General features: G+C 43.1%; 6 protein-coding genes and 1 non-coding gene across 14 annotated transcripts; 4 read left to right on the top strand and 3 right to left on the bottom strand.

The window, feature by feature from the left end:
• The first annotated feature begins 31,478 nt into the window (after positions 1 to 31,478).
• Sertm1 (serine rich and transmembrane domain containing 1) lies at positions 31,479 to 49,603 on the top strand. 2 transcript variants are annotated; one of them, XM_036190803.1, is made up of 3 exons: positions 31,479 to 31,728; positions 32,228 to 32,392; positions 48,693 to 49,603. In XM_036190803.1, the coding sequence occupies exon 3, from the start codon at positions 48,884 to 48,886 to the stop codon at positions 49,205 to 49,207; it is 324 nt and encodes a 107-aa protein (XP_036046696.1). In that variant the 5' UTR covers positions 31,479 to 31,728; positions 32,228 to 32,392; positions 48,693 to 48,883; the 3' UTR covers positions 49,208 to 49,603. The 2 variants fall into 2 exon arrangements, with proteins under 2 accessions (XP_036046696.1, XP_036046697.1); XM_036190804.1 differs by lacking the exon at positions 31,479 to 31,728 and adding an exon at positions 31,752 to 32,125.
• Positions 49,604 to 124,029: 74,426 nt separating this feature from the next.
• LOC118585660 (regulatory factor X associated protein) lies at positions 124,030 to 129,112 on the top strand. Its single transcript, XM_036190463.1, has 3 exons — positions 124,030 to 124,591; positions 126,919 to 127,026; positions 127,785 to 129,112. The coding sequence occupies exons 1-3, from the start codon at positions 124,175 to 124,177 to the stop codon at positions 127,893 to 127,895; spliced, it is 636 nt and encodes a 211-aa protein (XP_036046356.1). The 5' UTR covers positions 124,030 to 124,174; the 3' UTR covers positions 127,896 to 129,112.
• A 3,432-nt stretch (positions 129,113 to 132,544) lies between these two features.
• Positions 132,545 to 182,388, bottom strand: Smad9 (SMAD family member 9). 4 transcript variants are annotated; one of them, XM_036191191.1, is made up of 7 exons: positions 182,168 to 182,388; positions 181,260 to 181,397; positions 149,766 to 150,383; positions 146,146 to 146,403; positions 143,367 to 143,588; positions 140,366 to 140,622; positions 132,545 to 134,862 (listed from the first exon to the last, which is right to left on the bottom strand). In XM_036191191.1, the coding sequence occupies exons 2-7, from the start codon at positions 181,288 to 181,290 to the stop codon at positions 134,719 to 134,721; spliced, it is 1,530 nt and encodes a 509-aa protein (XP_036047084.1). In that variant the 5' UTR covers positions 181,291 to 181,397; positions 182,168 to 182,388; the 3' UTR covers positions 132,545 to 134,718. The 4 variants fall into 4 exon arrangements, with proteins under 4 accessions (XP_036047084.1, XP_036047085.1, XP_036047086.1 ...); XM_036191192.1 differs by lacking the exon at positions 181,260 to 181,397 and adding an exon at positions 166,898 to 166,941; XM_036191193.1 differs by lacking the exon at positions 181,260 to 181,397 and having other exon boundaries at positions 182,168 to 182,273.
• Positions 160,999 to 161,105, top strand: LOC118586412. Its single transcript, XR_004945307.1, has one exon. It is a non-coding gene; the product is annotated as a U6 spliceosomal RNA (small nuclear RNA).
• A 4,738-nt stretch (positions 182,389 to 187,126) lies between the features above and the next one.
• On the bottom strand, positions 187,127 to 204,273 carry Alg5 (ALG5 dolichyl-phosphate beta-glucosyltransferase). Of its 2 annotated transcripts, none has more exons than XM_036191165.1 (10): positions 204,103 to 204,273; positions 200,915 to 201,086; positions 200,580 to 200,626; positions 198,829 to 198,897; positions 198,034 to 198,126; positions 195,139 to 195,252; positions 194,688 to 194,747; positions 189,923 to 190,074; positions 188,991 to 189,076; positions 187,127 to 187,343 (listed from the first exon to the last, which is right to left on the bottom strand). In XM_036191165.1, exons 2-10 carry the CDS (start codon positions 201,051 to 201,053, stop codon positions 187,228 to 187,230), a joined length of 876 nt encoding a protein of 291 aa, XP_036047058.1. In that variant the 5' UTR covers positions 201,054 to 201,086; positions 204,103 to 204,273; the 3' UTR covers positions 187,127 to 187,227. The 2 variants fall into 2 exon arrangements, with proteins under 2 accessions (XP_036047058.1, XP_036047057.1); XM_036191164.1 differs by lacking the exon at positions 204,103 to 204,273 and adding an exon at positions 203,660 to 203,778.
• Positions 203,897 to 212,841, top strand: Exosc8 (exosome component 8). The gene is made up of 11 exons (XM_036191167.1): positions 203,897 to 204,341; positions 204,969 to 205,005; positions 205,160 to 205,223; positions 205,603 to 205,676; positions 206,705 to 206,750; positions 207,852 to 207,957; positions 208,045 to 208,090; positions 208,885 to 208,981; positions 210,192 to 210,312; positions 210,835 to 210,941; positions 211,246 to 212,841. The coding sequence occupies exons 1-11, from the start codon at positions 204,325 to 204,327 to the stop codon at positions 211,359 to 211,361; spliced, it is 831 nt and encodes a 276-aa protein (XP_036047060.1). The 5' UTR covers positions 203,897 to 204,324; the 3' UTR covers positions 211,362 to 212,841.
• Positions 211,376 to 245,365, bottom strand: Supt20h (SPT20 homolog, SAGA complex component). 3 transcript variants are annotated; one of them, XM_036191163.1, is made up of 26 exons: positions 245,092 to 245,365; positions 243,249 to 243,335; positions 241,958 to 241,993; positions 241,368 to 241,426; positions 241,025 to 241,091; positions 238,610 to 238,739; positions 237,045 to 237,148; positions 234,375 to 234,491; positions 234,211 to 234,264; positions 232,864 to 233,003; positions 232,139 to 232,295; positions 231,995 to 232,051; positions 230,631 to 230,702; positions 227,546 to 227,703; positions 226,359 to 226,385; positions 225,825 to 225,857; positions 224,737 to 224,845; positions 224,257 to 224,359; positions 223,845 to 224,000; positions 221,904 to 222,210; positions 221,178 to 221,335; positions 218,301 to 218,356; positions 216,084 to 216,200; positions 213,958 to 214,063; positions 212,492 to 212,619; positions 211,376 to 211,812 (listed from the first exon to the last, which is right to left on the bottom strand). In XM_036191163.1, exons 2-26 carry the CDS (start codon positions 243,249 to 243,251, stop codon positions 211,675 to 211,677), a joined length of 2,592 nt encoding a protein of 863 aa, XP_036047056.1. In that variant the 5' UTR covers positions 243,252 to 243,335; positions 245,092 to 245,365; the 3' UTR covers positions 211,376 to 211,674. The 3 variants fall into 3 exon arrangements, with proteins under 3 accessions (XP_036047056.1, XP_036047054.1, XP_036047055.1); XM_036191161.1 differs by lacking the exons at positions 211,376 to 211,812; positions 212,492 to 212,619; positions 213,958 to 214,063; ... (1 more) ...; positions 218,301 to 218,356; positions 221,178 to 221,335 and having other exon boundaries at positions 222,146 to 222,915; XM_036191162.1 differs by lacking the exons at positions 211,376 to 211,812; positions 212,492 to 212,619; positions 213,958 to 214,063; ... (1 more) ...; positions 218,301 to 218,356; positions 221,178 to 221,335 and having other exon boundaries at positions 222,146 to 222,915; positions 245,286 to 245,354.
• Between the last annotated feature and the right edge of the window lie 42,993 nt (positions 245,366 to 288,358).

The following is a 288,358-nucleotide window of genomic DNA, read 5'->3' as shown; positions in this document are numbered from 1 at the left end:
CAGATGAATAACACTCCCATTTAATTCAATTCCATAAACAATAATTGGTAGTTATCTTTTTGTCAGTATGCTGCTACTTAATGGAGACAATGATATGCATATGAAAAGAGAAAGTAGCTCATTCACTAAATTTCTACTGTGTGCTACCCACTGCCACACAAAGCTTACATACTAAGTGTAATTATGTGGAATTCATAGATATGGAAGTTACTTAGAAGTCACAAACCAGTAAGAAATAACAGTAAGTATTTGATATTAAGACCATCTTAGTGGCCTATGTTTTTCAGTTTGGTGCTGTATCCCTAATAATACAAACAAAACAGAATGACAAGACTAAATACTTATCAGTTGTGCCCAACTTGAAGCCCATGGGATGTATGAATACATCCCTAGATGATAACATCATAGTACAATGCTGAAAATTCAGCAACACCTACTAAGTACATGTGAGCAACATACCACTTCTGAAAAGATCCTTGTCATCTATTTCTACTTTGGATTGCACCACCTAATCACAGAAACAAAAATAAAAGAAAAAAATATCTAGACAATATGGCCTGCCCACCCCCCTCCCCAAATTACTAACCCCATGGTAATAAACCTCAATGAAAGTGACCTGGAATACATCCCAGACAAAGAATTCAAAAGAATGGCTATAATGATGTTCAAAACACTCAGCAAATATGCAAACACAGCTCTCCTTATCAAACAATCACTACCGTCATTCTTTATTGCTCAGTCTGAAATTCTGTAACCATCATCACTTTCTGAAAAGTCTTTCCCATAATTCCAATGTGTGCATTTCATGAAACTGCATTCTTGCTGATATCTCACTAGACCTTGGAATTTTGAAACCCCAAAATGAAGTTCTAATGCCTACAACCATTATGAACATCTGTCAATACTTCAACAGAAAACCTTGATTAACCAAGGAGTACTACAAGCCTTCAACAGTTTTTGAAAATGTGTTGATCTAAAAAGATCAAGAAGATAAAACATGTATTCTCATGACTAGGGAATATAAAAAAATAATTGCAGTATAATTTAATAAGAAAATAAAACACATGTTCTTGTCATGACTGGGGCATATATAAAGGATAACTGCAGTACAATTTGATGAGTTACTCGAGGTACCTGGATGCCTCACACTCAGAGGACCTTTCCATGGATGACAATCTGAGGTAGAACCCCTCTTTGGCATCAAAACCATGGGGTGAGAAAATTCCAAAAAGCTTTGGGTATGAGGGTCCACAGCATAATTCCAATACTTGGCAGGCTGAGGCAGGAAGATCTTAAGTTTGTAGCCCACCTGAGCTATACAGTGAGGCCCTGTATCAAAAAAAAAAAAATAGATAGACAGATAGATATATTAGATCAACAGAATAAAACTCCAAGGAAGGGCAAATTGCCAAATGTAGCAGAGTTTCCATAACAGGAAAAGGGAATGTGTTTTCAGATTGGGCGACTGTGGCATTCATTGAGGGACTCCAATGGCGACATTGCAATCCAAAAAAAGAAGACAAGAAGCAGCTTGTACAGGGGAAGCAGAGAAGACATAAAACGTAGACATGGTTGGTGGAGCCTACCCTTCAGCTAGACTGGGAATGGAGGAGGTGGGCAGTGAAAGGACAAAGCAGAATCAGGAGCAAGCATGTGAGGTTTGAGGAACTGAATGTTTTGTGCAGATTGTGGTGGAGAAATTGATATTGAGGAAGACACTGAAAATCCCAACTTCAGAAAGAAAACTGAACAGCAACATTAGGAGAGCCAGGAAGGGCTTAGGATGGAATTGAGAATGTCTTTTTTTGAGAACAGAAGAAAGAGGGTGAGATGGGTATAAATATAACAGAAAAGTCTGTGGAGGCAGAGGGATGCTCCGAAGATTGGGATGACAGTGCCAACAGGCATGAGCATGGCTGGATGGTGGTGTTGATGCTGTGGTTTTTATGTTGTGGTGACAGCCTCCAAAGTTCAGTGATCATTTCTTCCTAGCAGAATTTACTAGCCTGGGATACCATTTCAGACCATCCCAACAGGGTTACACTTCAGAAGTCATGGTGGTGCATGTTGACAGGAAGTAGACTGGGTCACCAGCTCCCCTGGTGAATCAGACAGTTGAGGAAGACCAATTTACATGCTGTCCATCAAGGAGCTTTTCATAGAAAATTCAATCAAGCAACCAGTGTCCACGACAGGCAAACTTTACCACAGTGATTACTTCCCTGAACTACTAAAAACCATTATCAAAGTGGAATGTCAAAAGCAAACAGCCCGGCAAGCAAACAAACAACAACAAAAAGACAAGCCCAGGGACATGGATCTGGGGTGAGGCCATGGCAAGGGCAATCCAAAAGCAAAACTAAAAACAACCAGTAAAACACCTTCCCACAGTCTCTAATGTACAGCCAGCATCCCCAGCCAATACTGTTGATAGCCATCCTTCAATTAAGTGAATCAACAGGCTAGTTGGGAGAACAGTAGTCTGGAGAGAACACAGATAAATCTGTGGACAGCCTGATAGTTCATTTTTGCTGATGCCTTCAGCCTTTTTATATGTTAACTAGGTGATAATTAGTGCCAAAATTGATGGTCTTGACTTTCTCTCCTTATTTTTGTCATTCTAGATGAGATTGAGGCGCTAATTAACTGTGAAATTGCCCAAAAGAAGAGAAAAAAGAGCAGGTGAAAGAAATGAGAAGTGTATGAATCCAGAAATCTAGAACTTTGGCCCCATAATAGTGGGTTTACTAGGTGCATGGTACCATGTGCCAGACCTCTGTTTATAAATTCTACAAATAACTCATTCCTCCCCACTCCAGCCCTCTATGGTAGGTTCTTTCTTACAGATGAGGAAACAATAGGTCAATGATGATATGAACTTAAGTCATAAAGCCAACCTATGGTGGAGCCGAATAGCATCCAGGTCATGTGACCCCAGGGTCCTTAACCATTGATACCTATCTTGAGGAAGCTCATAAACTAATTCAGAGAATATACTGTGAGACTAAGGGAGAGCATTGTGATGTAGCAACTGCCTATTTCAATCCCTAACATCAACACCATATATAGATCCAAGTACATGAGAGAAGGATTTGTAGGCACTGGCTCAGAAAACTCTCAGAAACACAGATCCTAACTGTTCCTCAATGCATCTTTTTCTTTTCTAGAAGGTTACTTTATTTTATATTTATGTCTATGAGTATTTTGCCGGCATGTATGTTTGTGTGCCAAATGCTTGCCTGGTGCCCACAGAAGTCAAAAGGCATCAGATGCCCTGGAACCAGAGGTGCGGATGGTTGTGAATCACCATGTAGGTGCTGGGACACGAACCTGTGTCCTCTGCAAGAGCCACAAGTGCTCTAGTATTCTTAACAGCTGAGCATTTACATCTCAATTCCCCACTTTTTCTAGTATACATTGCAGAATCACAGTAGGACACAGTTCCCAGGTTAAAGCTTTTAAAGAAATGGTGTTTGGATACTTGAAAGGTAATGGAATTTACTTTGAAACTCAATTCCTGACTCCAGGGATTGATACAAAATTGTTACCATTCTGAAAACATCTGCTTTACTAGACAGACTACAGAACTCTCGTCCGCACTCTCTGGTTTTCTCACTAATAAAATTTCCACCTGCCACCCTATTTGTATTCATTGCACCTTTCAGGTACCAAAAACTTGATTCAATCAGGGTTTCATTAAACCCTCATCTAGCGGTTAATTCCGGCTCTCTTCTGAAATGTCATCATGTGCTATCTCACAGTGAGCTGCCTCCAGCGAAGTCTGTGGTGGCCTAGGTGTTCATGGCAGGCTTTGCTTTCCATCATGTTAATTAAATTACCTGCTGTAGAAATCACTGCAGAATGTCCCAGATGATGCAGATCAAACGCCTCTCTGGATGCTCACTAATATGTCCTGCACACTTTCGGGAGGAAAGTACTTCTGCCTGGGATCTGCTCTCAAGACTAGAAGGTCCTGGGACCCAGTCCCTTTGCTGGTCACCTTGGACCCACTACAGGTTCTCTGGCATCTTTGCTCAGAGTTAGTGGGGCTGTGGGAATCTTAATAGATTGCGACGTGATTCTGGGTGCATTGGTAGGGCTTTCCATAGGGTCAGAAAAACACATAGAACACACACACACATGCACACTCATGCACACACACGATTTATTAGAATGGCTACAGGCTGTGGTCCAGCTAGTCCAAAAGTGGCTGTCTACCAACAAAAGGTCCAAGAATTCAGTAGTTATTCAGTCCATGAGGTTGCAAGCCTCTATATGCCAGAATTCTGAAGAAGTAGGCTGTAATGCCAGTGAAGAAATGGACTTGTTAGCAGGCAAACAGTAAAAGCTTCCTTCTTTTGTGTGGCCCAGATTAAATGTAGATCTTCCTGCCTCAAAATATATGATTAAAGATGTATCTTTCCACCTCAAAAGATTTAACTGAGAAAAAAAAAAAATCCCTCACAGGTGTACCCAGCTACTTGGGTTTTAGTTACAGATGTTGTCAAGTTGATAACCACAAATAGCATCACCCTGTCCTACGGCTTATATTGGGAACCTGCTCCTTAGAAAGTAGGAACACTTAGAAAAAGCAATCAGGCTATTGTTTCCACACTAACTCCCAAAGACTGTGCAGAGCCCGTAGCTGTGGCATGTGTCTGTGGCCCCAGGGTTTGGGGGCTGAGGCAAAGGGATCAAAGTCATCCTGGGCTACACTAATAGAATTTGTCTCAAATCAATCAATCTATCAGTCTTGACCTGCCACAATTGGTCTAGCCTTCAGAATGTTTGTAAACTAGAAATGAGTGTTACTACTCTTCATATTTGGTTTGTGTGAAGCTGCCTTGAGCAATCCTGGGTGCTTATTAAGATGTCTCCACCTTTCCCTCAGGTCACTGAGATGTCATGCAAGCCAGTAGTTCTTCAGAATAAATCTGAGTTTGGCAGAAGCACCATGACTGAGCCTTTTCCTTTAAGGTCCAGTGGTCCAAAAGTCAGTTATTTCCCGAAAATAGCGACTAAGATATATGTGTCTTTCTTCTTTACTTCCCACAACCCATCTTGAGAAAGAACAGGGACCTCAGTCTGGAGAATAGAAGGGTCCACAGGAGTACTTCCTCTCATTAAGCAAAAGGTGACCAGATCCTGACTGGGATGGTTAATCTTCACTGTCAATCAACTTGATTGGATTTAGAATCCCCAGGAAAGCACACCTCTATGTGTCAATGAGGGATTTCAGGGACTTTTACCTAAAGAGGGAAGATTCACCCTGAATGTGGGTGACACCATCCCATGGGCTGGGTTTCTGGCCTAACTAAAAAGGAGAAATGCAGCTGAGCACCAGAATGCATTGCTCTCTGCTTCCTGGTTGTGGATGTCATGTGACCACTGTCTCATGCTCTTGCAGCTCTGCCTTCCCTGCCCTGGTGGACTTTATCTTCAGGCTATGAGCCCAAAGAGACCCTTCCTTTGGTTGCTTATGTTAGCTATTTTGTCACAGGAAGAAGAGTCTCACACCCTACCTAACAGAGTGTATAGTCAGCCAATGAAGGAACCTGTGAGGGCCTCCATTTTCAATGCTGAAAAACCAGGATGCTAGTGTTCCCTAGCTAGGGCCATGTAAGGATTCAGTAAGTTTCAGTGGAAAATCCCTGGAACAAAACTGACCACACAGTAAGCACCTGTAAGCACTAATTGAAATCCTACACTTTTTTCAAGTTGCTAAACCACTTGCTCAGAATGGAGAACACAGAGCCCAAGCCCTGCCCCCACCATTGATCCTACAAGGTAGGCCATGCTCCTCTTCGTTTGCAACCCTGTGTGGGTTCAGACCACCACATCTGAGTGTGACTGCCTTTGCCCAAGAGTATTGCAGCCCTCACTACTGCAAATGCTTGAGACGAACATTCAAGATTCAGTGAACAGCATGGCTGGGACGATTTTGAGAAGCAAATATTAAGCAGTGAGACTAAGCCTTAGCCTTCAGATTTAGAACAAAGGATGGTGATACCTTTAAAAGAATCTAACTCTTGAGTTGAGATATTAGCCATTTTGTTTCTCACATTGTCAGCCACAGAAAGCCCGTGTCGACTTACTCAGATAAGTGGGATTCAGCCCTGAGAAGTGGGCGGTTTGCTGGCCTTGTCAGCAACTCAAAGACACCAGGGTCAAAGCGCTATTCTGTGGGTGTCTACTTCAGGCTCTTCGCCCCAACTTCACAGGAGAAGCTCTAGCTTTTTCTCCCAGGGGAAGAAGAGGAAAATGATGGTGTGGGCGTGGAAAAGCATAGATGCCTAGTTCTTTTTTTTGCCAGGAAATCAAGTACTTTTCTCAAAAGCGGATTCATTGTCTGAACAACAATGATACCTAGATGCATAAGAGACTTTGTAATATTTAGGAGTGGTGTTTCTGCCAGGAATAAAATTTGGCTGCTGACAGGAAGAAGTTATTCAGTAGATATCTGAAAGTGACTCCCATTGCTAAGCATCACGCATATATTTTACATCTTGTTGTGTTAGATATGAAAATGAGGCCCATTAATACTCATAAACATCAGCGGGTAGACAATGTCAGTCACTCTTCCTTCTCTCACAAATGGGATGAAAGGGTAGCAATCCTGTCATCTCAGCCATTTTCACCTCAACTGCTACAGCCCATCTCTTATAGCAGCTAAGAAAATGGACCCCCCCCCAAAAAAAAGCATTCTCAAATCAAGTTGTAGATTCAATCCTTATTAGAATAGCTTTGGTTTTTCTGAACCATGGTTTTTCAAGGCATTTTGTCTAGTACTGATACTAATGCTAGATTTACCTCCTGAAATCAGCCCAACTATTTGTGAACTTGAATTTGTATTTCATTCTTTGTCAAGCCTGTGATCTTCTGATTGCCATGAGTGGGCAGAAGCATGAGGACCAGAAACTGAAGCAGCAGAGGTCTCATTATAATTAGAGATGCCAGCAAAGATCTCCTCATGTGAGCCATTCTGGTCAATTACAAAAGGTAATGCGGCAGTCAGTGCATTGTAGCGGCCACTATGGAGATGGCGGCTGCAGACTTCTCTGGGGCAGGAACGCCTGCACCCAGCATGCCTGTGACCTGGAGTTCAGGAGACTTCCCACCTTTGCTTTAGTCTTGTAAATAACGTCTTTAACTCCTTGTTCCTCTGTTATACCTCCTTTCCTGCCATGATTGCTCCAGACTATTTGGAATGAAACCACCTGTTATACAATTGGTCTCTAGTATAGACTTGCCTTACAGGTTCAACTTTCATGTATGGTATAATGGGAGAAGAAAATCATGATTTGTGGTGAAGAAATGAACATTTAAGCAATCCAGGTACACTCCAAACACTCAGACAATATTTCCAATACTGAGTGATACTAAATTTAAGAAAATTAAACAGTTCACTGTGTTAGAATTGTATAAATAAGGCTGGGTGGTAGTGGTGCACACCTTTAATCCCAGCACTCAAGAGGCAGAGCCAGGTGGATCTCTGTGAGTTTAAGGCCAGCCTGGTCTACAGAATGAGTTCTAGGACAACCAAGAGTAGCTAAGGCTGCACAGAGAAACCCTGTCTTGAAGGTTTTCTTTAAGACCCCCGCCAAAAAAAGATTTAGATAAATATAACAAAAAACAATCTCGTGATCATAGTGAATCAATACACTATACTTGTATTGCCAAAACAACAACAAATGGGGGTGGGGGTTGGAGAGATAGCTCAGTGAGTAAAAATTCTAGCTGTGCAAACATCCAGATATGAGTTTGAATCCCCAGTACCCATGTTACAAAAATACAAAACAAAACAAAACAGGGCATGCCTGTTACCTCAGGGCTGGAAGGCAGAGACAGTAGGATCTGCTCACTCACTAGCCAGCCTATTGGAAAGAGTAAGGTTCAGGCTCAGTGAGAGACCCTCTATCAAGGGAATAAGGTAGACAATAATATAACAGGACATATAACACCCTACTCTGGGCTCTACCGGAACACACACACACACACACACACACACACACACACACACACACACACAAGTTGAGTTTAGAATGGGTAGGGTGGTGGTACATAGGTTAAAGAGCACCCAGGAGACCAGCCCGGTGCAGCCAGCTCTGGGGACAGCCATGATGTATATGCCTAGAGGTAAGTAACTAGACCATGGAGGCTGTCTGTCCTCAATCAATAAATTAATCCCGAGTGCCTTTACATTATTTTGGCATCTGAAGTTTTTGTTGTCTCAAACAATATCATGTTTCTCCTTCATCCATTATTTTATGTAAATATAGTGTATCCCTATTAGATGGCAAGCATTGTTAGACACAAAGTTAGACACAAAGCAAACAGGGGCTCTTTGCCCACGCCTGATACTAGTAGGAGATAGTACAGGAGGAGAAAAGCCATGTTCAAGAAATGAGGAGGAGTGACCTCTGGAGTTTGGGACTCTTCATTGGCTGAAAGATTTGGGTATTTTGGGTAACACCAAATAGCAAGAAGAGCACTCAAGAATTTCAGACAGAGGTGCAAAATTCATTTTGTTTTCAATCACTACATGCAGCATGGAAGACACGTTAAATGAGGTCAGAATGAGGACACTAGTCAAGAAGCCATGTTACACTAATCCTAGAGAAGATGCAATAACCCCAATCAAGACAGTGGAATGGAGGGTGGGAGGAGGAGGGAAGAGAGAGAAAAAATGGAAGGTGGCTGGGGGATGTGGTGGGGGCAGACACCTGGATAGAAATTGGCTGGAGAGAAGAGGAACTGGCATCTAGGAAGGTTTTCAAGCACAGAACTTGTTGGATTGATCTTGCATTAGAACTAGATGTAGATGAAAAGAAAGAGCATGTAAGTTCCTCCTTTTAACAAGTTAGGCATTGTTTTGTTTTTTATTGTTTTTGTTTGTTTTGTTTTGTTTTTCCAAGGTAAAAGACAGGAGACCCAACCTTTCTTCTGTTGAAGTGCATGTAGAGTTGACTGAGCTTGGCAACACGAGGCACAATTTCATTTTCCTTACCTCTAAACTATGGAGGACAAAGTAAAGAGGGAGAACTTGAAGGATTCAGTGTGGTGAGGAGAGTGTTCTAGTTAGTTCCTTTGTTGCACTGATAAACACCATGACCAAAAGCCTCTTGGTGGAAGAAAGGGTGTTGTTGTTTTCTTTTTGGCGTATGCGTTACATTCCATCATAAAGGGAAGTCATGGCAGGATCTTGAGGCAGGAACCTGGAGACAGGCACTGAAACAGAGATCATGCATACACACTGCTTAGTGGCTTGCTTTCCATTGCTTGCTCTGTTACCTTTCTTACACAGCCCAGGCCCTCATACTAAGGGATGGCACTGCTCACGGTGGGCTATACCCTCCTACATCACTTAGCTATCCAGAAAATGTCCCATAGGACAATCTGAAGGATGTTGTGTGATACTTTGATCGTATTCTGACAATAAAGTTTGCTTTGAATCAGAGGGCAGAGACAGCTACTAACTGACCAGAATTAACCATAGAGGTTTTGGAGGACTGAGGACAGATAGAGACACAGGAAGTAGTAGAGCAAGGCTTAGAGAGAGTCTTGACCCTTTTGGATGGAGGATGGCTGCTTCTCCACCATGTCTCTGATCATCCAGGTTCTTACCCTGATATGTGACTCCCGAGTTTTTTATTGGTAAAGAATTATCAGATAAACACTTCAGAAGGAGGCAGTTCCTCAATTGAGTAAGATTACCTCTTACATCTAGATTTTATCAGGTTGATAAAAACTAGTCATGGCTGGGGTGCAAGGTCAGAGGACAATCGGCACCCGGTACTGTGCTAAGGTGCCAATTCTATACCTCTTAGGAGAAAGGGGGAAGCAGTGCTTTTTTATTTCCTTTTGGGGGGAAGGTTGTTTATTTGGTGTTTTTGAAACAGAGTCTCACTATGTATCTCTGGCTGTTCTGGAACTCAATATGTGGAACAGAGTGGCCTCAAACTCATAGAGATCAGCCCCTGTCTCCTGAGTACTAGGATTAAAGGGCTGGACCACCATGCCCCACCTAATAATGCTGTTTTCTTAAACCTATGTTTTCTTATCTGTACAGTGTGGATAATTCCTTCTGGAATATCCACGGAGATAATGTAAGCACACACACACACACACACACACACACACACACACACACACACACACCAAAACTCTTCTTTCTCTTTTAACAAAACAGGACTTATGTCAGTCAAAGTCAGGGACTACACGAGGTATGTGAATCAAAGGTATTGAGTACAGGAAACTCCAGCCTACAACATAATCATCAAGATTAGAGGAATAAAGTCAGGGCCACTAGACTTGTAGGTACAACTCTGCAACTGTAATTTGGAGAATTTGAGGCTGACATTGCTGTCACCCAGAAGCCAGAAATCTCCAGGAACATGCTGTCAATGCCACAGGCACTCAGTGGCCCCAAAATGACACTGGCACTGAAATGTGAAGCAAGGTGAGGAATCTATACCTGTCTAGGACAGAAATTAGCCTCCACGACTGCTCAGGAGGAAAAGCTCCTCCCTCCTCGAGAGCCAAGTGCATCTCTCTGACAGACCCACCAGGTCCAACAATAACACCCAGCTAAGTCCTAAATCTAAATGTAACTCTAGATGCAGCACTCTGCTAGAGCAGGTTTAAGATAAATCACTTTTGAAGGTTGAGCACCGAAACTGGAAATGTCCTGCTCTGCTATGGCCACCAAGAGAAGTGTCTCCCCAGGGTCAGTCTCAAGTGCACAGAGAGGCCACTTTCACTGTAATCCAAGCAGATCAGGTGACATCTTAAGCTAGCGTCAGAACTTGGTAGTATTATTCACAGGCTACTTGTTTTGTAGCCATGGAAGATGCCAAGGGTGAGGGAGTTTTAAGGCTTGCGTCAAGGTTCTGGAAAGCCCCTGAACTCCGACAATGTAGAGCAAGGTTGTATTCTCCACAAGCAGGCCCTGAGAGACCATCACACAGAGTTGGAGAAGTGTAGCCTGAGAGACAATGGGACTCCAGGACATTGGAATTCCAGGGCCACAGGAAATCTTCCCAGGAGAGTTAGCAGCTTGGAGGGGAGCCAACCCAAGAGAGAGGCCAAAGGCTCAGGCAAGGCTGAAGAGCTGAGGCTGCTCAAGGCTATTGGAGCCAGGATGATTCCATCATGATCCCTAGATGCAGACAAGGAGCCCCCTGCTTCTTGCCTTGGCCTGATGTTTCTTTGTTATGCCTGCATTCTTCCCTTTCAGCATGCTTGAGCTAACTCTATGCAGGTGATTGTTATCAGTACATACACAGTTTTCTTTTCAGGGGCTCACTAGTTGATTGCCTGAGCCTCAGAAGAAACTGCACTTACGATTTTGAAGTTTTGGAACTGTTTAAGCTTTCTGATCTTTAAAGGATGGACCAATTGTATTTTGTACTATGAGATGAATAATAGATTTTGGAGGATCAGAAATGGGTGAATAGGGTTTAAAAGTTATTTGTTTGAATATCAAGTTTTACATAAGGGGAACCTGTGAGTTAATCTTGGTCCGCTACTTAATGGGATTTGGGATTGCCTGGGAGACAAACCTTTAAGCATATCTGTGACGGTGTTTCCACAGAGGTTTAACAGAAGACGGAGGTCTACCCTAATGTGGGTGGCACCATTCCACAGCCTAGGTTACCACATTAATCTAGGTACTTTTCCTGTTGCTGTGATAAACACCATGATTGGCAGCAATTCCAGGATAAAGGGGTGTTTTTTGGGGGAGCCATGCAGCCTAGTCTTGGACCAGTATATGAGTGCTTGTCCATCAGGTCTCCAGATGAGGTAAAGCCCATGGAGACAGTCTCACTTGGCAAGGACCAGTGGAGTTTGGGCTAGTGTAGACTACTGCTGGAACCATGCGGCCTGCACGCTCTCTTCTCTCTCATAATATTGATTATTCTCTCGGTGGTTTTAATGTCATTTTGTCAGTTATGCATGGAACAGATGTGATCATTCCCAGAAACGCCGTTTTTTCTCAAATATTTTTACCTAAAATTCTTTGGAAGCTGATGCTTCTCAGGTCTCTTGTCTGGAGATGTCAGCTGTCACTTCAGACCCCAGAAGCTGTTCTGATTCAGTGCTGGCAGGATTGGGGGTAATTCACCCCTATTTCTGTAAATATGCTTTGTTAAGCTTTGAATGATATTGTTGTTCTTGAAAATGTGTGCCTAGGTTTATTACCTTTTAGTTTCGTAAAGACAGGATGGACCTGGCTCAGTATTTGGCCAAGCTAGTAAGATGATAAGTGTTGTTTTTTGGTTTAAAAGATGTTTGGACATAAAAGTTGGAGATAATAAAACACATTTGGCTGGGCGGTGGTGACGCACACCTTTAATCCCAGCACTCGGGAGGCAGAGGCAGGTGGATCTCTGTGAGTTCGAGGCCAGCCTGGTCTACCAAGCGAGATCCAGGAAAGGCCCAAAGCTACACAGAGAAACCCTGTCTCGAAAAACCAAAACCAAAACAAAACAAAACAAAACCATATTTGACATATCTGCTTTTGCCAGAGGTTAACGCTGGAGGACGGGAAAACTTGCTTGTTAGCATGGAAAACATGCTTGCTTTTGATGTATAAATAGGCTGCTGGGACTATTTGGGGCCGGCCACCTGTGTGAAACTCATCTAGTGGTTGGACAGTTCATTTCTTTGCACTGACACCCCTCCATCTCGGGAACTGAACCCAGGCTGCAGCAGGACCTTGGCAAGGTCTTATTAGGCTTGAAGCTTGCAGTCTAGCATCGAGGGAAGCCACGGCAGGAACTCAAGACATAAATCAGGATGCAGGTACCACGGAGGATGCTGCTTACTGTTTTGCTCTTCACCACTTGCTCAGCTAGTTTCTTGTACCCAGGACCACCACCCAGGGGTAGCACCACTCCCAATGGACTGGGCCCTCCCACATTAGTCAAGAAAATGCCCCCCTCAGACTTGCTCATGGGCCAATCTGATGGAGGCAATTTCTTAACTGGCATTCCCTCTTCCCAGGTGACTCTAGTCTGTATCAAGTTGACAAAAAACTAGCTCGCACAGACTGAAGTCTTAAGAATGGGAAGGACTGTGGAGTGCAGGCCTTCTCTGTTTGCCTCCTGACTGCATACACAATGTCATGAGGTACCTCACATGCCTGCCTCCATGCCTGGCCTGCCATGATGGACAACACCTTTGCACCAGGAACCGAGATAAATCCTTCTGTCTTTAAATTGGTTTCTTCATACATTTCATTGCAGCAACAAGAAAAAAGTGATCTTTATCTCAGCTCTACTAAAATATACTTCATTGAGGGACAACCATAGAGGATTCTATGCTCAGATCGTGACAGAATCAAATGAATAAAGCATTCAGTTGGTGTTTGTAATGACCTTCTGCTACCCAAGAGTGAAATGAAGGGCTGAAGGTTTGGTTCAAAGACCTGTGCTTAAAATGCACTAATTCTATGCTAGTAATAACAGCCATACACCAAAAGCTACTTTTACCACTACAGTGCTGGATTAGCTGGTGGATTACAGACATGTTCACTTGTAGGAACACTTCATCTAATATTTGTGGTGTTTATAAAATATAATTGTTCTGCAAACTTTTTAGGAGATGATTTTATCACCTCTCTATTTGCACTCATGTGTTTTGTAATTTATGGAAGTAATGATACCAGAATAGAGGATATTTCTAAATACTCTTGGCAGGTGAAGTGAAGGAAATTCTCCCATGATTCTTAATGGTCTTTAGTATTGTCTTAACTAAAATCATTTTTAACCTTGGGCTCCCGAAGGAGATTTAATGTTCAGTCAGAAACATATGGATGGGGATTTGCCCTTTCATTAGCATACAAATCTGTTAATACAATAACTGTGACACTGGGGATAATGAATTACTTTGTATTCAATAAACCTTATGAAAATGTTGTCTTTCAAATTGCCTTTGGGGGAAGACCTCTTTTTTAAAAAAATTAGTGAGATCTAGGTATTAAAGTTGCAAAATTTGTAGTATCCCCTTTAATGTCCTTCCAGAGAAAGACCACATTTGTGCCCTGTGAGACATTCCCATACCTAATAATGCTTAAATATAGTTTCAGATTATATTAAATGTAATTTTAGAGGTTTTAAAATGTCATTAAAATATGACATCGCTTCATGAAGGGAAAGAAATAGCGTGTCTTTGCCACTTCAACAAACCTCAGGCATAATTCAGGATCGTCCAAGAACAGCCATGCTCTCCAGCAAGGTTTGAGAAGCAGCATTGTCTGGAACCAAGAGTTCTCCCAAGGTCAAGATGAGGCTACTTGAAGCCAATGATCTGCCTTTTGCTAGCATGTCCATGAGGGTTCTGAGCTACTGGACCGTAGTGTTTAGAAGACTCAGCCACATTCCTTCAAGGACATTTCTCAGTAGCCATTTCTAGTCAACTGCCTGAAGAAGATCTGAATTGCCTAGACTGTCATAATTTGTAGAGGTGAATTCATTCATTTTAAGTAAGATTATTGTAATTTTCTATTTGTCTGAAATCACGTAAGTTTCAGGCCCTGCAAAGCCCAGGTCTACCTCAGAAGGACTTTTTTGCAAAGCAAGTATGTATTATAAATGCAATTTTACAACTGAGTTTCATGAACTTTATCAGAGCCCCTAACTGTGGTTTGTATGAATGGGCAAATGGTTTTCTTATGCAATCATTCAGAGATTTGGGGCTAATGAACTGAATACTAAGCCTTGGAGGCAAATGAAATCTCTAATTTAGATATATCCCTGCAAACTCTCATAGCAACAAGTGCATTGTTGCACTAAGAATGACCACGCAGGTGTTAATTTCAGTCTTGTTGCTAAGGAGACTCCTACAAGGTCTGCATGATCTGCCCCCAAATCTCCCACTGAAATCTATGCTCAACATCCCTGAGAAAATTCAGCAGCCACCTACACCATGATGACTAGCCAGCAAGTACATTAAAGCTGGATTCCTCTGAACATCATACCTCCATGTCTCCTGCAGACTCTGCTTGCTGAGCTACAGAAGATCAAACTATCACAGAGATCCAGAGCTGATCCACGGATAGCTGTCAATCATCATGAAAGACATGGGCTAAGAATTCATAAATGTTTAATGCAATTAGGAAAACACTGATTTTACTTTTAGTCTCTGAGCTCACTAACTGCCTGGAACCAAACTTTAATGAAAATGATAGGGCAGACCTCCAATGTAATTAAGATGAAGTAAGATTTTTTTTAATTATGCATGTTAGGAGCTGTAAAGATAACTCAGCAGTTAAGAGCACTTTCCACTTTTATAGAAGACCCAAGTTCAGTTCCCAGCTCACATGTGGCAGCGAGTAGCCGTCTGTAACTCCAGTTCCAGGAGACATGATGCCCTCTTCTGGTTTCCACAGGCACTTGCACACATGTGGTACACACACATGCATGTAAGTCTTTAAAAATTGTGTATGTTAAAGTAACTTCCATTACTGACATAGGTATCCATTTGTTATTTAAAATTAATATATAAAAGAATCTACACAGAATTCCCTAGGTCAGAAGGCAATCTCTCCTTTAAAAGAATAGAAATCCGTTTGTCTTTGATAATGCATGATAAACCCAGAGGATATCATGCTAAGTTAAAATAGCAAGTCACAGAAGACAATAAGCCACTTTTATGAGGCACCTAAAGTAGTCAACTCATAAAAACAAAGACTAAAATAGATTGAAGGTAGTTTCTGGGGGCTGAAGGGAGGAGTTACCAATCATGGATATAAAATCTCCGTTGTAAAAGATGATTCGCCTCGGTACATTTTATGTGCACCAATGTGTTGATAGACAACAGTGCTATACTTGTACTAAAAAAATGCTAGGAAGGGAGATGGCACCCTATGTTGGCATGGTTTAAAAAAATAAACTGCAGAAAAAAGGAGAGGAAGAGAGAAGAGGCAAAGAAAGTGGGGGGGCAAAGAATAAAGAGGAGAGAAAGTGAGGAGAGGAGGGAAATGATGTGGGGAAGAGAGGAGGTGGGGAAACAGGAGGAGAGGTGGCAGAAAAGTAACACAATTCCTTTCTCAGCCTGGTGGATGGTGGCGTCAGTGGGGAGAAGCAGGAGGTGAGAGTGGAGGGCTTTAGTAAAGAGCATTCGTGTGTCAGGGGAAAGTTTGCAGGAGATTGGATGGCTCCCTTGGGAGAAAGTTGCTAGCTAATCCTTAGTACAGAAGGAAGAGCCACGGATGTGAGAATCCCTTTCAGGATATTCTAAAGCTCCAACCTACATTTGTGATGGTGCTTGGATGCTATTTGCCTTTTTCACGTTGTTGGTATTTGCATTGGTGGTGCGAGCACAGTGTCAGGGAAAGCTGCTAGCAGCTTAGGGAAAAGAGGGTAGTGGCCACAGGAGATTAGTGATGTGTCCTGGCATGGTGTCTGCTGCCATTTATTAGGCTGACCTTCACAGCCACTCACTGGTGGAGATGAGGAAAGGACCGAAGATGTCCATTTTAAAATTTCCTTGATCAAGCAATGCAAATATTAATTTTATTAAGCAAATGTCAGCCCTTGAGCAGACTTTTTTATATTCTTCTTGACAAATTTTGGAACATGTGCAAAAAAAAAAAAAATACTCCTGGTGCTTGCTAAGGTGTGATGGTTTTTCTCAAAGAAAAGCCATCATAAGATTGAGGTTTTACCAGAAGCAGTCACTTTTTACCAAGAATGCGACCTACAACTGATTCAGCGAAGAGCCCTGTTCACTCAGATTTGTTAGTTGGCAGCCACTTTCTCAACAACGAACCAAGTGAGACGTCGCTTTAAGAAAGACTAGCAGTGTTTGCTGCCAATGCCAGGAATCAAGCTTTCCACAGGAACTGGGGTTGTAGACAGGCACATCTGTCAGTGCCAACTTTGCAGATTCTCAAAGCTCAAGAATGCTTCTGATGAGGTCATCAGAAATAATAGCAAACATTCCAGTTGATTGCATAATAAAATATTGCCAACACATGGAAGATCTACACAATGCAATGAGCTGATACTTTATTACCACAGTTAAAACGCCCATTCAGAACAGAAGACAGGCCAGGAAACTTCAACAGGACAGAATTTTGAAAAGTTCATTGATACAGTTTCAGAGCCCAAATTGCATCTTACCTTTAAGAAAACCCCACCTTTTTTCTTATCTACTATTACAATTGGGAAATCTTATCTAAGAATATATGCAATTTTCTGAAAAGGGTATTAAACCTTTCTAACAACCTCCCTGTAGGAAGCAGGCACTTCCTAATGCATGTCAATCAAAACAACATCTTGGTGATGGAGGATGAGAAGGCTCACTCAGTAACACACTTCCTATTCAAGACCTGACTTCAACCCCCTGAACCCACAGGAAAGTGGGAGAGAAGTGACTCCACAAAATCGTTCTTTGACTTCTACATGCACACTGTGACATACGCATACATACACGCATGTGCACACACAATAATAATAAACAAAATGTAAAAACAAAAGCCTCTCATTGTAGATTGATATGCCTTTCAAAGTACATCCACAGACTACTTGACCATGAGTTAGCAGAATCCTGTCCTCTAATTTTTGCATGCAAGCCACATGGCAATAATCTCAGGTTGTAAACTGGCTAGTCAGGTAATGCTTATGTTGTGTAATTCTACTTTAGGTATTAATTCTCATTTCTAGCGAACAAAGGAGTGGTCAACCAGAGATGGCTGCATGACTTTCAGCACTTCCAAGAGGTGCTACATTGCTCTTTATTTCCTGTCTCTGCCTCTGTCTTTCTGCCTCTGTCTCTGTGTCTGTGTCTGCGTGTCTCTGTCTCTCTCTGTGTCTTTCTGACTCTCTTTCTGTGTGTGTGTGTGTGTGTGTGTGTGTGTGTGTGTGTGTGTTGCACCAGCATAGAGCCATGGTGAACTAGTAGACAACTGAATTTAACCAGAAATGAGTTGATGCGTTGGTTGCCTGATGCTTCTAATAACAGAAACAAAGGAATGCAAAGCGTTGGGATGGAGTGGTACGCATTTTGCCTGCTCTTCAGTTGCACAAACCCTAAAAACAGTTTCAGAAAGCCACGTACCTCCCACACATGTTTACCGTATACATAAATGCTTTGTTGTAAATTTAAATGTGGTAGACTTTGTGGTCTATAACGTACTTTTATCTATCATTTTTAAACACTAACCCATGAATTTAAATACCATGTAATTTTGGTGCCCGCCATCATCCATTTAAAAATACTTCTTTTGAAAGAGCTTCTTAATTTGAAGTTTTTCATCTTCTTTCTATTTGAGCCTGTACTTTCGGTCCACTCCCTTCACACCTCCCCCCGTAACTGAATTTTATATTTCTGTACTCATAGGATTTTTATTTATCACCCTCACACATTTCTCCGCAACAAATATGTACATAAACTGAAGTTTAATATATTTTTTTTCTATTTTTATGAGCACAGGGTTCTAGATGGTAAAAAAAAAATTCTTTCAGACTGAACTGCTACGCCAACTATTATAAAGTGGTTCTATTGTTTACCTAATCAAATATTTTGTCAAAACAACATGTTAAAATCTTTCATTAGAAAGCTGTTCTACATGAAAGCCAGCACTTTGTTGGACTCTCTCCTTCAATGATGAGGGCAGTCAAGGTCAATGTCTTAGTTACTTTTCTGTTGCTGTGATAAAGTACCACAACCAAGGAAACTTAGAGAAAGGAGGGTTCACGTCCGTGATGATGGAGTGGAGGCGTGGTAACAAGGGTAGGTACGGCAGTAGGGACCAGGGGCCAGGCACCAGGGACCAAAGCGGAGACGGCAAACTGGAGCTGGCAGAGGCTTTTCAACCTCAAAGCCCACCCTCAGTGACATGCTTCCTTCAACAGAGCCACATCACCTAAACCTCTGGAGACCAGGCCACCAACTGGAACCAAGTTGTCCCAGTGTGGAGAACATGAGCAACATGTTTCGATCAAGCCACCACAGTAAACGAGAATACGTTTTTTAAAATCACTATTGCATCAGTGGTTAAATGCTGCTCACTTCTGAGTTGTCGCAGAAAGTGTAAACCATTATCAATGCCCACATTTTACTGATACAAGTATGTTCAGAAGCTTTTTCTGATGCCAAAATAATAGAAATTGTGTAGCGATGACGCTCGTTCTAGCTTCATTTCTGTGCTGTGACAAACACAGTAATGAGAAGCAACTTATGGAGAAAGAGTCTATCTGCCTCACAACATAATTCTGGAGAATTCAAGGCAGGAATTCACACAACCTTTTCAGTCAAGAACAAAAAGAGAATGCACAAATCCTTGCTTGCTCTCAGCTAGCTTTCTCCTCTCTTACGTTGTTAAGAACCCACTGCCTAGGGAATGATGCTGCCCACAATGGGCTGAGTCTTACACCAATTAACAGTTAAGACAGCCCTTCCATAGACATACCTACGGGCCAACCTGATCTAGATCGTTCCTTATAAAAACTCCCTCCCCAGGTGATTCCAGGCTGTGTCAAGTTAGCAGCTAAAACTAAACACAGCAGTCAACTCTATGAATTCTTCCTGAATTGAAAGTCAGAATAAGTTATGTAAGAATATATTATCGAGGTGTCAGATATTAGCAATTTATTGACAGTAAAGAATCTTCTAATCTGCGAAAGTATTTTTTTCAGCTAGTAGAATCATTTATTTCCCAATGTCTTTGACACATATGTCAAAAAAGCTTTTTAAGACTTTTCTGAACATAAATTGTACTTGTTGATCTTTCCTTCAGAGGCACTTTGTTTAATCCGGATTTTCACAACAAAACATGGAAAATTCAAAGCAGAATGTTGATTTCATTACACATTTCTTTCTGGGTGTGGTAGTGCATACCCATAGTCCTGGGGAGTCAGAGGCAGAAGGATTGCCACAAATTCAAGGACAACCTGATCTACATAATAAGTTCCAGCCAGGGATACAAACAAAAGACCTCACATCACACACAGAAAATCAGTTTTTTACTTTTGTCAGAACAGTGTTTTTATAAATCGTTTTAATCCTATCACATTTCTATAAATTAAAGCTTACTTTGAGACAATGTTTATAAGTGTTTGTAAGTCTCAAGTTGTTGTAAGAAACAATGCAGAAAGACTCATATGCCCCTTGTCTGGCTTCTTCTGATCGCATGATTTTTATGCATGTCAGAAGCACTTTAAAATGACAGAAATGGTTTACCCACTAAAGGAAGAAAATCTTCCATCCAATCCAACTATTATCTGACAAGTCAGGCAGTGAGCTAATACTTCAATGCCTTTAAAAGAGGCTGATTTCATTTTAAAACTGTCCTTCATGTCAATGAATGATGTTACTAAAATAATGAGAAATTACTGAAAGATTTTTTTGGACTATTCACTACTGAAATCAATATATAGACTCAATATAATGTTTTTAATCGGTTATGATAAAAACCAGACAGTAATATCCTGTCTCCATGGTGATTCTCAAAACTATGCGGTGGTCAACTACAGCAACTCTTTATACATGAAAAGCATCATGAAACACACAAGGTTTCCTTTGTGTCTTCTATGCATGTGTCTAGTTTGTTTCTTAATCTTTTCTGAAATAAAATTTAAAGAATTAATAGAACATCAGAGTTCTGAGTCAGTCCTGATGGCTCATGCCCCATAATCCCAGCATCTGAGAGCCCTGCCTGGGCAGGAGGGTCATGAAATCAAGGCCAGTCTGGGGTTCTCAGGGAGACCCTGTCTCTAAAAAAACAAATAAATAAAAAGATATGATTTTCCATTAACTTTGTTGGCTGTAGAGGTTTCTAATAATAAATTCTGACTCTTCCCCTGATCTTATAAAAGCAAAAAAGAAAAAGAACAACTTTTACTGTTGAAAACTTAGCAACCAGCAAACAACTAGAGTAGTATTTCCTGTTACTATGAAGAAATTATTAAATATTTTGTAATATAAGACTATTAGCAAAATTAGAATACATATTTTATTATTAGTTAAAGGGGGATTTGTCTTCTCAAAAAAAAAATCTTAGAATTCACAGTACACAAACATTTTAGCTTGTAATTTTTGAGTTGGGTGTAGTGGTGCACACCTATAATCCTAGCTCTTGAGACCCTGAAACTAGGATATTACTGTGGGTTTGAGGCCAGCCTAGGCTACATAGTGAGTTCCAGGATAGCTGCCCAAGACCCTTTCTTTAAAAGCCCAAATTAAGCAAGCAAGAAAACAATCTTCAAAAACTGCCATTTGTACAAAGCATGGCATTGAGTCGTAGGAATCAACAAAGTGAACTTATTTCGGTGGTTCTTCTTATTCCAGCTACCCACAAGCTTTAGAGAGGACTTTTACCATTGTCAACCACAACAATACCTTTCGAGTGTCATTCATAGAGAACACTGCCCAACACCACCTAAGCGGAGAGGGCAAAGTTGGTGCTGATCAATGCAGCCTGCTCGGCGATGGTGGCCCCTGGGGTCTTCCCCCCAAATCTATAACCACAGACAAATGCCTGGGAGAGGACATTTGACAAAATGCCTAGCCAGTACTGCTCTAGTTTGGGAAGGTCATAAAACAAAAGGATTTTAAGGAAACATCACAGCCAAAAATAGACTAAGGAGACAGGATGGGAAATGCAATGTGGCACTCTGGATGCAGTCCAGACTGATACCTATTAAAAGCTGAGAAAATCTGAATAAAACATGACCCATGACTAAGATGGGAACATGAATTGTTTTGTTAATTGTGATGAAGATGCCATCGCAGTGGAAGATGTCACCAGCAGAGCTTCTACAGGGAGAGGGTGAGGGAAATGGCAGCCCTCTGCCAACGTCTGTCTGCTGTTTCCATAACTGTAGTTGTTCAGACATTTCAAAGTGTATTTGTTAAACACCTCGAAGGGAAGTATCTTGGACGAATAAGGTAAACATTTCAAGTATATAAGAATGTGGCTTTGATTTGGGGCATTTCTTGAAGGTTCCCTCTTTGTCTCACTTTCAGAACTAAACTTTTATTGCAGATGGGGTGGAGAGAGAGAAGAGCCAAGACCATTCAACAAAACTATTGTTATCCCTTCTACAGTATCTATTCAGTGTCTGAATTTAGAGCATCACAAATGACAAAAATAGACCATTTCTCCTTAAGCAAAATCCATAGGGAAGAAGGAAATATGTGAGGTCTCAGGATTTTAAGTTAGTTCGTTTTAGGAAAACTCTCTCCTAAATAATAGGGTGGTATAATTTTATGTAGCATGCTTACGGTTTTACAGCACTGTTGGACATCCAGTGGTAGGGCTTGGAGTGAGGAATGTCTGTGCCTTTCTCGGATGCAGTATCAAAAGGGTGATGTAAACGCTCATGACTTCTCGGATACATCACCTTAAAAATAATTGACATGAAGCTGGCGAGCTCCTTTAGAAATGTCTTTGCACTGTCCTCGGCTTGCAAGTCATCCTGTGCTGATGGGCACTTGGTGGGAATGCTCCTGGGATGATAGGTGCTGCAGCCCAAGCTGAGGATGGAGGGAAGTGGGGGCACAGGGGCCGACAGGCAAGAAAATCAGCAGAGATGCTGACTAGCTGCACCTGGCAATGTTGAAGAAGGGCTGCTGTTTGAAGGCCTGGAAAGGGAGGGGCGAAGGAGGAGGGAGGGAGGGAGGGAGAGGGTGAGGGAGAGAACACAGCAAGAAGATGGGAAACAATGAGGTATCTGCTTGATTGGCTTTTAAGAAGCGGAGGAAAGGCAAAGCCAGCATGGGAGGATCTGCATACTGGTGGTGAGTGGAAAAGTCACACAATGGGGGGCGTTTTCAGACATAGTTGAAGTGCTCATGCTGACCACAGCCACTCTTGTATTCGCTTGTCTTATTTGTCGTCTTGTCTCCTCAACAGTCCCTGGTTCGTGGGAGCTGGTAAATAAGATCTATTTGAGTAAATTCATGCACTTCTGATTAGATCGCAAAGTACGTTCTGTGAACGGTAGGTACAAGCAACAGTGAAGACGGCCGTATGACCGGCCATGCTTTCTGTTTCTTTTGTTGTTGTTGTTTATGTTTTTTTTTTTAAGACAAAGTCTCTCTACGTGGCCCTGTCTGTCCTGGAGCTCACCATGCAGTCCAGGCTGGCCTGGAACTCACAGAGATCTGCCTGCCTCAGCCTCCTGAGTGCTGGGATTAGAGGTGTGCACCCCCACACCTGGCTGACTGGCCAGTCTTAATTGAGTCAAATCCACAAACATTTTAATTCCATTTACTTTGCATAGAAATACTTCCTTGAACTCTTTTGAAGAGCATGTTTAAAAAATAGTTCATGCTGAGTGGTGGCGCATGCCTTTAATCCCAGCAATTCTGGAGGCAGAGTCAGGCAGGTCTCTGTGAGCTCAAGGCCAACCTGATCTACAAAGTGAGTTCCAAGACAGCCAGAGTGATTACACAGAGAAATTTTGTTTCAAAAAACAAACAGCCAGGCAGTGGTGGCGCACTCCTGTAATCCCAGCACTCGGGAGGCAGAGGCAGGTGGATCTCTGTGAGTTTGAGGCCAGTCTGGTCTACAAAGCTAGTTCCAGGACAGCCTCCAAAGCTGCAGAGAAATCCTGTCTCGAAAAACCACACACACACAAAAAAAAAAGTTATTTGTACAACTGTGAATCCTTTGGGCACACACACAATACCCCACTGATACTGACTCTGCTAAGAAAATCAGGGTCTAGGTGTTTTCTTCTCCTGATACTAGAGCACCTTTGCTAAGATGTGTATGTTCCCATCCAAAGATGCTGGCACAGCAGGCTCCATGGGATAGTCAAAGCCACACACATGTCTGGCACAAGGACACCCCTTTCGTGGAAAGCTGTGAAGCAAGGCCAAGGATGCAGTGACTGTGTCTAGCTTGGAACCTTCTCCCTTTCCTCCTGGAGATGATCAAGTCTCATATCATTATAACTTCCACACTCTTTTTAAAGCACTTTAGTCATGCCGACATCTCTCTTTGTAGATTTTTCTCAGGAGAGTCTGAGGAATAGCGTGAAGAATGGATAACAAAGCTCTTGCCAGACAATCTTTTGGAAAGATATCAACTTCCATATCTCAAGCCCTTCCAGTTCTATACCACTACATCCCAAATTTCTTGCTAATTTCAAAGTTAGTTTCCCCATCCTAACGCCCTTTCACAAAGAGGAAACAGCAAAACCACACCAAGGAAAACCTATCTCTGAGAAGCTCCCACAGAGCAATCAAAAATGATGAATCTCCATCTCAAGCATCATTTTTAAAGTTGCACAGACTCAGTCCAGCAGTCACAACACAGAGATATGAAGAAGGTTGCACTGGGATCCCCATTGGTGACTAACGTTGCTCATGACTGATTTACAACCCACAACACAATGTCCGGCCAAACAAGCATCACTGAGATGATTCCTTAATAAGAAGTATCCGTGTTTATGTGTCAGTGTTTTTCTCTCATCTGCACCCTGATGTGACTCAGTGTAGTTCCAAGAACAATCCTACCCACTGTTGAAAGAAAGAGAAGGGGGGGAGAGAGAAAGAAAGAAAGAAAGGAAGGAAGGAAGGAAGGAAGGAAGGAAGGAAGGAAGGAAGGAAGGAAGGAAGGAAAAAGGGGAGGAGGGAGGGAGGGAGAGAGGGACCCAAAATCTCTGATACAATTTATGTTTTTGAAAAATAAACAGAACTCCTTGGCGATAATTTTGCTTCTTCCAATAAGGATATTTTAAGGTACCTTCACACAGTAGATGCTTTCTACTTGAAGCCTCGTTAATAAATCCACTCTCCCCTGAACTGAATACCGTGCACTGACTGGTTGGGGCATGTTGATGCTTTCTTTGTCATAAACCAGGAGATGGCGCTGTTCCGGGAGAGACGAATGAACGCCCCAGGGTCATGTAGTTAACCCCAAACCACAGCTGCTGCTGGAGTCTCTAAGCAGGGTCTCCGGGTGGTCAGAGGGCATGCTTACTGGCCGCTGCTCCCTACAGTCCATCTCAACCTCTTGCGGGAGCTGGAGCATGAAGGACATGATACAAGCCCAGCCAAACAGGCGGAGGGTGAGGGTGTTTGGCACTGGCGTCTACCACCTGCCAGGGCTACTGTCTTGACTCCACAACCCTCGGCACACCTCACACTATGCTTCCAACGAGGACCTCCTCTTGGGGAATTATTCCATAGGCCATCCTGTTAGATTGCCCCCAAAGTCTTCACTGTCATTTTCTACTACTATCTACTCTGAATATTTTCCTACTCTTTGCCCAATTTCCCTGCCCTCTATCCAGCTCATTCCCCAAGTATTGGTCATGTGAGAGTTCACACTGAAGTACCAGCTCCTCAGATCTCTGTTGTCAAAGGCCAACACTGAGAGGAAAAAACAACAACCTTGTGGCTCTTGTTCCCCTTTGTGGACTAGAGCACCATTTAGGAGGGGCCTCCTGTGGAACAATTAGGGCCTCCTAATTGTGAACACGACTGTTCAGCTCGGATGCAGGCTCTGGTGCTGGAGATTTCGAGACAAATAACAACCTGGGAGGCACATCAGCAACCCCAGACAGCCATTTTACAGAGCTTAGTCATTTATGACAGCCATTTGCTAATCACATCATTGTAACTGTTGAGATGGTTCATATAGGACAGAACATTACCTAATTTCCTCAAATAACTGAGGAGTTGTGGAAGATATGTGCCCAAATAAGGGCACATGGGAACTCACAAATAGCCAGAGCTGTTCAACTTCCTAGAAATGCAAATGTAGTTCCCAAATAGGAAAACAGTCCATGCTTCCAGGAAGATCCAGCGAGCCTTATTGGAGGCCCCGAAGAGGGTGACTCATTCACTTCCTTACCCTCACTATGCTCTGCTTTCTCTTAGCCTGCTGCTAGCAGGTAACTTCTGTTTTCCCTTTTTCTCCTCAGCATGGATTTTGTTCCGTGCTAATTCACAACTTATCTTTTCTTCTTGAGACAGGGTCTGATTCTGTAATCCTGGCTGCACCTATGTAGACCAGACTGGCCTCAAACTTACCGAGATCCTCCTGCATCTGCCTCCGGAGTGCTGGGATTAAAGGTGTGCGGCATCACGCCTGGAATTTTTCTCATTTGTAATCTCTACTTTTTCAGGATTTCAGCCTACACCGAGCTGTGCTGTCCCAAAACCTCAGTGTGTGAATTTTTAGCATCTGTTCTAGATGCTAATATTTCTAACTCAAACACCATAAGAAGAGAAGTTACCTGAAACAGTTAATTGTCTTTCTTGCTGAAGTACAGCCTGTTCCAGGCTTTAGCCCAAGTATTGTCAGTTTTGGCAATAGAAATCAATTTGCCTGGCATGTTTTAATGATCAGAGATGTAGATAAATAAATAGAAACAAAGAGAAACCAGATTCACATCCGTGAATTAGCAGAGAGGGGAGTCTCCTGCCATCACAACAGTAGGAGCTGTGACTTGGAACTGATCCCTGGACACTAGAACCACAGGTCACTAACCATCCCCTTGCCCTGGTTCGTGCTGGAATCCTACACTGGTTTAATTACCACCAGAGGAAGCTCGACCTAGCAGCCCCCTGCATCACCACCTCCCAACTCCAGGGCTAAGGAATATACATTAGAGTGACCAAGTCTAGGTCACATGCTCTCATCCCAGATATTACATGTTGAGAGGGCGAAGCAGTGCATGACCTCCTTAGACTTCATCACTGAGATGGGTTCCACTTGCCACTGAGTCTCAAGTAGTGGAGTTGTAGCAGAAGGGCAAAGCTACAAAAAATGGAGATATCAATTACAGTAACTCAGACATGACTGTTACAGGTCCATCATAAGCCAGCTGGCTTTCTCAAGAAGGAGAATGTGCTAGCTCACTTAGAGGGGACCATGGATAGGGAGGACATCTTGGTTGGCAAAGACAAGACAGTCTTACAACCAAAACTGTACAGGGATTTCTTTCACATGTACCATGAAATATGCATAAAAAGGTCATTCAAAGCATGCATTTATGGCATGTCTGCCTTTCTGGCTAGTGTGTATGAATTTTAGGGCATGTGCTTTGTCTCCTTGATTCTTATATCCTTAATTCCTGGAGGATAGCAGATGCTCCAAAAACACCTCTTGGATTTAATAGAACTTGTAGAGCAGGAATTTTTCTGTAACATCAGATACCACAAATTTCTTCATGCTTTGGGGAATATCATGATTTAAACAACAGAAAAGACATACTGACACATCATAAAAATTATTATGATCCATAATTTTCTTATAGTTATGGTTGTTCCTCAACATTCTTTCAGAGAGCACCAATTTCTGAACTTGGGGTAGGTGAGACAATTGCTTGAAGACTGAAAGGTGGAAGCAGGAAAGGGAAGGTAGATGTGGGGGAGGTGCATCAAATGGGGGACAGAGTCAAAAAACAGCAAGACATGTAAGAGTCTGACAACCTAGAAGAATATTAGTGAATGGACAAAAGAATTTTGAATGTTGCTTTAATGGTCGTAAGGAAGAGAAGGTAAAAATTTTTTCATACCTTTTATTTTACATATATGAGTGTTTTGGCTGCACATATGTGTATGTACAGTCCCCATAGAGGCTAGAAGAGAGGGCATCAGATCCCCTGAAGTTACAGATTGGGGTGCTGGGACCTGAACCCAGGTCCCCTGCAAGAGCAGCCAATGCTCTTAACCACTGAGCCATTTCCCCAGCCCCAGAGATAATATTTTAAGTGTGCACTATATTCTGACCTGTAGCTAAGAACCAGGTACATTGGTACCATTTTGCAAGTGTGTACATTAAACATCCCTGACCACAATTTTATAAAATAGACACTGCTCTATCCAGTTTGTAGAGCAAGAAATGAGACTCCAAGAGTTTATATAATTGAGTTATATCACCATCACACACATAGTAACTGTCAGTGTCAGATTTCAATGATTCTCTATTATTCCAAATTCCACACGTTTTCAATACCCATTTCTCCCCAAATAACACTGAATTGGTGAAGGGCTAGACCTCAAGATCACCAGAAGCTATGTCTTCAGAGTCTGCATGTGAATACAGGTGCTGCCTTGCCAGTATCCAAAGAGGACACCTGTAAGTAAATTTGATGATTAATATTTCCTAGATATTTGTACATGAGAGAAGAAGAGAAGGAGGAGAAGAAGGAAGAGGAGGAGGAGGAGGAGGAGGAGGAGGAAAAGGAGGAGGAGGAGCATTGATTCCCATATCAGCCATCTACCCAGTTCTTCACTGCTGTAGGAGGCAATAGGGAGTTTCATATCATTTAAAATAGAGGGTACAATTATTAATCCATTTTAATTCAAATAAAAGGGGTAATGAACAGTTATGCACAACTGAAAAATACAAAGACCCCCAAACACACTGGCATGTGTTCTCTAGGCCGTGTTTGGGCACCCCTTCCTTTTCTTGTGTGCTGTTAGCAAATTGGCTTCGATGAGCTAAAAGCCTAACATCACTAGAATTTACCTGATGTCAAACTGGAAAGGCAAGAAGTCCTAGCCCTGAAGCAATGACCTTGGATAATCATTAACCATCTATAATGCAGTGAGTGGTCTTGCCCCAAAATATACATACAACTAGAACCTATGAATGTGTGCTTGGGGACATCTGAGGGTCTAGTTAAGACTCTCAAATGTCTTGCTAGACTGAGGTGGAACTTGGAACTAATAAAACTCAGAAGAGAAGAAACACATAGAGAAGATGAAGATGGGTGGCAACTGGGGTGATCCCTCTGCTGACAAACTGAGAGCCACAAGGGTAGCCAGGATCTAGGAAAAAAGCAGGCAACAATTTCTCTCAGAGCTTCCAAAAGGGACCAAGTGACAAGTTGACGTCTCTTTTTAAAGCCATCATGAGAAGAGAAGCCAGCTTATGCCAATCTGGGGAGGAGGGGGAGCCCAGGCAGCAACCAGCCCTCCTCCACCTCTCTCTGAAACTCATAGGGCCTCTGCAGGATTGTCAATAGAGACCCTGAACTAGAACCACACAGAGTGTGGAAGCAGGCTATGGGCTAAGGCTAGAGATCTTAGACACAGATGTTTGAGAACAGCTGTCCTGAAGGCTGACAGGCTTAGCTCTCCTCTCTGAGTTCTCAGAGTTTCCTAAGTAAAAGTCAACTGGCCATGACATGGTTTTAGGAGGCATAGAGAACTTCTCTTTCAATGATAAAACATTCTGTATATAACAACCCAGTGTAATGAATATGATTGTTCAGGAAGAGGATTAGCAAAAATTCAAGGTAGAATTTACCAACTAGTGAGTAGGAGGCAGTTCTAGTTTGTTTCTCTGCTGCTGTGACAGACATCATGACCATCATGACTAGGGGAGAAAGGGATTTATTTGACTTATAGGTTACAGTCTATCATGAAGGGAAGTAAGGGCAGGAACTTGGACAAGAACCTGGAGGCTGAACTGAAGCAGAGACCATGGAGGAACTGGTTATTGGCTTGCTCAGCCTATCCTCTTGTATAACCCAGGATTGCCTGTGGTGATATTTTATTTGTGCTGAAATGTGATTTTATTTGTATGTTAATAAAGTTTGCCTGGAGATCAGAGGTCATAGCGAGCCAGGGACAGCAGTCAGGCAGTGGTGACCCACACCCTTAATCTGATCACACGGCAGGCAGAGTCTCTGTGTGATCAAGGACACAGCCAAGCGAGGTGAGACAAGCCTTTAATCCCAGTACCAACCATAGAGACCTGGAGGCATGTATAAACAAGCAGTGATGAGGATGTCATGTGGTTGAGTTTAGAGCCAATGAGAAGGCAGAACAGAAAGGCAATAAAAAGACAAGTCAAAAAGGAAGAAACTCTCTGGGGAAGTGACTGCAGTGAGGTGGTAAGATAAGGTAGTCGTGACTCTCTGATCTCTTTGGCTATTTACCTCTATATTTGACTCTGTGTGTCTTATTTACGAGGACTGTTTAGAATTTTGTCTACAATCGCCTACTTAGGGGTGGCACTGCCCGCCGTGGGCTGTCTTTTCACATCAACAATTAATCAAGAAAATGCCCCCATAGACTTACACATAGGCAGACCTGATGGAGCCATTTCCTCAGCTGAGGTTCCCTCTCCTCAGGTGGCTCTAGTTTGTGTCAAGATGACAAAGAAACCAACCAGCACAGGGATAGATGATGTCACAGAACTCACGGAAGTGGCAAATGGAAAAACGGGTGAGGTTTGCCAACCTGGCAAGGTGGTACACATCAGGAATCCCAGCCCTTGGGATGCTGAGGCAGAAGAATCTAATTTTGAGGTTGGTCTGGGCTACCCAGGGTGTCCCAGTCCAGGGCTGTATAGTGAGACCTTGTCTCAAAAGCAAGCAAACAAACAAAAAGAGGGTGAGCTTGGGAGCACAAATGTTGGGAGAGAAGCCTCCTTGAACTTGCCCGCTTGACAACACTGCTCATTAAGCCCTCCTGCATGTTATTTTGTTTTAAATGAGATGGAGTCTCAGATAGACAAGATTGGCTAGGTAGCTAAAGATGGCCTTGGACTTCTGACCCTCTGCCTACACCTTTGGAGTGTTGAAAGCGCATAGACATGCACCACCATGCTGAATTTACGTGGTACTAGGAATGAAATCCAGAATCTTTTCTGCCTAGGCAAGCACTCTGCCAACTGAGCTATATATCCAGCCCCACTCTTGCCTTTTTAGATGAAGCACATGCAGAACCACATAGAAAAGTCTCACAAGCCCTGGATAGGGAAGAGAAGAAATACAGCATGGTCTTTACTCAGAGTTTAGCTCCCTGCCTGTCTCTGCCTGGAAAACCAATGAACATGGACAGAAGCAGTGTGGTCCAGGAGCAGTGTGGTCCAGGAGCTGAGCACTGTTGAACAGCGGGGTGTGCACGGGGTCATAGAGATTTCGGCATCCCGATGCTCTGTTGATCTGCTTTCCAGCCAAAGAAAAGTGGGTCTCAAGGTGGAAATCCATCAATAAAAAGTGACCAACACTTCCCAGGGCTTCAGACCACATAGACCAGCCAATTGGGTCCTTGAATGGCTGGGTAAAAGGAACCCATCTCGGCTGAAATATCTGAAGAAGCCCAGGCATGGAAGGCTCCCGAATTCCTTTATATGACCGTGACAGTTGTTCGTGGAGACTTTTATGAGTGTCTGTGACTAGTCATAGAAACTGTGGTCCTATTCATTCATTTGATGGTCTCTCAGAGGACTGAGAGGGCGTTAAGGAGAAAGGCTGAACTGGGGGAGGGGTGTCTAAGGTGAAATTCGTCATAGGAGGAGGCGATATCCCTAAGCAGCTCGCCTTTGGGAGTAGGGGCTACACAGGACTCATAAAGACGTAAAAGGAGAAACTTTGGAAGGAAGGAGATGCTCTCCCCTGCGCCTAAAAGAAATCTCAGCCCCACCACATACCCCCACAAAAGTTCACCGCACCACACCTGCCTTCCCCAGATGGGGCTCCCGGCGCCAACGCCTCCACATCCTCCAACCACGGTGCAAGCTCCTCCCTCGTCAGAGCTTGGCGCTGTCCTAGCGCTTGAGCGCCCCGGCGGGCAGCTGCGAGTGGGCCCGGCTCTCAGCCATTGGTCGCGCGGCCCCTGAGGGCGGAGGGACGCCGCAGAGCCCGGCACAGTCAGCCGGGTGCCCACTCCCACTGCGCCCGCCGCCCGTGCGCTCTGATCGCGCACCGCGTCCCCTGGCGGTGTGTTCCCTGGGACCGCCGTGCGGGCGCGCATCGCCAAGGCAGGGCCGCCGCCCCACCCCAACGCCAGAGTCCAGATCGGCATGTCAGTGAGCCTGGGCACAGGAGTGGGGAACTGAGACGTACGGGACGAGGAGCAATGGCAGAGGGCTCGTCCCCAGAGAGGGTCGCCGGACGCCCCGCCTAGGGTGGCAGTGGGATCCCTTAGCTTCAGGATTCTTCATCGGACTCTCCTGGGACTACTTAAGATTTGGCTCCTTGCTATGGAACACCTCCGAATCTTTCCTTCTCGTAGCTGGACGCATCCTTAGGGTCCTGAAACAGGCCCTGCAGCCCAGCTCTCACGGTTTTAGGGACACTCAGCCAGCCACAGCTGGATCCACCTGGGGCCCGGCAGGCAGTGTCCTTGACCCCTAGATGATCTGCCCGGTTCCCTACACAAGGAGTCAGGAAAGTCTGCCCTCCAGTCTGCCGCTGCTAAGGTTGATTCCCCTGCCGACAGTGTGCACTTTGTAATGCGTTTCTGGTGCCTTTTGTGTGGGTTTTTGCGGTGTGTAAGAGCTTTTTTTTTTTTTTATTTCTAGGGTCATCTCTTCCTTTCTGGGGAGTCGCCACGCGCACATTGACCGCTGGCATTGGTCTGTGCTGTATTCCCTTGAGTCGTCTCTCTTGTCTTCGGGTGGCTGCAAATCCGGATAAGTTTTTCCCAGCGCTGAACACTTGGGTTCCCGGGAGGAGCTTTCTTGTGGGTAAGTAACGCACCCTCAACCCAGGATGCGAGACTGCCTGCAGCCCTGCGCCTCCCAGGCGAGAGATAGGTTCTCGCATTATGGGCAAATATTTGAATTCCCGTTAAGACGGAATAATAAGCAATGTGCCCTCCTCCTGAAAGCAGAGAGACACGTTCATTCTCAGAAACGTCTTGTTGAAGACCAGGACTATGCCTGTGCGCTTTGGGTGGCCAGATGTCTGGTCCCACGGGCTCGCTCGGGTTTGGCGTCAGGTTCCAGTGACTGGGTCTGTTTCTTAATGTCCTTCGTTTTCTCTGCCAGTTTATTTTCCTGGGGAGAACGTTCTGCTGAACCACTTCAATTCGGTGGCTCTTGTTTAGAGGCTGGATGGTTAGAGAAGGTCAAAGCCATCGTATTGGACAAGGCTCCCCTTGCAGGTACCCAGAGCAGGAGAATGGGCAGTCACCGGCCCTGTCCTGAGTTCCACCCAGGAATCCTTCCTTAGGATGTTTATTCTAGGGCGCTTTTCACTTCCTATTCCTCTGATTCATTGTTCAGACAACGGAAAAGAGGCAAGATTGTTGTCTTTTCTTAAACTATTTGCTGTTTGTACCATCCTGCCGCCCAATATTAAAGATTATATGTAATTGTCTTAGTTGGCCAACTAGACTATAAATAAGATTACTTTGTGATTTAGCCCATAGTAGGTCTTAAATATCGGGGTGTAACTGAATGTGCTTCGTTTTTGCTGGAAAGGCTTCTTGTCCCCACCTACCACATACACAAGGCACAACTTTATCAAAAGAAAGTTGAGGTGCTTGTGGGTGAAGTTCCTGGTGAGACTACAACCTGATGACCTTGAAATGCTGGGCAAAGTGGAGACAGAGAAAGGCTTACTGGTTCTACTAATACTCTGGGGCCACTGAGCTCCAGGAAGTGGAGAGGGTATTCCATTTTGTATTCTGATTTGGGGGAGGGGACTTATTTCTCATCTTTATTCCCCTTCAAAACTCGAAGTTCTTTGAAAAGTAGCTCAGAGCACATTCATGGCTGTCACTGAAGAAGCTTGGTCTAAGGTAAGATGGATTCTGCTCCCCCTTGCTCCCGGTCAGTTTAGCGTACCACGTTTACTAGATGTTTGTGAGGTGCACACGTGTGTCTGATGTTGAGATAACAGCCATGCTCTTGTGCATGCCACCAGTGGATTCATCTGCAGGCTTTCTGACTTCTTCTTCATATCTTCCTTTATCCTACTTAATGAGAGAGATGAGCGATGGCGGGCATGACTGGTCACCATGATTAATTGTATGAGTGAGTCACTGAGTAACCTGGCGGTTATCATTCATTATAAGGGTGAAAGATGAGCCCATCTCAGGTAAAAGTTCTCTCATTCAGCCTCTACTTCCAGCAGGATCGATTTGGAGTTCATTTGATAATAGTTCTATACTCACTCTTTTCCCTGCACTTACATTTTACTATTCTCATTTTATATAGATTTTTACATTTAACATATTATCAGATAGAAATGGCAAGAGTGGATCATACTGTATTACACGTTACTGTATTAATATAAGGTATCATAGGCCCAAATTTTGTTAACTTTTATCATTACTCATAATGAAAACTAAAGGAAAAATAACAAAGCCTTTTGGTTAGTTCACAGACTAGAAAATTCAACAAAGGTGCTCAAGCTGTAAGTACATAAATAGGCAGGACTCCTCTCAAACAATATGTGCATGTAAAGGACCCAGAGAAGCTTAGCTGAAGTCCTGGGCAAGCATATATTCGTGTGCTTAATTTAAATTCAAGAAGTCTATCTGGGCATTCACTGGCCATTCCGGGATGGCATGGTGCAGTACCAAAACCTGTGGTTCCAAGTTCTGATTCTAATGTTTGAGATGTGACCACAGCGTACAGCATTCTGAGGCCAACTGTCTCCTGACACCAGAACTTCTTCTTCAGGCATTCCCTAGGGATGTGACCATGCTCATGGTCACAATTTGAATCCAGTTTATCATTTAACCAAGATTGGCAGTGAGACGTGAGAGAGAAAGAGAGACTGACCAGTTCCTAACATTCAAGAAAACATATCTGCATTAACAGCATCTCTGGTTTGAAATGGTACAGCCTAGCCCAAAACAATATGAGTATGGCAGAGCCTTGAATTCTTATCAAGAACTGAACATGTCATTATGCCATTGACAGACCCAAGGTCTTAACTGTGAATTTCCTGTCTATTGCCTCACATTAGGATATAAATTCAGTCTAGGTTAAAGTAGTATTATGGAGATAGTTGTTTGATATTGATAATTTTTGTGAACAATAATGAAAGGTTCTGATAAATATCAGCCTATGATAACTACTACAGAGGTCACTTAAAGAAAGTGAGAGACTGAGTTCAGCTTCTGATGGGAAACAAAACAAGAGATAGCTATAATCCCTACATTTAAATTCAGAAATACAGGATGATGCCCAAGTAGACCACGAACTCTGTTATATTCACATTGTGAGATACTCTTCCATTTACTTTACAAGCATACTCTTCCATTTCTTCCTTAGCTATAATCAATGATTAACCAGATACAATCTCAGATTTGTTAGTTATTAACAAAAAACCACAATTGGTCATGAGGATATATGTGCAGATCTTACTCTGTATCTCAAAGCTTAATTTTTTTGCTACAAATAAATTATTTATAAAACATAGGGAAAGTTCATGTATATTCTGAGTACTTACCATTCTGAGTAACTATGATTTTATACAGGATCACTTATTCATTCAGTAAATATTCTTTTGCTTGTAAAAAAAAATAGAATATGGGCTGTCTCTCCAAGAAGCTTCAAGTTTCTTTCTTATTTCATTCATTCATGCAACTGTCTAGAAAATATTCATTGATCATGCACAGGTATGCTTTGTGGGTAGCAAGGTAAGTAAAATATTGGTCCTTTCATCTGGGGGTTTACAGTCCATTAAAATCCTAGCACAAATATGGTATACTGAAATATATAAATGGAGAGAATGTAAAACATAGCTTGAGAATACAGAGGAGGAAGCCAGAAATTTGCATGGAGAAAGTAGGTGGAGATTATGAGATTAAACGTAAGTGCTGAAAAATTAATTGGGAAATTCTGAGCAGTTTGGTATTCCTGGAACATCTTTCTTAGGTGTAATGGAGGTAATTATATTGGAAAAATAGCCTTGGACATATACTACAGGACATATAATATAGGACAAATTATGTCTTTCTAGATTTCTTAGTCAAAGTGGTATATAAAACATGTGCACAAGGAAACAGCCTTTTCCAGACACGACAGGGGAGACACACATGACCTCACAGACACTGTGGCAGCATTCACAAGCCAGACAAAAATCACAGCACAAACATGGGGTGTGGGCACGAAGTCCCACCCCTCACCATGAAGTATTTGCAAAGAATAGCTTCTTGGATAGGGAAAATCAGTTTTCTTCAATGGAGTGACGTTGGGCATCTCAACCACCCTCCAGGGCAGGCCCTATGGCTGGGAGTATTTGGCCAAGACAAAACAAACTCCATATTGTTTAGTGGTTTTTTTTGTTTTGTTTTGTTTTTTACTTTAATTCTTTTAAAGAGAAAGAACATGATGTGGGATGAGCTGTGGGGGTGGATCTGGGAGGAGTTAGGGGATAGGAAAGAATATGATAAAATATACTGTATGAAATTATCAAAGAATAAATAAGAAAGGGAAATAAATGTGCACCGACTGTATGCACATGATACTTTATCCTTTCCTGTGTGTGTTATGTAATTAATGACTTTTTTGAATGACTATTGAAAAGTACTGCTTTTCTGGACCAAAAGCAGTAGCCTGCACCCTAATTTTCTATGATGGGCTGCTTCTTAACTTGAAGCTACTTTTAATATCATTATCACCTGCCACCTACTCCCCTAGAAACCGTTTGTCCCTGTGGAAGATTTTTCTTGTACTCTAACACATTTCAGATCAAGAGGGAATATATTTTTGGCTCTATTTACTGGTAGATTGTTGTACTAACTATTAATATACAAAGTCTTAGTGAACATATTATACATTCAATGTGTGTGGCTCCTACTCAGATTAGGCTTCTTAGCAGTCACATTCTTGGAGACCCATCATAGAATCTGCTGTCACCATAGACTGAGACTTTGTATTAGTCATCACAAGGTGGGTCACGTGGCAGTAATGAAACCCACAGTGAGTGTTTAACCACTGTTAATGTTGTGTCAATGGCATCAGAAAGGGCTAAAAGCAGTTGCTGTGGTGATTCGGGGACTCTTACACAGTCACAGCCACAGAGAAAAGGGATGTGGCAACTCTGGTCACATGTTTCCTGTCATGACACATAATGGTTTCTACATTTCATTAGCTCTAAGTAGATGATATAATGGCCACCCTACATTCAGACAGAGTGGGGACACTACAACACACACAGAAGGAGGAGAACTGGAGCATTTCCTCCCTGGCGACTCCACCCTCAGCCTCCTGAAGAAAATTAATATGATGAACGTAGAACTTAAAGACATAGGGATGTAGATATGAATTCCAACTCTGCCTCTAAGTGCTGGAGTGACTTGTAGGATCATTTTGTAAAAGGTAAAAAGTTAATAATAACTGCCTTGAAGAGTCATCAAGATGGAAAGACACATATGAACAGTCTTCCCCCTCTCTCCCTCTCCCTGTTCTTCCCCCCTTTCTTTCTCCTAGAACTAGTACACGTTGCTTACCAGCAACTCCCCACAGCTAGCATCCATGTGCTGCTGCTGGTTTCCCACTGGCTTGTCTGGCTCTTCTTTCCCCTAGAGACATCCAGGGATCCCCTCCCTTTTCCCATCATGCTCTGAAGTTTGCCATTCCACACATCCCCTGCCTCTTTCCTCTGCTTCATAGCGTTCTTCTTCAGGGCATACCTTACCTCTCTCCAGGCCAGCTCACAGAGCTGAAATAAGAAAGAACAAAGAACGGATAATTGTGGTTAAATGTGAGCCTCTGACCAAGACGATTCTATGAATAGGTAAGGCAAAGAGCTTGTAGAAAGGATTATTCATTAGTTCCTCTCTCAAACCATATTTGTTTATATTTTAGAAAAATGTATAACCATTTTGCATAGGTCACCTATGGAATCGTCTGTTTTCTGCAAATAATTCTCAGTTGTTTTTCAATTTTGCCTTCTTAGATGTCAAAGTTGAAATACATGCTAGGGGAACTGAGCCAACACTTGTTTTTTGCTTCCATATTGCATTTGGCAGAGTCTGGTCTTGAGTTATTATCTAAAATGACAACAAGCTGCTGAGGGCTCAAGTTCCTCCGACACTCTATAGATAGCCTGGCATATCATTTATTTGGTTCAGTGTTACAGGAATATGTTGATATTCTTTGTAAGCCAGACCTTTGAGCTCACTCTGTGGGGTGCAGGGGGTGGGGGGTAAATACACTAAGTTCTACTACCCTGTTCTCACACAAAGGATGAGCAGTAAGAAGTCCCATGAGGGAACACACTTCTCTAGTAAAAAGCACAGCATCCTGTATTCTCTGCTATTGTGGTCTACATAGAGATCCAGGTAAGGGAGTATCTGTCCCCTTATAGGGATGATGGCATTTGTAATCTACATCTCAAATCCAACTTGTCTAGCCTTCATCATTACAGAGTATTTTTTTCTACACCCCTGTGTTATCAGTGATGAAAGGAAAGCCCATTTCTCAAAACAATATTCCCAAGTACTTAATTTACAGCTGTGTTTGGAATTGACTTGGTTCAGTTCATAAATCATTTACTGACTCCTTGTTCCAGAGAATTCTGAGCCTGGACTGTAGAAGACATTGTAGGATGGTGTTTGTTTGGCCTCCTACCTCTCTAGGGAACTCACCCAAACCTGGATGATCCAGGAGATGCTCACTAGTTAGGGATTGTGAGAAGTTCACTCATGAGATCTGTGAAACTTGCTGTTTGCAGTCTGTGTGTTTTCTTCGATTGCCTAGGTAACAGCTCTATTTCTGTCTAGTTTATCTACTACTGTTATTTCCCAGGTCTCTACTTTGAACCTCAACCTTGGTAGCTATTGTGGGCTCTCCACAAGTCTCTCAGAGTCTGCCTGCTCTGTAAAACTAGGATGCTTCCATAGTGATGCATTTGCCTGGGTATTTAAGCTATAAAGGGATATCTGTGGCTGCCTCTGAAGATGACAGATGATGACAGAGGAACATGCCTGGATTACTTGATCCAGGGGACCCACAGGACATTCATTTCAATGGATAGTAATGGTAGTGAATTCATGAGTAAGGCTCACTGGTTTATGATTCCCATGCACAATCCCCTTTACCAGGGACCATCCTGCAATTGTTTACCGTGACCACCTGTGAGATGGGGGGAATCATGGTAGCAGCAAAGAGTTGAACTTTTTGATGCTCATTGAAGCATCATGTTGCCATCCTTGTATTTCTTTAGAAGTGTCTAACATTTGGGCTGAATTTCAGCTTATCATTCTAAACATATTTTCTTGAAATCTTTCCAAAAAATTCATGAAAACTTACAAGAGTCCTAACAGTGAACACCCATATATCCTTAGATTAGAGTAGCTAGTGGTTAACACATTGACACATTTGTTTTACTATATTTCTATGCATATGTACACGTATGCACCTTTGCATTACTTGAAGGTTTCTTGCTAATGTGGCTAGCTATGTCAATATAATATTTCCTAAGAATACTATATTTACTTATATTTCATTTGGAAATGAACTATTGATGTAATCTAACATATAGCCTTTATGTTTGAGCCATCTTATACATTTAGTCCAGGTTGGCCTTGAACCTATGATCCTCTACAAAGTGTGGGGATTACAGATGTGTTCCACTATCTTGGATCCTTAATGTCCTTTATAACAAAGTAGTTTAACATTTTTTTAATTTATCTAGGATCCATCAAGAATTCTGCATTGCGTTAAGGGGGATAAGTGTTGAAATCTGGGTCCTTCTCTCATTGCTCTCAGTATTCAGATGGCATAAATCATGTCATATGACCAAAACTGAATGCTTTCAAAACTTAGCTGGTGCAAGCTAGCAATTACTAAGCATTATTCTTCTTAAATACCCACTTTTTTCTACAAAAAGCTTCATCACACTTTGAGTGTCTGCCATAGAGGACTGAAAGAATGAGGGATTTATTTGGCAAAATTCAGCTGTAAATGTTACACTAAATACTTGGCTAATATCCAGATGATATGTGCCATTTGTATAATCAACTGAGTTCTACTTGTAGCTGCATTACAAGAGATGATGGTTCACTAATCCAAGTAAACGTTATAGCTAGGTTTTAAATGCGTTTAAGTCAGAGACTCTCTGAGCTGGGATTCCTGTGGAGAAATGCAAGATACATGACACTTCTACACCATTGGGATGCTTTAATACACCATCTGATGCGTCACTGTTTTTGTAAAGACAGAGATATGAAAAGCACCTGGTTGACTATTTTGTCAATGCTGAAGCTCTCTCTAGACAAGCTATGAAATCACCTGCTTTTCAATTTGTGCTTGTGTGTATGATTTTTATGGATCAGTTACAGTTTTTAGTCTTCAATGTATTGTTAGGAGTGAACTTGAAAATTAGATATATTAGATAATTTGCATTCTTTCTTCTCTATGCCTCAATTATCAAGATATAAATTTGAGATCTTGGTTAGAATAAATAAACTGTTCAGTGGCCATGCATTCTGTATGTTGGAAAAAGACACATGTGCGCACACACACACACACACACACACACACACACAAACACACACACACACACACTCAACAATAATAAATATTTATAGGACCTCATACAAATAGAAACATATTCATTAGATACCTTATCTGGGATGTCTATGAGAAATATAGGGAAATGGAGTAAAGAATGGAAGGAAAAGCAGATTGAGATCACAATAAGGCGCGAACTGTAAAACATGTCTGTATGTCTAAGGAGGGAGTCATAACAGAAACTTAAAAGGAAGAGTAGCAGAGGCAGGAAGTGAGTGGTGACAACTCACACTTTCTTGTTCTCAGCAGCCCACAGCTGCCCCCTTCTGAGGAGTCTGCACAGACTTAGGGGGGACTTGATCAGCGACTGTGGAAGCATTAATTTCCCTAGAGAAGCCTAGGGGACACACAAAGGCTTCTGAAGCTGAAGGATATCTAGTATTGGTGTGTAAAGAATTTAAAAGGTATTTCAATCTCAGAGATTTATGATAATTACAAACTTTATTAGAACAATTTTTTCTAGATATTACACTAGATCAGGAAATGTTCCAAGCATACCTTCACTGGAAAAACATACGTTGAGTAGAAATTATTTTACAGTTGTAGTTACCTGCACAAGACCTGCACAGCCTGGGAATGTGATCTCTAGGCCTAACCCTTAACTGAGGAGCTATTGGTGGTTACTACCTGCTGACAGAGGGACAGTCATTATTCTTGGAGGATGTGGCCCCTGGTAGGTTTCCCATGATGCATTGGGTGACCCCATATGCAAGCACTTATTAATCAGACTTAGTAGACAAGCACTAATTGGATTTTGTGGGTTATCAAGAGGAAAAAGAAGACATGAAATGGGTAGGGAGCATGTTGGTGGAGATACTGGGGAAGGTGGGGAAAGATGGGGGTGGAGATTATATGTTATTGTATACATATAGCAAATCCTCGAAGAATAAAAAATTATTATAAAATTATTTTAATTGAAGAGATAAAATGAGACGTAATAATAAAAAAAAAAAGACTATAACCTCCTTTGCCCCTACCACAGCATGACTTAATGTGAATTCTTAAAAACACATTCAGAAATTATAAAAGTATGGAAGACTTTTTGTACTATGGTTTAAACAATCCTAGCAACTTTAAGGATAAAAATTGTTTTTCTGAACATAACCAAAAAAACCCTAAAAATGATCAGAATTGAGTATGAGGAGAAAGGAGAACAGAATTCCTCATTAAAACTGGAGTAACGTTTTGAAAGGCATCTTGGTTTTGACTATTCTCCCCCCAGATTTGTTAGAATTTTGCCTGTGATCAGTCTTTACTTCCCTGCTGGCTCTTTCTGTAAATGATCCCTTTATCTGTGACCTTTCCTCCCCCTCCCAAAAGTGACTTCCATCCTCCGCTACTTCTTAACCAGTCATGTTCATCCGACCTTGAAGTCGTCTTGACTAGTCCAGGCACCCATGCAAGCCCCCCCCCCCCCCCCCCCCGCCGCCTTTTCCCCAACACCATGGAAGAATCATAAAAATGTTATGCCTGGAACTACCTTTGTGATGGCCTTATTTTATTTTTTAATCTAGGCAGTTGCTTAGTTAAATCACCTATCCATCTTCTTCCAAGATTCTAGTATTTGGGAATGATTATTTTGCCAAGGTAGTGATTTAGGTATAAAATCTTTTTGAGGAGCATAAATACGCTAAAAATTTATTAGAAGTAACAGTTTAACTTTCTCCCCTAAAACACTATTATATAAATGCAAATGACTTATACCTAAATCATTTTTGAGAATGTATAAGATAGAAAGTTAGACTATATTCCCTTTGCAATGCTTTCATGTATTTATAACATCTCTGAATCAATTCTGCTTTGCCTATTTAAAAAAGTATATTTGTGATATTATATCTTAAAATAATAATTTCTAAAATAATTAGGATAAAATCCATTGTCTAACAAAGCAGTATTGATCTTATTTTTCATTCATTTATTTAATAATATTTATTGTTGTTGTTGATAGTGTGTGTGTGTGTGTTTGTGTGTGTGTGTGTGTGTGTGTGTGTGTGTGTGTGTGTGTGGTTGTGAGTATTTGCACATGAGTGCAGTGCCTGAGGAGGCCAAAAGTGTTAGATCCCCTGGAAATGGAGTTTCAGACATTTGTGAACCACCTGATATGGGTGCTGGGAGCCAAATTCAGATTCTCAACAGGAGTGGTACACACTCTTAACCACTGAGCCATCTCTCTAGCCTCCACATTTATTTGCTTGCTCATTCATTCATTCATTCATTCATTCATTCATTTATTTCTGAGTAAACATTGGACTGACTCTGAAAATACCTTGAGTAGATAAGAGATTTGGCTGAGGGAGAGACACTGAAGATGGATTGGATCCACAGTTGCCCTGGAACTGATTTATGGCTCAGAGGTTAAAAGTGCTGCTTGCTGCTTCCAAAGGTCCTGAGTTCAATTCCCACCAACCACATGGTGGCTCACAACCATCTGTAATGAGATCTGGTGCCCTCTTCTGGCCTGCAGGGATATGTGTAGACCAAACACTGCATACATAATAAATAAATAAATCTTTAGAAAGAAAGAAAGAAAGAGAGAGAGAGAGAGAGAGAGAGAGAGAGAGAGAGAAAGAAAGAAAGAAAGAAAAAGAAAAAGAAATCACTTACACAGAGCTTTCACTTTCATGTTGCAAAAGTGCAATAAGGAAGTTTTCTGATCATTCATTTGAATAGAGAGCAGAGGACTGTGCGTTTTAACTTTCCATTACACTCTATCTAGTAGGTATCCATGAGTTCCCCCGCACTGTGCAGAACTTCCAACTCCTTCTGCTAAGGAGTCCTTCCAGCTCAGTGATTCTCAACCTTCCTAATGCTGTGACTCTTTAATATAGTTCCTCATGTTGTGCTGACCCCCAACCATAAATTTTTTCCTTCTACTTCATAACTGTATTTTTGCTACTGTTATGAATCATAACATAAATTTTTTGGAGATAGAGGTCTGCCAAAAGGGTCACAACCTTCAGGTTGAGAATCACTTTTCTAGCTCAATGGCTGATAACCTCTGGGTGCAGTCTCTTTCCTTAGCTGGGTTTTGATTTTTATTGGGCAGATACAATGAATCACGATGAGTGTTCATGCAGATTTCTGCTCTTCTAGTGTTCTGATAGGTAAGAACACTTCTCAAATGGGAAGTAGCTGAATAAGCTTTGAGTAAGCATAGCGCATTAGTTATAAACCTTACTTTGATGACTGTAAGCCTAGTTTTGTGTTTGCCATTGAATGTAAATAAGGATTTTCTTTTAGAGAATGTGGTAGGGAGAATTACGGTCAGCACCAATCTTCTCTTTTATTTCCCACAACCTAAAGGTCAAGGCAAAGAGAAAGCATTAGAGAGAAGCTAATTACACAAAGCAAAGGAATGGCTGAAAGGCAAGGTCTTATATGATACATCCTTCTTTCTAATAAGCTAAAGATGGCTTTGCTCAGATGGAGTAAAATCTCTTCTGGATCCTGGCAGTAGTAGTTCCTAAGTGTCCTAGAGAAAAATAACCAATACATCACCAGAAACGATCAACTACGTTACAGTATTTAATATTCCATCTGTGCAGGAGTATGCCAGTTATGTGAGAACCTTATCACACAGCTCTAAATTCCTAATGCCTTGGGGGGATCACTTTTTGGTATGGCACAGCAGAACTTGGTACTGATGAGATGTTGACATACCTTCATTTATCATTATACCTAGGTAATAGTTTAAGGAGTGACCGCAAGGATACAAAGTTGCTTGTCTCTGTTTTCCACAACAACAAAACCTTAAACACTTCTTACCCACATAGGAACTTGAATGGCGTCTTCAGAGGCCAGCATTCCTACACTACAATGGAGGTTGGACGACAGGCTGAGGTTCATAAATTGTTGTGCTAGAATTTGGGCCCTTGTCATGTCTCTGTTCATGTACCACCTCTCCTCACATATCTCACCATGTGTGTGTGGTGTGAGAGAACTCTGAGATGAGGGCTGGCCAGTTCTTCTCTTCAGAAGGGAAGTCGGGATGAAAGAACACACTGCAGTTCAGTTCTTTCAAACTGTTACAGTCCCATGGGTGTGGAGGTGAATGCCAGCTCTCAGGAACTAAGTTCAAAGCCAGCCTGGGCAGTAGAGTGAGACTCTATCTTAAAAGATAAAGAAAAAATTGAACTTACACTCATTATAACCTCCTCATGGAAAAAAAGGATCCACTGTCTATGAGACGCAGGGTATGTTGCCCAATTAGTAAACAAACTTATCTTATGTGTGCTGTCTAGCCACACCCCCATGTTACTGAGCTCGTGGAGAGCATGGTGAGCCCCACCTTGCTCAATTTAATAGGTCACACCACCTTTGGTATGGTTCTTCCCAGGACAAGTTTTTATTCAAGAAAGAAAGAAAGATTTGGCTGGCCATGAACTGTCTTGGTTGCCTCAAATAAAATTAAATTAAATTAAAATCTGCTGTCTGATAATGGCTCTGAAAAAAAATCAAAATCTTTCCCTGGATCTAAGTATGACTTGAGATGAGAGGTTGCTGTCGCTGCCCCGAGACAGGTCAAGGCTATGCATTTAAGATGAAGTCACTTTCTTCTTTGCTTTCTCATGTGTGAGAAAGAGCTGGGAAGTGACATCTCCTGTGATTTCTTTTCCATGGTGCCACCTGTCACGGCATTAAACAAGGATGGGTTTGGTTATCACCAGCATTGTACACTGACCCCTGGATAAAACATTCGCCAGACAGAAAGAGCATCTGCCAGTTTTTCAAAACTCCAAGAAGGAAATGAGAATTGATGTTACCAAATTAAAATCATCTCCAGCAATGCATATCCCCAATTGTTTCAGAGAAGAACAGTAAGATCAAATTTGGGCTGCTGTCATTTTACATTAAGAAGCAATCTGGAAATGATACTCAATTTGTAAAATTAGGAAGACGGCCTTCAAAGCAGAAGATATTTCACTGTGAAATTGAATATGCTTTTATTTTCTGCCATTATCCCCAGGCCACATAGGAGACCCACAGCTTCTTAGTATTTTCTGTGAACTGTTCCATAGACAGCTGAGGCTTCCAGGGCAGAAGGTGACCTTCGGGAAGGAAAAAGGCCCTCTCAGGACAGTTCCCCTGAAAAGAGAGACCTTTGTCAGAACGGCAATCTGTAGACACGTGTCAGCCTTGCCTCTGACATTCTGGTACCACAGTCACATTGCCTGTGCCTCCATCATTAGAAAATGATACTCATCTGAGTGGCAGAAAAAGCAGCTTGAGAAAGGCCAGTCAATTCTGGCTAAACTTGTGACCTTATGTTAGACCTGTGACGCTGGCAGAGACCTCAAAACACCTCTTGTCTTTCTAGGCCTGTAGAAGGAACCCCCCACTTACTAGTGTTTTACCTGGGAAGGTGTGTCCGTCCCCCAACCCCGCTCACCACACCCCCGCGTGCTCTCCTGTCCCTCGCTCAGAGGTGATCGTAGGAACAGAACAATCTTACCACAAGCCTACCTGGAGTAATAGGAAGACAGTCACTGTGGCACAAGCAGGAAACTGATCTCTCAAGACTAGCTGTGCATCAGGTGTATGAATATGGGCACAGTCCTTTCATCCCAGCACTCATAAGGCTGAGGCAGAAGGATGACAAGTTTGAGGCCATCCTGAAACACGTAAGACCCTGCCCCCAACCCAAACAAACTCAAGCTGTAGGCTTGCCCAAGGTGGCTGGCAGCCAGGAGCTAAGGACCCAAGTCTTGTCATTTGACTTCCGTCCACTACTGAGGAAACCAAGGATACAATTTAAGCATAGTTCTAGCTCCGTCTCTCTCACTGTCTAGCTACATGCCCTGAGCAAGCCTCAGTATCTTTGCTCCCCGTTTCTCATCTGCAAAGCAGGTGCAATCGCTATCTTGCGTTCCCCAGAAAGGGCTTTGAGGAACAGAGGGTGCCCGGTCCTTGCCTCCTTTGCTCATTCCAGAAGAGGACTAGAGGCCTTACTACAGCGGAATAAAGAGTGGGCGGTAAGCCGTGGAGCTTCGCAGCAGCCGGAAGCTGGGACTTATTATCTGCCTGTAACTCTAGCCCTTGTAAATCAGCTAACGTCTGCGCATCTCCTCTTTCCCCGGCTGCACTGTGCTTGGCCGGGACGTCTGGGTACTTCTCTGCTTTAGTCTACCATGCTTCTATACTAATTCTCTCTTCTTGCATCACGCTGCCTCTAAGACCCCTCAACTTTACTCCCCAGAAATGAACGGCTGGATCATGTAAGTGCTGTAAAAAAAAAAAAAAAAAAGGCTGGTGTTGCCAAATCGGGATGACACATTTGTACTCCCACCGCGATTCCTCTTACCATTTTTTATTTTTTAAAGATTGTTAAGAGCCTGCCGCAGCTTAATAGAATTAAAAACACCAGGCAAAACAGAATGGTGAAGTGGGAGTCTAATTATTTTAGGAACTAGTAAGACATTGTTGCTAGCCCACATTGAGGCACTCAGCAAGACTCATCACTCTGTGTAAAACCTGACAGAGACAACCCTTTCTGAGGTGTCCCCAATCCAGGGATCACCAGTCCTGGCCACAGCAGCAAGTGCCATCCACTTAAAGCTTCCTCCACTTAGATTTGGAGGAGGGAAGGCGTTCTCAGATAAAATGTTGGGCAGTGTTTTAGAAGGGAAAGCCATGGACACAGTGTGTATCACCCTGTCACCATTTTACCACACTGAAGTAAGATGTAGAAACTTAATAGAAAAATAGCCTCATGCCAGAAGGAGCTAAGAAGAGACTCTTTAATGGACCTGAAGAAAGTTTTAGAATTTTCTACCTGGAGATATTCTTTATTAAGGCTATGTCTCTCAGAAAGTGAAGAACCTTTCTTTGCATCAGAGTAACAGGAAAGCACTCTATTTCTGTACAACTTAGAAATACACACACACACACACACACACACACACACACACACACACACACCACAGAGACCATTTAATGTTTCTCTTATGTACATGTGTTTAGGGATTGGACAACTCAGGGTACTCAACCATGGAGAAGACTCCTCTCTCTCTCTCTCTCTCTCTCTCTCTCTCTCTCTCTCTCTCTCTCACCATGGATTGCCTGTATCTCTTTAGCTAGGGGTGGGATCTTATGAGATTTCCTCATCCACATTGGCAAGTCAACCGGTGCCGCCATTGTGCAAGTCTTGTTCAGGTGACCACGTTGTTGGGATTTGGTGGGTGCAACTCCCCCGTCATGCAACAAAGACACTGTCTCACAGCAAATGTTTCTGCTCCCTCCTCTGTGATGTTCTTGAACCTTAAGTATAGGGCTTTCATGGTAGAAGTAACAATTATGACTATGTACATCATGACATACATGTATTCTCTGAATTTTGAAAAGTTTTTGGGTCTCTGTGATAGCCTCTTTTTGTTGTTGTTGTTGTTGTTGTTGTTTGTTTTGTTTGTTTGTTTGTTTTTGTTTTTTCGAGACAGGGTTTCTCTGTGTAGCTTTGCACCTCTCCTGGAACTCACTTGGTAGCCCAGGCTGGCCTTGAACTCTCAGAGGTCCGCCTGGCTCTGCCTCCCGAGTGCTGGGATTAATGGCGTGGTGCACCACCACCACCACCACCACCACCACCACCACCACCACCACCACCACCCGGCTACAATGTACTTCCTTTTCTTTTTTTTTTTTTTTTTTTGAGCTGAGAATTGAACCCGGGGCCTTGTGCTTGCTAGGCAAGTGCTCTACCACTGAGCTAAATCCCCAACCCCTTCAGAAACATTCTGAAGGAAACCTTATGCCTATTTCCTTGCACTATAACTGCAGCTAGCATGCTTCTTATCTACCTCATGAACTAATTCACTCTACAGATTCCAGTCTCCTTCAGACTTTCAGTCAGTTAATAGTCATGTAAGCATGATACTGAAAATGTCTTTCTCTGAAAGCTAGGGTTCAAGTGGAAGAGTAAGGAATGGTGAGTAATTTGAATCTCAAACTGAAATCTCTTGCTAGCAAAGCCTGCACTGTCTCCATCATTCAGAGGGAACCCAACCTTAAGAAAGAGAAACACATAAGAATGAACCCTGATCGCATGGCAATAAAATTTTATTAATAAATCAAAACATTAGACATAAGGCAAACACTGGGACCTGTGTTGGTCAAGAGTTGGCTGTGTGTAGCCATAGTAGGGTGGATTTTTGTAAAGGAGGGAGTTTTGGATCTGAACTTTGGTTCCCATCTCAGAGCATCCACTTGTAGTATCTGCTAGAATCACAGTGGGACACATCAGATGTACATTTTTCTTTTTTTACTTTCTTTTTAGTTCCTTGGAGAAACCTGGGCACCTAGGATACTATGACGGGAAAATTGAAGCTCATTTCTGCATCTCATTTATAATAAAAAGATATAAACATGATTTGTTTTTCAGGGAATTATTTCATTCTTTTTTCCTCCCTGGTGGGTTTCATAATTAAGCCTCACTGAAAGAAAAACTGAAAAGCTCAATGACAGATGTGTTATTTCCTGACAAGTGCACTGAGCTGTGCCTTTGTTTGTTTTTCTACAGTCTCTGTGGACAACTGATCCCTGATGCTGCCTTTGTTTAAAGACCAAGACATTTTGTTGTGCTGCTATCCCAGCCTGTGATTTCTGCTGCTGTTGTCACAAAAAGGCAATGCCAACTTCAGCAGTCTTAAGCCCGGTGTGAAACTTTCGTGTGTATTTACTCACACCCCACCACACCCCCCATTTGTAGAGATGTCTGGGGCTGGCCCTTCCTCTGGATTTGCAGGAAGCGTGGAGAATGGAACTTTTCTGGAGCTGTTTCCCACATCGTTATCCACATCGGTAGACCCGTCCTCGGGCCACCTCTCCAATGTCTACATCTATGTGTCCATATTCCTCAGCCTCCTGGCCTTCCTGCTTCTGCTGTTAATCATTGCTCTCCAGAGGCTGAAAAATATCATCTCCTCCAGTTCCTCCTACCCGGAGTACCCAAGTGATGCTGGGAGCTCTTTCACCAATTTGGAAGTCTGCAGCATCTCCTCTCAGAGGTCTACCTTTTCAAACCTCTCGTCATGAAGAAAATGGAAGAATAGTCCGAGTGAGCACGGCTTTGGTTTCTCCACACAGAAGGGACTGCTGCACGACAAAAATGACTCTCCGGGTAGACCGGCTTTCCTCTTCCATTTTTTATTTCTTTTCTGCTCGGGATGTGCTCCATTTGTGAGAGGAGAGGCCAATGCTGACAGAAATATAGGTAAACACTGAAGTGTGGGATTCTGCCCAAAGCTCTTGGCCAACATGGAGGCTGGTGAGCAGCACTCTACTGGACGGCACAGACTCAGCTGAGGACTGCTGGGGATGCTAGTTAGAGGTCTTTCACTCTGCCGCTTCCCAAGCCCTGGGACTACCTGAGCCAGCAGAAATGTAAAAAACAACAACAAAAAACAAGGAGACTATTCAGAAGATATTTTCTGTATTTAAAAGATAAAGCAGAGACGGTATATGAGAGAGAGAGGGAGTGGGGAGAGAGGAGGAGAGAACTTAGATTTTAAATGTTTTTCTTTAGGTTCACCTTAGCAAATGTCACAGATGATGAGAAGAAGTCATTTGGGAACATTCTGGGGGAGTTGAAAGCTTCAACAGCACAAGGAAAGTGTGTCGTGATGCAGTGGCATTGCCTTTCTGTTCCTGGGTTTTCTCTTGGCTTGTTTTGCAATCATAATGCTCTCCGGCTATGGAATCCCTCGTGACAGTTGCTGTTGCCATTCCTAAATGAAGCCCAGAAGAGGTTCAATTCACTTTTAGTTCCTCACTATCATCCCCATCCAGTAGGAATTAAATGTAGAGAAATATTCGTTCAGTTGTAGTTTATACAGTAGTGCTCTGAGCGGCTGTGTGGTCCTTCACTGCATCTGTCTTTAAAGCTTTGCTGCAGAACAACATTATCTCTAGGGAGGCAGGAGTTTGCTCACTCTAGTTTGCAAACCTTGGGGACTATATTGCTGATATTTGTTTCACATTCCATGAACGTGATGTGTCTCTGATAACTTGTTTATGTTGACAAAACACTCTGCACTGGGCTTCTAGGGTGAGAGTTTATACTAAAAGCTGCAGACATTGCAATTGGGTCGCTGTAGATACTCCAGGGCTGCTGGAAGCCACTATACTGAAGCCAACCACGGGTGTCCATGAGATGAGGCCCAGCTGTGAGCACAAGCATGGTGTGTGCAGGGAATCGAGCAAAGCCAATGCTAGCTTCTTATGGATCAGAATTTAAACTCAATTTTTTACAATAAATGGCCCACAGCCTGAACACTGAGCTGGGTAAACCCTGGGTGCCACTGTGCCAACATACAAGTCTTTCTTGGGCAAACCAGTCATCCCCTGTTCAAAAACGTAATAATCTTAAGCACTGGGACATCAACACATCCCTTGGATGGACTGTGCGGTCAGAACTCCCTGGGGACAAGAACGGGAGAATGAGTTGAATATTTTACGGGCCCTGCCTGACAGCCAAGGCATGTGGAGGTTTGGAAACTGGAAAGGAAGATCAAAAGCTGCTTCCTTCTTTTTACCCCACAGTCAAATCCGGACATACTTAGCTACTTACATACCGAGACCATCCACAGGCACCACTGGACCAGGACAGACGCTGCCCTAAAATGTGTAGTAAAAATCTTGCTTCTGCTGTTGCTGAAAGTGTGACTCAATGCATAGCAGAGTGTTGGAGAAGTACTGCTTTGGGGTGGTTATTGCCATTCTCTGAGTTTCTGTGGACACATGTACACACGTAATTATATACACCCAGTGTGTGCACGCAGATACATGTATGTCTGTACATATTTGCAGGGGAAAGTTGTATGACAGCTGTCAGGATCACAGAAGCATCTGTAATGTTACTGATACTCTTTTGATTACTCTTGTGCTATTTTGGTTCTGAGGTTATTGGGTAAAGAGATTTTAATAAATAAAAAGACAAACATCCCACATGACAGACAACCTGGTTAGGCCTTGTCCTGGGGAGGTAGCTTTATGTCCTTTCCTACTGGAGTAGATTCAGAGACTTTAGGCAGGAAAACGGCTTAAATCAAATTCCCTCGCCTCTGCAGGCACACTCCCCTGCCACATGATTTCTGCTCCCCATGATAACTGGAATAATCACCAGCAAGACTCAGAGATGGAAAATAGGAGTCAGCACTAAACACTCTACACATTGGCATGAGTTGGTCTTGTTGGAAAGGTTCAGAGAGACTGGAAAGCAGTTCTATGAATAAAGAGGTGGGGTCTGTCGAAAACCTGACTTCTTGTTTTGTTCAGCGGCTTACTCTCCCTAGAGAAGACGCCTCGCCCAAGAGTTCAAAGTATATCTATAGAATATATAGCCACATAAGATTCACATACTAAATGCCTATGGGGGCTGGAGAGATGGCTCAGTGGATAAGAGAACTGGCTGCTTTTCCAGACGACCTGGGTTCAAGTCCCAGCAACCATGATGGGTAGATCACAACTACCTATAATTCCAGCTCCAGGGGATCTGATGCCGTCTTCTGGCCTCAGGCACTCACACACACAACACACACATGTACATTCCATATAGTGTATCTAAGGAATGTGTGGGCGTGTTTCGATGCATATCAACACTGCTTCCCCCTAACTAAGAGTCAACAACGTATGACCTAGTACCAGCCTCTCCTCATCACTCCCTCTTGGCAGTGGGGGTGTCTCAGATTGGCCTAATGAGAAGAATTACTTCACAAGAATGCTTGGAAATTCTATAAGTTCCCACCAATTCAAGCATCTAAAAGTCACAGAAGGCCCCAGGTGCTGAGGAGGAGGATGAGGAGGAAAGCCTCTCTCTTCCCCACAAGCCCCAGGAGTAAAGCAGTAAATATGGCTCACATATACTTAGGAAGAGAACTTTGCTCTCAGGCACTGCCCACCTAACTGCAGTGTCTCCAGTCTGAGCACTGGCCCACCTGCCACCCACTCCCAGACCTACTTCAACCTCCTCTCCAGCTGGAGTATGGAATCCAGGCCACCCTCCCGAGCATGGGGGAAAATTGCTACTGTGATGGGTTTGGAGGGAAAGAAGTGAGCAAAGTCCTCTCTCTCTCATCAAATCCCTTTGTTCCTACGACTCTACCTTCACAAGATGAAGCATAGTAGCAGGCTAGAGGATGGAAGGGTTTATATGATGAGACAAAAAAATGTACGTTGTATACCAAGACACTCCCACGGGCTACAGGAGAATCACACAATGCAGGACAGTCAAATCTTCAAAAACAAACACCAGTTTTGGTTGATGTCCTGCCTTGATATCAGCTTCCCACTTGTCACCAACGCCAGGTCCCACCTCCCCGTTCTCCATTACCCTTGGGGGTTCATCTCCATCAGTCCAATGCACAGCCCCTCAGCCTAAAGGCTGAGTATCCAAGACAGATTGCTCCACATTGTTTGTGGAAAGACTAAGACGCCACCTCAATGCTTAAAGCCCTCTCAGCTCAACTTAACCCAGCCTCCCATGGCAAACAGAAGTTATTTCCCCCTCGTGGATCCCTCCATTTCTAATACACGCCCAAGCCACTAACACTTCATGAGACATTCCCTGTTCATATTGATTTTATTTTATTGTGTTTCTGGCCATTCTTCTGATGGCAGAGACCTCATCAAACCATCCCAAATGTAGGATTTCTTTTTCGTCACTGGAGTCCACACTCTGCAGGAGGTATGTCATCCTGAACACTGTAAGAAATGGTTAGCAAGCATTTAGGAAATAGACGAATGCATCCTTTGGTGCTGGATGGAGCAGACAGACGTAGCTCCTGCTCTCCTGAAACATAAAATCTAGTGAAGCAAGTACTCAGAACAACATGAAAAAGAAATATATACAGTTGTAGTGTCCGTGAGTGCAATTGAGAAAAAGCAGTTGTAAAGTGACAGACCCCAAGGTAAATTCACATAGGAAAATACTTGAAGGCTGTCAGAAAGAGTCTCAGGGATTGGGGATTTAGCTCAGTGGTAGAGTGCTCGCCTACCAAGTGCAAGGCCCTGGGTTCGATCCCCAGTTCAACAACAACAAAAAAAAAAGTCTCTGAAAAGAGAATACACAAAATCCCTGTAGTAGGGAGAGCCGCAGCCCTTGCAAGTACAACAGTTAGAGCTGGAGTCTGAGATGTGACATTGGGAGGTGGGTGGGTCGAGTCAAGCAGGGGCTCATAAGTTTCATAATTGAATTTGTGTTTAAGAAAGATTACTCCAATTTCTTTGTGGAAGAAAGACCAAAGATGCACAAAAAGTCCTAGTCAGATGCATTCTGGGTGGGATACGGGAGTGGGTGGAAAGTTGTTCTGTCTGCTACAAATATCTGCTCGTCTGCTAGCCACGGAGACAGCCTGAGCTAAGAGTGAGTTCCTCACACAACCCATCCCTCCTACACTAATTGTTTCCAATCCTACCACCCCCCATACACACACACACACACACACACACACACACACACACACACACACACCTTCTTAGACTCCCCCCTCCTCTCCCGACTTGTCCCCAGTTGGCCCTTATTTAAAGTCTTTCAATCATTTTCAGTGCACATGGCAACTCTTACTCCAATATTTTTAACATGTTGTATGACTAATACTCCAACAAAACTCTAATGTCACAGTAAAGTTGCAGCATTAAAAATCTTTGCAAAATCCCACTTCTAAACAAGTCATTGTTCTTTGTACCCCAGAAAGCCCACCCCTTACGATTCCAGCCTCCTGTAGCTCAATAATATTTTGAGATGTGCTCTCCTTGGTTATCTGCCTGCCCTGTTAATTAATGCTAACCTTCTTAGAAGGTGGGATCAATCTATACGGGCATTTATTTAAATCCCTAAGCTTCAGATATTCCCTCTGTGACCCCAGACAGCATGGACTAAAGCCCCAGGTCTTGATAACATTAAGAAGTAATGATATCTCTAAATGCTGTGTGGATTCAGAAAGAGCCATATGTGAACTGACACCTCACTGTTTAGTGTATGGTAATATATGCATGTGCCAAGCCAACATCACTTTGAACATTTGGCTTTGGGGGTTCAAATCTCCCCACTGTTTTTTCCTACCACCCACCCTCTGTTTTTCTCCACCTAATTCCTCTCCCCTTCTTCTTTCCTTTGCACACCTAACCTAACCTTTCACATGCTGAACCTTCTGGCCTGCTGTCATCTTCCGGCTTTAGCCTATCACCAATCTCCCCCATGGCCCCAGCATAGAGCTATGGGGAAAGATAGAGGGTTTCCTGGAGCCCTTCCTCCCAAGGGGTCCACCCACTTCTTCAGACTATCCCCTTCCCATGGACCATAGGTGATGCTCGTGGTTCACGTGAAAGCAGAATGGGCGAGGAACCATGCAAGCTCACAGACCTTTGTTGAGTGCCCTGCAGTTCAGAAAGCATCACCAAAGTGCTGGGGAGAGTGGGGGTCACAAACAAACTGGCCCTGACTCCAGTAAAGTCAGCTGGGGCAAAGTGTTATGCTCTTCAAAAGTTTTGCCAGAGAGGCTTCTTTTTTCAGTGGGCAAGGATTAATGCGTACTGAGAACTGCCAAAGCACTAGCAATCAGTGACCAAATGTTTAGCCCCAATGGAACATCTGTATCGGGGTTCAGGGCTCAGGGAACATTGTGGAAGAGGAAGCAAGAAGACTGTAAGAGCCATGGAATGGAGAGGAGTGCTGTAACATGCTGTGATGTGACCATTACATTCATGAACTCATGGAAATTATGGTTGTCTGTACAAGACCTGTACAAGACCAAGCCAGCCAAAACTCCAGCATGAATGAGGGAGGGACTTGGAAGGCCCCACACCTGGTGAGGACCTATTGGCAGTTAATGGCTGCTGGGGATGGGAGAGTCATTTCTCTTGGGGGTGTGGCCCCTGGTAGGTTGTTGTTCTCCATCTGGGCAACATTAACTGGACTCAGTAGGTTATAAAAATAGCAGTAAATTAAAGAGGATGTAAAGTTGTGAGGTAGACATGTTGGGGAGTTCTAGAAGGAATTAGAAGAGGGATATACATATATTCAATACATATATTCATATGTAAACACATGCAAATTTCAAATAGTAAATAGAACGATATTTTTTTAGTTGGTAAAGGAATGATGATAAATGAAACATTAGAATTTACAATAGGTCTAAGACCAGTATCAGGATATACTTGCTTTAAAAAGTTAGGCTTTCTTACCTCAATGAGGATATAGATCCTAAGAGCCTCCCTGCTCACTGACATGCTAGAGGCAAAACTATGCGACGCTTAGCATGGACTCTTGCTTCTGCAGCGTGCACACAAAACCATCTCAGCCTCAGGGGCAACCCAAGGAACGTGCCTGTACCAGGCTTTTCCTTTTGGGCCACCAACCAGCTCCCAAATCATGACACAGAGACTTAATATTAGTTATGAATGCTCGGCCTAGCTTAGGCTTATTTCTGCCTAGCTCCTTTTAGCTTGACTTAACCTGTTTCTCTTTATCTACCTTTGGCCTCAGGGCTTTTTACTTTTCTTTCCTTCTATAGATCTTGCTTTCTCTGCTTCTCATGTCTGCTGGCTGCTGGCTGCCCGGTTTCTTGCCCCAGCTGTGCCCCTCTCTTTCTCCCACATTCTCCTCTCTCTTAGAGCCTAAATTTCTCCTCCTATTTATTCTCTCTGCCTGCCAGGTCTGCCTATCTCGCTACTGCCTAACTACTGGCTGTTCAGGTTTTTATTAGACCAATCAGGCACCTTAAGCAGTCAAGGTGAAAGAAATGCAACACATCTTTACATATCTAGACACACATCCTTATATCATTAAACAAATGCAGCATAAACAAATGTAACAAACCTTTACACAGTTAAAGTAATATTCCATGGCATAAACAGATGTAGCACATCTTTGCATAGTTAAAATAATATTCCACAACACATGCCAGCATGCACATAAAAGATGCATATTGGGGTCCCCTTCCAGGAGAAGATTGATTTTCTTATGACATGATAAGCAGTCATTGATTTAGCAACTATCTATTGAACACCTGCTGCATATCAACTATGTTCTTGGATTGGACATTAAATGAAACACACAAAAACCCTTAAAAAATTTTACATTCTGGTGGAATTTACACAATAACCAAACAAGGAGGTAGAATATACAATATGTTTGATATCATTGGTGAAGGAAAACTATATAACAAAAATGCGATAGAGAGTTTAAGTGTAATTGGAAGTTTAGACAAAGGGAGGTCTTTCTGAGTAGATGGTATCTGAGTGGCAAAATTAATCTTTTTGCTCTTCTCTCAAATTTATAACATGAGGGGCAATCTTTTAGGAGATTATAGTGCGGAAACTACTTAGTGAGCACTCATTTCAGTCTCTTAACTCAATCAACAGGAAACTACACAGGAGATATTCCATAGATTCATTTAAAAAAAATACAAATAAATTAACCTTCTTACACTAATTGGACCTCTCATTGCTCTGCCGTCTACATGCTGATGTGAACCATGGGGATAATTCTGAGCTCACAGGGTTTGATGATTTTTTTTTCTGCCTAACTGAAATGAATGCTCATTTCAGCATCCTGTCAAACCAGCCTCGGTCAAATTAGCACACATTAGCTCTAACATTCGTTCTACTGCTGGGAGGAAGCACAAACATAACAGGAGAAATCTGTGCTCAAGTTGAGGAAACTTGAGTCAACTGATGGCCAAACGTCTGGTACTGCGGGGAGGCAGTCTGAGAGAACACCAAGTCCTCTCAGAAAGACAAGACAGTCAGAGAAGATGGAGCCTGTGCAAGGGTGCTGGGCCACAGCACTAACACCATCAGCAGATAGTGTTACCTTGGATAGCTGGTGCAGCATCCAACTCCTTGTGCCTCTGACTCCTGATAACACCTGCAGCTCAATGACAGTGTAAGGACCTTAATTCAAGACTGAGGACAAGTGGCCCTGTATGAGGAGGCTGATCCCTGCACCTCATCCAGGTGCCTCTTCCTCTGGGGATCTAGGAATACGCTCCTGGCTGAGGACCCCAGAATGAACTATAGTTAGTGCTCTTCCAGGGAATAGTGAAGAATGGGCTCAGTGAATAAGGACTTCAAAGAATAGGCCCAAATGCTGCAACAGATCTGGATGTCATCCTATAACCAAGGGAGCTGCTGGAACTTCACAGCAGTGGAAGTAATGATATATAAAGAAGTGTTTTCACAACACTTTAAAGTCCTGGGGTACCCCCCTTTCTTGGTGCATAGGATGGTTTAGTAACATTCATAGACTAGATGAGGGATTAAAAGACAGATCCCCCAGCTCCCAGAAGAACAGCTTAACCATGGAGTGACCTGACTCACACCGATTTCACTGGCACCTTCTTGAAGATCCTCTCTGTTGCACTGAGGTAGCTTCAGAGAATATTCTGCTTGGACAGGGGAGTGGGAAGAAGCCATGAAGCAACTGGATCACTGGCTTTAGGAGATTTAACTGCTTCTGCATTGTCCATGTCCTGAGGATATCCCCCAAAGCTCCAGGGACACAAGAATAAGCTCCAAGAGCAGGTAACACCGCTGGAAGAGGAAGGGACCCTCAGTTCTGGAACTTGGCCTTTTTGAGACTTTAACCCTCCCTTTCTGACCCTAAGAGTTAAGGTTTCAGTCAGCGGTACCATGTAAATATCACTATGTTTCAGGCCAATTTGTACCTTTTGCTTCAGTGACCCCATAGACATTTTACTCAGAGCTGTTTGCTAAGTTGGATGAAATGCAAGGTCCAGCCTGAGTAATTCTTCCCCTTTAGAGATTCTTCCTTCTTCATAACTGGCAAAGGTGAACTCACTTTTTTTTTTTTGAGCTGGGGATCGAACCCAGGGCCTTGCGCTTGCTAGGCGAGCATTCTACCACTGAGCTAAATCCCCAACCCCTAAAACAATTTCTTATGAAGATTAGTATTCATAGTATTAGTATTCTCATCACACTTGGATGCCACTTTCCTAGTTTCACTTCTGTTATTGTGATAAAACACTCCGACAAAAATTAGTTTAAAGGAGAAGGGGTTTATTTAGCTTAGACTTCCAGGTTAGAGTCCACCATTGCAGAGAAACTGAGGCAAGAATTGAAGGTGTTAATCACATCATACGCACAGTACAGAGCTGAGAGACACTGAGGCATGCTTGCCAGTGCAAGCTGGCTCTGCTTTTCATTCAGTCCAGGGCCCAGCCCAGGAGATAGTGCTGTCCAGAGTGGGCTGAGTCTTTCCACATCAATCAATGTAATAAAAAAAAAAATCTCCCATAGACATGCATACAGGCCAAACTAATCTACACAATCCCACATTGATAGGTCATTTGAGGTTGTATAGAATTGACAATTAAAGCTCCCCATTGCATCGATCCCCCATTGGTCCTAACTTTAGATGGATGAAAGCAAGTGGGGAGGAGGTCAGGACCTTAGACACATGACTCATAACTTGGGGAGAGACCAGTGTCACCAAGAGCAAACAGGGAAATCAAAGAGGGAGCCTGTCAAGACTCTAAGTCTTGTTTCAGGAGGCAATGGAGTGAGTCAATGCCAAGGGCCTAAGCAGCAATCCAGGATTAAGACATCCATTGATCACTTTGGCCTTACCCTGTCTGAACTCTGTAGCATCCGACACTGCTGAGTATTTGTGCCCACCCCTTGCCCCAGCTTCACCCCATTATAAGCGCATGTCTATGTGCTTTTCATAAAGCCACATCTTTCCAATGACTCTGCACTTTTTCTCTCAACTTTTCTTTTAAACATAGTGTGTTTGCACTGCAGAAATTGGTGCTGCCATTGTTTTCCCACCACACACATCCATAGCCTCTGCCCCAGCCCTGTGTTCATTGTTATCTACACACTGTTCGCTACCAGCCAATCCCCAATCAAACCTCCTCCCCCTACCCTAAACCGGCACATCCAAAACAGAACCCCCCACTTCTTAGAAGCCTGCCCTGCAGACAGATTTCTCACCCACTTTGCTCTTTCTCTGACCCCTGTGATATCTACTGCCTCGCCTAACCTCCAACAACCAAGAAAACTCCTGGCTTAACAGATTCCAATGAACTCTGAAATGCACCTGCATCTCCTGAAGAACATCCTTATTTTAGGCCCCTTAACTAAGATCCGTTACTGGTTTTCCAGTTTCTGCTCTTAGTCCATGCCAATCTTTTATCTAATCTACAGCCAAAATGGTCTTTGTAACGTGAAACTACAATCTACCATTTATTTACCATCCCTCAATGACTTCCCAGCAAAATTTCTCCAGTGGTAATAAGGCCCCCATTCTTTTTCTCTGACCCAGACCCCAACTTTCTCTGTCCCCATCTTTTCACATATTTTTCCTTTTGTCTGGATTCACGATTCCTGTCTCCACCCTAGATGACACATCTCTTTGTGGCTTGCCTACATGATAGTGCGTCCATGAGGTTTTTCTATCACTGTTCCAAGGCAGTGTCTCCTGTGGGCTTCACACCAACCCCTACTGGTGGTCTATGACATACTCCCCACTGGGGTGATGCATCTATCTCCCCTCACACAGGACTCCCTGAGCTTGCACAGACAAAGCTGTCACAAGCAGGCTGAGTACACAGAGCACCTCCAAGGAGAGTCCACAAACTGATGAGTGATCAGATAAGAAAGTAGAAGTAAATTTTCTTCTGTGCTTCAATATTTTCATACAAACTCCATTTAAAGTAACCAAACACATGGAGTTCACTTTTAAATGTTTGCTTATGTGCTACATGACAATTCACAAAACACATGAGAACAGAAAAGCAAATCTTGGTCGAAATGAATTTTCTAAGTCCCTTAACGGCAGAAAGCATGGTGTCGGCACCTTTTCAGCGTGTGCTCACAACAGGTTGCTTCAAGCTCTGGCCTCTGGTGGAGCTGGAAGGCAGATGGTAGACACTCACTCCGAGGCTGCCGTGGATTGTATTCTACCCTCTTTCTCTTTGTGGAAGGGATCACCATGACTTAGCAGCAAGTAACCTTTTTGCCCAAAGCAGACTGGGCAGCTCCCAACTGACTAACTCAAGGCAATTAAGTTACAGACACACTGAACAGAGCAGGTACCTTCACAATCAAAAGGCTCCTGCTTCCAAATGACAAGGATCTGGAATCATTATTTTTTTCCCTCAAGAAGAGCTCATCATTCATCTGTGTTCTGTTGTCATAGTGAATGCTGAACTATAACAAATAAAGGAACAATGTCAGTGCTTTACCCTCCAAAATAATAACCTAGACACTGCCATTGGATCCAATTCCAATTTAATGAGAAGATAAGACTATCAATATTAATCATGAAATCCTTTGGTTCAATAATGTGCACACTAAAAATTTCACTGAAATTTAGAAATGTGGCTTTCCGATTGTTCAGATTGGGGGAGGATTGTTTTTATTTGTTGGTGGGAGGTTTGGTTTTGTTTGAGAATGAGTTTGCTTGGTTGCTCAGGCTGACCTCAAATTTGCATCCAGATACTGGGGTTCTGGGTGTGTCCACCAGGCCCTGCTTTCAGAATGTGTTCTGAATGCAGGACATAGTCTGTGTAGATGGTCTATTCCTAACACTGTGAAGACACATCTATTGAAAAACTTCAATGAATATTTGCTGTTACACCATTCCTCAGGATAGGCTTAGTCTAGTGGGGGAAAGATGGGAGAGAAAAAAAAGACAAAGAAGAAGAAACAAACATTCCAGGTGTGTGCTGACTGTCAGAAACTTTGAGACATTACATGTAATACCATTTATCCTTCACAGTAACCACATGTGGGTAGACAGAATCATCGACTGTATCTATGAGGGGAAGACGGAAAGGTCTGGAGGCCCCCACCAAGGTCATGGAACCATAAATCACTGAAAAGCAATGTAATAAGACCTGCTATCTTCAGGAAGGAGAAGAGACCCACAGAACTGAGGGAAACAAACAAGGAAGGTTGGAAAAGTCTTCCTTTTGGGGCATAATGGGTTCAGCAACCTCAGTTTGAGATTTTCATAAGTCAATCCTGAGAAGAGGTGAATTAGCTGAATATATGGTATAGAGGTGAAAAGAGATACATTTCCAAAAGCATGCTTGAGATGTCTTGAGATCATTTCAAACTGAAAAGAAAAAAACATTATTAGCTGGGTTTTTTTTTTTTTTAACTTTAAAAAGTTCAATATGTAAGGGACACATAAAAAAGGAATGATTTGCCAAAAAGACCAAGAGGGAGCTGAAAAGGATGAGCAAGTGTCAAAGAAGGGGGACCATTGATGGTGGAGAGTGGGGTGGGGCTAGGCCAAGAATAAATAGCCCAGTAGACAGCAGAGGTGAAAGGATGAGAAGGGGGCTGGAGAGATGGCTCAGAGGTTAAGAGCACTGGCTGTTCTTCCAGAGGTCCTGAGTTCAATTCCCAGCAACCATATGGTGGCTCACAGCCATCTATAGTGAGATCTGGCGCCCTCTTCTGGCCTGCAGGCAAACATGCAGTCGGGATACTGTACACATAATAAAGAAATCTTAAAAAAAAAAAAAAAAAAAAAAAAAAAGGATGAGAAGGGCCAGTCTCCCACTGGAAAGGAAAGATGGACTTGCCTCCTCACCCTTCACCCATTACCTCCAGATCTAGCAGAAGCCTGCACATAGTGTCAGAAATACGTGTTGCACTACTCAATAAACCAAGAAAATTAGAAAACACAAGAAGCCTGGAGTGAAGGATGGATTCCATCTTTGACCCTAGCTAGAATCAGCAGGGCCACAACACAATGCTCAGATTAGAGAAGACAGGAAAAGGTTTATGGATGAAGTGAATTCGATTGAAGCCATTTTCAAAATGTAGCTCATTTGTGTTTCTTAACTCCACAATTAGGATGTTTTATTTAAAAAAAAATTAATAGGCCCAGGACTGGGACAGACTATGAGCAAGATGCAGATGACATGTAGGACTATGTGTTAAGATCTCCAGGGAGTAAACAGCTGGTAACAGCTGGACTAGTATATGAGTGAAAATCTCATCTGAAATATAAGATAAGGAAGTTTGCAGAACAGGAGAGAAAAGCTAGAGTCCATGATGGAGGAATTAGCATGAGTTGGGGGAGCTCTCTCATCCCAGTAGGAGGGAATGAATGCAACAGCAGACAGCTGAGCCAAGCTTAAGACAGAGGCTCAGAAAATCTGTACTGCGCCTTCAGTAACAGTTACTTTTAGAGCAGAAAAAAAAGAGAGGTGGGAGGTAGAAGTTGTACATAGAAGCAGCACTCTCAGAGGAAGGGCAAGGGCCAGAAAACCCATGCTTCTCGGTAGCCAGCTGGAGCCATACTGAGGAGCCATATCTAAAAAGACCCCTACTAAATCCACAACTTGGCAATGCTAGACACACATTGAACCTCATACTCTGGGAAACTAGAGTGAGTATACAGGAATATATGCTTAGACCTGGTCTGGAGAATATCTTTAAACAGAGGGGTAGAAACTTTGAATCTGAATCACACAGTATTCAGCAAGATGGAAATCTGATCTAAACCAGTCTGCTGTGAAACAAGTTCCAAGTGTACACTGGACATTGGGAAGGACTACCCCAAGGTGTGACCAGTATCTGTGACCTGACCTCACAAAGGTCCATGATTCAGGGGTATGACAACAATGGCAACCCAGTCAGTGAGAGACTACCCAGAGGCTCGTCCAATGTCTGTGACCCAACCCAGCAAAGGTCAACCCAGGGTGTGACCACATCTCAACCCAACCTGTGAAGGACCACTCAAGAGCTAGACCAGTGTTCACAACTGGACCAGTGAATGGCAGCACCTAATGTGCAAAAGTCACTTGGCAAAGAGACTGGCATCTAGGAACACCTACAACAAAGGCAGGAACCATCAGCAGATGAAAGATCTCATTCAGACTCTGCACTCCACCCAGATCTCCTCCCTTTGCTTCTTTCCCTGTTACTTAGTATCTGTGGCCAAATTAGCAGACCAACCTTGCCATGTTGTTTTCCACTCTCTATTTTTTTTTCATTTCCATTTTTGTTTTGAAAGGCTAGCTTGGTTTGGGGAGTGTCCCTGCCTCAGCATCTTGAGAGCTGATCATATTTTTTTTACCTCTTTCTCTTTTTATCCAGCTTTCAGCCAGAGCTGTCTTACCTCCTGACCCCTGTTCTTCACTCATTGCATTTTCTCTCTCCTCTCTTTTTATCTGTCATCCTAACACTAATCACTAGTCCTATTCTGCCTTTTCCCTTTCCACTCATACCTATAGTAAAATATCTAACTGCCCATAGTACTACCAATATTCCTTTATTTTACACAACAGAGTTGAAGAGTCACTGCTATTTAATCACTTATTACTATCTTTTATACTATTATGAAGTAATATATGAAGTAATGACTATTACTTCATTTCACTTTAACAGTGACTGTTTCTGCAGACACTGTTAGCATCCTGGAGAAGTCCCACAAAAGACCACCATCCACATATACAATCAGCAAGAACATTTATTATTCCAGCATGCTGGGGCCAGCCATCCCATACAAAGGCAAGATGGTGCAGACCCTGAGAGAGATGTGTGAGCTCTTTTTATAGCTGAAAGGGATGTTCTTCCGAGGACAGTTCAGTCACTTTAGATATGATTGGCTCAAGCAAGTGGCAATCATATCAGTACGTTCTCATTGGCCAGGGCCAGTTAGAGGCTGGTCAGGGTTCAGTTTTCCATTTTGGGGTAGGCCTGGACAAGTCCCTGGCTTTGTCCTTGAGCTGCTGTGGAGGCTGATTGGACTAGCACATACTGACTATGGGGGCTGGCTCAGTGGCCCAGGCATGGTGCATCCTATCTCCCTTGTCCCTGTTATTAGGGACACCAGTGATTAATTGCCCTTTGTTTGTGGCTCTTCCTCAGAAACTGCCTGCGCTGTCTCAGGAAACTGAAATTGAGGCCTGATCTCTGAGAGAAGACTGAGCACCCTGTTGCAGGATCTGCTCTGTCCTCTCAACACTATTCTACTCTTAGTGATATGTTGGGGATTGAGCCTGATACCCCTCACATATGGGCTGAAACGCAACTACTGCTTAGAGAGAAATGACATCTTGACCCTACTACAGCCTAGTCCCGCTTGAACATGGTAAGCAATCATACTGAGAGGATGAAAGTGATGTTAAAACTATCCAACCAACGGCCTAATCTCAGATGTGTAACTCCCAACACAAAAGCACAAAAAACATGATAAATCAAGCAACACAACTTCTCCAAAAATTACTAATCCCACAGTAATGACTTCCAATGTGAGTTAATTTATATGAAATCCTAGATGTAGAATTAAAACCACATGAGTGTACTAAAAGAAAACCCAGAGGGAACAAATGAACTTCTGAATGAGTTCAAAGAGAACAAAAACAGATGAATAAAGGAAGTCATAGGATATGAAAGTTGAATTCAATGAAAAGATAGAAATGTCATAAAGCCAAACTGAAATACTGGAAATTAAAAGTTCAGGGATAGGGAGATGGCTCAGTAAGAGTACTTGCTGGTCAAACATGAGAACCTGGTTTCAAATCTCAGATATAACATAAAAAGCTGGGCATGGCCAGACAGCGGTGGCGCACGCCTTTAATCCCAGCACTCAGGAAGCAGAGCCAGGTGGATCTTTGTGAGTTTGAGGCCAACCTGGTCTACAGAGCAAGATCCAGGACAGGCACCAAAACTACACAGAGAAACCCTTTCTGGAAAAACAAACAAACAACAAAGAAAACCTGGGCAGGTTCAGTGCAAGACCCAGTCTCAGAGAAATAAATAAGAAAATTTGAACAAAATATAGGACATCTATGGGACACCATATAAATAGAAAATTTATAAATTCCAGGCATGTAAGAATAAGACTCTCATTGTTGACAATTTAGTGCTATATGCTTGAACAAGAAATAGTGAGCATTATAAAAACGGGCTCTTTTAGATGTGTGAAAAGATGTCCATGCTACTGTAATGTACAGTATATTCATGGGTAACTAAAAGATGAGGTGCACCCAATGAGCATGAAATGTGGGGATTTGTCCTAATATGGTGTTGATCCAATGAGAAAGAAGAGGGCATGAGAAGTAAACAGAAATGTGGAAAATGATTTTTCTGAGATAGTTGATCATAGCACCTGTGAGTGCCATGACTATGATAAAGCTGAGAAATGCTGAGTCAGAGCCTGTCTATTCCATGAGTGTTCTCCTTTTTCCAAGTGCCACTAAAGGCAGAACTGTGATTTTAGCTCCACATAAGTGCTGTGACCCAGGAGACTTGGGTCCTAGACCCCTAGCTAGGGGTAGCAAGGGAATGAAGAAAAGACAGGCATACATACACATGATAGGGCAGAGTTCTCTAACGCTACTAACACAACCTGGAACTTCAGCATGTTGATAAGTACAGCACAGGGGGAGGGGTTAGCTTGTCTTGGTAGGAGGTCTCTGGAGGGGAGCAGTCTCAGCCTGTGAACACCAGGAGCACAGAGCTGCAGTTACTAGTCTTTGCACAAGCTGATCATTGTGAGTTCATGAAAACTCAGACTTGAGAGGCCTGAGAAAAGCTTTGCCATTTCTCTTGAGCCTGGGTCATACTGGTAATGGCTTTGCCACTTCCCCTTGGGCCAATTGGTCTGGAAGTCCTGCTGTGCTCACATCAAAACCCACATTCCACTTACTCAGTGCTTCTTACACTCCCCACCAGAGAGCAGAGGCTCCTTGAAATGCTGGCTACCTTGTTTTCCTCTGGATTTGAGCTTTCTTCTCAGATGTGGAGACTGCCTTAGGGAAGATGGGGAATCTGGCCACCCTCCCAAGCCACCCTCCCAATGGATATACTCGATCACTGGGGCTGTCTTTCTTTCTTTTTTTTTTTTTTTTGGAGATGAGGATTGAACGCAGGGCCTAGCACTTGCTTGCTAGGCAAGCACTCTACCACTGAGCTAAATCCCCAACCAGGCTGTCTTTCTTGATTTCTAACCAGGCACCAATTTTCCCCTGAGTCCCTCTTGCCCAGTGTTTTTTCTCAAGGAGTGCTATTTGACTCCTCGAGAATTAATTAATTAATTAACAATTAATAGTTAATGACAGTAAAACAATTGCTTGTCCTCCCTGTTCCCATTGGCACCCTGGTGGCCAACTGGAATCACCGGGGACAATCTGGAAAGCCACTGTTTGATCCAAACTGTTTTTCCCACATCTGGTTACCTTCATGATTGGGAGGACTTCTACAAACATTCAGAATCTACCATTTCAAGGCCCTTCTCTAGGACCAGCAAGGACCCTCTCGCCTACTACATCTTAATTCCTTCAGGCAGGATTTAAGACCTGCATTTGATTTTGCTGCTCCAGCTGTTGAGACACCCTGGCATTCCCCACATACCCCTGCCCCAACCAGAACACCTTCCAGCATAGCAATGTCCTTTCTGAAGGGACACTGGTCCACACTAGCATGTGGCTCTGGCAGGCCTTGCCTTTCCCCCCATTCTCTCTGCCTTCCTAAAAACCATTAGGTTATATTCCTAAAGCTAGCCACCAAGATCTGCCCCCTTATTTGGTCAGGGTTTCCTGTGTCATAAACTGCTATCTGCCTCTGTGCCGTGTTAGGATCCTGGCCACTCCTCTAGCTGCATGATTGTACACGCGCAGTTCAGTAGCTAAGTAAGGGGCCTTCCATCATCGGTGCCCCACGTGATTGTCCAAATGCATGCAGCGTGGTCACACAATCTGTGCCATGTGTGGAGTAACTCTGTAAGCCCACCTGCACATGTGCAGGGGAATCCTTAAAAAGCGGGCTACAGACTCCTCCTCTCCCTTCCGCCCCCCCCCCTCTGCACATGCCTCTTCCCAGGCCTAGTCACTCTCTTCTGTCCTCCACCTCCTAATAAAGCTATGATACTGGGTTTTGTCGTGGCTCATGACCTTTCCTGGCACAGCAACAAGAGCCGCATTTAAAACCAACACTGTGCCTGTCTCCTCTCTATCCAGAGGCTGTCGTTTGTCCCCCCAGGACAAATATCCCTGCCCCTTTCCCTTGTCCCCTTCCCCTTGTCCCCATCTCCTTTACTACCACATCAGAGCCCATCCTAACCCAGACCTCCCCTTCTTCTCCTCTTAAAAATGACACCTGCAACATGCTGAGTCAGAAAGCGGCCACTTGAACTTTTCTTCCCTGCTTAAGGATCTCTCTGTGAAATGGGTGTTTGGGTGTGGTTTGTGCCTAATCCAGGGTCTAGGAGGAAGTCCCCACTGTGGAGGGTTGGGGGGTCTCCTTCCCTTTCTGATTAGGACTGCTCTGGTCTCCATCCCTCGGCTGGCCCTTGTCCTGCTTCCCCATCCATGGAATGCCTTCCTTCCCATTCAGGTCCTCGAAACTGTTCCATCTATTAAACCTGAGACTCACAAGAGAAAGACCAGTTCCACTTTTGAGCCAGATTTGAAGCAAGCTTTAACTAAATACCAACCAGGATGATGGACTCTAGCCAGGTCCATTCCTGGGTTCCCAGAACCCAGGGGACAAGTTACGTTTTGCAGAGGCTTATAAAAGCAAACCCATAAGGCCATTATATTTCTAACTAAGTCCATTCAGGGGCAAGCATATACTCTGACGTATTTCCAGTCAGGGGCAAGCATACATCCTGATATATTTCCTGCCCACATACTTCCTGCCTACATGTGATCAAGCACTTCTGGTGCAGGTGAGTCAAGCAAACTTGTTTAGTGTAGCAAGAACATGTGGTTTGTTATCTCCCATAAACAACAGCCTCCAGCATTTCAAAAAAAAAAATCTGTCCTTGAGTAAGGGGCTTACAGGTTAGAGGCATTTTTATTCCTTGGATCTCTTAAGCAATTAAATTAAATTAAATTAATTAAAATTAAAAACACAACTCTGGTTCTCACACATCCTACGGAGCCAAATTAAACTTCCCTTTTCAAGAAAGTCTCCAAATCTTTCAGTCTCTGACAGCCTCTCTCTTCCTGCCCATTGGCAGTCAACGTTAGATGAAAAATCAATAACTTACTGTCCTATGAACAATGGAACTAAGTAGAAAAATTTGAATGCTTCCAAAACACAGAAAACATAAATGTTTAAAGAGATGAACATGCAGTTGGAAGGTGGTGCTGCACTCCTTTAATCCCAGCACTCAGGAGGCAGAGCCAGGCAGATCTCTGAGTTTGAGGCCAGCCTGGGCTACAGAGTGAGATCCAGGACAGCCACCAAAACTACACAGAGAAACCTGGTCTGGAAAAACCAAGAGGGGAGGGGAGAGGGAGAGAGAAGGGGAGAGAGAGGGGAAGAGAGGAACATGCTATTTGCTATAATTTTATTACACATTTTATACACGTATTAAATCATCCCATTAAATGCCCCATTAATATGTACAAAGTATATGTGACAATTAACATAAAGGCCAGCTAAATAACTTGGGAATAAGGATATATAACTTTACAGCTCTTTGTTAAAGCTATCCTGGGAAGGTGTCTTATGTTTATGTGAATATTCTCCAGATCACAGTGGAGACAACACTGGAGTCTTGATGGCTGTAGAGTGGCACCTGAAATTTGGGTGTTCCTCTGGACGGGCATCAGCACAAAGCCACATTCACATTCTTTCCCTGAACCTAATCTTCACATCACACCCTCAGCAAATGCAAATCTACATGGTCGCTCCACAGAAAGGCTTCTTCAAATTCATTCAGTGTTACCCGGAATTTACTCTTTGCCTCTGGCAGGGTTTCGCTACTCTCTCAGGAATGGGCGATGGATTTGTGATCATGCCCTATTTAAAGTGTGATTACCTGAAGAGAATAAATTGACTGATGGGGTGCTTATGGCTATAGAATCTTTGAGATTTGGCCATTCCCAAATCCTTAATGTCTGCAGCTAGCCCAAACTAAATTCATGTGCTTACTGGGCCTGAAAGCCCCTCTGTGACACCAAAGGGTACCACGGCAGAACTTGGTGCTCTATGTCCATTTGAGGAGGGATGCAAACAGAAATGGCACTTGAGTTCCAGGTTTAACTCTTGAGACCCCACTCCCGAGCACTCTTCTTCGGTGCTCTGAACTCTTTCTTCAATCGTTTCCAGCATTAGAATTAGCTTCTCCCTTGATTTTTATTCCAAGTGTTAATTATACATTAACAGAGGAACCAGAAATAAACAGCATTTTTATTTTTGGTTTTCTGGGATTATTTAGGTCTCTGTCCTCAGAGTGAAATCATTTCCTTCCTGCCTCATCAGAAGATGGCTGTAGACCTGAGCTAGATCTCAAAAGAGAAGCGCCACTTCACAGCTGACTCTGTGTGTCCCTGTTGCCTTTCCCCAGACTTCTCAGCAGAGCGTTAGCCCTGTGATTCTTGGAAACCAAGTTCAACTACCCTTCCCTCTGTTAAGCCCGCCCTGGCATGCCTGCTGTAGTGACTCCTCTTCACGTAACAGCACTTGTGTGGTTCTTTGAAGTGACGGATATTTATTGAACACTTGCTTTTCATAGTAACCCCATGCCCTTGACATGATGTAGCATGTGGACGTTTTATCTGCTGGCCCTTTAACCTCTCTCCTTTCTCAGCTTCAATAGGCCCCCATTCCACGTCTCACAGAGTGGAGGCCTGGTAGAATGATTGACACCATCAGGCACAGGAAGTTTGCACTTCTAAGCAGCTGCTTGAGGGGTGGATTGATTCCTTGGGTCTGTGGTTTTAAAGGGGAAATTCATTGAAGCTTCTAGCCGCTGGCAATCGGAAAAATGAAAATCACAGGAAGATGCGATTAGTGGCCCAGAGTCCAGCCTTTCAACTGCAATAATCTACATAGCTGCTGACTTTGACTTCTCTTACCTCCTGTTACCATTGACTCATGTGCTCCACAGTTCCTCCTGAGAATACCGAAGTTGGTCTGCCTGACTCTATTGTACAGTTTTCTGTCTTTCTAGTCTACTGTGATCTGTCTTTAACATGACCCCCAGCTTCACCTTTCTCTGTGCTTAAAAATCTTTCAATGCTTCTCCTCTCTGTCTCTCTGTCTCTGTCTCTCTCTCTGTCTCTCTGTCTCTGTCTCTCTGTCTCTCTCTGTCTCTGTCTCTCCCTCTCCCTCTCTCTCTGTCTCTCCCTCTCTCTCTGTCTCTCCCTCTCCCTCCGTCTCTGTCTCTCCCTCTCCCTCCGTCTCTGTCTCTCCCTCCCCCTCCGTCTCTGTCTCCCCCTCTCCCTCCGTCTCTGTCTCTCCCTCTCCCTCCGTCTCTGTCTCCCCCTCTCCCTCCGTCTCTCCCTCTCCCTCCGTCTCTGTCTCTGTCTCTCTGTCTCTCTGTCTCTCTGTCTCTCTCTCTGCCTCTCTGTCTCTCTGTCTCTGTCTCTCTGTCTCTCTGTCTCTCTCTCTCTGTCTCTCTCTCTCTCTGTCTCTTTGTCTGTCTCTCTCTCTCTCTGAAACAGAGTCCTTCATGTGCTACTGAGGGTCCATCCACAACCCAGCCCTTCTTTCCCTGTCACTGTCACCCTCTCCCCAGCCGTACCCACTGCTGGAGCTCCCTCCATGCCCCCCTCCACCAGAGCGTTGTGTCTTGGTGGATGGTGTTTCTTCTATCTGCTGGAGATGTGTTCACATACTTTACATTGGTCAGATCCCTATTGCTGCAACAAAATGCCTGAAATAAACCATTGTACTAACTCCTTTTCTTAGTGTTATCATCTAAACACCTGACAAGAAGCAACTTATTTGGGCTCACAGCTTTAAGAATGAGCAGCAGTCTGTGGCTTCAGGGAAGAAATGGCGGCACGAATGTGGGAAGCAGAAAGAGAGGTGTGCTGGAGCTCCGCTCGGGGTCTCTTTTTTATTCAGTCCAGGATGCCAGCCCATAGATAGAGCCACCCAAATTCAGGGAGGATTTACTCTTCAGTTATAGCTTTGGGCAAACACATCTGATTTTCCTGATATGATTTACTCTGAGTACACTTCCTCATATTCATGTATTTCTGTGGTGATTCTAAATCTAATCAATGTTACAAAGAAAGTTAACCATCCTGCTCACTTGGCTTCAAATACTTTGTCCTGTGGCTGCTTGGCTCCATTGCTTCTGTGCCTGTGGTGAGGCAGTACATGATTAGAAGAGCACATGGCAGGCCACTTCTTACCTAATGTGTCTGGGAAGCAGATGAGATGGAGAGAGGAGTCAGGGTTCCAATATCCCTTTGAAGGCCAGCAAGAAAAATCCCTTCTCCAGTCAAGATAGAGGCTCAATAAACAAAATGTAATTGTGAGAGAGGTTCTTATCACCTAACCAAGGGAGTGGCACCCACCAACTTTTCCAAACTCCATTGGGTATAACTCAGTGGGGCACACTGTGGAGTGTGCTTGGACCGGCATACAGAGCTTTCAGTGGCAGCCAGGACCGACAGCAAAAGCTCTAATGAAGTCTGCTCTGTTTCTTTTACACTGGAAATAAAACATATTTGAAGATTTTGAGACTTCCTTTTTCTCCTTTCCACTCAATTTTTTTTTGGGGGGGGGCAGGTGGTTGAAACAGGGTTTCTCTGTGCAGCTTTGCACCTTTGCTGGAACTCACTCTGTAGTCCAGGCTGGCCTCGAACTCACAGAGATCCGCCTGGCTCTGCCTCCCAAGTGCTGGGATTAAAGGCATGCTCCACCACCGCCAGGCTCCACTCAATTTTAAATGCTATTGAAGATAAAAAGAAAAGAAAAATATTGCCCTTTCTAGTGATAAAATTGTCGGTTTCCAGCTATCACTGGCCTCTAAGAATAATAGTTTTGCATAATTTAACCTGAAACACCTCTTCCACGGTAAACCTTGCCATTAGAGGCTCATCCCATGCCAGTCTACTGTGGTGATTTCATCGGGAAGCAGCATGAAAATGGACTTCAGCAAAACTGAAAATACAAATACTCTGGTGTGACTATCTCTGCTACAGATGCAACAGTTAAGTGGTTTTTCAACTTGAGGTGGTGGCAGAGATGATACACTGTGAGTTAATGGCTTCTCAAGCAGAAAGTAGAATAATTGGTGAAAAGAAGTTTGTTTCCTTGTGGTTGGAACAGAAAACATGAGATTAGACAAAGCATTTTTATTAATGAAGTACTGGGCCACAGCCACTGTGGGGGCTCCTCCAGGTTAGGTCAGATTTCTCATCTCAGACATGTCCTGGGTCTGAGCACGGGAAGGCACCCCTGGGGAAGCCAAATTGGAAAATGGTGGCTCTGATTTACTTACATGGCAGTGTGCCTAGAGATTTCTATTTAAAGTGATCACCCAGATTCTCTCCCAGGAAAAAGAAAAATTAAAAGAAAAAAAACCCAGCTAATTTGATGCTCTTTGGCCTGATTGGAAACTCAGAATCAATGGGGATGTTATGAATTCAACTGGAGGGATGAGAGGCCCAATTTTGGAAATGTGAATATTTTAGGATATCATAATGAATATCTATGGATGTTTCCCTTGCCTGTTAAAATGAGTAACTTCCTACTAAAAGATTCCAGACTAGCCTACAATGTTCTTACAGAAGGAAACCTGACCTTTGAGCAGTTATGTCACCTATGTGACAGAATTGTCTGCAGCATGAAGTCTCAGTTCTCTCTGGAGAGATTCTCACTCCTTAGAATACTCCACAGGCTTCTGACACCCTTAAGTTCTCTGTCACACCATTCCCTAGTCTCTAAACACACGCAACCCTGCTATACCATCCTAAGCACCCAAAGTGAAGCTAGTCTGAATTGAGATGTGCCAGAACACACAGATGTAAAACACACCCCAGATTTCTAAACCCCCAAAGCAATATTTCAATAGTAATTTTTTTATCAGTTGCATATTTTATGATAAAAACCCTGCCATCTGATGATATATTTGGGTTAAACAACATACAGGACTAAAGTTAGCTCATCTAGTTTTCTTTCAATGGTCCCTAGAAAATGTAGAAGTACATGTTCTCCCCTCCCCCTGTCTAGTTCTGCTTGACAGTGTTCCTCTGGATCTGGGAAGCTGCACCCCTCTCCCTAACAAGCAGGGGTGCCAGATTAGAAGGCTTGGGCTAAAACCTGATGTTCTGAATGCAGAGATGAATGGTCACTCATGAGAGGATTTCCCAGGGTGAGCAATATGGTAAGCAAAGAGACAGAGAGCCACCAAAACACATGTCAGAGGGAAGGAAGCAGTGGTTCTCCAGAGTCATTATCTTTATCTCAGAAGAAATTGGGTGTGCTGATCTCCACAGCCCATCTTCCACCTGCAGAACCAGAAACTCAGGAGGATCACACTTGTGATCCCCTTTCTAATGAGTCTCGGAGTATCTCAGTACTACTTAAATTTCAGTACCACAGGCACCCCTCAATGAACATTCTTCTTGCCCTGTGGGTGAAGAGCTATCACCTTCTTAACAGGTGGGCTCCTCAATTTTCCCTCACTATATCAAAAATATCTGATGTATTTATAAAGAGAAATGTAGAGACCCACAGAGGTTTCCTAGTGAACAGGGACTTGGGTGAAGAGGAAGTAAGGGGGGGAGGGAGCACCATGAAAGCAGTTGGATATGTCTGGTTTTGTATTAAGGTTAAGGCAGTGGTATTTTATTCTTCAGGAGCAAAAGCTGTATATAAATAAAGCAGAATAGTTCAAGTTAGGCTACAGCAAGTATCTCTCTGTGTCTAGGTTTCTCTCTCTCTCTCTCTCTCTCTCTCTCTCTCTCAATTTCTATCTATAAAATTAGGTAAAAATATAGGGTTAGGTATATGGATACTATGTAGGCTTAATAGGAAGGAATTTAGGGTAAGAGCAGAATTTCCTAGTGCTGGATCTGAAAACAGCATCCAGGAACAAGCAGCCACTGTGGACTTAGCAGTCTGAGAAAGAAAAGCTGCTATAGGGCAGGGAAATAGTAAGCAGATGTTTGTATATTCTCTTGTAGAGTTTGAAAACTAGGGTAGTTCAGGTAGAACAGCAACAAGTGCAGAGGGTCTTGGGGTTCGTAAAAGAGCTGTGTCCTTGGTTTTCTGACTATGGGACTCTGGATGCAGACTCCTGGGGGAGAATCAGAGTCAAAAATGCAACAATATCATGAGGAACATGGGACGGAAAAAATTCCAGTGGAGCTTTTGGCCTGTGGGCATTAATTTAGGACAGCCTATATCTAAGTCTGAGCAGCAGGGGGGAATTTTCCCTGAGGTAGATACAGGCAAAACAAAACCTTCTGCTCTACCAGAGCTGCTGGTAGATGAGAATGCTTTTACAACATCATTCAATCAGGGTCAGTTTCCCCTTGGCCATGAAGCCCAGTTTAAGGAACAGAAGGCTTGGGATTAAACAAGGGAGGAACTGAAGGGCTTGAAAGATTTAGTAATTTCTCTTTCTCAAAAACTGGAAGCTCTTCAGGCCTCTCCTCAGAAGGGTACTCATCTTCCTTCTATAGGGGTGGAATTAGACTCACCTGGGGGGGTCATCTATCAGCATGGAGAAGTCACCCATAATTGCCCTGGTGCAAAAGCCTCATGGACCATGGCAAACCCTCAATGCTACTCCTGCATCTCCCCTTCAAGCCAGTATTAGGGAGGCAGCTAGCAGAGGGAAGGAAGTATAAGGATTTCAAATGTTCCCAGTGATCGAACAGCCAGATGCCCAGGGTAATATAGTTCAAGTGAATGTAAATGGAGCCAGGGGTTCAGTGGCCATTGTGGCAGGGTTTCCTCCTGGACCTAGAAGGACTGTTTGGGAACCATAGTTTGTAGAAGCAGGGTGGCATTCAGCTATGTAGTACAGGGTGAGAGAGAGTCCTCAGGGCCTCAGGATGCCAGGGTCTCTAGGAGAGCAGACCCAGAGATGGGAGGTACAGATAGACTGGAACAGTAAAAAAGTTGAATGGAGCCAGCAGCCAAAGTCATGCAGTCTCTATTTGCTGGCTGCACAGAAAGCTTTCTGAAAGGAGCTCTATAGCAGCTCAGTTACCTTGGCAAACACCTTCTCTCTGAGGCAAGTTTCTTGGGAAAAGACTGCCATAAAATGCTGCTGTAACTGACAGTAAAGTTTCAGCAACACTTGTTTGAACTTGGTTGAATTGTTGCATTCAGGGGAGCTGCAATTAATTTGGGTAAAGAGACTGCCCCCTGGCCAGTTGATGACCAGCTACCACTGGACACACTTCCACCTTGGCAGCATACTATGACCAGCTCCAGGATGACTGGGAGGGCCCAGCAGGGAAGGTGGCTCAGGAGGTTGGGGTTCAGCACTGTCTTGTTACAGCCCCCTGGCTGCAGTGCTTGCTGAATTCCAGGGCTGAGGGAGCCAGATACAAAGACTCCAGAGCTGCTGACAAATTAGGCTCTGATTTCACACTTTTAGGGGAACTTTAAGACTGTTTTTAGAACTGACTTTTTTGAACTTTGAACTTCAGAAATGGAACAGTTTTAATTTTACCTACAAGTTTAACTACGGTGACTCATGATTATTGTACCCTCTATCTTGTTGGAAGAAAATGTAAATAGTTCTGTTAAGAGATCTTTTTGAATGTTTGCTAAAGTTTGTAAAGTGTAAATAGTCCTATAGAGAGTTTGCTTTTGGGTGTAAGTTTGTAAGAATTGTAAATGTATGTAGTAGTATTCATACTAGAATTATGTTAATCTGTTGTTATTAAAAATGAACCAGATTTGGTGAAGCTAAGGGAGTCTTTAGGTTTGATGCAATTGCATCAGGAGTTTACCGATTTATTTGATGTGTTTGCATCAAGAGTTTATTGATTTTTTAAAAAGGGCTTGGCACAGCTAAGGCTGTTATAGACATCATATACCCATTCAAAAAGAATATTTTATCTTGGTCATCCTTTACTCCTTTACTGGGGTGTGTGGCAGTCCCAGGGATTGCTGTGGTTGTTCCAGCTACTTGCAAGCTCTTAGTAAGGACCTAAGTCAGAGCTGAGTTAAGCTCTGTACTTTCCCATGCTAGAGGCTAGTAGTCAGAGATGGGTAAAGTGCTTCTTGCTAGCTGACAACCTAAGACAGAGTATGCTTGATGGAAGCATATGTCCCTGATGGGTAATGCTGATTAAGGAAGAAGGATGACCTAAGGCAAACACAGCCTATCTGAGGGGTCTGAGGGGCCCTTTATAATATTAATAAGGAGGAACTGTAGAGACCCACAGAGGTTTCCTAGTGAGAACTTACTTACTTGGGGTACAAGAATCTGAATTTGCTTTACCCAGCAGGGCTGCATAGGGGATGATTTGGCCATGGGTGTGGTTACTGGGTATTTGGAAGGGTCTATAGTTGGCTGTGCAGTGTGCTTTGATCTAGCAAGAGGAAGGTCTTTTGCCCCACCCCTTGGCATTGTTATAAAAAGCCCTTTTGAAGAGGCAGAAGGGGCTATTGGGTTTTGATCCAGGACCTCCTGAAGCTATCCTGTGTTTCTGTCTTTCTCCTCTTCACTATCTCTATCTAAAATTTCTTATCCCTCTCTTCTACTCATAGGAAGCCTTTTAAAAGGTGCGAGATGGCCTCCCACAGAAAAAAGATTTACTTTGGCTCAAAATTATAGAAGATCTCATCTATAAAAGAGTGGGACCATTGCTTTTAGTTCCATGGGAGAGAGGGTGTCAAACATGTGACCAAGGTAGACTTTCACCATTCTAGAGGCAGTGGGACCTGGGAGGATGGAGCCAATAAATGAGGCAGACTAAAGTCGCATTCAATAGCCAACTTTATTTAGGGAATGAGACAATTTATCCTCTGAGAGTTGAGAAGAGTCACTTGAGTAAAGTGTCCAGTCACAAGGACAAGCCTCACATGGTAGACAAGCTACATGCGGCAAAAACGTTTTTCCATGTAATGAATATCTGAAGTGAATCCCCCCATTCACTACACCCAGGAGGGGCATAAATCACATTCCAAGAACAATTCCATTTTTGAAGAAACTAAGGTCACAAGACTCATGTTTTGCTTTCTTGGGGTTTTCTCATAAACACTCAGAATTCTCCTTACATGATTTCATTATTGGATCGTGTTCTAAGAGTAGACTATCATAACATGGCTAAGAAGCAAAAAGAAAAAAAAAAAAAAAGAGAGGCCAGAGTCCAACTATCTCATTCAAGGGCAAGTCTTCAACAATTTAAAAGATTTCTTCCTAGGCCATACCTCTCAAAAATCCATCACTCCCGCAGGGCACATGCCTTTAATCCCAGCACTTGGGAGGCAGAGCCAGGCTGATCTCTTTGAGTTCAAGGCCAACCTGGTCTACAGAGTGAGATCCAGGACAGGGACCAAAACTAAACAGAGAAACCCTGTCTCACAAAAAAAAAAAAAAAAAAAAAAAAAAAAAAAAGACAATAACAAACGAAACAAAAGATCCATCACTCCAATAGCACAATGTTGAGGCCAAACCTTCAACAAATAGAATAAAGAAATTAACAAACCAGAGGCTAGAATGATTATAAATTATATTATAAACCCTTGCTGCTCTTCCAGAGGATGAGTTTGCTTCCCAGTACCCAGGTAGCAGCTCACAACTTCCATTCCAGGGGGTTTGTTACCCTCTTCTGGTCCCCAAGGGAACTACCCACACATGCACATACCCACACACAGACACACAGATGTACGCATGATTTCAAATAATATAAATAAAATCTTTAAAGCAAATAAAATTAAACTTGCTCCAACTACACAGCTATTAGTGGTACAAATAATTTAACAAGAAAAAAGGGAAGGAAGGAAAAAAGGAAGGAAGAGTGAGAGAGAGAGAGAGAGAGAGAGAGAGAGAGAGAGAGAAGGAAAAAAAGAAAGAAAGGAAACCAGACTGTCAATCCCCTTGTTTCTATTCCTAGAAGTGATATCCCCTATTAAATGACAAATCAATGAGAGAAACAAAAGTGAGATGAGAGATTTAGAATCTTTAAAGCAGTAGTTTTTATGATTTTGGACCAAAGATTCTAACGAAGCTGAGAGTCTCTTCCACAAAAATGAAGCCTGCACAGGACTGATGCAGGCAGCCAGTTGACTCCTGTAGAGACCTTCTTGCGTACAATTTATAGCTACTGCTCTAGTAAACTGGTCCCACCACCACCACCACACACATACACACACACACACACACACAGAGAGAGAGAGAGAGAGAGAGAGAGAGAGAGAGAGAGAGAGAGAGAGAGAGAGAGAAATATGTTCTGCACAGACAGTGCTGCCCACAGTACACTGTAGGGGAAATTTGGTCTTAGATGTTGGATGATGTCTTAGCTTATGGTGTTATAACAGGAGAAATCCTTTTCCTGCAGTCTTAGAGGCTGGAGATCTGAAGCTGACATGCCAGTATGCCCAGATTCTGGTCAGGCTCTTTGCCTGTTTCAGACAGGCACCTTCCCCCTGTGTCTTTATGTAGTAGAGAAAGCTCTGCCAGCTCTCTCTCCTGTTCTGATAAGGACCAGGGTACCATCCAGAAAGCCCCATTCTCATGACCCCATCTGAACCTAATTAATTCCCGTTGGTTGGAAATATTGGAGGTTGGAGTTTACGGCAGTTGGAGGAGGGTAAACTTCAATTCATAGCAAATGAGTAAGAACTATGTTTATTCTATTTGCTTTGCTACTTATCAGTAGCTAATAATTCAACTACATTTTGCTAAAGGGAGTGGTGAGCACCAAGCTGAGTCTGAAATCTGAAGATCTCATAGAAGGAGAATGGTCGTAAGCATGGGTCACATTGCTATAAATCAAGTGAAGAAGGACCTTCATCTCTGCCTCTTCCATTTGAAGATGAAGTTAATAGCCGTCATTTCTAAGCTTTGGAGGCAAATTAGCCTGAAAATTTGATGTCCAACAAATGTACCTTTGTGTTCATGGGACTGAATGTATTTGCAGAGCCTGGAGCTATTTGATAAGCACAGCACAGCTTGCTTTTAACCTCACCTGGAAGTCTTACAATTTGTTCCCAGACAAAGGAGATCAAGTGCTCACAGATGGAAACTGGTTGTGTTTTATCAGCCTGCAAACTAATGCTGAATGCTTGTTCGCTCATTAAAGAGAAAATGGAATATCTGGAACCGCATTGGTAAATCTTTATTGTTCCTTTAATGAGTAATTTCACATTTAGGAAGATAGGAATAGATTTAGGGATGCCTCTGTTTGGATGTTGTTGGGTTTTTTTGTTTTTGTTTTTGTTTTTTTAACGCTCTGAAGTAATAGGCGATGGCTGGTATAAATGTGTTGAATTCTACAAGTTAGCCCTTTAGAAAATCCCCTGTAAAAATTATAAATTATAAAATGACATATAAATTAAATGGCTTTTCTTCTGCTAACTCTATTAGTTAAACTATATTTCTGCTTTGGAAGAATCCTGTCAGTTTGTTGGCAGCACTGTTCCCATGAGCAACACAATTGATGGAGAGATTCGATTTAACCCAATCTTGTGGGTGAAAGCAGGGAGTGGGGGACCATCACTCCCTCCTGTGATTCTGCAAAGCAGACCTGGGATGTGTCTCCTGACCAGCTATGGGGGAAGCATTTTGACTCGGCTCAGGCTGCTGTGTTTTGCAACTGAAAACACATTCGCCCCCTGGTGGTACCATGTGTAAGCACAAACTATTCGGCAACGCCTCAAGCGTTCCTTCCCTCTGCTCGATGCGATTTTACTTTCTACTTCTCTCTGCCTCTGGGTACTTCTGGACATTAGCACGCATCTGAAAGTCATGGCAGCTCTTTGAGTAATTATCAGGGCACCAGGACTGGACTAGGGACTGGACAAATTAACGACAAGCATTCTTGTAAGCACCCAGAGGTGCTGTTCTTCCAATGACAGCTCACATTTGCTTTGAGGTGACCTTCAATCACAGCACTAAACTTGGAATACACTAGTGTCTAAGGTGAAGTTTCTCTCTCCATTTTGTCAAACATTCTCCCTTCCTTCTTGATAGAAACACGCATGCACACAAGTGTGTACACACACACACACACACACACACACACACACACACACACACACTCTCACCCCTAGTGTTTTGTTCCATACTGCAGTCTTTAATCCTTAAAGATTTTGCCATGTAACTCATGAGGACCCTGATTTCCAGAACTCCTACCATGATTAAACATGCTAATATTCTAGGAACATGCCCCACCCCACACAAGCTTCAACTTGACCTGAATTTTTGCTTCTATTCTGTGTAGTAACCCAACCTCATTCCCACTGTGAGCTATTACATTCTCAAGCTGGAGACATCGGAACAAAAGTAATTGGTAGCAAAGCTCCTCAATACTCCAACTTTCACCCCACTGGGTTATCTAGACCCTCAAGTGTCCATCCTTCCTTCACTTCCTTCCTTTCCTTCCCTGGACAGACACAGAGGCACAACTCTTCAGTGACCCTCCTGCTGAGCCTTAATCACCCTCCCCCAACCCAGTGTTGTCTGACTGCCAACCTCTGATCTTAACTGAAGGCAAAGCTGGCCTTCATCTGTGCTGAGTGTTTGCGGGGAGACCACAAATTACTACATACAGTTGGTCCCAGCTAACTCAGAGAGGAGGAAGAGCTATTAGAGAATGTGAAGGGATTTTGCTTACCAGTAAGGTTTAATTTGTAGTTTGTTTGGTTCTATTTTGTTACTGAGCTCTTCTATATAATAATTCAGAAAATATAAACATAGTTGATAAGGGCATTGCCTTAGTTATCTACAGCTGTCAACACGACACAGCCCAGAGTCACTTGAGTTTCAACTGGGGAATTGCCCAGATCAGATTGGTCTATTGGCAAGATTGCCTTGACAGCTAATTGATATAGGAGGGCCCAGGCCACTGTGGGTAGTGTCCTCCCTACATAGAGGGTCTCGAGATGCCTAAGAAAGCAAGTTGAGCAAGCCAGTCAGAGAAAGCCAGTAAGGACCGCTCCTGTATGGTTCCTGCCATAACGACCCTAAGTGATGGACTGTGTCAGCGAAGTGTATGTCAAATACACCTTTTTTTTCCACAAGGTGCTTTTGTTCATGGTGTTCATCATAGCAACAGAAAGCCAACTAATAACAAACATCAAAATATACAAATTCAGAAATAAATACTAAGAAAGGGTGCAGTTTTGTTCAGATTCCTCTTAATGAGAGACGATTTTTTTTTTTTGGTTTTTGTTTGTTTGTTTGCTTGTTTTTTTATTATATTTGTGTTTTAATTTTACACATCAGCCATGGGTTCCCTGTTCTCCCCCCTCCCGCCCCCATCCCCACCTTCCCCCCATCCCCTCCCCTCCATTCCCAACTCCTCCAGGGCCAAGACTCCCCTGGGGATTCATTTAAACCTGGTAGATCAGTACAGGCAGGTCCAGTCCCCTCCTCCCAGGCTGAGCAAAGTGTCCCTGTGTAAGCCCCAGGTTCCAAACAGCCAGCTCATGCACTAAGGACAGGTCCTGGTCCCACAGCCTGGATGCCTCCCAAACAGATCAAGCTATTCAATGGTCTCACTTATCCAGAGGGCCTGCTCCAGCTGGGGGCTCCACAGCCTTTGGTTCATAATTCATGTGCTTCCATTCATTTGGCTATTTGTCCCTGTGCTTTTTCCAATCTTGGTCTCAACAATTCACGCTCTAACAGTCCCTCCTCTTTCTTGACAATTGGACACCTGGAGCTCCACCTGGGGCCTGGCTGAGGATCTCTGCATCCACTTCCATCAGTTATCAGATGAGAGTTCCAAGATGACTGTTAGGGTGTTTAGCCATCTGATCACCAGACTAGGTCAGATCAGGCTTTCTCTCGTCCATTGCCAGCAGTCTACAGAGGATGTGTCATTGTGGATTTCAGGGGACCTCTCCAGCACTCTGCCTATTCCTGTTCTCATAAGGACAAACATGGTATGTACTCACTCATAGGAGGATACTAGATGTAAAACAAAGATGACTAGACTGCTACACAACTCCAGGGAGGCTACCTAGAAAACAGGACCCTAGGAAAGACCCAAGGATCAGCCAATGACAGAGAAATGGATGAGATCTACATGAACAACCTGGATGACAGTGGGAGTAAGGAAGGGCAAGTTTTGAGGGAAAGAAAGCTTAGGGGAGCAGGAGATCCCAGCTGGATCAAGAACAGAACAGGAGAACAGGGAATAACAGACCATGATAAAAGAGAGGCGATTTTTAATGAGAGCAAAGATATAATTCCCATCTCATCTGAAAAAATCACACTGGCTGACATTTTACTAATGCACTATGCCTGAAAAAAAAATCAAATTTTGTTTTATCTAAGCTTCCAGTAGCAATTAAACTTGTTTTGGACAGGACATCTGTTTATAAAGATTCTGCCCAAGCAAATTTTTAATGACTAGTGAAAATGTTCCTTCTCCATCACTTCTCACTTTGTTTCTGATGTTAAAAACAAATCTCTCTGCAGTATAAACCTCCTTGAGAGTTAGAAGTCTAATTTCCAAACTGAAAAAAAAGTCAACTATGTTTTAAAAACTTAAACAGATAGTGTCTAAATACAAAATAATCAGGTAAAACACTAGATGTTAGCAGGCCTTATTTCCTCGTCAAATCCATAAGTAAGCATAATCTATTCATCAGAAACTCATTATCTTTATTTTGAGAGAAAGACCATGGAAGAAGTAGAATTTATGCCCCTGTAATCCTCAAAAACATCACTTACCTTACTCAGGTTTTTATTGAGACATAAACTAAGTAATGACCAGGAATGATCAAGGCTAGAGCAATAATTCCAGGGACATTAAACATAAGAGAAAAACTTGCTTGATCACATCTCATCCATTTCTTATAGAGCTTGTCCCATGACTCTGTTTCCTGAGATCTTTCAGAACATTACATTCACCTTTGTGCCCATCCTGGATCACTTGTCCTTATTTTGTGTTTGTTTGTTTGTGTTTATTTTATTTCAGATCCTAGTTCTAACTTTTCCCACTCAGTAATCCCAGAGGGTATTCATTATTCCTGGTGCCTCTGTTGGTGGAAGACCCTCCGTGGCCCCTTTTGGCTTCCTCTTTTGCTATTTTGTTATCCAGCTCTCTCAACAATATCTGCTTAAAAATAAGATCCGGGTTGGGGATTTAGCTCAGGGGTAGAGTGCTTGCCTAGCAAGCCCAAGGCCCCGGGTTCAGTCCTCAGCTCCAGAAAATAAAAATTAAAATAATAATAATAATAATAATAATAATAATAATAATAATAATATCCAAGTAGAGAGCCTTGTTTTTCATTTCTGGTATAGCTGACCAGAGCTACAGCCGGAAGTGTCCCTCCTAGGCCGTCACAGGGCTTGTTGTGCTCGCCCATTCAAGCTCTCCCTCCTTCACTGGCCTATGTCCTCCGTCCTCTTCTAGCTTGGTGTGTGTTGGACTGCACTGTTCCTGTGCTGTGGAGCTCTGCTTCCCAGTTTTGTTGACTGACAGGCTCTAACTCTGATTTCTGTCTGCCTATGCTTCCCACAGGCACCAGCAACACCAGAGGCAGCAGCTCCTCGCTGTCTTTTCACATCTTTTCCAAAGAGAACTTTGTCTATCGCTTATCCTTTCCCTTCGGGCAGAAACTCATTAAATCCGAGAACAAGACATACAGCTCTCTAGTCCCTTTAAAGGCTTCCAACGAGGATCGTTTTTTAGTTTCCTTGACAGATTGATAAAACATACTACAGAAAAGTAAAGAGGAAAAAAATGACAGTTTTATTTCTTAAGATGGAAAGAGCTCTAGATTTTAATATTTTTCAAAAGGTTCATTGTACAAAAAATTATTTCTAAAGAAGAATATAAAGTGTGTTTGGTGGATTCTTAAAAGACAAGTCAGGCTGAAAGGACTTTATCTTATCTGGATCATTTAAGATGTGAAGGGGTGGGGAGGGGACCTTGGAAGACAGATGCTAGGGCTAGCGAGAGCATGAGGACCCAAGTTCAAATTGCCAGAACCCAGGTAAAAAGCCAAGCATGGTCACGTGCATCACAGTGAGCCTGCACTGTGCAGCTGAAGACACAAGACTCAGTGGAGCTTGCAGACTGCCAGCTTAGCTGCAGGTTCAGTTAGAGAATCTTGCCTCAAGGAAACAAGGCAGGGTGTGATGCATCCTTTGAATTGCTGTATATGCCCTCAGACACACACATGTTCATACACTGCACACATGCATACATACACTGCACACATGCATACACATTCTCTCTCTCTCTCTCTCTCTCTCTCTCTCTGTCTCTCTCTCTCTCTCTGTCTCTGTCTCTCTCTGTCTCTCTGTCTCTCTGTCTCTCTCTCTGTCTCTGTCTCTCTCTCTCTCTCTCTCTCACACACACACACACACACACACACACACACACACACAAAGAAAATAAATGCTATATGAATGCAATGACAGTTTCTAGTCTGATTGTGTTCATTTAATCATTTGTGCTATGGGATTATATGCCTAGATTTCAAAAACTTCCTCTACTACAGACTTACTTGAATTATTTTTTTCAGTTTCGTCTTTTGGGCAAGAGGTTTTTGTTGTTGTTTGCTTGTTTTGTTTTTTTGCACAAAACATTACCATTGGAAGAAATATTTCTGATTAACGTTTTCAAATATCAACAAAATAACATGTATTCTGGATCCTGACTGCTCTTTAAATAACGTCTTTCTCTAGTTAAAAGTAGATGGTGAAGGTCTGTTTTAGAGATCTGATTTCAAGAAAGGAAGTTGGGTAATTAAAGAGAAAATGAGAAAAGAAACAGAAGTGGAAACTGATCAGAGTGAGCAATAATTTCTCATTTCCTTTGAAAAGAATCTCGCAGGCACTCAGTTTTATATAAATTACCCAGGATGCTACTGTTGAATTGCTTTGCAAATAGCCTGGTTTTCAGCCAAGGAAACACAAGCTACATTATTTCAGTTGTATAAGATAAACAGGGTTGAATTTGGAAGTCCGCGTTGCCACGGAGGCAAGCAGGAGAGAGTAACAGCAAGGATGGGATGTCTTGGCCAAATATCAAAACCTTTCTGGCCCTCCCATAACAGCCTCTTCCAGGAGATTCCCAGGCAGACAAGGCTGGGACGACATGTTGGTCTGGGCTTTCTGTACCTTCAGTGCTCATCTGTCCCTCCTCAACCTCTCCAACCTGGCAAGCAACTTCTGTGACTGAAGAAGTCCTGCAGGCCTTGACCATGAGGCCTCACAGGACACTAACCTCAAATGAAGATGGCCTTTATCCACACTTCCAGCATGGCAGTTGGGATGTCGAATGCCATGGTGGCTTAGCACAGGACACCACAGACCTTGATCCACCCCCTCCAGCACAGCCTTAGGATCCATGGAAACCTGCAGAAAAGCACAAGAGGAAAGTTAATTTGTTTTCTCTTTTTCTGGACTAATATTGTTCTTGTTTCCAATTGTAATCCACAAATTTACATCAATGAAAGGCATTCCTTATCTCACAAGTCACTCATAAAATTTTAATATCTACTTGAAAGAACTATGGAAAAGCGTATAAAAATCAAACAAATGATACGGGAATGTAACTTGCTCCCTAAACCATGTTTAATAAAGAAAGTGAAGTATTAGGATGCCAATCTTCATAGGCTAAGTGCCAAAACTTGTGGAAAGTTTAGAGGCAATAAAGAAAACCCATTGCCAGAGGTCACAGTGGGCGAGTTGGGGGGAGGGGTGCTGATGCTGTGTGCCCCACAGGTGGGTTCAAAATGTCACTTGGTTAGATGTCTTTGAAGATGTTTAATCTTTTTGCTGTTCTTGACCACTATAGTAACCATGATGTTTACATTGTTTTTGCTATCTCTCTTTTGGTCAGATAGTTTTGAGTCATATACCAAGTACAGCCATCTTTCAAAGTGATTTTGTGTAGTGTTATAGAAGGTTGTACCAAAAAAAAAAAAAACCACTATATATTCACAGATTCACAGAAACACAGTGTTTACAATTCAGGTGAGAAGGCTGTGGACATAGCTCAATGGGGGAGCACTTGCCCCATTGAGTGATGTCCACAGCAACAGTGTTGACTGTGAGACTTTTGTAGACAGGTTTTGCCAGATTATTGGTATCCCCTTCTGCTCTGTTTCTTAAGACATTTGCATGAAAATGTGTTGTGGTGGTATCTTTGTAGAAAATTTTATGTTGGTGTATTTTTGTGCATGTGTGTATAGTCACCACTTACATGTAGTGCCCATAGAGGCCAGAAGAGGGTGTCAGATCCCCCTGAGCTGGATCTCCTTTGTGAGCTGCTGTATATAGGCTCTGGGAATCTAACCCAGATCTTCTGCAAGAGCAGCAGGTGCTCTTAGCCGCTGGCCCATCTTTGTAGCCCCCTGTTTTCCTTGTTGTTACATTTGCTCTCTCTTTCAATCCATTCATTTTATTCCTACCAAAGCCATCTGACCAATGTGAGAGCAAATACTTTTGTTGAAATCCTCCTTCCAGAGAAGTCTCCTTTACATTGAGTGTCGCCCTGAAGTGTGGTCTGTGAGTTAGTTAGAAACACAGATGCAGTCCTGCCCTGGGTCACATCTGAATCGGTCTTGAAGTGGAAAGGTCGTGTCTGTTTCTTCTTTACTAGCTTTCCAGTTGACTCCACAGTTCCTTAGAAGTTGAGGACCTAAACAAACATGTAGGCAGTTTGCCTCCATGCCTTCGTATCTTCAGATCTTGAAGCCACCATGAGATCTATCTACAGCTGTAGAGTTATTTCACATGTGCTTTGGAATTCCATTTCCCCCCTAAAATCTAACTATTCGTGTCTTTCAGTAATTCTGGAACCTCTCTGGTCATTGTCTCATCAAATAATGTCCCCGCTGCCCTTCCTCTAATGACTCCAAAATGTCTATTCCACATTTTCATCTCCCCTTTCTAATTCTGCTTTAGATCATTGTGAGACAGTGTTCACTATACATCCCAGGTTGGTCTTGAAATCACTGGGTAGCCCAGGTTAGCTTCAAACCCACAGCAATTTCCCTGCCACAGTTTCCTCCTGCGTTCTGGGATTATAAGCATATGCTACCCTACCCTGACCCCCTCCTAACATTTTTAACATAGATCCATGTGTAGCAACATCGTCTATTGTCTTACAAAGAAAAAATGTGATATGAATGTATGTAATTGGCCACGCCTGCAGAAATTTAAGTCAACCAGAGAAATTACAGCTAACCAGGGAATTGGAAGAGAACTCTGTACTAACCTAGCACAGCATTTTTAACTATTACACTGAAGCCTTTCTTTAAACACATCAAAAAATACTGTGCAATGGATCCAATGAGACCCTTATTGCAACGTGTTTTTTTACAGAAAGGTTACCATGTGCCTTATTTTCCACCCGTATGCAATCATTTATTTTTTAAATGTTTGTCATTGAGATATAGGTAAGCTGAAAATATTCTGAAAACCTTTCTCCTGACTTTAAAATTCCCCCATTTGTTAATGGTTGTATACAGACAACCTCCTCAACCCAAATATTGCCTGGTATTTCAGGGACCTTTCGTCAAATTTTATGATCCAATTATCTTCACAGAAAAACATGTTAGAAAGTTTAGAAGACTGGGATGATGGATTCATCAGAATTCTTCAGCGTCTGAGCAGAAATACAATCAGACCCACACCCTCACGGGGAGCATATTTTTCTTAACAGGCTGATGGAGGAACAGGAAATTTAAAACAAGTGTTAAAAGTTAATGCTTTTAAGACTAATTATCTGTAATGACAATATGTCTGTGTTCTGTGTAAATAAGAACTCAGAATGAGAAGCATCTGTCACGATGAAATATGACACAGGAGAGATCAGACTCAAGCTTTCCTGACAGGAAGTTTTCAGATTAAACTTTTTGTCTGGTTAATAACATATTCAGGTGTTTAAAATGCCTGCACTCAGAGTCAGATGTAAATAAAGTCTGGTGGCTGCAGACATCTTTTTTCTGGGTGAATTATGCAGATTCAGCCTGATCAGTCTGTGCGGCAGGCTCTGCATGCTTATCTGAGCCCAGCTTTCTTGAGACTTGTGAATGTTACGGGATCCTCTGGGAGCTGAGTCTAACATCAATATCTTGATTTATTCACACCAAAAAGGCAATTAGAAGAAATTCCTCCCCGCCCCCCTCTTTTTGATCTCATGACACACGCAGAAGCTCCGTCTCTAGCCTGTGCTTTTGCGTCCTTCTCTCTGGTAACTACAGCCTGTCTCATTCTGCTCCCTCTTCCCATCAGCCTAGGAACAGATACACGTCTCTGCCGTCTTAAAAGGTAACCGGAAACAGTGAAGTCCTCTGAATCCTGCCTGCCTGTCGGGCAGTAAGTCTCTCCTTCTGTCCCTTCCGAGTCAGCAAGCTGTGTCCTTGTGTCTGTCTTCATTTCTGCTTCACTGTCACTATGACTCCACTGTGTCCAGGATCTGCCAGGATTCTGAAGCTCCTCCCCCAAGACCACTAACAGCATTGTGGTGATCATGGTTCAGTCATTACCTCATCTGGCCTTTCCTGCCTGAACCCCATAAGCAGAGCCCCTTCTTCGGGGTCCTTTGCCCCCTCTAATCTCTTGGCCTCGGGATCCAGTTCCACTACACCTTGCTCCATTCTCTCTCTCTCTCTCTCTCTCTCTCTCTCTCTCTCTCTCTCTCTCTCTCCTCTCTCTTTTCCGAGACAGGGTTTCTCTGTAGCTTTGGAGCCTGTCCTGGATCTCACTCTGTAGACCAGGCTGGCCTCAAACTCACAGAGATCCGCCTGCCTCTGCCTCCCGAGTGCTGGGATTACAGGCGTGCGCCACCACCACCCAGCTCTCTGTCTCTTCTTATCTTTCCTCCCACTGAACTCCGTGAGCCCCAGGTGCCCCATCATCAGACTACTTCTGTGACAGCTTCATTCTTACCTACAGCTGAGAATTCCCAAATATACCCACTTTCATACTTCCTCCCTGCTCAAAACCTGTGCATCCTTCAGTGCTCTTGGATTTTCTAACACCTCAAATTCAGTATGACAAAAAGAGAAAAATGTTTTCTCCCGAATTCCTTTCCTTCTCATCTATAAAACCAAACAGGCTTTGCCTCCATCTTGAACTTCAAGCCTAAGCTCAGTCACTAAGTCCCCTTCTCTGCGTTCCCAGCGTCAGTTGTGGTGGAGAGAATCGCTGTCTGTTGCCTGGACCGTGGTCACTTAGCATCCTCCTTGTTGCTACACTTTTAGCCCATTCATTTCATTTCAATTTACCTGTCCAAATTTGAAAACAAAATCTATTTTTGAATCTCCTCCTGTACTGAATATATTATGCGCCCTTTGGACCTCTGCCTCTTTCGCTGGTTCCGCCTCGCCCACAGCCACGCCCAGCATCTCCGTTCCTGCCCTTGGAGATCTCCTACTTGAAGACAAGTCCTAGAGCTTCTGGCGTCACCACTTTCCAGTCCTAAGAAAGCATCCGGCCCTGCAAGAAGCAAGCTCCAAGATGAGACCGGCCTGCCAGAAAGACCTAATGCCTACTGCAGGGGAGAAAAGAAAGAAGAGAGGGAGAAAAGAAAGAAGGGAGGGAGGGTAGACAAAGGGGAAGGAAGGAGGGAAGGACTGGAGCATCTTAGAGTTTAGTGTGGTTCTAAGAGACGTTTGGCAGGACCATGCAGAGGGGTTTTTGTTTTGTTTTGTTTTGTTTTTGTTTTTTTAACCTTAAGTCTACTGTGGGAGGAGTTCTTGCCCAAGGATTCACCTGTTTCTTTCTGTATGCTCAATCATTGTTGGCAGAAGGAAGTAAGTAAGCATGGTGTCTTGACCGGACAGCATGCTCAACAATCACCAAGTCATACTGTTACATACCAATACACTGCACACAAAAGGGGTTCATTTGAACTGCGGCTGGAAAAGGTCCATAGTGACAAGTAGATACCACTAACCACTGGCCCTGACTACCATGGAAAAGGTCCACGTGACAACTAGATACCACTAACTGAAAGGAATGATAAGCGGCGCTGGTGGCAGCGCTGGCTACCGCGGAAAGGTCAGGGTCAGGACAGAACCTGGCTGCTTAGTAGTGGAGAGCTTTATTAGAAGGAAGGGGAGGAGGGATAAATGGACCAGGCCTGGGGAGGAAAGAGAAAGATGGTGGGGTGGGGGGGGGGGAGCAGAGCAGAGCAGAGCGAAAGAGGGTGGGGTCTGCATACACCACGCATGCGCTGAGTGTGTGTGTGTGTGTGTGTGTGTGTGTGTGTGTGTGTGTGTGTGTGTCCCTTTGCTTAACTCCTGGACTGCGCATGTGCGGTCACGCAGCTGGAGTAAGTGCAGAATTCTAACACTAACCACTGGCCCTGACTACCATATCAAGTACTTCTACTGCATCAGTGCCTCTTCTATTTGACCAGCTCACACAAAACAGATGACAGGCTTGATTCATGGTCGCCTCAGCATCTGCTTTTACATGGCTAGCAATAGATAGCGGCTACATCACAGCCCACCTGTGGGTTGTTCTAAAACATGGTTTGAACGGTGCTTGTACAGTGGGCCCCTGGACACAATTGCCAGGGTAGCAGAAGTGAAAACCGGTCATGGAAGCAAGGCTTCTTGCCACCATGCCCAGTCCAGCTGGAGCTGAGAAGCTAGGGTACCAACAACAGAGAATGAAGCTGTGCCTCAAACAGGTCTACACCTCGATGTATCTACCAGACAAGCATGTACCTAGTGGTTATATAAGATCATTTGTACACTGTAGGGGACAGTGACCATTAGCCCACGTTTATGGCTGCTTTTACTACTACATTGCTTCTTTTAGCACCACTATCCAAAGACTTAAAGAATGTCTTCCCCTTTGCTGTGTTAATCACATAATGTCCCTTTAGCAAGGGATGTTTTCTACAGTAAAGGAAATGAAAAAAAAAAAAAAAAATGAGTTTGAGACCAGGAGATTCATGGGCAGTATTATCACTACAGCGCCCACTGTAAATCATGGCTAGCCTAATTAAAGCTAAACTATGGGTGTGGCATCTGACAAGCTCGGCTGGTGTCTTTGATAAGTAATATATGGGCTAACTCAACAGCTGGAGCAATATTATAGAGACTTGATGGGCCTCAGAACCATGGGAAGATGCTCTCATCCCACCATCAAAACATGGGTACCTTATTTGTGGTATTTGTGTCTACTTCCTAGAAGGTTCTACCTAGTTAGAGGTCCTTGTAATCATAAGCCAGTGTGTATCAAGAGCCATCAAATTTAGAATTATGCTTATCAGCTGATCACTTTGGGACTGTATGCCAATATTCCCAGAGGCAAGGAAGCACTTTATTGTTAGCTAAGGGACTGGTATTAGAGCACAGGATGGGTTTATAGAGGAAAGTGGTGAAACCCAGTGCACCTTTTGGGTCTCCCAGCACTCCCAGGTCCACAGGTAACAGCAATGGGAAGATGCAAAAATAGCAACCCATTCTGTACAGGGCAGTCATGCCATTTGAAGTTCCACATCATCACACCAGGAAACCAGCTTCAACTAAGCAAAACTGACTAGTGCTGAGGGAAATGCAGAGCAGATGTTAAGAGAGGCTGGACAAGCTCCATACAGAGCTGAAGCTATTTCATGAACTTTCCTCAAGTGTTTTATAAAATCACAACCTTGACCTTGTACTTCTGCCCTTGGGGAAGCAGCATGGGCTACCTACTCTCGAAGTAATGGAATGCTCTGCCTCAGACTCTCTCAGCCTCACCTGCTAACTGGACCATGGTCAGTTCCTGCCTCTGCCATTGCTGTAATGTCCAATCTTAGATGGGCTTTGTCGTTCATGTAGTTTCGGCAACTCGAGGCTGACACCTGGGGTCACTAGTTGTCACCTAGAGACATCTAGCTTCTCCTCCTACCCAGACTCAGAGCAAATAGCTTTCCAGAATGTGCTGGGTGATGTGTCCAGAAATATGAAGAAGTCAGCGCCTCTGCATATGTTTTGCTCAGCAGAGGATTACAGACAGAAGCGGCAGCAGATGAACTCTTTCCATCCACCCTCTGATCGGCTGCTCCAAGGCAGTTGTCCCATACAGCCTTTGGAGATGTCCCACATGGCTGGGAACAGGCTGCATTTCCCATGAAGCGATGGAAAGGTCCAGAAGGTTAGACTTAAAGTTACCTCCCTCCTTGCCACTCTCTCAACACCCTGAGAATACCCGAAGGAATCACAGTTGTACTTTTCCTTGAAATCTTTTGGCTAAGGTACACTACATCTCTGCCTGTCCAGCGATCTACTGATGTTTCCTACAGTTCCTGCTGGCCAGGCCAGTCCTACCACATCATGCTTGTCCATAATCATCTTATGGTAAACCCAAATTTTCCACAGTGTTTTGTTTGAGACATGGTCTCACTTTGAAGCCCTGGCTGACCTCAAGCCTGCAATCCTCAGTGTTCACAAAATCCATTTCATTAACGAAAATATTATAAAGCCTCTTTGGAGGTCTTCTTACTTAATACTGAAAGATGAAAAAGACAGACAGTCAGACATGATTGGGTAACTGGTAAATATTTATTCCTCCAATAGTGGTGGGAAAATAAAACTATTGAAATTCAAACAAAACATGGAGGAGATAAGCTAAATGATCATATATCACCAAGTGCAATTGAAAATTCTCTGAACGCACAGTTGAAGCCATATGGAGTGTACAGAATAGGAATGTTTTCTGCACAAGCAAGAGGAAGGGGTGGCTAGCAGAGACCAGTGACAGTCCTGCTCTAGTTGGACTCTAGGGAGTAAAAAATAATTCATTTTGTGCACAAATAAAAGAAAATACCCCAAAACAAGATTATTTTCTCTGTAGCAGCTTTTAGAAAACCAGTGAACTATATTTTTTATAATATTCTTATTTAAAGGCTACTCTAAATGTCATAAAACACAGTCTGAGGTAAAATCAAAGAGACTGCTCCACAAATAAATTCTATTTTACATCATTCACAGTCAACACGTTCCTGGAATGTGCTAAGTGCTAGAAATGGTTTTTGAAAAATGTTGCTACTTTCCATAAAAACAAGAATTCTGAAATATAATGGGCTCTATTATAACTTTGCAATAGCGTGGGAACAGCCCTAGGTTTTGAATGACATGGAGGGCTATTTTGGCAAAATACCTAGAAAACTTACTTAAAAGGCATTATGCTTCTTTATTATACAAAACATCATGTCCAAATTTGCTGTCTGTCTGTGATGACAAGAAGCTGTCAGGATATGAAAGATGGCTCAAAAAAAAAGTACTTTTAATTACTTCCTTCAGAATAAAGCTGCCATATTAATAATGAATGAGAGATTGCTACTTCTTAAAGGAAATATGCTAAGGGGAGATTATTTTAGAAAATGTATGCTTGGAATTCATCCCAACATTATACAAACATGAAAATGAAACTAAAGTGTGCCACTTCTGATGACCCCTGTTCACAATTTTAGAACTGAAAAATAAAAATTTCAAGTCTATTTTTAAGTCTTTTACTGGTGGAATTTTAGTAAGTTTGAACTAATTTGTAAAAATTTATAAAATATAGAATATTTTGATGGCTTAACACAAATAACTGATGGACTGACATAAGAGACAATGGACATCTATGAGTAATTTTCACTAAAAAACATTTGCATAACCCATAAAGTGGAAATTAAAGACCAGAGTAACCTGTACTAGGCACAACCTATGATACATATAGACCAGGAAATAGCAGAACCTTGACTTGAAAACTAGCACCTTTACATTGTACATAAGCCCCTTTTCACTGGACATAAGTAGTCTTGCATTGGACGTAAGCATTCTTGTATTGTACAAAAGCATCTTTTCATTGGACATAGGCAACTCATATTGGGAAGACATATCTTTGCACTGAGTACCATTATCTTTTTACTGGGCATATGCATGTTTGAACTGAACATAGACATCTTCACTTTAGACATAGCCATCCTTGCTCTAGACTTGAGCTTACTTGGTTTGGATGTAATTACTGGCCACCATGGGCAAAAATCCATGCAAAGAAACAAAATTTAGAACCAGGACTTAAAAACAAGGTTTTTAAAACGAACATGGTTTACTTAATCAAATAAGTAAAATAATATAATATTGCCTCATTCTTTTAGATTTTTTATTTATTTATATATAGTATATAATTCAAGTTTATAATTTAGAATATATAAAATATATGTCAATCACCATACAGAGCTATTTGACAACAAGTTATTGAATATGATACAAACAACTAAAGAAAATACAGATAAATTGAACTTCATCAAAATTATAAACATTTTACACTATTCACAGAATGAAAAAGCAGCCTAGGGGATGGCAGAGAGCACTGGCAAGTCAGACATCTAGTAAGAGGTTAATATAATTTAAAACTCCCAATGATGTACAATGCAACAGAAAACTACAGCTTCAGCTAAAAAATATCCAAAGGACTAAGATGAACACAGCTCTAAAGATGTCAATAACTCACGAAAACATGTTTGATATTACTTATGTAGTTATGGAAACACAAAGCAAAACTACACAGAGATGCTGCTTCATACAAATAAGGATGACTGTTAGTTAAAAGAAATAAACTGCTAATAACAGGGATTGTGTGGGAATGTGTTACACAGAAACAAAAACCTCAGCTATATATCCTGAAGATTTACCATGATCTTCACGACTTGTTTCATGGCTTCAGAATTTGTTCTGTACCCATTCCCAACTCCTTTCAGTACTAATTCAGAAGTTGAACAAAACCCTGAAAGTCAATACAATTCTACTTTCCATATCAAACATGTATCATAATATTGAACCCAAAGTAGATGCATTGCTAAATACCAAGCCCAAAAGACTGTCCCACATGCGGCCCATCATCTCTGTTACTGGACTCCACATCTACGGATTCAACCAATCTCAGGTAGAAATTTTGGAAAATATCAGAACTGCATATATACAAACAGACTTTCCATTCTCGTTATTCCTAATAGCAACCATTCACAGAGAAACCTTGCTTACACTGGATTGTAAACAGAGATAACTGAACTATAGGAACTATATAGGAATACTACTCCATTTTGGTAACAGGTTTTAACTACTGCTGATTTTAATTTTCTTAGGGATTCCTGGATGGATACAGAGGGACAGTGATAATTAAATTTTTGTATATAATTATGTACTTTCTCAGAAACAAATGTTGTTACATTTCACCTCTCAAAAAGACAAAACAATTTTTGTTTGCTGGAAAAAAATAGAAATTTCTACTTTTATTCAAAGGCATATAAGAAAAAGGCAAAAAGCCAAATAATAAAACAGTATTTATATCCTAAAGAAAATGGGAACATCTTATTAGTGTTCAAGCAATTGTTTTTTTAAAAAGAGATCATTCCCCCCAGCACTGAGTCGCATATACAGTAGAAAGTCATTATGGGGCTGGAGAGATGGCTCAGTGGTTAAGAACATGTACTGCTTTTGCAGAGGACCTGAGTTCAGCTCGCATCACTCACACCAGGTGGCTCACAACCACCTCTAACTCCAGCTCCAGGAGATCCCAGGCCTCTGACCTCCAGGGAACTGTACTCATATGCAAATATCCATAATTAAACACAGATACATAATTATAAATAAAATACTTTTTTAAAAAAGCAAGTCAATATTATCCTTGGTTTTGGCAGAGCTAATGCTTCGTTTGTCCTTAGTTGGTCACTCAAACCCATCACCTTTGCTTCACTCATCAATTAAGCAGTGACAGGGCTGGGGACCCCAGAGAGAGTGCAGTAGCCTTCCTTCTTCTGTTTTCATAATTACCCACTCTTCCCAGCCACTGTTTAAAAACAAGGTAGAGTGTTGATTTTGTGTGCTTTGCGTTTCGCCTGCATGCATGTATGTGCAGCATGTGCAGGCAGTGTCTGAAGAGAGGAGAAGAGGGTGCTGCCTCCTCTGGAACTAGAGTTTCAGGTGGTTATTAGCAGTCATGTAGGTGCTGAGAACAGAACCCAGCTCCTCTGCAAGAGCAAGCAGTGCTCTCAACCACTGAGCCATCTCTGCAGCTTGTCATTTTTATTAATGATGGGTGGGTTTCATGTGAAAATGAGTAGTCCCAGGGAAATACTGGATCATTGCTCAGACTAAAATGAAGTACCATCCCCCACATCTACAAATGTTTGCTGGCGCTTTCCCTGACTGTGACAGATGGCTTGCACTCTCTTCCCACAGCAGAGGCTGATATGCTAGCCAATTGTTATCAAATTCTATCTCTCAGGAATTGTAGTGAATGCTAAATGCTAGTGAGGATGTGAGGAAGAAGGAATTCCTACACACTGTTGCTAGGAATATAAATTAGCAGTTATTATAGAAAAACGTATGGAGGTTCTTCACAAACTAAGATTAGCTCTACCATATCATATATGGTATATATAATATAGATTATATACCATATAGATAATCTATCACTTCTAGGCGTATGCTAAAAAAAAAAATGAAAGTATATCAAAGGAATACCTGCATGTCCATGTTTATGTGACTGTCCATAATAGGTAAGATCTGGAATCCATGTAGGTGCTCAGTGATGGATGAATAATAAAGTGTGGTACATATGCAGAGCTGAATATTATTCAGCCACAAAGGAGGATGAAATCTTGTCACATGAATTGACCTAACTAGAGGACATTATATTAAGTAAAATAGGTCTGATATAGAAAGAAAAACGACATATTTTTTGGTGTGGAAGTTTTAAAAATAAAAAGTAACCCAAACGATGGAATTGTTGGAGGTTAAAGAAGTACAGAGGGGAACCTGGATAAAGGGAGGCCAGAAGAGGTCAGTGAGTGTACTGAGGTATCACATGGAAGTGTATTACCATGTCTAGTTAATATGTGTTCATCACAAATAGATTCGAAGGGAATTGTAAATCATGTTAATAGATGTTCCTAACAAAACCTGCAGTTACAAAGCATGAATGTTATAAGAGGCTGAAGCTTAGATGCTTTCCCACCAAGCTCTTTAAGGGAAGCTGCACCCTGCTCCACCTGCACCAGGCGGCTTGCAGTCCACTGTTGGAACACGGTCATGAATGAAGCTGTGGGAGGAGATTTCTGAGAGCTTGTGAGAAAGCTCCAATTAACAAGAGTCTAGTAACCTTGGTTCTCCAGAAGATGGCTTTGTTCTTGGAAGATGCTTTCCTGCCCTGCCCCCACGTGTAGTAAATCGAGTGTGTTTGCTTCAGAGTACACAGAGCTCACTTTTGCTATTCACTGATGTTTCCAAGCATGGGTTGCCCTTGTGACTGCACAGCCTAAACTCATGTAATCCTGCCTACCCCTCAAAATACCCCCAGAGTATAAATTGTCTGATGCCCTGAATAAAGTTGGCCACTGCACAATGGAAGAAATGAATGAATGAATGAATGAATGAATGAAGTTTCATCAAATAGAAGCAATAGGGCCAGGGAAGAGACTCTATGGTATCTGTTAGCAACCCATTTAAGTCTCCAAGGAATAGACCAAAACCACACCCATTTGTGGCAAGGAGAAATCCACACATTTATTTTTAACTCTATTAGACATATAAACACCCTTCAGACTGAAAAGCCTGCACACATCATTTTCCTCCTACTGGTGACTCATTCCTTACAAATACTCTCTTACTACTACTTAATTCCCTACTCATACACGAGAGTTCCACTAATGCAAAGATGTTTTTTTCCAGTATTACAAGAATTATTTTAAGAAGGAGGGAATTTATTCCAAAGAATACCCAACTGTGGCAGAGTAGAACACATGGTTTAGGAAACAGCACTTACAAACTGAACAAATAGCCAGGTTTGGGGTTTAGGAACAGGGAATTGATCTGTGCAGATGAACTAATTGTCCTGACATCTGTTTCTTCCTGCATCCCAGCAGGATCCATCTTGTACTCTATCCAGGAACAAGGGCTGACACTGAAGTCCCCCTCACAATCCCAGGCTAGCATCCCTGCCACCTGCTAACAGATAGATATTTCCTGCCTCTCCACACAAGTTCAACTCAAAGACTGTTGCAGAAACTTCCATTCAGTAGGAAGACCCTAATGATTTCCTGAAATCATGAAAAGGGGCTTACCTCTTTGTGCGATCATCTGTGGCTTCTAGGTGTCCCTTCAGTTTAACATGGGGTGTGTGTGTGTGTGTGTGTGTGTGTGTGTGTGTGTGTGTGTGAGAGAGAGAGAGAGAGAGAGAGAGAGAGAGAGAGAGAGAGAGAGAAACAGTTCGGACCAAAATTGGAGAGAGAGGGATGTCAATGTCTCTCTCTCCCCCACAAAGGTGTTCTGACTTGCAGGAAAGCTAGAGAATCTGCTTGTATAGATTTTGCCTTCTCCTGAAGCCTGGTACCAGGACTCTCAGAGCTGGCTATTTTCACCCCGGTATATCCTGTAGGAGACCAAATTCCTGGAACCCGTTACAATCCCACGACTCCCATCAAAATCTTGAAAACCTAGAGTATATGATAAGATATATCTTTTTGGAGAATTTTATTGGCTTACTTGGTGCTTTATACTAAACATACATTTCACACCACTGTCCTATACTGCATAGGCATACAAGTAGGGAGCCACCAAACACCTAAGAAAAGAATATATTTTTTGGAAACAGACTGCTTCTGAACTGCACTGTCTGTGTCATGGTTTGGCTCAGCAACATAACTCTGAACAACACAGCCATACGTTGATACAGCCTCCCTTAGTGATACGACAAGCGTTGACCAATACCATAAAAAAACAAAACCTAAAAGTATCTACGTTCACTTCCTGTGGATGCTAGAACAAATTAACACAAACACAAAACAGCTTAAAAGACAGGAATTTGTTATCTCACAGTTTTCAAAGCCAAAAATGTCATATCACAGTGTCAACAAGGCTAGACTTCCCCGGCTCTAGTGGCAGCCGTACTGCACCTGGCTTGCAGCGACATCATCCCAAGCCACTCTCTTCACCCTCTTCTTATATCCATTTCCACACTCCCTCACATTCTTTTTTTTTTTTTTGGTTTTTAGAGACAGGGTTTCTCTGTGTAGCTTTGCGCCTCTCCTGGAACTCACTTGGTAGCCCAGGCTGGCCTCAAACTTGCAGAGATCCACCTGGCTCTGCCTCCCTAGTGCTAGGATTAAAGGTGTGCACCACCACCGCCTAGCCAGATTCTCTCTTATAAGGACACAAATGACTACTACATTCCTGGCACTCCTGGATAAATTAGGATTAGCTCATCTCAAAATTTTTTATTTTATCTGTAAAGAGAAAAAAAATAATAGGGTAACAGTCACAGTTTCCAGAGATGATCATGCAGGTATCTTGAGGTAAGTTTATGTTTCAGCCTACCGTGGCATCCTTAACTGCATCCTTAAGAGCAATGAGTAATGGTTTTTGGTGATGAGTACTTGGATTTGATGAGTACTTTGGCAATGTACAAAGAGAGAAGTTGGGTTGATCAATGCATATAAGGGTAAAGATTATGCAGTACTTCAGCGCCGATTCTGTGGCTAATACAGAGATCTGGATCTGACATGTATCCCTGACACTGTGTGCACATTTAGAACATGAAGCCCTGTCTTTTCCTTTCATTGCAGATTGTTTGCACTGCTCAAGGACTGGGAACTACTCTAACCTCTGGGGTCAACTTTTTAAGACTCAATGAGTTAAAAAGTTGGACACATTCAACTTCAATTAATTCTACCTGTTTTGGAGAAACTTCTTGATATTGAGAAAATAGAACAAAGTGTTTTCCGTAGAACACAACGATGCCTCCGAATCCTTCTAATTTACTTTTCTCATGTGCACGATACATAAAAAAAGGCTAGAGACTGGACATACTGATGCACATCTATAGTCCCAACTCTTGTGGGGAGCAGGAAGGGGGACAATTAAGTTGGGGGACAATCTGGGCTATGTAGTTAAGACATTATCTCAAAACCCAAAGTAGCCCTGCCATATGGAAACACAACCAGGCCATTGTGGGACACCTCCAGGGCAGAAGGTGATGAAGAAGAAACAGTGCAGGTTTCCAAACATTCGGGGACAGCACCCTCTGCACAGAGTAGAAAATGAAAGACAGCCTGAAGCACATACATTGGATTTGGTAGTTAGGAATTATTAGTAATGTCAGCAAAATTAGTGTCCGTGAACTGACAGGGTCAGAATGTAAAGCAGAAATCTGAGGGGCCTGAAGGAGAGGAGGAGATGGGAGTGCAGAGAACAGAAAGTGCTCATAAGAAGTTTGCTGTGGGGGCTGGAGAGATGGCTCAGAGGTTAAGAGCACTGGCTGTTCTTCCAGAGGTCCTGAGTTCAATTCCCGGCGACCACATGGTGGCTCACAACCATCTACAATGAGAGATCTGGTGCCCTCTTCTGGTCTGCAGGCTGAACACTCACTGTATACATAGTAAATAAATGAATGTTTGGAAAAAAAAAAAAAAGTTTGCTGTGGTCTGCCCAGAGCTCTCTGCCCTGGGCAGGGAGGAGAAAACAACCCTCCCAGCGCCATTAAGACTGAGCAGGGAGAAGACCCACAGGGCCCACCCAGGACTCTCTTCCCTGTCCAGGGCTTTTGCACCAGGGAGTCAGACACTATTATGGTGAACAAATACATGGTATGGTATGGAAGAAAGAAAAGTGAAAAATGTAAGCGTTTACAATGAGGAAAATACTTCATTTTTCTAATTTACAAAAATCAAAACAGTCCTCATTTTAAACAGATTTGTGTTGTCTGTATAACAAAAGAGACTCTGGTTAACTAGTAGTCATAGGATGAGTTCTATTTAACAGCAATTCATCAAAACAAACAAAATACAATATGTGACATGCATGCATATGAAATGAAATATTTTTAGCCACAAAATGGAAGATACTCTGTCATTCACAGCAAATGGCAGAATGGTTCCATGTCCTGTGAAGAGAGGCAGATCTGAGGAGGTGAAGGAGCGGGCTCAGGTTGGTGGCCTGCTTGCCTCCTGGCGCTATGGTGATATTCTGGCCTGCGCTGCTGCCGAGGGTCATGTCTGGGCCTGTGGCCCTGCTGCAGCTGTGCTCTGTGCTGCTATCTATGACCCCTATTACCACAGAAGGCTGAAAGGATAGGGTTGCACAGAGTTGGCCCCGCCCCTCATTGGCAGCAACACTATAGAGAACTGTCCCTGCCCCTCATTAGCTGCAGACCTTCAGAGAGCAGGTCCTGCACCTTGTATGGGCAGCACAACAGAGCTCACCCTGTTGGCAAGGGCATGGGCAAGTTTTCCCACTGGTCCTGCTTCCCTCATCGGCCATGGTGTGGTGTGAGAAAGATGCCACTCCTCCCTTGCCACCTACAGCAGGTGGGAGAGCTGACCCAGCCCCTCACCAACTGCAGCACTTGGAGAGCAGGCCCTGCACCTCACCTGGACAGCACAGTGAAGCTGAGCCTGTTGACAGGGATGTGGTTGAGCTGCCCTGGGAACAGGAGTGTGGGGAGATCTGGCCCCACCCCTCACTGCTGTGGCAGGTGGGGGAGCTGTCTCTAAGGTCATAAGAACGGGAGAACTGGCCCTGTACCTCACCAGCTACAGCACTCAGCCCTGTACTTAGCCTGGGCAGCACAGTGGAGCTCCCCCTGTTGACAGGGATGTGTTTGAGCCCCTTGGGGCAGAGTGTTAGCTTTTCTTTAGAAAGAAAGAAAGAGAGAGAGAGAGAGAGAGAGAGAGAGAGAGAGAGAGAGAGGGAGGGAGGGAGGGAGGAAGGAAGGAAGGAAGGAAAGAAAAGGGGAAATTCCATCCTTGAAGGTGTAGTGTGACAGAGTGAGTCACACAGCATACCCTTTAGTCCATACATCTTTACTTGCAAGTATTCTTTACAATGAGTGGTTGATCTGGTTTGAGGCCTCTGGCTTCTGCTACACTATCAATGCTGGGCCCTCACTGGGACTCTGCTTGGATATCCCACTGTTGCCCTGTGTTGTGGAGATCCTGCAGCTTTGGATCTGCAGGACCTACCCCTTCACATGCTCCAGCAGATCATAGATGGGTTGGATGTTGGGATGTGCCAACTCATAGCCCTGGTTCTGGGCCTGGGTGGTTACTAGGTTAGCCAGCCTTCCAGCTCACCCTTATCCTCACCACCAGGGTGAGCTCTCCGGCACCACCCTATCTAGCTCACTCTATTCAGTAAGCAGCAAGGGATGGAGCCAATTCTCTGGCTCTCACACTTGGGCCTGGGCTTGCTCACCCACACCTACAGGACCAAGGCCAGGTCTACTGTTTGCCCAGGCAAAGTGAAGGGCCTGTTCTCCTGAGTGCTGCAGCTGGTGAGAGGCAGGGCCAGTTCTCTTGCTCCTATGACCTCAGAGCCAGCTCTCCCACCTGTCACAAGCAAAGGGGGAGGGGGCTTCTCTCCCTCTTCCACACTACCATATTGCAAATGAGGGGGGTGGGGCCAGTTCTCCTACTCTCACACTTTGGGGCCTGGCTCACCAAATTTCTGTCAGCAGGGTCAGCTCTACTGTGCTGCCCAAGTAAGCTGCAGGGCCTCCTCTCCCGAGTGCTGTAGCTGGTGAAGGGCAGGGCCAGCTCTTCCTCTCTCATGACCCAGGGGCCAGCTCTCCCTCCTGCCACAGGCGGTAAGAGGAGGGACAAGGGCAAGGCATCTCTTTCCTGCCCATGCCACCACATGACAGTAGGGTAGTGGGGCCAGCTCTCCCATGCTCACACCCTGCCCCAGGGGGCTCAAACACATCCTGTCAACAGGGTCAGCTCCACTGTGCTGCCCAGGCTAAGTACAGGGCCTGTTCTCTGAGTGCTGCAGCCAGTGAGGTGCAGGGCCAGTTCTCCTGTTCTCATGACCTCAGGGACAGCTCCCCCACCTGCCACAGCAGTGAGGAACTGGAAGCAGGGGCTCCCCTCACTCATGCAACCATATGGCAGATGAGGGTTACAAGGGCAGAGGGTGGATGCAAAGGGATGGGGAGATAAGTGGAGTTGAGATGCATGATGTGAAATCCACAAAGAATCAATACAAAATTAAATTGGGAGAAAACAAGAAGATTGTTGTTGATGGTAATGAGCCTGGTATGTGAGATTTCAGTTTGTGTTGTCTGAAAGCTACCCAGCTCAGAAACAGTCTAAAGATTCCCATTTTGGTGACTGAAAATGAAGGTCTATGCTTGATATCGCTTTTGAAGAAGCTGGATTTGGGTACATGGTGTCCAGTAAAACAACCGCTCTTGCTGACCAAAGAGAAGGAGGAAGCAACTCAGCAGCTTCACCACCAAGAGTTCTAGAAGCTGAAGGAGCCCTGCCTATGAGATCTCCTCTGTTACCACGGCTTCAGACCAAGGATGGTAGACATGAGAGCAGGTCATTGGCTGTGAGAGCTGGATGGTTATGCATGACCTTTGCAAGAGTTAGTGTCAGTATATCATCTGGTACATGGCGCACTGGCCATGGCCAGGGATCCGAAGTCTGGATTCCACTCCTCAATCAATGCTTTCTGAAGGCACCAATGGGAACACTGTTTCTCCAAAAGTGGATGAAATGGTGGCTATGGTTATCTACAACACTGTACTTTTTTTATTTCTATCATGTCCAAGGCACAAGTGTGGCTAGTAATAGGAATTAGACAGATACTCTAGATCACCATGGTCTCCAAAAGTAAAAAATTCCTAGTGAAATACCATCCTGATGACTCTTTCCTGAGTCAAGTTTAGCTGACAGAAAGTGTTCAAGTTTATATTTTAAGGAGAACATTGTAACCAACTTCTGATATGATTTCCTTTAATTCTTTGGGGTCAAACTTTGACCTCTGACAACCTGACAAAGTCAGTAACAGAATGACAACAATCAACACACATCTTTCAATAGCTTTAAATATAGATTGCTTCAACTCTCACATCAAAAGACACAGGTTTAGTGAAAGTATCAAGAAATAAAATCCATCCTTCTGTTTTCCAAAGAATTCACTTTCCCTTCAAAGATAGGCACCACCTTACAGTGAAAGGATGGAAAAGGTTTTCAAGAAGATGGGTCAAGGAAGCAATCAGGTGTCACTATCCTAATGCCTAACAAAATAGATTTCGAATAAAAATGTATCAGGAGCAATAAAGGACACTTAATTCAATCAAGAAGTAATTAGCAATGAAGATATTAGAATTTTTAAATATATGCATCCAACTCTGGCACATTGAATTTCATAGACAGCAGACCTTTGGACTTCATGACCCACATTAACTCTAACTCAGTAATAGTAGGTGATTCCAACATCTCTCCTTCTCCCAACTGACAGGTCATCTGGGTAAAAAATAAACAAAGAAACCAATTAAATGATATCCTACATCAAATGGACTTAACAGAGGTCTGCAGAGTAATCCTCAGTATGAGAAGCACAAAAAAAGGAGCCCCAAATCAATGACTCTGAGATAGATTGCTATGAGTGAAATGTGAGCAACTGAGCAAGATAATGAACACAATAGACTAACTGGAGGTTATGACTACACATGTTCATAAAGATAAAATAGAAGCTGCCAACCACTGAGCCACAAGAGTGGAAAACGTTAAGTGTGTACAAGGAGGAAAGTGTTTCATTTTTCTAATTTACAAAAACTAACAGTCATTATTTTAAACGGATTTGTGTTGTCTGTATAACAAAAGAGACTCTGGTTAACTAGGCATCATAGGATGAGTTCTATTTAACAACAATTCATCAAAACAAACAAAATACAGTATTTTATGCGACATGTATGCATATGAAATGGAATATGTTTAGTCACAAAATGGAAGAAATACTATCATTCACAGAAACATGGATGGAACTACAGGTCATTCTATAAAGCCAAGTAAGCCAGACACAGAAAGACCAGCACACCACAAGCATACCTCTTTCTTATGTGTATCTAAAGACATTCATCTTATAAAGGTGAAGGTAGAATGCTGGCTAACACAAACAGTGGGAGACAGCAGGAATGACAGATGAGTTTTGAAAACACTCGTCACTGGTGACTGAGTTATACTTTCATAGGAGAAACAGTTTCTGACTAATTTGTACAGCAGGGTTACTGCAGACAAAGATTATAATGTCATATTTTTAAAAGCTAGAAGAAAAATGTTGACTGTTTCCACCATTACTAAAGGATAAGTCATGGGAAGATAGATGTACTTACCCTGACTCACACTTTGCATGATGTACACATGTATCCTTTAAATATGCACAATTTTGTATTGATTAAAGAACAAAAATTGGGCTGGAGATGTTAACCCAGTAATAGAACACTTTCTAAGTGTATAAAGGGTCCAGCTCTCAATCCCCAGTACCAACCATAAATAAAGAAACATGCCTATAAAAGCTCCTATCTGTTTGTGAATTCTATTTTAGCCCCTATCTAAGTATCAAAGCACTGCTTATTGTGCCAAACACATTAAGAGAATGTTCATCCATCCCATGATGGGATCAAAGCCCCATCTCAAGAGTAATGGAGTAGGAAGCAGTATGTTCTGGAATTTTTTCTCCCAAGGGTCACTGGTGTTGTCACAACATAACATAATAAGCAACAGTTAAAAATCCTGAATTAAGTATTAAAATATTCCTTGCCTAGATATATATGACCTTCGTCAAACCATGATTCCAGAAACAGAAATTGGTTCCCTGTTATCAGACTGGAGAAACAGCTGGGGCTAAGTGCTTGCTATGTAAGCATGAAAATCTGAGGTTGGCTCTTTAGAACCTACAGATAAGCCAAGAAGACTCAAATTTTTTTGTCTTTTTTTTGGGGGGGGAGGGAGCTGAGGATCGAACCCAGGGCCTTGCACTTGCTGAGCTAAATCCCCAACCCCAAAGACTCAAATTTTTAAAGAAACAAAAAATTGAAGATCCCATCACAACATCAGAGAAAGCCAGAATGGTCAGTGTGGATTGCTCAGCCATGAGAAAAAGCTGTCATCTCAGAAAAAAATGGATATTTTCTGTGTATGTATGAGCGTCAGATGTGTGCAGTGCCCACAGGGACCTGTTGTTGTTTATTTTTTACTCTTTTAGGGGGCCCATCACATAGCTCCCAAATAATTCACACACAGAGGCTTATTATCACTTCTGAATGCCAAGCCTTAATTTGGCTTGTTTCTTGCCAACTTTCCTTAACTTTAAATTATCCCATATACCTTTTGCCTCTGGGCTTTTTTCCTTTTCTATGTCTGCATATCTCTCTTTCTAACTCTGTTGCCAGTTATGTATCTGGGTGGCTGGTCCCTTGCGTCCTCCTTCTTCTGTGGCTCCTAGATCCTCTCTCCCAGATTTCTCCTTCTCTAACTTCTCTCTGCCCACCAGCCCCACCTATCCTTTCTGCTGCCTTGCTATTGGCCATTCCACTCTTTATTAGACCATCAGGTGTTTTAGACAGGCACAGTAACACAGCTTCGCAGAGTTAAACAAATGCAACATAAACAAAAGTAACACACCTTAAAATAATATTCCACAACAGGGGCCAGAAGAGGATGCTGGATCCCCCAGAACTGAAGTTACAGACAGTTGTCAGCCACCATATGTAGGTGCTGGGAATTGAACCCAGGTCTTTGTAAGAGCAGCCAGTGCTCTAAATCACTGAGCTGTCTCTCTAGTCCCCTTCATTTTTTAATCAATTATTTTAAAAGTTTTATTCTACATGAATCATTTCTTCTAAGCAACATGAGACCTTATTTTATGATACCAACTGATTCCTATAAAAAATATATCAATTTCATTGTTTCCCATATAATCCAGGTAAGTGGTGTTCAGCTGAAAATAAGAGTGATTCTGCTTAAACCATTTGAATGTCAGATTACTGTGCCTGCACATGTTACACTGATTTTACACAAATGAAACCACACTACATGTGCTTTGGGGGATCCTCTCCATAACTTACAGGCAACTGTATGTATTTGTATGTGTCTTTTATTTAACATGCTATCTGTGATTATTCATGTCATTGCACATTCTTATCACCCACTCCTTTCTATTGATAAGTATCATCCCTTTGTATGAATATACTGGTTTATCCATCCACTGAGTGTTGTGAGCTTGGACTAGAATAAACTTTGCTGCTGTGAAAAACCTTTTGTATGTGTATTTATGTAACCACATGTTTTCCTTTCTCTAGCATGCACATGGAAGAGTAAGGTTGCTGAGCTCTTGGGAAAGGTAGGTAGGTGTCTTAGAGTTTCTATTGCTGAAGAGATACCATGACCATGGCAACTCTTAGAAACAAAAACATTTGATTGGGGCTGGCTTATAGGTTCAGAGGTTTAGACCATTATCTTTATGGCAGTGTGCAGGCAGACATGGTGCTGGAGAAAGAGCTGAGAGTACTGTATCTTGATCTGCAGGCAACAGGAAGTGAACTGTGTCCACACTGGGTGTACTTGAGCATATAGGAGACCTCAAAGTCCATCTCCACAGTGACATACTTCCTCCAGCACAGCCACATTTATTTCAATAAGGCCATACCTTCTAATAGTGTCACTCCCTATAGGCCAAGCACTCACACCCTTGAGTTTATGGGGGCCATTCCTATTCAAATCACTATAGTAGGTTTAGCTACACAAAAATTATAGGCCATTTTCCAAATGCTTATGTCATCTTGAATGCCCATGGTTGGTCAGTGGACATCCAAGTTGCTTCAACTACTCATTAGCCCTGATATTGTCTGCCTCCTTAAAACTGAAGCCATCTTGATGGGTAATATCTCTACTTCCCTTGGGGTTTTAATTTGAATTTTCTGGTGAGCCATAATGTTGAGCACATGTGCCCGATACAATGCATATATCATACAAAGTGTCTGATGAAATATTTTGTCCATTTTTAATTGCATTGTTAGTCTAATTATTCATCTAACATTTCTTCATAAATTCTTTTACATATGTCCTTTGTTAAGTACTATGATGGTATGTCTGTTGATTACTATTATACCTTTAATACCTTATGCAGAACTGGACATGTGACATATACCAATACCTGTAAATAAATGAGTTCATGAATGAATTCCTAAGAACACCCAGTATTCTACAGAGGCATATCAAAGGTAGACACAAGAATAGCGAGAAAACACTTTGGATTATCTCCACTCTAGAACAAGGTGATTTTCCTGACCAGAGGAATGTGCAACTAACATCTCCAGAACATCTAAGCAAACGTTCAGCCCCCAATTCATCTCTTTCATTTGCTTGTGACCAAGCTGGGGAGCAAGGGACTAAGCTGAAAGAAAAGTTGTCTCAGGGCTCCATTTTGAGTTGGGCTGCTTCAGGAAAAGTGGTGCAGATTACTGGTTCTCAAACCTGGGTATTTATAGAAGTTTCCTGAGGAACTCATTAAAAACTACATTGCATCAGGCAGTGGTGGCGCATGCCTTTAATCCCAGCACTGGGGAGGCAGAGGCAGGCAGATCTCTGTGAGTTTGAGGCCAGCCTGGTCTACAGAGTGAGATCCAGGACAGGCTCCAAAGCTACACACAGAAACCCTGTCTCAAAAAACAAAAACAAACAAAACAAGCAAACAAAGCTACATTGCATAGTCTCACTCCTGACCTTATTCATTAATTCTACAGAGACTTTGCAGTTTTGGCAAGTTCCCAAGTGATGTAGCTACTGTTCCTCCAACCATAAAATTATTTTCATTGCTACTTCATAACTATAATTTTGCTACCGTTATGAATCCTAATGTAAATATCTGAGATGCAAGACATCTGATATGCATCCCCTGTGGGTTTGTGACCCACAGGTTGAGAATCACTGCTCTAGAATGTTCTCCATATGGCATTCTGGTATAGAGCAGGTGTCACAGGGGAAGAATTCATTTCAATTTTTCACATCAACACAGACAAATAGCTGCTAGATACCAGCCATAGATATGAACCTGAACATCACGTATAGATTTCTGAGAATCTGTGAACCCTTAAGTGTACACACACTTACAGAAAAGCCTAAAGACAGTCTGCGCACTTCTGAAAATGGAGTAAATAAACACATAAACAGGTAAGCTATAAAAATATTCTAGGTCTTCCAGTCTGGTGGCACACGCCTGAAATCCATGCTACTTGAGAGGCTGAAGCAGAAAGATCACAAGCCGGCCTGGCTGCAGACTGTCCCATTTCTTTTTTAAGGAACTGGGGCTTTACTTCTGTGTTAAAAGCTAGAATGCACAAGCTGTGAGTTAGATCCCTAGTTCCTAAAATAATTAAATACAAGGCAAGAGCATGTCTGAGGAGACAGTTCTCTGTAAGAAATAATACAAGCTTGGTGCATGATTTGCTCGATGTTCTCAACAATCAGGAGCCCATCCTCCATGAATACTGGAGCAGAGAATTGTGGGAAGACCAGAAGCCTGCAGTCAGTCTGCAACAGACTTAATGAAGAGGAAAAAATCAAAGAAAACTAAATGAATTTTATGAAAATCAAACTCAAGAAGGCTTCCCCATATCTAAATGAAAAGGGAAAGCCACAAACCACAAGAATAAGGTAGAGATGAGCACAAAGGAGAAACTGAGGCAAGCTTGGGACTAGTTTTATGAACAGAGAGACCAGAAGTGACCAGTGGAAAGATAACACAAAGACCTGACAGCGGCAAACATTTCTAAAAACATGTGGCCTAGACTTCCATTCTAAAATGCTAATACAACAGAGCTAGACACAAACAGCTATTCACTTAAACCCATAGCTTACCTTCTAAAAGAGTAAGAAAATACAAAAGCTCTCCAAAATAGAAGAGAAGCTAAAGGTTCCCAAGGCAAAGCCACGAGTTACTGTAAGGGTTTAGGCCCTTGTGGAATGGGCAAGTTCCATCTGAGACTTCATGGCAATACCAGAGACACTTCAATTCATGCAAAGGATGAAAAAGGCCAGTCCTGGGAGATGGCTGAAAGTGTGTTCAGTGATCTAGAAACACAGAGAAAAGAACAGTAAGAAAAAATGTTATCAATGAACAATTAATTTACATATATTTGAAATTAGAAAAGAATAGGTGAGAGGAATTCTTTCATCTTTCTATAAATTAAAAATCAATGGGAGAAGGGAACACGACACAACACTTATGTGGAGACAACTTGTGGGAGCCTGTTCTCTCCTTCCACAGCGGGGGTCCTGGGATCAGGCTCAGGTCATCAGTTGGTGGCAGGTACCTTCACCCACTGAGTCATCTTACTGGCCCACATCCATTACTTAATGATGTCAACAATACTGCAAATAATGCTAAATACAAGTTATTAAGTGAAAAGTATTTCATACACATTCATGGAGAAAATTATGATGCATTCTCCCCAACCCAAGATGCCCAAATAATCTCCACACAGTAAATTATATTAACTGATCATTGAAAACATGTGTATTCTTACATCTATTTAGTGTATGAGCTAAATTATAGTTTAAAGTAAAAAAAGAACAGTTTGTTCATAAACACAATGGATATTGACTGTCCTTGACTATGGAAGACCTAATCTAAAGGGTACTTGTGGGGGCGGGGGGCAGTGAGAAAACCATACTTTGGATGGTACTGTATTCTTTCCTTATCATGTTACTCACATTTAGAGAGGTTTTCCTTTGTCCTACACTTAGGAGAGCACAGAAAACAGCTTTAGGGGAAAATTAAGGATAAACATGGTAGCACCTCAAATCGTGTACATATTGCACATGTAGCAACAAAGTCATAGAAGATTCTTCGGTTACGTCAGTTCTATCCTATGGTACAGTTTTGCATTTAAAGTTGTTTGTATGGCATTCTTTGACTGAGATAAAGAACAAACTTGTGTGGTCTAAAGCAGAAATCTAAAATATGGCATATTAGATCTATTTAGTGTGCTATTGGATGAACTAGACAAGATGAGAGAGAAAAAGAAGCATTTATCAGAAAAGTGGTAAAATTCCTGAAGAATTGTTAAGATAGAAGTTGTAAATGACATCAAAAGAGGTAGGTGTGTATTTAACAGGATGGTGAGGTCATTGTCCCCTGGCATTGCTTTGATCGACTATCCTGACTAAAAGCAACTTGGGGAGGAAAAGTTGTATTTAGCTTATACTAATTTAGCTTACACCAAGCCACACTCCATCACTGATGGAAGTCAGGACAGGAACTCAGGCAGGAACCAGATGCAGAAGCCGCTGAGTAACTCTACTTGCTGGCTCCCACTCTAGCTACCTCACAGGGTTGTGCTGAGCTAGCTTTCTTGTGCAGCCCTGGAGCCCCTGCCCAGGGGATGGTGCTGCCCACAGGGAGCCAGACACTCCTAAATCAATCAGTAATCAAGACAATTCCCCACAGATATGCCCACGGGCCAATCTGATCTAGACAATTCTTCAGCCAAGGTTTTCCTCTCAGATGACTCTAGGGCTGTGTCAAGTTGGTAGTGTTAAGTAGGACAATGCTAACATTTCTGCAGAGTTGACAGAGGATTAAGTCAATAATAAGATTAACAATAAAACTTAGGTTTAGAAAGCACAGTTGTTCTTGGTCAAGAACATCTGAGATAATTTATATACAGATATTTCATGGGGAAGCCACGGTCTCCAAAGACAACTTTGGACAAAGTGATGGCTTAACAGTGGAGGAAAAAAGACACTTACTAGCGAATACACAGGTTGACAATGAGGTTGCCAATAGCAAGAACAGAATTCAAATAAAAACAGTGAACTAGTTCCCCCAATGTTCTGAAAGAAAATAACTGCTAATCTAAAATATACACCTAAGGCACTACATATTTAGCTCCTGGTAAAGACACTAACATTTGTGTATAATGATTTATTAGACACAAAAATAAAACAAAGATGGTTTTGGAAAATTACCAAATGAACGTGAACATGTGAAATTTTAATTCACTTGTCTCTCTCTTCCAGCATGCTCATGCACATTGGAGTGAAGACAAGATTTGTTCCCCTTCTTCCCAGCTAGCTGTGCCCAACACATCCTCGTCTTCCACCTGTTTACTCACTGTTGTTTTCTTTACATCATAGCCTGGCAATACGCTCCCAGCAGTGGGAAAAGCTAATTTCACCAGCACTGCTCAAGTCTACAATTGTGTCACATCTGCTACCAGACAAAGAGAGTCACATGTTCAGTGCCAAAGCCCACACAAGAGGAGACTCTGTAGGAGTGTGATTAAAGGAAGACATGAGCCAATCGAGGGTCGTTGCTATAACATTCAAATTATTCATGCAACTCAAATCCTGCAATGTTGTCTCAGATACATAGGATTCTGTAAAGTTTAGAGCAAAAGTATTTTCTCACAGCTGCATCTTTTCTCTTTTTTTTTCTAAATGCAGAGCCATCTCAGCAGTATGGAAAGTAATGCAATCTCTCAACACCTAAGGCCCCCACTCTCATGTCACGTCAAGTTTGCCAAGTGGGTGGACTATGTTAAGCTCTTGAAGCCCTTGTGGAGATGCAGACTGGGCCACACCTGTAAGTAGCAACTCATAATTACAGGAGGGATAGCGGCAGGAAGCTTCACTTAAAGACCTCATGGTATGGTATTGTGCTCTTTGGAGATAAGGAAGTGGGTAAGGAAGTGGTAGACTGCTGGAGCATTGGCTCAGAAATAAAGAGTATTTAGTTCTTGCAGGGGACGTGGGTTTGGTTCCCAGGATCCCCCTCCCCCGCCTGCCAACACACATTGAATAACTGTAATTTTAAAAAATACTGAAAGGTGATAATTTTAAAATACCGTTTCTAGGAAACATGCTTTTTCAAAATGCCACAGAAACCCTGGAGTGGTTTGAACAACCATCAGTGTTAATGTCAGAACATGAACAGAAGAAAACTGGAAATAAAGAGGCAGAAGTGAGCTAGACAAATGATGTTCTGAGGACTTAGGTGAAATCTTGGGAAACATATTCAAGATAAATTAAATAAATAAGAATGTAAAGCCCTCAAGACATAAAAAGCAAAAGAGAATGTTTGACAGTCTAACTCACTAGCAGGGGTTTTAGATGTTTTGTGTTTAGATATACTAGATCAGAAGTAGAGAATCAATAAATTTCATAATTATTCAAGAATTTGGACAAGGAAAAAGACAAGTGCATAAAAATGTTGTTCTAGAAAGGGCTCAGGTCCAGGAAAGCATTAATAGTGCATTATCAAGAGAATCTACAGGGAAAACAGTGGGTTGTCATGCCTCCCATCCTGCACCCCTATAATTCATTCCTTTTCTTTTTTTAATTTTTGTGATACAGGAATTGTACATGCTAGGCATCTAAGCTACATCTCCAGTCTTCAATTCATTCATTTCTACAACTCAAATCTGATTTTAATGGTTCCTTATTCAGAAACACACACATACATAACATATATGCATACACATAAACACATGTGTACACACATATGTGCATATACAAATACATGCCTACACATACATATACACACACTTACACACCCCAAACTCAATTTTCCTGTGTAGAGTTTTTAATCTCTCTAAGAGGTGTCCTGAAGGTAACACTACCTATCAGAGGCTCCATCTTGTGGAGATCCGAATTCATTTGAAGGAAGCAAGCCTAAACAGAAGGGTTCCCCAGCTCCTCAGAGGTGATGGCCTAGAGGAGTGTTTCCCCAGGCCCAGCACACAGAAACTGAAACCATTGTGAGCCAGGCCACATCTCAAGCTGGCAGCTAAGCTTCCCGGTGCTGTTCCAAAGGTGCTGGTTTTATAGGCATGAAAGCTGCAAAATGTGTGGAGTAATGGGATCCAGAGACCTGCTCCACAGTTTCAGAGAGCAGCTAAGACTAAGAAGTGTGTCTCAAAATCGAAGTGCCTGCAAGGAGGTATACAAGTGAAGCTTAAGTCACAGAAGAGACCTCAGGCTTTGGAGATGACAGAACCATAGGTCACCTACAGATGAAAGTTGTAGGCCTGGAGTGGAACTGGACTAAAGGGAGGCTACATGTACTTCAAGTAGTAGAACTTGGGAAGCAAGACTATCCACTGCCTTGGAGCCCAATAATCTTCATCACAAGCTCCAGATGCTGGACACAGAGCTGCAGGATTTGGTGTTTCACTGGCCAGGTTTGGTCTTAGGTCCAATATTCCTTGCTACACCTCAATCCTTCCATTTTGGAACAGAGGTGTTTATTCTGTAACTATTTCACATTGGAAGTACATAACTTGATCTTTTTCTTTGTAGATATTCACAGCTGAGATACAGCCTTGTATCTCAGATTAATCACATGTACATTTAAAATGTTGGGATTGTTAAAGACTATGAGGACTTTTGGGATTGGATTGGATTTTGCATTGTAAGAATGTGACACTTGGGGTTGGGTATTTAGCTCAGTGGTAGAGTGCTTGTCTAGCAAGCACAAGGCCCTGGGTTTGATCCTCAACTCAAAAAAAAAAAAAAAAAGGATGTGACACTTTGGGGAGAAGAGATAAGATGTTGTGGTTTAAATTGATGTATTTGGATGTCAGGCTGACAGTAGATAGAGCTGTGACGGTTAACCTGAAGTGTCAACTCAATGGGATCTAGAATCTCCTGGGAGATGCCTCTAGATATATCTAGAGGAACTATCTTGATAACAGGAATTGAGATGGGAAGGCCCATTCACTGTGAGAGGTACCATTCCTGGGCCAGGATCCTGAACTGTATGAAAAGAAAAAGTAGGCTGAGCATAAACATTTATTTCTTCTTTTAAATTTTATTTTAAACTTTATTATTAAAAAATGTTGCAGGGGCTGGAGAGATGGCTGCAAGGTTAAGAGCACTGGTTGCCCTTCCAGAGGACCCATGTTTGTTTCCCACATCCACACTGTGGCTCACAACCATCTGTAACTACAGTCTCAGGAGATCTGGTGCCCCCCTTGACCTCTATGGACACTGACATGTACATGATGCACAGACATACATTCAGGCAAACACTCATACACATAAAATTTAAAAAATAAATCTTTAAAATTAAATAAATTAAAAGAAATTTGGTTAGAAGTGTGAACTTGTATGATTTTTCAAAAATGTAATCAATGAAAAAGAATGAAATTTTAAAAATTTAAAGATGGTAAAATATATCTTTCAAGAATATTGACAAAGTCCTCCCTCTTAATACAGTAATAATTATTTTAATTTATGCTCTTATTAATATGTATATTTTCAAATGCATAAAATGTTTTTTAAAATAGTGCAATGAGTACTCATATGCCTATATTCAACACTTGTAAATTTTTTTTGTAACTGCTTGATATGTGTGAATGTGTGTGTATGTGTGTGTATGTGTATATGTGTGTGTATGTGTGTGCATAGTGTGTTATGTGTGTGTATATGTGTGTATGTGTGTATATGTATGTGTGTGTGTAGATGTGTGTGTGCCTGTTAGCTATTATATCTCAGTCAAATGTAGTCATCATACCAATTCACACTCAAATTGTCAATTATGAGTCTTATAAATTTAAGGACAAATTCTTCTATAACCAAATATGATTAATACACCTTTGAAAATTCGTGATAATTATTTAATACCATCTGTGCTTTAGAATTTCCACATTTGGGAGTTTTCTGATTGCTTCCACATCCTGTGGTTTAATATTTTCCTTCCTGTGTCCTTGTACACAGGAAATGAGTTCTATAGAATTAATCAAATTCGTGCTACCCATTTTTAGCACACATCATCATGTATAATGTCCAAACTTAATACAATTTCACATTTCTCAGTTGGAGTCTGCATTTTCTCCTCCTGCTGAGGCTATGATGAGGGGACAGCCCTATCTCTCCATTGAAAAGGCATGTTTATTCTGTTTGCATTTTAAGGAAAGGGTATATCAGGCTTCTTCTTTTAGGCCACCAACCTGCTCCCAAATCATGACATGGAAACTTCTTATTAGTTGTGAATGTTCAGCCTAGCTTAGACTTTTTCCTAGCTAGCTCTTTTAACTTAAATTAAACTGTTTCTCTCTAGCTATCTGCTTTTTTTCAAGACAGGGTTTCTCTGTGTCGCTTTAGAGCCTGTCCTGGAACTCACTCTGTAGCCCAGGTTGGCCTCGAGCTCACAGAGATCCGCCTGCCTCTGCCTCCCGAGTGCTGGGATTAAAGGTGTGCGCCACCACTGCCCAGCTCTCGTCAGCTAATTTTGGCCTCAGAGCTTTTTACTTCTCTTCCTTCTGTAGATCTTGCTTGCACTGCTTCTCAGGTCTGGCTGGCTGGCAGCTGTCTAGCTGGCCCTGAGTGTGCACCTCTCTTTCTCCTCATTCTCTTCTTCTCCCTCTCTTCTCAGGCCTAGATTTCTCCTCCTGTTTATTCTCTCTACCTGCCAGCTCCACCTCAACCCCCCCCCCCCCGTGTGTGTGTGTGTGTGTGTGTGTGTGTGTGTGTGTGTGTGTGTGTGCATGGTGGGCAGGGGTCTCTCACTGAACCTGGAATCCATCGATTTGGTGAGGCTAGCTGGCCAATTGAACTCCAGGAATCCATGTGCCTCTCTGCCTCTGTACTCTGATCACTGAGCTGACAGACACATGTCAAACCCAGCTTTTAACAGAAGTGCTGAGGATATGAGCTCAGCCCCTCATGCGAGTATTGCAAGCCCTTCATCAACTGAACCATCTCCGCAGACCCTGGAAAATATTTTCTTCAGACATTAGTAGTGGTCATGAGAACTCTGCCCTTATTACCTGATCATCACCCATAGCTCTTAATACTGTCATTTTGGAGAGGAGCACATTAAGACTGGAAACTGTAGGGGGAAATGCTTCTTCACCAAGGACTTTCAGATTTTTCAGCTTTGTGACAGAATCTAGCTAGCATTTATAAGGATTGAACAAAACTGATGCAGAAACATACTGCCCCCATTTGGATGCTATGGTGAATATTTGATACTAATAGACTGAATGGTTTTAAACAAATATGAGGCATGCTTGCTAGCATTTTCAACAGAAGTCTAAAAAAGTTAATTAATCTCAGAAAGAATTTTGAGGGTAAAGAAAAAATAATCAGTTCAATTAAGAAGATCTGAGGTCCAGCTTAGCTTTTCCCACTCACTTGTTTGGAAAGGAGCTCCACACCACCAGCATCTCCTGATACATATAGGTAAGAATGGTTTGGGAGTGTTACTGCCAAAGTCACGAAGCACTCCGATTACAAACATGGCTTTAAACTAACTTTAACAGTCTTGGTAGCAGAATATTAAATCACCAACACAAGAAATAGACATTTTACTGAACTTTAAGGGGCATTTATTCCAATTTATGTGTTATAGAAAACATGTTATAAAATTTCTGTTGTAAAACTGTGTGTGTTGCTGACTTATTATTTTTGTATTTAAACTATTCACAATTTGCAAAGGTCTAACTAAATCACCCCATAGTCTCTTATCTATGTATTTTCCCCAAACTATTCATTCACAGTTACTTATCCAAAAGTAGTCTTCATGTGCTTTTAAGTTCTAGAAATATGTATGAAACAATGAATTGTGAGTTTTTTTTAGGAGAATATGCAACTTGAGATATTCTTTTTTGTTATTCTTTGGGTGTTTATATTTTTATTATTTGTTTTGAGACAGGGGCTCAGGATGGCCTTAAACTTACAACTTTGTTGCCCCACCTCCATGCTAAGATCATAGGCACACACCACCTTAAGGTGGTATTTTATTTGTGCTAAAATGTAATTTTATTTGTATGTTAATAAAGTTGCCTGGGGATCAGAGCTAAAAGCAAGCCATTAAGCAGAAGTCTGGCAGTGGTAGCAGATGCCCTTAATCCCGATCACATATTAGGCAGAGTCTCTCTGTGTTCAAGGACACAACCAAGCGGCGACCCGTACCTTTAATCTCAGTACCAACCATAGAGACCTGGAGGTCTGTATAGACAGGCAGTGATGAGAAAGCCATGTGGTTGGGTTTACAACCAATGAGAAGGCAGATCAGAAAGGCAATAAAAAAATAGGAAGAAGGTCTCTCTCTTGGCGGAAGGACGGCAAAGAGTGGTAAGATAAGGTGGTCTTGGTTACTGCTCAATCTCTGGGCTTTTAACTCTTTATTTGGCTCTGTGTTTCTTATTTAATAAGACCATTTAGAATTACATCTACACCACCTGGCCAACCTCTAAGATCTTCTATCAGAATACTGTGTCATAATTATCCAAAATGTTTATCATTCTTTTAAATTTTTTCTTTTCTCTTTTGCAAAGTTCATGGCTAGTATCTCTATAACAAAGCACAGATTAACAATATTATAGAATGTAAGGTGTGCTTGACATAGGAAACATCAGAAATAAAGCTTCAAAGATCATGGGGTAATATTTTCTTGAATGAAATTTCACTTGTGTATCATCATCAATTTTAGAAACCTTAAGGCAAACTATCATGAGATCGGGCTAGTCTGTTTATACTCAAACTTTAGGGTAAAGCTTAGAGGCAATTTATGCCAACTCCATAATTGCTGAGATACTAAAGCCCAGAATGCTAGTTCCTGCCTACTACATTGATAAAAATGTCCACAAAAAGGCAACTCTCCAGAGACTGAAAACAGGACAGTGGCAAGGAAGCCATACTATGTGGTGACAGGAATCTTTTAGGGTTAGGGACATAGCTCCACGGGTAGAGCACTTGCTTATCATTACAAAGCCTGGAATGGATCTCCAGTATGGAAAACCAATGAACCAAAACGTTTTATAAGATTTGCTGTGTACTTCTATAAAAGTATCAATTCTTTCAAATCTTTTTTTTTTTTTTTTTTTTTTTTTTTTTGCCGGAGCTGAGGACTGAACCCAGGGCCTTGTGCTTGTTCTCTGTAAATTCATTGGTTTACTCCTAGGTTCTCTATTCTCTTCCACTGACCTATGTGCCTCTTTTTATGCTAATACCATATATTCATTAATCCCTCCTGCCCCCAGGGTGTCTCTATGTTGTCCTGTCTTGTCCTAGAACTCTCTATGTAGATCAGGCTGGCTTTGAACTCGAAGAGATCTACTTGCCTCTGCCTCCAGAGTGATGAGATTAAAGGCATGAACCATCACAGCTGGTGATATAACTTGTTCTTTGATTACTACCGCTTTCTACTTTGTTCTTTTAGGTCTTGATGGCTTTGGTTATTTAGATGTTTTTGTGATGTTATTTAATTTTAGCATTTTCTTTTTCATTCATCAAATGTTTTTAGTATTTTGATAAAGACTGTTGAATCTACAGTTTATTTTGGGCAGTGTGAACATTTAAATAATACTGGTTTTTGCAATCCATGAACATGGTATGACTTCCCATTTGTGTGTGTTTGTGTCCCCTCCTAAATTTATTTCAGGTGTACTTAGAGTTTTCATTGAAGAAATTTCTCATGGCTTTGCATAAATTTTGTTTTATGCCTATTATATTTTTTCTTGATTTATTTTTCTGATATTTTATTATTGGTATATAACAACCCTACTGAGTTTGAATGTTGTATTCTGAAACTTTGCTGAATTTTTGTATTATCTTTAATAGTTTGGGGCTACTTTCTACATATAAGATTATACCAGATCACACCATCTGCAAATAGTGACTGTTTGGCTTCCGTCTTTACAATTTTATACCCTTTATTTTTTCTCTTTCTTGATTACCCTGTTTAAGATTTTCAGTACTCTGTTGCACACAAGTTGTGAAAGTGGGCATCCCTATCTTGTTTTAAATCTTAGCAAGCTTTGGCTTTCTCCCTACTAAATATGTTAGCTGCTTATTTGCCATGATCTTTATTTTGTTGAGGTTTCTTCATATTATATATTGGTTTAGAGTTTTTATGATGAAGGGATATTGAATTTTATCAAATACCCCTTCTGCATCTATTGATATATTTTGTACTTATTCTTCATTTGGACTGGTGATGTATCATATTTGTTGATTTTCATATGTTGAACCATGTTTCTATCCCTAGGGTGAATCATAGTATTTTTTTTAGACAGATGCTTACGTAATTCAATCTGACTTTGAATTAACTATGTAACTGGGACTGGCCTTGAACTTCTGATCCTCCTACCTTTCCCTCTAGACTGCTAGAATTATAGGCATATGCTACCACTCTTGGCTTTGAATTAATATTTTTAATGTGTTACTAGATTCAGTTTGTTAATATTTTATTATTTGTGTGTGTGTTTGTATGTGTGCATTTGCATGTATGTCTGAGTGTGAGTGTGTATGCATGTATGTACACAGAGATGTGGAAGGCAGAGAACAGCCTGGACTGTTGTTCCTCAGGTGCCATCTACTATTTATTTATTTGTTTGTTTGTTTTTGTTCTAGTACAGGGTCTCTCACTGTGCTAGAACTTTCCAACTACCCTAGACTAGATAGCCAATGAACCCCAGGAGTCTACTTGTATTTGTCTTCCCTGCACTAGGACACAAGTACTTTGTTAAGCCACACATTGGGTGTGTGTGGGTGTGGTGTGGAGGCTAGGGGTCAGCCTGGTGTCTTTCATTATTGCTTTCTCTTTTCTTTCTTTCTTTCTTTCTTTCTTTCTTTCTTTCTTTCTTTCTTCCTTTCTCTCTCTCTCTCCCTCCCTCCCTCCCTCCCTCCTTTCCTTTCTTTCTTTTTGAGAGAGTGTCTCTCACTGGACTCAGAGCTCACTGATCAGTTAGGTAAACTGTTTGGCAAAGTATGGAAATCTAACCATTGAACCTGCCACATTCTTAAGGTTACAGGGATGAATGGCCATTCCTGACTTCCAAATGGCTGTGGGGATAGAATTCTGGTCCTCATTCTTGCTAGGCAGCACTTTACTCACTAAGTTTTTGCCCCATTTCTCAGCTTTTTTTTTTTTTTTTTTAAAGCGAGGTCTGGGAGATCAAATTGAGGTCATCATGCTTGTAGAGTAAGCTCTTGACCAACTAAACCACCTCTCCATCCTCTTGTCAAACATATTTGCTTTTGTCAAAGATAAAACTATGTTTTATCCATCATATTGGCCTCCATGGACCTAGTTTACATTCTGGGTAATAGACTCATTCTAGTATTATTAAAACATGTTACCTTATTTGGTACCATTTTTATAATAGGGCCCCAGACCTTAGCACAAATGACTGCATGATAGAAATGCCATTCAGGCCATAAAACTCAGCAGGTAGACAGCACCACCTGCCAAAACTAGAACAAAAACCTAATCCCTCCAAGTCCACACAGTTCTGGGAAAGACTCTAAATGTACTAACCTTGCTTTTTAGCTTCTGTAGTTCCACTTCTGAAGTATGTGAACCCAGAATATGGCTTTTGTGCTTAAAAGCCCACCCTGAGAAAGGCTCAGTGCTACACTGGGATCCCAAACACCCAGTGTATTTGCCAGCTGGCTAATAAAGACTTTTTACCCATGTCTGAACAGTCTTCTCTGGTGAATATCCCACAACATTTTTATCTGGCTTTGATATCAGGGTAATTCTAGTCTTATGTCATTCAATTTTTAAGAATAATTGGTATTCATCATTCTTCAACTATTTAGTTGTTATTGTTGCTGATCAATCCCATCACTTTTTGTTGCTCTGTAGGTTTCCCATTTGTTCATGAGTCAATCTTCATAAGATGTATATGTTTAGAAATGTGTCCATTTGTTATCTCTTAGATTTTCAGTTTGCTGACACTCAGTTGTTCATAGTATTCTACAATAATCCCTTCTAATTCTGCTATGCCATTTCTAATGATTCATCTCTGATTTTAAGTCCTATTTTTTCAACTCAGTGTTAATTGTCAATTTTGTTTAAACCTGTTGTTTTTAAATTTTCATTTCCACAGCCATAAAGCTCATTTATTGTAAATTTACATTGTAAAGAATTGATACATTAGGGGTTGGGGATTTAGCTCACTTTTTAACAAAAGTGCTAAGAAGACACATTGGCGAAGGACACATTTCAATAAAAAAGCCCTGGAAAATTGGATAGCTGCATGCAAAAGACTTAATCCAAATGCACATATCTTTATAATATAAGCATACTTTTTACATGGTGTTCATTCTTAAGTAAAGTTCATTGTTGGCTTGTCGATATTAAAAAGAAAGAAAAGACTTAAACTAACCCCCCCACACACTATTTACAAAAATCAACACAAAAGTGATTAAAGGTCGAAATACAAGACCTAAAAGTGTGAACCACTAGAAATGAAAATGGGGTAGATGTTTCCAGCCACTGGAATGAGCAAAGACCTATTTCGTTAAGACACCCCCAAAGCATAAGAAGTGAAAAGAGAAAAAAAAGACAAATGGATGAATATCAAACTAAGAAACTGCAGCTGAGACATAGGCAATCTCTAGAATGGGAGAAAATACTTGCAAACTACATCTGATGGTAATTAACATTCAGAATATTTAAGGAATTCAAATAAATATAATGAAGATGTAAGTAAAAATAAAAACAAAATACCTAATAATCCAATTAAAATGGGCAATATAATTAGTTCATAAAGAGAAACATACAAAGGGTCAATAGGTGTGTGTAAAAATATGCATCACTAATCTTGAAGGATGTGCTAATCAAAACCACAGTGTTATTTTATCCCAGTGGGAACCCTGATTATTATCAGGGAAAGATAACAGGTAGTGATTGTTAAGCATTGCAGCTGGGATGGAAAAAGATTCTGGCAATTAGGAGCCAAGGAAAAGTGTTACAGCTCAGATGGAAAAGTATTCCGGCAGTCAGGAGCCAAGGAATACAAGTCACAGTAAGCAATGCAACAGCTCTGCTCTGGCAGGGGAGGGGTCCCTAAGGGAAGTTGTTACAGTTCTGCTCCAGTTTTCCGGAGTGTAACAACCCAGCTTCACTGGGGGAAGATTTCCTCAGAAAAGTGTTACAGCTCTGCTCCAGCTCTGCTCCAGGGGGAAAAAAAGTCATCACTCAAACCCCTTGAGGAGATTTATTAGAAGGGGAGAATCCAAGAGGATGGCTGCCTCTGCCAGGGAAAAAGGCAGCAGCAGACTGAGCAGGTTCATGCTCACGGATTATATAGGGCTTCTTAGGGGCAGAGTTTTTCCAGGAGGGAGATTTTCAGGGTGGGAATTGCTCAGATTTCCGTTCTTGAGCTCAGATTGGCTAGATCTCAGGTGCTCAGGGATTGGTTGGTTTTCTGCTCAAGGATTAGTTCGTTTTCCTGCTCAGGGATTGGTTGGTTTTCTGCTTAGTTGGTCAGGGGCGGATTTGCTTCTGGTTTCAGGGTCAATGTGTGATTCTTTCCCCAGCTCTGGGGTCAGGGCCAGCGTGGGTTTTCTTTGGCTGGCCCTCTTACCCTACAGTGGTGAGGATGTGGAGAAAAGGGACCCCTCACACATTGCTAGTGTGAACATGAGTCTATGCATCCACAACGGAAGTCAGCGTGGAACTTGTGGGGAAAAGAAAAACAGAACTGTCATATGATCCAGCCATGCCACTCCTGGGAATGTGTCAGAAAAGCAGGAGGGTCAGGACTAGATAGGAAAGCTGGCTGACCATGAGCCTGGCAGGAGGCTTTCCTCCATGTTCCTGACTTGCTTCCAGGATGGGGCTGGACTGGGATGTGTGAGCCAAATCGTTTTCTCCTCCAGTTGTTTCTCAAACTCCTCCTCGGGTCTCTCCGGGAACCTTCTTCATTTACCCAGAGACGCTCCAGGAGAGAAGCTCTTGGAACCCTTTAGGGAGGATGGGTCCAGGCACAAAGTGTCTCCTGGCGCCGTACAGGTACCTGGGACAGCCGCCTCATTCTCCCGCCTTCGGGAGCCGCACGGGCTCCGCGCTGAGGATCAGCACCGTCGACCTCGGAGACCCCGCGGCGCGCTGTCCGCAGCTGCGCAGGCGCAGACCTCCTAGGAGCCGGCTAGCTCCTCAGCCCGGGAACCGTTCACTAGTTTACGATGGCTGCGCAGGCGCACTCGGTGCTCCTGGCATCCGCTCAGCCCCGCCTAGGAGCCTGCGGGTTCTTGTGTGCCAGAGCCCGGCGCCCTCTAGCGGACGGCCATCGCGCAGGCGCAGTCGGTGTCCACCAGGTCGCTTAGTCTAGCCACTGGCGTCCGAGGGCTCTCGAGAGGACGCCACCGCGCAGGCGCAGTCCTTGGGGGTCTTGCAGCTGCTCAGCCCCGCCCACGGAGCCCGGAAGCGCTGGTTTGCAGACCCTCGGCGCGCAGGCGCAGTGGGGTGCCGGCGACTCCGGCATCAGGGTGTCTTGCAAGTGGCCGGTGAGGTGCGTTTGTAATTCCTCCGCTGCTGACGGGCCCGCGGCGGCGGACCCGGGACTCTGGCGGCAGCACGGAGGCTCAGGCTGTGTCCGAGGGCTCGGGGCCGGGCGCCGCTGGTCCCGGGACGGCCCCTCCGGTGACAGTGCTAGTGATGCGGCAGGACGAGGCCGCAGCGGATGGCGCGCTAAGGCCGGGTCCGGCGGGGAGCGAGGCGGCGGCGGCGGCAGCGGCAGCGGCGGCGGACCCCGAGGACGAAGCTGGGGATGACGACGCCGACTTGCTGGACACTTCGGACCCCGCGGGCGGCGGCGAGAGTGCGGCCAGCCCCGAGGAGCTGGAGGACGAGGGTGCCGAGGGCGGCGGCGCGGCGCGCAGGCGGGGCGCCAAGACCTGCACCTACGAGGGCTGCCGCGAGACCACCAGCCAGGTGGCCAAGCAGCGCAAGCCCTGGATGTGCAAGAAGCACCGCAACAAGATGTACAAGGACAAGTACAAGAAGAAGAAGAGCGACCAGGCCCAGGGCTCCGGCGGCGCCTCGGCGGCCAGCGCAGGCAACGTCAAGCTGGAGGTAGGCGCCTCGGGCCCCGGGCCAGGGCAGGTGGGTGCAGCCCCCATTCTACACAAACGCCGAGGCTCCCCAACCTGCTCCCGGGGGGAAGGGGGTGCTCATCTTCCGCTCAGGTGGTGAGCGAGCAGACAGCGAGAACCTCCGCTGAGATTGGCACTTTGGAGGTGTCCGCCCCACTTGTCAATAACCCCTTCCTAGGCTCTACCCTGTGGCATCCTGCATGTTTACATAGTCCGTTCTTGGTTGTCTGTAACTTCAGTGCCCCTGTCCTTTTCTTAGCCGCCACGTCCCCCCCAGAAAAGTTGGATTGTTAGGGGAGTGGCGAGTCACCGAGCACTTTGAGGTTGCTTGATCTGAATCGCATGGGAGGGTAAAAGCAAGTGTGCTCTGCAATTGAGATTCTGCTGCTAGCTGTGTGGACTTGGGCCCGTTAATCACTTCGCTTAAGTCACCTCGCTTAAGTATTGGCTCCTTCGTCTGTTGGCCTTAAAATAATGCACAATCAGTGTTTCTTCAGATTTTATTTTGGTTAGGTGAAAATTATAATTGGAGTGCATTTCAGCTCCAACTCAGCCAAACCCACCTCAGTGTTTGAGCTGTTGAAAACAAAAAAAGAATCCACAAAAGGTAGGAAGACTCCAAACCCACAAAAAGTGGGAAGATTCCTTACCATAAACATTTTTTTTGAAAGGGAATCCTAACATTTGTGGAAGTTTGGCCTAGATGACTCAAAATTACTTCTACTACAGGCGTCTTTGATTTTGTGGTATTAACATCCTAAACCCACAAAATGTAAAGTCTGGGATCAAGTCCGTTATAGCATCCCATGTCGCATGTACTGTGCACATGAACCAGACAGTCCTATAAATAAGAGTAACTCTGGGGAGAGCTAGAAGAAGAAATGGTCTTTGCTTTCCGTGATATTAGATTCCTCTTCTGTAGCTTTTAATGCTTTGGCACCTAAAACATGTATGTGTGGAGGATTTTAATAACTGAAGTTTGCTAAATATCTCATAATGACAAGGGAAAGGGATATTTTAATAGACAACTCAGGAGTCAGTGGACCAAGGTGGAAACAAAACAAAAAGAAAGATTATATCCAAAGTAAAGATAACACTACTAAATTCACGTGATGCCTGGCCTCATGGTAAAGCATTTTTGTTTAATGCGCAAGGCCCTAGATTCAGCCATTAGCCAAGTTTCTCAGTTTTCATTGTCATAGTGTGGTTTTATAGACAGCAGAACATTTCACTTCACTTCAGCAACATTCTTCTCTGTGAGGAAACGCTAAATATTTAGATCCTTTCATATTTGGGAGTAAGCACTGCTAATCTTTGATGGGATTTGATGTCTCAGGGTAAGGTTGCTGATGCAGAACTTGCCTGCTTGCTCTGTACTGGTGATTTCATAGCTGTGATTTCTAGACCCTTCCAGCCAGTTTACTCAGAAAGCTGCATTGTTTGCTTCTATAAGCAGTATTTTACTGCCTCTCCCTTCGTGGGGGTGTGAATCCAGTATCTCATTAGCGATAGAATGCCTCCAAATTCATTTATTTTGTCCAAAAGCAGGTAGACTTTTTTTGTTTTCTTTTTTTAATTAAATTTTTTTTATTCATTTCACATACCAATCAAAGATCCCCCTTTCCTCCTCCCACCCCTCCAGCCTCCTCCTCCCAACCCACCTCCACATTCCCTCCTACAAGAAGGTAAGGCCTCCCATGGGGTGGTGCATTTAGTAGAGGTAGGTCCAAACCCCTCCCCCTGCCTCAAGGCTGTGCAAAGTGTCCCATCATAGGTAGTGGGCTCCAAAAAGCCAGCTCATGTACCAGGATGGATTCTGATTCTACTGCCAGGGAGCCCCTTAAGCAGGACAAGCTATACAGCTGCCTTCCTATGCAGAGGGCCTGGTCCATGAAGACTCCACAACTGGTGGTCTAAAGTTCATGAGTTCCCACTAGTTTGGTTTGGTTGTCTCTGTAGGTTTCCCCATCATGATCTTGGTGCAGGCAGACAGTTTTGACTTAGATTGTTCTGTATGAAGAGAATTTGGTTTCACTTGGCATTCTTCTGTAATACTGAAAACAGCTGACAGGTAACTGTCAATTTAAGACCTTACAGGAGACCAAAGAAGCCAGGTTGGAAAGCCTGCAGGGAGGAGGAGTGTTACTTGGAATTAATTGCCAGCACTCTGCCTGTGACTTACCAAGAGGCTTTCCTAAAGTTTCTCAGAAACAAAAGGAAGAAAATCAAAGACATGTTCATTTTCACTGAAATGCCTGCTGTTGTGGATTGCAGTACTATGTTAAATGTTCTCTCATTTGATCCCAGGAAAGTACAGACAACATATTCTCCATTGTCAAACAAAGAACGGGATCTTTTGGGGATCGCCCTGCAAGGCCTACTCTTTTAGAACAAGTGTTAAATCAGAAAAGACTGGTAAGTGTTTTCTCATAAAGTAGCTGCTTGTTTGCAGTGGAACTGTTTTGCCTGTGTAAGACTTTAAAAGCTGTTCACTGGCCATCAGAACTACATACTGCCTTGTCAGTGGTCACACTGAAGATGCCCCCACTCCTCCAGGACTGCAACAGAAGGAACACCTTGAGCCCTGTTTCTTCACTGACTAACCTTTGAGCAAGAAGAGATTTTAAAACAGACTCTAAATATATGGAATAGTACTGTAATGGTATTGAGATATAATTACTAATATTTAATAAGGGTCTCTGATATAAAACTGATAGAAAAATTATACGAAGTCAATCAGGAAAGGAGCGATTGATAAATATTGAAATATTTGGTAATAATTTGAAGGAAAGAAATAATTTAACTCATACTATATATATTTTTGGTAGACTACTAGAAATTTTTTTTTAATGAATTTGGATTTTTATCTCAAGATTTCACAATTATAATAACAAAGAATCATGAAAAGATTGAAACTTGACAATATAAAACTGTAGACAAAGACAATGATGAAAATTAAACTGCAAAGTGACAGGAAAAATAGGAGCAACAGATTGTAAAAGACTGGTCGGTGTGTTTGATACTTTGTTATAACATCCCAGCACTTGAAAGACTCAGGCCAGGGTGTTGCCTTGAGTCCAGAGCCATTCTGTCTATAGTGTGAGACCTGACCTCAAACAAACAAAAATATGATGATTCTATTAATAATCCCTTTTCCCTCTTTTCTCTTTAAGTCATTACTAAGAAGTCCAGAAGTTGTCCAGTTTTTACAGAAACAGCAGCAGCTATTAAATCAGCAAGTTTTGGAGCAAAGACAACAGCAGTTTCCAGGAGCACCAGTGTGAGTTGGGGGCTCAGGAACTCTGTGTGATTTATCTTCCTGTAATGGATGAATGGACTTTTATACTAAGGTGATATCCTGATAGTCAGGCATTGGTGGAATCCCTGCACTTGGGAGATAGAGCCAACCTCCTGAGTTTAAGCTCAAAAAAAGGAAGCAGCAGCAGCAGAGAAAGGCTGTTAGAAAAAACATTTTCCTGTAAATGTGCATATGCATTTGGGGATAAATAAGTATTGCATTTTTGCATCTAATCCTTTCAGATCACTATGAGTTTGAAAAAACCACATTTATGGTTTTTAATGTTTTTCTTCAGTTGTACTGGCTGAAGCTCATGAGGCAGTTACTTTCTGTGGAAGTCATGGTTAATAGTAATCTCAGTTCATCTAGCACCATGACTCATCGGGCAGCGGGGAAAGAAGCCGCTGGGTGTTTTGGGTTGTCCTAGCAACATTAAACATAGCTAGACTGGAGTGAGGGGCCAGGAGTACCTAGTGTTCTTCAGTGTCTGTGACAGTCCCACAGCTAAATGCTACCTTGCCATTAATAAGCCTTAGGTGCCGTGAGAGCCTGAGGGCAGAGCACCAAGGCCAGGTTCTTGTAATAACCTTTCTTTATGGTTAAGACTGGAGCTGTGAAAGCTAAGTATGTTTATACCTGTGGAGAAAGCAGTCGCTGATCTCTTTTCATATAAACTAGAGAAGAACCCATTAAAGTGGGCACCTCCACTGCAGATCATCTCTACTGAATTTGTGAACAGTTTAGATGTACTTAGCCCACCAAGGCCAGGGCAGAATTGTTTTTCTTATATTCATTCTTAATGTTCTTCATAAAGGAGATTCTGAAAATGGTGGAACACTCCACATTTTGTCAGTGGTTTTCAAAACTGAACTACTCTAACACTTATTCCTAACGACTGTTAAGGAGTCAGGGATTATCTAGGTGTTGGGTTTTTGTTGTTGTTGTTGTTGTTTGTTTGTTTTGTACTTTCTCCTAAGAAAACTTTAAAAAGGCAAAAATACATAAGGTAAAGAATGAAATGTCAAGAGTATATCCAGGAATAGGTTAATAAATGTATCTCAAGTTACTCTGCAGAAATGTATTAGTTGCTTGATTCCTAAGTTCTGAAAAGTATATGATGTTAAACTTAAAGCTATTCCAATAAGTACTCAAAGGGCTGGGGATGCAGCTTAGCCTTCGAGCACTTGCCTAGCATGTGCAAGGCCCTTGGTTCAATCCCCCGCATCACCACCACAACAAAAAAAACACAGGGAAAAGGATGTTTTCTTCATTCTGTGTTGTGTACTTGTATATCTGAAAAAGACCCTTTTGTCAGAATTATTCATTAAAGTCCAGTTGTTGACCTTGATTTGTCTGTTGACTTATTAGTTGCTTCACACTGGCTGTAGAGGAGCTCATTTACTATTTGGTACTGTGCTTTCAGGATTGGGAGCTTTATTGTTTCTCTAGACTTGCAGGTCTGTCCATTCTGCAGCCCATGGGCCACACATATCCCAGGAGAGCTATGAATCTGCCCAACACAGTTGTAGTGACAGTGTCATGTTGCCCTATCAAGGTTGAGTATCCCTGTCAGAACATATTAACTTTTGTAGCAAAATAACCCAGCTTATACTTCTTCAATTATAGAGTGAGTAGGAAAATGTGACATTAATAGAGATCAATGAAGGGCTTAGGTTCATGTTTTAAGAACTTGGAGATGGCTTAACCACTTGTCATCAAGGGGCTCCAAATCTTTCTCTGGGATATTAAGAGTAAAGTAGACTTCCATTCATGAATTTAGAAAGAAGTAGGATAGTTTCCAATACAACTTAATTATTACCTGTCATATTGGAAATGTTTATCCACTGTGAGGATAAAGGAAGTTATCCTCAGTAAGGTTTTTGCTTTAGAGTAGATGTATTGCAGCTCATCCACAGTCCCGTATTCTATATACCCATGAGTTTTGACATGTGACTATAGCTTCTTCCACCAACAGGTTTTTATTTACCTATTCCTTAGTTCAGGATTAACTGGCATGAGACTTGTTATGGCCAGTATAGAAGAGCAGAAGAAATAATGACCTGCCAGCCTTCAGACAACTTCTGAAGGTTTTGAATATTTGCATTTATATTTTTAAGACTCCTACCCAGTTCCGTGGTAACAAGCCCTAGCCTGCTCAATAAATCTGAGATAAATCAAAGGTCTATGGTCTGATCTCTGTTGTACCATCTGATAACCTGACACATGTCAGTGAGGCTGTGTGACATAAGCTCTTCATCCTCTGGGAGGTAAGTATGATGCCAGCCTAGGCCAGCTAAGCCTTGCTTAGATGTATGAAACCACCCTGTGGATCTGTCAATGGTATGCAGTTACTGAAGGCTTAGGATTGAAGGCCATAGGGTTCAGGGTGGTCTAGTCAATATTGATGTTAATAAGTAACTGGTACACTTAGTTGTTAGTTTTCACTGGATGACAAATTTTAAAATTAGTGAAGTCCAACAGTGACGACTACATAGTAACAAGTAGATGTGATGATGGATGGGAGGGAGCAGGAAGCTGGAGGCTTCAGGAAAAGGAAATGTGCCCAGTCCCCATGATCTAGAAAAAGAAAATGTGTTTTCCTCCAGTGCTTCAGAATCAGCCCTGCCAGCACCTTGACACTGACACAGAGACTGATTTCAGACGTGTGGCTTTCAGAACTCTGAAATAATACTGTCTTGTGGTACTTTTTTTTTTAAACAGCAACAAGGAGGGAGGGCTCAACATATCAGGCTCCGTGTACAACCTGCCTAGAAATGCTTGGTTTTTCTCTGAGAAAACATTAGCTTGTATACCAAACCACTAAACCACGAGCAAAAATACTTTTAACTATAAAACTGTGGATTACTCAGTCTAAAAGGCACTCCCCAGTATTCTAAAACAGACAGTACTGAGCGTACATTATATAGCCTCTGTCCCTTACCAAGGCTTTCTGGACCCCAACCAGCTCGCCGTTGTAAAGCTTAGAATCAGTGGGACAACTCAGACCAGGGGAAACAAGCATCTTGCAAGCTCTTCATAGTCATTTGCAATGTCACAAGCTACTCATTGAAAGCATTTTAATTAATTAGATGTATTTCATGGCATATGAAAAATACATGATTTTTAGTGAAAGTTTTCCTTACATATCCAGAGTGTTTAAGCAACACCTGTTAATGCTCTTAATATATACGTGTTCCTTGACTAACATGCATGGTGCTGGGTTGCTAAGGTAAGATGCTCAACTGATGATGTGGATTAAATTCACTTTTTACTTCGAATACTTCACCATACAAAGGGTTTATTTAGTTGTGGCCTGGCAGTTAGCTGGGGAGAAGTTGTCAACCACCTCTAAAATTCCTGCAAAGTATCCTTAAAATTACACATATAATGCCAATTATTCCAGGATGTTAAAAAGTGCCACATTTACAGCATGAAGAATTCTTAAAAATCCTATTTTTCAAGTAGGCCAGCTTATGATTAAGCATTTTAAGGAACCACAGATCACACACATAGAATTGTTACCTAAAGCTTGAAAGAAAAATGAGCCCAAAGGTGTCTCTACAGCATTGTCTATCATCAACCACCAGATGATGGTGTACGGCATTTCAGAGCAGAGAGCTGGGCTGCTGGATCAAAGGCTGCTGCTCTTGGTGGTCTGTTTTATATTCATTTGAACTTAGTCTTTAACAGATGTGAGGCTTACCTACCCTTGTATAGTTCAGCTGTTGGATCCTAGTAGGTAAGACAATGTGGAATGCACGGTGTATTTTGCTTTATTAAATATATACATAGCATATGTAGAACACATTCAGAGTTAAGCATGAGCTTGTCATCCAGCAGCCAGTGTTTACAAAATGCTTTTGCTATTGTTCTTTCTGTTGTCATTATAGGGGATAATGAAAAGAGGATTCTAGATGCTAGGGAGCTTGCCACTTTCGCTGACTATACAACAGAATGCTCAAAAGTGTGTATGCTAAAAGGTGGCCGCTTCTTGATTCTGAAGCAGCTGTTAACATTCACGTTTAGCTGAAACAAACTAACATGTCTTATTTTCGTTAAGAATCACACAAATACCAACTTGAACATGGTGATAAACATCCAACACCATGTGAACAGGCCAAAGTGGTGCGGTTCTCTATCACATGACCCTGCCCAGGGCAACCAGAGCCATGCTTGCAGTATGTAAAGACTTGGCCTGCCCACTTTCCTCTTCATCCTGTAAAAAAACACTAGGCAGCAGCATATTTTTGCTTGTCTGTTTCATGGAATGCATGCCAAACGGTCAAAGGAGTCTGAAGTTAAGTATTACTTTGTGTTTTTTTAGATCTCTTAGCAGCCAAAGAAAGACCTGATTAAAATGCAACTGTGTTACAGGAGCAGAGGACTAACATCTCTTTAATGCTAAATTCTCTGATGATAGATATGCACCTATGTCATGATTCCTTTCTCAGAGAAATCAGGCACACTTTGATATTTTGTCTGCTTTCTTCATGTTGCAAGGAAATACAAGTAGCTTATTTTGCTTTTTAGTTGTTTCTAAGCTTCTACTTTGGTTTTGAAACAGAGTCTCACTGTGTAGCCTTGACTGTCCTGGAACTCATTATGTAGGCCAGGCTGGCCTTGACTTCACAGAGATCCACCTGCCTCTGCCTCCTCAGTGCTGAGATTAAAGGTGTGCGCCTCCACATCTGGAAGCTTCTACCTCTCAACAGTTCAATAGTTACATATTGCCAGAGGATGTTTGACCATTTGTGAAGAGATCAAAAGGACTGTCAGAAATCTGGGACAAATACTTTGTGTCCTTGAATAGGTACTCAGAGGAGATCCGCCATACCAATGACTTTTCCAAGGAAGAAGCTGGGAGAATGACCAGAAATAAGGGATGTCAGGAGGTGGGATGGCTAAAAGTGGCACTTGCACTAAGATAAATTACCTAATTGTTCTGAAGAGACATAAGATTTCAATATAGTAATAATAAAGAACTTGGTTACACTTTTTTCAAGCCAAAGAAAATTCACATGTGTGGGTTTTTTAAGTTCTGAGACCTAATGTCTGCAATGGCTTACTGTTAGATTTGCCGCTCCATGGAGGTGGGGACTACCTCTAATGTACATGTGATTCCACAGCTCCTGACAATGTCCCTGGTACACACAAATCTGCAGGACACAATGAGTCAACAAACTTGGGCTTTTCTACACTCTAAGTGGGCTCCCAGGCTTTAGTGCAAGACATAAATGAGTATCTTTTGATATGTGTATCATGTATATTCATGATAGGTACATGATAGGTTTTATAGATACAGTAGGCACTGTGAGTGTGACTTGTCACATCATATCTATCTTAAATACAATTGAATGGGGAACAACAAATGCATTTGTCTTGATGCTATGTAGATTTCATTAAACGAAGGGAACTCAGCCTACGGGAGCTCCATCCTTTACAAGCACAAATGCCATCTTGAAGAATGTGCTTCCCAAAGAGCATGAAGTAAACTTACAAGCAATGCAGTGATCATCAAGAGGCACATACCATGGAATCTGGAGGAAATTTCCCTTTATCATCCAAAGAAGGAAATAACAGGCTCTAATAATACATGCACACTAACATATGCATGTATATACATAAGATATATCTAAAGATGCTTATTACTCACTACCACTGTTTCCTCAAAAATGTAGGGCATATGAAACTTTCACACTTCACTTGGGAAGTTATATCCAAGTATTTCATAGCTTTAGAAGAGGCTGCCAGATGTAACCAGCTAATAACTTAATCAACACAGGTACCAGGCTAAGTAATAGATAAATATGATCCAAAGATGCCTCTAGATTGCCCCTGAGGCTCTGCTGTTGTTTTAATCATTATAACTAATTAATATTTGTCACCAAGAGGAAAGATGTGGTGAGGGGGTGCCCTGCCTTGGGGGCTTCCAGATGAGCATGTTGGAAAGTGCAGGTTGCCACATGATGCTCCCCTCTGCAAAGGGCTTGCACACAGTGTCCACAGGCAGACACAGCCAACCACAAGGTCACCTGACAGGGAGAACTGGAAGACTGGAACCTGACTTTCAGAGTGGAAGGGGGAGCCCCCTGTGCTCCTGGGACCCAATTCTGGACTAGCCCTGTCACTTAGGACTATAGCTCATCTCAGGCTGTTTCTCCTTCGCCTCTTTTACTGTTAAGCAGTGGCAACATAACTCTAAGCTTCACAGTTTCCCCCTTTCCAATCACAGGTTCAGTCTGCTTAAGTGTACCGTTGACATCAGCACAGTGCCCAGCCGTGCATATTCCGACTGCAGAGATAGTTTCCGAGGTTTATCTAACAGACCACTGAGCAGGTTTGATTTTCTTTCTTGCCATTCACATTGAATGTGAGATCTTTTAAACTATGTAGATTTGATTGTGTTTTACTCCAGTGCTCCTAAACCCTGGGCCTTTTCTTTTTTTCTTTTTTCTTTTCTTTTTCTTAACGCAAGCAGCTTTGTGTTTTCATTGGGGGCACAACACTGTGTATAGTGGCAAGCTGAAGTGGCCTCCGATTCTGCCAGTGCCCTCCACATACTGTTTCCCCTTTCCTAAAGACATGGCTTCTCATTCTGGCACTGGCCTGCAAACCACTCTTCCTCAGCCACACAGTACTAGCCCCAGGTTAACCAGGTAGCACAAACCGAATAGTGGTAAAAATGTGAATAATATACATTATATGTATTTACATCTGCATCCGAAAATTTCCATTAGCTGCAGGCTGTCCTGATAGAAGCCCCTGCCTGTGCCATCTATTCTGTGGAAACGTAGCTGACAACAGGACTGTTAAGACACCGAAGAAATGGGATTATGTGGGGAGCCCATCTGAGTTAGAACCTTGTCCAACCACTGCAGTGGTCCATGAAGATGAATCTCAATCCAGCAGGGGGTGCTTGTCACATCCTGGCGATGATACTCGGCTCCCCAACCCTGAAAAGCAAGAAAAGAGCCCAGACTGAATTGTGCCCCTTTGCCAGAGGCCACCAGGCAGAGTGCAGGGGATGCAGGGCCCACAGGCTTCCTGTGAGAAGTGGATGCCTCCGTGGAGCAGATACCTCAGAGGGGCCCACGTCAGTCAGGGTGTTCTCAGTTAGCTCACTTACAGCTGGACACCTATTTAGTGGTAGTCTGGGATCTACACATCACATGGGAGAGGCTGCCAAGCCATCTCCCCTTTACAAGAAAAGGAACTTAACATCACATTCCACTCTTCATGTGGAAGCCTGGGTCTGCACAAAACTGCTATCCACTGAAGATCCGAGATTGAATCTGAAAGCTGCAAAGATCAGTAACTCTTGATTTGGGGAATGGGATGTCAGAGCTTAGACCTTATTTCTCTTTTATCCCAGGCTCACTCAGAAACTTCTCATTTATCTCCATTAATAGGAGATAGTTACTAAAATGACAGATAGATGATAGATAGATAGATAGATAGATAGATAGATAGACAGATAGATTATGGATACATAGATGGTAGATGTTCATATTTATCTCTGTTATTCATCAATAGAAAGTTATTTAAAGATTTATTATGTATGCAGTATTCTGCCTGCATGCCAGAAGGGGGCACCAGATCCTATTATAGATGGTTGTGAGCCACCATGTGGTTGCTGGGAATTGACCTCAGGACCTCTGGAAGACCATTCAATATTCTTAACCACTGAGACATCTCTTCAGCCCTCTAGAAAGTTGTTTAAATGTTGAGGGATTTCAGATTATGTTTGTTATTGACAACCATAATTCTCCAGAGTTGTTTAAAAACTTTAGCACAGGAGCTGGAGAGAGGCCCCAGTGGTTAAGAGTACTGGATTCTCTTGCAGAGAATCAGGACTTGGTTCCCAGTACCCACAAAGCAGCTCACAACCATCTATAACTCCAGTTCCAGGGGATCCAGCACCCTCTTCTGGCTCAGAGGGCCTGGAGGCTCATAGAACAGATATGCAGGCAGGAAAACAGTCATACACATAAAGACCATGTCTTTTTCTTATCAGTATTCAGCTTAACCACACAGCCTGGTCACTCATGATCTCCACCCTCTGTGGGCCTGTGGGACCACCCAGCAGTTGCCTGTTCCCCACATCTCCTTCCTTTCTGAATCTTCCATTTCTGATTTTCCCAGAAACCCTCTGACTTTCAACATGACCTTGTCACCAGCAAAGTTTGCACTTGAGAACTGTACAATTGAACCACGGAAGTTCTCAATGAAATCTTAGAATATTTTAAGTAGATCATATTCATAGCTATCTTCAGCTTGTGTACAGCCAAGAGGCTGTGGGTTAGACATGTCTGCAGCTAACTACTCTATCACCCACAATTTTTGTGGGGAAAAAAATGAAACTATCAGAGACATAAAATTTCAACCATACCTGCTGTGAAGACCCACAGAGGTTTCCTAGTGAGCACTTACTCAGGGTCCAAGAAACTGAGCTTGATTTACCCAGCAGGACTGCATAAAGGGATGATTTGACCATGGTCGTGGTTACCAGGTGTTTGGAAGGGTCTACACATGGCTGTGTGGTGTGCTTTGATCTTGTAATGGGGAGGTCCTTTGCCCCGCCCCTTGGCATTGTTATAAAAAGCCCTTTTGAATAAATCAAGAGGCCGTTGGGTAGTGACCCAGGCCCTCCTGAAGCTGTCCTGTGTTTCTGTCTTCTTGTCAGCCAGGTCTCTCTATCTGATATTTTCTTATCCCTCTCTTCTCATAAGAACCCTTCAAAAGGTGGGAGCTGGCCTCCCACAACCTGCACCCACTTTCACAGCAACAGATTAATTGTCTATCTTTCTAAATGTGTAGCATGTCCACTGGGCCTTTACACTGGGCTTTGTTTGGTGGCTACTTCTCTCTTCCTTCCCTCTAATACTGAGTCTAGGGCTCAGTTCTGGAATCCCAGTCCTCTGTGTTTAAATTCAAACCTGTGGCCCCATCCAAACACATGGAGTTAAATACCATGCAAATAAGGACGTTCCCAATTTACATCTCCCTCCAGACGCTTCAGTCTGTCTATCACCTCAGCATCTTCTTGTGAATGTGACTGACACTGAACACTCAGCCTTATTTGCACACCTTGATCACCTGTGTCTTCTCCATCCTGGCGGAAGGCAGTCTCATGGCTCTCTTCCCTCACCTCCACATCAAACTTACCTTTTGATTGGGAGTCCCCCACTTCCCACAAGTGTGCAGATGCCCTCCTGGTAGAAGTGACCTTCAACTCCCACCTGGATTCTTCAATAGCTTCTTTAAGATACTTTTCTAACTTCTCTGAGGTGTTTTATTTTATGTCTATGGAAGTTTTGTTTGCTTGTATTTCTATGTACTATGTGTGTGCAATGCCTCTGGAAGCCAGAAGAGGGTGGCAGATCCCCTGGAGTTGCAAATGGCTGTAACATGCCATGTAGGTGCTGGGAATTGAACCCAGGTCCTCTACAAGAGCAGCCAGTGCTCTTAATCCCTGGTCAATCTCTCCAGGCCCCCACAATGGCTTCTTAGCAACCTCTTCCTTCCCACCTCACTGCGGCACACCTTTTCTCCACTTAGCAGTCACAACGGCCCTTCAAAGACAGAATGGCTGGGTATGGTGATTCACGCCTGCAACCCCAGCAGGGGAGGGAATGAATCGGAATCGTGAAGCTGTGGAGTCCAAGGCCAGCTTGGGTTACACAGAATGACCATGTGCCCAAACAGACAAAATAACAAGCCAGACCATGAAACCCTCTGTCCAAAGACTCACGGCACCACAAAGGGCTGAACTCTGCTCAGCTGGCAGGAAATGCTCCCTTCTCATTTGCACCCCCTCACCTCCCTCCTGCACAAGGCTGCAGTCACCCAGCTCTGCTTCCCGCCCATATCCAAGCCATGAGCTTCTGAACTTGCTTTTCCCTAGGCCTCTATGGCTTTCCTTGCAGGACCTTCTGGCCTCTGCTGGCACTCACTGCTTCTGTGACACCTCCCGCCCTGGAACCTCTCCATCTCCCTTATCTGATTCATCCCACTCGCTTGTTGCCTGTCTTTCTCTGCCACTACACTGGTCCCACAAGGCAGAGGCCTGTGAATGACCAACAATGCATCATCCCAAGGCCCGGGGCAGCACCTGGCCTGCCACTGGCAGCTGCTCAGTGAATAGCTGTTGACTGGCTACCTGAGGGAGAGCTATGGCCAGCAAAATCAGAGTTGAAAAAAAAAAAAAAAAAACTTTTTTTTTGAGCTGAGGATCGAACCCGGGACTTGCACTTGCCAGGCAAGTGCTCTACCACTGAGCTAAATCCCCAACTCAAAAAACAAAAACTTTAAAGATGGTCTGCTCTTTCACGTACAATGATCGCCCCCTGTGTCTAGTCATCTGTAAAATTTTAAACTAATCACTGACAGTTTTTATTTTGTTTAAGTCCTTGCTGGGCTAGCGATGAATCTCAGTGCTTAAGTGATTGCCTAGCCTGGGTTTTTTCCCTCATCATCACAGAGAGGAGGGAGGAGGGAGGGGGTTCAGGATGGGATGGGGGTGGAGGGGTGGGAGGGGTGGGGGGGGGGGGGGGGAGTGCCCATAACAGCAGTAGCAGTGTGTTCCCTATGAATTAAATTTTGTAGCTCTATAAATTTGTTGCGTACCTAAGAAACATTTAGTTGATGTTGGGAAATGATCACATTTCTATGCATGCTTGTATTACGGTAATTACCTATGAGGTACCCACAGCTCATCTTTATTAAAAAACAGGGGGAAATAACTGTCCCAGTCAAGGGCTAGTTCACTAATGGTGAGTTAGTGCCCCCTGCTGGCTCCAAAGTGACAGTGTACTGGAAATTTTCCAGAGGTTTCTTTCCTGCTTTGATGAATATAGCTGGTTTGTCCTCATAAGAAGAGGTTCCTTTAAAAAGACTTTTTCCCCACTTTGGGCTTTCAAGACAAGCTTTCTCCATGTAACAGCTCTGGCTGTTCTGGAACTCTCTTTCTAGGCCAAGCTGTCCTCACAGAGATCTGCCTGCCTCTGCCTCCAAAGTACTGGGACTAAAGGCGTGCACCATCACTACCTGGCTATCAGTCACTAACTTTAAATAGCTAATAAAACTTATTTTAAGGCTGGGACTGTAGCTCAGTAGAGTAGCCCTGGGTTCCATCCCCAGAACTGCTTTTAAAAAGGCAAATGGGGCCTGGAGAGGTGGCTCAGCGGTTAAGAGCACTGGCTACTCTTGTTGAGGACCTGGGTTCAATTCCCTAGTGCCCACATGACAGCTCACAACCACCTGTAACTCCAGTTCCCTCTTTTGGCCTTTTTGGGCACTGCATGCATGTGGTGCCCAGAAACTCATGCAAGTAAAACACGCATACACATAAAATACAAATAAATTAAAAAGGCAGCTGTGCTCCTTCCCTAGATGGGGTATGTGTCACTGTGAAAACTACTATATACACCACAGAGTCTGATGAACAAGTCTAGGTTTCTAAATTTCCTGAATTACTCACCTCTGCCTTCATGTTTCTATCCCACTTGGTTCATACCGACCCCCGAGCACTGCTGTCTTAGAGTAGAGACAGTTCTCTTTGTAATTTATCTATAAATGTATCCCTTCCATCTGCCTGGCAGCTTTCCCAGCTGAGAGGAAGACCTTCCTCATTGACTGGGTGACGGCAGTGCCCCACAAGGAGGGATGGGAAAATCTCCGCAGCATTCAATCCTGCCCATCATTACCGTCCTTGAATCTTCACATCCAAACAGTTACACTGCTGCTTAAATTGAGGTTTCTTACAAAGTGCAAATTTTTCAGATAATTGTTAAATAAGTCAGTATACTTCCACCCTCCTATGAACTGTTAATAACATTTCCCCAAAGGGGTTGTTATTACTAGCTGTAGAATGCAGAGGTGGGTGGGTCTTTGAGTTTCTAGCTAACCTGAACTATAAAGTGAGTTCCAGGGCAGTCAGAACTACTAGAGTGATACAGAACTACAATATATATGTATGTATGTATATGAGAGAGAGAGAGACAGAGAGAGAGAGAGAGACAGAGACAGAGAGAGACAGAGAGACAGAGAGAGAGACAGAGAGAGAGCATGTGTGTCAATATTCTAGTATGGAGCAGGAAGGTTCACGAATCCCTCACTCATAACTGAAGATAGTTGATGGCTTTTAGTGAGAGTCAGTTATCTTTAAGGCTGAGGCCACTGGTAGGTTGACCTCAACCACACTATTTCCTTTGGGTGGTCCCATACCCAGGAATATATGGGCAGCAGAAGTTGGACTAGATAATTAAAAAAAAAAAAAAAAAAAAAAAAAAAAAAAAAAAAAAAAAAAAAAGAGGGCAAGAATCACTAAATGTTTTTAGAAGGAAAAACCAAAGTTGTTATCCACCTAAGTTGGCTGAGCAAATGCCACGTCCAGCTGAGAGCACTTTGAGCTTTCTTCCCGTTTTCCACTTTACAATCCCCGGCCAGCGTCCGTACCTTCACAAAACTCATCCGAATCGTGCACATCTTAGTCAGCTCGTATACAACCTCAAAGCCGTGGTGCACTGACTGGGCCAGCAGCTGGGCAAAGAGCTGGTTGTTGAAGATCTTGAGGCTGCAGCCGCTGGGGATCTTGCAGACCGTGGCAGGGTGGAAGCCGTGCTGATAGTTGCAGTTCCGGCTCTGAACAAAGATGCTGCTGTCGCTCACACACTCGGCATACACCTCGCCCCCGACGTAGTACAGATGCACGCCTGTGGACACAGAAACCACACTCTTTCCACTCTGCTCCCCTCTGAGGGACTCCTGCCACCCCCTGCAGTCAGGATAACTCTTACATCATCACTGGTCATAGAAGAGAGTGTGGACCCCAAATACCCACTTGTTTTCTTTGACTTTTCCTACAAATCCATTAAAAAGTTCAACTCTGAGGGCTGCAGAGACAGCTCATAACCATCTGCAATGAACTAGTTCCAGAGAATCTGGTGCCCTCTTCTGGCCTCTATGGGCACTGCATACACATGGTATGTATACATACATACACACAGGCAAAACACCCATACACATAAAATAAAGAAAAAAACTTTTTAATTTATTTTTATTTGATGTTTATGGGTATTTTGCCTGCATTTATGTCTGTGTGAGGGTGTCAGAAGCCCTGGAACTGGAGTTACAGACAAGTGTGAGCTGCCATGTGGATGCTGGGAATTGAACCCGGGTCCTCTAGCAGATCAGTGAATGCTGTTCTCTACTGAGCCATCTCTCCAGCCCCAAGGAAAAGAATGTTAAGCCCAACCCACATAAATGGACATTCTCAAAGATGAGTCTGTTGTCTCTCACTCACTTTTGATCTCACTTCAAAAAAGTGTTCAGGATCCTAGACACAAAAGAAACACATCATGCAAAACAAAACCCCACGAAGTCCTTCACACCCACATATAAACAAAAAGCTATAATAGGAAGCCCAGCTCACATCACGCAAATGCTACTGAGATCCACACACTAAACCTACTCCAGAGTTTGCTTGAATCCTACTAACTGTTATAAGTCTGTGTCTTCGCAGCCCAGTGTGGCGGCACACGCCTTCAATCCCAGCACTCGGGAAGCAGAGGCAGGTGAGTTGGAGACCAGCTTGGCCTACATAGTGTCCAGGCCAGCCAGGGCTGCACAGTGAGACCCTGACTCAAAACTAAAATATTTCTGTGAGTAGAGGCTTCAGAAATGTACTTCAGCTCAGAGGCCTGTCACTCAACCCTATAAACCATACCACATGCTCCTGAGAACAGGAATGCTCCTACCACACTTCCACACACAGCCACATAAAAACACAAGCAACATGCAGTTTATCTCAATTTATCTAACATTCCTGGAGTTACATTTCCAAAGGGACATCCTCAATAAATAGAGTACGGTACACACGCACAATGGAATTTTATTCAGCTATATAGAAGCATGTGATTATAAAATGGGTGGAACTGGGGATGATCAGAAATAGGCCATACTCAAACAAAATTCACCAACAACACCAGCACCACCACCAGCACCCCCTCTCACCCCTCCTACCCCCGTCCCTTGCCTGACACCCACAACTCAGGCACTGGTGACCATGAGGAAGTGGAAGCATGGCTCCAACCCATTGAAACAGAGCCTGCCCTGGACTTGACTGAGCAAAGCCAGTACTGCTTCCCTTGGCCACACCTGTGCACAATGGGGTGAGGGGTGGGTGGCTGACAGTGAAGGGAAATTCAGTTGTACAACTGAGCTCAAAGCAGTCTATGCAGCCCTGTCCAGAGCTCCAGATGCTCTTGACAATTAGCCAACCTTTAAAAGCTCTGCAGAAGCGAAGGCGATGGAGGCCAGGGGAAAGTCAAGTGCAAGCTCCGTGGGGGGAGCGGGGGGCTGTGTCAATGGCTGAGGATTTACTTCACAGGGCAGTGGAGAGGCAGCAGGGGGCTCTGAGCTTCAGTGCCATCTCAGACTCCGCCTTGTACGGTGGCAGTTCCCGTGTGTTCCCTGCACTATGGAGCAGTGGGATACGCTACCCATCTCTGCCTTTTGACAGTTCCTCTTCAGTGTATGCTGTCTGCCACCGCAGAAGAGGGTACAGAGGTCCACTTGCACCTTGACCCCACAGACCTGAAAGCTGGTGCTCACAGCCAGGTGTGGGGGGAGGGGTGGCTACCACAGGCTTAGAGGGTATTCTAACTGAATGACCTTCAAGCATATAATCCTTCCGGAACCTATTGCATACAGTAGATAAGATTTTGTCACCTGAGCCTGCTCTGTTTGTATTTAGGGGGTGGTTCTCATCCACGTAAAAGCCTTATCTGCAAACCCCGCACTAGTTGGCAGAGGAGAGGATGGCAAGGTGAGTCCCTGGAGGAAGAAGCCGAGCCCAAGGTTGAACATGTGAGCCTGCTCTGAATGTCAAGTGAGGACAGAATCCTCAGCCGGTAGCAGGCTGGCCTCTGGCTAGAGACTGGAGCATCTCCGGAAGGAGTCATGTACCCATGGCAAGTACCATGGCATTTCATTTGGCCCATCATGGAGGCCAACATAGTAGTAGGCTTTGAAGCCTGTGTCTGTGTCAAGATCACCTCAGGACAGATCTATTCTCAAGGTTGAGCCTGCACAGGAGTCACTTGATGGGGCCCAGGGGTTTCAAACACACTGTTCACTCAGCCACAGCCTAATGAAGGGAGCATTTTCTATTTCAGTGCACATTAATCCTGGCCTACTGCTTCCCCCGGGAGCCGGTGCTGGGATTACAGGCCTGTGTTGGCACATTTGGCCCTTTACTATGTCTTGTCCTCACAGCACTCACCCATGCCACCCCTGAAGATGGTCTACTCAGTTTAGAGGCAAAGAGAACACATCCCTCTCCCGTGGTGACACCGTGCCTGGGGAATCTCCCGGCAGGCCCCAGGGCCAAAGCTGATTTCTAACCCAGCATTCGAGCTCAGAAGCAGCGATGGAGACTGGCTGTGTTGGCTCTCACCCTTTCCAATGTGCCTCCTGGTGTTTTCTATGGTTGAGTTTCTGTTTACATTTGAAAGCAGCCCGAGACAGAACCTGTTCCTGTTATTGGAAGGGTCGGTGAAGCCGTCGATGAGAACGCTCCGAGAAGATGCCTGGAAAGTCTCTCCCACCCGGTTGTTGAGTTCATAGTAGGCAACGGAGCACCAGTGCTGGGGCTCCTCGTAGCAAACTGGCCGGAAATCTGAAAGAAAACAGGAGAAAAGGTGTGGAGGGGCCCCCAAACAGTTTGAACACACAGCCGCCATGACAGGCTTAGGGGCCCAGGCACAGCTTCTGTGACAGGCAACATCCAGATCCAGGAAAAGCCATAAGCTGACACCACCCAAGGATCCACCCAGAGATGGAGAAGTGCCTGACATCCCAAAGATTCCAACCATTAGACAAGGTGGCCCTTGAGTCTAGCACATACCTATTTCCCCTTCTTACCAAGATACTCCTAGACAAATGTCAGCCAATCAAGGTCCTGAACCCTGGAAGTCCCCTCACCCCAACCTCTGCTATGATTAAAAACCCCTACCCTGTCTGGGCTCAGGGCTCTCTGCTCCTACCGCTGTGATGGACAGACAGAGAGATCAAGCCCCAGAGCTTGAAAATAACATGTAGGATTCCATTTCCATGGTGGTCTTTTGAAGGTGCCTACAGTTTGGGCATAATAAAGGCACTGTGTCACCGTCACCTCTCAAGCTCATGATTCCAACAGGAAGCAGAGATGAATGCTTTAAACCAAAAAGTTGGCTGTAGGACCACATACGCATTCCTCTGCAATCCTTCAAACAAGCACGTTAGACGGAAGCTGTTTGGACCCAGCTCATTAGTTTATTGTACCTGTGGGTCCAAGCCCATGGTCCTTGGTAATTTTCCCCAAGTGTTTACAGATGTAGTATAATGAGGGGCCAGAGAAAAGACAGAATGGACAGACTGATGTAAAATATTGCCAGTCCCAGAGTAAACACAGCTAGGAGTTAGGAGGCAGGCCACCTCATCTTTACCAGAGAAGAACAGCATCCTGTTGTTACAGAACTGAACCGAATCCCTATGTCAAAAGATGTAATTCTACAATAATGATTTTAAAAAAAAAACACACACAAGAAAAAAAACACTAATAGTTTGGATATAACAAACCAAATTGAAAGCACTGAATGAATTCTATTGAAGAAAAAAATCGATATAGACAGGCTCACATTCTCCTCTATGAAACACACAGATACCTATTTACATATGATATAAATATGATATATGTATTTTAAGGAGAACTGGCTTCTCAGCTTTGTTAGGGTCTGTCCATGGATGGGAGGAGGTCAAAGGGTAACTGGGCGGAATGCAGTCAGTACAGGCAATCCCTTATAGCACGTGTGCATATCAGGCAAATATGTATCTTATAATTAGCCTGTCCTTTATCCACTGACCCTAATACTAAGTTTCAAACACATGCAGGGGAATTCTCTATGCAATAAGTAATGCATGAGCAGGCATTTCAGGCTCTCTGCTGGAGAGGAGAGCAGTGATGTAATACAAGGTGATACATGTGAACACAGGTGTGTAAGGATCTTGTTAAGGTAAAGACACTTTGAAGGAAGATATCTCTTCTTATCTCACTACATCTTATATGTTCTTTGAGAGTAAAGATCATTTTTGTTAATCTCTTAATTCTTTCTCAGCAACCTAGGGCAAGGCTTCAGCATTTGTTTACTTAGTGAGACTTAATAAATATACATTAAGTAAGAGGACTTAAGAACAAGAGTGAGGCAGATTTAACTGTGTGTTCCAGCTGTATTTATGCAGATATTATTAGCCTCACACTTCAGAGGGTCCCATATATTTCTCCTCCACGTCTCCTTCTTTGACCAACTTCACAGCTGTCACAGCACACACATCCTGGAGACGCACCAGGGTGTCCCTCTCTCTTGCATATGCCTTTTCAATCTAGCATGAAGCTCAGCGGGGGAGCACTACCTTCTGCTGCTGTCTTGGCTTTGGAGGAGAGAGAATGTACTGGCTGGTGTTGGGGGCCTAGCTCTGCACGCCACTGAGCTCATACACAGGACGTTTGGAGCAAAAGATACCTGCCTTTTGGTTGTCCAAAGGGGCAAGCAAACAAAAGCCTAACCTTGGTCCCCTTATGCCTGCTCTCTGGCCAAATCTCATTTATTTATGTAGTTAGTTGGTTATTACTGTGTCTGCATGATGCGAGTTTGGAGGTCAGGGGACAATTTTGTGGAGTCTTTTGTCTCTTTCTCTCTTTCCAGAACTTCTGGGGCTGTGACTCAGGTTGGCAGGTGTATGTAGCAGTGCCTGTGTAGACCTGAGCTGTTTAGCCAGTCCTTGCTTTTAGTATTTAAATGTTTAATTTGTCATACATCAATATGTCAATCTTAGGTCTACATGCCTGTAACTCCAGCATTGGGGCAGCTACAGCAAGAGAATGGTGGGTCTGGGACTAGCCTATGCTAAACAGACCATGTTTCAGAACAAACAATAATCTTACATGCTATACATTTCCAGAGATGGTGCTAAATTCTATTTAGCTTCTGAAAGAGAACTGCATTCAGAAATATGTATCTCCAGTTCTACTCCAAAATGGGTCCGATCCTGGTCATTCTGGGGGGTGGTGGGTTAGATGGCCCAGACCATAACAGGTTAGATGTTTCTGTAAACCTAAAGGCACCATAGGCATGCTAGATGCAACAACCACACTTATGATCATCCATCCACGTGGGTCCCATTTCCCACAGACTGACCTGAGTGTTGAAATGGACTGTCAGGCTCGGAAGGACTTCCTGGAGAGTGTGGGTAACTGGCTGGGCCTGGAGACTGCGGGAACCCATGGCCTGGCGAAGAGGGTGGTGCCGGACAGAGAGGCTGCTGGAAAGAGTCTGGGTAGATGGCGTTGTGCGGCATGAGGGGCTCACTGTGCAGGGAGGCACTTCGGAACTTGGCCAGGAGGCTGAGCTGGGGGTTGTACTCGCTGTGTCGTGGAACCAGCACTGGAGGAAGAACTAGGGACAAAAAGAGACAGGGCACCCTGAGCTTGGCCCATCAGGATGGAGTGAGGCAGCATATGCTTTCCCTCGGCCATTTGTGATGTTTTCCTCCACCAGCCCCTCTCCACACATGGTGCTCATGGGAAACTCTGCACCGAGGTCCTATCTCTACCCAGGAGCATGTGAGCTGCCAGCCCCCCTTGCCACATGCATCTTAAGCAGACCATCACAATCGGGGACCAAGTTCAGGAGGCTTCCAGGCATGCCTCTCCTTGGTAATGGCCTCATGCTGGCTTTATGGAAACCCATTTGCTTGTAGCCTTCCTCAACTCTGCCAATAAAGTCCTCTTTAAAAGAGGCATAGTTAGTTCCAAATGCTTGCAACCAAACCCCAGGTGAAGCCCAGAATATTTTCCATTAGAGACCACATTGAATTATTTAGATGACCAGCCTCAATTTCAGGCTCTGTGCTGCTGATGAAATATTCTGTGTCTTTACCACAATGACCTAAAAGCAAATGACCAAAAGCTATCAAGTAAAATACACGTGATAAGCAAAGAAATGAAGTAAAAGAGCAGAGGCAACAAGAAAAAAAAAATCTATCAGTTAAATCTGTTCAGGTTAGTAGGTCCCTTCTGGCCTCCCTCCATCTCCCCAGTACTGGAGATGGAACCCGCAGACTGCACACAGGCTAAGCAAGTGCTCTACCACAGAGCTACACTCAGCCCTCTTTACTTTAAGATGGGGTCTCACTAAATTACCCAGGCTTGCCCTCAACCTAGTGTGTATCCTAGGCGGGCATTTAGCTTGGGTCCTCTTGCCTTGGCCTCCGAGTAGGTGGGGTTACAGCCCTGTGCCAGCCTGGGTTCCACTCATTAAAATGAACATGAGTGGCAGCTGCCTGCCTTTCTGAACTACTCGGAAAAGTGTAGCTTTTCTGTTTCCTTTCCGGACTCCAAGGGCATGGCTTCTCTCTCTTGCTTTCTACCTGGTCCCTTCCTAAATTATTTTATTTTATTTTTATTTTATTTTTGGCTTTTCAAGACAGGGTTTCTCTGTGTAGCTTTGCGCTTTTCCTGGAACTCACTTGGTAGCCCAGGCTGGCCTCAAACTCACAGAGATCCGCCTGGCTCTGCCTCCCCAGTGCTGGGATTAAAGGCACACGCCACTACTGCCTGATAAATTATTTTATTAATTAGATTAGGAACCCCAAAGAAGAAACCTCAGTTTTCCCGGTAACATGTGAGAACCAGACAGGATCCTGAATATGCTGAGCGCGGAGTTTGGACCATAGCAACACCCTGAGGTTCTAGTGAGCTGTCCAAATAGCTAAAATAGAAATCCCAGAAATAATTTTTTTCTTTTTTGGGGAGGGGGTGGTTTGGAGACAAAGTTTCTCTGTGTAGCCCTGGTTGTCTTGGAACTTGCTCTGTAGACCTGGCTGGCCTCAAACTCACAAAGATCCCCCTGCCTCTGCCTTCTGAATGCTGGGATTAAAGACATGCACCACCACCGCCTGACCAAAAAGAATTTCTTAATGAACATTTTTCCATTTAGATATGTGTTTTGGAGGTCTAGTATAACCCAGATTTTCAAGCCACTTTTAAAACAATCTCAGATGTCATTAATGGGGTTTTGTTTTGTTCAGAATCACGTTAATGTGGCCTCAGCTGTCCTCAAGTACTGGAATTCAAGCCTTGTGACCTTTCAGATCCCCGGTATGCAGAATCCACTGAGGAGAGGAGAAGGCAAGGTAGCATTTAGAGCAAACTCATCAGGTTTGCTAAGAGTATGGAACCTTCCAATCACCTTCCCAGACAGGACCCCAACCCCTGTGAGCAAGCCCCACACACAGAGAGGTCACGTTCTTGATGGCAAGATGACAAGTTGAACGAACTTAATGGGTGGTCTGCCAAGCGACCTCTGATGTGGGCTGGGTGTGAAAACAAGACCCCGAGAGAATACTTCTATCCAGACAGGACAGTGGGATGGGGTGACCTCTCCAAGTTCCTGGAGTTGGGCAGATAGCCAACCAAAGACATTAAATTATTTCACTCTGGAAGGCCACAGGAACACTCATCCCAAAGAGAACAATAGTAAAACTGCTACAGGCAGTGAGGATAAAGAGTGACTTCTTTCAACGTAGGGAGGTATATGGAGGGACACGCACACACGCACACATACACAAGCAGGTGTGTGAAGAGTTTGGGGAAAGTAATGTTCTGTATTTAAAACATGGCATCTTAAGCATTTTTTAGGCTGGGAGTGGAGGGCAGGTCAGTGGCAGAGTGCTCCCATGTGGTATGCAAAGCCCTGGGTTTACACAAAAGAGGAAGGAAGGGGGCCGCTAAGGTGGTGGTGAGTGAAAGAACACTATCTAACATGTATGAAGCCATGGATGCTATCCCAACAAAACCGTATCTAAGAACAATGGCCACCTTCCTTAACCCCTTTTTTCAATCCTGTACTCCTTCAGCAATTCCCCCTGGCTGTTTCAGGCCGAGATGGGATGCCTTCCATGTACCAGATTAGCAAAATGGAGCCCACCCCCACTCTTCGGGTTCACTCTGATAGTCACTGGTTTCAGTCTGCCTGGGGCGGGAGAAGGGAGGATGTTTAGCCTGGGGTGGGAGAAGGGAGGATGTTTAATATATCTATTGTTTTACAATTAACCGTCATTAAGGCATTCACTCTCTTAAGAACTAAGAAGGATAGCTGGGCATGGTGGCACACACCTTTAATCCAAGCATGTGGGAGGCAGAGGCAGGCCGATCTCTGTGAGTTTGAGTTCAAGTTCAAGGCCAGCCTGGTCTACAGAGGAAGTTCCAGGACAGCCAGGGCTACACACAGAAACCCTGTCTTGAAGAAAGAGGAGGAGGAGGAGCAAGAGAGAGGGAGGAGGAGCAAGAGAGAGGGAGGAGGAGCAAGAGAGGAGGAGGAGGAGCAAGAGAAGAAGAAGAAGAAGAAGAAGAAGAAGAAGAAGAAGAAGAAGAAGAAGAAGAAGAAGAAGGAGAAGAAGAAGGAGAAAAAGAAAGAAAGGAAGGAAGGAAGGAAGGAAGGAAGACAGAAAGAAAGAAAGAAAGAAAGAAAGAAAGAAAGAAAGAAAGAAAGAAAGAACGAACTAGGAAGGGCTTGGATCTCCTAAGTCTACCCAAATAAAATTCCATTTTCCAAAATCCTACCAAGCTTGCAAGCCTTTTAGTATAAGACTACCATAATTTTCCAATTGCATGATTTTGGATCCATTTCTTCAGTGCCCCCGCCCCCACTGCCCCACCAGATACAGAGGTCATTTCGTGTGGACGTTCCACTACCCAGAGAACCTGTCTATGATGATCTTGACCTCCAAGCGTGCGGGGACTCACGGAAGCACCCACCTGGTGTCTCCACTCGGCGGTAATGGTATGGGTTGATGCAGACCTCCTTCTGCTTGGAGCCGAAGGGGAACTCACAGCACTCCAGAGGCTTCAGCTCATGATGGGACTGCAGGTCTGGCCAGCGCCACACACGGCAGTAGATGACATGGGGCAGCCCCTTGCGGTGGGACACCTGTAGACGTCCATCCAGGGACCTGGGGATGGTGACGCACTTGCTAGGCTGGCCGGGGCAGCTCAGCGCCCTCTCCAGTTCGTCCATGGCTCCTTTCTTCTTCTTTAGTTTCTTCACCAACGAGTCCACGGCCTTCTCTGCCCACTTCTCCTCTTCATCTCCCTGCTTCCAGCCCAGCAGCCGCTTCACTGCAGGGCTGGTGAAGGAGAAGAGGGAGCTGATGGGGGTGCTGGGGTGCATAGGGTGCAGACCTCCGGCTCCTGCACACGGAAAGAGGATGAAGCCTTTCAAGGCTTGCAGGGCCCTGGGCAGGTCAGCACCAAGCACTTGTCCACGGGTGTCATAGGAACAAGCTTGCCTTTTCTTCTGGAAGCAGTGGGGACTGATTAAAGTTGGGAGATGGGCTGACTTCTTCCAAAGCCCTTGGGTGGATGAGCAGGCCGATTCTGAAAGACAGGACCAGCCTTCATGAGGAAGGGCAGATGGACAAATCACCCTCCCAACGTTTTAACTTGAAAACTCCTCCAAGTCCTTGTTGACCCCCCTCTCCCTCTCCCAGCCAGATCCCGGCCATAGCCTTCCAAATCTCTACTGCGGTTTCTCTCTTCCTCTCCATTTTCCCCAGCATGGAGTACAGCCTGCCCCAGCCCCAATATGGCTTCTCTCCCTCACACTCTCTCCCACACCAATTTCTTTTCCTCCCAAACACAGTTCCCATCAAGTCACTCTCCTGTGTAGGAAATAGAGTGGCTCCTTCAGCTATCAAATGTAGGCTCTGCCGGGGTTTCCAGGGTTCCCAACCCCGCCCTCGGCATATATGCCCTTTCTTTATTTCCCAGTTGCACAAACAATCCACCCTCAGTGCAGGAAATATATGCAAACAAATGTAATCAAAAAAGGAAGACACTGAGATCTCCAACAATCACTGGTCAGAATTCCCTGTAGAGCATTTCAGAACAGCCATACACAGAATGTGTTCCCAGGAACCTCTGCAGCTCCCTGAGACCCTTTCCAGGCTGTGAGGGCCCCTCTCTTCCAAATCCACATCTCTGTGAACTACATTCTCTTTGCACACATCAACCGAAACAGCAGATCATAACAGGTTGTATGGGGAGGTGAAAATGAGAACCATCCATTAAACCAGCATTCAAGAGATTTGTATAGCTATACAATGCCCTTTCCCCCTCCTATCTTTTAAACATAGTCTTTAATTTTAAAATGTTCGTCTTGAGGCTGGACAGATGGCTCAGCACTTAAGAGCACTTGCTGCTCTTGCAGAAGGCATGAGTTTGATTTCCGGCCTTTCAAACTCACACCTTAGAATTCCAGGTCTGGGGATCTGAGATCTGCTGCCCTCTTCTGGCCTCCTTGGGCACTACACATATGTGGTACACAGCCAATACACACAAGGCAAAACACCCACATACACACAAATAAAAAGTGAAAAAAGATTTGGCTTTATAAAAGATGTGCTTATATTAATAAATCAATAACTTTAAAATTACATTTACTTATTTGTTCGGGGTGTGTGTGTGTGTGTGTGTGTGTGTGTGTGTGTGTGATGGTATGCCTACAGAGGTCAGAGATCAATTTTTGAGTCACATCTTTTCTTCCACCACGTGGGGTCTGGGTTGAACTCAGGTCTTCAGACTATGGTAAGCGTCTTTTCCCACTGCGCCACGTTGCTGGCCTGCAAATCCATAACTTTGTAAAGATTGTGTTTACTTTCCAAAATGGGAGAAAATTGACAGATGTAACCCACACAAAAATACTAAAGTTTCTCCATAATTTTTTTTTTTTTTTTGAGACAGGGTTTCTCTGTGTAGCTTTGTGCCTCTCCTGGAACTCACTTGGTAGCCCAGGCTGGCCTCGAACTCACAGAGATCCGCCTGCCTCTGCCTCCCAAATGCTGGAATCAAAGGCGTGCGCCGCCACCACCCAGCCTCTCCATAATTTTTAAGTGGAAAGGCACCATGGACCAAAAAGTTTATAGTCACAGTGTCACACAAGTAACTGTGAACCAAATGACACCATTGTCACGTTTGTTATTCTGTCCCCAAATCAACTACATCTCCCAGATGCTCTCACCCAAAGGATACATTCCTTCTGCGGTCTGAAAAAGACGCATTCAAATTTCCTGAGCTACAGCTGCATTTGCTCTTCTTAGAAACAGTGGGGAACGAAGCAAGACCTCCCCCCTCCCCTATTTTAGAAACCCGCTTCTTTATCCGTGTGCAGCGAGGCCCCTGGTCACATCACTGTGGAAGAAACTGACTCATCTGAATCTCTTAGAATCAGCATAGCTCAAAAATCTCCTACAGTTGCTTGTTTAAGTGCCCACAGCACTCACTTTAAGTACCATTTTCTCCTTTGCATCCCTGGGGGGAAGCACAGCTTTCTGGGTTTCCTTATATAAATGTTTTTATTTTGCAAGTGCAAGACCGGTGCATGCTAGGCGAGTATGCCACTACTGAGCTGCACTCTAAACCTTCAGTTTCTTTGGAACAAAGGTGCTCTTTGATCCCCCTGCTCCTGTGGCCAGGATTAGCACCTCCAGAAAGCACTAAGGCGTCCTGGTTAGGCAAAGCTGATGACACCCAATGCATGGAACGCAGTGCTTACACATGAGGACCTTATTTAGGATGGTCCAGGGCAAACTGTGCTGAAGAGGCCAGTGGGCATCTGCAAAGCTGTTCTTTTTCACTCGGTAGTTTGACTTACTCTCCGCTTTCTTTTGAAAGGTTGATTTTGTGGCTTAACAATTGTGAATTTATAAAGTAGAGTTAAGTCATCGTGCAGGAGTTATGTTTACTTGGTCTAGACAGGCTGCCTTGCAGCAAGGGTCGACATGGTCAGGGGTTTTCAGGAGGAGATGGAACATGACAAAGAAGAACATGAGCCCAAGAGCTGTTAGTTTATGTGGGATTTGTTATTAGTAAGTTATGGCATAAATTTTTACTTTAAGTTCAGTGGTAAAGAAAAGCCTTTCATAAATATGTTCAGCAGAATTCAACTAAATACGCTTAAAAAAAGAGAGAGAAACTCTGCTCCAAGGAACAAATTACAGTTCTTCAATGGGGTTGGTTTGCCTTTTTGTTTTTAAATTGTGGATTCCTTCCTAATGAAATCAATTTATAGGAGCAAAGTAACTTGTATGAAACAAAAAAGAAAAAAGAAAAAAAAAGAAAGAAAAAAATGAAAAGAAAACAGACTATTTTAAGGCAGCTAACATAGATAAAGTAAGATCCATAGTGTGAATGATGATCAAAAGCTTTCATTCTTAGGGATGTGTCTGGGACACATCGACAATATAAACTTTGTATTTTTTAATTACGCTTTACAATCAAAGAGCTTGTAAAGTATTGCTTCTAAACCATGAATGACACTTGGGGACTGTCATCCTTCGTTGACGAACTACAAGGGCTGAAACGCCTTACTCTTCAAGTCTGACTTCACTGTACATTTCTAAAACCCCAAAAGCGGTGCAGGACCCCCAAGGAAGATTTTAAGGTTGTAAGGCAGCTTTTATCCCAATAAGCAGAAACTCTTGCATGAAGGGAGAACCTGACGTGCTAAATACAGAATCTCACAGTGATAAATACCACATTCACGACTGTGACCTCCTGAGAGAGAAAGAGAAAAAAAACGGAAATTGTCTGAAGTTGAAATTTAAGTCAGACTGTCTGGACGGTCCACAGATGTTCAAAATTATCCTCTCTGCTTGTGGATATGCCTAAGAAATGTGTTAAGAATTAATCAAGCTTAGAATTTCTTGAGCATGGATGTTCTTATCTATCAATAGTTTGTATTTGCCCAGGAAGAGTCTGTTAAGTGACTCCGTCCCCTTTCCTAAGGCATTTCAGACACAGGAGGAACTAAGGGACCCTTGTTTATCAGGAGCACCCACAGTGCATCACACAGGTGCCCCAGTGAGTTCAACAGTGCCAGCCTGACTACTACAGCTTTCCACTATTGGAGATGACCTTCTGATAGCACCAATGCCCAGCCTGCCATACCACTGAATAGAGCATCCCCTGGGGTCATGAAGAAACTGCAGCTGTCATTTATACAAATCATAACAATAAGTAGAAGGGTAAGTAGCATTGCTTGTAGTGACAATATCTTTACAGAATGTAAAGAACACAGCAAACAAATGAAGCACCTTTTAGATTTGGTGCTGGAATCTTTCTATTCTGACACCAATGAGGATGGAAGAGAGGAGATGTCACGGCTGGACCTAAGCCAGGGCAGCTCCTCAAAGGCCTCAGTCCCCGGTCTCACTATGTGGTTCTGGCTGTCCTGGAACTTGCTCTGTAGACCAGACTGGCATTGAATTCAAAGAGATCTGCCTGCCTCTGCCTCCTAAGTGTGGGGATTAAAGGCGTGTGCCACCACAACTGGCCAATCACTGACTTTTATTTACCCTAACCTGGCCACCTTGGAAGAGTCTGTCTTTTAACTCTGAAGAGATAAGATCTCAAAATCCTGAGACAGTTCTGCCAGACTCCTGCTCCAGATCATCCCAACGTAAGTGGAACCCTTGAGAAACCCTTTCTCAAGGACACAGTCCACACAGACTGTCACTCCAGGGCACTGCTGTTTCATTTCAAAGGAAGTTTAAACATGCCCGTTTTGATTCTCTACTCAAGGCCCGTGCTGAGGATGTGCTAAGAACCGTCTCAGAAACAGTTTACTCACCACATTTAGAGCTTAAACACATTTGCTGAAAGAACTGTTTCCACAGCGCATCTCATACAACACAAGTTAAAACAGCAATAAGAAGTACTTTTAGGCTGGCCGTGGTGGTGCATGTGAGTGGACAGGACAAGAACAAAGCAGCTGTGAGAAAGGCCTAGGACGGCACCTGTGGAGCACTGTTGTGGGACCCAGGCTTTTGTTCAGCAACAGATTTGTGCTCCCCAAGGCGAGGGGATAAAAGGAACAAAGGGGTGGGATTTGGGGGGGGGGTCTGGAGAGATGGCTCAGAGGTCACTGCTTGCTCTTCCAAAGGTCCTGAGTTCAATTCCCAGCAACCACATGGTGGCTCCCAACCATCTGTAATGAGATCGGTGCCCTCTTCTGGCCTGCAGGGATATGTGCAGACAGAACACTGTATACATAATAAATAAATAAATCTTAAAAAAAAAAAAAAAAAAAAAAAGGAACAAAGGGCATACCCCACGAGAAGCTGAGACAGAGAGCAGGAGATGGGCACCCAAGTCTGAGCCTGAGCTAGACTTATGGATTGCCCAGAGTCCAGGGAAGATGCTACCTCTGGCATGGGATATCTGAGGGGAAAAAATCTGTGTACACTATGCTCTTATGTCTGTTAATTTTATTCCTCTAAGACAAAATTCTATCTTTACAGCTACAGCTCCGTCAGGCGTTGAGGGCAGGATTAAATCTAGATACACCAAGTTCTTTGTCTGTCTACTCTATTTCTCTGGGCTGGAATCCTGTCTACATAGCTCCAGTTCATCCTGACACTCAGTTCCTCTTGGTCCTGCTAACCACTAAGCTCTTACGCTTCCCGCCTCATCTTCATCCTCTGTTTCTTCACCCTCCATCTCTACTTGCTCTCCACTCCTGGTTCTGATGAATTCTACAAGAGTTCTGCCTTACCATCTACAAAACCTCTGTGTTCTCTTCTCCCTGGTCATGCCTTCTGTCTCCTCTACAGAAAATGCCTGTCTCTTCTTCCCCTAGCCATGCAGTTCTCTGACTCCTCAAAACTGTTGCTCCACCCTACCTTCCACCTTGATATGTAAAAACCTCTTTTGTTCTCAGTTAATTGCTCTGGAGAGCCACTAGGCCTCAAGGCAAGGGGATGCTCTGAGCTTCATTTGTACAAGAAACAAAGCTATGCTCTCCAGCCAGCTTGTCTCCTAGGCTCAGTGGAGGAGTTAGTTACCTAGCAGTTCAGCAGGTCTAAGGAGCTGAGTCTGTTTACCAAATGGTCTGGGAATATTTGGACACGCAAGAATTTCATAGCAGAAAACAGCTAAACTATTAAAAGCTGGATAATACCAAATATTCACAATAAATGGCTTGCCTTTTGACAGGCTCTTGGATGGTTAAAGTATAGCTTTAATACACAGCTGCACTCCTTATAACATATTCTTGTGGCTCGCCACATAGATTGAAGCAGAAGATGAAGGAGAAAGGATCTGGCTGAAGGAAGGAAAAGCAGAAGCCCTCCAAGGTTGTGTGGCTCCCTCAGTGCCCCTAAGCTGTGATTCTAAGGGGACACGGGGCACGAGAGGGCACTGGGAGGAGTGGAGGGAGAGGAAACTGTGGGCAACAAACAAACAAACAGTGAGGACGAGTGAATAAATAAATGAAGGAGTATAAGCCAGAGACAACGAAGCTGTTTGCCAACCCCATCCAGTCCCTCATTTGTCTCAGCATACCCTCTGCTCTGAAAGTCTACTGAATGCCCAGAAGACATGGCCCTTGGCCTTCTGGAGCTTAGACATTTGCTTGACTATTGAATGATGTTGTCAAACCATGAAGGACTGTGCGGGAAAGCACAGTGGTGTTGAGAAAGGAGCCAGGGACCTGCGTGGCCCCCGCTGATGCACACTGACCGCAACCAAGCCAAAAAGATAAGCCCTGGAGGCGGGAGTGCCAAGGATGTGGCACAGGGGTGTGGTGGGGACTTGGGCCACTCCGTAGATGAAGGAAAGCCTGAAGAGTGGGCAAGGGAGAGCCTGGAGATGTCCCAGGCTGGAGCATGAAGGCAACTTGTAGGAAATAGGCTTCCTCTTAAGTGTGAAGAACTGTTGAATGGGTCTAAAAGCAAAGAAGATAAATGACCTGACCAGTTTGAGTGGTCCCACGGGATGCTGATGTGAGGATGGATAGGGTGTGACAGAAGCAGAGAGTGACCAGCAGAGCTGCAGAGGAAGGCTCGCAGGGCTGAGCAGGGCGGCAGCAGCAGCAGGCAGGATCCATGTGCTGTGCCTTGTTTTTCTTCAAGAAAGGGACTTTTATAGGACACCATACAGACATGGAGGAATAACAGTAGAGAGGAGTGCTTCATAAAACTAGCTGTGGTTTTATGTATTGTCAGCCTCTAGTAGATGGAGGCAGGAGCCTTGGGCATTCAAGGCCATCCTTGGGTCCATAGCAAGTTTGAGGCCAGCCTTTAGCTTTATGAGACCGTGTTCTCAAAAAACAAATGGAGTGATTCATTTTGCAAAAAATGAAGAGGGGGGAGAGGGAGCAGAGGGGAGTTTTATGTCGACTTGAGACAAACTAGAGACATCAGAGGAGAGAGCCTCGATTGAGAAAATGCCTCCAAAAGATCCAGCTGTAAGGCATTTTCTTACTTAGTGATTGACGGGGAAGGGCCCAGCTCATTGTGGGTGGTGCCATCCCTGGGCTGTCCTGGGTTCTACAAGAAAGCAGGCTGAGCAAGGCAGGGGAAGCAAGCCTGTAAGTAGCACCAGCTCCTGCCTCCAGGTCCCTGCCCTGTGTGAGTTCCCGCTCCCACTGCTTTTGGGGATGAGCTGTTTATGTGGAACTGTGAGTGAAGTCAACCCTTGCCTCCCCAAGCTGCTTTGGTCATGTGCTTCATCACAGCAGCAGTGACCCTGGATAAGACAGCGGCTTACCCAGCTGGCCACTGGAAGACTCCAAGGTCACAATGAGGTGAGTGAAACTGGGAGGGGGGAGGGGAGAAATTTGGGAGGAATGAAAAAGGTGAGGGAAACCGGGAAAAGTCAGAAGAGCAGAGCATATTCTGAAGGGAGACTCCTGCATGGGCCCCTTATCCATATAGATGAGGACACAAAAAACCACTGTGAGGTATATACTCCCCTACCCCCAGCCAAAAAGCTTTTCTGTCAGAGAAAAACAAGTTCTCTTAGTTTAGAATGCCTGGTCCCACATCTGAGCCCTATATGAGTGGCCCCTCCTCTTTATGGCATGAGGTTGGGGAGGCTGGAGAGGTTAGGGGCTTGGGAGTGGCTGGGGAGTTTGGGAGAACTGGGGGCTCAGAAGGCTGGGGAGGCTGGGGACTAGGTGGGGATCGGGACTAGGGGGGATGGGGACTAGGGGGGATGGGGGGCTGGGGCTTGGAGAGGATGGGGGTCTGGGACTATAAAAAAAAGCACTACATTCAGCCTGGTACTCAGCACTTAGGAGTCTCACATCCCTGCAGTTGACTATCAAAATATAAACCAGCCAGTTTTCCTCCTAAAGCAGGCAAGGCTCTCAAGGGGGAAAGAAAAACACAACACTTGAATATTCTTTGTGATGAGCCCACCACTCAGCATTTGTACACTAAGCCCCCTGAAGAAGTCAGGAAGGGCAACAGGGCACCATGTTAATAGAACAGCTGGAGAGCTGGACTGAGGACGTACAGAAACCCAAGGCTAAGGATGCAGGGGAAAGAAGGATGGAAGACTTGACATCCTGCATGTTCTATTAGCTGGAATGTCTCTCCCAGCTTGGAAAAAGGCCCACTAGAAACTGAGGTGGGGAAAGTTAAGGAGTGCTTTGCCCTTGGCTCTCAAAGTGCCAATTGAGCTTCGGAAGAAAATCCATCCTTGAACCTCTTCCTGAATAGGCTTTTTATTAATCAATGTTGATTCCTGCCCTGCTCCTGCCATGCACTTCCTGAAGTGGTGGCATCTGATTAGTCGCTCTGGGGTGCCCATGGATCTTAATCCAGCTCTTGTTAAGACTCCAGAGGAGAGGGCATAGCTCAGCAGAACAGGTAGGACACTGACTTAGCTTGAGTATGGCCCTAGATTTGATCCCCAGCATGGGTTAAGAGGAGTGGGGAGAGAGTTCAGTCAGAAAGTGCTTGCCCGGCAAGCATGAGAGCCTACCTCAGACCAGTCCCCACCACCTACATAAAAGCTAGAAGGGTGGTGTGAACCTGTGATCCCAGTGCTAGGGGAGCAGAAACAGGAGGGTACTTGGGGCCCACTTCCCAGTCTAGCCAGTCTGTGATGTCCAGGTTCACTGAGAAACCCTGTCTCTTTTTGTTTTGTTTTTGTTTCTTTTTGTTTGTTTGTTTTTGTTTTTCGAGACAAGGTTTCTCTGTGTAAGGGTTCTAGCTGTCCTGGAACTTGCTTTGTAGACTGGGCTAGCTTCAAACTCACAGAAATCCTCCTGCCTCTGCCTTTCCAAGTGCTGGGATTATAGGCACTCATCACCACTGCCCAGCAAAAAACCCTATCTCAAAAAAGCAATCAAGGAAGTTATCTGATGTCTACCTTTAGCTTATACACACACACACACACACACACACACACACACACACACACACAAAATTTTTAGTGAAATAGCCCAAACTCAACAGAAGAATAAGATAATGCCTTTAACTCATAGCAGAACCCAGACAGGGCCTTTTAACTCAGACCCGACTCAAAAGTGCTTCTTGATTTATAATAGAGTGTGTTGATGGAACTTTCACATACACGTGGATTTATAGCTTCACATTCTTGACAATGCAGGTCTTTGTCTCCCCTGGCAGATCCATAACTCTTAGTGTGTTTAGAAAACATCCCACATTCTCAAGGGCAGTAAGCAGTCAGGCCAAGTATTTCTACATGAATGATCGATGAATTGCAAATTTGAGGTCCTTAGAAATCTATTTTTACGGCATTGTTTATAAACTTGTGAATAACTATTGCCCTAGAAAAAATTCTGGACCTTAGCAACCCCAAAAAGAATAAACCAGATCTTATGCAACAGAAGGTGTCTTGACTCCAAGCAAATCTAACCCATGAAAATCTGGGCTTACCACAAATATAAACTCGGGAAAGATTATTTATCTTACAAAGTGAGTCATAATGAGTGTAAAAGCATGATTCTATCTCCCAAAACCTGCTTCACATTCAGTTTTTTGAGAGATAAATAGCCTTCCACTCAACAAATGTTTTGCCTTTCCATCTGAGTTAGCAACAGACTTCATACAATTAACAGCCAAAGGTGTATTAAATTCTTTGTTTGGTACCAATGCAGGCCCGTTAGCAGAATTAAGAGATCTCATTTTACTTCCAAAGTATAATTTTAACCTTAAAAATACACAGTGTCTACCTTATCGCCTGGATATTGTTCTTGGGCCCTGAAGGACCATTGTCAGGAAGCTGTAGAGCAAACCAAATTAGTGTGGAGGACACTCTATATTACAAACTCTTTGCCCATCAAAACACCACAACCCTTCGACTTGGAGAACTGTACAACTGGTCCAGCTTTTGCATGAGCAGGCAGTATTGTTTTACTGCTGAAGTCAATGAGCCCCTTGTAAAGCATGTTGCTAGCATAGCCTTCAGAAACAAGACAAGCTGTATTAGTCTAAATATCAGACGATACCCATGTAGAGTATCTTAGCTCAGATGTGAAAACAGATATTTATCGCTCTTTTAGTAGGTATTAAGGCTGGTTTTACAGGCAACTCAACTTTCTCCTCACTGCGGGTCTGTCCAGACAGCTTGGATTCTGCTTTGCAACCTTGATGAGTGTTGAGGAACAACTGAACTCCCCTCTAATGCAAATATGTCCATTTACGTTTTCTCTCGTCCATTTGTGTTTTCTCTCCCTACCACCCCACTTCCCTTCTCTCTGTGTTTCAGCCCAAACATGGATAGTGGCCCTACAATACAAAGAACAGAGATTTTAAAAATAAAATAATAAAATAAAATAGACTTTTTTTTTTAAAATTCAGGACCTCTTTTTTTTTTTTTTTTTTTTTTTTTCAAAACAGAAGTTATGTAAACATGTTAAAATTTTACTTTCTTCACTTTTTTCCCACTTTGGTCTTCTGAGAAAATATAAGTACCTCAGAGAATGAGTGGCTGTTTTGCCTGGTACGGTACCATCAAATATGTTACTGAGGCTGGAGAGATGGCTCAGCAGTTCAGTGCTCTTGCAGAGGACACAGTTTTAATTCCCAGCACCCACATGTCAGCTCACAACCATCTATAATTCCATTTCCATAGGATCTGATGCCCTCTTCTGGCCTCTGTGGGCACTGCAGGCATATGTTACACATACATGCATGTATGTAAACACTCATACACATATTCTTTAAAAAGCAATATGTATGTGCTTGCTTCAGCAGCACATATACTCAAATTAGAACGATACAGAGAAGATTAGCATGGCCCCTACACAAGGATGACACGCAAATTTGTGAAGTGTTCTAATAAAAAAAAGCAGTATGTACATATGCATGTATACTATTATTTATTAAAACTACTATTTATTAAAATCCCTTAAAATCGTCTCTGAAGCCTTTTGAAGTAATTCCTAGCACCCCATTCATTCTCTGATTCAGTCACAGAAACCCCACTGAGCACCAGGTGTCCTGTCTTCATCTCCTATATAGTAAAACTCCAAAGCCATTAACATTACATTAGAATGTAATCCAGAAATCAGGGGTCCACTTCTGGCCTTCTTAAGTGGTTTACTGGGGGAGAAGGGTTATGTTATTTGGATTAACCTTTATTTTTTATTTGACATACAGGTAACAATGAAGAGAGTCTGAGATGACTAGTCTTGATCCTCAACTTGAATGGACTGAGAAGTGCTTGGAATGTGAGTAAAGCACATGTCTGGGCATGTCTGTGAGGGTGTTTCTAGAGTGGATTGGCAAAGCAAGGGATGCCCACACTGAGTGGGTGGCACCATTCCATGTTGTGGCACAGATGGAATTAAAGAAGAGAAAAGAGGTGCTCTCTAGCTGAGGCCCTGTCTCTCTGGGTCCTGAGAGTCACAATGTGAGCAGTTGTGATGCACTACTCTCTTCCTGCCTGCCCCCATGGACTGGAGCCCCAGCCACCACCAGCTCTTTCTGCCCCCATGGACCAGAGCCCCAGCCACCACCAGCTCTTTCTGCCCCCATGGACTGGAGCCCCAGCCATCACCAGCTCTTTCTGCCCCCATGGACTAGAGCCCCAGCCACCACCAGCTCTTTCTGCCCCCATGGACTGGAGCCCCAGCCATCACCAGCTCTTCCTGCCCCCATGGACTGGAGCCCCAGCCATCACCAGCTCTTCCTGCCTCCATTAACGGGAGCCCCAGCCACCACCAACCTACGAACCATTCCTTCTCTATAGTTCTGTCAGATGTTACATCACACTGAGGAGAATCTGACGAACTCCAGGTCTAGACCTCTGTGCCAGATCAGTAGCAATGGCTTTTCCTCACTGTTCTCAGCCGATGGAGACCCACGGTCTATCATTGGCACCCAGAGGACAGCTTTCCTGACTCCCCAGACCCAAGGTGGGATCCTGTGGTATGAAGATGAGTACCTCTAGGCTGCCAGTTTTCTCCAAGCAGATCTCTCTGGAAACAAGACAACAGTGTGGCTAAGATGGCACCAACCGTAATCATAATGCTTCTGCCTGTTAAGTTCATCCTTGCCTGCTCTTCCCTTCACCTACCATATGCCTGCCACACAAACAACCTCTTCTTGACACTCTCTCCTTTGGTAAAGAATTCCAGAAACTGAAGAGCAAAACAAAACAAAAGGAAGCAGAGTCTGTGCTGCAATAAGTGTGTTCTGCACATCCTCAAGCTGGGCGAGCACACCAAGGAGGACAGGGCACAAGGCAGGCTGGGAATGGTTTTGTTGATGATAATGGCAGTATTGGCTGGTGTGTGTGTGTGTGTGTGTGTGTGTGTGTGTGTGTGTGTGTATGTGTGGGGTGTGTGTGGGTGTGTGTGGTGTGGGTGTTTGGTGTTTTGTGGTGTGAGTGTGTAGGGGGTGTATGTGGGGTGTGTGTAGGGTGTGTGTTGTGTGTGTCATTTTGTGGTGTGGTATGTGTGGTGTTTTGTGGTATGAGTGTATGTGTGTGAGTGTGGGGGTGTGAGTGTGTGTGTGTGTGTGTGTGTATGTGTGGGGTGGGTGTGTGGGTATGTGTGGTGTGAGTATGTATGGGGTATATGTATATGTGGGTTGTGTGTAGGGTGTGTGTGTTGTGTGTTGTGTGTGTGGTGTTTTGTGGTGTGTATGTGTGTGGTGTGCATGTGGTGAGTGTGTGAGTGGTATGTATGTGGTGAGTGTGTGTGTGTGTGTGTGTGTGTGTGTATTGGCATCACTGGATAATGAGGTTTGTTGTACTTGAAAGTTTAGGTTTGAAGAGTTTAACTCTCATTGGAAACATCCAGGGCTAAGGAGGGTCACTACTTTTCGAAATAAGTCATGGCTGACCTGTTCGTGACCCCCTACCAGGAGGCCATTCTGCAGCGAGAAAAATCCTCCCTATGTAGATCTGTCACCAAATGCACTCTGGAGTTCTACAGGGTAAGGCGTCGGAAGAGCAGCAGAAGTCAGGAGGAGGCATGACAGCACACAGGAAGTGCCAGCCAAGGCCTGCCCAAGCTTGAGAGTGATGGTAACAGTGGCAAAGGAGCAGGGAGCTGGGGAGCCAGTGCAGAGAGGGCCAAGCACCAAGTCCAGGGCTGTGAAAAGGTACCCTTATGTTGCCTTCTAAACCCTGTTGTTTGGCTTTCATACTCAGGTCATTGACCACTGATGTGTGTGTGTGGTGCGTGAGTATGTGTGTGTATGTGTGGGGTGGGTGTGTATGTGTGTGGGGGTGTGTGTGTATGTGTGTGTAGTGTGTGTGTGGTGTGTATGTGTGTGTATGTGTGGGTGTGTGTGTATGTGTGTGTAGTGTGTGTGTAGTGTGTGAGTATGTGTGTGTATGTGTGGGTGTGTGTGTATGTGTGTGTGGGGTGTGTGTGTATGTGTGTGTGGTGCGTGAGTATGTGTGTGTATGTGTGGGTGTGTGTGTGTATGTGTGTGTAGTGTGTGTGTAGTGTGTGAGTATGTGTGTGTATGTGTGGGTGTGTGTGTGTATGTGTGTGTGGGGTGTGTGTGTATGTGTGTGTGGTGCGTGAGTATGTGTGTGTATGTGTGGGGTGTGTGTATGTGTATGTGTGTGGGGGTGTGTGTGTATGTGTGTGTGGGGTGTGTGTGTGTGTGTGTGTGTGTGTGTGTGTATAGATATATATCATATATAGCTATGTAGACATTTGTGAGATAGGGTCCAACTTCATCCTTTTGTATCTGGCTATCTAGTTATCCCACCACTATTCACTAAGGACACTCCCCTTTCCTCACTGCATGGTCTTAAAATTGTTTTTGTTTAAAAGAATTTGTTTGTATGTATGTCTGCACACCAGAAGAGGGCACCAGATCTCATTATAGATGGTTGTGAGGCACCATGTGGTTGCTGGGAATTGAACTAGGGACCTCTGGAAGAGCAGTCAGTGCTCTTAACCACTCAGCCATCTCTCCAGCCTGGTCTTGAAATTCTTGTAAAACAACAGTTGAAAATAAATGTTCAGCTTAGCATTTGGACTTTGAATTGCATTTCTTTGATCTCTGTCAGTACTCAGGCCACCAATGCATTATTTTGATGACTGTAAATTCACATGAAGTTTTAGAATTGGAATATTATGAACCTTCTATATTAGTTTTCAAGATTGTAATATATTCTTTCTAAAAATAATTGTTTACTGTTTAATTCCCATCATGATACAAGCTCAATTAGGACATGGATCTTTGACAGTTTTGTACGTTGGCATCTAGGTGTCTAACACTGGGTGTTTAACCCTTTGTTGAATGAATGGGCTCTGGGAACACAATTCATCTACAGCTGAGATAAGGACGAGGGTGAAATTGTAAGAGGCAGAGAAGAAAACACCCTGATTGAGCAAGTCCTGGCTGGGAGGGTGCTCTAGCGGGGGGCAGGAGGACCCAGGAGTCAAGGCTTTGGGCTCTAGTGCCAAGGAACACTTTCAAAATCACAAGATAGAGGGAGAAAGCCATAGCTGCTGTTCCTGTAGGTAGCTAAGTCCTCAGTACCCCGACCTTACAGTTACCATGAAGATCAAATACAGTGCAACAGGGCTGGAAAGATGCTCAGCAATCGGCTTCCAGGGTCTGGTTCCCATCACCCACAATGGCTGGATCACAACTGCCTGTAACTCCAGCTCCAAGGGATCTGACACATCTGGCCTCTTTGGGCACCTGCACTCACATGCCCATCCCTCCCCACACACATCTACACAATTAAAAATAATAAAATAAAAGAATGCAGTGAAGCAGAACAAAGAAAAGTTCCTTGTTTTCTCTAAGCTGGGAAACTCCAGCTTGCTTCTAATCTTAGAGAGTGATCACAGCTTTTAGTTTATAGAACGTCCACCCCATATACGATCTGCTGGAGCACATGAAGGGGCCAGTCCTGCAGATCCAAAGCTGCAGGATCTCCATGACACGGCAACCGCAGGATAACCAAGGGGAGTCCCAGTGAGAGCCCGGCATTGATAGTATAGCAGAAACCAGAGGCCTCCAACCAGACTCTGCAGTGAACACTTGCAAGTAAAGATATAAGGATGAATCGTTTACTTCATGACTCACTGTGTCATACTGCAGCTTCCATGACGAGGTTTTTTTTTTTTTTTTCCCTTCTCTTTTCTTTTTTTTCCCTCTTAAATTTTATTTTATCTTGTTTGGGGGTGTTGCAAGGGCAGAGGGTGGCTATGAAGGGATGGGAAAATGGTTAGGATGGAGATGCATGATGTGAAAGACACAAGAATAGGGGCTGGAGAGATGGCTCAGAGGTTAAGAGCACTGTCTGCTCTTCTAGAGGTCCTGAGTTCATCCAGTGGTCCTGAGTTCAATACCCAGCAACCAAATGGTGGCTCCCAACCATCTGTAATGAGATCTGGCGCCCTCTTCTGGCATGCAGCAAACTTTCAGAAAGAACACTGTTCACATAAGTAAACTAAATCTTAAAAAAGAGAGAGATTTAAAATGTTTTTTTAAAAAAAAAGACACGAGAATAAAGAAAAGGAGAAAAATCCATTGACAAATGAATATATGCTTGCACAGTCATATCAGAAATGACACAAGTACTATCATGACCTTTGGGGGAAATTCTGAACAAAATCTCCAGTAAACACTTTCATCAGTTGAAGTCGAATTAAATAACCAGTCAGTGATATCAGCCGGGCTGAACTTGTTGCTCAAAAGAACAGAGTCCAGTTAGGAAAGGGCTGTGGTTGCCTGTGGTGTACTGTAATACATTCATTTGCAATTGTTATGCATGTATTTTTTAGGGCAGATGATTTCAAATGTAAATAATATTGGCAGTATGACATGCATCATTATTGTTCATATCTTTTATGTAAACTGCCACTGAATAATTGCAGTTTTTTTAATAACAGCAAATATTGCTGCTATGACATTAAGCAATCTATTACCACCCCACAAATTGAGCCATATGGTCCCATCTGTTTCTAAGTTCCATTACAGCACAACTGACTTCGGGTCAATAAAGGAGTTGCTAACCAGAGGATGCAAATGTGTCTCTTACTGCACAACTTTCCAAATCAATAATGTGCTGTCAATATAAACAGACAGGAATCTGACGGTGATGGGAGTTTGCTCTGCACCTCACGACCGTGGTGATGATTTCCAACAATACGTGAAGTATACAGTCTCTAAAATTGCATTGTTCTAGGATCACCAGGCCCTAATCACTCCACTCAAGCCTCAGGGAGATGTATAATTGCCCTATGCAATCACCTCAGCTTTAAGCATACCTGGAGACTCTGAGTACCTTGTGCCCAGAGCTTTCCTTCAAGTTTGAACTTCCTTTCAACAACTAAATGTCAGTGAGTGTCTGCAAACCCCACTGCAATGGACATCCTTCAAAGCCAGCTCAGATACCACAAGCCTTTGTGGCATCCCCAAGTGTTGTGTATCTTGAACACATTCTGATGTCACTTCTTTATGGAAGAGCAAAGCTTTTACGGGTGGTGATTCTCTTACTCACCTCTGGAGCATTCAACCAATGTGTATCATCAGGGATGTGACAGTAGTACCAACTGCAGGTATCAGGACACATCAGACACTTATACATATTGACTACTGGTTCCAGCAGATCCCTTACCCAGAAGCCCCTTGTTTTAACACCTTTGTTGTTACCTGCTATGAGAAGCCAGTTCCTCCGACCACAAGTACCTGGGTTCCTAAGGAGGGAAGACAACAATTTTGGTTTTGGTTTTTGTTTTTTTGGTTTTTGTTTTCGTTTTGCCTCTGAGGGGACAGTAGGCAACATCTGAAGACATCTTAGTTGTCACAACTAGGGAAGGAAGATGTCACTGGGACCTACTGGCTAGAGCCAGGGATACCATTAAATGTACTATGATGCAGAGAACAGCCCTTAAACAGGAGTGTATTGGTGAAATTATTTAGGCCACTCCATGTAGTTAAAAGGGAGGTTTATTTTGTGGGCTATCTTACAAATGAAGGGATAGGTTGCAGGGTCTGGCAAAGGTATAGCGCAGTCCGGCGGTGTTCTCTGGAGAACTCTGCTCGGTCTACCTCCAGCGTCCAGCGTCCCGGCACCAAGCAAGCGACCTCCTCCTGATCCTCGGTCTTCCGCTCCCTCCTCAGCCCCGCCTTGTGGGTGTGATCATTACCGAAGCCTCAATGGGGGTTGGAACTTCCAGGCCAATGCTGGGATGGCTATACACTACATCTCCCCCTTTTGTCTAAATAAGAAAGTTCTAACCTAATACAAGACTATATACAAAGAGATGGTTATCAAATATTGTCCAGGAGTAATGAGGGATAATGACTTAGATAAGTTGGAATTACAATAAGTGCAAACAATATCAAGCAAAAAACACATAGTAAAATCCAGGGAAGTCTAGGGCATGGGTAGGTGGCATGTTACAAGGATCATTCCAAAAAGTGTCCTATCCTAAAGAACCTGAGTCTAATACTTAATATATTCTATCTAAGATATTATATATGTATATATACTAAGTTGTAACTATAACTGTTAATCTCCAACCTCATCAAAGACCTGAGGAATATAATAATACCTGAGAAATGGAAGAAGGATGCAAGCAACTTTCAGGAGTCTTGCAAGAGTAGACAGAGACAGCTGGCAGCCTGGACAGTCACCTAATGTTTCTCAGCATCGTTGGTGCATAAGATACAGCGCCCCCCCTCCAGCAGGAAGTAGTAAGAGAAACTACGCCCAATTTCCCAGCTGGCTTTGGAGATGGAATTGGCTCACTCCTTCTCTAAACCCAGACATATTGCTAAAAGAAAAGGTTAAGAGATTCTTGTGTCCCAAATCAGAAGAGCCCTCTGGTGAGGGACAGAGAAAAACCACTATTTTATTTAAAACAGGTTGATTATAAATGTGATCTCTTTCTAAAGATAAAAAGGGGATATGATATAGATATGATAGGATGAAAGGGTAGATTAATGAACTTACTTCTAAAGAGCAACAACTCATTTAAAATGTTTTACATTGGTATAGATTTTAGTCTATTGATATAAACTTAAATAATTTTGTTATACTGTGTGTATATTTCTACTCATGTTTAAGGTATTATGTTTGTATAGCTCATTTTAAATTGAAATGGATAATTAAAAATAGATTAATAACTGGTCATCTATGATAATCATACTCATAGCCATGTTAGTTAACTCTTCTAGGTATACAAAGAGATATTTCAGATAGATAGGTAATCTTCAATCACTTCAAAGGTCTACAGAATATGGCATTTAAAATATTTTTAAAATTTAGACTTTCTGGACAGTGAGACATGTCTGCTCCTGGCAGCACCGTTTTACTTCAGAGAGGAGGATGGGCATTGAAGACACTTCATATGGAGTTTATCTTCACCTTGGCAAAAATAGCCATTTGGACAAGAAACTGTTCTTGCCTGGACTGCTTGACCGACTGGACATGCAGGACCCATAGAAAGGTGACCACTGAACTTTGCTTGACAAAATGGTCCTTCACGTTCCTGCTTTGCAGAGGAAACTGCCACATTCTACAGGACACTGAGAGAAGTGACCAAGAGACTCTAGCCCTGTGGGCTGAAGACAGATGCCCCAACTTTATAAAGGAACATTAGGTGACTGTCCAGGCTGCCAGCTGTCTCTGTCTACTCTTGCAAGACTCCTGAAAAATGCTTGCATCCTTCTCCCGGTTCTCAGGTAATGTTATATCCTTCTGAGGTCTTTGATGTGGTTGAAGACTAGATGGTTATAATTTCCTCAGTTATGATAAAAGATAAGTTAGATATAAAACCTTAGACTCACAAATATAAGATAGATAGGATATCTTCTTTAATATTGTAACTGTAATTCTTGCTTGATAATTGTTTTGTACTATGTAAAAGTTAAAACCTTCCTTTAAAAAAAAAGAAAAGGGGAAGTGCTGTGTATATCGCTCTGTGTCAATAAAGTTCTGATTGGCCAGTGGCCAGGCAGGAAGTATAGGCGGGACAAGAGAGAAGAGAATGCTGGGAGGTGAAAGGCTAGAGAGAGACACTGCCAGCTGCTGCCATGACAAGATGTAAGGTACTGGTAAGCCACAAGCCATGTGGCAAAGTATAGATTAATAGAAATGGGTTAATTTAAGATAGAAAAAGTAGATAACAAGCAGCCTGCCACAGCCATACAGTTTATAAGCAATGTAAGTTTCTGTGTGTTTTCTTGGATGGGTCTGAGCAACTGTGGGACTAGCGGGTAAGAGAGATTTGTCCTGACTGGGCCAGGCAGGAAAACTCTAACTACAAACCTTCCTTTAAAAAAAAAAGAAAAGGAGAAGTGCTGTGGATATCGCTCTGGCTCTGTGTAAATAAAGTTCTGATTGGCCAGTGGCCAGGCAGGAAGTAAAGGCGGGACAAGACAGAAGAGAATTCTGGGAGGAGGAAGGCTGGGTAGAAAAGACACCGCCAGTCACCGCCATGACAAGGAGGATGTAAGGTACTGGTAAACCACAAGCCACGTGGCAAAGTATAGATTAATAGAAATGGGTTAATTTAAGATAGAAGAAGTAGATAACAAGCAGCCTGCCACGGCCATACAGTTTCTAAACAATGTAAGTTTCTGTGTGTTTACTTGGTTGGTTCTGAGCGGCTGTGGGACTGGCGGGTGAGAGAGATTTGTCCTGACTGGGCCAGGCAGGAAAACTCCAACTACAGGAGTGGTCTGGATCTAACATACAACAAAGTCGAGTTGAGGAAATCCTCATGAAGACTTATTCTTCAACAGCAGGTGGCTCAAACTTACTCCTATTACTCCCCCCATTTTAACCTATCTCTGCTAATGGTCCTATCTAATATGTCTGGTATTTATTTTTGACTATCTTTGGGTTTGGGGTGTTTTCGGTTGGACTTTCAGAAAAAAAAAATCCAATATATCAATACTTCAAAAGCAGAAATGAAACCCGTTTTTAAAATTTCTTGCTACTAATTGGCCTGCTTTAAAATTCTTTAAGGTAATTTTAAACAAGAAGGGAAAAGATTTGGGGAAAAAGCAAGGACTATGGAGAAGACAGTTGTCCATCCTCACTAACAAAAGTTCCCATAACTATGAAAGCCAAATGGCCATCCCCATTGCCACCTAAAGAGCAGACATTACATTACCAGTGTTGAGCCCCAGTGACCACCACCTATTATGTGGGGTACATGCCTTTTAACCTAGCCACAATCTGCCTAAACACTAATCACAGTTAGAAGCAGGAAATTTTTTTGTTTGTTTGGGTTTTTTTTTTTTTAGGAAAAATTTTTAATAATTGAAAATTTTATTTACACGTCATTTGCTATGAAATTCTACAGAAGTAACACACTTGAGTGAGGATACATATTAGACATATAATATGTAATACATGAATGAGGGGATATATGAAATTTGTTTAGAATGTACCAGATTCCTCACAATTTGTATATCTGTTATAGAATCACCATCAAGAATAAAGTCCTGTAATTCAACAACAGCGAAACAATTACAAAGGGAAAAACATCAATTGTGTTACCTCACTCCTATAATTCTGGTATTTGGGAGGATGAGACGCACACTGGAGGTATCTGTTTTCCAGCCACAAGCAGAGAAAAGGCATCTTGTGCAAAGCAGATGAACCTTAGAAACACTGCTGAGTTATGTAAAACAGACACAGAGGACAGATGATGAGGAATCGTCCTGTGTGGAATCTCTATGGGGTCATAAAGACAGTACATGGCATGGAGGTGACCTGAGGGGACGGAAGGAGGGCGGGGACCACTGCTCAGAGGGGGCATCTAAGTTTAGTTTGAGAAGAAACGTCCTGAAGATGGGCAGTGGCTATGGGTTCACTGTATGAGCATGCATAATGCCATCAAGTTTAAATTAAAAAGTGGTTAACATATATTTTTTATCATGTAAGAGCAAGAGTCCATTCCAAGTGTCTGTTATCCTTCAAGGGCTTTTTTCTCCCTCTCTCTGCCAGAATTAGAAATGCTTTTAATCAATATTAATTCTTGTAAAATAATGTGTCATGGTTTCGTAGAAATCTGAATAGCTGATGAAGTAAAATGCTGAGGAATCTTCTAGATAACCAGAAGGCTAATTCCTTTCAAAGCCTCTCTGTGAAGGACACCCCAGCTCTGTGAGACCTGGCTCTCTGCCTGCCCTTCAGATCCCTCCCTCCCACTAAATGCAGAATCATGTAAACATATCAATTTCCTCTGATGGCGGTGGTTTGGGGTTTAGAGCAAAGTACCATTTTAAAAATAACATTTGCTTCAACACCGAGGGAAGGAGGAATTACAGGCTAAACCCCAGAGAGATTAATTTTTTAATGAGATCTGCTTTCTACCTCAGAACCAACTGACAGCAATTTTATACAGCTTTAATCAATACTACTCAGCTTTATTTTCTCTGGATCACTTTGCCTTATGATGTAAACTCTAAAAGTTCTTCAACCAGGGTTGGAGAGATGACTCTGGCAAAGGACTTAGGTTCAATTCCCCAGAGGACTTAAGTTCTATTCCCAGCACCCACATGGCAGCTCAAATCATCCGTAACTCCAGTTCCAGGGGAGCCAATGCCCTCTTCTGGCCTCCATAGGTACTGCATGCATGTGGTGCACAGACACACATACGAGCAAACAGTCATACACACACACACACACACACACACACACACACACACACACACTAAATCTTTTAAAAACATTCTCCAGCTGAAATAATATTACAAAGATTCCCAAGACAACTATTGTTGGGGAATTCCCCCAAAAAACTATAAGTATTTGGGGGGCGGGCAGAAATACACATTTCTTCTCAGGGAGTAACAGTCTGATGTCTACAGCTGTCAATATTTCAGAACCTCCAAGACATCATGGGAAGATCCACTCAGTCCGAACTATAAAACTGACTATGATCCCTCCTGAAATAGGAGTACAACAGGGCTGACCACCTGAAAATATTATGGGTTCAACCATTTTACATTATACTACACAACTAAGGACAAGAATATTTGAAGATCACTTAAAAACACACTTAAAATTTTTATTTGTTTTTACTTATACAGAGGTTGCAATTATTTTAACGCTCAGTTCTAAGCAGACTGGAAGAGGAAGAGGAGATGCCCTTGCAGGTGCCAGGGCATGAAGTGTGCTGCTGCTGCTGCTGCTGCTGGAGCTCCGCCACCCTTTGCCAGCTGCTGAACTGGAATGCGGAGCCAGCTCCGACTCCTGGTAACGCGTGAGCAAACCACGTTGTCTTCTTTTCCTCAACCCCACATTCAGGAGGGCCCCAAATCCCAATGTCCCGTGCAACTGCTCCTGCATCCTCCTCCTATTTGCATCCCTTGCGGGGTCCAGTAGTCCACAGCAGATCCAGCTATAGACCATGTGACACTTGGCTGGGACTTGTAACACAATGGGATCGCCATTGTTTCTGTAGCTTGGGATTAAAAGTGCTCCATTTGCACGGATCGCCACCCCCCAGCTCTTACTCTGAACTATCTAGTTTACATATTTTTTAACACACACAGTGAAGTGCAGTGTGCAATGATGTTTTTAGCTTCGAAAGCTCTTCTGGCCTCCTAACCTGGATTTCCACCCTCAAGACTCCCTCTGCTCCTTCTTCAGGAAGCCGACTTCCTGGAAACCCTCCCTGGTGGCCTCCAGGCAGCTGCAGAGAGCTTCTCTCCTGCCCACTGGGCTCCCACAGCACCAAACAGGTATCTTCATCCCTGTGTTTGTTTAAAAAGGCTGAGAGTCTCCTCAAAGTCAGCACCATGCCTCCAGATGCAGAGCGCCATCAACAAATGTAGAGTGAGTGAAGGTCCAAGTCCAGCTTTATCAGTGACAGAAACCATTGCTTTATTAAATCTCATGTGAACAGTCACGCCTCCACCCTAAAACTTATGGCTTTGCTAGTGCCATACAATACATTTCTTTAAAAGGCGGACTACATAATACATACAACTCCTTCTGGGCATCTAATAGTGTATCTGCTTCAAGTGGTGTTACATGGAATGCTAACTTGAATGTGAATCCTTGTAAAGGCTTAAATGGCTATAGATAAGATTTTAATGTTTTTAAACAGATGTGTGTGTATTGAGGGTGCCTGAGTTTCCTGGCTGCCGGAGGGGTGGAGGAATCACTAATAACTCATGTGAGATAGCATGTGCTTATAATCCTAGCACTCGGGAGGCTGAGACAGGAAGACAGTGATTGCAAGACCAGGCTGGCACCATAGCGACAATGTTGAAACAAACAATTCACCAGTAAGCCATGCTACGGTGGCTGTCCGGGGAAGCTCAGAAGTGATGGTGCATCAGTACCACAAGACCCGATCTGCTGGTGTCAAATGGCCATTAGACAGGTGACACCCCTTCAAACTGTCTTCCTTGGCCCCCCTCTCCCCCTTTATGCTACCCTCCTATTCCAACCCTGTGAAAGTTCACGTTTGGCCACAGCTTCAAACTGAATAGTTCTTCCTTGTCTAAGGGTTAACATGACTCCGTGTACCCTCTCTTCACTACAGTCCACAACCCCCACAAGCTACTGGGGAAGAGGACAAGGGGAGCTGAAGGCAGAATCGAGGATGGCCCAGGCCTGTGCTAGGGCTGAGTGCTCAAGATGAGCCACAATTCCTAATCTTGACGTCTGTCAGTCCTCCCAAGGGGGCCAACCAGGAGGCATCACTGGGCAGAGACCAAAGGACTTCATTCAGCTGTCTGCAGGGAGGCCTGGCCGGATGACTGGGGTGGTAGGCTTTGAATTTCCTTGTAGGAGAGTCAAACACTCCGGAGAGAGTGGAGGTCACTGGAGCAAACAATAGTGACCTCCAGACAGGTGCAGTGAACCACACCATCCCCCTGCCTCAGTGTCCTGACATTCTCACAGGGATTTCTACAAAAAAAAATTCTCTCTTCTTCTCAGACTGCTAGTTCACTCATATTTGTATTCTTGAACCTCGAGTGGCTGAGAACTCATATACAGAGCAATGAAGTTCTACCCAAGAACAATAGTCAGGAAACCAAGCAGACTGTAACTGGAGAGGGCAGTGAATAATCTCACTGCCTGGGATCATAAAAAATATTTGTTTATTTTTACTTTATGTGTACGAATGTTGGTCTGCTCGTGTATCTGTATGTACACAGTGCCCACAGAGGCCACAAGAGGGCACTATATACCCTGGAACTGGAGTTACAGACAGTTGTGAACTGCCCTGTGGGTGCTGGGAATTGAACCCAGGTCCCCTGCAAGAGCAGCCAGAGCTCTTACCCACTGAGTCATCTCTCCAGCCCCGATACTATCTTTTAAGATTTTTTTCTTTATTCTTGAAATTTTCACACATGTAGGCAAAGGAATATGATTATATATACCCTTTATTTCCCCTCCAACGTGCCCACAACCTCCTCACGTATCCCCTTTCAACTTCATGTCTTTTTTCCTTAATAACCCACTAAATCCTACTAGTGATGCCCACATGGTCATGGGTGTGGGGCCATCCACTGAGCATGGGAATCCTAGGAGTGGCCACATTCTCAAAAATGAATGATTCTCCTTCCCCCAGGAGCTATTCACTGCCCGTAGCTCTTTAGTAAGGGGTGGGACTCTTAGATCATCTACTCCATCTATATTGGGATGTCAGCGGTCTTGACCTTGTACAGTCCAGAGACTGAACTCAAGAGTCCAGTAGCCATGGCATGTCCAGAAAACAGGCTTTTCACAGCACTCTGCCCCATCCTGCTATCTTACACTCTTTCCACGATGTTCCCTGAGCCTTGGTGGAGTAGGCTAGGGGTTAACTATAGATGCTCAGAGCTGAGCCTTCAGTCTCTCGTTCTCAGTGCTTGATAACTCATGCATCTCTACATTAACAGCTGCCCAGTATGTGTGCGCGCACACACACACGTGCACATGCACGCCAGATAGACAGATAGGTAGGTAGGTAGGTAGGTAGGTAGGTAGGTAGGTAGGTAGATAGATAGATAGATAGATAGATAGATAGATAGATAGATAGACAGACAGGTAGACAATAAAGCCTCTCTGATCAGGCCCTAGCTTGGGACTGGTCTCCACTCTGGGTCCACAGCATCCCTGGGATACCGTCTTGGCATCTGGCTTTCTGTTCTCCTTCACTCTTTGTCAACTTGTCTGTAGAGTCCAGGATTTTATTTTTTATGTTGTTTCTTATTTTGTGGTGTGTCCCCATCCCCATCCTGGTTGGGGAGGGGGTGTCTCATAAGCAATTCAGATAGAGTAGTTATAGGGTCAATAAAGGTGAAAAAAATAAATACATCCCCCACCCCACATACTTATATTCTGAAGCTGCAGCTACAATATCCTCACATTTCAAAACCAACACATGAGAAACCAGAAGCTGTTTAGACAGTATATTTCACCAGTGGTTGATGTAATCACAGTAGAAAGCAAAGAGAAGGACGCGTCTCTGAAATAACATCAATTCACCAGCTGTCACTGTTTACAAACAGCCAGCACCTAATGGCCAACCTGGGTAAACACAGAACTAGTCAATAAGCCACCGGAAGCACTCATGTGCACAAAGCTTCTGATCGCACTCACAGTCCTGAGAATGAAATTCAACTCAACTGCTGGCAGAAAACACAGAAGGATGATTGAAAGGCAGACAAGCAAACACGTCAGGAGAAAGGCTCGTTGGACCTGAAATCTTCTGCACGTGGCATATTTTCTCACTGTCTCGTTCACCACCACGGTTTGGGGCTTTGCACAGTCTCTCCTGCCATTGTCAACCGTCACTCCTGGAGGTCACCAGTCACTGGTGGTCTCGCTTTACAAGTATCTTCTGTGACTCATTTTCCCACAGGCAAGATGGTTGCGGACATACTTCCTCAGCCAGTCTGCTAAGACCCTCTCGTGATCTGGGGACCTTGTACTCTGCCAGGCCACATAGATGCTGCCTTCTGGGGGACATCTGCCAATCCACTTTCGGCAAGGCTCACCTCCCTGTCATTTTAAGCCTCGCACTGTCCCAGCTGCACTAATGTCCTAGCTTTAAAAATTACCTGCCCTTTCCCTGCTCCTCCCAAATGCCAACTCTCTCCGATTCTCAGGAAACAAAAGGATGAGCTCATTAATATATAATGAAGTATGAATGGAAAAGGTCAAATACCCTCCCACAAAGCAGAGAATAGGTAGACTCTGAATCCTTTCCTGGGCTGTCATTGTTTTCTGAAAGACAGGACTGCCATGGCAGACAATATTAGTAGCTCCAGCAGTTTACAACTAATACTTCAGTTGAACGTTCATCACACATCAAGCATGCCTGAAGGAAGTCCTGCACGTTCGCTCTGCACTTCCCATAGCACATGAAACACATAAGCACACTCCACCCCAACAGGCTTTGGAGGGATTGAAGTGAAAAGCACTAAAAGCCACATAGAAGGAGATAGTCTACAGGTTAAAGCTGGGTTTGAAGGCAAAAGATCCCCTCTATCTAGAAAGCCCTTTCTGCATCAGGGAGTTTAACCTCTGGTTCCCCGAGTGTTCCTGGGTCCACCATCTCCAAACCCTCTGTAAGCAGTCACTCAAATTTACAATCGTGTGAGTGGTCAGATACTAACCACATTTCAACTGTACTTGGTGGCACATGACTGTAATCCCACACTTGAGAGTTTGAGGCAAGAGGATCACTGTGGTGATATTGTGTCCCCCAATATATTGTGCACCCTAATAAACTTATCTGGGGATCAGAGAACAGAACAGCCACTAGATAGACATAGAGGCCAGAAAATGTGGCACACACACCTTTAATCCTATCACTTAGGAGGCAGAGATCCACCTGGATCTCTGTGAGTTCGAGGCCACACTGGAAACAGCCAGGCATGGTGACACACACCTTTAATCCCAGGAAGTGATGGCAGGAAACAGAAAGGTATATAAGGTGTGAGGACCAGGAACTAGAGGTTTTTAAGCTTTGAAGCTTTTAGCAGCAGTTCAGCTGAGATCCATTCGGGTGAGGACTCAGGAACTTTCAGTCTGAAGATTTGTGGAAACAGGATCCAGTGAGGAGTTATCAAGGTGAGGTTAGCTGTGGCTTGCTCTGCTTCTCTGATATTTCAGAATTCACCCCAGTACCTGGCTCTTGAGGTGTTTTTTTTGTTTTTTTTTTTTGTTTTTTTTTTGTTTGTTTGTTTTGTTTTGTTTTTTGTTTTTAATTAATAAGACCATTTAAGATTTGTGTTACAGATCACTATAAATGTGAGGCCAGCCTGGGATACATAGCAAGACCCCACCTGAAAAAAGAAAAAAAAAAAAAAACCAGCATGGAAAGGAGAGGTGGGCATGAAGTCTCATCTCTAGCTGAGGAGGTATTGATTGACCTTTGATACACAGCTTCAGGAGAGGGCCAGTCAGTTTTCCTTAAAGGTGTGGCCCTCCATAGGTCAATCCACTCAAGTGGAGGGCCACACATCCAAGAGAATATGGGCAGCACAAACTGGAGGTGATGGGTTCAAAAACCAAAGAGGACGAAGCTGGGTGGCTGGAGAGGTCAGGGTGGACCTGAGGGGAGGTGGAGGAGGGGTGGATATGATTAAATCACGTTTATGAAATTCTCAGATAGCTAAGGGAGAGAAGGGGAGGGAAGAAGGGATGGGGGGCACACAGGGCAGAGAGACATAAACAAAGACAGAGACACAGAAAAGAGAGAGAAGAAAGGCTGAGAGAGGGAGGGAGGAAAGAGGCAAAAAGAAAGATATGCAGTGACCTGGGTAGAGAGGGAGCAGAGACCAGCAGAGAGGCGGAGAGGGGATTTCATATGTAGCACTTTTGTATGGGCAACTCAGACGTTGATTAGAAAACACAACAGAGCCATGTGAACCTCCTGGGCATTAATTTTATGGGCTGTACTTGTCCCTTGAAATTAAATACGGGCATCAGAAGAAGAGCAAAGAAGCATCCAACTTTCAGTATCGTGACCTCGGAAGGACTATAGTTCTTACCCTGCGCACATTTACAATCCATCTCTTAATATTTGTGAACTTTGTTTTACACCAAACTGGTTTTAAATTTTAAAATGCAGTCTCTTGGATTCTTGTGAAGTTGATCGGGAGTTAGAGCGTTCCAATCAAATCGGTGTAATCAAATGGATCTTCTAGGCCTGACATTTATGACACACTGCCATGCATTAACTCTGTCTGAGTTCGGTGAGCAGAACGTGGTGCAGATTAAAGATCTGACTGGAGTACAAGGTAAAAGCTCAAATCATGAGTTTGAACATACACACTAAGACATCATCAATTTTGATCTGGTTTCGGAGGGAGGGGCCATCAGTAGATTGTGTTAGCAATTTTTTGTTAAAATCATATCAGAGCTTTCGTATGGTGGCTGTATTATATTAAAACCTGGACTTTTCTAAAAATCTTCCAGCCGGGCGGTGGTGGCACACGCCTTTAATCCCAGCACTCGGGAGGCAGAGGCAGGCGGATCTCTGTGAGTTCGAGGCCAGCCTGGGCTACAGAGTGAGCTCCAGGAAAGACACAAAGCTACACAGAGAAATCCTGTCTTGAAAAACCAAAAATCAATCAATCAATCAATCAATAAAATAAAAAATAAAACTAAAAATCTTCCATTGTATTTTTAGGGGGTCTGATATGGAAAACCACAATGCAGTCAGAGTTATCACAGAGCTTTCCTGACTATAACACTCAGCTACAGTAGTCTGGTGTGTGTGGAGGGGGGAGCAGGTGGGGGGCCACCTGGGATGGGTTGAGCTCAGAATGCTTCCCCCTCTGGGCTGACCCTCACCATTTCTCCATGAGTCCTCAGCTCCCTTCAACACCTGCTTCTTGAAGATGGATTCTTAAGACCTGCTTTATGGGTGAAGTGCTTTTATAGATTTTGTTTCAGAGGGGACCACGGGTTCAATAAAGAGGGTTTTTCATTTAATTATTATTTATTGACTGAATGTTGAGGTGAGTGCTGCAGTCAGCAGTAAAGGACTAAGAAAGGTAGATGAAACACAGGCCCCTCCTGAAAGGATCTCCTCCGGGGGAGAAAGAACTGAGCACTCGGCCAACTTAATGCTAAGCAACACAAGAGATGCAAAGGGCCGAGAAAAAGACACATCTGCCACCAAGGGGATCTGAGAAAATTCCCTGAAGGTAGCACACGGGCAGAGTCTACAAAATGAGATGTTGTGGTGGGAGGAGAGGAGGGAGGAGCTGGGGAGGCATCCTGGGCCTGAGCCTCAGTTCAGGGAAAGCCTGGGGGTGCATGGAAAGCTGAAACCCACCCTTGTATCTGCAGCGAGACACATGGGAAAATAAGCCTGGCAGAGGACACCCCATGCGAGGCAGACAAGGGGGCCTGAGGTTCAACTGCTGCCAGGGTGAAGAAGCACCAAGACGAGCACCCAGTTTTCACAGCCCTGATGACATCGGGTGCCCGCAATGACCTTTAAAGCCTAATGATTTTAGTTGACACAGACATAATTTAGAGGAACATTTGCTTTAAGGGCTAGTTCACGGCCAAGAAATATTTGCTTGTTTTTAACTGTGTCCCTGTTCTTACACAAACATGCATCAGGTTAACACAGCACAACACTGCCTGCTCTCGCCATCAAAGCGAGGATGTCCGTGTGTGCCACCCTTGATTGAGGACAGCTTTCCAATCCACTAGCAACAGTGATAAAGAGAGTAAGCACCCAACAGTCCAGAGTTTACAACAATTTGAGGAGATTCATGCTTCCAACATACAGCCAGTTTACTGGTTTATTCTGGATACACCCCTGTTTCTGAATTCCTAAGCGCTCACAAAAATAAACAGGAGTCTGCGCTGAGCATTGTTAAAATGTTCGGATTCAATGTCTTAGGTTTCAAACAATAAAAACCCAGAACATTCATTGATCATAACCCTGACCTTCCTACTACTGGAGCACACCCCTGGAGAAGTATGATCTAGAGCTTATTAAAGCAGATCATGATGAAATTGTTTTCTTGTAGTGGAGAGGGAAGGTCAGATATCATCAGCTGTCTTAATGATGCAGTGACCAGCTCTCTCCAACTTGGCAAAGTGCATTGCTCTCTCATTCATCAGAATTCAATTATTGGTTAAAAAAAATACCGAATTGTTTTATTTAGGTGAAAGAATAATTTCTTGGAATTTTTTTCTCCTCCAATTGGACCACATGATCAGAAAGGATACCCAAATTTAACATTCGTTCAGTGCCTGTATATCTCTGGTGAAGTTTCCTACAAAATGGAATGGAAATGCCTCTTTTTCTTCCTACATCTTAGGTTATCAGAGATGCAGTAGCTGATACTGGTGAATATCTTCTGATTTGCTCAGTAACTGGGGAATATTTAAAATAAGAGGAAAAAAACATTTGATAAAGAAAACATCAAGTGTCTCATGCTTAAAAGACTTGACAAGTGCTTAAGGGGTTAACATTAATTTGTCTTTGATTTTTAGAAAACACTACTGGTAAGTGAGCTGGCTGGGTCCAGACTTTGTGGGCATTCTCCTAAGCTCAAACCTGGCGGGGGCAGGGAAGCACCCTGACATAGCCAGCCACTCAAGCATAAAAGGGGTGTGGGGGGGGCAGGCTGGCAGTGTAAGACAGACCCAGCAAAGGCCAGCTTGCAGGAAGCTGACTTGCCATCCAGGAGCCTTACCTACCACTAGAAACTATTTTCAGAAATATTACTTGACGCTTTGTTCATCTTATCATACTTTAAATGTTCCTTGTTTATAAACTACCACACACCGGTTTCTTATCTGTGATGTCCTTGGATTACCAACCACAGCCTTGAAAGTGATCCAAAATCGTGTTCCCGACTTCCTATAAGCAGAGCATTGAATCCTGATCATTTGCTGCTGAAGAGTGTGTTTGGGATGTATTTTTACTTCCCTTTTAAATATAGATGAGTAGTTTCTAAATGTAAACTTCCGAAGGCATTCCCTCTCATTGACAGGCATGCTAGCACATTTCACAACCACAAATATTCCCAAGGAACTGCCTCGGAAGGGCCATCATTAAAGGGCCAAAGACCTTACCGTTATTCTCTGCTCTCCCTGCTGGCCACATTTTTACAGGAACCCAGCAAGCCACCGCGCGGTCACTGTAAACTGGATCCACTAAAAGTAATTCCTAGTGTTCCGTGGCGTGCGTTCAACCGAATTACCTACAATTTGCTTCCAAAACGAGAGCCACATCATTTGTAGGTTATTTCTCAAGATTACCCGTTCTAGCCAAGAAATACCCCAACGGGGGACCTCAAAACTATCATTTTCAATTGCCATGGTCGAGGGAGAGAGGGAGGAAAAGGAGTAAGAAGACGTGTGGCGATTAACCACCCATAGGAAGGCTCCCCACGCTCCTCCTCCCCATCCCAAGGCCGGCGTCAGTCAGTCGCCTGCATCTGTCCCCACCTCGCCCCCTCCCGTCTGCGCAGCGCTGGCACCCAATGGCAGGCCTAGGAGAAGACAAACACAACCCAAGCGTTAGCTACAGACACTTAACATTCCTAACTTTTTTTCTCTCTCTCTCTTACTGCCTGTGCCTCAAAGGTAAGCAGAGAAGAAAAGGAGTATGAAATAAGCCTTCATGGCCAAATGCATCCTCGAGTTTGAAAATCGCCCCCAGACTACCTTGCACACACTCACACTCGCTCCTCTACTGTCCCCACTCCCCAGCAAAGGGCTACTTCCCGGAGCTGGGTTCCAGGGCGCCTGACCCTGGGTGCAGGGCAATGTGCATCCCTCTGCACTCGGCCCACGCGCATCCCGCATCCTTGCCCACGCCCCGGGCTACGAGTCCCCCGGGATAGGTCCCAGGTGCCAGGCTGCCACGGAGCCCGCTGCACGGTACACACGCCACCCAGGCTCCACCGAGAGCCAAGCCCGGTGCCCGAGGACCTCAGGGGCCTCCCGAGTGCCCACGCTCGCGGCATGACAGCGCTTACCTGTCCCTGTGTTGCCACGCGTGCCCCCGCGCACTCGGCCTGCGCGGTAGCTGCAGGGCCCGGCCGGGTGGCGGCGGGACCGAGACAGCGGCTCCAGAGGCGTCAGTCAGGCTGGAGCCTCCTCCTCGGCCGCCCGCGTGAGTGCGCCGCGCTGGAAGGGCGCCAGGCGGCCGTGCGCGCAGCCCCAGCCAGGAGGGGCCGTGCGCCCTGGCCGCGCCGCGCCGTGCTCCCCGCCCCGCCGAGCTGCGCGCCCGCCCGCCCGCCCTGCAGCATCGTGCCTGCAGAGGGCTTTCAGGGCCAGTGGGGTCTCCAGGTCACTCCCAGAAGTGTCCTCCCCACCTGGACCCCAGGCAGCGGAGGGAGAGGGCCGTCCCCAAGAGAAGCAGACAGGACCACCAACTGTGTGAGTCTTCTGAGCGGCTGAGTCCTGGTCCCTGGAGGCTACACTTACTGGCTAGCTGTTCCTTATCTCTGTATCCGAGGCATGACTTGCCTGGCACCCGCCCAAGAAAATCTGACTGAGCTGAGTCGAGAGTGGAGTTTCGAAGTAGTCCTGTAATGGTGTGGGCTTGTGATTTCTTACCCAGTGTATAATGCATACTATCTAATCTATTCAAGATACGTATCATGGGCACAAGGAACCTTCCTGCCCAGCGGCCTGGCTGTCCCCTATGTTGCCTGCCTCTAAAATGCCTCTTGGGAAGCCGCCCTGGTGTGCTGCAAGCCATTGATTCCCCCACCAAACCCTACAGGTTTTCAAATGACAGAGGGTGGCACAGGGCCACCTCAGTCCCACTGCACACGTCCTCCAAGAGCCCAAGGCACCTTGGAAATGTAAACGAAAGCCTTTGGTTGAACTTTTCTTAATCCTAAAACCACCACTTTCTGGAACAGGTTACTTTTGCATCATCATCCAAGGGTAGCTGAAGAGGGCTTTGCTTAACATGTGTCGCAGAACTTTAAATGCTACTTTAACCAGACTGAAAGCTGACCCATACACCCTGCTGCAGACCAGGTGCTGGGTTTGAGATTGCCCTGGGAGAGAAAGAAACCCCAGAAGAAGTAAATCCCGTGGTGGGGACCACTGAAAGTCGTGGACTGAATGAGGGCTGTGTTTTGTGTGCACTTTGAGACAAGTAAACTAATTAGGTTCTCTGAATTGATAACTTGTGGCTCAGCACCACCCTCCCCGCTGCCCCAGAAATGATATTAAAGAAAGAAACGATCCAATCAGTTTCCTCCTTCCATGGGAGCACAAAGTGTTGAAAGGCTGGCCCTTGCTTGTGCCATGGAGGCTGTGAATCCGCAGAATTCTCTGGGAGGGGGGCGTGTAGGAGTGGGGCAGGCCTCTGAGTGTGTGTACTCTGCCTTTTCTGGACTTTACGCAAACACAGACCCTGGAGAACACTCATGCCAGCTGATTCTTTCAACTGCCCTAGTTAGGAGAATTCTCATCTCGGATGCGTCTTCCTCTGCCATTTTTGGATCATTTAATAGAAACATAATTCTCTTCTACCAAAGCATTATGCCGTGGAAATGCACAGGAGACCAGAATGTCAGCAATTGTGTGGCAATTCACACAATTTGGTTAGGGACCTGAAAACCACAGCTAAAATATCCCTTCTATGGGAGAGTACAGCTATGGGGCAGACTGAGCTCCCTCAGCCGTCAGCCCCTCTGCCCACATCTGTCACGTGCACGGTGCCAGAGCTGGGCACTGAAGCATTCCCCAAGTCTGTGTATGAAAAGCCTGGCCTCCAGTAGGTAGCACTGTTGGGAAGTAGAGCGGCTTAGTTAGAAGAACTTATTGGCAGCTTAAAACCGAAGAGGATATAGGTACCCTGGCTCTTTTTCCAGATGGTCATGAAGTGAACAGCTCTTCTTTGTCACATGCTCCGATCACAGGCCCAAACAAATGGGGCCAAACCCTCAGAAACCAGGAGCCAAAATAAGGCTTTCCAGTGCCTCAGTTGTCAGGGGTATTCTGTCATGGTAATGGAAATTACAGTCAGCATGGTCATCAGCAGATGCCCAGTCTCGGCGTTGTACATCTCTCACACCTCGTATCTGACCCAGCTTTGGAGTGATTCTGCTCACAGCTGTAACTGCAGCCTGCCCACCCTTGCACCTCTCTGCATTACTTTCATACACTGTGACCAAAAGCCTTAAAGCAGTGACATCAGGGAGGAAAGATTTATTTCCACTCATGATCCAAGAGGGTGCATGCAGTCCGCCCGTCATGGTGGGAGCAGCTTGGAGCTGTGCAGCTAGAGCCAGAGGCGGCTGCTTTCACTGCCTTGGCAGGAAGATGAATGGCCTAGACCGCTCAGCCCCTCTATGGTACATCTGACAACTACATCCTATTTTCCCAAACATTTCAAAGCGTCCTGCTCTAGGTACTTTCTGCTGTTAAGATAAAACACGGACCCAAACCAAACCGGGCATGAAAGTGCTGAGTTCATTTCACGGCTTACGGTCCATCACGGAAGGCAGTCACGGCAGGAACCTAGAGGCAGGAACTAAAGCAGAGGCCTTGGAGGAGCGCTGCTTACTGGCTCACTCCATCATTCCTAGTGCTTGCTTGCAGAACACCCGGTACCTAGACTATGTGGACACAGAGAGCTCCATCTGACAGGAGAAGTGCATCCATCACCTTCAAGACCAGCACACAAGCACAGATGTCACAGTGGGGCAAGGACATGGGGAGGTGCCTGTGACAGAAATTCCAGCCACCTCGAGAAGTATGAAAGCCTACATCCTGGGCTACTGTCTCCACCCTGTCTCTTTGGGTGCTGCCCCGTAGGGGCTGGCCTGGTGACAAAATGTCTCCCTTCCAAAGCATTGTGATACAGGTCAAGACATGCCTACCATGTGTAGAACTTACTGAGGGTTTGAGCATAGAAACCTCGATCGTTAACCTAGCTGCATGCATAAAAAAAATATGTCACCTGAGAGCTCACTGCTAACAGAAGGGATGGAGGTGAGGCAGATGTTCTTTTTTTGTTTGTTTGTTTTTTTGTTTTTTCGAGACAGGGTTTCCCTGTGTACTTTTGCACCTTTCCTGGAACTCACTTGGCAGCCCAGGCTGGCCTCGAACTCACAGAGATCCACCTGGCTCTGCCTCCCGAGTACTGGGATTAAAGGTGTGCACCACCACCACCGCCCGGCCTCAGATGTTCTTAATTTAGCAATGGCAGAGAGATGAGGGTCTACTGTGGAAGTACCTTGACACAGAATTTGGTGAGCGTGGCACAGACACTCTACTTCCTCTCTCTCATCTTACAAGGCGAGGTTATCATTTCTGGTTTACAGCTGAAGCTCCTGGGACACAAAGTGGCTGACATAATTCAAACTCCCATCAGCCTAAGTGCAGAGCCCAGGCACACACCTCTCATGGCCCTACTGGAGTTCACATGGAAATGAAGTGACACCAGATGTTCCCATTATCAGGCAGGAGGCACACGTGTCCTCATTTGCTCAGCTGCCACATGGGGGACGTGTACACTCACATCCCTTCTACAGGCTGACAGCCTCAGCATGCTGTTGTCCTGTGACAACCAGGGTAAATTTGCAAAAGAAAACATCTAGAATTTTCTGGAAGGATGGCTCAGCTGGGAAAAGTCCTTGTTGCACAGGATTGATGCCTGAGTTTCATCCCACTGGAGCGCTGTCCTCTGACCTCTGGATGTGAGCTCTCGAACCCTCCATGTCACATACACAGAGTCCCAGCCCTAATGGCCAGAGAGAAGGCTGAGGGTGCCACGTGTGAGCCTGATGCGGCTGTGATCAGCCAACACCCCTTCCAGGGCAATGCCAAAGAAAGCTTCTTACAGAACAAGACTTCCTGCTTTCCATCTTTGGAGGGTGGGGTGGGCTCACATGGGCAACCTCAGGTGTGCCCTCACCTTTCCACCTTGTTTGAGACAGGGTTCTTACAGCCCATATGTTAGCAGGTTCTGTATATCAAATTGCTCTTTTCTCACAGTACCTCAGATGAGATTCTACACTCTTAGCTTGGGTGATTCTGCATTTATAGAGGCAAATATGCTCTCTCGCTCTCTCTCTCTCTCTGTCTCTCTCTCTGTCTCTCTCTCTCTCTCTCCTTTAAGGGTACAGCCCCAGTGCCCTAACTTGTTCTGAGTGCCACCTCCTAAACGTCCCATTCTTCCAAACAGTCAGATGCTGGGCACCAAGCCACCAACACACATGCATTCAGCATGCATTTTACATGGAGACCATCACAGCTTTGATTATTCTTAGTTTCCCTATGATTGAATTTTGTTTATTGTTGTTGTTGGAGATTCCTTTAAAAAAATAATTGTATTAGCCTCTTCAGTATCTCAAATTCTGGCATCAAGTAAATATATTTATCATTACTTAAAAACTTTTTTGATAAGGATTTCTGGGGGTTGAGATACAGTTTAGGATTGCCTGGATTGCCTAAGAATGTCTGAAGCCAGCAATGGAAAGTAAAGGACAGAAAGCCAACAGAATGTCCACATTACCCAAACCCCAGAGGGGAAGGCATCCGGGTGAGATGTCACAGCACAACACAGGCGAAGTGAGGGCGAGGAACAGAAGAGCAAGGAAGTGGACACCTTCAGCATGGAGACACAGTCACACCCGTTACAAATTCCTGACATTCTTAGTATTAAATAAAGTTACAGTGACACAGGTAAAGCCGTATTTAAACTTACAGCCGACCTCATCTATCAGTGACCGTCGCAGGGCTGTGATTGAATCATGTCTGTAAAAGCTGTGCAAGCACCTTTAAGAAATTGCTTTGGTCTTCAGTCTCAAAGTGTCCATCTCAGAACCTTAGTGACAGGAGCCAAAATAAAGACCACTAAATAGAAGAAAATCTAATTTATGACACAAATACTTAAAAATGTATTTGTCCCAAAAGACATCTCATGGTTTCCTCATGGCAGGTAATTTTTAAGGACATACAAAGGCAGATAGTGAGAATGGGTCCATCGCAGCTTTATTGAAAAATCCTGATTTCAAGTGAAATTGCATGACACTGGTCGGTAAAAATGTAGTCCAGCCCCGACAGCAAACTAACTCATTTTCCTTGTTCGTTCAAGCCTCCAGGCACCCGTCAGATACCGCAGTCGGATAAAAAGCAGGTCTCTGCCCATTTGTAGCCAGCTCCAAAATGGAACTAACTTAGAACCTGCAATTAAAAATAAATTAAGTTAAATTGGGAGAAATATACAGCAATTTAAAATTGTATCCTAAAAGTGGCTGGGGCTGGGAGGTAGAGAGCAGTCTTCTGCATACGTGAATCCCTGGGAATATGTACACACACACACACACACACACACACACACACACACACACACACACCACAGAAGTCAATGACCTTTGTGAGCATCTAAGCAGCTTTTTTGTTTTTTAAATTATGAAGCTGAAGAGACTCTCCTCTCAAAGCTAAGTCTGTGAGTGCGCAGAAACTTGGGTGACTCTCATTGTGAAAGTTTCAGATGCCAAGGAGAGAAGGGTCTGTGCAGGGAGAGGGTACCGGGAATTGGGTGGCAACTCAGGAAAGTAATAATTCTGCAGAGTGCTATCAACATGCACACAGAAGGCCACAGATGAGCCACTCTCTTCTTCCCAACAAAAGCTCAGCCAAAGTAAGCCTTGGACTCACAAGTATTCCACCCTGGCTCTGAGGCCTGGGGTCACAGGTGTGCACCACCACACCCATCAGTGACCAGCCTCAACAGTGACAGTGATGCCTGTGTCCAGACAGCAGCTGTCTGCAGCTCTGCCTCTGGCTACAAGGGAACAGCAGTCTAACTGGATGTCTGGTCCCCAAGTCACTGGTGTGGTACCTACCAGTCAGTGAACACCTACCAGGAGGAAGGCTCAGTACTCATCACTTCTAACCAAACCCTCAGTGCAGACCCTCCTTACTACCCTGTGTACAAACAGCTTTCTTCTGGAAACATGGCCACTAAAGCATTTTGTAGACATTCTCTATTGTTAATCAGGGACAAACTAGGAACTACCTCCACAACCATCTCTGAGATGAAAAGGAGCCAACGGCACACACCCGAGAATGATTTTAACCCCTAACCCCCTCAATTGTCCTCTTTGATTCTAGAATAATGGTGTGGACTTGTGAAGTATCTATAAACACGCTGCAGTTTGTGTAAGCCAGAGACACCTGATCAGGCATCACACATGCTACTGCATCAGGAATCCCAGAGAGGGGCCGCAGGCCAAGAACACAGGGAAGGAGACTTTGCAAGGGTCTCCAGCTGGTCATGCCAACAGCCCCACACAGTGAATCGTTTGGGTTTGGCCCAAGGTAACTGCAGGAGAAAGCGAGAGCTCACACTGCACATGGACAGCGCTGTTGGAAAGGAGCCTGACGCAGGTTTATATAGATTTCACAGAGCTGAAGATTTCAGAGGCCTTCACATTTGGGGATCTATGTGCAGATACAGCTAACCCTCCGGAGGCTGAGATGGGGACTGCTCGAGTCTGTGAGTTCAAGACAAGTCTAGGCCATGCAATGAGACCACACGTCAAAAGCAAGGGCATGGGGCTCTAGATTGCTGTGACACTCATGGTGCCTCCTTAGCTCTGCACAGCTAGTAACACTTGAGCCCCAGGACTTGGTCTACTGGAAGCCAGGAGGAAGCCCACCAAAGACTCAAAGGAGAGTCTGGAGAAACAGCAGGAGGAAATATGATGGGACAAGGAGGACTCTGTGGAGAGCTGGGAGGCCCTGGTGAAGCAGAGGGGTAATGGGAGCCAGCAGATTCTCTCAGACAACGGCATTGCCCAGCTGTGAAAAAAACAATCCACTCACCCTCAATTTCAGTCCAGTTGACAGCAACTTCTGCTATTGGAATTTTAAGATATTGTGCTATATACAGCAGTTCTACGTCAAAGGCCCTGAAACAGAAAATATATTGTTTATTTTTAAGAGGACAAGTGGGGTCGTCAATCAGATGTCAACCAGGGCAGGTTTTAGAGCTCACAGGGCAGATGTGAAGCTTCTATGTAAAACTGAAGGCCAGGCCCACAGAGGGTCAAACAAGTGAACACTGAGTGGACCGGAAGCTTCGTGGAGAACAAGCTATGTAATTTACATGAGAAGCACTGAACCCCAGTCACAGCTCAGAACCCTCAGAGGAAAGTGGCCTTGTGTGCTCAGAGAGACTCTAATCCCAGGGGTTTGCTAGACAGATGCTTTCAGTCTCAGCCGTACCCAGCTCACCACACAGCACTGCCAGGCTCCTGAAAGGCCCACTCTGGTCACTTGCAGCCGCTTCTCTCCTCTCCTCTCAGCCAGGGTCCCTGTCCCTTCCCTGTGCTGTCTTGGATAGGGTGGGTCACAGCAACCATTGAAGCCTACCTAGTCTGGAAGGCTCTGGTTGTGACAGGCACATCCACAGGGGTTACTCTGTCTCAATACACATTTACAGCCATGCTAGCTTGGATCCTTCCTTTCACACAGAACTAGATCTGCAGATACACTGTTTTCATCATGAAAGCAAAACCAGTCAGCAAGAGCCACAGCCAGGGGCCAGGGGTTGGGAATGCTGGGTAAGCCTCTGGGAACCAAGAATAATTAGCATAGGACGCTGACCACAGAACAAACACAGACACCTGTACCTGAAGACCCCCCTCCTTACACTTCACCTGTTTTAATCTAGGAAGTTAAAGACTTAAAAGATATTATATTATCCGGATGCCCGGTAGGAAGGCAGGCATGAGACATCCCAGTCAGAAACCTACCATCGTTCAATGTGCAGAGACGAGAAGGTCCGGGCCGCTGCTTCTCGGGTTAGTAATTTGAACCCGCACTGCGTGTCCCTGATTCCTTTGACACAAAGGAACCACACCAGGAAATGGAACCCGTACATGAGAAGAGTACGGAAGTAGGAACGCTAAAAACAAAGGCAAAGGAGAAGTGACTTTTCCGTTCTGGGAGACACTGAGAGCAGCTACCTACAGATGGGCACTTAAACAGGCGGCTGACCACGTGCACCTCCAGTCCGGACAGCAGGGCTTGGAGGTATAGTGAGCAGGACGCTGCTTCAAGAGCAGAGCATCATGGGAGAAGCCAGTGAGTCCTGGGGCCTGAGTCTGACTTGAGTTCAGGACCCGAGGAGGCCAGTGGCGCATTGACCTGTTTGTTTTTTATTTTAAACCATCATTGCACAGTGTGAGGACAAATACAAAGGAAAGGCGTGTTCTGAACGGACTGGAGTCCTGGCTCCACTGACAGCAAGTTGGCCTGGAGAGTCAGTAGGAGAGCAGAATAGATCGTGTCAAGGCTGTGAGCCCTGTGCGTGGCCAGAGCGTGACAGGAACTCAGAGGCAGTTTTATAAACAGGCTGGGGGCTTTAGTCTCACCACAGCTCCACTGTGACTGGGCAGGAAGGGACATCAGAGCCCGTCCACGAAGGAGGGAAAGTCCTCCTCCTCCTCCTCCTCCTCCTCCTCCTCCTCCTCCTCCTCCTCCTCCTCCTCCTCCTTCTCCTCCTCCTCCTCCTCCTCTGTCACCTGTCATCACCAATCAAGTTCTCCCGCAGAGGGCTCTCACCTCTCTAAGAGGTGGGGGTGGGGAAATCTCATCTCAAGACATTTTGGGAAGCTCACATCTGCCTGCTCAGTGTCTTCCACATTAAATACTTCCAATAAACACCGGCAGACTGACTACATTCCCCAAAGGACAATTATGCTAAGGAAAGGGACAAACAGAAACTGAAAGATAAAAAATGAAAATTAAAAGCGGAAAAGGCACATGAAAACTTCTGTTTGAACAGTTTTCGATGTGATTTGTATGAGCATAGGAAAATATTCACAGCTGCTTAGCTTGGCAGGAGCAGAGCTTTGTGTTATTGTAGAATACAACTGTTTACTAAAAAGCAGAAGGTGGGGTACTCACAAGAAGAGCTGAATGTGTTTCATTTTGTTTTCTGAGACAGGATTTCTCTGTGCAGCCCTGGCTGTCCTGGAACTCACTTGGGTAGCCCAGGCTGGCTTCGAACTCACAGAGATCTACCTGCCTCTGCCTCCCGAGTGCTGGGATTAAAGGCGTGCACCAGCACTACCCCGTCTAATTTATCTGATTTCTAACACATATGAAAGCATAATAGGGACACTGGCTGCTCTTTCAGAAGACCCGGGTTCAGTTCCCAGCACCACATGCTGGCTCACAACCATCTCTAACTCCAGTTCCAGGGCATTTGATGCCCTCTTCTGGCCTAAAAAGGTACTTCACTCGTGTGGTGCATATACACACAGGCAAAACACATATACACATTAAATAAAAATAAAGGAGAAAAAAGTATAATACTCTAGATAAACTACAAAGAAAATCTTGCTTTAATTTTTGAAACTTAACTTAAAAATTAGAAGATACCTACAATACATTGTAAAATAGACTTTAGTGGGTGAAGCTAACAAAGAAATAGAGTCTGTAAGCTTCAGAAATGGGTATTTAAAATATTAGGAGAGACACTGTCTCAGAATTAATTACAGTATCCCCTGGTCTATAAAGTGCAGGAAGTCAGGAGATATATAAAGCTTACTGGTAATTTAATTTTGTTAAAAACCTACAGGCACCAAACAAATGCCAAAGGATTCCACTCCTGAATGCTACTACATGATAAACTCCACAGACAGACACCCACCAAGAAACTATTCTATCTGCGCCTTGCCTGCCTTCAGGGAGAGCAGCACACAGAATGATGCTGAGGACACAGGAAACATGAAAGAGCTGCATCCAGACACTGTTCTGTAAGCCCTCCATGGATGACTCCAGTAGCTCCTGATTCCTCCTGTTGCATTCTCTGTTTTCCTTCACAAGCAGATTGGCCCTGCCCCACAGTGCTTCATATAAAACAAAAACAGATTTAATGGTATGTGTATGAGTAATTTGCCTGCATGTTTATCTGTTGTACCACATACATATAGTTCCAGAAAAATCTGCTGGATCCCCTGGAACAGGAGTTGTAGATGTTGTGAGCCACCATGTGGAATCATGCCCTCTGCATCTCTCTAGCCCCATGCTTCATGGTTTGAAAAGGGAAAAAATGTACTCACAAATTCTTTATATTAATGTCAATCTGTTCATTTGCAAAGCAAATTTGATAGTTATGCTGTTTTAAAAGCACCATGCTCATGTCATACAATGCAATACTTCACACACACCATCAAGACAGTCCGCATCATCAGTGTTCTGGCTGGGATCAGTTTCCTGATGGAATGTAGTTACATTTGCCATTGCAGAATTCAGCACCTCGGCAATGTGCTGTCCCTCCTGGACACAAACTTTTTCCTTTCTTTCTTCCACGTAAAATCATGTCGGTCAAGTTGGACTTGCCAATCTCTCAGCTTTCTTTGTTACATATCTAGGATAGTGACATTCTCCATGCTTAACCGATCAATCTTTTCAAATACTACTGAGAACTACATTGGACATAGACTACTAAGTAGACGTTAAAATTGTTGACTTGGGAGCTAGAGAGATGGTTCAGTAGTTAAGAGCACTGACTGTTTTAGCAGACATCACTAGTTCGGTTCCTAGAACCACTCTGTGATGCACAAACATCTGCAACTCCAGCTCCAGGGATCCAGTGCCCTCTTTTTTTTTTTTTTTGTTTTTGTTTTTTTCCAGACAGGGTTTCTCTGTATAGTTTTGGTGCCTGTCCTAGATCTCGAGCTGTAGCCCAGGCTGGCCTCGAACTCACAGAGATCCGTGTGGCTCTGCCCTGAGTGCTGGGATTAAAGGTGTGCACCACCACCACTTGGCTCTAGTGCCCTCTTTTGTAGGAGCCAGTCACGCATGCAGGACACAGACATGCACACAGGCAGAATGTTCATACACACAAAATAAAGATAAGAAATTATAAAAAAGGCTTATTTCTGAAAACCGAGTGTCTAGGGAAACTCAAGCTGGAGTCCCTCCCAGCTGCAAGAGCTGTCTCTCTGCTTCCCAGTGGAGTCTGCTGCCCTGCCCTCAACAAAGGAGGGTCTGCTTTCCACTCTTGTGAGGGTTTGCAACTTTGCTCTCCCTGTCTTGATAGAATTTAAACTCTCCTCCTACCGCATTTCAGAATCACGGAGGGAGACATTCATTTTATTTTAATAGTTCTAGGAGAAAAGTGCACAAGAGTGACCTGTGGCCTCATCCTAGGGTCTGACTCAGTGATGGACTGGCTACAGTTACACACTCTAAATCCCTCCCCAGGTAATTCGGCCACACGCCGCCGACACTGGCTCCTCTCTGCTCTCGGTGAAGAACCTCTGTGAACACAATGGTTACTGGACTTCACACTCAAGCTCTCCATTTTAAAGAGAAACCCCCGACTGTGACTTCTAACTCACCAGAATGTTTTGTCCTGTGAGTTGCTCTGGCTTTTTTAGTGTGATCTACAAGAGAGCAGCCTCACCTGCAGTCTTTGGTGACATGGATCTTTCTAAAAGGGATTGTCATGAGCCTGACACTCTTCAGTTAAATGGTTTCTTTAGAGACATGAAGCAAACATTTACACTCTGAACAAAACTTAAAATACACTCTGAATAGAGCTTATCATAAATGCTCGGAATATTTCAGAGTGTGTACGTTTTTTCATAATATAGAATATTTATATATGCACACACACAAATAAACACACACACACACACACACACAGGGGAAAGGGAAGAGTCTAACTGTGAAATTCATGTTTCATTTCAACCTTAGGCAAATATATACAGAAGGATATTTTAAGGTATTCTACATATGGGGCACATTTCCCTTCATGATATCATGTTGGCCTTCAAAATTTTGGATTTTGGATCAGGAGTGCACAACACAGAGGTTACTGATACGTACCAGTATAGGAAACAGGCAGATTAAAACCAGACACAGAGCTAAAGGGATGACTCAGTGCCTAAAACATGCCTTGCTCTTCTGTAGGACCTGAGTTCAGATCCCAGCACCAACTTAGTCAGCTCACAACTGCCTGTAATTTCAGCTCCAGGGGATCTGACATTCTCTTCTAGCCTTTGTGGGTACCTACACACACACACACAGAATGTTTTTTTGTTTTGTTTTGTTTTTGTTTTTTTCTGAGACAGGGTTTCTCTGTGTAGCTTTGTGCCTTTCCTGGACTTTCCTGGAACTCACTTGGTAGCCCAGGTTGGCCTCGAACTCACAGAGTTCCGCCTACCTCTGCCTCCCCAGTGCTGGGATTAAAGGCATGTGCCACCACCACCCGGCGAGACAGAGAATCTTAAAAAAATCAATTTTTCTTTAGAAAAGTCTGTCTTGATCAAATGATCATCTCTGTATCTTAGAAACAGTTCTGAGAACACTTACATCGTAAGGTAAGGCCTCACTCATCCTGTGTACACTTATGCTAATCTTCCATAAATTCAATGAAGTTGAAGGGAAGCTCATTTTTGAGAGAAAACACAGGAACCCGAATCTTGTCAGATGTGCATGTGTACGTAAAAGGGGGTTAAAGGTTAACAAGCTACTGTCCATGGCAGCTCGGGGAAGCCTCACCTGAGCAATCGATTCTTTCTCCAAATGAGCTCGAGACCCACAAGCAATGGCCATTTGATCCTGAGGAAAAAGCAACACCATCATTCTTTTTAATATTTAAGTATCACACATTAATACATCCATTTTCAATGTGAATGTCTCGCCTTTAGAAACACTTTGAAAAGTAACACTATAGTATGTGTAAAGTCTACTGAGGGGTTCAGAATACGAATAGCTTGCAGACAGCTAGTCATGCTTATTAAGAGGATTCTCCTGGGTGTGGTGGCACATGCCTTTAATCCCAGCACGTGGGAGGCAGAGGCAGGTGGATCTCTGGGGTTCAAGGCCAGCCTACTCTACTTAGTGAGAACCTGTCTCTAAACAAAAAGAGAGTTCAACTTTAGGTAAATTCTGACTTCACTTCTGAGCCCTGTGCTCCTGACTATCACGTGCAGTGAGTTCTTATACTCACAGGCCATGGCCGGAGATCACGCAGCCCCTTTTCCAGTTTCTCAACATCTGGAAACTGTGTGGCTCCATCAGCATCGGCCATGAGGATCTTCTCCCCTCGAGCACTGAACACACCCTGTATTCACAAATTCCAGGAGAAAGAGAATTGCTTAGCACTAAGTTCAGACTCGACGGCATTTCAGTTCATTCTGTTTCAAGACACCCAAGAGTGAAGTATTAGGAATGATACGGCAGAAGGAGGCCAGAGTTCACAGCTAAGCAGACAGGAAGTCCCCACATGTCTAATGTCCATGTCATTGTTGCAAAACGTTTCAGACTCCTCCTCCTAATGCCCTGGACAGTATCAAGTCTGAGTACAGTACTTCTTGGAGGAGGAAAGGAAGTCCTCAGCACTAACACAGAAGCGGGACGCACATCACACCATCCCTGTGCCCCATGTTAGGGAGTCACAGTACTCACGTGACTCAAGGCAACTTGAGCAATACAGAAAAGAACCTGTCCCCAAACAGAAATAACATATGCTCTGGGCGTGGCTCTGCATCTGTAAACCCCACTCAGGAGGTGGACACAGGAGGATTTCCAGTCTGAGGCCTCATATTCCTGAGACGTGCACAGTGAAACATGCGTTTTCTTCATAATGGTGCCTTAAGTATTTTAAATTAGTTACTGGACAGGGCAAAGGCAGCGTCACTAACTTCAGGTCCAACACTGTCTGTTACTGTCCTTGGGGCAAGTGACACTTGATAAAATCAGTTTGGTCCTTAGTACAAACCATAACTACACGTGCATATATTTACAAGGACATTAATCTCTGCGTGTGCCGGAGTGATGCAGCGGCTCTGTCAGCACCCAACACTGGACGTGGGAATGACTCCTCCACATCTGCACAGACTCTCATCATTGGCCCTTTGCTAGGGCCGGCCCCCTCCTCAGGATGCCTCCATCTCCCTCAGACCCAGCTGAACCGACTGTGGCATCTACCCTGCATTGTCCCCTTCTCTGTCTTCTCACCCCCACTGTGCAAATGAAACGTCACACAACATTAGCCTGGATGAGGACGGATGCCCTTTCTCAAGTCTTACTCTGCATTAAGTCTAAAGACACCCAGGGAAGAGAGTGAGGAGGACAAGAGGGGACAGTGGGGTGTGAAGGAGATTAATCTGCATCATCTCCATGTAAAAAAAAAGAAACACATTATATTCTACAACATATGCTATTGATTGTCAAAAAGATTTAATTTTATTTCACCTGTTTGAGTGCTTTGCCTACATGTATGTACATGTACCATGCATACACAGTACATGCAGAGGCCAGAGAGGACACTATATCCCCCGGTACTGGAGATATATATGGTTGTAAGTCATCATGTGAGTGTTTAGGACCAAAGCAAGAACAGTCAATGCTCTGAACTGCTGGGCCATTTTTCCAGGTTTAATGTTTTATTTCAATAGCAAAAACCAAGCAAGCAAGCTTGCTCCCTGGCCATTTCTCCAGGTTTAATATTTTATTTCAATAGAAAAAATAAACAAATAAATAAACAAATAAATAAACACAGCAAGCAGGCACACTCTCTGGCTCAAAGTTCATGATCTGAACTCCCAGGCCCTCTTAGTCCTCCTGTGCCCGACCCTACTCGTCACCTACAGGAACGTCACATCACACCTCATGGCCTCTTCCTTTCAAAAAGAACCCCATTTTAGGGCAGGAGAGATAGTTCAGAGGTTAAGAACACTGACTGCTCTTCCAGAGGTCCTGAGTTCAATTCCCAGCACCCACATGGTGGCTCACAACCATCTGTAGTGAGATCTGGCGCCCTCTTCTGCTGGGCAGGGATACATGCAGGCAGAAGACTGTGTACATAATACATAAATAAATCTTAAAAAAAAAAGAAAAAAATTTTTCTCAAGAATGAAAATGATAAAAGAACAACAAAAATTCCCATCAGGCATGGTGACACGAACTTACAATCTCAGCACTAGGGAGGCTGAGACAGAAGGATTGCTCTGAGTTCATGGCCGGCTAACAACAACAGTAAACCAGGGAAGAAAACGAAAAACTGAAAATGAAGAAAACAGTCCTCTCTCTCTAGGAACTGGGATGGTCTGTGGCACTTTCCTGGCTCCTGAGATGTAACAAGTGATCAGGAGGAGGGCTTTGGAAAGCACTTTATAGGGGCAAAGCAGCCAGCAGTAAGTACCTTTTCCTTCTGTATGGGATGTGGAGGGGACAGAAACGCTCCCAGAATCACTTTGTGTTCCAGAGGAAAAGGAAGTGAAAGGTGAGAGCCAGGGCCTCTGCTGACGACCAGGACAGCTGAGGAGAGTCCTTACTGCTGGCTCGGGGACTCTTTTGGGGGAAACCATAAACCACTAAGTCATCTCAGTGTTGTCTGGATTTCCTTTCACATGCACTGGATCTCTTTCCATTTTTCAGTTTACCTCGTTTTCTACCTCACAGGCCGTGGTCCTGGGCTCAGGCCTTGTAGGCTCCTCATGGGAGCCTCTCCTCCATCTGTCTACCCATCTCCACTCCACTGTGTAGAGGCCTTCTTCCCTGATGCACAGGGCTCACATCAGCAGACCCGGGAGTCACCTGACTTCTCCCAGGCTCTGTGGTGCCTCCGAAGGGAAAGCGCAACCCACGAGAGCATGCTGTCCTCTGGGAGCTGTCACTCTGGCCTCAGCAGAGGTGACAATGACACTCTACACAAACACAAACGTTTTCTGTGTCATCTAGTGTATTCTAGACAGAGGATGAAGCTTACACTTTATCAAATCAAATAGCTAATTATTAAAGTTGTTGATAACTTCAAACACTGCTATTGATATGAGGCATTAAGGCTGAAAAGGAGGTTACCAGAACACCTTCTGTTTTAAACAAAAATGAGAATGATTACCATCCTCACAGCACCACCTTTCCCACGATTCTGCACCAGTGTTATCACTCGGACTTTGTCACTTCCGTATTTCTGGCAGTATTTTAAAGCGACCTGTTGATGACATAAAAGTCAGAATACAGTTAGCTTAGAGAACTGATATCATGGATATGAGTTATCCTGGTGTGATCAGAACATGTTACATGCATGTACTGAAATGCCACATTGTGCCCCATACACATGCACAATTACAATCTGTCAGTCAGGATGCTCATCATCAATATAAACAGAAAAGTACACATAATCATTATAAACAGAAAGGTGAGCAAAAACACAGATTCCACAAGTCAAACAGAGTAAAGGTATTTCACTCGGGCATAGACTGTCGTGGGTAGCCATTCCCTCTGCAGCTCACCCTTCTTGTGACGGAGTGGCCTTGGCATTTCAATGGGGGATTGTGTTGAGTGTTAACTGACATTGGAAGACACCGCCCACTGTGGGTGGCACCATTCTCTAGGCCTGAACACTGTATGACTGAAGGAAGTTAGCAGGCAGGCAGTGTGGGTCTTGTTTCTCGCCCCCGACTGTGGATGTGATGTGACCAGCAGACTCACGCTCCTGCCTCTGTGACTTCCCTGCAGTGATGAACCCCTTCTCCCTGAAGCTGCTTCTTTATTTTATTAACAACAGATGTGAAAATGGGACCGGAAGTAATGAGCACACCTTTGGGTTCCTTCGGCAAGTGGAAATAGCCACACGTCCTAAACAACTCCAAGTTTCCTATTGACCAGTCAGTCTAAAAGCACACATATTTACCTTTGAAGTCTGGTCTTCACTGCCATCATCAACTACTATCACCTCGTAAGTGAACGTAGGGTCCTGTTCCTGCAAGAAGCAAAAATAACAATTCATAATTTGGCAAAATTATGATAGAGATTAATGAAGTTCTAACTATTTTTAAATTTTCTTTAACATTTGTGTGTGTATGTGTATACGTGTGTATGTCTGTATGTGGGGGGGGGGGACCATGGTGCACATATGGAGGTCAGAGGACAACTTGTGGGGGTCAGCTCTCTCCTACCGTGTGACTCACAGGGATCAAACTCAGATGGTCAGGCTTGGCAGCGGCGGTCTTCACCCTGTGAGCCACCTTGCCAGCCTGTAAAACTGTAATTTAAAAACCATTCTTCTTTCAAATTAATTTTAATACTGTACATGTGCATGTGTGTGTGCACACTCACACACATGGGCTTGCACATGCATGGAGGTCAGAGACAACTTGCAGGAGTTGGCTCTCTCCTTCCACTGTGGGTCTCAGGATGAACACAGGTCATCAGGCTTGGACAGCAAGCACCTTCACCTGCTAAGACATCTTCCCAGCCCTAACAAGGTTATAATTTAATCAACAGGTGTTGTAGTGTTGCTAGGGACAAATACAGACAGTAGTAACAAACCACATGAAATACAAAAGGCTCAGAAGGAACAGGACAGAGGATGGGTAGACATCTGTCCAGGACAGATGATGGGTAGACATCTGCCCGTACCACATGAGTGGAGGCAGCATGCATCTGTGATGCTAAGGCACACTGGGGAGGAGAGCCATGAATGAGAAAGAAGTCCCTGAAGTCTAGGGCAGAGGGAGATTCAACATGTGCGCCACTCCTCAGCCTTACAGGAGGAGCCCAGTTTAATTCTGCCTTACCTCACACAAGTTCAAGTCTGCAATAGTCCTTTCCAGTCAAGAACTGTGTCTTAAAACCCAAAGCTAAGCAAAGCAATGTAAGGAATGTCCTAGACAGAGATAGAAAGAGATGAGGTATAATGCTCACTCCATCTTTAACTGTCCCAAGACAACTCCAAAGAGAGATATCAATTGCTGTGCTTCTGAATATAAAAAGTGCAAGCATTAAAAAATAGACAGCGGGTTGGGGATTTAGCTCAGTGGTAGAGCACTTGCCTAGCAAGCACAAGGCCCTGAGTTCGATCCTCAGCTTAAAAAAAAATGTGGAAAAAAAAATAGACAGCTTTTAGGGTTGAATACACAGCCCCTGTAGCATGCCTACCTAGGATGTCTGAGTACCTGCATGCATGTTTAGATGTAAATAAGCCCAACATTGGGACTGTTTCTGAGGGAAGGTTGTACTGCAATGTTTTATTTTTGTGTAATTAGTTTAATAATTAAAAAAACTTAAGACTGTACCTTTGTATCATGTAATCAATGTGAATTCATTGGAGAAACAAAGTTATACAGACTATGGTATAAAGACTCCAATGTATCTCTATTAATGAATATACACACACACATATATCTCTTTGTAAAGATGTCACAGAAGTGAGCCCACACACATTCACTGGCACACAATCTATAATATATCACCAGGCAAGAGAGAATTAGGAGGTGGGGGAGGGTACATCAGAGAAATGCCAGCTTCCTGGTTTGTCTGCCTCTGGAGGGAGCATGCTGCATGCTGGGCCTGCCTCCCACAGTGCTCCTAGCTCAGGGTCTACAGTTGGTGACCTGCTTCAGTTTTAACTGGAGGTGTGACATTGAAAGAGAAGTGTGATACCTGTCTCTTTTCTAGGTAGTTCAGGGCTTCATCCATCATCACAGGCACTAAAGGGAAAAAGTATTTTAGAGATTGCTTTTGAAAATGAGTTAGCTATCCCAGCATACTCCATTCACACAGGGAAGGTGTGCCTGTCACCTACCAAGACCCTCTGAGATGTCACTCAGGCCACCCAGAATGTCTCTTGTTCTCATCCTAGGACTTCTCTAGAAAACCTCAATCCCTCTTCCTAATCCCAGCTGCTAACCACACATTCTTCTCAGTCAGTGCAAACAGTGCATGATTCCTTTTCTTCCGTAAGTACCCATCAGGGAAGGGACTCAAGCAGAACTTACACCGTTTCTCTTCATTGTAGGAAGGCACCACAACAGACAGCTGTTTGGTGGGTGAGTCCCAGATGCTGGGTAAAGTTTCCTTCTGGCCTTTGGCATTGAGGAAGAATTTCTCTTCTTCATGTTGGTGACATGGTGGCATTTTTGTAGCAGTTACAAATGCAATGACAGAAACCTAAAGGTAGACATGAAAAGCAGGTTACTTTGATCTCTTTGACTATTTGTTGTGCTAAAACATCATTTGCACAACGTTTCTTATTTTTAATTGTGTTGTTTGGGAGAATATGTAGTCTCAGGTTTGACTCTTGGACAGTGTTCTGGAGCTGGTTATGCTGTACATGGCAGCAAGCCCCTAACCAGCCCCTTATGAACTGACGACTATCCTTGACCCCATTAGAAACGTGTTAAATGCTTTAGGAGGTCTTGTTTCCACCTCTCATTCCTCAGGGCCTCTTCTATGCCAGATCCCAGAGTCAATACAGGACGTCCAGCCTACTCTTATAAATGGACAGAAAGGGGCTGGAGAGATAGCTTAGCAGTTAAGAACAATGGCTGCTCCTCCAAGGAACCCAGGTCTGGTTCCCAGCTCCAGCACAGGCTGCTCACAACCGTCCATAACTCTAGTTCCAAGGGATCTGACAGCCTTTTCTAGCCTCTGAGGACACCAGGCATGCACCCACTGCACACACATACAAACATACATTCAGGCAAAGCACTCATACACACAAAATTAAAATAAATATTACAAACAAACTCATGAGTGCCTTTTACATGCACGCGGGCAGCTGGCTTTGGAAATGAGCCATAATTTATATCACCGTTTTCATTGGAGAACTTTGTTTGAAGAGAAGCTACATACCTGTAATTCTACTCTGATGACTATTGGTAGTCTCCCACTGTGTGTACTGGTGAGTATGAGCACAGTACAGCAGCCACACTGACAGCTAAGAGTCTTCCTCTGAGCCAGTGGTTGAGAGCACTGGCTGCTCTTGCAAGGGAACCGGTTCAGTTCCCAGCACCCATGTGGAGACTCACAACTAACTGCTTGCAAGTGCAGCTCTAGGGACCCACAGTCTCTGACTTCTGCATTCATGTGCAGGTACACACACACACACACACACACACACACACACACACATACATGCGCGCGTATGCACACACTTAAAAATTTAAAAAAAAGAAGAGTCTGGCTGTGCACTCTATTGTCCAGGTTGTGACTTCTGAATTCAATTTTCCAAGAGAGCAATCAAACCTGGGGTGGGAAGGTGTATGTTAACACAACATGTCATACAGAAAGCAAAATCTACCCATCATCACGAGGGCCTCAGGGAAAGGGACAGGTGGGTCACTTGAAGTGCTTCTCAGGCCTGTGAGGCAGGGATGGCAGCATCAAATGAACTGCAGTGGCTGGGAACATGTAGGAAACCTGAAAGTCTCTAATAATACAAGAAGAAAAGCCGGCCACTGTTTTAAGACACCAGGGAAACATCTCAGCATCTTAAAGACTTGAGCTTCCAGATGTAAAAGGTGTTTCACTGGGAACCCGGGGACACCCCCACAGCCATCAAAAAGACTCACACGTGCATGTGATGAAATCTCCAGATCCTACAAGAAATGTGGAGGGCAGATCAAGTTAAAAATGCTTGGGGAGGCAATCTGCGAAATCCACAATGGCAAACCCATTTATATTGACAGGGTCTTTAGAACTGTAGAATTACGAGTTAGATTTTAAAGACAGTTGGAATTACCTTATTGCAGTCACAGTTTTAAAAGAGGGTCCCAAGAGAAGTAAATACAGATGATTCAGAGTTGAAATGTTATTGGATTTGTTTTTAATGACTTTAAAAAGTGGGACACCGTGGAAAGAAAGAATGACAGCGGGTGGGTGGACAATGTGTCTCAAGATCCCGCTCACTGCATGCCAAGTGCAGCACACATGCAGTGAACTAAAAGCTTCCACTCTAAGCCAGTGGCATCTAACACAGTCCACACAGTCTACCCACCCATCTAAATCTGGGCAACGCATTCAAAGTAAGGCAGCCTCAACTCAGAACCGTGCCAACAAAATCCAGATCTCTTCCAAGCCTTTAAGGTAGGCATTTTAGTAAGAGAGCTCCTGGCTCACCCAGACACACAGCAACAAAGTCATCAGGCTACACCATCCTAGACTGTGCGCGTACATGCATGGCAAGGTGGCAAAGGCCTTCCTGGCCAACTGTCTAACCACCAAGTCTCCAACATCAAGGAAGCCTTTCAGAATCTCTGTTTACTGAATGAGTGGCAGGCTATTTCAGTACTGGGTGACAGCAGAGTTCGGTTGGCAAATCGGCCCTCTTCTACATTCCAGCAAGGGTCTGCAACGTTTCTATAAGAATGGCAAAGACAATGCTAAGGTGCTTGATTCTGGGACAAAACGATCCCTAGCCGAAAGGACAAGAACGAGGTCTGGGCCTGTCCCTTGCTCACCCACTGGGTCCCCTGCTCTCTTCCTGGCTGCAGCACATGGCACACCAGAAGGGTCAGAACTGCAGTCTGGAGGACCAGTAGGAAGGCTGGGGGATGACTGGCTGGGCGGGCGAGGGTCCAGGGGCAGGGGACCAGAGAAGCTGGGTAGAGACTGGTCACTTAGACAAGGTTCCAAAGGGAAACAAGGTCAAGTATTGCAGGGGATCTGGGTGCAAGAGGCCCGAAAACGAGTGGGAAGCGCGGAGGGGAAGCCCGGAGCACGGGAATCCACCACGGTCTCACCAAAATGAGCCCGGCGGCCGCCAGCGCCACGCCAAGCCCCGCCAGCTGCAGCAGCAGCAGCGAAGCCATCCCGCAGCTCCACATTCGCGGAAGCGGCGCGCGACGCCGCGCCCCGTTCCGCCCCGCCCCACAGGAGAGGCCTTGCTGGCCCAAGGCCGCCGCCCACAGCGCCACCTCGCGGCCGCGTCCCGCCACGGCAGGTACCCGACGCCGCCCGCAGCGCCTCGCGCGGATCCACAGAGGATTGCACGACCGGTTCCTGAGTGCAACGCGCTGGGCATCTGCAAACTGACGACGCTACCAGCCTCACACCCGTGCCGGGCCGTGCAGCCATCTAATGATGCCGGGAGCCTTGGACTGTTACAGTTTCCCGTTTATTTCGCGCGTGCATGTGTGTGTGTGTGTGCACGTGCGCACAGGCCCGTGGGGGTTCTGAGCCGTACCGACCCGGCTGTCCCCAACAGGCCTGGTCCTGAGCAGATGCTCGTGGTCGCTCGGGCTACCGGAGCTGGTGTTCACGCGGCATACCCGGGAACACGGCAGCCTCCACGGAAGCAGGTGCTTCTCTACACCAGGACTCCTGCAAGTCCCCTGGGCTGGAGCCACGCCTGCAGAGGGAAGGGCGCAGGCGCGGCGGGCTGCGCAGGCGCGACGCGGGCAGGAAGATGGCGGCGGGGTTCAAGTGAGTGGCGGCGCGCACAGAAGCGCGGGTGTGGCGCGTGGCGGCGGGCGGGGACCCCGAGTCCTCTTAGGGCCGCGGGAGGGCTCTGCCCACGGGAGGCGCTGAGGGACAGCGCGGCCAGGACGGCGCTGATCTCTTCACCGAGCGCCACGCCGAAAAGCCGAGTGCCGCCTTCGGAGGGGACCCTGAGACCTTTGGGGGCGCTCCGAGAACGCCCCGGGCTGCCCACGCGTGTAAACCGCAAACTCGTGTGTCTGCGAGTGCATGCACCCACACCTGCTGTAGCTTTTGGCTGCGTGTAGTTGATGAGGCCAAACGAACCTGCCCTAACTGTGAGACACTCTCCAGCGTGGTCGCTGAAGTTACAGGGACTGCCAGTGCCTCTCTGCCTGACTCCAGATACTGTTTCCTACTTCAGAACTGGAGTCACATGACTGGCACCCAAGTTCATCCTCTTCTAACCTCCATCCTCTAGACTAGGGCACAGTTAAGGTGACCCATGAAGACTGGTTGCTACTGTAAGGACTTTTTATAAATATGGAGATTATTGTCTCGGCACCACACTCAGATTCTGGGTTCATGCTCTAGGATGCACTGACTTACTTTAACATACTTTTCACGTTTCAGAACTGTGGAACCACTGGAGTATTACAGGAGGTTTCTGGTGAGTAAAGTTGATTTTGTACGCTAGGGCTTTTGATATAAATGTCAGGCATTAAGGCATAGTTTTTTTAATTCATTTAAAGTAATAGAGCTTAATGTGTTTTCCCTTTCATACATGAAATACATGTGTAATCTATTTCCTTATAAACATTTAGAAAGAAAACTGCCGTCCTGATGGAAGAGAACTTGGTGAATTCAGAACCACAACTGTCAACATAGGTGAAGATAACTTTATTTCAGCTGGTGGGACCCTCCCCCTCATCCTGTGTGCCACTTTTTTTTTTCCAGCCAGTTCTACTATGCCTAAGGCATTTGATGATGTTAAGAGGTTTTTTTTTTTTTTTAATCATTATACCACCTATGTAGTTGATCTAAATATGATTAATCAGCTCAAATTGGGGGACAGAAGAAAAGAAAAATTAAGACATCAGTCATTCCATTTTCAAATCACTGACTTGAACCTGTCAAAAGTTAGAGGCAACTGAAAAGGTCTAGCCAGATAACCATACAAACCAAAGCATTTATAAAATAACTTTGTGGCTATTTATTTTCCTTTGCTTCTTAAAGATTTGTCTAAATATCGTGTTTGCCTTTGCAGGTTCAATCGGCACAGCGGACGGTTCTGCTCTAGTGAAGCTGGGGAACACCACAGTCATTTGTGGAGTTAAAGCAGTAGGTTGACTGTATGTCTGTTGACGGCTGACTTCCAAGTTAGCTTCCTGATAATGGGGTTGTAAGTTATTAGGGGTCAGCACTTAGAAGTGGAATCCACCCCCCAATATTTTTTTCAACCCGTAAGTGTAACCTTTTCTGGGGCAAATAACTGAATCTCAGCACCTCATACTTTTAAGATGTTGCCAATATCGTTTTGGGAGTTAAGATTGTTCCTGGGATACTTTTCAGCCATCCATAGTTTTTGTTACTCACAAAGGAACAGTAGCTATCTGCTGGCTGCCTGCGTTGGAGCATCTTATTAGGCGCTTTCAGAATTACCAGTCTCTCCCCTTGGCTTAGTCCATGAAGCTCAGTGGCTTTCCCAGGTGTGTAAGGCTCATAACAGAGTCTGATGACAAAGCCTGTGCTTTGCGATGCTACACAGAGTGACTTTCCTCCTAAAGGTGTATGGTCAAGCTAAAGTGGTAACTATTGGAACATGGACTCCTTGTCAGGTTTATACTGGGAACTTAATGGCACTGTCTTCCTTTGGCACTTGGGAATAGCCCCTTGGAGTAGGCAGGTACTGTTCATTTGTCCCTGTAACAGAGAAACTTATAAGGTCAAATAACTTGCCCCAAGTCTCTCAGCCTAGGAATTGTGAGTCTACAGCTGACCTTGGCTAGTTATTGTTACTATACTTCTGACCAGTACTATTTACTAAGTCTAGCCATATTAAGTGTCACTTGTGATTAAATTCGGATTCTTGGCTCCTGAACAAGTGCACAGAGGTGGGGCAGAAGTCCACCCATCCTTGTCATGTTGTCTGATTACACTGCCCTTGTAAATATCCTGTGAGCCAGTGGGAAGTGCAGTGCCTGTATCCTTGGGACCCTGCCATAACTCCCTAAGCAGTATAGATACTAAACATGGGATTATTGGCCAAAGTGGTCTTTGGTACTGCCTCTGTAACTAATTGCTATAATGTCTTCATAGTTTTTGAATGGCTCCTTTCAGTGGAATACGTTTATTTGCTTTGCTTTTAGGAATTTGCAGCACCACCACTAGATGCCCCTGATAGAGGATATATTGGTGAGTTAAATTGTTGTTTTTCTCTTTTGGCTTTTTTGAAGAGCCAGTCGCCCAGCTCCCAAATAAATCATACAGGGAGGCTTGTACTTAATTATAAATGCTTGGCCTTAGCTTGTCTTGTTTCTTGCCAGCTTCTCTTAACTTTAAATGATCCCATCTACGTTTTGCCTCTAGGCTTTTCCAGTTCTCTTACTTCTGTGGCTTGCTGTGCAGCTGGGTGCCTGGCCCCTGGAGTCCTCCTCCTTCTCTGGCTCTGCTTTCTCCTCCTGAATCTCTCCTATTTATCCTCTCTGCCTGCCAGCCCTGCTTATCTCTCTCTCTCTCTCCTGCCTCACTATTGGCCGTTCAATTCTTTATTAGACAATCAGGTGTTTTAGACAAGCACAGTAACATATCTTCAGAGTTAAACAAATGCAATATAAACAAAAGTAACACACCTTAAAATAACATTCCCCAACATTAAATGCTTTTGTAATTTTAACAAATACTTGAGGGAGTTTAAAGCTAACTGTTGTAGTGAAGTGCTGATAATTGAGGTAGATAGTGATTCCCCATATTCAGAAACAGAACAATGCCCCCCTTATCCCAGAACTTTTTGCTTATTAGAAGATAACCAAGACAAGGTATATCCCATGAACTTAACTTTGCCAACCCCATATGGGTAGGTAATCTTTGTTTACACATTCAGTTGTACACATTCCTTATCCAAGGGGTAGTTGTAGGTGAAGGCCATCACTGCAGACAGAAATCAGTCTGCATTCAGTTTAGACTGGGCAATATTTTTGGTCTTGGATTATCTTTTCTTTGAGGTAGGAACCAACATTTAAAACTTTAATAGAGGGCTATCCTGCTACACACAGGTATTTGGGGGGGAAAGACAGAAAAATTGTAAAGAACTGATTGAAACATATGTTTTAAGCCAGGTGTAAATTTCCTTTTCTCTGAGCCTGGCAATCTGAGAAAAATGTAATTCTAGCACTGCCATGCTTTCCACCTGAAGGTCTGTCCCTGGCTATTCCCTATGCTGTGCAGCAGTCCCTGTACTAGTGACCTCAGCTGTCAGGGGTGAAGTGTAGTTCACACCTGCAGTGTTTCTTCCAGTCCCTAATGTGGATCTGCCGCCGCTGTGTTCATCAAGGTTTCGGACTGGACCTCCTGGAGAAGAGGCCCAAGTGACCAGCCAGTTCATTGCAGATGTCATTGAAAAGTAAGAATATTATGATAAAACTTAGCCATTATGTATTCATAAGTGTTTTGCCTTCACATTTATTGTGTTCTTTATCATTAAATCAAGCTCACAGATAATTAAGAAAGAGGACTTATGCATTTCTCCAGGCAAGGTAAGAACAGACTGAGCTTTTATGAACTCTGAAGTGGCTGTGTGGTCTAATGTGGTAGTGGGAATGAATCAACAACCTTAAACCCTGAGATTCTAGAGTTTAGGAGGAATTCTGTAAAGGTTCATTTTATTCTGTAATTCTCTAAATTATACCATCCATGTGGTTTTTTTATTTTGATGAGCTAGGCTCACATTTGTGTACCCAGGCTACTCTTTACCCGCTTGTCCTCCTACCCATTCTCTCAAAACCTGGGGTTACCGGCTCATGCCGTTGTGTCCAGCTAACAAGTAATATACACCCATCTGGAGCTAACTTTCACACTAAGGTTATACACACACACCACCTTTCCTCTTAACAAAAAAAAAAAGGTCTTTATCCCTTAGATCAGGTTTTACTTGTGCTGATGTTTATGGTGAACCCATGTGGTATCGTCCTACAGTGGCTTCCTTTGCTAATGATAGTGCTAACTAGCATGTAAAACCTCCATTGCACATGAGGAGAGCACAGATCACACCTAGGGCCTTTCATTTGCTAACCTAGCAGCAAGAATAAAACTGCCTCTTGGCACCTGTAGCTCTATTTGGGAAAAACGACAATTTTTCTCTTGTTAGTTTGCCAGCCCAAGCCCAGCTTGCCTAACCTGACCACTTTGACTTTCTACTTTGTTAGTGAAAAAAAAAAAATTAGGCCTTCAAGTCTATGTCTAATCAATGGTTCTATAATTCTTAGGCCTAAGGAAACAGCAATATCCTGTTATCAGGTCTAATTTATTTCTTTTGTGTGAACTATTTTAGCTTGCTTGGGTTCTATACTGTGACCTTATTTGCCTAGACTACGATGGAAATATTTTGGATGCCTGCACGTTTGCTTTGTTAGCCGCTTTAAAGAATGGTAAGCAACCTTAATCAAAACATCTTCCTGCTAATATAGTCACAGAGTCCAGCTGGTCAAAACCTTACACAGTTTTTTTGAGTCTGAGTTATCATTCACATGATCTTTGTTTTGTGAGACAGAGTATCCTTAGCCCTGGCTGGCCTCGAACTCCTAATCCTTCTACCTCAGCCTCCCAGGTGCTGGCAACATTTTAAGTATGAATTACTTAGTCCAGCTTGTGCTCCTAAGTTAGTTCACTTTCCAGGGTTTTGTAAAAATGGTCTTCCCAGTTTATGTTCTGTAGCCTTTAGAACTGCTGTGGCTGTCTCCACTTGTAGTCACTAGGGCAGCAGTCCCAGAATCCACTGACTTGGATACGGGATTCTCACTGTAGTCTAGATGATTCATGCAGAGGGACCATAAATATCACCGGATAGTGATGTTCCCTAGTAAGGGCCTGGGTAGCTTGATGTCTTAGAATTTCACTTGTGCATATTCCAGGTCATTCTACATTGCTGAGTTGATAATAAAGCTAAACCAGGCATGGTTGTCCATTCCTGTAATCTCAGAACACAGGAGATGAGGATGGCAGTTTGAGGCCAGATCAGACTGCAAAACAGGGTCCTATGTATAAAAACATCCAACTTAGAGTGGAAGATACAGTTAATAGTGGTGATAAATGTAGTCCTAGTTAACCTGAGTCCAGCCTGCTTGCTTCCTCAGTAATAAAGTGGTACTGAAGAGCAGTACTTGTTCTTTAGGAGGGTGGATGACCAAATGAGTGTTAGAAGATAGGTATTTCCAGTCCAGAGGAGGAAGCGACAGTAGCAGAGGCACATTCCTTTAATCTCAGCACTTGAGAGGAAAGGAAGGGGCATTTCTGAGTTTGAGGCCAGCCTGGTCTACAGAGCAAGTCCTAGGACAGACAGGGCTGCACAGAGAAACCCTGTCTTGGGGAAAATAACCAAACAGCTTGGCTGGAACTAAGATGTTCTGAAAAGCAGTTTTCCTCTACCATATTTACCTCAATTGTTATGAGATACTTAAACAAAACCATACTGATACCAGGTGAGTAGCACACAACTCTTAGTCCCAGAGTGAGTCCCAAGCTAGATGGGCTACATAGTGAGATCTTGTCAAATCAGTAACTATTCTGTTTAAGCTAAACAGGGAAAAGTTAAGAAAGCATCGAAACACTCACTTTATATGTTTACTTGCCTTTTTCTAGTACAGTTGCCTGAAGTTACTATAAACGAAGAAACTGCTTTAGCGGAAGTTAATTTAAAGAAGAAAAGTTATTTGAATGTTAGAACAAACCCAGTTGCAACTTCCTTTGCTGTGTTTGATGAGTAAGTTAAGATAATGGCTCGTTACTTAGCTGTCTTTACAAGGAATGCCCCCAGCTGACCCCCAGCCGTGCTTTGCCATGGACATCTTACCTTAGTCCTGCCCTGCATTTCCTTTAGTCAGCTGCCATCTGCAGGGCATCCTGATGTACAGGACCAATCCTGTGCTCCCTCACTTGCCCCTGCATTTCTCTACACCCTTTTGGTGATAGGGACTGTATGGGGCCTCTTCATACTAGGCAAGTGCTTCACTGCTGAGCTATGCTCCAAGCTCCTACTCTAGAATCCTCTGAAACTCTTCAGTATTTGCTGCAGAACCTAAGATGTTCCCAAGCTGAAGGGCAAGCAGTTCACAAATACTGGGCTGCAGGGTGTAGCCACTCTGGCATCCTCCAGTTCTGGTTTAGCTCTTCCATAGGCTGAAATCAAAGCAGGTCTTTCAGGAATGATTGAAATCAGTGTTTTCCTAAAATTGATACTGCCTCCCACAATGCACGTTTTTTTAAACATTTTTTAAAAATGTAGCACTTTGCTGATAGTTGATCCTACTGGAGAGGAGGAGCACCTATCAACAGGAACTTTAACAATAGTGATGGATGAGGAAGGCAAGCTGTGTTGTCTTCACAAGCCAGGTATGTTGTTTCCACAGCAGCTTTAAACACTGGTGGGGAGCAGGTGGAGAGGAGTTGGGGTGTTGAGTGGAGTGTGGGATGTTTGACTGCTTTGCTAATTTAAGTTTACTGGGCATCTTTGCTATCTCAGTGTTGTATATCATTCTTAAACTTTGGATGTATTTGTCTTGTGGAGACTTCCTAAACCAACCTGCAATCTTGAGACCATACCACTTGATTTAGATATTTGATTTAAAGACAAACATTTGACATGATCTTCGATATTCACAAAATAATGGGAACATTGAAAATTGGCATTTCTCAGGTGGGAGTGGACTTACTGGAGCTAAACTTCAGGACTGCATGAGTCGAGCAGTTACGAGGCACAAAGAAGTGAACAAGCTACTAGATGAAGTAATTCAGAGTATGAAACCCAAATGACCAGCCACCACGAGTGCAAAACAGCAGTAAAAACTGTATTTGTTACACTGTGCAGGTTTTTTATACTAAATAAATACCAACTACATTCCTTTGAAAGACATTTCTAGTAGTTCTCAGGTTATTTCTGTAGATGGTATATATAAGAAAACATTTAACCCATGTAAGAATCACAGGGTTGTGCTTTTGTATAAAGTATGCACATCTATCAATGTAAAATACTGACATCTTAGGGGGAAAAATGAAGTAGAAATACAATTCTTTTTGTTCAATGGTTTTGTGTTTGTAAAAAAGAGAGAGAGAGAAGGAATTTTGCTCAGAATTTTGGAGTGGTTGGCATGCCTCTCTTCACTTTACTCTTTGACTGACCACCTGTATGCCGGTGACGATGTAGCTGGGCTGTTTGTGCGGCTGCTGCTGCCATAGCCATCTGATGTTGCAAGAATCGCAACTGCTGCAAAAGGGAGAGAGAAAAAAAAAAATCACATTATGCTAAATGCACAGGTGTGCCATGGTGCTTCCCCAAACAGGACAGTGATGAAAACAAGCCTGAGAGGAGAAAGCGTGGGGTAACAAAGGGTACTTCCCAAACAGAAGGAAGCTTGCTGAGGACTTTAAATATGATTGCTGAAAGCATTACATCTTTTACCTAGTCCTGGCAGTCATACTGCAGTAATGCAGCAACTTCAGTTACCATCTTGTTATATAATGATAATTCATAGCAAAAGAAACCAGCTACCAAGAGTCGATCGTAGTATGCTGACACCTTTCCTAGAATATGTAACACTTTTCTAAACATGTATGACATTTATTAACAGGAACCATCCCCACAGTACAGAATCATAAAGTTAATACTTGGCACTTAAAACTATTTCAAAATATAATGCACATTAAAGGGGTATGGGGGATGTAGCACCAAAGACCTTAAAAAGGATTTAAAGTATGCATTGTTTAAAAAAAAACAAAAAAAAACTCAGTGCTCCAAGCTGCCTGGCATGTCAGACTTCTAAATAAACTAAGTTACTGACCAATTGCTTTAGCCTTAACAGACAGGAAAGTACCCCTCCTGCAAGGCAGTGTACAGTACTTTTGGAACTCAGGTCTTAATTAATCAAGTGAAGCTGCTGGATTACTTGAATCTGCTGCTGCTGTTGCTGCTGCTGCTGCTGCTGCTGTTGCTGCAAGGCAGGGGGGAGCTGGAGTCTCTGCTGAGGAAGGCTTTGATCAGGTCTGTTCTCAGCAGAGCCGAGCTGAGACAACACTACAGGAGAGAGGAAAGCAGGCCAGTCAAAAAGTTTGAAGGTGACCAGGGTTAGAAAATGAGAACCTTAAGTATCAAATCATACATATTTCAGAATAAATTTAGTCTCCTGCTAATTGAGGGTATCAGTGATTCCAGAACATTCTGGCCATACAGAGGGAAGGGAGTACACAGACTAAGGTACTGCATTCCCTCCTCCTTTTTTCTTTTTTTGAGAAAAGAGTCTCATCCCAGACTGGCCTCAGAACTCACTATGTAGACAGAAGAGGTTAACCCAGAACTCCTGATTCTCTTTTCTCCACCTGCAGAATGCTTTGGTTATAGGTTTGTGCCATTATATCCAGTGTTCTGCAATGCTGAAGCACTCTAGCACCTCAGCTACATCCTGCCTCCATGGCATCCTCTTTGCATTCCCATGGAACTTGATACTGGACCTTGGTCTGGAAGCCACCCTTATATGATGTAAAATAGTACGATCTTTTAAAATACAATATCCAGTGAGCACGCAGAGGTGAACTTGCAGCTGATGGGTCATCCCACTCATTCAACATTTTCAAGTACTGGTGAAAAGGCTGATCTGGCCTAAGTGACTGCAGTTTGTTTGAAACTAGACAAATTCTCATGATCTGTCTATAATTCTTTTCACACATTTACTATGGCTATTTTAGAAAAATTATAATTTGTGTAGTAAAGGTACATTAGTTACAAATCTGCATTTGGAAATTCACTAATTCTGAATTACAGCTCTATGTAAGAATTATTTTCCTCCTACATCTAAATTTGAAAACTGGCAGTTACAGAAACCTAAAGGCACGGTCAGTACACAGGGACAATTGACAGAACCTCAAATTCTATTATAATTTTGTTAATTTATTTTTAAGAAAAATCTAGCATGTGGCTTATTCAACTGTGAAGTCAGAATTCAATACAATATTACCTTTTGTTTACTATTAACTACTGAAAGTTGAAGCATTCAAGTTAGTTTCATTTTTATAAACAAGTAGCTCACAGAAGTTTTGCTAATTATGAAGACTTAATTCATACAACTACAAACAGAAAAATATGAACTAGGAAAATGTGGTCCCAGATAACTAAGAAAACAACCACTCGCAGTGCAAACACTGAAAACCGCTTTGGCAGCTTTCTAAAAACTCAGATAAATGTGGAAAAGTTTGCCAGTTAACCACTGTAAAGAGAACACATTATATGTATGAGTCAAAGCTTTCACAATCAACTGTCAAAGTGATTTTGAAAAGAAAAACTCTCGGCCAGCTGTTTGTTAATCTAAGAGTTCTCAGATAAAATGCTTCAGATTTTAGGAGTCAGGATGATACTTACCAGCTGCCGACGACTGTGTAAAGCCGCCTACTCCAGTAAGATTCACAACAGCAGCTTGTTGAGCAGTTAAGGCCTGTTCTTGAACAGTTAAACCTTGTTCAGAACCCTGAATTTTAAAAAGAAAAAAAAAAAAAAAATTAGCAAGTGACTTGTGCAAAAAGAACAAAACAATTTGAGCCAGTGAAAAAACAGCTTTTATTTGATGTCTGAGGAAGAATAAACAGTAGCTTGGGTTTCATATAAATATGAACTATGAACACATATAGAAGTAGCAAGAATGAAACCCAATCCTTGGAATGAACAATAAAACAAACCCTAAAATAAAAACCTCCAGAACAGTGCTATTGTAAAACAAAAGAAAAACTCAAAAACGTAAAAAATCAATTCACTGGATATTTTCCTAAAATGACCCACAAAGACTAAAATATCACAAATAGAATGAGATATTTACCAACAAGCTAGAATAATGACTAAAAACCATGAATAAAAAATAATATCAACTACTAAAGCATCCAGGAAAAAATGAAATAGGAAAAGGTATACAATCTTAGTAGTAATCAAAGGAAGCAAAAAAAAAAAGATATAGAGGGTCATGTACTAATTATAGAGGTCAACTGGGTCATAATGACCCTAAATGTCTACACCTAAACATACAGCTTCAAACCCAACCTTCAAAGCTGGCTGTGCTGGTCCAATCAGCTAGGGAGACTCAACTCATTCTTACTTTGGACAGCTGCTACTCAAAACAAAACTGGTTTAAACAGGAAGTGCAGTGATAGAGTGCATGCCCAGCCTGCAGGAGGCACCGAGTTTGATCCCTACCACAAGAAACAGGAAAAATAAACAAACAGAAAACCCAAGAGCAGAAGTTAACAAGCCATCAGCGAGGATTTGGACAGACAGACTCACCCTTGTCCACAGTGCTGATGGGAATGTAAAACAATGCAGCACTATAGTAGAAAACAGTGTGTGGTCTCAGGAAAGTAAGCATTCCTGTAAGACCCAGTAAGTCTTTGACACATCCAAGTGTCCATCTGTCTGAGGTGATAGTAAGAGACACAAAAGGACACATGGACCATGATTCCATCTTCCTGCATGAGACACTGTTTTTTCCATCAAAAACACAGCACAATGGTAGCTGCCAGTATTTGGACTGAGGAAGTTATCAGCTGTTAATAAAGTTTCAATTTTGCAAGACGAAAAATGTTTTGTGCAATAGTGTGAATGTACTCAGTACTACTAAAAGGTACACTTAAATGGCAAACAGCTGGCACAGTTCACACCTGTCATCCCAGCACTTGTGTGCTGGAGCAAAAGGAATGCTGAGTTCCCAGCTAGGCTGGAGTGAGAGCCTGCCTCAAAACAGTAACAACAAAAAGCTCCAACAGTAAACTTCCGGTGAAGGCACTTTTCCCCACAGTTGCCCACAGAACCCAACAGTGGAAGGACAGAATCTACTCGTCCAGTCCTCTGGCCTCATGTGCACCCACACACAGATATAAGGAAAATAAAGTTTGTTTTTAAAAAGTGAAAAACAAAATGAGAAATCTTATCAGTGAAGCAAAACCCTTAATGTGCTAATATAGAAAAAGTTTTCAACGTGTCTTCTCTAAGAACCTATTAGAGGATAAGTCTCACCCACTGAAGGCCTGAGGGAGTGATGTCCAAGAGGGCTGAAGGAATAAGTATGCTGAGTTTCCCAAATGATTCTACAGAATAGCCGAAGTCTTGTCCCTTTCTCTAAGACTTCAGTTCATCTAATTATACCCTGAATGGCAGTGTAGTATCTTGCTTCTGTCTGTGTTCCCACTGCCCAATACTACCAGACAACACAGACAGATCCACTGGAACAGCAATCAGTTTCTAAAACAAGATGATAGGCTGGTCAAAAAAAAACCATAGTGAGTGCTACTGCCATTCACTGTCTGGCTGTGTGACACTTGGCAAGATGGAGACCTCCATTCAGAGCAGTTATGATTAGAATAACTGGTAGCTACTGGTGTTGATAAAGAGAAAAAAACCCAGGAACTATTTCTTCCAACAAATTAAAAGTGGAAATGTATGATAAACATGTCCTAAGTTCTACAGTGAAAAGGCACATACACAAAAGGCTAAAAATCCAACACCTGCTCCTCTGGCTGCTGGGGACTGGAAGCTGTAGGCTGCTGAGGTTGTACAAACTGAGGGGGCTGTGGCTGCTGCTGTTGCTGCTGACTGTTAAACATGAGTGAACCACCAGGAAGCTATTCAGAATTGAAACAAGAATTAGCTACCTTCCATTGTTTTCATGCGAAATATTTAAATTTCCTTACAAATACTCATGGAGTCAAGCACTATTCTAGGACCTGAGGAAACAGATGAAGACAGCAAGAGGAGGACTGGAGATGGAACTCAGTGGCTGCTGGGCCAGCTTCTAGCACCTCCACACAAAGCACGCAGAAGCAAAACTAAACAAGCTGCCTGCCCTTAATCAGGCTATACCCAGAAATTATTTTTAAATCCTATTGCTTTTTGGTCCTCCCAATATTATTTTCAAATATAAATTTCCTGCTTCAAGTTAATAGTTAGCTATCTAAATTTACAGTTTTTAAACATTTATTCTTATGCCATCAGCACAAAAGATCATTACATATGCTAAGAAACTGAACAAACTAACTGGGCATCATGATACACTGTAGTGCCTATATACCTAACATCTGGCAGGCAGAGACAAGAGAAGCGAGAGTTCAAAGCCAACCTGAGCTTCACAAGCTGTCCTCAAAAATCAAAAGGGTATGATTCAGAAATGTGTGTAAGACAACCCATCCCCCAAATGTGTTCCAGTCTTTTGGTGATAATCCTAAAAATTACCACTTTAATATAACAGGGCAAGGAATTCTAGGGCTGATAACAAAGTGCTTTCCAGGAAGACCATAAGTTGGTCTTATTCTGAATCCAAAATTAAATTAAAAAGGCAACCTTTGGTTAAGAAAACTAAACCTACTAAATCTGACATAGTCCAGGCTCAGTATTTCTTTTTCCCTAGTAGACAAAGGTGGCTTTGTCCTCATTCCTTTTGATCTGTCATAAGACTTCTCAAGGCATATGTTAACATGATGGAAGATAAATTAATTAAAGCAGTACGATCTCTAGCTATGCCCACATTACCAGTGCACAGCTCTGCAACTGGTCTGCATATACTGACAGCATATTTATACCATATACAAAAACAGTTTTAGTTTGATGCAGACGTTAGTTATGACTACATATGTGGTTGGCTGATATGTCAGGTATAGCTATTTCCCAATAATCCACAGCTCTGCATTATCATCAGATCTTTATCTTCAAGTCTACCTTTAAGTTCTCTGTAGACAACTATTTTCCAAATTACTAGCTTAACATGTGACTGTTAAAGGACCTTGGGGAAAAGAGTAAACCAAGCAGAGGGTAACAGCAGAGAAGCACAAAAAAGTATCAAACATCCAATAGTATACAGAGTCTACATTTTAAAGTCCCGCTCCCAATGAAAGTAGACAGGGCACTATGTGGAGGAAGAAAGGGACCAGTGTGGAAGGAGTAGGGAAGGAAGATGGGGAATACAAGTAAGGAAAAGGACACATTAGAATGAAGCCCGTTCTTTCTTTATGTGCCAACTAAAAGAACTGCACATCAAGAAGGGGAAGTGAAACAAGAGGGAAATGGGCTAAGTAAGCAGGAGCAGACAGAGGGACCAGGAAGTAAAGGAGCTAGCATGGGGCCCAGAATGCTCTAGTCTTTAGTCTTCTCCTCCCTCATGCATTGCTAGGTCTTCAACCTAAGGCCTTGCCCATATGAAGCAGGTGCTCTAACACTCACGCTCCATTTTCTATCTCTTTAGAGTACGGTGACATTATAATGGAAAAAAAGGAAGGCCTCATCATTAGGTATATTTTAGACATACCTAACATACCTAACAGAATGTCTAGTAGTTATCTACCACTGTATTAAGAAAGCATAATCTTCCTTAGGGGAAACAATGCATACCTAAGTGTTGAAACCTCCCAGCACAAAAACCCATGGTGAGCTAACAGCACATATATGTCTGCAAGTGTTCCTACTGCCACTATTGCAGGCTGGTGCTTTTCCAGGACCTCCTCATTGGGGCAGCTAGCTCTTGATTAGACAGGGAGTAAAGCCAATGAAAGCTGCATTTATAGAACACTTATTATTTTTCTTTACACTTAGCTACATACAGGTAGCAACACATACCCTTAGAAGATTCCAGATAGACCTTAAGTTTTCATATGCTGACATGTATAAATATACATTGCTTTTTAAAAAACAAAATATAAAAATTTAAGTCAAAAGTACTGTTTCATGTTTACCTGGAGTAGATTTAAAGGCCTGAGACTTGAAGTATTTTTTAAACCAAATGGGATACCTGTTAAATAAAAAGTAATGGTTATAATGGAACTGAAAGTATTACAAATGAAAATTTATACTTCAACATGTGAAAATACATCATTATCCTTTCTCCAAATAATTAATTTACACAAAATTTGAAAACCTTTTTAACAACAAAAGACCCATTTCATTATTTATCAATACTGACATCTTATTCAAAGATGTGTAGTACTAGATATAAACTATATTACACATTTCAAAGACTTCTTCACTTCTCTTACTGTTGAAGAAAGTCATCTAGAATTACCTAAACATCATGAAGGTAATAAAACTACTACCATTGTGCAAGCACATTTTAACTGCCACCTGTTTACATTCCTCAGTTACATATAACAAATACTAAATTTTGTATCCCAAATACCAATCACCAAAATGTTAAATGAACACTGAGTTTTGTAAAGATAAAAACCAAAGTTCGGATATAATGGCCTATTAATTCCACATTTAAAGAAAAACAAAACAAAATGAAGTACTAGCAAGATGGGTATTCAGTGGGTAATAGCACTTGCCATGAAGCCCTGGTGACCTGAATTCAACCCCAGGATCCACACGGTGAAGACCAGAACACATGCCTGCAGGTTGTTCTCTGACTCAGAACTTGAGCCACAGTGTGCTCACACATGCAGATAGAAGAAAACATTCTCAGCAGCTACAGTTTTGTTTTTTTTTTACCTTGGCCTCAAATTATGTGCAAATTAGCCAGCATGGTGGTGCACACCTTTCAATTTAGCATTCAGGAGGAAGAGGTAGAGGTTCTCTGTGAGTTCAAAGCCAGCCTGATCTACATAGTGAGTTCTAAACCAGCCAGAGCTAGTGAGACTCTGTCTCAAAAAACTTCCCCTCACAATAAAAGTATGTGCAAATTTTGTTCACATCAATCTGAATATAGATAAAAAGTTTAGTCTAGGTACAGTGGTTTGTGTCTCTATTCCCAACATCTGGGAGGAAGAAGCGGGAAGATCTTAAAAATGTCTATAGAGTGAGTTCCAGGATAGGCTCCAAAGCTACAGAGAAACCCTGTTTCAACCACCCCCCCCCCCCAAATTAACAAAAGACTTATGTTGTCTTCTATCAGGTATCACTTGCAGAAAGAGATGTAGAAACTGGTATGTGATGTCACTGAAGGCTTGTACAAGAAACTGATGTGTCCCATCCAGGGAGTAGTCCCTGAGGAGAGGTGGCTCGAGCTACCAGTGCCCACTGTGGCAGAGCACACAAAGGAACCCCGTCTGCAGCTCTCCAGCTGACTTCCTCTTTCTCCTGAGTCAGAATGCAGAGGACACTAAGACTGGGGAAAGAACGAGGCAGCTCCTCTCTAAGGACAGCACTGGAGCAATGTAAACCTAGTATCCTAGGAGTTCCATACACATGGACTTCTCATCAAAGTAAGCACAACCAGAATTAGAAAACAACAACATATATTCTACTTTCTAGGCTTTTTCCATAACTGAAAAATCTTTCGGTCAGTTTATTTTTGAGCTGCCTACCCACTCCTACCACCGGTAAGAAAAGGAATTGGTCCCAGGCGTTACCACACAGCCATTAAAGGGCATCACAACCAGCACACTTGTTCCCACTGCTTTGGGCCACACGGTAATATAACTATCTAAGACCTGCTACTACTACAACAAATAGCAACATGAATGTTCCTAATGGCACTGGTGCAATGTAAATACTTTTGACATGTATTTATTCTCTTATGAGACAAATTATTACTATCACCACTTTATTTCTGGGTAAAATGATATAAAAAAAGCAACTTCCCAAGATTACACAAATAAGAATCTAGGCTTTCAGCTGTCATGCTAAAAGCGGTAGAACATATATTTTTATTGTTTTCTCTGGACCATTACTATTGACAAGAATAAGGTTACTAAAACCAATTTCATTATTTATTATGTAAACAGAAAGTATAATATGCACAGACTTATAGATTTAACAGGTTTCTTCCCAGAAGCTGTTTGCTAATTGGAGATAATTCAGATATCAGAACTAAAAAAGGCTTTTCAACTATCTGAGAAATAAAACTATGAAAAAACAACGTTTAATGCTTTTAGTAATGTCCTGAAAATAACAGTTTTTAAGGCTGGGTATGGGAGCACACACCAGTCATCCTAGCTCTGGGAGGTGGAAGCAGGAAAATCAGTTGAAGGCTACCCTTAGCACATACCAAGGGGGAGGCCAGTTCTTGAGACCCTGTGGTTAAGATGTGTTACATCTGTTTCGGCTGTGAAATATTTGTTTAATGATGCAAAGATGTGTTGCATTCTTTTATGTTGCATTTGTTCTAACTCTGTGAAGCTGTGCTACTCTACCTATCTAAAACACCTGATGGTTAATCAAGAGCTGAACAGCCAATAGCAAGCCAGGTGAAAGGACAGGCGGGGCTGGCAGGCAGAGAGAATAAATAGGAGGAGAAATCTGGTAGGAGGAGATCGAGGGACAAGAAGAGGAGGAAGGTATCAGGGGCCAGCCACCCAGCTACCCAGCAAACCAGAGTAAGTAGTAAAGAAAGATACACAGAAACAGAGAAAGATAAAAGCTGAGAGGCAAAAGGTACACAGGATAATTTATGTTAAGAAAAGATGGCTAGAAACAAGGCAAGCTAAGGCCAGGTATTTGTAAGTAAGAATAAAACTCTGTATGAGATTTATTTGGGAGCTGGGTAGTGGGCCCAAAAGACCAAAGAGTAAAAAAACCAAAAACACCTTGTCTTTAAAAAAAAAAAAAATTAAAAGAACAAAACACAAAAAACCCCCAGGATAAATGAAAGACTTCCACATGTACTTTATTCTAACCTGACTGAGAAGGTGCCTGCATTGCACTGGGCAGTGCATTTGTTAAGAGACTTCCTGATGGGAGAAGGCCGCCACACAGGTTTTTTCCTGCAGGAGTTATGGTACCAGTGTCACAGCTCAGCATGGAGTTTGAACCACTCTTCAGAGCCTGGGCTCCACTGCAGGGTAAGGGACAGAGCATTACACACTATGAAAGCAAATACGGCATCACAATTCTTTAGATTAAAAACTATAAAACAAGTTCTGTCTTAAAAATTAATTCCTAGGGCAGGTGAGATGGCTCAGCGGGTACTTGACACTGAGCCTCAAGGTGCAGATGGTGGTGGAAAAACAACCAAAACCTGCAAGTCATCCTCTGAGCTCTACATGGGCACTGTGGCACACACACAAACAAATGTCATAAAAATTTTAATTTTCATTTCTAGGCCCAGTTTCATTTTAGTGCTTAAGTGTGACAAGGCTGGCTTAGGTAATAAGCATATCCTTAGATATTTCAGAGTGAGGAGAAGCAAAGCCCTGCCCAAGTGATTCAAAGACAGCAGCAACAGGAAGTGACAAAATCTGGGCAACTGTGAAATACATCTTTGTATAGGTAATAGGTTTGTTACTAAAATGATACCATTCAATTAAGTAGCTCCAAACTATACCAAAATACCATCTTTCAGTGTAATGTGCAACTTGTTCTTAATCTCACAAATAAAAATGTCTTTAACATTGTCAACTTACCCAGCAGAGCTCACTACACTGATGGAGTTAAGCCCAGCAGAGTCTGCCATGACCGGGGAGACCGTGCTTCCTGTTGTTACAGAGGTCACCATGGTAGAAAGAGGAATGGCTGTCACAGGCATTGCCTGGCTCAGAGCCCTTTGCTGCTGAGCAAACTGAGTGAACAAAGTGGGCTGAGGGGTGAAGCCTGAATCTTGGGGAGATGGGGTGGCTGAAGGGGTACTAGGAGTTGAGTTCTGAGCATCAGGAGGGTGTGGGGCCGATGAAGGGGTTGGTGTAGGAGTAGATGGCTTAGGAGTTCCAGATCCTGCTCATTGAGAAAAATAAAAATTGCTAGTTTGTTATAAATGGCCGGTCCTTTCAAAATAAGGTTAATGGAATCTTACTTATAACTGACAAATTTGTTCCAATTTTTTAAAAGCAGTGAACTGCAAGTGTTAACTCTCTACAAGATCCACGAGTGTTGCTACACTCAATTACAATTAAGGATGCAGTATATCACCTAAAAACCCCACTCCAGATGCTATCACAGTAACTGGAAATACATTTATACTCTACCACAACACCCACTGAAAAGTTAGTCTCCTACATGCTGTCTTTTGCCTACAAGGTTGAAACTGAATTTAAGTTAATTTTTGTTATTTATGATTTCAATAATTCAAAACTTCTTTAAAAAATACTGCTTATTTAGTTTAACTGAGATAAAATGAACATTTTTAGTAAGCTACACAAAGTTATCAATTATATTTGGCACCGAGATATACATATTTAATTCCCAACATATCAAGTTTACCCTGATAAACAAATTTACAAAGAGTAAAGCAAGTACTTTACAGATAATACTGCATCTTTAACAGTAACTGTGTACTTCTGTTTAAATGTAGAATGTATAGAAAATCTGTTGTGAATGAAGTATGCACAGTTTATCAACTTAAAAAAAATAAAAAGAAAAAATGAAACCAAAAAAATAAAGCAAAAGCTCTTGAGGTGTTTCCTTTTTAGCTTTCATGTCCTGCAGAAAGAAAGGAGAGAGATGTGAATGTCCAGAAGCTGTCACTCCACCCTGACTTAACACAACTGTGTGCAGCAGCACATCACCACAAGCCATACCCACAACATGAGAAGTATGAATAAGACTTTCAGAAAATTTATTTTTCTTTGTGCAAAACAAGAAGGCAGAAAAATTACACCTTTTGAGCTATCGGAATGCAGATGTTAATATCTAGGACCATCCTAGCACTGTGCAGTACACTGACGGCACACATTAGCAACCAAGTTAAAAAAAAAAAAAAAAAAAAAGCTAAAAAACTGGAACCCCCCCCAAATTAGTACCCAATATATTCAGATAGTCATCTGAAGAAATTCTCCCCAAATTAAACCTAGCATTCCTATATTGCCTCTACTTGCTGTAAAAAGAGTATCCCAAAGTGAGAATTCTATTTTCCTTTGTTCAGATGATTACGTTTTAGGGACAGTTTACAGAGGTGTAGAAATGCATGCTTTCAAATACTACTTTTCACTTTACTGCATGTAACCTTGGAACCAGCTGGTGTCTTACACATACAAAGGTAGAACCTCCAATAATTCACTCTCACGTTCTTTTTAGTATCAGCCACAGTTTATATACTAAGAAAAAAGATCCTACGGTGCACTGAAAATAATATTCTGCAACCTTACTGCCAAGTAATTTTTAAAGAAGACAAGTCTAGAAGAAAGGTATACACCCAGTGCATACATAGATACAGAAAAGCAAATACAACTACATTAAACATGTAATATATACAGCCAACAAAACTCTAGCTGGAGTTTCATGTAACTTATACATTGTGGGTACACAGTACATTTAGATTTCACCATTCACAGACTGAATAAAAGCTGCCTTCAAGAACACTAATGCAAAACTTTACGAAAATTTGTGCAAGAGTTTAAATCATGACTCACTCTGTGAAGAGCTGGCAGGTGATAGGGCGGCAGGAGAAAGCATGCTAACTTGACTGAGCTCCACGGATGATTTCCGAGAGAGACTTGGCTTAGATGATGGAGGAGGAGTTGGAGATTTAAGGAAGCTGCTAGCCTGTTGTGCTGTGAAATAGTTACCTGGAAGAACACAAGTTATTTCCTAGGGCTGGAAAGATGGCTCAGAACACTTGCTGAGCAATCATAAAGACCAAAGTTCAGATCCCACCACCCACTCAAGCCAACTACCTCCAGTTGCAAAGGTATATACATGGGCACACTCATATGAGCATACACACAAATACATTTAAGTTTTTTCCTATATTCATAATTCAAAATTCTGTGAATTATCACAGTAAAAACAAGTAACATTTTAAGAAAGAGTCAAGGATAATACCTGAGGAACTATTTCCTGAGCTTGAGGGAAGTTTGATGGGTGGGGGCCGATGTTTTACTCCCTTTCCCAAAACTGAAGACTGAACGGACACAGTCTCAGGCTGCTGAGGACAGACATTAAACACAACTGTTAAGGTTAAAATTACTATCATTATAATTCCTACATGCAAACAAGTTATAACTGCAAAGTATTCAATAAGAGGGCTACTACAAAGTTCCACATGACACCCACAGACTATGACATGAGGTGATGTTAGACCCAGGGAAGAACAGAAAGTGAAAGAAGACCTGCCACCCTCGTCTACCTACCTTTAACAGAGTACCAGCATAGACTTATCATTGAGTACTTTTGAAACTTTCAACCATAAAACTGAGTAGTAAAAAAGTTAAAAGTCAAAGCTAAACTATAACTCCCTCCCCTCCCCGTTCCTCAGACTCCTTGAGAAACAGCAGGCACAAGGCACCAACAGTGTGAACGTACTTCTGTCTCCTCCCCGGGAGTGAGACTAGCGGACCCACTAGAACTATGTGACATCTTCACTGGGCATTTGGCTTCATTCTGGACCAACTCCTGGTACTGATTAACTACCCTGAAATAGTAGGGAAAAAATACATAAGGATCAGTCAGATTTGTCTTAAAAAAACAAATCATACAGGAAATAAATAAGTAATGCTATTACTGCAAAATAAGTCCCACCAGATTTAATAGAAAAATCAAATTGAGGCACTCCACCACTGTGTTACAAGTGCTCCCTAACTGCCCAATCACAAGTACGAGATAAACAAGTACCAGAGATCTACTGTTCCACAGGAGAAAGACAAAGAAACTAGTCAAGAGTTCAAGGTCAGACTGAGCTATATGAGGAAATCCTGTCCTAAAGAGTGTATTCTGGGCTATGGAGCTGGATAACGGTGCTTGCCACCAAGCCTGACAACCTGTGTTTTCTCCCCTGAAGCCACACAGTGGAAGGAGAACCAACTCCTACACACAACACACAATGCCCAACTTCAGAGTGAGAACACAGGTTCACACACTACATAATTGTAATAAAGAGAAGTGTACTCTAATCTTTCCAGTGACAAAGGAGTATTTAAATCAGGACAAATGCCTATTATCAAGGCACATTTTAAGATCTTACTCCAAATATAGAAATTATAGAGGTAATTAAAAGTTTAAAGTTATCCCTGATGACAATATAACTAAACCAATGAACAGACAACAAAATGTTCATTCCCTTTCCTTAGACTTGGATTATAAATGTCCTCCTTAAAATTGTCTTTCTCAAATAGCTACGCTTTCTTACCTAAAACAAACTGTACTTTAAACATGATCTTTAATTATTTTCTTATTTCTATGAAAAACCACCCTGAGTATTAAAATATCAAGAAAATGGACCTCAGAGATTTTAATATTAAGTGATTTAACACAAGACCTAGGAGTAAATGATGTAATGTTCTGTTAAATGCATAACAAAATCAACATCTATGACTCAGACACAGAACACTACCCTACAAAGATGCAGATTCACATCTAATATGACCAAAAATAAAGGAGCAAATGCACTTTACCTCTCTGCATCAGTCTTTGACCCAATAATAAACCTAAAAAGTTACCAAGAAAAGTATTAGGTAAGAGTATCTTAAAACATCTTAGGTTAACCTTTAAAGTCTTTCATATTTTAGTCACAGTAATATATATTATAAATTCATTTTAAATCTAGCAATGTATCATTACATTAAAAATTAATTAAACTTGAGAAATAATGCTCAAGTTTTACATTCATCATGAAATAATCAATTTGGCTGATTTGCCTTAGGAGAAATTTATTTTAATGCTCATTTATTATTACACAATCTGTAATAAATTACCAAGTACCACTACACACGTTGATAAATGTTGTTCCTTTAGTAAAATCACTTAACTATGGGAAGGCCTGTGGCTTCCCATTCATTTAATTTGACTCTGTAAGTCATTCTTACAATTACTTTAGACAAGGATGAGAAAGTTGATTACCAACTTAAAAGTCTTTTCTAAGGTTTTTTTTTTTTAAGTTTGACATTATAACAACATATTTAAAAAAGTGAGTCTTATTTTTTAATTACCAATTTGAATGATCATCTGCAGAGAAGCTGAAATATAAAACAAAAGAAAAGCACTCAGTTAAGGCAAGTCAAACTTGAGTTTCACAGCTGAACATGTTCCAGGTTCTGAACATGGAAGGATGTGGAAGAGCACAGACCCTGCAGAGTAACAGCAGAGACAGCAAGTTTCTCCTGGAAGCAGTTCCTGTAGCAATAGGAACTGAATTTTCACAAAGAAGTAGCTACTGTGTCCTCACACTATTGAGATGCTGGCACACTTAGAATGGTGAATGTGTCTTTGGGGGAAGAATTTCAGAAACATGCATAATCAAAACAGCTGACAGCTGTTAACTGAGGAATTGCTGCTATTTTTTCTTGTTGACTTTTACCTAGGCATAGGTGAAGTTAAAACCTATCGTTTGGGGCTGGAGAGATGGCTCAGAGGTTAAGGGCACTGCTTGCTCTTCCAAAGGTCCTGAGTTCAATTCCCAGCAACCACATGGTGGCTCACAACCATCTGTAATGAGATCTGGCACCCTCTTTTGTATACATAATAAATAAATACATCTTTAAAAAAAAAACAAAACAAAACTATCGTTCTTCACAAAGTTCAAATCAATTTTGGTAAAGGTTTTAACAATAATCTGACATACAACTGACCTCACCTATTTTTCATTTTCCTGAGATCTTTTCCATCTTTCAAAACAGTATGTGATTTAAAAAAAACAAACAAACAAACAACTAACTAATAATAAAAGTAACTATACAACCAAAATTACCCCAGCACTCAGGAAGCAGAGGCAAAGGCAGGCCGATCTTAGTGAGTTTGAGGCCAGCCTAGTCTCCATAGCCAGCCAGGGATACATAGACCCGCCCACACTCCCCAACCCCCAAATCAAAACTAAATATTAACCCTGTACTGATGATATACCATCTAGAAAATCAACTACATCAATCGTCAACATCAAAATACTAAGAATGTCCTTCAGAGCAACCACAAAAATAATTAGCTACCCTTAAAAAAAAATGAATATAAATAACGTGGCAAGTGCACTTTAACTTTATTCACAGCCACTGTCAAAATGTATTGGTATATATTAAATACCAAATCCCTGAAGGAAAACTGTATTTACTAGTTGGCAGCTCCTTGGTAGTTCTAAGTAAGTCCTGGATGTCTCTGTGTATTACATATACTCAACAGAACTCACTGGGACGGAGACATTTGACTGTCATTTTCTTCATCTGCTTTCCATGGCTGTATTTTACCATAGTAAAGTGGATCACCAAGAGACTGCAGGATGGTCAGCTTTGTTTTCTGATACTGAGTACCACCTTCACATTCAAATACATAATCATCTTTTACATCCTGAAAAAGACAGAGAATCTCAAATAATATCATCTCAAGCAGCAAAAATAACAACAACAACAACAAAAAAAAACAAAAATAAAAACTGATTTATGGTCTGGTATATACATGGCACTAAAGAAATGTTTAAGGCAGTATAAAACATCGAGTTCAGGGTAATTATGCATGATATTGAGTCATTCATCAAAAAATTGCTAGCATTTCTACAAGCATAATGAAAATTATAACCAACTTTACTGGATATTGCCACAGTACTTAACAAGTAGTATCTCATCCAACTGTCAAACACAACCAACCCATATTGGTAAAGGAACTGGTCAAGTGTGATGGCACATATCTTTTAACTCCAGCACTTGGGGAGGCAGAGGCAGCAGCCTGTCTCTTCGAGTTCAAAATAAGCCTGGTCTACACTGTGTAGAACTATACAGTAAGACCTTGTCTCATAAATAATCAACAAACAAACAAATGACTGAATGAAAAGGAATTTCACAGCCCAAACCCTCATAGAGACTACTGCATAGGACCCTTTCTTCACACAGTTCCTTATGTTGTGTCCCAATGCTGCCTCTCATCAAGCCTGAGAGACATGCAGAGCTTCATATACTGCTCATACAACTGCAATATTTAACAATCTGAAAATAAGGTTTGAAGATGGAAATGTTTTTGTCATTGGCCATTCATACAAAACATCCTATGACCATAAAATCTTATGATTTTGCCCCTAGAATCCATCCAATATATTATTCCAATTTCTCCCTCTAAGAAATTACTAATGAAGCTGGGCAATGGGGGCGCACACTTTTAATCCTAGCACTCAGGAGGCAGAGGCAGCAGAATGGCAACAAGTGTTAAGTGTAAGACCAGCTGGAAAATACAGCAAAATTCCAGGTAAGCCTGGTCACACAGAGTACCATCTCTCAAACAAAGACATCTTTAAAAGAATATGCTTACCTCAAGACCCAGCCATACCACTCTTGGGCATATACCCAAGGAATGCTCAATCATACCATAAAGATACATGCTCAACTATGTTCATGGCAGCATTATTCATAATAGCTAGAACCTGGAAACAACCTAGATGACCACCAACTGAAGAATGGATTAAGAAAATGTGGTACGTGTACACAATGGAGTACTACTCAGCAGAGAAAAACAATGACATGAAATTTGCAGGCAAATGGATGGAACTAGAAAAGATCATCCTGAGATAACCCAGAAGGACAAACATGGTATGTACTCACTCATAAGTGGATTCTAGATATAAAGCAAAGGACAATCAGACTGCAACCCACAGAATGACTGTGGCTTATAATAAGTTTTGGTTTTGCCCAATTACTGGGCAAGCTTTAGTGAAACATTTCACTATTAGGATAAGAATTTGTACCGTATCAAGCTGATGAGAAAGAAAATGCTGGCTGTACTTTCAGGAGGGGAGGCTAAAATCTTTTTAGATTATGGATTAGCCTACAGAAAAATGTCTGCCGTAAATCAAACAGTGAAGGGGAAGATGAATAGGAATCTCACATACACAACTTAAGTAAAACATAGCTCTTTGAACAGATGAAGATAGGGTTCTTCTGTATCCCAGAATCTAATCAATATTTCTATGTATAATTCAGCTATTAATTGGCTTAAAAGGGCTTAATGGAAAATGTTATCATTTTTACTATTTTCTACAGAGAAAATATTTTCCAGCTTCAAATAACCCTGGATTTTTGAATTATTACCTGTTTTAATGTTCAAGCTATCTGTGTATCATTTCTCCTGCAGTTGTACATAAAATGTTTTTATTTTTAAAAAGGACAAATACTATAGAATTGTATTACATGAAATATATAGAATATACAAATTCATAAAGACAGAAAGATTAGACGTTATCTCAAGATGGAGAAGAAAGAAATATAGAGTACTGATTTCCTAAGTACTGAATCCGTTTTGTGTGATGGAAAAGCCCCACAAACGGACAGTAGTGTTAGGACATAATATCATGAATGTAATAAATCTATAATGTAATTAATGAGTATCATAATTATTGAATGAATACTGCAAATATAATCAATGAATACCACAAATGTAACTAATATCATGAGTATAATTAAAAAATAAATTAAAGGGAAAAAATATGCTAATTTCAAACAAAAAAGGGAAAACCACTAATATGCAATCAAAACAAAAAAAGTGCAATTCTGTTTTCTCTAAGACAGTCTTACTATGTAGCCCAGGATGATCTCAGACACGTCCTTTTCCGATAGCAGCTATCCTAGTTCTCGACTTCTAGTTCTGTACCATTAGGCTTGATACTTATTTTGGTTTTTAAGTAGCTCTCTATGTAGCCCAGGCTGGCCTCCAACTTGTAAGCATCCTGCCTCTGCCTCCAAGAGGTAAGAGTATAGGCATGGGCTACCATGCCCCAACATAAAAATGTAGTGTTACATTAAAACTATTCTGTAAAATGAAAATCACACCTTAAAAAAAATATTTTTTTTTGAAGCCCACAAGAGCTCCTAATGTACTTTTAAAAAAAGTTATACGAGTCGGGCAGTGGTGGCGCACGCCTTTAATCCCAGCACTCGGGAGGCAGAGCCAGGTGGATCTCTGTGAGTTCAAGCCCAGCCTGGACTACAGTGAATTCCAGGAAAGGCACAAAGCTACACAGAGAAACCCTGTCTTGAAAAACCAAAAAAAAAAAAAAAAGTTATCCAAGTAATTTTCTGTTTAATAAATTCAGAACCCAGTTTATAAACAACACTGTTCACCAAATATGGTGGGGACACACCTGACACTTGGGCAGTAAAGGAGATCAGTATGTTTGAGGTCAGCCTTGACTAGATTGCAAATTTGAGGCCAGTCTGTGCTACAAGAGACACTGTCCCAAAACACACAGCAAACTGCATTATTAATGAAAGAAACCAGCACTGATTACTTACATGGGCCGGCCAGACTGTTGGTTGAGAGTCATCAGATTTGATGGATTTTTCTACTTTAGCATATTTCTCCACCTAAATGATAAAGACATGGAATAAAATGGAATCAGTATCAGAACAAAGAGAAGAACCTGCAAAATTCAACAAGAACAGTGTGAGCATAAGTGTTTCAACTACCAGTATTACCAAGCACTTATATTTAATAAGTTTAAAACCCTTCTGATGCTTAATTAAAAGTCTAGTATGTGGGGGCAGGGCGGTGGTGGTGGTGCATGCCTTTAATCCCAGCACTCGGGAGGTGGATCTTTGTGAGTTCAAGGCCAGCCTGGTCTACACAGCAGATCCAGGAAAGGCACAAAGCTACACAGAGAACCCCTGTCTCAAACCCCCCCCCCCCAAAAAAAAAGTCTAGTACGTGGAGCGGCAGATGATTAAGTAGTTAAGAGCAGTAGCTGCCTGAGGGCCACATATTAAACAAGAAAACAATATATAATATGGCTTTCTTTGTTAGTTTGTATACATAGTCTATTAATACTTTTGGTTTTGTGTTTTAATTGTTATAACAATAATACAAAAAGCATTGCTGAAATAATGAAATAATTTTGAAATAAGAATCATAATGAATTGAGTAAGAGCTGGTGAGATGGCTTAGCAGATAAAGGTGCTTGCCACTGAAACTGAAGACCTGAGTTTGATGCTTAGGAGCAATGTAATAGAAGCAAAGAACCAACTGTGATCTTCCACGTGTCATGACATGCAAACACACACACACACACACACACACACACACACACACACACACACACTATACATATGTAAAAGATAACCGAGTAAATAATAAAAATAGACTCTAAAAGACACAGGAAATGAAATATAAAGCTGTCCTTTACTAACACCCCCTATGATCACTTGGAATTCGTGTGTCTTAGGGATTATTAATAAAGAATAGTGCTGGGCATTCCTATTTTGGCCATGGCTCTAATATTACTAATCTTAAATTTTACCAGTTTGAGTATATAAGCATTATGAGTTAATTATGAAGAAACACTACAGAAAGACACAAGGCCATTTCCAGTGCATTATGTAAAATATGCCACACTCTTTCCACATTTTGAAACCTTATCATTACTCCTGCTTCTAACATAGAAGTCTATCAAATGTTATGCTCTTATGTAACTGAGGCTGGACTGGTGGCCCCCTCTCAGAATGTCTTGACTTGGGAAACTGATAGAGAGGGGAAGATACATAGCTTCTTAAAATGAGAACTTAAAAAGTTTTTTGTTTGTTTTTCCCCTTTGTTTTCTTGCATTAACTTCCTAATGATGAACTTTGGCCCTGCGCTAGAGAGCAGCATTTCATGAACTTACATCTATTTCAGAAGGCACAGCCAGGTTACAGGGGCTCCGTTTCCACATGTCCACACACTGCAAAGTTAAAAGCAGTACAATTACACCAAACCCCTCAAACAAAGCTAGCCTGTCAGAACAGTGAACTCCTGACAAACTACTTACATTTCCTGCTTTAGAAATTTTGAGGTCATAGTGCTGACCTGCTTTCCTCTCCTTACGTTTCTGTAAGAAGTCGAGCAATCTCAGCTGAGGGGGAGGAGGACAGTGAGACAGGTCCTGCTGCCGGTTCAAGGAGGACCTGGAGTACCTCTTCAAACACCTGACAGGCAGTGGAAGACAACAAAGCAACAACTCATGGTCTATACGGGAAAGCAGCAGCATGCATTAACTACAGACGAAATCACACACACCTAGCCAACACTCAGACCAGCAAGCTTTAGGAAGAGGTGAAACAAAAAGAACAAGACAAAACACTCCTGGCGATGTAGTCAAGCTGATTCAAATCCTGAAATGGAGAGACAGTCATTATAAATTAATCTCTAAACCTGGGACTGTATTTTCTCGAAACTTGTAAGTTACATACTGTTTCCTTGTTAACTGTTTCCAATTAGTGTTGTGAAGTAATGAAGCCACTATCCTTCTGTTACTATCTGGTCTTTTCTCAGTCTCACAAGCATTATGGTGAGCGGACACTGCAGAGAACACCACTTTACAATAATGCAGGGAATATTTAAAAAAAAAAAAATCCTACCACACAAAATCACAATACAAGGCCATTAAAAATCCCATTTGCAAATTTAAAAATCCAGCCCTGCCATGCTGAGGGAAAGGACCCTGTGGCTAGCAACACTTAAGGCAGGCCCGAGTCCCACAGTGCTGGCAGTCACCGTTTCATTGGGCGAGTGTTCATCTTCTGCCTGTTGTAGAGCAGCCTATTTGCAGTACAAGCCACAGCCACGGACGGGTCAAGACACAGTGGTTCTGCTGTAGCTAGGATCAGTTGGCTCTCAAGCACAAGTTTGTCTTCCTGAAACACACAGGAGTTATATGTCAGCTTCAGTACATTCTTGATAATGGAAACATACATCATTTAACCCAGACATATTTCTCGGGAAGTTTGCTAAAGACTAAAGTAACCCTAGTAATTCAAGTTTAAACATTAATGTGTAAACCTGACATGATAAACTTCTAATGGAAATTCAGTTATTTGTACTTTATATAAAATAGTCAAATACAAAGAGTAAAAATTTATTTGGCTGCCTAAAATACAGTTTGTTCAGGAATGGTAGAATAATTATATTCTCTCCTTGGTTTACCAGTCCTCAGCTTAAGAAACTGATGCTCTCCATCAGTAAATTCTGTTACACCAGGTGTGGTGATACAGGTCTTTACTTTCAGAATTCAGGAGGCTGAGGCAACAGGATCTCCAGTTCCAAGCCAGCCTGGGTTAGAGATCTTACCTCAAAAAGAAAAAGAAAAGAAAGGAAGAAAGGGAAGGAAAAGACAGGCTTCCTATAAAATTTTAGAATCCTAGCTGAAAGGAAACTCACAATCTATACTGTTCGATAGGAAGAGCGGGACAATGGCGGTGCACACCTGTAATCCCAGTACTTAAGAGGCAGAGGCAGGAGGATCTCTGTGAGTCTGAAGCCAGCCTGGACTACAGAGGGAGTTCTAGGACAGCTAGGACTGTTACATAGAGACCCTCGGTCTCAAAAAATCAAAACAAAAACAAAAACAAAACAAGAGCAAAAACAAAAATAAAAAAAAAATTAAAAACAAAAAAAAACAATTTTCACATTAGGCTTCATAACTGAACTCTCTAGTTTATCAACAAGGTTGGAAGCAATTTGGGACTGGATTATAACTAGCTCCTTGAGGGATTTCTAAATGTAGAGATTTTAAAATCCTAGAGCTCGCTGGGTGTCGGTGGTGCACGCCTTTAATCCCAGCACTTGGGAGGCAGAGGCAGGCAGATCTCTGTGAGTTCGAGGCCAGCCTGGTCTACCAAGTAAGTTCCAGGAAAAGGTGCAAAGCTACACAGGGAAACCCTGTCTCGAAAAACAAAAAACAAACAAAAAAACAAACAAAAAAAAAATCCTAGAGCTCATAAAGGAAACTCAGTTCTGCCCAAATATCCAACCTAACAAACCAATCAAACATGAGTAAAAGGGAGCTTCTCACTGATGCTTCACAATGTGTGTGGCCTACCTGGGATTTGAGAGAAAACTAACCTGGGTCCATTTATGGTTGTCACTTGTTATAGAGTGAACGTCACAGACTAAAGTCTAGAAGAAACAAAACAATTTAAAACATGTATGTTCATACAAATATATGGACATTTAATAAAAATCCAACTAAATCAAAAAACAGCAGTTCCTTACTAAACATTCCATACCTGCATTGTTGGACGTAAGAGAATGTGCCTACTTTGGTAACCAGGAGATTTCATATTACTGGACTGCCGATAGTCACGTATTTCTGCTATCACACATCCACAATGAAAAATATTAACCTGTTTTAAGTAAAAAAAAAAAAAATTCAGGTAAATGTCATTTTTTAAAAGCCAAAATAAGCAAACTTATACTGGATGTTTCAATCTTTAAGCTATATACCATCAATAGATATCTTCAGTGGAGACACCACCACATAAACTACTAAAGAGGATAATTTACTGTTATCGTTATAAAAAGCAATTTAAAACTGTTAATAGTAGACTTGACATTGCATCTACTGACATCCAGGATGACTTTGGCATTCACCTATAAGGGAAGTTACAGCATTTCCTTGAGACTGAGGTTCTTCTGAGGCTCAATGGCTTATTATTTCACTTTGCTAGCATCATAATTGTTATACAATTTGTCACTGCAATACACGTCAATCAACTGTGCCAGAATTTCAGCTTCTAGATATAACTTCCATATTTGCTTTCCTAAAATGTCTAGACTTTTTAGACTGTATTAATGAGAAGGAGCTAACCATGAATTCAGTTCACAACTATGATGTATTGCAAGTTTAAGAAACCTTAGCACTCAGTTTGCTAGACTTGCCTGTTCCCTCACAGTATGTTCAGGTGTTTTATACCATTACAGTTATTTGTGCTCAGATACAAATTGATAAACAAATCACTATATCTATAAACAAAAACCATAGTAGTCTTTAACTTAAGTGAACCAGGCTAATACTAATAGCTGGTCTAGAAATTATGAACTCTACTTAGCTTCCTTCCTTATGTGCATGCTTTCTTATGTTCAGGATCTAATAATCACAGTCTTAACAATAAATATTTAAATTATTACATTTGGCTAAAGCTGTACTTTTTATCACTTTGTCATTAACAATTGGGAGCTTAGTATACCAATACCTATACCTTCTTATTATACTAACCCTTGTATACAGCACACAATTTACTACCTAAGGACAACTAGCTGTTTCTAGTTGGAATTAATGAAAGCAACCCTTATTTAATCAATTCAGTAAAACATCTGGCCATTTATTGGCAGTATCTTCCAATAAATATCACAACAATGATACCTATGTAACTGCTCTCTCTGTAATCACTTTTGGATTTACTTAGGTATCAAATCAACATGAAGCTGAAGATGGTCTTAAACTCTGACTCTCTCCAGTGCTGGAATGATAGGCATGCACCACTATGCCTGGCTACACTGACCTTTTCATAGAACAGTTCAGACTCAGAAAGAAAAGTGACTAATAACACCAGGCCATACGATCAGTGACTTGACAAAATCATCTAAGAAATGCCTATTACAATGCTGGACAGGTGAGTGGAGAAAAAGTGTGATAAGAAAGATTACAGGCAAGTTTTCAGAGTGGTTTTGTAGTGATACGAACTCCAAATCAACAGCTGAAAAACAGTGCTGTCAGAAGAGGTTTTCAAGTTGAGGACACAGAATGTTTGTATTCTGTATCTAATGGGGGCATACGGTTGTAAGCTACCAAGAGGGGCAACATCTAGAAGGGGAATGTGGATCAGGCCTTAGGAATGGGATTCATCCACTTAAAGAGGAAAGCAAAGAAAAAGTGTGGAGAAAGATGCAGGAATGCTGGTCGACTGGTTCAACCAACACTACTCAAGGAATGGGAGTCAGGGCAAGGCAGTAAGAAGAGCAAGACAAGGGAATCACTTCCAGGTTATTCATTAAAGTACCTTCTTTCTGATCTGGAAAGCTTAATAAACAGCGAAAATAGATTCTTTCATAATTTCCTAATTTTAACCTTGGGAAATTTCCAGGATAATTTATTACAGAAAAAAAAAAAATTTGGCGCGGGGGGGGGGGGGGGGGGGGGTGTTTCGAGACAAGGTTTCTCTGTAGCTTTGGAGCCTGTCCTGGACTAGCTCTGTAGCCCAGGCTGGCCTCAAACTCACAGAGATCCATCTGCCTCTGCCTCCCGAGTGCTGGGATTGCAGGCGTGCGCCACCACCGCCTGGCTATTACAGTAATTTTAGAAGCACTCAATCTGCACACGGCAGTGCGGCAACCAAGTAAGCCACAATAAAGCATTTTTAACCAGCACTGCCGCAATGTCTCATTTTATGCTCGAAACACTCAGCTAACGCTTGTTATGTAACAGCAGCTCATGTCTACAAGTGCAGCGGCACTCAAGGGCTGAGGCAAGACAGCACCAGTTCTAACTCAGTCTGCTGGGCTATAAACAAGCTCATGTCTCAAAGAAACAAAACCAAACCACAACACAAAGGATATGTGTACACACACACACACACACGACACAAAACATGTTTTCTGGGGATTGGGTGTAGTTTAGTTGTAGGCTGGTAGCCTAACACATATGAGGCCTTGAGTTCACTACCCAGTGCCACAAAGAAGGGGAAAAAGACATTTCATTTGTGTGTGTACATGTGAAACGCACGCACGCACGCACACACGCACAATGTTTTAGAAATAGAGTTTTGCTATGTGCCCAGGCAGGCTTCAAACTTCCTTGAGACGTTTGTGTTTAAGCCTTCTACTTCGAAGTACCTGGGATGGCACATTATTATATACATGTTATTTTTTCAAACAGATATTTTGTCTTGTCTCTTTACCTGTGATTTTTCAAGGAGATCAACCAAAATAGGAGGTAATTCTTCTGCATCTAAGTATTCAAGCAATTCCCCTTCTTCATAAGGCAATCGGATGGTCTCAGAATCTTAATTTTAAAAACAAAGTTTATGAAAACAGGCTCACAAAAAGTTAGGATTGTAATTTAAATGACTTTTAAAAAGAGAATATATAGGGCTTGAGAGATGGCTCAGTGATTAAGAGCACTTACCATTCTTGCAGAGGACTTGGGTTCTGTACCTAGAACCCACATGGTAGCTTACAACTGACTGGAACTGTCAGCTGTGGGCACCTGCATTCATACCCCACCACATACACACATATATATACATACACATAATTAAGAGTAATAAAATAAATCTTAAAAATACAGCTCAAAGGCTAAGTCTTATAAATCAATTCCACTGTAGCACTGAAAACCTTTCTATATAAGATTTTAAACAAGAACAGGAAAATCCTCCTGCCTCGACATGCTTAGTGCCAAGATTACAGGCCTTTGACATCACATCTATGTGGTGCTATGGACTGAACTCTGAGCTCTGTGCATGGCTAGGCAAGTATTCCACCAACTAAACTATATTCTTATCCCATAAATAAAATTCTTCACAAACTAAGTTCCTTGTAGTGCACATATTTTTAAATTCTGAGATGCCTTTTTAAATGAAATCTAAGAATATTTATGTTTTAATGCTCTTCACTTCCACAGTATTAGAAATCTTTTTAGAAATATTTTCAATGTTTACTCTTTTTTGACATCTCAATACAATTATTCAGAATGAATGCTTAATTTTCAAGCTTTTATACTCACTATATAAAATGCAGTCAAAGTTCCTTATGTTATCTTAAAATACAGATAGCAATAAAAAAAAAAAAAAGCAATTGTTAAAAATCACCTGTTCTATTAACTACAGAGAAATAATCAGGCTGGCAAGATAGTGGATATAGCTCAGTGGATAAAGGAACTTGGGGCCAAGCCTGAAAAACCTGAGTTCTATCCTTGAGACCCACATGCTAGAAGACAACTGACTTCCTTTAGTTGTCCTGGAACTACAAAAGTACCATGATCCTCCCTCCACCCCCCCATAATAAAATAAAATATAAAAGATAAAACAGGAACTGGAGAGATGGCTCAGCAGTTAAGAGCTCAGGCTGATCTTTTAGGGGACTTGCATTCAATTCCCAGCACCCACATGGTGACTCAAAACCATTTTTAACTCATTCATGGGATCTAATCTCTTCTTTTGACCTCTGAAGGTACCAGGCACACATGTGGTGTAGACATACATAAAAGCAAAACATCCATACACTAAAACAAAAATAAATTAATCTAAAAAAATGTAAAGATATAATCAATTATAATACTTTTTAAATCCAAGTTCAGGAAGGATAATTTACACCCTACATTGTCAACCATTCTAGCAAAAGTCAAGAAGAAAAAAGCACAGAATAAGAATTTGTCTTTTAATCAGGACAATCTCTGACTAAAAGTTGAACAGCTAACTTTAAAAGCAGAGGTATTTTATGTCAAGCATACTTTAGAAGGTCTTACCTGATCCATTTTTCCCCCTGAGCATCAGAGAATATCCTTCGTTTCCTGGATACAGATTGACCACTAAACATGACAAAGTCTCTTGCATAACAAGCTTCTCTAACAAGTTCACATTTCTTCTTAATTTCTGCTTTAAAAAGAGGCAAACTTCGTGAAAACAGTTTACTACAGCTTTGAAAAACAATTCACTCACTATTGGTGTTCCTTCCATACTATAATCTCAAATACTTGGGAACTGTCACAATCCACAGGTCAGTAAGATCAACTAACTTTTACCCACTAGAATGCTTTATGCAAATTAACTCACAACATAAACTGGCTATGCATGAATGTGTACCTGTAATATCAGCATTTAGAAGAGGCCAAGGCAGAAAAATTTGAGTCCCAGGCTAGCCTGAACCATATTACACAGCAATACCATCTTTTAAATTAGTGGTTCTCAACCTGTGGATCACAACCCCTGGGGAAGAGGTGGTGCAGAGCGACCCTTTCACTGGGGTTGCCTAAGAGCATCGGAAAACACAGATATTTATATTTCCTAAGAGTAGCAAAATTACAGTATGAAGTAGCAATGAAAATAATTTTACAGTTGGGGATCACAACGTAAGGGGGTATCAACCATCAAGAAGGTTGAGAAACACTATTTTAAACAAACAACAAAATAGGCATGGTAGCTATTGTCTATAAGCCCAGCACATGGCAAGCTGAGGCAGAAGAATCATCATCACACTTGAAGGCCAGCTGGGGCTACAGTCACATTCTACCTCAAAGACAGAAACAAACAGAAGAGAGAAAAAAATAAGAGAAAAAAAAAAAAAAACACTTAATACAGATATGAATGAAGAGTTGGAAACCTCTTTAACTGCACAGTGATAAGGCCAAAATTCTCCAACAACTATCTACTCAGACTTAAAAAAGTTCAGCAAGTCTAATTAGCTGAACTGTTGAGCCTAAAAAAGAGCTAACTGGTGAAAAGAAGTCACTTAGACAGTTTTCTATAAATTCAATGCAACAGGTTCCTTAAGAACCATCTGAGTTGTTTTTTTTTAAAACATATATCTGGAAACAAAATCCACAATTTTATAGATGTATGCCTTTACATGAAACCAACTTAAAGATTAAACACAAACACATTCCATTCTATCTTAGAAAAGATGAGTTAATATTTTTTCAATAATTAAAAAACCAAATGTTTTAAATGCCTTATATTAAATGTCTAGCTTTATAATTACAATTGTGTATAAGGTGGGGCATACACATATCACAGGCTTCATGCAGAGGTCAGAGAACAATTTGTAGAAGTCAGTTCTCTCCTTCCACTATATAGATCTGGGGCATCCTCCCTCAGGCTTCAGGACAAGTACCTCTACCTGCTGAACTATCTCACTGGCCCCAGGAACCATAAGTTTTTCATCTATCATCAACATAGAATGAAAACACTGTGCAATCTGAAAATAAAGGGGAAGGAGGCTAATGTATTTAAAAGCAAAACAAAACAAAAAACCCAGAAAACAATTAGCAGAAACAAACAAAAAACACTGCCTAGGATTCTTAAATGCACAGATAGCATCTTAGGCTACAGGGCACAGCAACTGCTCATCTCTGCCTCTATTATATTAAAAGCAGGCAGACAATATATACGTCAAGCTGGGCTTGCTGATTCTCATTATTATCTTTATACGTGGCTCTCTTATCTTGGGTCTAGCTTCTAAGATGATGGATACAGAAATTATGCAAATTGTTATGATGAGTTCATAGGTATATACAAATTTTTTACTTCATTTCTAGGTAAACTGTGAACTGTTCAATGCTTATTTTTAAATCCACATTAAAATTTTTTTGTAAAGCTGGGTGTGGTGGTACACACATTAACTCTATCACTCTAGAGGCAGGGGGATCTCAGTGAGTTCCATGCCAGCATAGTAAAAACTGCATCTCAAACAAACCACATACAACAAAACTTCTTAAAAAATTCCAACTTTGCTTAAAAAATGTCAGTCTCTATTGGTTATAATTATAGACACCTTTATGCTGAATTAAACCAGTCACGAGTTTCATCTTTGACCAAATTCATTTCTTACTAACACACTTGAATCCTTCCCATATGTGCAGTTAAAATCTCAAGAAGTGGGTTATTGAGGTACTAGCTCAAATCTACAAAACCAGTTCTCATAGGAAGATAACAGAAGACACATTGTGGCTTTGTTTATGAGGTCCCACTACCCAGACCACCACTAACTCAAGCAGATTAACCTGAGAATGGAACTGGGTCTGCCAAAGAACTGAGTGGAGTCTGGTTGACAAAGATGTTCAACAACGAATATATAAATCACTAGCTGCTTCAAACATAATGTTTTAAACTTCCCCCTTCTACCACAACTCCAAAGCCCAGTAATATAAAGAATTTATATTTACCTTAACCTCAGGTTCTTTTTCACATTCTTCAACATACAAGTCATAAAGTTTTTGGAATATAGACTTTCTAGGGAAAAAAGTAATAAATATACAAGGTAAACAATCATCACAAAGTGATTTTGTTTACTTTTCATTCATGTAAATATTTCAGTTCTGTAACGAAACCTTGTAGATAAGACTTTAATTTAGTAACTACCCCCTCCCATATATATGACAAGACATTGATTTCAATGTTTCCAAATCAATATGACTGTTAATTCCTGTATAACACCCAGTAAGAACACATAAGTGGTAGTTAACTCATTTCACTGACTCAAAGACGTTACCAATTAAACAGTCATACCTTCCACTAGATAGGTATTTCCTTTTAGGAGGTCTCTGCCGAGCACTTTCAACAATATACTGAAATAGAGAAATTGGTCAAACACTGTATTCAGCTTTTATATGAGCAACTCTAAGTGCACTGTACATCTGCAACAGGTTAGGCTGAAAGGCCCGTTTAGTCTCCTAGGCTCTGTCATGCATGAACTTAGACCTTGTATACAGGTCATAAACAAAATTTAAATTCCAGTAGGACTTAACCTAGTATTTCAGTACAGGAAATTGCAACTCCACAGGACAAATATATGCTAAATGTTTTATAGCTAAATTTATTTTTAAATTGGACATCAGACTGCAATGACCCATATTTTAAGATAGTTTAGAGAAACTTATCAGGACAGAAAAACAGCTTTAGAAATTCTATGGTCTTGTTTAAACAATTTTTATTCTATAGCCTAACAAAAACTTCACAGGACTGATAATCCATACATCATGCAGTTTTACATATGCACAGTAAAATTATTTGCACAACTAGCCTAAAATACTATATTCTCTTGAAGATTATAAAATTTAATATGGAATTTCTGTCAGTTATAATCACTCATGTCTCACCTCTGCACGATCCAAAGCTTGCTCTAGAGCTTGCTGCTGTAAAAATCAAATAGTACATTTGGCAATATTAGTTATTTTAAGAAAAATATTAATAAATATTTGACACTCTTCACAAAGTGCTTGTTTCATTTTCTGAAACAAAGACAATGCTTTATTCTTCTTCTTTATTTCTCTTGTCTATCCCCCAATGCATTCCTGATTTGTTTTGTTTTGTTTTGTTTTGTTTATGACTGTTTGGGGCACTTGATCATTAAGTATATAAAAAATACTAAAATGGCATCAGCAGTATCTGCAAGCTTGACATGCTTATATCATGCACTCATTACTCCCTGCAAATCCTAAGGTATATCATTAGTATGTATGAATAAAAAGTAAGAATCCCACGTGACAATTTCCACTTTTTTCTAACAGGGTAGATATAAACAGGCAAGACCCCCAGAGCAGGAAGATGACGTACATCTCCATCTTTATTCACTGAGGTGGGTTAGAGATGGGACCACATCCTTAGCTCACTTTGTAGCCCAGGCTGGCCTTTGATTCACAGGGATCCTTTGATCTGAGTATCCCAAGTACTAGGATTACAGGTGTGACAAATTAAACCTGCCTACCTTTATTCATTTCAAAGCATACAAGTGAAGGAGTTTGGGAAAATAGTTAAGTGCCTGCCAACACTCATGAAGAACAGAGTTCAATGTCCAGAATCTGCAGAAGCTAGCTAGACTGGCTGGCACCCAGCAGGGATCCCAGTGATGGAAGTAGACCTCAAGGGCCAGCCTGGCCTACTCAGCCAGTTCTAGACCTAAGGGACTATCTGAAAATAAAAGTGGACAGAGCTGGAGGAGGAACACTGACATTATTCTCATTTCCTTACCAAACATACATACCAGAACATGCACACACAAAAAAGATGTAAGAGGAAACATAAAACACAAGAAACGCAACCCTTCCCAAATAATTTGCATTTATATCAACCTCCTTACCAAAGATTCAGAAAAAATGGAAAAGCAGAATTAACTTTTAACACATAAGTATCTGTGTGATTCAGATGTGATAATCCTACCACTGAATTGACAAGACATCAGCCAGATATTTTATAGAGAAAATTTTGACATGACTGCCAAGTCATTTGAGTGTTTCTATACACTTGTTATTTTTATGGAGTTAAAGGAAGAGAATACTGTAAAATACAAATTTTAGCATGCTAAGTTACAGCTTACACTATTATTTTTATGGAGCTGAAGGAAGAGAAAACTGTACAATACAAATTTTAGCATGTTATGTTACAGCTTACCATTGTGGCATAAGATACAGATTCAAAAAGAAGATAAAACTCAGATGTGTTGTGGAAGTGGGGTGGAAATCATGTCTTTCTTATATACTGCAGAAAACAAAAAAGTAAGACTGTTAGCATAAAAGAAAGACTACCATTATCAAGAAAATTATTCAAGGCACACACGTTTCTAATATGTTTTGAAAACAAACAAGAAAACTACTAAACCCACCCACACACAGAAGCAAATTAGCTCTAAGTAGGGCAAAACAGTCTCAAGTTCAAATCACTAACCCCGTCCCTCAAATGTAGCACACTGAGAAAACACTGTCTTTGAAAACGTGTTTTCCAGCATCACTCCAGCCCTCTTTTCCTGCAGATTCTATGACCTGCTCACTGGCTTTGACTGCAATGTATGTCACTTTAGAAATCAGTTTTTAATCACACCTGAATGCAAAACCAAAACACCTCTATTCCCCCAAATGCCCCAGGCTGCATTTCCCAGCTGCTCTGACCTTAAGAAAAGGAGACATACTCCTGAAGAACCTTTCCTCTAGTGCAGGGGTTCTCACCCAGCTTTAGACGGATATCCACGCCCCAGTTTCTGAACTCTAGTCCGAGTCTGGAATGGGTTAAGGGCCCAGAAATGAGAAGAAGCCACAGGGGAAGCCCACTATTCTAACTCTGTATGCCCGAAGAGATACACTGTGCTCTGAAGATAATAAAGGCTGCTTTACTATTGTTCTTCATCAGTTTGCACTTGTTGCTGCAGATCTACACGACGTTGATAAAGTGCAAATTCCAGTGGTGAAAAACAAGATCTCCTATGCCAAACTTTTTAGGAGGGAAGGACCCCAAAGCTTAAGCTAGTACCAGCTAAAGAAATACTATCTGGCAATATTAATTTTCAAAAGCCTAAATGTATAGATTCCAGGAATAATCTTTTTTAAGAATGGTATTAATTCTGTCTTTAAATTTCTAGAGGAAGTATAAGCTGGATTTACATGAAATCTTTCTGATCACTAAATCTAAATATTCAGCTATAGTATGTACTTACAAGTACAATTTGGTAACTCAAATTACAGTTTCTTTTTTACTAAATTAGAAGGGAAGGGCATTTTAAAACTTTCATTGCACATTCGGGTTATCTGTTACATTCTCCTTGTAAATACAATCTACAAGAACCCGTGCGAAAACTATTTAAACATTATCGACATCTCTATTTTACGGAGAACTCAACGCAAACGACTCTCCTAAGTATCACAGACCGACGAAGACATTCTGTCCCTTCTCAATGTGTAACCTTAGGTTCTACTATCCCAACCTTCAGGCCACTCACACCTGCACCCATGGGTTTTTTGTTTTTACTTTTTTTGCTTCGAGACAGAGTGTCTCTGTGAAACAGTTTTGGCTATCCTGGAACTCACGCTGTAGATCAGGCTGGCTTCTGCCTCCGAAGTGCTGGGATTAAGGGCGTGCACCACCACCGCCCAGCGCACCCATGCAAAGCGTACGAATTGAGTTGATGAGAACACTCACGTATTTCTTCTCTTAATTTTACCTTAAGTTTATACCAATCCCAGTCCCTGTCCTCAATCTAACTTAAGTCTGTACTCATCACTGCGTTTGCACTTGGCGTCCTAACTAGGGACCCGGACGGCGGCGATAAAAGATGGCTTCCAGGGTCAGCCACCAGCTACACTGATTTCCCCGGTGTACTTGGGTCTCAACTGCAGGTGTTTTTTGTTTTTACCCTCGCAACGCCAACTCCACAGAGAAGCAACCGGCCTTCGTTCAATAGCCACCCAGGGCCCCGGCCCCGAAGAAGCGCTCTACCAAGCCCGCAGCGAGGCCCCAGGAATACCTGTGACAAGCTCTCCCTAAGCGCAGGCGGACCGCGCCAGGAAGGGCTGAGGGGCGTTCACGCAGGATGGCCGCCGCGGTGCCCGCCCACGTCGGGGACTCCCCGAGGTGCAGATCGACCTCTGCTCCGTCACCTCTGCTCTAGGACGCTCCGGGACACCTGACCTACACCCCTAGCCCCGGCGACCCGCTCACCGAAGCCGCCCGCCGCGGCCTCCAGCCTCAGACTTTGCCTGGGGCCTGTTGTAACGCCCACCCAAACCTCCAACCGCCACTTCCGGCGGCAGCGCTTCCGATTGGCGAGTTGAGAGTGGATGGGGCGGGGCTTGAGGCGGTGCAAGGCTCGACACACACTCACCTACACCTTCAACAGCGAGTTCCGGCGGCCGCTCTTCTGATTGGCGGACTGAGTTGGTGGCCGGAAGTGTTGGAAAGGGTTGGTAGCCCCCGGAGAGTCTTGGGCTTTCACTGACTTTGGAGTGGAGCAAGTGCTCCGGCATGTTTGAGAGGCACGGGAGAGCGTGGGTGTTACGTTTGTGGGTGCCACATTTCTCCTTCACTGGTTTACATCTATATGTGTGTGTGTGTTCGCGTGTGTGCGTGTGCATGCAGCCGCATGTGGAGGTCACCGAACAACTTGGAGGAGTCGGTTTTCTCCTTCACCACCGGTTGGCGGCAAACGCCTTTATCAGCTAATCATCTCCTAACACCAGTTTCATTTTAACCACCCCAGAATTGAGATCTGAGAATCTAGAAAGGGCACAGTTGGTGGTAATTCTACACCTTGAAGCACGTTGGTTCACTGAGGAGTCTTAACTGAGGTAACATGCCCAGGGCAGTAAATGAATTGTTTTAAGATGTTCAGTTGGTAGGCACTTTAAATATTTCAATATGCCACCACATCTAATTTCAAAACATCTTTGTTGACTTCACCTTGCAGTGTAACAAGGAATTAGAAGGTCTTTGTGGGGACTAACGAGATGGCTCAGTGGGTAATGGTGCTTGCTGTCTGTGGTGATCTGATTTGATCCTGGAATGCATACAGCATTAATAGAGAACCCACCCTCGAAAGTTGTCTTCCAACCTACTCACACACAAACACAAATAAATGTAATTTCAAAAAAGTAGAACATTGTTTACTAAAAGCAGTGAGAGTTACTTGGATCTGCGTATGTTAAGTGGGTTGTGATAAAGTTTGGCAGCTGCCTCAATCTCCTACCTTTTCACCATTATATTTGTTTGTGGGGATCCTCCCTCCCACCCCCAGTATTGGGCCTCTGCCGTAAGACTCTACTATCAGTAACATGTGCCCATACTTAATTTAGATTTGTGGCTAAGATTCCATTGTATACACAGATAGCATGATTTTATCTGATATCTATTGGTGGGCATTTGGGTTCTTTTCTGCCTTCATGCTATTGTGTTAAAGCTGCTGGAAACAGTTATGTACAAACATTTGAGTCTGCACTACTGGAGTCAAACGTTTGGCTCACCTAGAACTCAGGAGACAGGGTTGGTAGAAGAGTTTTATTCAAAGCTAGCCCTTTGCTGGCATGGTGATTCATGCCTGTAATCCAGCATTCTGGAGGCTGAGGCAGGAGAACAGCCACAATCTAAGGCCTGTGTATTATGTAATGTCTTGACTGGGCTGAATTACCGAGCAAGACACTGCCTCCAAAGACAAACCACCAGCAAAAAGCCACACCCGAAGACAGGCATCTGTCTCCAGGGGATTTTTGTCCCTGACTCTAGGTGAGCATTGGCCTTGTGTCAAAGATCAAACAGCCTAGTTAGAAGCAGAACAGCACAAAAGACTACTAACTACATTACAGAGTAACTGGAAATGAAGACATTGGCAGACTATTGTACTGGTTCTCACAACAAACATGCCTATTTTATTCTGTGAGTGAGGATTTCAATCACGCTTTTTCTGGAAAGTGAGGGGACTGACCCTTACTATTCTAGTACCACTTGGCTCACGTTTCACAGTGTACCTGTGCCCCACCTGCACTGAGCTAGTGTTGCAGTAAAGCTACACCACGGCTCCAGCATTATCATTACTATTATATATGTAGCTTTGGCTGACCTGGAACTTGCTGTAGAGATCAGACTAGACTCGAACCCACAGAAATCCATCTGCCTCTGCCTCTGCCTCCTGAGTGCTGGATTAAAGGTGTGGACTACACATTGAGTTTTTAAAGAGTAGTATCTAACAGTATCAGAAAGTAGTTCCCACGTCTCTGGCCCTGAGGGTGCTTGTGATGGAAGTTCCTCTTCAGGGGCTTGGCTGGCTTAAGTGGCCACACATTAGTGGGTTCTTAGTTTTGGAGTTGAAGGCTAGGTTTCCCAGCTCTAGCCTGGGTAAATGCTGCTTTCCTGAGTTTCGTTTCCCTCCTTGTTCCTTAAGTCTTGTCTCGCTATTGCCCTCCTTATTACTGCGTTCAAGCCATTCTTCTCGGGGCACAAGGGAAAGGAAGGCTGGGAGAGGTAGTTACAGTGTTCTGTTGATGTGTTGGGACCCAACTGAATTGAAGATTGTCTGGAAAGCCTCGATGATGGGATGTGGACATTTTGCCCTTCACCTAGCCAGGGTCATGCCAGGAAAAGGCTATGGACTGGCACCAGGGTTTGAGAGGCTGTAGTCCAGAAACTGGCAATTGGCATCCCACCCATCTGTATGTGCTCACATGTTCCAGACACTGGGATGTGTTGTGCTTTGTTTGCTGTCCCAGAACATACCTTGCCAAGGGAGAACTTGAGATATTCTGAGCAGCCTGCAGTTCTACCATCTGACACTCTTTACTGGTTGATTTCCTGCTTTTCCATTTGAGGGGTGTAAAAGAGCTGTGCAGTTAATAAACTTGGTGCCCTGAGTCATCACCCCTTGCAGCCCTCCTGACTCCAGCTTTTGATTCTTTCCATTTGTTATCTCTTCATTTCTCTTTCATACTTGGTCTTTTTCTTGGGATCCTGTCTGGAATCCTGATAAGGCTGGTCCAAGTCATGTGTGGATACCAGGTGGTAACAGTAAGGGTAGATGGACAAGACCTTCTTTCCCGCCTGTTTCCCCCTTGTGAGATGCTCTCCACACTTGCTAGACCTAGATCATCTTGGATCTTCTCTGTTAAATACTTTTGCTGAGGCCCTGATGTCTGCAAAATAAACTCTTCATCATTGATATTGTCGTAAGTATCCACCAGAGAAAACTTCTCAGACACAGGGTTAAGTTGATAGAAAGCCTTTATTAGCCGGCCAGTGACGACACTGGGTGTTCAGGATCCCAGGGTAACCCCAGCTTTTCTCAAGGTGAACTTTTTTTTTTTTTTTTTTTTTTTTGAGCTGAGGCTCAAACCCAGGGCCTTGCGCTTGCTAGGCAAGCGCTCTACCACTGAGCTAAATCCCCAACCCTCAAGGTGAACTTTTAAGCTCAGAAACCATATCTTGGGTTGACATACTTCAGTTAACAAGAACGGTTAGCCAGAAGTGAAACCACAGAAGTCAAAAGCAAGGGTAGTACATTTAGAGATTTTTCCCAGAACTACAAACTTTGGTGGATTAGGTCTCTGACCTCGCTTTTGGCAGATGGTGGTGACTACATGCTGAGTTTTATGGCCCGAAGGGTACTTCTACCATTGAGTCAGTTGTGCTAAAGTGGTGGGTGCCTGCTGAGGTCTGGGCCGTTACAATAGGACATGGAGGCCCCGTATACTCTGCTCCCCGTGGGTCCTGACAGTCTCCCACAGTTGCTCCTTTCATACACTGGCCTTTCATTTGCTGTCACCTTATCTTGTCATGAACTTGCTTTTTCATTGTGACTTTCTAGACAGGATCTCCCAGGGTGTCCTCCAACTTGCTATGTAGCTGAACATGCTCTTGAACTCCCCATGCTCCTGCCTCCGACTCCCAAGTTGCTGTCACTTCAGGTATTTGCCATCACCCCTGGCCTCAGAGTTGTTATATTTGTTTAAATCAACAAGTTCAAATGGTTTCACAGGTATTTCATAGGTAAAACTGAATTTTACTAATTGCTTTGCATTAGGAAAGTTACAATGCCATTTTCAATGTGGTGGTTTGAAAGAAAATGGCCCCCAAAGGAGGTGGCACTATTAGGAGGTGTGTTTGTGTGTGTGTGGAGGAAGTGTGGGGTGGGCTTTGAGGTCTACTTTGCTCAAGCTGTGCGCAGTGTGGTAAACAGTTTACTTCCTGTTGCCTGTAGATCAAGAACTCTCAGCTTCTTCTGCAGCACCATGTCTGCCTGCATGCCCACCATGCTTCTTGCCATGGAAATAATGGACTAAACCTCTGAGACTGTAAACCAGCTGAATTAAATGTTTTCCTTTATAAGAGTTGCCATGGTCACAGTGTCTCTTCACAGCAATAGAAACCCTAAGACAGTGACATTAAAATTATTTACTAGTTTCGGGTATTAATTCTGTTTAGCCACTAGAGGTCAGAATTTCACTTAAAAATAAATACTACACTAGTTTTCATAACAGATTTAACTTTTGGCTTATGAAGAGTTGGCACAAAAATTGTTTTTTGATAGTTCCATGTATTTGTCAGAGTTCTCTAGAACATAGCTTAATGAATGAATCTCTCTGTCTCTGTCTCTCTCTATCTATATATAAAGGGAATTTATTTATTAAAAAAAAAAAACAAAGAAAAAACAAAAACTAGTGCCTGAACTTATTCTTTGTTTTGCCGGGCATTGGTGGTGCATGCCTTTAATCCCAGCACTCAGGGAGGCAGAGGCAAGTGGATCTCTGTGAGTTCAAGGCCAGCTTGGTCTACAAAGCTAGTTCCAGGAAAGGTGCAAAGCTACACAGAGAAACCCTGTCTCAACCCCCCCCCCAAAAAAAAAACCAGGGAATTTATTAGAATGACTTACAGGATGTAGTCCAGCTAATCCAACAATGGCTGCTTATGAATTGAAGGTCTAAGAATCCAGAAGTTGTTCAGTTCACAAAGCTGGAGGTCTCAGTTGGTCTTCAGTATTTAATGGAATCTTGAAGAAGTAGGCTCTAGTGCCAGTTAAGGGATGGACTTGCTAGGAAGGCAAATGCAATCAGGCAAAGCAAAAGCCTCCAGCAGGTGTGGCCCAGGTCAGAGGTGGGCTTTCCCAGGTCAAAAGATCTGAATTAAAGGTGTGTCTTCCTACCTCAAAGATCCAGATTTGAAGTGGGTCTTCCTACTTCAGATTAAGCAAAAATCTTTCACAAGCATGTCCTACACTTGGGGGTTTTAGTTAATTCCAGATGTTGTTGTGGAATATTAGTTTAAGATGTGTTACATTCATTTATGCTTTGGAATATTTGTTTAATGATGCAAAGATGTGTTGCAAACTTTTATGTTGCATTTGTTTAACTCTGTGAAGCTGTTACTTTGCCTGCCTAAAACACCTGATTGGTCTACTAGTAAAGAGCTGAATGGCCAAAAGCTAGGCAGGGAAGAGAAATAGGTGGGGCTAGCAGGCAGGGAGAATAAATAGGAGGAGAAATCTAGGGAAGGGGAGGAGTGAGAAAGAGGAGAAGAGGACACCAGGGACCAGCCACCCAGCTACACAGCCAGCCATGAAGTAAGAAGGAAAGACATATAGCATAAAGAAAGGTAAAAAGCCCAGAGGCAAAACGTAGAGAGAAACAGGATAATTTAAGTTAGAAAAGCTGGCTAGAAACAAGCCATCCTAAGGCTGCACATTCATAAGTAAGAGTAAGTCTCTGTGTTTATTTGGGAGTTTGGTGGCAGGCCCCCAAAGAGTAAAAAAATCCAACTACAAGATGTAGTCAAGTTGACAACCAAGAATAGCTATGATATTCTGAGGATTGTGAGGCCTCACACATGCTGGGCAAGTGCCCTGCCATGGATTGTTCGACCAGCTCTGTTTAGATTGTTTTGAGGTGGGTCTTGCCCAATTAACCAGGATGACCCTGAACTTACTTTGTAATGTAGGCAGTCTGTCAAAGCTTGCTCCTCCTGCTTCAGCCTCCCAGTAACTATGACTGCAGGTCCATACCACACTGGCCTTGAACTTCTGGTTATGCTTCCTCAACCTCCAGAATATTTGGTGTAACATGAATTGCTAAATGGTCTTCTTATAAAAAAAAAACAACCTCAGATTGCTGAAAGATCAGAGAGACAAAGGAACCATCTACCTCTTACCTTTAGGACTCCTCAGCCTGAGAAACTCTCCTCAGCCAAAAGACTTCTAGCTAAATAAGCTTCCTCAGGTGAAAAGGCTTTAGTTCCTGTCTCCTCATGCCTTATATACCTTTCTCCACCCATCATATCACTTCCTTCTTAGTGCTGGGATTAAAGGCATGTGACTTCCCAAGCAAAGGCATGAGATCTCAAGTGCTGGGATTCAAGGTGTGTGCCACCACTTCCTGGCTCTCTTTTTTTCTCCTAGACTGAGTCAATGTCATGTAGTCCAGGGTGGCTTTGAACTCACAGGGATCCAGATGGATCTCTGCTTCCCAAGTGCTAGGATTAAAGGCATGTGCCACCACTGTCTGGCCTTTATGTTTAATCTAGTGGCTTGTTCTGTTCTCTGATCTTCAGGTAAATTTTATTAGGGTACACAATACATCACCACATTGGTGCTAATTTATATGCCATCTTTCCTGGCCCCAGGGGCACTTTTATAGATTATCAGTTTTGGCCAGGGTATACTGGCACACACTTGTAAACCCCAGCACTTAGGAGTTAGAGTTAGGAGGATCAGGAATTCAAGGGAGTCTTGGCTATACAGCAAGTTCCAGGCTAGCCTACACAGCACGAGAGATCCTGCCCAACTCAAAAAACAAAAACAAAAAACAAACAAACAAAACCCCAAAACCTTATATGACATTTTTTCTAGTATTGGAGATTGAACCTAGGGCCTACTATCTATAAGCAGATCTACCACTGAGCTATATTCATAGTCTTTTTTTAAGTAATTAATTTTTGTGACAGAGTCTCTTTGTAGTCAGGCTAACCTGGAATTCATGAACCTGCAGTTCCAGCCTCCTAAGTGCTAGGATTAGACATGCACACCCACTCATCTACCTCCTTTGGTATATTTGATTACTGACAAATGATCCAACATTACAATTTGTTAAGTAAGTCATTTTGTTTAAACATAAAAACAGCTACTGGAATAGTTAGTGAATTAGCAAATACTTCCTCCCTCTTTTGCTAGGTTCTCTTGTCTTCCAAAATAAAAATTAATATTTTCTATTTTGGTCACCTTTCAGAAAAAGCTCAAAATTCTACAATGAGGTGTTACATATACATATGAAATTTACAGAACATTAGGGGTTTTGTTTATTTTGCTTTTTGAGACAGCCTTCCTATATATTATAGGATGGTCTCAGACTCAGGATCTTCTCTCCCCAGTCTCTTAGAACTGCTGTTACAAGCACACAGCACTACACTAGGTGCTTACATAGTTTTAAGCACTCCAACAGGAATCTATTCATTTTGCTTCTATAATTTATTTGGTAAGCATCCATTTAGCACTAGAAATCATATTGCAGAGCTGAGGATAAAAGGCAGGTTTCAGCTCTCAGGAGGCAGAGGCAGCGAGATCTCTGTGAGTTTGAGGACCGTCTGGTCTGCATAATGAATTTCAGACATGGTAAGACCCTGTCTCAAAATAAAAATAAAAATGAAAAACAAAGAGATGAAGAGTGTTTATATTTTGCCAGCAGTAAGGGAACATCCAAAAGAAAAGTTTTGCTTGTTTAATAGGGTATTAGAGGATGGTTGCTAGGAGTAAACTACAATGGGAGCAAAATGGCCTGTCAGGAGCACTTGGAGTGATGGATGAATAAACACTTGGGCATGTTTGTATTTGGGCTGGGGAATATTTTAAGCACCTGGACTTTAGTTAATCCTGTTTCCCAAAGCAGTAATGTTCTCCATGTTAGCATAGCTACCCAAGGAAGCCAAACAGAGCTGGACTGCCAATGATGGAGGCTGAGTCAGATGTTTTCTGTGTCAGAGCTTCAGATTAAACAACTGGGTTGGGATTTAAACAGCATATATTTCCTCTTTAAATTTCCCCACACAGAAAGAATTAATATGAACATAGGAAATGAACTGAAAGTTACACAATATACCATGGTGAGCTCTGCAAGAAAAATGATCCTTATGAGGTGATAAAGCTACATTGAATGCTAAAATTGGCTCTCAAGAGGCTCTTGTGAAACTTTGAAACTTGTAACACAGGCCTGTTTAAGATAGCCTCTGGATTTCTTAAAAGTGGACGATCAGTATCAGATCAATCTTATGGCTCTTCAGTTCTAGTTAAATTGTTCCCTACATCACGCTAGGAAATTGCCATTAACATTCCCATGTCTTGGGTTCACACATTCTTCTTAGGTTGGAAGTCACTCTCCTGTTCTCTGTATAACTTCACCCATGGTTACAGGTCCAGTTTTTCTTCACAGAGTGCCCAAATAGATTAAAGGCTTGTATTGTGGGACACTCTTTTCCTTGGACATAGATTTACTGAATTTGGGTACATTTTAAAAGCATGATTCTCCATGCCTACTGGACTAGTTGGTAAACATCTAAAGGTAGAGCCCAAGCCTGACCTTCCTTCTCTGCCTGTTTTAGAGACATTTGAAACTCTGACACAAGGAGTATCCTTCATCTAGAGTTCTTGGGGCTAGATAGAGACAGGCTCTCCCTGTGTAGCCCTGGCTAGCCTAGAACTATGTAGGCCAGGCTGGCCTCAACCTCACAGAGATCTGCTTGTCTTTGCTTCCAAAGTGCTGAGGTTAAAAGGCACTCACCACCATACTTGGGCCTCAGATAAGTTTGATTCACTTCTTATTTATCACGACACCTAGGATTAGCATTTTATGCTATTATTACATACCACCTAGAGAGAAGAATTACTAAATTGTTGGTGATGACTTATAAATTGCCATCAAAATTCAACCTTCTCCATAGTTCAGATAGTTTTCTTAGAGAGATGCTGTGTTTCTAGAATTGTCCCAAGAAAACAGAACCCTAGTTCTTAGCATGTGGCTGAATCAAACATAGCAGGATGCATATTTTCAGGGATATTTTGAGCAAGAATCTAGGTTCCCTTTCCAACATAAATCACCTATTCAGTGAGTTTGAAGGATGATACGCTTATGATTGTAGAATGGATCTTTTAGTTAATCAGCTCATCACTTACTGCTGCTTTTCTGTTTTTTAAGTCTTTAAAGGGGATTTAGAAATTCACTGCATTCTATCTGACCTTTCTGTTGGTGGCTTCTACTCTCCCTGCCTACACTTCAATGGCTTTTTAATCCAGCGGTCACAGATTCAGCTGAGTAATCTCTCTTGGCATGTGTTTAAGTCACTTTATTTGTTCACAGAAATGAAGTCACTGTCAGATGGAAGCGTTTAGTGTGTTAACTAATAAATTGGAACAATGAATCCTAGAAAGCATTTTTATAAAAAAAAATATCGAGCCGCATAGCTTTCTCTTTTCCTTTATCATAAAAATCTCTCACAGGAATTACACTCAAATGATGTGGTTTCTTTATTTAATTCATTTATTTGGGAGACATGGTCCCACTATGTCAGCCAAGCTGTTCTGGAACTCCAGATCCTCCTGAGAGCTGGGGTGACAGGAAAGGCACTACCCTAACAGCTAAGTCTGGCTTCTTACTACTGCCAAATTGAGGGCTAGGCTGAGGAGACTAACCAGAGGTCACCAACATTCAGATGATAGCATGAGGTGAGCAAGTGGACAGTCCTGGATAGAGGACTGGGGACAGTGGAGTCCAGCACACTTTAGCATATTATGAGGAAGCACACAGTGATGAGCAGCTGAGCACACGGTATGACTCTGTGAACGGCCTCAAGATGGTGAGCAAAGAGCAGCAAGACACATGAGAAGCAAAGATAGATGGAGATACCATCTTGTGGCTATTTTGATGACATATAAAGAATGAGAAGAGCCCGATGATGGGATCCAGAGGGAAACAAAAATGAAAGGAACCGGAGGAGAGAGAGAAGCCAGCAGAAGGAGGGGGGATGGCCAGAAAGACAGTAGAAGAGACAGGTTGCTCCTCAGAAGCTTCAAGTCAAGTACATTTGCATCAGAAAGACATTAAATGGGAGCACTCTGGATCATGGAACACCACAGACTCTGCAATCCCTTACTGAAGACTGTGTGTTGAGCTGGGCTTGGTAGCCATAGTTTATAATCCCAGTATTAAAGAGGAGAAGACAAAAGGTCAGGAGTTCAAGACCAGCCTGGGCTACATAGTGAGACTCTATTTTAGGAAAGAAGAAAATATATATATATATTATGAGCTCTACCTTAACGAACAACATAATCTACAAGAGAACCATGTCTTCCTGTTTCTCAGGGAGTCACTGCTCACAACTGGCAACCAACACCTCTATCCTAGTCAGAAGTATCTACATGGGAGCAGCCTCTTACTCTCTTTATCACTGTCTTGGTTTCTTTTCCAAGATGTGCTGCTGTGATAAAAATACCATTACAAGAACAAATGTTTTCTTTGTTTGAGAGAAAGGTTTATTATGGGTCACAGTTCAAGAGTACGGTGTGTTGTGGCGGGGAAGCTTAGGCAGCAGCAACCTGAAACAGGTTGTTACATCACAATCAGAATCAAGCAACAGCAGTGAATGCATGCTGCCGCTCAGCTCTGTCTTCATTTATACAGTCTACAGCCCTTGTAGGGAATGGTGCCACCAACAGTGGGTCAGCCCTTCCCCATCAGTTAACAAAATCGAGATAATCACCTCTCACTCATGTTCAGAGGCCTATCTCTCAGACAATTCTAGAATTTCTCAAGCTGACAATGACAACCAACACACGTAGTTCTAACCCAGCTTCCCCCAGAACTGCATGTCTTAACTTGTCTGCTATAACTGGCACTAACCTTTGGGGAGGTTGGGTGTATAATTCAGCCTGTGATGTTTGATATTCTCTCCCTTGTCCCTCTTCTCTCTCCTCTCCTTAACCACTCTCTCTCCTTTCTCCCCCTTCCTCCCACTCTCTTCCTGCCTCTTCTGTACTGATTAGCCATCTGTTTTGTTTGACTTGAATAATAACTTCAACCTTGTTTAACATTAAATCAATACAAAGTCAGAGTAAACATTGACACAGTGCTTTAAGAATTCCAAGTGTTAAGAATGGCATTTACCATCTCATTCCAGAGGAGGAAAATTAAAGAAATGTAACTTTATCTATAATCCTCTAGTGTTGTAACCTATAGCAAGACTTTGTAACCTCAAGGCTTATTCAAATGTCTGTTGTTGGAAATTGTCTTAGCCCACTAAAGTTATATATTTTATTTGCCGTAGAAAATTGGATTTGCTCACCAGCTTTGTGATAATTAACCACTGACCATGTCCTCACTGATTTTTCTCTAAACTCAACCTTATCCACAGTTAAGCTTTGTAAATTCTTTGGATAGGAAACTATCTTGGATTCTCAGTCTAGAGTTTTCTCTTTGTTGGGAGTATAGCAAAGATAGATGGAGACACCATCTTATGGTGATATTTTATTTGTGCACCCCAATAAAGCTTATCTGAGGGTCAGAGGAAAAAGCCAGCCAAGATATTAAACATAGAAGTCAGGCAATGGTAGCATATGTCTTTAATCCTAGCATTCAAGAGGCAGAGATTCATTCAGATCTCTATGAGTTCAAGGCCACACTGGGAGCAGAGCCAGGTGTGGTGGCACATGCCTTTAATTCCCTGCAGTAGTTAGTCATAGAGGTCTGGAGGTCTGTACAGATAGGCAGGAAGTGATAGAGCTGGGCAGAAAGAGGAAGTGATAATAGAACACGTGTCTCTATGTAAGTTACTGCAATGTGATTAAAACACACAAAAAGTGGTTCTGCTTTCGTTTAGTAGATGATGAGTTCCTAGGGGTAAAAGAAATGACCTGTGTGCCTCCCTGCATTCCTTCCTTCCTTCCTTCCTTCCTTCCTTCCTTCCTTCCTTCCTTCCTTCCTCCGACAGGATTTTGCTAAATTTTCCAGGCGGACTTTGAATGGAGGATCTCCTTACACGTTCCTCCTGAAGACCAGGGGTTAACAAGTGTGGACTACATTTGGCTTCGTTTTCAGTTGTCATTTTAGGGATTGGTATACAGTCAATGAATGTTAACTGAAAGTAAAGTGAGTAAGCAGGTAAGAACAGTGCTGAACTCTTCCAGCTGTGGACCAGCCCCAATTTTTATCTTTCTGCTTGTCTGGTTGTTAATAATCCGCCTTTACAAAACTGCTAGTGTGGACGGTAAATTCTAAATTATCTTATGCAAAAGGACGCACATCTAAGGATAGTTTTGTTCCACAGACTCTATGGGCAGATGGAAGTAATGATTATTTTAAATGATAACAGCAACACCATGATGATCCCTTAGTTATAAAATGAAACTAGTGAACCCAGATTCCTCCCTCTTTCTTCTCATCTTCTTTGACAGGGTCTCACATAACCCAAGGGGCCTCAAACACCCTGTGTGGCCAAAGATGGCTGACCCTTATCTTCCTGCCTCCACTTCCCAAGTGTTAGGATCATAGGGATGCGCTCTCATGCCCAGCCTTCTTTCTCTGATTTCTGTAGATGTGCATTCTAGATCGCTAGGGCTGTGATAGTGAAACAGCGCTGGGTGAGTCACTGAACAACTGAAATGAACTTTCATCATCCTGGATCCTGGAAGCTCCAGATAAGGAGGGATGTGGGCTTTGCTTCTGTTTCTCTTCTTGGCTGGCATACATGGACCTTTCTGCTGTGTTCTCATGTGATGTTTTCTCTGAAGGTACATATCCCTGGTGCCACTTCTGCTTGCAAGGATCTCAGTGACACTGTGTTGGACCTCCACCCTTATGACCTCGCTTAACCCGATTAACTCCACCAACTCCTTAAAAGCCCTGGCTCTAGCCAGCTGGATGGTGTCTACCTGCAATCTGAGCTTAGGAGAGGCAACAGCAGGAGGATCAGGAGTTTGAGCCCAGGTTTAGATAAATACAGAGTTTGAGACCAATTTGAGCTAAAAGTGAGACCTTGTGTCTAAATAGAAGCCCCATTGGTGTTTAGGGATGCCATATGAATTTAGGGAGGACATTTTTTAGTCCATAATATATCTACATGTAAATACACACTTTAATTTCTATCACTATACACTTTGACATATACATATAATCATTTGAAAATAATATGATTATGAGCTTTCCATTTTTGGACAGCATAATATAAATGGGTAGTCAGACACATTTTAATCAATCTTTTACTTTTTGATTATTTTTTTAACCTTTAAAAGGACTTTCTTACTCTATAACAAACAAAATTTACTCACTCAAAATAATACCTAAAACTTTTAGACATTGCCTCAAGAGGTTCTTCTGGGGACCACGCTTTAGAGGTCTTCTCAAGCCCCCTTTTCCTATGAGTGAGGTCTCTTTAGAGAGGAGAACACTTGGGAGTCACTGGGAGCCTGGGAATGTAGGGCCAAATATCTTTAAGCCTGACTGCAGGGCCTCTAGGTCTCCTGTGCATGCCCATTCTTCTCAGTGTCACCTGAGTCATCCAGACCCGAGGGGTACCAGAGAAGAGGACTGACACTCTCAACTACCATGTTGTGACTCAGAACTGGAAGATCCTAGGCCTCAGTGAGAATCTAATGGGCAATATAGAATAGATACAAACAGAACATGCTGTAATGACCAGATTATTGACTTGGCGCTTTCCCTTTCAAATATTAAGACTAATGGTGAACATTACCATCTGTACTCTTGCTCCAGATTCTGCAAATATTTATGTTCAACATTTATAATTCACCAGTGAGAATGCCCAGTGTCATTGGGTCCACACAGCAGCCCACTGATTGGTCCTATTTCTGCCCCATTTTACAGAATTGGATCAGGGGACTAAATCTCTTCTGCTCCACAGAAGCATAGCTGGCCTGGAGTGGAATGGAATTGCAACCACAGATATACTGAGCCCTTAGCCACAACCCCCTGCTCCAGGACTACTGAAGCAAAAAGTGTGATTCTCACTCATTTGGAAGGGAATAAAGACCTTGATGCATTAACCACAAATGGAGAGGTTATCTAAAATAACACTTCTCTGGGAATCTACAATTGATGGTTCAGACTCTAAAATTTCCTTTTCTAGACATGAGACTAATTATGAAACCTGCTTGCACTGTTGTGTAACAACATTGCTGTAAGTTGTGTAACTCCACAGTGGAAGAATGGGCAGCTCGCTCAGATGGGAGTTTCCACAAGTAGAGTAACTTCAGTGGAGGAAATCTACCTGAAGCAGACTCGCTTCCTCTGTTTTTCTCATGTGGAGAATGACAGCCATGCCCAGATAGGTTTTGCTTTTCAAACCGTGTCTCCGTGTTACTGTAAGTGGATGAAAACCATCTTGTATGGTTTGCCTTAAAAAAGAAAGAAAGAAAGAAAGAAAGAAAGGTGTTGTCTCACTCTTCTCCACTTGTAAGAAGTGTATACTTGCACTCCTGGCACTCAGGAGGCGGAGGCAGAAGGATAGTGAACTTGAGGACAGCCTGGGCTATATAGAGCGAGACTTTAAAATGCAGTGGAGAGCTCAGGGTGTGTGTGTTGTGTGGTGTGTGTGTGTGTGTGTGTGTGTGTGTGCGCGCGCGCGCGCATGCTGCTGGTAGTGCTAGGTTGTGGAAATTCTGTATCTGAATGTCTGTTGTCATCTTGGCTAGGGAAAGCACCGAACTGGCTGCTCCATTCTCCCTTAGGTGCCATTTCCTCTGTTCCCCATTAGGGTCGAAAGGATACAGATACTAGTCTGCAAATTCCTCCTTTTCCTCATTTAATTTCTGTACAGTTGATGACATGCCTGGATTTTTCCATTAATATTTTACATGTTTGGGGACAAGATGTTTTAAGTCCTGTGATTCTCTTTGCCTAACAAGTTTCTAAATGATATCACATGTTGGAAAAGAGAGCTGAGGTTTAAAACGTGGCAGTTAAAACTTGGATGCAGTCTAGGTTTCTACTGTTCCTTGGAATTGCTCAGCATGACTTCTCGATGGGTGGAGAACCCTTTCTCTTTTTGGAAGTTCCTGGGGACTTACAATTGGAGGTCAGAGAAGCACAGAAGATGACGCGACACATTTGAAAACTGTTTTATTTTCATTTCATTTTATTTCTGTATGTCTGCATGTGTGTCACGAGAAGCTATAGGTACAGACTGAGAAGGTTTCCCCCACATAAATGACATGCATACTTTAAAGAAACTGTTGGCAGCTTCCTGGCTATTGTCACCCAAAGCCTTGCATTTGTGGTTCTCTTGCTTTAGTCTTCTAAGCAGCTGGGACTACAGGCTTGTGTCACCACACCCAACTGAGAAGGAGCTAGTTTGATTTAAGTATGGCTACAAAACAATGTACGGTAATTTGAAGTTAGTGTGAGTGGTGGTATTGGGAGTGCTAGAAATTGAACCAAGGGCCGGCATAGACGCGATCTCATTATGTAGCTCAGGCTAGCCTTAAACTTGACACAGGCTCCTGAGGCATAGGATTCTAGATATGTATCACCACATCTAATATGAAATGTTTTATTCAACCTATGTAACAAAAGTGCCATGTACTCAGGCTGGTACTACCTGCCTAGTGTGGTACTATGTGCCAAGTGTGTTACCATGTGCCTATCATGATACCACTTGCCTGCATGGTGCAGTATTTAGTACTGAAGCAGGAACGGGTGCCTCAGCACCTAAGCCTCACAGTATCAATACACAATATCAATAGTAGACCAGCCTTAGCTCTGCTTCTTGCGTCCTTTTGGTCCTGCAGTCGAGGCTTACAGATCAGCCTCCCAAGGGGCATGCTGTCCTCATTACAGGAGATAGGGTAAATGTCACATTTCAGTTAACAAAACACATCCATAGTCAGGCCCAAAGACTTGGGGGGACAGTTCTTTGCATGGGCCAGTAGCAATGCAGTGTAATATCATGGAGGGGCTTCTCACTTCATTGAAGAGGATGTGGAAATTAGAGGTGCCACCCAGGTCACGTGACTAGTAAGTAGAGGAGGCGATTTGACCCACACAGCAAGAGTGCATTTCCCTGTCAGTCTTTGTTGGCATCTGCTTCAGGAACAGTCTTCTCATGACTTGACCATACAACCCTTTCCTTGTGACCCTTCCTTTGGTGGCTTTGTCATAGCTTTAACAAGTGGCCTTGAAACTCAAATGACCTTTGTATCAAAGAAGTCGATATTCAACAAAGTCACAGATCATGTGTCCTCGGGGACAAACTTAAATCAAAAAGTGAACTTACTTCTCAGCTCTGACACCAAAGCAGCTTAGTTACAAGTTTGTGTGGATCCTTGCACTTCTCTAAGCCAGTTAAAGGCGTTGCCTGCAGAGAGCCAAATGTGATTTCTAATGGTGGCTGTGTGAATGTTCACTCAGAGGGACTTCTGTGAGCGTCTCCAGGTCCAGATGGGGATCAGTGAGCAATGTGCTGACAGGAACCTGAATTGCTTCCAGTTAGCCTTCCAGTGAGCTCTCTGTGCCACAAGTCAGGGCTACCAACTCTCCCAGGACATATCTCCTCACTTTATCACTACTGGGTTTGCCCCATGCTCCATGTTCTAACCCCAGTAATGCATCAGGGTTCTGTCATCAAGCGTTTTTGTTTCAGAGGGCACTTTTCCTAACCTCATCAATCAAATACCAACTGTTGGTTTAAACTCAAATTTTTCAAATTTCAGCACCCTCCAAACCTTTTGGCCTAATACCTCTCCTCTAGCAGATAGGCAGCCAATGTTGTTTTTAATTGAAATGAATGAAATTACTATATTCACTAGGTTTCCAAGACAGTGTTTGCACTCATTCATTCATTCATTCATTCATTCAACAAGTAGTCACTGAACATTTCCTGATTTCAAGGCACAGTTGACGTGAAGAGATGTCATCAAGATAGAGCAATGAATTATAAATTACTCCCCCCAAATCCCCTCGTAAGTCTCACGAAGAAGAGGCTCTGAACTTTGGGTGTCTCCATTGTTGGACCTATACTGGTCCTCATGTCCTTAAATGTTGCGTGTGGGCTAAGGATGTAATGCGGTGACAGTGTTCTTACTCAGCAGGTTGATCTCTACACACACACACACACACACACACACACACACACACACACACACACTTACTTCATAAAATGGTTTACTAATACCTCCTTAAGCCTTGTTGGTTTGAAGCAGGATCTCATTCTGAATCCTAGACTGGCCAATAGGATTCACTATGAAGTCCAGACCGGCCTGAAGCTCATAACAATCCTGTTTCCACCCCACCCCTACCCCAGAAGCTGAGATGATGGCAAGAGGCGTCAGGCCCACTTCCCACTCTGTCTTTTTTCTTCCTTTTCAATTTCTCTCTTTTCACCCTGCGGGATCTAACTGAGGTTGGCAGGCTTGTTAGCAAACAGGCTGGATGATCTCACCAGTCACCATCTTTATTTCCAAATGCCATCATAGGGTTTTATTTCCTCTTAGCACAGGATGACCCTAGTAAAAGTAAAATAGCATTTTCTGACTAAGTCTATGATGGTACACAGAAGGAGGCAGATTTTGCAAATCCCGAGCTCATAAAAATTTTTTGTGGTCCCTTTCAAGAAAAATAACATTAACCAAAAAACGTGAAAAACCAAGCACTGTGTGTTTAATGTGGGGAAAGAAATGAGATGATGTGCTTGAGCACTGAAGTCTGATTCCTTCCCCTAAGTCCTCTGGAGGCAACGAGTCAAAAACGCTTGCACAGAAATACTTCCTCCCTCCACCATGACCACTCCAGCACTTAGGGGGACCCTGAAAATTGTGCTGTGTTCTCTTCTGGTAAGTCTGCTTCTGCTCCTGGGACTTTAAAAACAATGGCTAACTGACATCGGCTTCAGTGTCGTGAATTTTTAGTTAACTTTTTGATGTCTTGGTACCTTATGGTACCTTGGGGATACTTGGTGTTAGGAATGGTTTTGAAGACTTTCCTTCAAAGTGAAGAGTTTGGCCATCACTGGGCTGACTGTCGTCACGGGAGAAACCATTTGGCATGACTGTAATCTTCTTTTGGAAATATTTAAACAGTATTTTGTATAAATAGTGAAAATCTGACCTTGAATAAATAATGTTGTCACTAAGGGATTTACTGAAGTTTATGTGGCTCAGACTCTGTGTTTAGAAGAACACTACCCAGAATCTATCAGTTCACTGGTAAAACGTCTTAGAAATGATTAAACGGTATAGAATGGTTTAAGTCATTTCTCCGACTCCAAACTTGGTTGAAAATCAGCCTTGAAAAAACCTCAGTGGGGCTTCTACTTGATGCTTTATCCAAAAGGTGACAGCAGAGGGCACCCTTGTAATGCTGTAGATTTTTTATTCCTTGGGAAAGGATGCTTTCTCTCCATTGCCTGGCATCTGTTCATCCATTTTGAGATTTGCATATGTTTGTTTGAAAAAAGAAAACATTTTTAGACACCAGTTTTACTATATTAAGAATGTACGGTATAATTGCAGCCTTAAAATGCTTTTTTTTTCTCAGTTTAAGTGAAAGAATTGAAATTTTAACAGTTTCTTCTATTTCCTTCCACAGCAGAAAGGAACTGTATGTCCTGTTCTGCTTTTCCTGGCAGACTGTCATGTTTCTCATTGAGACCATACAATTATCTAGCAGATCATTACAGTACATTCTGTTAGTCATGTTATTTTTATTCAGAGATCAGAATGATTACACAGAGGTAGTTGGAAACATGACTATCACACCTCCTTCATCCTGCAGGCAAATGTGTCTAAGTTATAAAATAGTGATCTACTATATACAAAGAAAAAGTTTCAGGGTCCATATCTCAAGACTCAATGGGATTGGGTATACCTGATTGGCTAGCTGAAGCTGCCCTAATTATTCTACAGACCTTTCTTGTGAAATTTAAGAAGAGCCACATCTCCAAGAAGGCTCTCAAGTGGCTAACTGGGCCTAAATTCAAAGTGTGGCCAGTTTTGACTGGGTAATCCACATGTCACTTTAGTTCTTGAGGAACCACAAATGTAACTATGCCAGGCTTCAAGCCAGACATGGCAAAGAGCCCCTGGGAATTCCTATTTTGTCTTCTCATTTGGACCAATGAGCCCACAATCAGCCATGCAAAAAAGAGAGTACCTGCTTGGTAGCACCTCATTTATATACCAGAGCCTTGTGGGAGCCTTGCTGGGAATCCTGCCCCTATAAGGTCTTTGTTTATTCTTAGAGTAAATCTGTTCTGTAGGAAACTACTTGCTGAATCTGCAAACAGTTTGTGTTCGTTTGAAGTGGAGACGGGATCTCACTCTGTAACCTAGGCTAGCCTGGAATTCACCCTTGTAACCTAGGTATGTGGACTTGAACATGTAGCAATCTCCTTTCTTCAGGCTCTTCAGCTCTGGGATTCCACTTTCCATCTTAAATCTTCATTGCACTCTGTGATGAGTTTGATTGTGATCAGGGCCCAAAGTGACACAGAAAATGAAACAAGTGACAGAGTCACAGTTTATACATGCACTTGCTCCCCACATGGAGTGTGTGTGGGGGCAGATCCTTTTAATACCTGTCTGAGTGACAGTGTCTCTGACAGAACACTTATTAGGTTGCTCTGGATTCTGCAGAATCTTGTGTTTTTGAGTGTCAACCTATTTATTTTATGCCTATGCTCAAAGGGACTTCTATATTGCATCCAGCCATTGAACCCAGCCTAACTCTTGAGAGTTGGAACTCACCTGCCACCATGTGGTCCTGGGGGTTAAACTCAGATCCTCAGACTTGGTGCCAGCTACCTTTAGCAGTTGGGGCATCTTTCTGGGCCTCTTTAGATTGTTTTATCAGGGTTAAAAGACAATACTACAGTTTTGAATTTTCCATGATTTTTGTAAATTCTTCACAAATTATGTTTTTGTCTTATAGCCACTGCAACAGTATGTCTTACAAGAGGAAAGGTTTGGTTTTGTGTCACTGTTTGGGTGAATTCAGGCCATCGCAGTGGGGTAGAAAACTTTACACCCCGACAGCGGGGAAACAGAAGGAGGGGACAGGAAGGAACCAGGGCAGGACATGCCCCAGTGAGGCATCTCCCAAGACCTGCATCCTCCATCAAGGCCTCAGCTCTTACTCAGCCACCAGCAATGCTGCCCTATTATGATTCAACAAGGAATGGATCTGTTCATGAGGTCAGAGCCCTTACCACACAGTTGTCTCTGGAAATGCCCATATACAAACATGGAGGGGCTCTTCACGAATCCCCTGGTATTTCTTAATCCAAGTTCACAGTGGAGATCTATATCTATATTTTGGTTTTTCGAGACAGGGTTTCACTGTGTAGCTTTGCGCCTTTCCTGGAACTCACTTTGTAGACTAGGCTGACCTCGAACTCACAGAGATCCTCCTGCTTCTGCCTCCCGAGTGCTGGGATTAAAGGCATGCGCCACCACTGCCCGGCAAAGATGTGTTGCATTTTTTTTTTCCAGAGCTGAGGACCGAACCCAGGGCCTTGTGCTTGCTAGGCAAGTGCTCTACCACTGAGCTAAATCCCCAACCCCCACAGTGGATATTAACTACCACAGACTGTTCATATTTAAATACAGTAGAATTGGGAGATGATTTTTGTCTCCACACTGTGACTCTTCAAAAATTTTCCTTGTCTGTAGATTAGACTTCACTGCTGGTTTTACTGCCTCTTTAATATTAGAGGAATAGTGAAGAGCTTTTGGGTTTTATCAATAGCTAGTATTTATAAAACATTTATATCGAGCCAAACTCTGAGCTATGATTTTACACATTTCTGTTGTTTAATTCTCATAATGGCCTTTTTGTGGTATTATTCCCACTTCCTGGTGGAAAGATTGATTTTTAACCAGGATAAAACAAGAACAAAAAAAACTTTCACAAAATTAAAACAGCTGAAAACTGATAGAACCAACTCACGGCAACTCTGCACTCATGCTCTTAAGTACTACCCTAAGTTTGTAGTTATGGTCACTGTGGTGGTCTGAGTGAGAATGGTCCCCTAGGCTCATAGGTTTGAATGCCTGGTCACCAGGGAGTGGCACTGTTGGAAAGAATTTGGGAGATGCCAACTTATTGGAGTAGGTTTGGCCTTGTTGGAGGAAGTTTGTCACTGGAGGTGGCTTCTGAGGTTTAAAAAGCCCATCCCAGGCCTGGCCTACATCCTAGTCTACAGATCAGGGTGTAGCTCTCAGCTACTGCTCCAGAACCATGTCAGCCTGCCTGCTACCAAGCTCCCTGCCATGCCGATAATGGACTTACCTCTGAAACTGTAAGCAAGCTCCCAATTAAATGCTCTCTTTCATAAGAGTTGCCTTAGTCATGGTGTCTTTTCATAGAAATAGGGCAGTGATTAAGGCAGTACCACAGAATACAGACTATTTTTCTGACACACACACACACACACACACACACACACACACACACACACACGGCCTCCCATGTTTCTGGCAGATCCAGCAACAGCATAGCAAACATTCATCATCATTATTCCTTAAGTGACATAACAGATGGTATTTACATTGCAGGAGTCATTGAGTCATGCCCAACTGTTGATACTGCAATAAACTTGTTCTTTGCAGACTTCACACTTGAGAACCATGTAGTCAAGTTACAAAAGGAGGAAAAAAAAAAAAAAAACCACAGTAAATAACCACCCCACCCCCAAAAAACCTTCAAAAGCCTAAGGCTCATAAAGCATTAAATAAGTTTATGGTTTGGGGTTGGGCCACCTTCATAGCTATCCTGGGGTGCACATGGCTTGCCATCCATAGAGTAGACATACCTAAAAGTATACAGGAGGATTTGTGTAGGTTCTATGTAAGTACTATGGCAGTTCGTACAAAGGATTTGAATATTCTAGGATTGGGGTATATACAAGTAGGTATCTTGCAAGTGCCTGTGGATGTCAAAGATTCATTCACTTTTTCATTGAGACTTTTAAAAACCCTTATCAAGGAGGATTTCAAACAGATACAAAGGTGATAATAGTAAAACAGTCATTCATGTGTCTATCACAGTTTTAACTTCTGCCAAACAACTTTGAACTTTGTCTACAAGGGCCCAAAACAATGCCTGTTATGCTAATTATTATTATTGTTATTATTATTATTATTATTATTATTATTATTATTATTACTGGTTTTCCTAGACAGGGTTTCTCTGTGTAGCTTTGCGCCTTTCCTGGAACTCACTTTGGAGACCAGGCTTGGCCTTGAACTCACAGAGATCCGCCTGGCTCTGCTTCCCGAGTACTGGGATTAAAGGCATGCGCTACCAACACCCAGCTTTTTTTTTTTTTTTTAAGGTTTATTTATTTATTATGTATACAGCATGTATGACTGCAGGCCAGAAGAGGGCACCAGATCTCATTACAGATGGTTGTGAATCATCACATGGTTGCTGGGAATTGAACTCAGGACCTCTGGATAGCAGGTCAGTGCTCTTAACCTCTGAGCCTGTTATGCTAATTATTAAAAGGGGAATGGTTATTAACTAATTTCTAGAAAGTAAGTAGCTGTTAACTTCATAATTTAAAAAAATTGAGTCTAGGTCCTCAGGATCTTGCTATGTGGCCAAACTGGGCCCCAATTCCTGTCTCAGCCTCTTGAGTGTTAGGATTACAGGCGTGTACAGCTTAAAAACACATTAAATAATTAATGTACTAACTCTGCCTTGTAAATATTTCTCTTTAAAAGATGTAAGCAGGACGGTGCACACCTTTAATGACGGCTCTGGGGAAGGCAGAGTCAGGCAGGCTCGGAGTTGGAGGCCAGCCAAGTCTGCAGAGCCAGGGAGCTGCAGGACACCCAAGGCTACACAGAGAAACTCTGTCTTGAAAAACAAAACAAAAAAAGATACAAGCATTGTGTGTTGCTTAAAACAGAAGGTGCAAGTATCCAAGAGCCATGGATTTGAATACTTGTGGTCAGCAGGGTGCCTGGGGAGCACATGGCAGAAAAGAGCTGCGGGGGGGTGGGGGTGGGGGTGGGGTGGGGGTGTGGGGGGTGGGGTGTGGGGGGGTGGGGTGTGGGGTGTGGGGTGTTTTTTCTATCTTTTAAGATGCTGTCTCAGGACCTCTAGATCAGTCAGCCTGGATCCAGTGATTCATGAGTTAGTCCTTCTCTTTAAAAAACTTTATTTTTTTAAGAAAAGGGTCCAATCCATATCAATATTGAGCAGAAAACAGAGTTCCCATATACTGTCGTCCCCCCCCCCCCCATTCTGAAATATACACAGCCTCCTCAGCTGGCAACATCCCAGGCCAGAGTGGTACTTTTGCTACAGTTGATGAGTTCATATAGAGACATTGTTATCACTCAATGTGCTTGTGCACATTAGGGCCTGGCTTGTTTTTGTTTTGTTTTCAGAAGTACTAGGTACCAAACCAAAAGCCATAGGGCAAACTCAGACTGTGCTATTCTTGAGGTCTGGGAACTAATGTTCCATGCAAGGCATTGTCTTACTGCCCTAATCATCTGGGATTGTCTTCTGTTTGCGGATTAGTCTCTGGTATAAGTGGCCTTGTTTTCTTCCCTGTTTTTCTTCTAACCACCAGGAGACTCACCAGAGTAACTGAGAGCCCTGCTTCGAACCTAGTCAGCAATGACTGTACTTGTCAGAGAGGGCACCACAGATGTGCAGTGGTTTGTGAAATTGTCACATGATCCTTTTTGTCCTTTAGATCACCCACAGAAGCAGTCTGCACCACATAGCACTTTTAACAGCTTTGTTTTGTATAGGTGTCTCGACTAGGATATGTTTTTACCACGCTTCTGTAATAGCCCTTACATTCTTTATGTTGACTATCCTTACAATACTTCTGGCACCTGCAGAGCCATTAGGTCTTTATGCCTGCCTCATTCTTCTGTTCTGTGTTTCATCTGTGAGTGTCACAGGCAAACTTCTGATTCACTTCTGGGAACCTCGTCCTGGCTTTGTCCACTCGGTGTCCTCAGGAGGACGTAAGCTGTGCACATCCTGATTATGTTTGTTTTGACCAAAAACTTGCTTGCATTAAGCTAATTTAGGACGTCCAGGTGGCTAATGGCTGACTGACTTCTCTGCTATGCATCTGGAGTCTAGTTTACCTAGATCCTAGAAACTGCAGCCTGCCTATTCCCATAACTCATTTTCTAGGCTATAGCAACTTGGTTTATTAAAATACCCATCCTCTGTTGCTTTTCAAGAAAACTGGAGACTGTATCAGCAAGATCTGACTCCTGTGTCTACCAGTGGCTGGTGAAGGGCCTGTTCATGCTCTCTTCCTAAGCTGCATCCTAGGTTGTCGCATGTGCCCTAGAGACACAGGGCTCCCAAACATTCTGTGCAGTCAGAATTCTTGCTGTCAAACATGATGGTGTTGCTCCATTTTTACACAATCCACAGATCTTTGTGGCATTTTCTGGAACTTTTAGATGTATTTGAGTAGAATACTTTTCATTTTGAAAGGCTTGAGAAAGGCATGTGAAACAGCTCTCAAGAGCGCAGTCACTTGGCTGAGAAGCTGAAACATACTCCTGTCCCTTAAGCTTAGGAGCCCCAGGAGCAGTTCCATCACTACCTACTGTCATAAAGGAGGACCTGTGCTTCAAGCATGTCCTCCACATGTTGTAAGTCACAGACGTAATTCCAGGTTTGTACGCTGGTAATAGTATTTGGAGGTAATAAAGGTCTCAGGCAAGGGAAGCAGGAAGTCCAACTTCAGATCTTTACCTCCCTCTCCGCTCCTTCCTCCAAGTCCAATCCCCCAGTCTCACACAGCTCTATAGCAAACGTGCTGTGGCCTCTCCTCACTCTCTTCCCCAACTGCCAGGAACCAAGCAGATCCTGGTGGAACACCCTGCTGTCCTTCTTGTGGGGCCCTCATCCCCCAGTCCTAGCCCATCCCCATTCCTAAGTGTCAGCTCCCAAGACCTAGAAACAAATTTTACCTTAACTTACCTTTTAGCTGGAGCCCAAGACAGAGAGCTTAAAATAGCCTTTATGAATATGACAGAGGTCCTGAAAGAGGAAATGAATACATCTCTTAAAGAAATTTGGCCCGGGCAGTGGTGGCGCACGCCTTTAATCCCAGCACTCGGGAGGCAGAGGCAGGTGGATCTCTGTGAGTTCGAGGCCAGCCTGGTCTCCAAAACGAGTTCCAGGAAAGGCACCAAAGCTACACAGAGAAACCCTGTCTCAAAAAACAAACAAAACAAAACAAATTGTGAAAACAAAAACAACAGTGTAAGGAAATGAATAAAAGAGTTCAAGACCTGAAAATGGAAATAGAATCAATGAAGAAAACCCAAACTGAGGGAAATCTGGAAATGAAAATTCTAGGAACTCGAATAGGAACCTAAGAGGCAACTTCTTCAACAGAGATGGAAGAAAAGAGAATCTCAAGCATTGAAGACAATATACAAAATGGATACCTTGGGCAGAGAAAATGCTGACTCTAAAAAAAGTCCTGTCACAAACATCCAGGAAATCTGGAACACTATAAAAAGACCAAACTGATGAATAATAGGAGTAGTGGAAGGAGAAGAAACCCAGGTCAAAGGCACAGAAAATATTTTCAATAAAATGATAGAAGAAAATGACTCTAACCTAAAGAAGGAGATGCCCAGTAAGGTATAAGAAGCACACAGAACACTAAGTAGCCTGGACCAAAAAGAAAGTCCCCTCAGCACATAATAACCGAAACACTACATGTATAGAAAAAGAATATTAAAAACTGCAACTTTGACTAAGTAACATATAAAGGCAGACATACTAGAATTATACCTGACTTCTCAATGGAGACTCTGAAAACCAGAATGGCCTGGATAGATGTGCTGCAGACTCTTAAGAGATAATACATGCCAACCCAGACTATTATACTGAGCAAAGAGGTGGAGAAAAAAAATAAGACATTCCATGATAAAACCAAATTTAAGTAATATATATCTCCAAGTCAGCCCCACAGAATGAACTAGAAGGAAAACTCCAACCTAAAGAGGTTAACGACACTCAAGAAAACACACAGGGATAGATAATCCCAGATAAGCACATCAAAAAAGGGGGAAACACACACACACACACACACACACACACACACACACACACACACACCACATGACACCCAAAAAAATAGCAGGAATGAACAGAAACTGCATATTGATATCTCTCAACATCAATGGTTGCAATACCACAATAAGAAGACAAACAGAATGGATGCAAAAACAGGTTCCATCCTTCTGCTGCATTCAAGAAACATACTTTAACACCAAAGATAGACATCACCTCAGGATGAAAAGAAGGAAAAATATATTCCAAGCAAATGGACCTAAGAAGCATCTGGGGTGTAGCCATTTTATTATCTGACATAATAGATGTCAAGTCAAAACTAATCTGGAGATACAGGTGAACACTATGTACTTGTCAAAAGAAATATCCTTCAAGAGGACATTTCAGTTCTTAGCATCTTTGCACCAAACCCAAAGGCATCCAAGTTGATAAAAGAGGCTGTTTGGAAGGAGTCTGGTGGAAGATCCTCTCCCCCATCTCTTTCCCCAAACCTGCCTCTTCAGAGCCTGCCCAGCAGCTCCTCCCCAGAGAGTCTCAAGACCACTCCCACAGGGGATATATAAGCGGCATCCCAGAAGAAGACATGTGGTTCTTCCATTCTTGCAACCCTGTCACCTCTTTGCCGGCCAGGGAATCGCCCAGGAGTGCTTTACCCATTAAACCTGGGCTTTCCAATTTGGTCTGATTTGGTTCATTGCAACGGTGGAGAGGCCTAAAACTTACTATCTGGAGGTTCCACCAAGGGGGCAGGGTTGATTTTTCCCCACTGGCCCAGGGCCGCTTGGTGGGAAAACACTCCTCTCCCCGACACCTGCTCTCCCCCACACTGAGACGGACTCCCGGCTGGGGTAAGTTTCAAGTCATTGCCTAGAAGGCCCAGGACCTCTTCGTTTTTTCAGGGTGTCTTGCCAGAGAGGTGGCCACACCAGGCTCCCAACCCATTCCAGCGCGGAGGGCAGCCTCTGCTCCGCCTGACTCTTCCCAATGCAGAGGACTGCCTCTGATGCACCCCAAACCATTCCCATGCGAAGGGCTGCCTTCACCCTGCCTGACCTGTTCCAGTGCGAAGGACTACCTTTGTTCCATGGGACCCCTTCTCTAGAAGATGTTCTGTTGAAGAGAATTTCCCACACGCCCCTGGCCCCTGTTTTTATGACCCAAGACTTACCACAGTGGACACACTGTACTAGGCTTCATCCCCGTCATAGACTTGAGAAATGGCACTTGCCATTCCAAAGCCTGATCCCCAAATGCCCTGCGGGGTCTGTTATAAAATGTATTCAATTGGGACTACAGAACTGCCCTATGTCCACAGTTCCCGCCCTCCCTACAGGGGCCAGTATCTCACAGTACCAGTCCATTCACTGCTGGAGACACTGACCCCTCTCCCACTTCTTCCAAACTCTACCTACCCCACCCCCTCCTCCTGTGCCACAAACCTAAGACCACATTCTTCCTCCTTACCCTCCTTCCCGTCCTCCCCTCCTCCCACTGCTTCTCCCTATCTCCAGATGCCTCCACCTACACACTGGCCTAATGCCCCAATCTTCTCTCATTTCTTCTCTGGACACTCAAGTAGAATGATGATCTGTTCCTGTTCTTAAATTCTGTTGCGGCACACTCTGGCCAGATCCACACGTTGAACTCTTAGTCAGGGGAAGAAGCAATGCCACCAGTGGGGGCTGAGGCCACCCCTCCCGATCCTTCCCCATCACTAGGCACAGGCTCCACCTTTTCCACGCGGGCTAGGTTTCCTGAATCAAAGCAATCCCCAACAGCGCAGCTCCATGGTGGGGCTGGGAAAGCATCTTCTTGCTCCATGCTGGCCCTCAGAGCTCTCTCCTCTGCTCCCTCTAGCGAGGTGGCTCCTTGGGCCCTGATGCTCCAAGTCCAAGCCTTAGTAGCCCAGTTCCACCCCCCCCCCCACACACACACAAGGGGTACAAGGGAAGTTGGCCATAAGGCTCCATCCCGTCAGAGCTCGGCCCAAATCAACTCCTCCAAAACCTTGCTTCAAATGCTGCAAGCAGGTCATGGTATTGTCCTGATCCCCAGCCGCCCAGGAAGCCATGCCTTGTCTGCTGACAGCTTAGGCACTGGAAATCAGAATGCCCCCAAGCAGGCTCATCCTCTATGCCATGCCATGGAGGTCCAGCCTCACCAACTCTGGCAACTGAGAACTCCTAAGCCTGGCGGAGAACTGACATGGCCTAGACCAGCAGACTCCCATTGCCCTCTCCAAGCTAGGGTGATGCAGGTAACAGGTAAGTCCATTGACTTTCTTTTGGACACGAGAGCTACCTATTCTGTTCTGACATCTCACTCAGGTCCTACAATTCCTTTGCCAATTTCTGTCACAAGGTGGACAGGATCCCTGCCTTCCTACTTAAGACCCTGACACTTCTCTGCATTCTTGCAGGGCGATTCTGTTTCTGGTCATACCTGCTTGCCCTGCACCTCTGCTTGGTCACAATGTTCTCAGCCTTTTGGGGGCCACACTCACCTTGGCCCCCACACTCTCCTGAGTATTTCACAGGTCCATTCACAGGGGCCTTCCAGATATGTCAGCCTCTCCACCAGCTTTGAGGACAACAACCAGGCAAGGATTATCAGGGGACTTCACTCACATGCCCACACCTAAAAACCTCCGTTACCTCCTAACTATGGTTGACACCTTTATCCTCAGGAGGTTGAGAAGTCCAATGGACTCATCAAAGGACAGTTCATCAAGCTCTTCATTGAACTCAGAAACAGATGCCTGAAGTACCCAGGATGATAATTAACCAGATGATCCTCCACTCACACCTCCTGCTGAATGTGATCTCATCAATTCCTGACTCCTCTTCCCCACATTGCCCCATACCCTCAAGAAGGAGTCAGACTTGAACTGGTGTTCCTATACCCAAGGAGTCTGGAATGTTTGGGTGAGAGCTCCACCTCAACCCTTGGCACCCTGGCATCCCTATACCCGAAGAGTCTGGAATGTTTAGAAGGAGTCTGGTGGAAGATCCACCTCAACTCCCCTATCTCCCTAAACCTGCCCTTTCAAAGCCCACCAAACATAGCTCCCCCAGAGAGGCTAAAGACCACTTCCACAGGGAATATATAAGTGGCATCTCAGAAAACAGACTGGTGGTTCTTCCAGTCTCACGTCCCTGTCTTCTCTCCGAGGGCTGGGGAATTGCCCGGGAGCACTTTACCCATTAACCTGGGCTTTCCAATTTGGTCTGATTTCGTTTGTTGCAACTGTGGAGAGGCCTTCAGTAGGCCTAAAACTCATCAGAAACACTGCTACAGTTTAAATAACATATTGACCCTCACACACTGATAGTGGGAGACTTCAATACCACACACTCTTGCCAATAGACAAGTTATCCAGACAATAACCAAACAAAGAAATGCTGGAGATAACATATTATAAACCAAACGGACCTAACAGATATTTACAAAACATTTCACCCAAACACAAAAGAATATACCTTCTTTAAAGCACAACCTAGAACTTTCTCCAAAACTGACCACATACTTGAACACAAAGCAAGTCTTAACAGATACAAGAAAATGGAAATAATACCCTGTATCCATCTGGTCACCATGGGTTAAAGCTGGATATCAACAACAACAGAAACAGCAGGAAGCTTGCAAACTCAGGGAAACTGAACAACTGAATGAAAAAATGGGTCAAGACAGAAATAAAGAAAGAAATGGAAGACTTTCCAGAATTGAATGAAAATGAATATGCAACATGACCAGACTTATGGGGCACAGTGAAAGTAGCTTTCTGGTGTCTGGGGGACCAACCTCCAGCAGCACAGGGCTTGAAGGGAATCCAGAGTCGGCATACCATGACTTTTTTATCTGAGTAGGTAAGGGAAAAGACACTCACACTCTCTCTTGATGGCGTCCTTCTTTATTATGTTTCTGCAATCTCTAGAAATGTTCCTTCTCTCTTTATGTTTTCCTCCTAATTCCCTCATTTGTGATGTTTTCCTCCTCACTCCCTAATGTTTTCCTTCTAATTCTCTCATTCCTTTTTTTTTTTAAAAGATTTATTTGTTTATTATGCATACAGAAGAGGGCACCAGATCTCATTACAGATGGTTGTGAGCCACCATGTGGTTGCTGGGAATTGAACTCAGGACCTCTGGAAGAGCAGTTGGTGCTCTTAACCTCTGAGCCATCTCTCCAGCCCTAATTCTCTCATTCTTGATGTTTTCCTTCTAAATATCTTTTTTTTTTTGAAGCTGAGGATTGAACCCAGGGTCTTGTGCTTACTAGGCAAGTGCTCTACCACTGAGCTAAATCCCCAACCCCCTTCTAACTATCTTTATTCTCAATGTTTCCCTTTTAATTCTATCTTTATTCTTTCTTATTCTCTCATTCTTGATGTTTTCCTTCTTACAGCTAATATATCCCAGCAAAATCTTCCAGGCAATATAAAAATTACAGTGTGGTTACATTCTGTTTTTCAAGTGAGTGATTACAATGAATATAAGTAAGAAACAACATGTTCTCCGTATCCCTTACATAATTAAACATTTTGTGTATTACAGGTAAAAAACAAATTATCACCAAGAACCCACATACATTCATGCTTTTACTGGCAGGCTGCATTTTGTGGTTACAAAGAAAGGATCAATCACTTTATTGTTTATCTTGAGAGGTAATTTTATAAGGAATCTTAAAGAAATCACAGACCTAAACTTTTTTTTTTGAGCTGAGGATCGAACCCAGGGCCTTATGCTTGCTAGGCAAGTGCTCTACCACTGAGCTAAATCCCCAACCCCAGACCTAAACTTTTATACAAGAAAAATAATAAGTCAGCTCTACTTTAAACCTTTAGGATGCATACCCACTCATCAATAGTTTTTATGTCAGGAGATTGAGGGCAGAAATGGGTATAAGGAGTTAATCATCACCTGTGGTCATCAACCAATCCTAGCAAGAAAGGAGGCATATCAGCTAATGATAATTGGGCTGCTTTGTTCTTGTTCCCTGACCTTAAAGGGTTCCTCACTCAGCTATGTGCCTTTCTAAATCTTTAGATTGTCTTGGTTTTTTTCACCTCAACGCTATTTAACAAAAACATCTTAGTTTAACTTTAAGTTATTTTCAAAGCATTGTTTCAGCTATGATGCACTCCAAAACCAGTGAACACACCTCCCAACACTAAGATTAAAAGAATTTAAGCTAGCTTGGCTACCGAAACTCAACTGTTTTTCTTAATCATTATCCTAAGCCACAGTCCATATGGCTCCTCAACAGAAACTCATGTGTTCTGGTTGTATGACACTTCCTTATTTTATTTTATTTTTTATCCTCTGCAGGCTTTTCTTTATCAGAGGCAGGGGCAACATTTTATCCTATCTTTATCTTTGTTAATTTTTCCACTAAACTAACATCCATTGTAATCCCTTACTATATTTATTAAAGACCCTCAATCATCAAAATCCTATTTCAAATAACACTATTATTATATAAAAATCATTGTTTCAGTTAAACAGTACAGTTTAGGAGGAAATAATCTTCATAATAATCCACAGATAAAAATGCCCAGTAGGACGGGATGTTTCCATGAGATAAACACACTACCTTACAGGCAGTGGGGATCTCCCTACCCCATTCATACCATGCCAGATACTAGAGAAAGAAGGCATAGCAGAAGCAAAAGACACTCTTAGGTCTGTGGTCTTGGGGCCTTGCCTATCCAAGATTTACCCATCAGGGCTTTGTTTACTGGTAGGCCAATCCCCTGAAGTCAATTGCCAACTGCTGCTCCTCTGACATGGCCACCAGCAGTGGTTCTGAGAGGGAAGCTCATAGCATTAAGTGCCAGTATTTAAAAAACAAAACAAAACAAAACAAAACACTGGAGGGATCTCATACTAGTAACTTAAAAGGACACCCAAAAGCTATAGAACAGAAAGAAGAAATCACATTGAAATAATTAAACTCAGGGCTAAAATCAATAAAATAGAAACAAACCAAAATTACAAAAAAAAAATCAACAAAACAAGGAGTTAGTTCTTTGAGAAAATTAATAATATTGGCAAACCCTTCTACAAATTAACATGAGACAATATTGAAATTATCAAAATTAGAAATAAAATGGGGGACATAATAACAGACACTGAGGTAATCCAAAGAATCATAAGGATAGAGTTTAAAAGCCTGTACTCCAGCAAATTGGAAGATCTAAAAGAAAAGAATAATTTTCTAGACATATACCACCTTTCCAAAGTTAGATCAAGATCAGATAAGCAATTTAAAAAAAACCTATAATCCCTAGTGAAATAGAAAAACAAAAACAAAAAAACCAACCAAACCAACAAAAGCCCAGGGCCAGATGGTTTTAGCACAGAATTCTACCAGACTTTCAAAGAAGAGTTAATGCCAATACTCCTCAAATTATCTGACAAAATAGAAACAGAAGGAACATGGCCCAATTTGTTTTATTAGGCTGCAGTTACAGATACCCAAACCACATACAGACCCAACAAAGACAGAGAATTATAGACCAACTTCCCTTGTGAACAATACAAAATTCTTAATAAATACCTGCAAACTGAATCCCCAGAACACATCAAAAAGATCATCTATCATGATCATGTAGGCTTCATCCCAGCGATTCAGGGATGGTTCAACATACATAAATTGATAAGTGTAATCCACCATATAAGCAAACTGAAAGACAGAAACCACATGATGTAGTAGGAATCTTAAAGGTACTTGTTAATAAAATCAAACCTGAGGCTAGTTATTGGGGTGAATGCTGGAAGATCAGAGAAGCAGAACAAGCCACAGCTATCTCACCTTGCTAGTTCCTCAGGTGATCCTGTTTCCTCAGGCTGGAAGCTTCTGAGTCCTCATCCCAATGGCTCTCAGCTGAACTGTGCTGCTTGAAAGCCGTTACTAAACCCGCCAAATGCTTAACCAACTTAGTTCCTGGTCCTCAAGCCTTATATACCTTTCTCTTTCTGCCCCCATTCCCTGGGATTAAAGGCTGGGTTTCTGGGATTAAAGGTGTGTGTCACCAAGCCTGGCTGTTTCTAATGTGGCCTTGAACTCAGAGATCCAGAGGTATTTCTGTCTCTGAAATGCTAGGATTAAAGGCGTGCATCACCACCGCCCAACCTCTGCTATAGCTTGCTCTGACCCATTTTCTAGCCACCATTTCTGGGTCTGTTCTAGTGGCTGTCTGTTCTCTGACCCCAGATAAGTTTATTAGGTTGCACAATATTGTTGGGAACACAACACCACCACATTTCCCCTGTTTTTGTCTAAAATTTAAAAAAGCTTATAACTAATATAAGAAAAATCATATCCAATAATTATATATAATATACACAGTCAAGATTACATTAATGATGTCTAGTCCATTAACATTTGACAGATTCAGATGAAAAACTCCATTATATATAATAATGTCCAGTCCAGTAACATTTGATAAACTCAGACAAAAAAATTTTTCAGTACTAATCTTATTTAAAACAAGTAGTTCCTTTTTAAAAGTAGATTCAAAATTTGATCTTTTTTCTTATCATATTCATATTCTCTCTTTTTTCTTTTCATAAAAGTTTCAATAATCTACCTTTTGTCATTTTTCTATCTTTCCCTTTTTCTTTTTAGTGTAGATTCAATGATCTACCCATTTATCCTATTATTTCTTTATCTTTTTTCTCAGGGTAGATTCAGTGATCTACCTCATATCTATATTCTCCTTTTTCTTTTTTAAACAAAAACTCTATTTTTGGGTTGATTGTCAAGTCCTGTATCATTTGTCCAGCTGCTGCATAATGAGGAAGTGCAGGGCTTGTTTCAAGTCCTTGTTCAAGTAGTCTGTCAGGCTGGATCATCTCAGCTAACCATCTCAAAATTGTCCTAAGCAGTTAGTGGTCCAAAGTCGATCTTTCTGTGGTGTTAATCAGCTTAGTGGCTTTATCATAGTCCATGTGGAATCATCATTGTGGGATCCTGTCATCTTTTTGAAGATCTGTTAGGTGTGGTTGTGGTTCCCTGAAGACGTGTGTGTGTGTGTGTGTGTGTGTGTGTGTGTGTGTGTGTGTGTGTGTGCGCGCGCTTCCTCTGTGGTTTGGAGCAATCACAGTCTCATGTCTGTCTGTCTTCGGAACCATGAACGTTCTTTCCTAGTAGAGAAAATCTTCACAGCAATTTCTCCCCACCATTTGTCTTGCCAAACTTTTCCAAACTGACCTTTGCCGATGCTTTCTTGTAACACGATGGTCCTGGCAATTCTCTGAACAAACAGTAGTAAAAACCCAGGAAGAACATGTATTTTTGTGTTTAAAAGCCCACCCTGAGAAAGGTGTGGGGGCTATACTGGGATCTTGAACACCCAGTGTAGCTACAGGCTGGCTAATATAAACTTTCTATTGGCTCAAACCCATGTCCAACAGAGGGGATAGAAGACCCCAAGAAAACAAGGCCCTCTAAATAAACATGATCAAAGCTCCCATGAAGTCACAAAGACAGAAGCAGCATGCACAGGGCCTCCAGAGGTCTGCACCAGGTCCTGAGTTTATATTATAGCTTTCGGTTTAGTGTGTTTATGGGATTCATGAGTGCAAATGAGTGGGTCTCTGATTCCCATGCTTTCTCTTGAGCTCTTTTCCTTCTCTTTGCTCATTTGGTTCAGTTCCTATGTGATGTGATTTTTTCTTTTATTTAATTATTTTAAAAAAGAGAGCAGGAGGAAGGCACCGAGCCGGCTGCCTGTACTGTCTCACTGTGTGACACTTTCCATCAGGTTAGGACCCAGCACAAAGGGGCAGCTGCTGACTCTGCTCTTGGCCTTTGCAACTCCAGGCCCTTGAGCCTGATGAGCTTCAATTTTTTAAGTCCCTGAGTATTTTGTTATCAAATAGGAGACACATTCAGGGAGGAGACAGTAATATCTAACTCACACCGTAGCTAGAATCTCATGTTTGTGATTGGTGGCGGTGTCTTCAAGCTTTCCTCTTTTAAATGTGCATGACTGTTTTTAAATGAAAGTTGTACAGAATACAGCATGGAGTTAAAATAGGGGAATGCAATTTACCACCCTCTTAACATAGTCTTGTTCCTTTCTGTCCTTCAGAGGTCCCCAAAGAGTTCCACAGACCTTGGTATGAAGCTACCCCACTAAATTCAGAAATGAGGATGATGTTTTCTTTCTTTCTTCCCCCCTCTTTCCCCTTCTCTTTCTTCCTTCCTTCCTTCCTTTCTTTTTTCTCTCTTTCTGTCTTCCTTCCTTTCTTTCTGAGACAAGGTCTTTCTATGTAGCCCTGGCTGTCCTGGAACTCACTATGCAGACCTCAAACCCAGGCTGGCCTCAAACTCACAGAGATCTGCCTGCTCTGCCTCCTGAGTGCTGGGATCAAAGGTGTGCGCCACCACACCCAGGGGTGAGAATTTTTATCTTAAAACAAATCAGACTTTCGAGGGCTTAGACTTTGCAGATGGGAAGGCTAATACAGCCTGGGTAGATTCCAGGAAAACTTGATTCAATTTAGTTCCTGCACAGTTAATTTGGATTGTATGACTATGTCACAGGGCACAATGGAGATGTGTGTATGTGTGTGTCTTTCTCGGTCTTCAGGGTACAGTCTAGCGCCCTGACCTTTCAGAGAACTGAATGTGACCCTCATGAGGCACTTAGGTGGCGTTCTAAGGTTTTGTCCTTACACAGAGTTTCAGCTTTGGACACCCTAATGGGCTGGTCTTTGTCTGCTAGAATCGAGTCTACCTGATCACTTTTTATTTCAGGAATCTCCGTGAAGCATTCTCATCTGCTTTTGTCGTGTTCTCGTTACCATGCCTTACTTCACTCAGGTCTCTGGCTTTCGTCCTAGAAGTCTGGAGGCTATGAGCTGTGTAATGCCAGGTATATATGTCATAGGACATTTTTGTACAAATGAACAGAAAAGCAGCCTCTCTAGTAGAATTAAATGAAATACTGAAGGAATCCTGTAAGTCTCAAAGATCCCATCAAAATTCTTGGATGGATTTCCTCAGACTTGGAAAGGAGAAATACAGCTGCATTCTCACTGATCTAAAAAATATTAAAATATTGGCAGTAGCTAACTCATTTCAAACCTTAATGCCATTTTTGCTTATGCAGAATTATTATGGAAAACATAACGGTTTCACATGGTTGACACAGAGAGAGGAAACACAGTAAAGGAAATGTGAGAAGAAGCCCAAAGGGCTGGAGGGGTTCATGCAGAAGCAGGAGGCCACAGCCCAAAGGTTCTGAACCTCAGTTTTTCTCCTGTGTAATGGGGCTAATAGGAACAGTGGGATAGCTCACTGAATAGAGACAGCTGCCACCAAGCCCAGTGACTTCAGTTGGACCCCTGTGACCCACACGGTGAAAGGAGAGACACACTGTTTCTTCTAATTCCAATTCAGGTCTTCATGACATCCTCTAATAGTTCTTTACCATACTGTATCAGTGCTAATGGTATGATATTACACACATGTACATATGTAGGTCACATATAAAATGTGTATTTTATTCCTGAACATCACAAACACAATGCTCAGGTTCTGTGTCCACAGCTCATGACTGCACATCACAAACACAATGCTCAGGTTCTGTGTCCACAGCTCATGACTGCACATCACAAACAATGCTCAGGTTCTGTGTCCACAGCTCATGACTGCACATCACAAACACAACACTCAGGTTCTGTGTCCACAGCTCATGACTGCACATCACAAACAATGCTCAGGTTCTGTGTCCACAGTTCATGACTGCACATCAAAACAATGCTCAGGTTCTGTGTCCACAGCTCATGACTGCACATCACAAACAATGCTCAGGTTCTGTGTCCACAGCTTATACCTGCACATCACAAACACAACACTCAGGTTCTGTGTCCACAGCTCATGACTGCACATCACAAACAATGCTCAGGTTCTGTGTCCACAGCTTATACCTGCACATCACAAACACAACACTCAGGTTCTGTGTCCACAGCTCATGACTGCACATCACGAACAATGCTCAGGTTCTGTGTCCACAGCTCATGACTGCACATCACAAACAATGCTCAGGTTCCGTGTCCACAGCAGCAGATACTTTTCAAGTCACTGTGACAAAATATCCGAGAAAACCACTGAAAAGAGGAAAGACTTTGTCCCTTCACAGTTTCAGTCCTTTAAGGTGGGATGCTGTGATACAGCAGCCCAGGTCATGGCAGACGGGAAGCGAAGTGACAGAGCCCTGGAAGGGGCCAGGGCTACTAGATGTCTCCTCCTCCCCAGTCCACTTCTTCCACTCATGCCCCAGTTTCCCACAGTCTATCCACACCCTTGTGAGCTCTCTGGAAACGCCATCAGAGACACCCCAGAGGCATGGTTTAGCAGTCTCCTGGGTATTCTCAGGGCAGACAAGATTAACCACCACACACAGACACTCAGCCGGATTGAATATGTAGCATAATGATGCCATCTATTACTGAAAATGAAAGGAGACTGCTCTTCTAAGAGAACCAGATGAGGAGGCTGTGAATTCTGTTCTAGACCCACTGAGTGTGAAGCTCATTCAAGCCATGGAACTGAAGATGCTGAGTATGCGTTTGTGTATCAACACCTGGAGCGTCACAAAGAACTCTGTATAGAGGTGAACAATTGGAAGCTGGTGTTTATAGGGTAATTGTGGTAAGGGTGTGATTATGGAAAGAGGACAAATGCTGAGATTCCATTCAGATATGTGTATTCAAGTAGCTTGGGCCAGACAATTGGCCATTACACTTACTTAAAAATTGATTTATGCCAGGGGATGTCTTTCTGTACGCTGTAAGTATATATTGTTACCATTGGTTAATAAATAAGCTGCTTTGGCCTATGGCAAGGCATCTTAGAGGCAGGCAAGAAATCCAAGGAGAGAGACAGGAAAGAGAAAGGCAGAGTGGGGAGGGATGCCAGATTGCCATCCTAAGAGCAACATGTAATGGGATGCAGGTAAAGCCACAGAGCATGTGGAGATATATAGATTAGTAGTTATGGGTTGAGTTAAACTATAAGAGATAGTTAGCAAGAGGCCTGCCATTAAATAATATTAAGTCTCTGAGTGATTATTTTATAAGTGGCTGCAGACCGCGGGACCACGGGGCCAGACAGGACTGTGGAGCCAGGCAGGCCTGGAGAAACCTCTGGCTACAGATTTCATTTCCAGTATTTATAAATCACAAATTCTACATAATCTAGGCCTACCTAAGCCACTCTTCAAGTGTGGCTGTCTAGGTCATAGGCACTATAGGAGAACCTAGAACTGCTATTCTGCTAAATAAAAATAAACTGCCCTCTAACCTCATGAGAGAAGGGTGTTTTGTTTTGTTTTTTGTTTTTTGTTTTTTGTTTTTTTTTTTGAGAAAGAATAGAACTCAGGCTGTCCTCAAACATTCTAGATAGCCCAGGATGACCTTTACCTTCTGATCCTCCTGCTTCTACCTCCCAAGTGTGGGGAGTGCAGGGGTCTGCCATTATGCCCGGGTAACATTAAAAAGAAAGAAGGAAAGAGGAATTGGAGGGCAGAGGTCAAACCGAGGGCACCATGCATGCTGGTAAACATAAATGCACTTTTCAGTGGAGCTGAGGCCTGCTCATTTTCTTCCCTGTGTCAGCCTGGACGTATCATTTCCTCTTGTGCAAGTCTCCGAAGTCGGCTGGATCCCTGGGCCCCACACATGCTAGGCAGGTGTTCTGCCACTGAGCAGTACCCCAGGCCTCTTTCCTTTAATTTAAAAATCACAAAATCGATTCTTTTCCATCCTGAAAGCATCAGTCCCTCATGCAAAGGTCTTTTATTTTCTTATTTGTGGAAGTTGCTTGCTGCCAATATTCTGGAATTCTTCCACACGATGGATGAGCTCTGATTCTTTTCTTTTCTTTTTAATTAATTTTATTTATTTTTATGTAATGTGCATTGGTGTTTTGCCATGGATGTCAGGTCCCCTGAAACGAGTTACAGACAGTTGTGAGCTGCCATGTGGGTGCTGGGAATCAAACCTGGGTCCCCTGGAAGAGCAGCCAGTGCTCTTAGCTGCCAAGCCATCTCTCCAGCCCGAGCTCTGACTATTTTCAAAGGAGCTGACAGGATGTGGGAAAGGACCCAAAGTTGGCACAAGACACCCCAAGACCAAGTTCTCAGCACAAAGGAGATTATTTGTCCCAGAATGGCAGAGGGCAGGAAATGAGAGACAAAGGCAGGAGACAGAGGACCAGGGGGGAGGGGAGGGGACAAAGGAAGGGGTGTTTGTCCTGGAGGGAGGGAGGAGACGGACGTGGCCTGTAGGCAAATGGCGGTTTATAAAGGTGAAGAAGAGAAAGCTTGTGTTAGGATGAAGTGTTTAATTTTGATTAGGCATTTTAATTATGGTAGCCAAAAGGGGGCTTCTGACAGCTGGACGTTGGTAGTCAGCTCAGCCTCAAGAGGAAGATGTGGCCAAAAAAGGGAATGGACCTTGGTGGCTAGCTCTAGGGATGCAATCAAACGGGTTAGCAAGGCAGAGGGGTAAAAGGCAAAACCTGCTGGTGACATGTTTGCCACACTTGGGCCTGCGTTTGCCATGCTCAGGGCTGCTAGAACCTTCAATGTCCTCACTTCTTTCCTTTCCATGTGACAAAGGGCGACTTGTGGAAACACGGGGAAATATTTGTGTGTTTCCTCTGTCTCCAGTTGTCTGATTCAGTCTGTTCAGTTGTCTGATTCAGTCTGCTCAGTTGCTAAGGGCCTGAGTAACAACAGCCAAGGGGCTGGGCTCTTGTTTGCCAACAGAGTCCCAGGAGCTCAGCTGGAAACAGAGGCAGCCCAGATGTGTAAATGTAAAACGGAGATGCTGTGGCTTTTAACAGTGTTAGCCAAAAATATAAAATGGAGATGCTGTGGCTTTTAACAGTGTTAGCCAAGCATACTCTGAAACTTAGGTATCTACTCAAGATGGCAGTTGTGACACAGAACACTTCTGTAGTCGTAGTGACCACACCCTCTCCAACACCTCAAACGTCTTCTCTCCTTGGCCCTCTCTATAAAGCCAGTTTCTTTCAGCAATTTTACCGCTGTGTTGATTTCCTGCCAGACAGCCTAGCGCTCTCGCCTGCTTCGGAGGTGGGTTCCTCCTCCTCCCTTTCCTCCCTTTCCCTCCTCTTCCACACTCATCCCTCCTCCTTTCCCCCTCCTCCCTCTCCCTTCCTTCCTTTCCTGTCCTCCAGCCAGCAGCAGATTACTTTTCCTATAGTTTTAAATGGACTATCACTGAAATAGAGTGATTTTTAATTTCAATCATCCCATCACATGCCATCTGTTCTCCATTCCTTCATTTTGCTCAGTGCATACTGAAGGTCTGTTTGGGGAACACCATGCCAGACACTAAGGATATAACAGGAAATGTAACAACAAGAAGCTACAGTTTGCAAGGGACAAAACACACGTTTTTAATTAGTGACTTATAGCTGTAATGTAATTAAAAGACAAAATTATAACAAATTTAGTTCTCTACATCTTGATGGGCTGTTATTTGCCTTTCTGGGGTTCCCAGCTGTGTGTTCCAAATATGGTTCATAGTGTCTCTTGCCAACCATGTGAGCAGGTTATTATGACAACGAGAGAAAAAGGAGCGAGTTGCAGGGGTAGTCTGATTGGATGCAGCTCCTGTCTGTCATACTTGAGAAGTAAGTGCTTGTGGTTGGCTGAGAATCAGCTACTTGTGATGATAGTAGGTTCTAGTCTGCTTATAGATCAAGTTAGATAGTAGTTCACTGTGTATAAAGAAATCTTTAGGTTTAATTTCAAACATGTACAAAGGCAACTTTGGGCTCAAGTTAATTCAATTAACAAATGCACTACAAAGGTTATGGTGGGAAGAGCTAACTGTGCATGGTAGAGGGCGTTTAAGGTAGACTCTTGAGAAAGTAGGGATCAGTTGGGCAATGGGTCAGGGCAGAGTTCCTGAGGTATTATAAGCAGAAGTAGTGGCTGTGAAAGGCCTTACGACCTAGCAAATTAGGGCTGAGTCAGGGAAGAAAAAAAAAAAAGGCTAATTGATGCCTGAACTCAGACTGTGAGTGAGTCTGAACTGTCATCCAGAGGCTGGGTGCACCAGGACCTCATTTTCTGTGTGCCTTTAAGGGTTATCAGGTCACGGCAGGGTGAGTTTAGCTATTGTAGGGTGTCTGTGAGATGAACATAAACAGCATACACAGAGGGGTATGAGAAATAAACATTTACCCTAATCTTGCTAGCACTTTTGTTTCTAAGATCAAAGGAGCATTTTTCCCCCTTTGTCTGGGGAAGGCATTTTCATCTCAGTCTGGAGGATAAAAGTTGGAGTCGGCCATTGAGGGGGAAGTAAGTGTAATGGGAGATAACTTTGGAGAGGGATTGACTCATTCTTCTTCTGGATAGTAACCACAGGTCCTAAAGACTTGAAGATTAGTGGATGAGGACTTGGAACTTGGCAGGAAGAAGTTTATGTTCATTTGTGGAGTTCAAAATTAATAGGCCATGTCTGAAGAGTATGTTAGCCCCACTGAGGCCAGGAACTCGGAAAGAATAAAGGTCCCCTTTCCTTCCTTTTCAGAGATACAGCCAGAGAGTCACTCAGAGTTGAACCATCAAGAAAACAGTATGTGATGGTGTTTATCTGAACTTGACAATGCCCCAGCTCTGCCTGCTGGGATTACTTAGCCCTTGGGCATGCCCGTGAGGAGTGGTGTTGATTACATTAATTGAGGTTGGAAGACCCAGCCTAAAAGTGCCTGCACCTGGGTTGGGATCTTGGCCTATACAACAAAGAAAGTGAGCAGAAGCAAGTTTGTATTGCTGTCTTTCTGACCAGGGGTACAATGTGATCAGGTACTTCCAAGTTTCTGAGGCAATAACTTCCAATCCAGGGACAGCCTATCACTGCACAATTAACCAAAATACCCTCTCCCTCGAGAGGAGATAGTACCCTGCTTTTGTCAGGGTATTTTATCACCGCAACAAGGAAAGAAACCAAGGCACAGCTCTGTGTACACCGAGTAGTCAAGGTTTCAACACAGGTTAGCACCGCTGATAGAACAGGAGCAGCATAGTCTGGAGAGCAGCACTGAGGGCCACAACCTGCCACCGAGCTTGAGGGGGTCCTCAGAGGTCCAAGCAAAGTCACTTAGATCCTCCTCTCAGCCAGTGTCCAGTAGCATGCTCCTGTCTCCAGAAAGCAAAAGCCTCTCGTTTTCCTTCTAGATCTCACATAGATGCTTTTCACTGACAGACTAAAGGCAACTCAGAAGAAAATGGATCCCGATCTGTGGCTCATAGGTTCTCTTGCGTGAATCCAATTTGAAGAGGATGGTGTTAAGGTTAGATTAACAAAGGAACGATTTAGCGCAAGATGTGACCCTGAACTAGACGTGGTGGCACATTTTTAATCTCGGCAACCAGGAGGCAGAGGCAGGAAGATTTCCAGGAGTTTGAGACCAGGCTAGTCTGCATAGTGAGTTCCAGGCCAATCAGGTATACACGGTGAGACCCTGTCTCAATAAAAACAAACAAACAAACAAAACCAGGCCCTAACCTGGCTGGACAATCACATCCAGCCATTGGGAGGGCAAGAAGGTTTGCAAGGTTTCAGGTTGCTGTTCTGAGAGTGAGGATGTGCTTTGAGCCAGGGAGTTGCAGAGAAAAAGAATTAATCAGATGTGCATGTATGTGGCTATATGTAATTGTGAGCCTACATCCATCTATACTCACACATGCAGATTGGTTATAGGAACCTGGAATATGCCGGGTGGTGGTGGCGCATAGCCTCCAAAAAAGCTACAGAGAAACCCTGTCTCGAATCCCCCCCCCCCCCCCAAAAAAAGAACCTGGAATATGTGCCTACCTAGACTGACAAGGGGCAAGTCTGCAGGATGGGTCTTTAGCCTAGACACAAGAATGGAGGCTGCAGTTCAAGCAGGAAAGCCATTTGCTACCAGAACGCCCTTATTTTTGCTCTGAGGTCAGTCTTTTTTTTTTTTTCCCCCTAAGATTTATTTATTTATTATGTAAAGAGTGTTCTGCCTGCATGTGTCCTTGCAGGCCAGATGGCGCCAGATCTCATCACAGATGGTCGTGAGCCACCATGTGGTTGCTGGGAATTGAACTCAGGACCTCTGGAAGAACAACCAGTGCTCTTAACCACTGAGCCATCTCTCCAGCCCTGA

Source organism: Onychomys torridus, chromosome 6 (genome assembly GCF_903995425.1).
Source record: "Onychomys torridus chromosome 6, mOncTor1.1, whole genome shotgun sequence".
Lineage (NCBI taxonomy): Eukaryota > Metazoa > Chordata > Mammalia > Rodentia > Cricetidae > Onychomys > Onychomys torridus.
The sequence above is the reverse complement of the archived record's forward strand: the minus strand, read 5'-3'. Positions and strand labels throughout refer to the sequence as shown.

Bases quoted from the DNA above. Each gene is read 5' to 3' on its own strand.
- Sertm1 (XM_036190803.1), top strand. From the start codon at position 48,884: ATGTCTGGGGCTGGCCCTTCCTCTGGATTTGCAGGAAGCGTGGAGAAT.
- LOC118585660 (XM_036190463.1), top strand. From the start codon at position 124,175: ATGCGGCAGGACGAGGCCGCAGCGGATGGCGCGCTAAGGCCGGGTCCG. The intron at 124,592-126,918 runs GTAGGCGCCTCG...ATTTGATCCCAG, and splicing joins CAGGCAACGTCAAGCTGGAG to GAAAGTACAGACAACATATT. The intron at 127,027-127,784 runs GTAAGTGTTTTC...TTTCTCTTTAAG, and splicing joins TGTTAAATCAGAAAAGACTG to TCATTACTAAGAAGTCCAGA.
- Smad9 (XM_036191191.1), bottom strand. From the start codon at position 181,290: ATGTGGCCAGCAGGGAGAGCAGAGAATAACG. The intron at 143,589-146,145 runs GTCAGTCTGTGG...GTTTTCTTTCAG, and splicing joins CAGTCCATTTCAACACTCAG to ATTTCCGGCCAGTTTGCTAC. The intron at 140,623-143,366 runs GTGAGAGCCAAC...CTGTGTCCACAG, and splicing joins CAGGAGGCACATTGGAAAGG to GCGTGCATCTGTACTACGTC.
- Alg5 (XM_036191164.1), bottom strand. From the start codon at position 203,743: ATGTGGAGCTGCGGGATGGCTTCGCTGCTGCTGCTGCAGCTGGCGGGG. The intron at 200,627-200,914 runs GTAAGTTCTGCT...TTTTCCCTTTAG, and splicing joins CTACAATGAAGAGAAACGGT to TGCCTGTGATGATGGATGAA. The intron at 189,077-189,922 runs GTAGGTTTCTGA...TTTCTGTTTCAG, and splicing joins TCTCTGCACATTGAACGATG to GGCCTTTGACGTAGAACTGC.
- Exosc8 (XM_036191167.1), top strand. The intron at 205,006-205,159 runs GTGAGTAAAGTT...ATAAACATTTAG, and splicing joins AGTATTACAGGAGGTTTCTG to AAAGAAAACTGCCGTCCTGA. The intron at 205,224-205,602 runs GTGAAGATAACT...TTGCCTTTGCAG, and splicing joins AACCACAACTGTCAACATAG to GTTCAATCGGCACAGCGGAC.
- Supt20h (XM_036191163.1), bottom strand. The intron at 218,357-221,177 runs GTTAGAATAAAG...TTTATTTAACAG, and splicing joins GCAGGCACCTTCTCAGTCAG to GTATCCCATTTGGTTTAAAA. The intron at 212,620-213,957 runs GTAAGTATCATC...TCTCTCCTGTAG, and splicing joins TACACAGTCGTCGGCAGCTG to TGTTGTCTCAGCTCGGCTCT.